Below are 288,358 nucleotides of genomic sequence, written 5' to 3'. Positions count from 1 at the left end.
GTCCCTTAGGTTAAATATGTATTGTGATTTAAAAAAAAATTCATTTTTCCTTCTCTTAGCATAGTAGCACCCTCCCTTCTGCACAATAGTTGAGTTAGGGTCAGTAAATTCCTTTCAGCACCCACTGAGTCTTTGACTTAGCACTATGGCAATATTAATAATTCTTGAGCTTCACTTGGCAAGATTTAGAGAAATGGGCAGAAAGGGCAAATTATACCACTTTGTCCCCAATTTGCACCTACATTCTCTTCTTATCTACAAAACTTCTTTCCTAAAGAATGTTAGAGCTAGAAGGGACATTAGGACTGCAACTCTTTCATCTGAACCATGAGAAAAATGAGCCTCAGAGTAGTGAGATGATTTAATGGAAATCAAATCTTTTGATTCAATGACCTACTCCTTTTCCAGCTGCTGTGGTCAGTTTCCCTCCATGTACGTGGACAATTCAAATAAGAACCACTAAAGGCTACAACTTTTCAGTTTTTGAAACTTGAAAATGGAAAGTACACAAACCCTTACTCCTGTTTAAAGCAAACAAAATCTAGTTTAATTAAAGGAAGGATAAGGACCACTGCTAAGAATAGAGGGGAAGATGATAACAAGTGATAGAGAAAAGATGGTCCTTCTCAACTCCTGTTGCTATCTGGGAGGCATTAGACTATAGTATATACTAGGATACTAAAAGAACTTGTATATGTTATTACTGTGCTACTGTCCATTATCTTTAAAAAAAAAATGGGAGAATGATGAGCAGGAAGAGTTCAGAGAAACCTGGAGGGTCTTACGTGAGCTGATGATGAGTGAGATGAGCAGAACCAGAAGAACATTGTACACAGTATCATCAACATTGAGTGTTGACCTACTGTGATGGACTATATTCTTCTCACCAATGCAATGGAACAGAAGAGTTCCAGGGAACTCATGATAGAAGAGGATCTCCAAATCCAAGAAAAAAAAAGAAAGAAAGAACTGTAGAGTATAGATGCTGATTGAATCATATTATTTCTTTTGTTTTGGGTGCTGTTGGGTTTTTTTTCTTTCTATTTTGAGGTTTTGCATCACTGCTCTGATTCTTTCTCTTGTAACAGGATTAATGCAGAAATAGGATTAATGTTATTATGTGTATATATATGTATGTGTGTATATATATATCTATATGTATATGTATAGATATATATATATATATAACCTATATCAGATTACCTGCTGTCTAGGGGAGGGGGGAGGGAGGGGTGGGAGGGAGAAAAATCTGAAATTGTAAAGCATGTATAAACAAAAGTTGAGAACTATCTTTACATGTAATGGAAAAAATAAAATACCTCATACATTAAAAAAAAATGGGAGAGGCACTAACCAATTGGAGATGGACAGATGTCCTTATTGTCAGTACTAGGTGATGTAGTGGATTAAATTCTGGAGTTAGAGTCAGGAATAGCTGAGATATGAGATAATTAATCCTACCTCAGATAATTAATTTACTGTATGACCCTAGACACATCACTTAACCTCTCTCAAGAATAAACTTTTATTAAATGCTTGCTATGTGCCTGGAACTGTGTGTGCTAAGAGCTGGAAATACAAATAAAAGAAAAAAGAAAGCCATTTTCTGCCCTCAGAGAGCCTAGATCCTAATGGGAAAAGACAAAAAGAGGAAGCTGAAAGTCAGGGGGTGAAGGGATCAGAGGAAAGAAAGAATATACCCAAGATGGGGAATGGTGGAGAATGGTGGAGAAGTTTTGAAAATCATAAGTGGAACTGGGAAAGGAATGAAGGATGACTGGCCTTCCATAAAATGGAAGTTCCTAGAGGAATTGAGCAAACAGAGGAAGGGGCTACAAGGTGGAAATTTCAGGGGGATAATATGGGAAGTCTGCTGCAGCATGGTAGTGGAGAAAGAAGTGAGGAGTAGAGTCCAGAGAGTCTCTCATTCTTAGTTTCCTTGTTAATAAAAAGAGGATAACAGTAGTACCCACCTCCCAAGGTTGTTGTGAGGATCAAATGAGACTATATATTGGGTAAAACACTTTGCAAACACTAAATGCTATGTAAACATGAGCAATTATTATTTTTCAAAAAGTAGAAGGTAGATTCTTCAAACTATTGGTCAATGAACTTGACTTCATTAACTGAGAAAGTCCTAGAATTTATTATATAAAGGGATGGCTTGTGAGCACTTAACAAGGTCAATTATGATCACTAAGAACAAGTACTATTTCATAAAAATTAAGTTTTACCAGATCAACCTCATTTCCCTTTGTTGACAGGGCAACTAGACTTACAAATCAAGGGAATACTAGAAACACACTATAATTTTGAATTTTGGCAGAGTATTTGACAAAATACATCATGATATCTTTTGGATAATGATGATGGCTCAGGAGGACACAGAACTGGTTCAGAGATGTAAGATGTAGTCATTAATGATTCACTGTTACTTTGAGGGAGGCTTCAGGTGGAGTATCCCAGAGATCTGTCACTGAGTGTGTTCTAGTTAGTATTTTTTATCATAACTTAGATAAAGACATGGAGTTAATTCAGTCTAATCCAACAAAACCTTATTGAGTATTTACTATGTGCAAGTACTCTGCCAGGTACTGTGGATAGCAGTATGGGAACAAAATAGTCCCTGTCTCTAAGGAACTTATATGCTTTGAGTTAATGTGTCCTTTTGCTTGGTCCCACCTTGGTGGGGGCTTATGAGTTGTGGGCTTGAATAGATGCTAAGTCAAAGTGTTTCTTAAACTTTAGTGTATTTTTCAAGGACCTACATTGGAGGGGGGGGGGACAAGTGCTACACATGAAACTTTTAATTTCTAATTGATTTCATAGTCCTGCATAGACAAAGTCCTCAATTTCTTCTTCTACTACTTATCCCTCCTCACCCTGCAACATACATACATACATACATACACAGTGATCATTCTTATCTCCATGTCGTTTTTCATTTTGTTTTACCCAGGACTAAATTTTGCCTTCTTCTTCACCAGGGCAAATTATATTTGGTCAAAGATCATAGAATCTGATCTCATGATCTTTGACTGAATAGAATTCTAGAATAGAAAGCTCTGGCTTCTAGAATGCAAAGTTCATAGCTTTAGAATGGGAAGAGACTTCAGAGGAATTCATTCCAATGCTTAGGAAACTGAAGCCCAGGGACCTAATGACTTAGTTAAAGGCAGTGTCAGAGGCAGGATTTGAATTCAGGTCCTTTGACTCCAAAGATGATGCTCTTTCCACTGTACAACTTTCCTCTCCTGCTGGAGTACAGCATGTACACAGAAAAATAGGTGCAAGGTATATACAAATAGTCATATTTCATAGGGATGAAGAAATTAAATGAAATTTGATGGGATAATGTGAAGACCTTTATTTGAATCTAAGCAATCAGTCACACATGTATAGGATGAGGAAAGGCACAGCCAGACAAAAGTTGATGTGAAAAAGACCTATAGATTTGGGGATTAAAAGTTCAATATGAGTTAACATTATAACGTGGAACTTTACAAAATGAATGTGATTTTAATGCTGTACTATGGAATGGAATGAAGATCAACATATTAGATGCTTGCTTAATTAAGTTCTGGGAATACAAAGAGAAAATGGTCACAGTCCTCATTCCTGGTGCTCATATTCTCAATGAGGGAGACAACACCTAAAGGGGTGTTTTATCTCTGTGTTCAATTCACAGCAGATGGACTGGCCAGGTAGTACTTCCCAGGTAGGGAAGGTAGGAGGGTAGATGGCAAGGCTCTAAGGACTTTAGTGAGGAGGGCAAATGTTCCCCAGTCAAGAAGATAATGAATTTAAAAATTAGACAGCAGTGAGGCTCTGGGATACCTCTGGCAGTGCTAAGGATACTGGAGTCAACATCTAATTGACAGAAGATGTCTTACAGCTGGTGGGAACTGAGCAATGATGAAATTAGGGTTGTTTATGGAAGAGCAATGTCTTTGGCTTCCCTTGGTGGCAGCAGGTGGTCCTAATTTGTCTTCTGGTGGCCCTTTGGTGGGTTGTAGGAAGGGAAGGTCCCCTGCTCCCTCTTTAACTGGTTCTACTAGTTGGCAGCCCACGGACAGCATGGAGAAAAAATGAGGCAATGGTCCTGTTGCTCTCAGCTCTCATAGGAACACATTGGCAGTTTCATGATCAGCACTGGGATGAACCACATTTTACGAAGCTTATTGATCCTATGGAGATGGTAGAACAGGATGGTGAGTCAAGTTATGCTATATCATGATCCACTGAAAGAACTGGGAGTGTTCTTGCCTATAGAAGAGAAGACCGAGGGGAGGATATAATACCTGCCCTCAAGTATTTGAATGGCTGTGCCACAGAACAGGATTAGACCAGTTGGGTTTTGCTTGACCACCCCTTAACTTCTACCTTTCTTTTCATTTATATGGCAAGAATAGAATGGATTTTTAAAAATGCAAACCCTACCTGTTCCCACTGATGGCAAGAAGTGCAACTATAAGAATGTAACAAATTTAATCAATTTCAAATGGGAAGGACAATTTCTTTCCTAAATGGTTAACTCATCACAGTTACGACTCCAAGTGCTATTAGGAAGTAAAAGAAGATTCATTGGGATTAGCAATCCGTTGATAATATTTATTGAGTGCCCCCGTGTGCTGAACACTATGTGTGATGCTTGACATAAAATACTTTGTGATTCTAGTGATACATTTGCCAAGATCTTTTGGACAATTCCTACAGGGAAGGCCCTGTTATCTTCTAAAGCTCTGTGTCATTGCCCAAAATATACAAGCCAAAGTTTTCACAAAAACCTATTGAAAAGCTTTAGTCATGCATCCATATTCATTAACTTCTGCCAGAGGAATGCTTAATCAATCTTAACACATTCCTGCTTGACAAGGTAGAACAGCTGAAGGTTCTCTCTGGACCATGAGGCAATATTTTCCTATCATGTATGACATGATGCATAAGGAACCTTTTTTTTGTAAGACCAAGAGACAGGGAAGCTTTCAAGCCAGGAGCAAAGGGAGACTACTCTTGGCATTTCCAAAGTGATTAAACAATTGAACTCAGACATTAGATGTCTAAGGTGTTTATAATTTCCTATTCATATTAATTTGTCAGCATGAGACTTCTCTGAGAAAACTATTCAAGAGAAACGTGTAATTTAGGTGAATATTCCTGGAATTTGACTTAAATTGAGGGACTTAAAAATTAGGTAAAATAAGGTGGACCCATGTTCAGGCTCTTTTTGGGGGGGTAGTAGGTGGGAGAGTGGGGCTTTAACTTCATTTCTTAAACAGGTTAAAAAGAATCTGGAGTACACTATATGATTCTTTATTACCATCTTTCTAAGGGCAACTAGGTGGTACAGCAGATAGAGTGCTGGGCCTAGAGTCAGGAAGATTAATTTTCCTAAATTCTAATCTGGTTTCAGATACTTACTGTGTGACTCTGGGCAAGTCATCTGACCCAGTATGCCTCAGTTTCCTTGTTTGTAAAATGAGCCGGAGAAGGAAATAGAAAGCTACTCCAGTCTCTTTGCCAAGAAAACCCCAAAGGGGTCACAAAGAGTTGGACATGGCTGAAAACAACTGAACAGCAAGCTCTCTTTCTTCTTCTTCATCTATATTTAACTTTTTCATCTCCTCTCTCCCCTCACCCTTTCTCTTCTTCCCTTTTCCTATTTCCTTCTTCTCTTTTCTTCCTCCTGTGCCTTATTCTTTTCCTTTGCACTTGCCTCACTCTTCCCACATTCTTTCCTATTTCTTAGCCTAGCTAATTTCCTAAACTAATTTGACCATGGAAAAATTCAGGGATTAAAATGCATTGATGGAACTTGTAAATTTTAGTCTGCAGACCTAGAATAGATCACTACCCTTCCTAGCATTCCCTCTCTCCCATGAAGAATGGGTAAAATGTAGAGCAAATAATCGATCCCATTTTCAAAGCCTTGAGTTAGTACTATTACTTTAAAAAAGTCAACCAAGAGAACACTAGAAACTGCTGACCTGCATGTCTGTTTCCTTATTCCTATAAAATCTTTATGAGGATGATCTACACACATATGAAGAGTGTGCTTGATTAAATTATGAGAAGGGAATAAGTAATCTTTTGCAAATGATTTTCTTTAGCAGACTTCCTTTTCCTAGTCACAGAATTAATTGGAGGGTATAAAGCAGTGGTCTCCAAAGCATAGTGCACCCAGCTCAGGGGGTATGTAAGATGATCTATTGGGGTACAGGAAGAAAGTATTAGAATATCAACTTATTTTTATCTAAAGAGAAGAAATAAAACTTTACTTATATATATATGTTGACAGTGTCACCCTTACTCTGTCCGTGTGTCAGTCACACCTGATAGACTGAAATAGACTGAGGAAAGAATGAGAATCCCATAACATGGAGGTGTTGACAATGGCTCCCATAACTTGTATATTCACTTTCAATATATAAAAAGATATTGCAGTTTGAATTGCCTGTTTAAGTAGACTTAATGGATAATATTACCTCATTTCAACTAAATTGACCCTGACAAAATGGACAAGTGGATTAAAAAGATTCCTGTGGGGCAGCTAAGTGGTGCAGTGGATAAAGCACCAACCCTGGATTCAGGAGGAACCGAATTCAAATCCAGCCTCAGACACTTGACACTTACTAGCTGTGTGACCCTGGGCAAGTCACTTAACCCTCATTGCCATGCCAAAAAAAAGTTTCCTGCAAAGAAACCATAGATTGAAGATAATACTAACACTATGAACTCAAGGGAACAAGAAAATGATGGAGCTGATAACTTTTACAAAAAGTAAGAACTCTTTGTCAGCCTTGTTATAGAGGAAAAATGATGATCTAAGTGAAAAGATTCATAGTTATCAAGATTATTTGAAATGTGGATTTATATCCGCTACTATGATGATAAACCTTGTTTTCAGTATATAGCATGCCTTGAGACATTAAGTAATGATAGTAGAAACAATCATGATGAGCAAGACATTTACAGATTAAGGTTGTTGCAAAAATTGATGTGTCAAGTATAAAAGCTCTTATATTGGCATACTTTAAAAACTTGGAAATAGAATTTTCTATCCTGTTTAAAACTATTGCCGATGAAAAATTTCAATGGTTCTTGAAACCACTTGTTAAAAATGCAGCATCTTCTAGTTAATTTGTTAAGAGCAAATGGTTGCCATCAGGGATGATAAAAATTTACTATCTACATTTCAACAAAAACTTCTACATAATAGGTAGATGGAATTGAAAAATGAGTATTATGATTTAGTATCACTTTTTCCATTTGTATCTACATATCATTATGAGATAGACACCTCATATAGATACCAGCCATGACAGCCATTAAAATCATGTCCAAATACACCTAACTTAAAATCAGACCTTTGAATTACTGTATCACAAATCTAAAATCAAGATTTTTAAAAATATTGAAACAAATTGAATTATACTTTCTCAAAAGAGCAAAATCATTTTTGTCCTGTCAATAAAATACGATATTTAAAAGATTTGTTTCATCGTGACCTCATCCTTTTAAATGGATATTTTGAGCATGTTTATAGTGAAAATATTATATTAATGAAATAGTATATTTATGTAATTTGTAAATAAATATGCATATATTGGGGGTGCAGACCCAATTTTTTGATATAGATGTTCAATCAAAAAGTTTGGAGACCACTTGCTATGGAGGATACAAAATTGTATTCTCTTTGTTGTTCACTAATTGCAAAAAGAAAGGAAGGAAGAGAAAGAAAGGGGGGAAAGAGTTTTACTTAGCAGAGCAAAGCTTAGCCTTCAAACTATTTTTTTCAACAAAGTATATATATTAACATCATGTAATGTGCATGACAGATACAACCACAATTAACTTTGTTAAATGATTCACTAATTTTTCATATCAAGCAAGACATAACAGCAAAACAGTCAATGAACTTTTATTTATTAAGCACTTACTATGTGCCAGTCACTGTACTAAGTGTTTGGAATGCAAATATAGCAGACATACAGTTCCTTCCCTCAGGGAACTTTTTTTTGTATGTGAGGCAATTGGGATTAAGTGACTTGCCCAGGGTCATACACCTAGTAAGTGTCAAGTGTCTGAGGCCGGATTTGAACTCAGGTTCTCTTGAATCCAGGGCCGGTGCTTTATCCACTGTGCCACCTAGCTGCCCCTCCTCCCCCAAGAACTTTCATTCTAATGGGAAGATAGTACATAAAATAAAGGTATGTAAAAAAAGTACAAAGTACAAAAAAAAAAAAAGCACATAAAAAAAGGTAGGGTGTGGTTGTCCAGAGAAGTTCAGGCTGGTAGGAAATGAAGAGATGGATAGTTTGGAGGTTCTGGGAGGATCTCTGCACTCCCCGATTAGAGGGAGAGACTCAGGGGCAGAGGTTACTTCTAAGGTGTTAGTTTGTGAGTTCCAGGTCCAAAATGATCTTCCAAGTTGAAGAGATTTCTTGGGACATTATGGCGATATCCAGAGGATAGAAGCCTGGTGGGAAATGAAGAGTTGACTAAATTAGTGACTACTGTTGTTGACTGACTGGCCGTGTGTCTACTGTTATCTATTCAGTTGCTAGATATCTTTTTGTAAAGAGTTTTATTGTTACCTTTTACATTTACATCACAGTCATTTTTATATATTCCCTTATACCCACCTAGTTCCCAGTAACAAAGAAAACTCTTAGGCAAACATTACTGACAAACGAGTCTTACGGTTTATGTAACATTCCACACCCATAGTCCCCTGTCTCTTCAAGGAAAGGAGGGAGATTAATTTCCTCACCTCTGGGGCCAAGATTGGTCATTACAATTACATAGCATTTGGCTTTATCGTTCTTTTCAATTACTGTGTTTGTAGTCAGTGTTCTGTATGAAGTCTTTCTATGTTCCCAGCTTCTAGTTCTCTCACTCAAATGACCTTGTATTTAACTACTTTGTATATATTATTAACTTTATATTCACTATCCATATTTTTATGTCCTTGTTGTTTTCTGCATTAAAATGTAAATTCATTGGCAGGAGAGATTGGTTCATTATATTTGGATCCCCTATACAAAGCATAGTGCCTGGCATTTGACTCTCATTTTACAGAAAAGGAAACTGAGGTCTGGGTTTAAATGAATTTAAATGATTTTCTCAAGGTCACAGAGCCACTAACCAGAGGTGACACTGGATCCCAGGCACTTGCTCTGAGCACTCTACCAGAGCTACCACCCAGCCAAGGTAATGTCATTCTCTTTCTGTTGTGCCTCATTTATCACATGCAAATAGGTTTTTAATAAATGCATTTCATGATAATGATTTGCTCTTCCCTGATACCTCAAATCAAGTTTTCAGATTCACATTTAAGAATATCTACAGTCACCCTTTGATGGAATGACTGACAGATTTCAAACATTTTTTTTATTAGCAGACAAGAAAAGATTACTCTGTTTGAATAATTTTAGTGCCAAAATTGTATAGACGACAGAACACCCTGATGGGAAAATTTCTTGAGGCCCTTAATAACAAACTTCATTTAAAATATTTGAAGTCAATTAAATCACTCCAGATGAGGTATAACTACTTATCTCAAGTAAAATTGTACCTAAATTATAAGGGCTTTGGGGTTTAGTATGATGTTGATATGTATTGAATATCACAAGAATAGCTATTTCCCCAGCATCCATTATTAGAATTACATTTGGAAGTCAAGGAAGCTGAATGACAAGGGAATTGTGTCTTCGTGCACAGTGACCGAAACATGGAAGGCTCAGTCTAGTTTATTAGCATTTGTAGAGAAGAGACACAGAGAGATGGGGAGAGAGAGACGGGGTGGGGGGGGGAGAGAGAGATGGGGGGGGGGAGAGAGAGAGAGAGAGAGAAGGTTGTGATGTGTTACTAGGTAGAAGGAAGACAAAGGTCAGCAGTCTTTTAGGAATATTTATAATGCAACCAGTGCTATTTACCTACAACAGACAGTTCACTGGGATGAAATTAAAATGGCTAGAGTGTTCTTCAATCTCTTTTCTGTTTAAGAAGTAAAGCCTTGGGACATTTAGACTACCCAGGGGATATGACAAGTCCTAAAAATTTTTTTTTTAATTTGCTGACTCGAAGTTTTATTGCAGTTGAACTGGGAAACGCAGGGAAAATAGGAGAGGATGAGGCAATTTAGAGTTCGGTTAAGTGCAGAAAAGAAGTTCAGAAAAACAGTTAACCGAAGAGTTCTAAGACAAGTTTAAAAAGGAGACCCTCCAGTCTCAGCCTAGGCCCCTGTACCTTCTGGTACAGCCTGTTCAGGGGAAGGGGGCTTCATAACCATTGGCCGGGAGGCTTAGTCAAGAAGATTAACTGAGAGATTTGACTGAGGAAAGTCAAGAAAACTTAAAAGTTATTGGCTGAGAATCGTGGCTGAGATGACTGAAATTTCATAGTCCTTGGATGAGAAACTTACCTGAGAAGCCAAGCTGAAGAGAGCCGTTGTCCTTTCTGCTTGGAGAAGTTAACTAAGCCGAGCATCTACAGAAAATAAGGGTTAAATGCAGCTGGATCTAAAGATAGCACCTCAGCTGAGGAGGAGAGCTGAAGCACAGGAGGCCAAAACAGCAGGCTGACAGAGTCAACCGAAAGAGCCGGAACCTCTCATCTGCAGAAGAGAGGCTTATTAACTACAGCATGCCTTAGTGTCTAGATGAGCTGGTAAAGAACAGCAAATATCTGCAGAGATTATGAATGCTGTACAGGGTTTGAGGTGACCTCAAACATAGCTGGAGTTTATGAAACTATCAAGGATGGAAAGTAAGAGAGCAGCAGAGAAGATTGCCTAGTAGGAAAGCAGCAAAGTGACATTAATTTCTGACATCAGCAACTTTGCTGGATCAGAGATGTGAGTTGCCCTTCCATGCATGTGATTTGGTCATACCTGTTCCCTTTGGTTGCATTCCCTCAAGTGTAGATGTCGAATACATAATTCTTACAAAATATGCCCTCTACACTAATTACCTATGTATTTGTTGGAGAATAAGTCCAAGGTTTGTAGGGCAAAGGAATTGTTTATGGCTACTTTATTCACATTGCTATTTAATTAGAGTTAAAATGAAAAGATGTTAAAACTTTAACCTTTCTTACTCAGTCTTGATATCTACACTGTGCAACCTGATTGTACCCCCATAGTAACAAAACAAACCTATTTCTTCTAGGTTTTCCTTCAAACCTTACCTTATCTATCTTTAATATGACAGTTCTTACCCCTCCTGAAAGTTTTACCAAGATAGTAGATCTTCTAACAAGCTAGGCACAGCTTTGCTATGATGTCCTTGATATAAGGAGATTCCCTGATGTAGAAATTCCACCTAACAATGCAGGTTGGTACTTTTTCTGCAACTTATATAGTCTTAGAGACTCACTCAGAGCACTAGAGATTAATATAGTTGTCCAGGGTCACAGAGCCACTGTGTGTGCCAGAAACAGGATTTGAACCTAGGTCTTCCTAACTTCCAGGTCAGATTATAAATTACTTGGCAAATACATGCTTTGAAAGCTTTTAAGACCTTTATTGATGGCTTAAAGTGCCATGAATGATCTATTTGGATCAATTTAAATCAGATTAGATACAGAAGCCTTGATTAACTTGGGGGTGGGGTCCCTGGTTCCCATAATCACCAACTATGAGGCATTACTGATTTTTTGTTGCTTTTACAGTATCCTGATCAGCCAATCCAGTATTTATCTGAGGAGTCTATTTATACTTTCATTTGTTAGGCTCTTCTCTCTTTCCCCAACCCATTCTTTTCACCTACCCTCCCTTCCCCCAACCCCATTCTGCCTACATACTACTCCCCTAACACACTCCTACCATCTGTTTCATTACTCCAAAATTGCCAAATGGGTTGTTATTCACTAAAGCCTAAATGTCCGTGATGGAGCTATTGTTCACAGGGGAGCTTCTGCAATAATAGGTAATCTGAATTTTTTGATTTTGTACATTTTCCTACTCACCCTCTGTGAAGCTAAACAGATAATATGGCAATTGGTTATGAAACAGGTTTAACAAAAATCAAGAATGTTGTTGGTCTCAGGATGCAAACCATATTATTTTGTGCCATCATGGTAACTAGTGGTTCGGAAGCCCGATCAGAGGATCTGAGTTTGATTCCTGACTGTGCCTTATTACCTGCATGATCTTGGCATTGTGTATGCCATATAATGAATACTGCCTTTCATTTGTAAAATGAGTGGGGTTGGAATGGATGTTCTCTAAGGTCTCTTCTAGCTCTAGATTTAAAGCTAAGGTGAAAAATCATGCTGATTGAGAGTATCAGACACATGGCTTCAGTGGCAATGGTGGGTGCTACTGGAATCTGCTTCTTTTTACAGTGATCATGAAGGAAGTGGTTTTTATGATAAAGAGGAGCATATTCTCTGTCATTATTATGTCTTCCCCCTTCTAATGACACCATAGATCTGATCTTCTGGACTAGTAGGGTATAAATGTCTCATCTTTAGGAGATAAATGAGTATTTTCAGCCTAGGTCACAGGCATGGGTAGGGGAAATGGGTCTCAGCTCAGGTACAGGGTTATTTGAAGTATAAATCTGGGTTCCTTCACTAAGGAGGTAATATTGGCAAAGTCTAAAATATGGTCATGGGCTAGATTATCAAAACTGAAGCCCTAGAAGTAGGGGTCCATGGGAAATGTAAGAGGAAATTTGTCTCTGCTGACCTCTTCCTTTCACTACCATTTATTTAAATGTTTAGAGTCAGGCAGTCAGTAAACATTATTAAGTGCTTATTATGCATCAGGCACTGTGCTAAATGCTGATGTGTATTTTTGCTCAGGTTATTTGAAATATAAATTTGGGGTTTGTATATGATGGAGCACAGAGAGATTGCATGGCGATAGGCTTATTGAATCTATACAAGGATTATGATCCCCGAGTATTTCTTTCTTATTCTTGTGGTTGTGTTTATAGATGACCACTCTGGAAATTGCATGTTGCATGTTCCATGGGTTGACTGTGTGGTGGGTCATTGTATTTTTGTGTTGCTACAAAGTCCAAACATAGGTCACGCCAATCAGGGGTGTTGAGTAAAACAATACTACATTCAAATTTCAGCATAAAGCTACAAATCAGCTGTATCTCTCCCCTCCACCCCAAAGGCATGAGTTCATAGGCTATCAGCAACTTAGATTTTTAAAGAGTTTCCTAGCATACTGAGAGAATGAGTGAAATAGGCAGTATGTGTCTAAAGCAAGACTTGGACCTAGATCTTTTTGGCACCAAGGTTGGCTTTTTCTCTCCAACTCACACCACTTCTTACTACCACTGGCATAAGAGAACCACAGAATATTCGAGTTGGCCCTAACCTGAGAGGCATCTTCCCTGTCTCCTCCACAGAATTGTCCCCTGGGAATCCAGCCTGAGAAAATCTCTCCTTTCCCTCGATGAGAAAGGCTGCTGAGGGAAAAGTGAGAAACTCTAGGATGGCGATTTTTTCAGCTGGTAACCCTTGTTCTTCCTGGTTCCCCTTTTCTGCTGCTCCTCCAAGTATGGACATGGCTGGCATGAACTAACCTTTATCTCCACTGGCTCTTGGTTAGATGTGGACCTAACCATTCAAAGAGATGGCAGTAGGGGGAGCCAAACTGCAGTTCTTGAATTCAAATAATTCTGGTCTCTGCTGTTCTCACAGCCATCCTGTAAGACTGAACAACATTAAAGAGAAGGTTGGTTAGTTTGCATTCTGGGCCCTCGGGGTTATTGAAAGTACATTTGATTTAATTCAGTTTATTTCTATGAGCATTTATTGAATGCCTATTAGGTGATCTAGGTACTAGAGGTTATAAGTATATACTTATTGTGATCCTTGCCTCAAGGAGTTTGTGGGGCAAATAACTTTATTTACAAGACCAATCATAATAAAAGCATAGTCCTATAATTCAAGGTATGGCCTGACAGCCAGCTGGTTTTTTCTGGCATTGAAAAATAGTATTAGATGTTGGCTATTTAAAATCCAACTGCATATTATTGAACTTTATCTGTACCATTTAAATAAGTCAATGGTGTACTCCATGATTGAAAACCATAACCAAAATCCTTAAAACCTCATATACTGTACAATTGAAACTTATCAATCTGAGAGACATAGTGTTAACAGTTGCAGCAGTAACACACCATTAACCAAACATGCTAAACATGAACCTAGTAGTCACTGAAAGCCTCTGGAGACTAAGTTCACATTCAGAAATCTTATAAACAAGCTCTTAGTACTCATTTATTCAACCAGCACTTGAATGAATGAATGACCAGCTATCAATACCAATGTTATGATGTACTCAAAAAAATTACTGACCAATATTTCAGTATGATCACTACCAGTATTGAATATCTGACATATGTATTCAAATTTGTATTATACTTATTGATATCTATTGGCTATCTCCCTTTTTAGACTATGAGCTCTTTGAAGGCAGGGACCAGAGGCTTTTTACCACTCTTTCCCCAGCTGTACAGGAAGTCTTGTGTATTGGACTTAAATGGTTATTGAATAAATGAATGAACTTTGCTATATGTATCCTGCAGAAAACATTCTATCTCCTTTTATGTCAGTACACAGGTTGTCCTTCATATTTGGAACGCATGCTATCTTTACCTCTACCTTTTAGAATCTCTACATTCCTTTAATACTTAGATTAAGTTCCACTCCCAACAGAAGGCATATCTTGATTTCCTCCGTTTGCTAGTGTCCTTCCTCCAATTTCCTTGATATTATTTTGTACATTTTTTTATTGACCCATCTGTGTGCATGTTCATCTCCAGTAGAACATAAGCTCCTTTTTCAGTTTTGTATCCAAATCTCCAGTGCCTACCCAAAAGTCTGTCACATAGTAGGCATTCAGCACATGCTTGTTGAATTGAATTGAGTTGAACTAGGCACTGTAGCAAACAAGTTAAAAAGTCATGCTCCCTTTCCTCCAGGAGATTGCCATTTAAGGCTGACAACACAATACTCTCATCCCAGGGACATCAGTGACTTACACTGAACAAACACTGAATAAGCATATCCAATAAATCATTTGCTGGCTTATTAGTATTTATGGATTCACAAAGGGGTGGGTCACTGCTAATTGTACGGCATCGACTACAGGAAGAGCCTTGGGAATGAGGAGCTTTGACATGAGAGGGCTGGATAGAGTTTACTTCTTTTCCAATTAGGTTCCCAAAACACTGCTAAAAGGAGCCGTTAGTATTAAGTTATCAGCCATGTGTTCTGTTTTTAGAAATACTTAAAGCTTAATTTTTCATTTCTCACTCATTTTGGAGTCAAGCTTCCAAGTAAATACTGACACTAAAGTCATTTGGAATTAATAGAGCAAAATTAATTATGTGTTTCTTTGACCAATGTGCACTCATTGAAGTAGAGCCTGATGTAACTGATGTAAGTCCATTTTCTGCATTCAATGTCTTGCTTATCTCCAATAAGGGTCATTCATTCGACAAATATTTATTGAATGTGTGCTATACATTGGGCACTGTGCAAGGTGTCAGAAAAACAAAGACACAAATATTATAGTTCCTGACCTCAAATTTATAGCTACAAGGATAACCCTTGTATACCATTTAAGATAGGGCCTACTTAAATTGTGAACACAATACCCTTCTGTTAATATTCCTGATGTATTATTGGGGTTTAAAAATCCTTTTTTATAATGAACTTAATCATCAACAAATGAACTCAGTCCACTCTTCCTCTGTATCCTATAGAATCCCTGTTCCATACCTAGCACACTTCCTTCCACTTTGTTCTCTTTCTTTTCATGGTCCTTCCATTTTCTGCCTCTCGGGAGATTTGGCTTCCTGCAGATAACACTACATCCCTGACTACCCTCTCTAGCACTGGCTGCCCTCTCATACTGTACACCGCTATTCAAACCACACTGGACCTGGAGGGGAGTTATTTCTTACTCCCCCCATGTAATTTCTTGAAGTTCCCTTTGTTTCTCATATGAAACCACAATTGTCTATTAGGTACAGCTTATAGTTTTTAAGGATATAAAAATGCCAACATGTTCATTCCAAAGTTTTCCTGTTTGTCTCAAATTTTCTTCTTTTCTCTTCTTAGCATTAAAAAATTGATGTTTTTTAAGTATCATTATCATAATCCTCTATTCCCCTCTTTGATCCCCATCCAAATCCCTATTGATAAATAAGTACAATGAAGCAAAACCAAACCATATATTGACTATAGATGAGAGTGAATGTCTCATTCTGTTCCTCTGACTTATCACCTCCCTGTCAGAGTTATGATTTGTCTTCTGGAGTCATGGTTTCAGTCTCTCTGCCAACATCACTCAACAAATTCTTGGAAGTCCACTCTATCCCAAAGTTATCACCCAAGCCACATAATGGTGGCTGTTTTCTCCTGGCACCCAAGTCATTCTCCTTTCTTTCTCAAGGAGTTTAGTATCTGACATACTGTTGTCTTCTCCCCAACTCCTGCCCTTATATGAGAATACTGTAGTATATTTTTGGTTGTTCCTTCAAAAACCTTAAATTCTCAAAACATGGACCTCTTCAAATCCTATAACCTGATCCTCTCCACCTTATCCATGTATAGGACTTGTCAAACCTTAGATATATCACCATGATCCCCAAATATTTCACTTATAAGATAAAAGAGTGACATTTCTCTGTCTGATCACAACTTACCATTCCATCTCTCCCTGTACCTTACTCATTCTAGATGTATTTTTCCTCATCATGAATTTCAAACTTCCCACCCCTCAGTATTTTCTCAGACATTATCTTTGTATCAGCTTCATTTTCTTCCTTCCCAATCTTGACCGCAGACTTAATAAGTCATCTAACATTTATATAACACCTTTCAGCTTTGCAAAGTGCTTTACGTATGTTGTCTCATTTAATTTGATATAACAACTCTGTGAGGTAAGTGCTAACAGTTAACCAGTTCAACTCTTTGCTCATCCTTACTATGACATCCCTCATCCCCTTGTCCTATCACCATTTGCCTTGCTAAACATAACTATGGATTACTGCCACCATATGCTTTCTTCATATCCACTTTTAGGTGATGGACAAATCTGGAGGAAATCATATACCTGTGTTCACCTTTACTGTGGAAAGCAATACTTTTGTCCCTGTCTCATTGATTCCCTCCCCTACTCCCTACAGAAGATATTACAAACCTCTCTTCTTCTCAAACTTCTCCTCTTCATCTACTTTCTCACACTCTCAGATGGGGAACTTGTCCCATACATTATAAGACAATTGTTATTTCATGAGAGTTCCCTCTACTCTATTTCTTTTTTATCTCAAAACTCCATTATACTACTTCCTTTTATTCCAGTCCCTGATGATGAGGTAACTCTTTTCATGAAGACTAGCCCCTCTACATGTGCCCTTGATCCCATCCACTTTCCATTTCCTTTTGTAGATTACCCCTTTAGTTATTTCTAATCTTTCTAACCTTCAATCTCTCTTTAGCTACTGATTTCTTCCCTGCTGTCTTTGAACATGCCCAACTCTCTGGATCCTTAGAAACCTTTGGTAGACCCTACTATCCCCTCAAGCTATTTGCCTTTTTAAAAAAAGCACTTTTCCTGTATCTCTCCTTCCTTTTTCTATTCCTCAGTGACCCCCTAGAAGAAACCATAAACATTCATTGTCTCCTCTTCCTCTCCTTTTGCCCACTCCTTCATCTTTCAAAATCTGACTCTGACCTCATCACTCAACTGAAAGCACTCTTTCCATGAGGTTTCCCCCCCTACCACAGGAAACCCCATTGCAACAAACTCCAGAATTTCTTTTAGGACAATGAGGGTTATGTGACTTGCCCAGGGTCATACAGCTAGTAAATGTCAGGTGTCTGAGGCCAAATTTGAACTCAGATCTTCCTGAATCTCAGGTTGGTGCTTTACTGTACCACCTAGCTGCCCCCTGAAAGCACTCTTTCCAAAGTTAACAATGATCTCAATTGTCAAAATTTTTCTCAGTCCTCATTGTTCTTGACATCTCTACATCATTTGACACTATCAACTTTCTGTATTTTCATAGCACTGCTCTCTTCTGTTTCTCCTTCTACCTGTCTGATTGTTCCTCTGCCTCCTTTGCTGGCTCATCACTCATATCACATTCCTTAATTGTTTGAATACCCAAAGGCTTTGTCTGAACCCTCTTCCTTTACCTCATTTGATAAACTTCCTTTACCTACCTTCCCACTTGAACTCAAGAGCTATGATGGTTTTAATTATCATCTCTTCTAGATCACTTCTAGATTTATAGATATATATCTAACTACTGAACCATGTCAAGTCTTTCCTTATCCCACCAACTGCTAGTTCTCTCCCTGCCTAAACTGCCTTGTATTTATTCTGTCTAAAATTATATGGATACATATATATATACATACACACATGTATAGATGCCTAAATTTATACAGGTATATTTATCCTTGTGCATTGTCTCACTGTATCTCCTTGAAAGTGGGAACTATTTCACTTTTGCTTTTGTATCCTTAGCACCCAATACAATGTTTGGCACATAGTAGGTACTTCATTAATATTTTTTTACTGATTAATTGGTGAACATCTCAGTATACAAAAAAAGAAGAAAAATAGGATTGAAGATCTTATAGTTTCCTTGTAAAGAAATTTGAGAAAAAAAGGTCACAATAGTGGATGGACTTTCTTTAGATCACCTAAATTGGTCAACTCTGCCTCTGTTGCTTTGGGATGCTTTAGACAGTAGTGAAGATGTCAACACAGGTCAACACAGGCTAATTATCCAGTGTTTACTTAAAGAAAACCAGTAGTTAATGGGCAGAATACTGAAAATTACTTTAAAAATTAGCTATGGTTTGGGGTACACAGCTATTATGTGAACTTATATCCAGTCAGTATCTGTGACTGCAATTAAATAATTACTCTTTAAAAATGTGTGATTTAGTTGATTGAATAGTGCCAGAGTAATGACCTGAATTTGGCCACCACCAAAGCTGGTTACCTGACTAAAGCAATGTGAAGAATGGCAGTAAATATATGGATATTTCAGAGCAGATCAATTCTTTAGCCATAATTATCTGAATATTACAGGTAACCATAATTTGGGACTTTCACTATCCAAATAATTGTTTCTCACTTGTGAAAAACAAAGTGTATCAATACGGTCTCAATGGCATTGTCAGAAAATGAAACAATGCATATCCTTAAAACTAATTTCACGATGTTGGAATTCTGCTGGACTGCTTGGGTGACAGGTAACAGCTTTGCTGTTCTCAGCAGTTTTGCCACTGAGGCAGCAGCTAAAAAATGGATAGCTGCTGTATTTCTCCAGAAATTTTTTGGACTATTGGTTGTAAGCAAGATGGTGATAGAGTCTGGCTATTTATTGAGGGTAGAGAGACTCAGTTAAAGTGGTGTATTTGAAAAGCTCCTTGATTCCTTTGGTAGTTAATGTGATCTTTCCTTCAATTTAGTTGCTATGGGCTAAACAGTAGTTCAGATTAGGGGAATTTGGAACCAATTGAATGACTGGAATCACATAGTGGTCAATGATTCAATGTCAGCTTGAAAGGAAGTTTCCAGTGTAGGTTTCTACAGACCTAGGGCGTCTGTGCTTGGTTCTATGATACTCAACATTTTAATTTGTGATTTAGATAAAGGCATAGATGCCATATTTATCAAAGTTGCAGAAGATATAAAGTTGGGAGAGATAGAGGCAGAGATGGCATGATTATCAAATTTGCAGAGATACAAACCAGGGAAGACAGATGCATGACAGACAGGATATAAAATGGGTTAGAACAACTGAGCCAAGTATAAAAATGCAATCGAATATAGGATGAGTGTAAATTCTTACATTTAGGTTAAGGAAAAAACAACTTTAGAAGTACAAGATTTAGGAGCTGTGGAAGACAATAGTTTGAAACTGATCTGGGGTTTTCAGTGGAGTGCAAATCCAATCCATCTTCCACTCAGCTGCCAAATTGATCTTCCTAAAATACATATCTTATCATGCCACTATCCTATTCGATAAACGCCAGTGGCTCCCTATTAGCTCAAGGGCATCTTTTATTTGGCCATCTCCTACCTTTCCAGTCTTCTTATACCTTACTCCCCTCCAAGTACTCTCTGATCCAGTAACACTGGTCTCCTTGCTTTTCCTTGCATAAGACACTCCATATCCTGACTCCAGGCTGGCCCCTAGAATGCTTTGCCCCTTCATCTCCGCACCTTGGCTACTTTGGCTTCCTTCAATTCCCAGATAAGATTTTACCTTCTACAAGAAGGATTTCCTAATCACTTTTTAGTATTAGTGTCTTCCCTCTGTTGATTATCTCAAATTTATTGGATATATGGAGTTATTTGCATTTGGTTTTCTCTATAAGACTGTGAGTTCCTTGAGAGCAGGGACTGGTAAATTTTGCCTTTCTTTGTATCTTCAGATAAATGCTTGTTGATTGACCAACTAATATGAGTCAATAGTGTGACATGGAATACAAGAAAGCTCATATAATCTTGGGTCACATAAAGTAAGGGATGAAACCTGATGGTCCCACTGTGTGTGCTGCTCTGATTAGACCACACCTTGTGCATTCTATTTAGTTCTGGGTAACACAACCTAGGAAGGATACTTATGATCTGGAGAAATTTCAGAGGAGGGCAACTAGGATGCTGAAGGACTTAGATTCTATCCTATTTGAGGACTGGTTCAAAGACTTAGGGCAGGGGGCAGCTACACTGGCCTTGGATTCAGGAGGACCTGAGTTCAAATCTGTCCTCAGACACTTGACACTAGCTGTGTGACCTTGGGCAAGTCACTTAACCCTCATTGCCCTGCAAAAAAAGAAAAATAAGGGAAAAAAGAGAAAGACTTAGGGGTATTTAAGCTGAAGGGGGAAAAGACATAGCAGGGGATATAGTTGGTGTCCTATCTGTAGGGTTGTTAAGCAGAAGAAGGATTAGATGTATTTTTCTTGGCCTCAGGGAACAGAACTGGGAGCACCAAATAGAATTTGCAAAGAACATTTAAACTTGATGGCAAGAAAAACTTCCTAACACTTAGAACTGTCCCAGAATAGAATTGGCTGCTTTTGTATTCTTCTTGTTCTCATATGGATTGGATAAGATGGCTCTCGGGGTCTCTTCCAGCTCTGAGAGTCTGTAATTCTTTGATTTCAATTGAACAAATATTTATGTAGTGTCTACCAAGTACGAGGCTGATTTATAAGTATTTTCACTCTACTAGGACAGGAAATAAGTATAGTACAAGGAAATGAGGGTGAGAGGAGAATTCTCACCACCTGGAGGATCTGTGAATTCTTCACCGAGGAGATAGTACCTGAGTGGAGCTTCAGAGAAAAAGGATTCTGATGCCTAGAGATGAGGGAGTATACTCAGGCATCAAGAATGGTCTGTCAGAATATACAGGGTTGGGAAATGGAATGTTGACTTTGGAAAATGATCACTAGTCACCCAGTTTGGTTGGAATGTTGAGTTTGTGAAAGGGGAGTGGTATGAAATAAAACTGAAAAATAAAGGGCAGGGGTCAAGACTATGGAGATAATACGAAGGGAGAGAGTTTCTATTTTCTTGTCTGGGCCAGTCATCTCTAAATGTTTTTAGTTGCTCGTCTTTATCAGTAGAAAATGTTTGACCTCCCCAACATATGCATATTTCTTTATGCATAAATTAAAAAGATTGACTACTTTACAAAGAACTATGTATCTTATAGGACATACATAAAATAGAAATTTAAAAATTTTAGAGATGAAGATGAAATAACATTCGATTTTAGAATCAACAGGGTACTGCTATTGGAGTTTATTAAGTAGATGAATGACATGGTCAGATTTGCATTTTAGGGAAATCACTTGAGCATACATGTGGAGAATTGATTGGAGAGGACAGCTACTTGAGGGAAGGAAACCAGTTAGCAGGATATTGCAAAAGGGGCCCGAACTAGGCTAATAGCCATTGGAGCAGAGAAAAGGGGACAGATACAAGTAATATGATGGAAGAAGAAATGATAAGATTTGTCTACTGATTGGCTATGTATGGTGAAAGAAAGTAAGGAGTCTAAGATATAGTCAAAATAGTGAACCTGGGTGACTAGAAGGATGGTGGTACCTTTGACAGTAATAGACAAGTTTGGAAAAGATTGGGTTTTGTGTGAAAAATAACATAATGATGCTGATGATGAAAATCACTACCCACCCATGCCTGCTTATGCTTTGCAACATATTCTGTTCTGCCAAAAATGAAAATGGGTTAGATACGACAGTTACTGGTCACTGCATTTGAACACAAAGCCCATTCTCAGAGGGGTGACTGCCTAGAGCAATGAGGTGACCTGGGGAAGAGAGGCTGTATATCCTAGGGGGTAAGTTACAGAATTTTTCTATTGGCAAACTGTGCTGCTGCTGCTGCTGCTGCTGCTGCTGCTGCTGCTGTGAGTTCCCAGGGAGCCGTTAGTTTATAAATTGCCCTCAGGGGCTGACCCAAGACTCAGAAGGAATAAGGTTGGGAGTTTGTGCAGCAGGAGGGAATGTTGGGGGATCAGGGCACATAGGGCTATTTTTCATAAAAGTCCTATGATTGGCTGTCTTGAAGAGACTGGAATGCAAGCCATCTTTCTATCCTCTGGTTGGATCACACACTCTTTAAGGTTAGGTGACGGCCCTGGAGCGTCTGCCCACACTTTGGAGCCCATTGATCTAGGCTATAGGAAGCCATTGAAAGTTTTTGGGCTGAGGAAGGGTGGCATGGTCAGACCTGTGCTTTAGCAAGATTGCCCTCCTTATATTGCCTTCTATTTACTTATCTTTGTTTTTGCTTGTTTGTTTGTTTTGTGGGGCAATGAGGGTTAAGTGACTTGCCCAGGGTCACACAGCTAGTGTCAAGTGTCTGAGGTCACATTTGAACTCAGGTCTTCCTGGATTCAGGACTGGTGCTTTATTCACTGCACTACCTAGCTGCTCCTTAGCTTTGTACACGTAAACCTGAGGGCAACGGTTATTTATTTTGTTTGTTTTTTTATCTCCGGTGCCTAACACATAGTTGGGGCAGCTAGGACAAAGTGATGACGAACCTATGATATCAAGTCCAGTCAAGTTTTGATTAAGTGGTTTCAGTAGAATTTGCTTTCAATTCCCATCAACCTTGGTAACCTGACCTGTGATCATAGCCCATTCTTTGAAAAGAGAATTGCTCTTCATGACTAATCTCTTTAGCATTCAATTTTATCTCATTGTACAACGGAAAGGGTGTTAGGTTTGGTAGCAAAGGACCTGGGTTCAAATTTGGGCTCTGCTACTTACTGTGTGACTTTGGATTTCATCTTTATTGGCCTCTGTTTTCTCACCTGGAAAATGAAGGGGTTGAACTAACTGACCTCTAAGATCCCTTCCTATTCTAAATCTATGATCCTCTGAGAGGAATGGACCAGGAGTTCTTAACCTTTTTTTGTATCCTTGGACCCTTTTAGCAGTCTGATGCATCCTATGGACAGTTCTTCAGAAAAAAAAATATTTTTAAATGCATAAAATAAAATGTACAAATTCAGAAAGGAAACTATATTGAGCTGTAGTAGTAACTTTTAAAGATTCACAGCTTATAAGAGTCTCTGCACTAGGTGATACCTAAGATCTTTTCACCTATGATCCTATGTTCTCTTTGTTTTGGTGGTGAAATGGTTGGCCTTGGTGGCATCTGCCTTCCTGTGTAAGCCACTATTCCATGTACAGAAGGTTCAAATATTGTGGGGATATTCATTTTATTGTGAGAAAAATCAGAAAATGGGACACCCCATTAGTTTTCCTGTAGCTGCTATGAGACTCATAGTAGCCAAATAAGATCACACGAGCCTAGGTATTAGTATAATTCAACAGGACCCAAGAATAATTATAGCCTATAGGGTGTACAATTTTATGTTGCTATTTGTTAAGACTGTCCAAGCCTCTATCAATGTTACCTTAACATTTTCTAAGTGTAAATAGTATCCCCAGTGAGGGATGGAGGATAAATAATATGACTTCCTTAAAGAAAATCAGTGTCAACATTAAAATCCCGTATCTCTCTGAACAAGTAAGGCAGACATTAATGAGGCTGCTCTATTTATCCCATGTATGTACTAACATCTGTTAAAATGTCATTTACACTGGATAGCATGAGTTATTGATACATTAACACATCAATTTGGCATAGCCAAGCCTTTACAATTACATTATGATGTTTTGTAGAGTTCTCATCTGTGACAAGCTCACTTAAAAAGTCACAAGTTAAAGTCATTTTTCTTCACTGCTGGGCTACCCACACATGGTTGTGGAGAATGCCAGTTGGAAAGATGTATAATTTGAGAGGCCAGGGAGTTGAAACCAGAGAGTAAGAAGGCAAGCAAGAATATGCTGTTTCATTCACTCATCTTGAAATAGCAGAGGGACCTTGAATTTTATAGGGATTCATCTCAGTAAGGGTAGCTGCCAAGCCTGGCACTGTGCCCAGCTATTCTGAATAAGAGATATCTCAGGATAGAGGAGATTGCTTAAGGTTGGTTTAGCTTTTCCTAAGGTCCTACCCCATATTGGCTAGGCTAGTTTTTCCTTAAAGTATTGGAACCATGCTTGAGACTTAGTTGGTCCAGGAAACTAAAGTTTGAACCATTGAACTAGCTTCCTCATGGACTGGGTGCAAAAGTCAGAGTGCCAAAAAGTAGGGGCTCCTTCATGAGCAGCTGATCTTGTTAGGGAGGAATAACATTACAAGTATTTCTAGCAGTAGAAGTGCTACACTTCTAATATGAAGGAGGGAGGTGAAAGATTGGTAACCAAAGCTGGTAACTTCCTCTTTCATGCCTGTACCCTCATGTAGGCAGGGCCCCTCATCTGCAGTTCCTCCTGTGACTTATCCACTAGTTAATACTCTTGGTTCTTCCCCCTCAGTGGGTCTTCTTTTAAAATTTTCTATAGAAAGGGACAGTGAGAAAGGGGGAAAAGAGATTGAGACATCACTGATCATGCTTTCCAAACCAGCTTCACTTTAGTCCCCCAAGCCACACCAAGCTGCTTAGTGCATATATGCCTAGGTTCATATGCGCTTAAGTCCAGTTTCACATGTTTTTCTGATTCTGGGAAGCTATAAAATATGTATCAAAATTTCTTTTGTTATACCAAAACCACAATTTTATTTCAGGAAGTGTCTCCAGGGGTAATAAAATATATTGACCTCTTTCTTCATGTAACTCATTGACCATGGCCTCCCTCTAGACTGTATTTACCATCCACTCTCCCTCCACCTCTGACACTCACAAACCAGCACCTCAGTAAATAAACGTTGTCTTAGAGAAGCTGGTTTCTTTCAAATATGGCAAAACAGAAAAACAGACTCCTAAGGAACATAGATAGGGAGGAAAACATGATCAATGTTATCTTCATGAACATGATAAAAGACAAAAATGGTAGGGACTTAACAGAAGCAGAAGAGATTAAGAAGACATGGCAAGAATATGTACAATAACTTTATAAGAAAGCTCCTAACATCCCCAATAACCATGATGGGGTGGTTATTTATCTAGAGCCAGATATCCTGGAGAATAAAGTCAAGTGAGCCTTAGGAAGCATTGTTAACAATAAGACTAGTGGATATGATAGAATTCCAGCTGAACTATATAAAATCCTAAAAGATGATGCTGTTAAAGTGCTCCATTCAGTCTACCAGCAGATTTGTAAAACTTAACAGTGGCCAGTGTATTGGAAAAGATCAGTTTATGTCCCAAATTAAAGAAGGGCCATGCCAAGGAATGTTTAAATTATGAAACAATTTACACTCATTTTATACACCAGAATTGTTATGCTTGAGTCTGAAAGCTAGGTTTCAGCAATATCTGAACTGAGAATTACCAGAAGAGTAGGCTATTTTTCAGAGGCAGAGGAACTAGAGACCAAATTGCCAACTTTTGCTGGATTATGGAGAAAGCAAGGGAATTCCAGAAAAAAATCTACTTCTGCTTCATTGACTACACTAAAGTCTTTAACACAACAAAATGTGTCAAGTACTCAAAGAGATGGGAATACCAGATCATCTTACTTGTCTCCTAAGGAACCTGTATGTAAGCCAAGAAGCAATAGTAACAACCAAACATGGAAGAACTAATTGGTTTAAGATTGGAAAAAGGAGTACAAGAAGGCTGTATATTGGCACCTTATTTATTTAAGGTGCAGAGTACATCATGTAAAATGCCAGGCTGGATGAATCAGAAGCTGAAATTAAGGCAGCTGGGAGAAATACCAAAAAACTCAGATATGCAGACAATACCCCTTTTGATGACAGAAAATGAAGAGGAATTTGGAAGCCTCTTAATGAGGGTGAAAGAGGAGAGCATAAAAGCTAGCTTGAAGCTTATCATTAAAAAACCCTATGATCTTGGCAACTGGTACCATCACTTACTGGCAAATAGAAGGAGAAGAGATGGAAGCAGTATCAGATTTTATATTCTTGGGCCCAAAGATCATTGCAGATGGCAACTGCAGGCATAAAATTTAAAAATGCTTGCTCCTTGGAAGGAAAGCTATGGCATTTTGGACAGCATACTAAAAAGCAAAGATAACCTTGCCAACAAAGGTCTGTATAGTCAAAGTTTTTCCAGTAGTGATGTATCACTGTGAGAGTTGGGCTATAAGGAAAGCTGAGTGCTGCAGAATTGATGCTTTTGAATCGTGGTGCCGGAGAAGACTTTTGAGAGTTCCTTGAACAGCAAAGAAATAAAATCAGTCAATACTTAAAGGACTTATAAACTGTAAGCTTAAAAACTTTAGCCACATAATGGGAGGACAGGACTCATTGGAAAAGATTGAAGGCAAAAGGAAAAGGGGATGGCAGAGAGTGAGATGGACAGATAGTGTTGAGAGATAAATGAACATGAATTATGGACCAACTTAAAGAATGGAGGACAGAAGTCCTTGGTAGGCTATGGTCCATGGGGTCATGAAGAGTCAGATAGGACTGAACAATTGAACGACAGCATTTTTCTTCAAAATTCAAAATTATAAAAGGAATGGGAAAGCATGACATCACCAGTTCTGTTTGCAGAAATGCAACAGTGTGAAACAGCTTTACACCATCTATCTCCTCTCTTCCCTTGAATGATATGATAGAATTTCCTTCTCTGAGTCTTCTGCTGTCTCTTCTGCATATCATTTGGGAAAAGGGGTTACTATTGTTATTCATTTGTGTCTGATTCCTCATGACTCTATTTGGGGTTTTCTTGGCAAAGGTGCCTGGAGTGGTTTGCCATTTCCTTCTTCAGATCATTTTACAGATGAGGAAACTGAGGCAAAGGGGGTTGAGTGACTTGCCCAGGATCACACAGCTAGTAAGTGTCTGAGGTCAGATTTGAACTCTGGTCTCCTTGACTCCAGCCCTGGCATTCTATCCACTGTACCACCTAGTGCCCACAAAGGAGGGACTGAGCTTTAAATAATAGTCTTACAGTTTTCTACAGAGTTTCAGCAAGTAAGCACTTGGGAATTTATGTCTACCAGTGGACACTGGCTTCTACTGTCAGCTTCATAAGTAAATACAAAGTATAAAGAAAATAAATACAAAGTAAGACTCAGGTTGATGGAGAAGAGGTGAGGTTCAAAACCAGAACAAGGAACAAACCAGAAGTTATGTCTACATCCATTCATCCATCCATCCACCCATCCACCTATCCACCCATCCATTCTTACATCTATCCATCCACCCCCATTAACAACATTTTACTAAGCACTTACTATGATCCATGTACTGTGATAGGTGCTTGAGTCAAAAAAATGAAATAATTCCTATTCTTAGGGTGCTCACCATTCTTTGGGGATACCATATATAATACAAGGCATTTTTTGAATGAGGCACTAGCAGCTTAAGGAATCAGGAAAGGCCCAATGTACAAGGGGGTATTCAAGCTGATTTTTTTTTTAGTGAGGTAATTGGGGTTAAGTGACTTGCCCAGGGTCACACAGCTAGTAAATGTTAAGTGTCTAAGGCCGGATTTGAACTCAGGTACTCCTGACTCCAGGGCCGGTGCTCTATCCACTGCACCACCTAGCTGCCCCTCAAGCTGATTTTTAAAGAAACCTAGAGAATTTAAGGAAGCGAGTACATTATAGGCACAAGTAGTTGGCACAAGAGCACAGGCAATAGGAGATGGAATGAGGAACACTGAAAAGGCAAGTTTGAAGAAGGAGAGAAAGGAAATGCATAATAAGGCTAGAAATGGAAGCTGTGGCCATATTGTGAAGGACTTTAAATGTTCAAACTTACATTTGATACTAGAGATGATAAGGAGCCACTGGAATTTATGGAGCAAGGGAGCAGCATGTTCATTTACTTTTTTGTTTTGTTTTGTTTTGTTTTTGTTTTGTTTTTTTAGTGAGGCAACTGGGGCCAAGCGACTTGCCCAGGGTCACACAGCCAGTAAGTGTCAAGTGTCTGAGGCCGGATCTGAACTCAGGTCCTCCTGACTCCAGGGCCGGTGCTCTATCCACTGTGCCACCTAGCTGCCCCGTTCATTTACTTTTGGAATATGATTTTGGAGACTTGTAGAGGGGAGAAATAAGTAGGAAAGTTCTTGTAATTGTCCAGGTAAGAGGGGATTAGGGCTATGATCACTGCCCTCAGCAGTTCATAGCATCGCAGGCATACCATGCTGTTCCTCCCCTTTCCTCACACTTAATGTAGAGTGATGAAGCTGTGAGCTTGGATAACTGCCCTCAAGGAGCTTACAATGCTCACAGGGAATTAACAGTTGTAAACCAAAAAAAGTTATTACATGAAATAGATCTCAAGTGCATAAGAAATTTTAGAACAAATTGTTCTGCAAGTGGTGAGAATCCTATTGCGGGGTGGATAGGGGAAGAAGGGAAACAGGAACAACTTCACTGAATGTTCGTTCAAGCTTAATTTTGTTGATTCACAGCTTCCTGAACAACACCTGGTCATTATCCATCCCTCTAACTCATTCCTTCTACTACTGTGTACTCTAGCATTTTTGCTCTCTCTGAGTTTACTTTTCTTTTCCTTTTGTTTTTTGTTTTGGGCTATGATTCTTTCACAGAATACTGTGCCTTTCTCAGGAAGCTGTTTGCCCATTTCAGGGAATTTGCCACGTTATTATAAAATCCTATTTTCCATGTCTAGCTCTCCTGATTCCTTCCTTGTTAAAATGCCCTCACAGAATCTTTGGATTGGTAATACAATGAATAGAGTTGTGAAATACTTCCTAGGAACCCACCGATGTTCCCTATTTTCTTGTATCCCTGTTCAGTGCCTGTGTGGATGGAACAAAATGGCTTCTAGGGTTTCTCCTAGCTGTAAATCTGTCATCCTATTATCTGTTCCAGAAATAGGGGTTCAAGGTTAAGATCACAGGATCATAGATTTTGAGCTAGAAGAGAACTTAGGAGTCTTCTAGTCTAACCCACTGGTTGTTGTTGTTTGTTTTTTAATGAGGAAAGGAAGCCCCAGATAGGGTAAGTACCTTCCCAAAGATGACACAGGTAGCAAGTGGCAGAGTTGGCTCTGGATCTCAGCTGGTTTCACTCCAAACCCAGTGTTTTTGCCACAGCAGGTTACTTTACTTGGCAATGGGAGTTATAATTATGCCCACCAGGGGGCATCCAGCATCCCTGAATATTTTACAATTCTCTAGAGAGCCATTCATTGTGGGGTCCTGAAGCCAAAATACTCATGGAAGCTGGCAATAGGTCCAGTGACCATGTTTATAAAAACAAAAATACTTGTTAAAAGTGTCTTTTCTTGATATGAAAACTGTCTTGGAAAATCTGATATCATAGGATTGTAGATTTAAAGCTAGAAAAATAATGAGTCAAACCTCATTTCATAGAGGAGGAAAATGAGACCCCAAAGGAGAAGTGATTTATGCCCAAGGTCAAGCAGGTTAATGGGGGGTTACCATCACTACTATAGAGACCTGAGATCTAAGTTCTCTTAGGATTTCCCTGGCATGTGAGCTAAAGACAGTGAATTTGATATGAACTTCCTCCATCCAAAGAGGATGTATGTGTGTGTCTACTGCTAGACTGGGGAATACTGATAATATCTGTCTCTCATTTCTGGGTTAGGAAGAGAAACCTAAAAAGTTCTGGTGGGATCCTGGAAGACTAGACTGAAGTGGAGGAACTTAGATATCTGGTCTGGCCCCTGAAACTGATCCCTCACACTCTCTGTATTTTGGGGTTTGGCTATAATGACTCCCTCCTTTGGGGGATTGTCTATTCTCTTTTCCTGTATGTACAAAGCATTCCCTTTCCCCACTCACCCCTGGCCCATTGTAAACTCGAATTCTAGAAAAACACTCCTGTATCACCACTGAGGACTATGGGATTTGTGAGGCTCTGTAGAGAGAATGCTGGACTTGGAGTTAGAAGACCTGAATTTGGGTCCCAGCTTCAAAACTTGCAGCCTATATCATTATGGGCAGGTCCCTTAGCCTTTCTGTTTATTCATCCCTAAAATGAGTTCCATATGTACACTACTGGCCTCACAAAGTGGGGAAGAAAGTACTTTGTAAACCTTAAATCATTTTATAAATGTAAACCAATGCTGTTATTCTTGTTTTCTCTCCCACTTGACTATTAAGTCAACAAGGTCAGGTGCCTGTGTTTAAACTTAGCTTTGTTATCTTCCATTAAGTACTAACCCAGTGTTCTACACATAGTAGGTATTTAGTAAATATTTCCTGAATTGAGGAACTTAGTCATCTACATAAGTTCATAGGCAAGTGGGTAGAGCTAAGAGATTTTGGAACCAGTAAAATGTGATCATTATTAGGGTGAGGGACCTCCACAATCCAGCACTGCAACTGGACTGAGAGCTTAAGGAAACTGGAAACTTGGTGGGAGATTCAAAGAGAGTGGAGAGGACCGGGTTTTCAATCAGAAAAGGTCCTGGGTAATGGAAGAGAGAACTCAGAAGGAAATATTCACAGACTTATTATCACAGAATCTCTATGGACCATACATACAAATTGCATGTATGTCTCTGAACTAATTGTTAGAAGAGGTGAAGAAATCAGCTTTTATCATGACAAGTGAACATAGTTTGGCTATTGGCCTAGACATAGAAATAGGTCAGGGTTGAGAATATATCTTCTCATAGAAGATAGGAGATGGAACTACATAGAGTTAAACTGAAGACAAACTCATGCCTTTGTCAACTTGACAATTCTATGCTACTATACTTTATACTTTCCCTCTTAATTCTCTATTGCACTGGCCCTGAAGTTTGGAGGAACTGAGTTCAAATCTCACCTCAGACACTTACTAGCTGTGTGATCCTGAGCAAGTCACTTAACCTCAATTGCCTTAAACATCCAGGGTCATCTCCAGTCATCCTGATGAATATTTTGCCACTGGACCCAAATGGCACTGGATGAGAGAGTGAGGTTGGTGATTTTGCACAGCCCTGCCTCACTTAAATCCAATTCACTGCAAGTCATGACATTACTCCAATGTCATGGTCCTCTTTGAGAAAGAAGAGCAAACAACAACAATTCTCTATTACTTTAGTACTTCAAAAAAGCTATAGTTCATTGCTGTTGCTACTATACAAATACCAACTTTTATTATTCCTTCAATCAATATTGCTCTGCACCCCTCCATGCCTTACTAGAAAGTTTCATGATTTCCAGTGGCCAAAAAATACACCTTTTGTGGCTTAGCTTTTGGTGATGAACCCCTCTCAATTTGTCAAGGCTGGTCTTTGGGTAGACAAAATCTTTCTAGTCTTTGACACATGAGACTGGAAACCAAAGATGTACTACCTCCTTATGCATTATACAGTTATCCCTTCTACATTGTAGCTTTCCTCATCATAGTTTCAATATTTTGTGTGTCAGCATAAGAAATTAAATGGGAATTTGGGGGGGGGAGTTTTGTGGAGGCCACAGATGACACAAGAGCCTATGACCAAATACTTAACCCAAATTTTACAATAAGGTACTGTAAATGCCCCATAAAAGAAAAAAGAAAAAATTCAGACTTCTTCTCTGGGATGAAGAGAGGGCCAAAAAATATTACTTGAGTTTTTCATATGGTGGGAGGTGAGGGGTAGTGCCCCTAAACCTGTGATGTGGAAGGAATAACTGTAATAGTTCCAAAGTGAATTCTCATTCTGACCGTTTTACTCCTGTGTGATCCGTCAGGCTGGAGTTAGATCTGCAACTCAGGAAGGGATACTTTAAATACATGGTGGTTGCTTCTGGCTTCTAGCCATGAACTTTTTTCTATTTATTTAGAATTTAATTTTTCCAAATTACATGTAAAAACAAGTTTTGACATAAATTTTTTAAAACTTTGTGTTCCAACTTCTCTTCCTCCCTCCCTACAGCCCTCCAAGAATTCAAGCAATTCAATATAAGTAATACATGAGTAGTCATGCAAAACATCTCCACATTAGCCAGGTTGTGAAAGAAAATAGATAAAGACAAAACTTCAGATTAAGGAACTATCAAAAAAATTATGCTTCAATCTGTTTTCAGATACCATCAGTTCTTTCTCTGTAGATGGATTGCAATTTTCATAAGTCTTTCAGAGTTATCTTGGATCACTGCATTGCTGAAAATAGTCATTCACAGCAGATCATCTTATTGCTGTTATTTTGTATACAGTGTACATTTCACTCTACATCAGTTCTGTAGCCATGAACTTTTATGGACATGAAGCAGCATATGAAGAAGTAGAGGTCCAGAGAATGTAGAAGGAGGCAGGCTCAACACATGAATCTTTTTTTTTTTTTTTGGTGGGGCAATGAGGGTTAAGTGACTTGCCCCAGGGTCACACAGCTAGAAAATGTCAAGTGTCTGAGGTTGGATTTGAATTCAGGTCTTCCTGAATTCAGGGCCAGTGCCCTATCTACTGTGCCACCTAGCTGCACAAATATTTTCATTAATATTCAAAACAGTACTGAGTAGTACCTCCACTGGACATGATGGCCCATCTAGTCTAATCTCCTGATTTTAAAAGTTAGGAGATTGATGCTAAGGGAAATTAAACAATTCATCTAAGATCACATAGATGGTAAACATTTGAGATGGGACTTGACCAACTTCAGAGCCTGTACTCTTTCCACTATACCACATCTGCTGAATTTTCTTTAAACCAGTCATATCCCTGATTTTTCCTAGGAAGCCCCATTATACCAAGATGCAGTATCAGCTTCAGTATTCACTTTAGTCATGTGCTAATATTGTTATGTAATATCCTCAAATCAGGCCCATGTTGAGGTGGATGCCCAACCTATTCCATTCCACTCAGCAAACAAACACCTAAATATGCAAGGCACTGTGCTTCACTGGGGAACCAAAGAAAAAATGGAATAGTTCCTGCCTTCAGAGTACTCATATTTGTATTGTGAAAGCAAAGAAACTGTTCAGTCTTAGAAGGTTATAAGCATCAATTTTTGGTATCATCTTAATAAAGAGTTTTTGTCCTTCTACTCAGTATTTCTAATGTAAGACATAAAAGTAGTAGAGGGGCAAGGAGGAGGAAGAGGAAGGGGAAGTCCCAAGGTTGGGCAGAGAAAAATATGGTATCCTTACATTTTCAGTGATCTATTTAGATGAAAAGTGACTGACCTAAAAATCTTGAGAGTGACAGATCCTAGCAGGCCACAGGATGTACTGTTGGAATAAGGAACAACAGGTCTGGAAGCATCCTTGTTTATTTCTGTTACCCTGGATACGCTGGTGGATCCTGGAATCTCAGTGAAAGGAACATGCTCTCCTATGGTACATAACACAGTTCATCCTCACCTTCTTCTCGTGTCAATCAACAAGAGTAATAAAGTGTAACAAGACTGGACAGTGTAATATAATAGAAGTAGCTTATAAAGGGCTTTAAAAGCCAAACAAAAGGGGGCAGCTAGGTGGCGCAGTGGATAGAGCGTTGGCCCTGGAGTCAGGAGTACCTGAGTTCAAATCCAGCCTCAGACACTTAACACTTACTAGCTGTGTGACCCTGGGCAAGTCACTTAACCCCAATTGCCTCACTAAAAAAAAAAAAAAGCCAAACAAAAGATTTTATATTTGATTTGGAGGTAATAGGGAGCCACTGTAGTTCACTGAGTTAGGGGGTGGACAGCATGGTCAGATCTGCATTTTAGGAAGATCAGTTTGATAGTTGAGTAGAAGATGAATTGGAGTGGGAGAGACTGAGGGGGTGGGGGATAAACCAGAAGGCTATTTCAGTAGGCCAGGAATGAGGTATTAAGGGCCTGCAACAGAGTGGTGACAATGTCAGGGGAGAGAGGGGGGAATAGATGAGAGATTTTGAGAAGATAGAATTGATAGAACTTGACAGCAGATTGACTGTGGGTGGTGAGAATGCAAGAAGTTGAGGATAATACTTGGATTACAAGCCTGGAAGACTGGGAGGATGGTGGTGCCCTCAATGGTAATAGGAAGAGTAGGAAGAGGGAATGGCATAGGACATGGGGAGATAATGAATTCAATTTTGAATATGTTGAGTTCAAGATATTTATGGGACATACAGTTTAAGATGTCCAAGAAGCAGTCGGACTTGTCAGGAGAGAGGTTAGGGCTGGATAAGTAGATCTAAGAATCACCCAAGTCCATGGGAGCTTATGAGATCACCAAGCAAAATAGTATAGAGGAAGAAGAGAAAGCCTAAGATAGAACCTTGGGGGACACCTACCATTAGTGGTCACAACCTTGATAAAGAAAAACACAGGAAAAGAGACTGAGAAAAGTAATCAGATAGGAAGAGAATCTAGTGAGAATAGTGTGGTAAAAGCCTAGAGATTCAGTCACTTAGTGAATAGACATTTATTAAATTTGTTTTGTTAAAAATTGTTAAAATTTGTAAAAAAAATCTTAAATTTATTAAATGTCTATTGTGTGCCAGGCCTGGTGCTAATAGCTTGGATTTAAAGAAAGGCAAAAGACAGTCCCAGTTTCCAGTGTCAAAAGGTGCAGAGAGTTCAACAAGGATGAGGATTGAGGAAAAAGTCATTATATTTGGCAATTAAGTGATGGTAACTATTGAAAGCCCAGGCTGAATTGAATATATTTATAAAAAAAAAAAAACTAGACTACAGAAATGAAAAGATGAGCAAGAAAAGAGGAAGTAAGGCTTTCTTGAGGAATTTAGCCATGAAAGGGAGGAAAGATAGGACAATGGCCGGTCGGGAAGAACAGATCAGGCATAGATTTTTTTGAGAATGGAGAAGACTTGAACATGTTTATAGGAATCAGGAACGTAGCCAGTAGACAAGAAGAGGTTAAAAATTAGTGAGAAGGTTGGGATGAGAGAAAAGACAGTTTGCAGGAGAAGTCAGGATGGAATGGGATCATTTGTGTATCTAGAGGGTGTGCCTTGGTAAAGAGAAAGATCAACTATTTTAGGTTTGGCTGAAGGAGGGTGGGAGAAGGTATCTGATGGAAGAGAAAGAAAGGAAATGAAGGCGCTCTCATGAAATGGATTCATTTTTTGCAATGAAATATTAAATCATGTACGATTTTTATCTCTGTCTTTCCTTAAATTCTTTATCGCTATACCCAACACATTGGAAACCTTCCTTTGGATCTTTTAATTAAAGCTCTATAGAAATTCCAATAGCCATTTTAGTTGTCAAGCCTCTTGAGTAGCGAGGGCGTGGGAGTAGGAGGGTTGTCTGCTTCTTTTCTTTTAAACTACAATAAAGCTGTTGGATTAATTCAACCAATTCTAACCATCAAACATATATTAAATACCCACTATGCATAAGACATGCTAGGTGTTCAAACATGAAAAACAAGAATCCCTGTCCTGAAGAAGCTTACATTCTATTAGAGTATATTTGTAGCACAGTAAATATGTATGAAGCACTAACTGTGCTAGGTGCTAGGGGAATAGCCAAAATCTGGATAAGATGCTAATTACCTATGAGACTTTGCAAATGACTTAACCTACCTGAGTCTCAGTTTTTCCATCTGTAAAATGAAAAGGTTGAACCAGATGGCCTCTGAGGTTCCTTCCAGGTCTGGCTCTCTTTATTCTTCTCTAAATGTCAATGGCTCTGGAATTGAGTTGGCAAGACAGCCAGGCTAAAATATTTAGCTAATCTGGAACCCAACCCCAATCTGACTTCAGCAGACAGACAGCCCACCTGCCAATCACTACTAGTTAAAATGTCCCTTCTCAGTTGTTGGCTGCCAGCAGCAACTAATGCCTCACTGAAAGGAGAAAAGAGTTATTGTACTTTTAAAAAATCTCTTTGTCACAAAACCCATAGCAGCACCAGATATAGGACCCTAAGTGAGTAGCAGTTTCCCAATTCCTGTGCCAACTTCCAGCTTCCTCAGCCAGGTTTTAAATTTCAGCAAATGGCCAGCAAGGGCCTTGCCACCCCAGAGTTTCACTTGCTGGGGTCATTGGAGAACTTGATAGTGTGATTTGTTGTGGGGGAGATGTGTTAACTGGACCCAAATTGTCATCTAATACCTAAAATGTAAACCTTTCCTGGTGGTGGAAAAAAAAAGAGTCGGAGGCTTTTGGATAGTTTACTTCTCAGTTTCTTGGGCCTCCCAATTTCTTGGTTCCAGCTGGGTCTGGACACAAAGTGGCCGAGATTCCCTGGGAAAGAATGGTGCTTTGCCTAGTGTACGTTTCATCCAGCTGGAGCCAGCAAATGGAGAGTTCATGGAACAGCATGTTATTGCCAGGTTTCCAGCCCAGTGGAGCAGCTTACAGAGAGGCTAAGAGTTCAGTGAAAGTTTGGATAAACATCTGAGCTTCTGGGTGTCTCCATGACTGGGAAACTTGCAGGGGAAATCTGGGGACTATGGACAAAAATGAATTTTTGGTGGCTAGATTATTATTTACAGGTGATGATTACTTCCTCTGTGCTCAATTCTGGTGTGTTATCAGCAAATGATAATGTGTTCTAATGCTTGCACTTACATAACTGCTTTGTATTTTGAATCATCTTAAAATTTGAGGATTTAGAGATGGAAGAGACCTTAGCTATTATCTAGTCTACACTCTGCCATAATACAGAAGAAAAAAGCAGATCAGAGAAGCGAGGGGACTTGCCTAAGGCCACATGTTAATTGTTGTTGTTGTTGTTGTTGTTGTTGTTGTTGTTGTTCAGTTGTGTCCAACTCTTAGTGACTCCATGGACCCTAGCACACCAATCATATCCATGTGATTTTTTCAGCTACAATACTGGAGTGGTTTTCCATTTCCTTCTCCAGTGGATTAAGGCAAACTGAGGATAAATGATTTTCCCAGGGCCACACAGCTAGTAAATGTCTGAGGCTGGATTTGAACTCAGGTCTTCCTGATTTCAGGTCTACTGTTTTATCCACTGAGCCACCTAGCTGCTTCCAACATATTAAGTAGTATTAGTTAATTAAACAGGATTCTAACCCAGATCCTTGGGTTCTAAATCTAGTGTTTTTCAACAGTGGTTTGTGTTATAATAGCTAATAAATGCTTCAGAAGCAGCATTGGGCAGAGTTTGAGGAGATAGCCTTGCATCTGGAAGAGTTGGGTTCAAATCCTGCTCCTGATAACATTCTAGCTTTGTGGCTATGGTCAAGTCACAAATGATGCCTTTCAGGATTCTAGATCACTTTCTCTTAGATGTATGCTGATCTGCATGCTAGAGGGAGTTTCCACACTAGGAGTTCCCCATAAGTGATGAAATCACAGATCCAGTAAAAAAAACTCCCCTAACAACAAAGGGTTCATTTGAAAATTTGTAATAAACAAGGTTCTTGAGGCAGTGAAGTGGCACAGTAGTCAGAGCACTGCTCTTGGTGTCAGGAGGACCTGTGTTCAAATCTGCCCTCAGAAGCTTCCTAGCTATGTGCTGCCCAGTCAAGTTCCTCAATTAGAAAACGGGGGTCATGGTGGCACCTCCTTGTGGGGGTGGTTATGAGGATCAATTGGGAGAATATTCATAAGGTGTTTTGCATGGTGCCTGGTACACCATAGGTGCTTCGTACCCAAAGAAAAAGGGCAGTTGTGCCAAGTGTAAGATTTGCCTTCACAGTATAGATGCCCACAGTACCGAAAGTAGCCTGGTTGACTGGAGAAGATGATTGGATTGGTAAGGACAGTAACATTGGTATAGGTTCATGAGGCTTTTCAAAATAAACCATCTTGTTGCATGTGTACAAGACTGGGAGGTAGTTGCTTTTATTATCTTCATTTTACAGATGAGGAAACTGAAGCTTGAAGAGGTCAAGTGACTTGCCCAAGGTCACATATCTAGTAAATGTCTGAGGCTGAATCTGAACTCAGGTCTTCCTGACTCCAGCTCAGGTATTCTATCCTCTGGGCCACCTCGATACCCTACCTGAGGAATGTGTGAGTTGAAATGCAGCTTCTGACTCAGGATTCCTAAGTATGAGACCCTCACTTACCTTCTTAGCCTTCATTTTCTCCCCTTTAATATAGGGATAAAAAATGCCTGTCTAGTTACATGGAGGGTTACTAGAGTTTAAATGAGATAATGTAGGCAAAGGACTCTACCAGCTGAGAGTGTTAGTTAGCTATGATTATCATAATTACAGGCATAGTCCTCTGACTTCGCCAAAGACGGCGCCTGTGCCTGAGGAACAGTTTTTGCAGTGTTCCCTTTTCTCCTGGTACATTCTGAATGAATTACAGATCCCGACTGTAGTGAGCAGTCACCCAGTGGCAGCAGCCTGGGTTGGTTTTGCAAATTTATCACCCTGAACTCCGGCCTCACCATCTGTTCTACCCTCTAATTACAAATGCAAAAAATAGCTAATTTGCAATGGCGCCATAAAAAAGGAAAATAGAAGTGATTTAAGGGCTCATGCGTGTTGGGTTTCTCATGTTTTACATGCAGCAATCAGGGATGGATTTCTCTCCCTTGACACAGTGAATTCCCTACTAACATCAAGCTCTTCAACCTAGGCGGTATGGGAGAATTCCCATAAAGTTACACAGGTCGGGAAGCCCGATTTGGACCAGAGTCCTTGGCTCCCACTTGCCAATGGGAACACACAGGGAAAGTGAATTTGGCCCCTTCCTCAAATTGCACACACACTCTGTGTGTGTGCGTGCGTGCATGCGTGTGTGTGTGTGTGATTCCTTGGAAGTGTACTTTCATTCATTGTTATTGTCTTTGAATTCATTGGAGACATCCTTAGAACAGAGGTGATCTATCCTGAGACCTTTTGTGGGTCATGGAACCCTTGGGTACACTGGGGAAGCCTATGAACTCTTCAGAATAATGTTTCTAAATGCATAAAATAAAATACAAAGAATTACAATGAAGTTAATTATGTGGACATGCTGTTATCAGAGGATTAAATACATTTTACATTATATATAAAATATATTTGTGTAATATAGCAAATATATCATATTATATTGAATATATTTATAGGATATATTTTATATAGTAAATCAATATTTGATATTAAATTGATTTATATTAAATATTAACTCTATAAATAAAAATTCATGGATTAAGATTAAGAACCTCTGTGTGAATAGTGGGACTTGAAGCATTAAAAACCCCACATTTTGATGTAGCAGTTTCTCAACAGGGCTTATTTTCCCTCCATGGGGTGCCTGTGAAGTCAGTCTTCTTAGCAAAAGGACAAATGCACCTGCACATGAGCTCACATTTGCATGCCCACACATTGCCACATATACCAGCTGTGTGCCCAGTTTAGTGCAGATAGTGCCAAACACATGGAAAGTGAGATGGTCCTTGATCTCAAAAAGCTCACTACCCAAAGGACACCATGTCAGGTTTTACCAATTGTCCATTTTGTTCCCCATCCTAAAGGAAAATACTCCTTCCCAACATCCCCAGTGATACTTTTAGACAAATCTGGAGCTGAGGCAAAGATTTCATGCTACTGGAACCCCAGACATAGTTACAGGGTGTATAGGAAAGGACATGATTTAGTGATGAGGAGGGGGTTGGTATTTCTACTTGAACTCTGGGCATCTTCAAAGGGGGCTATCTTTTCACCTTCCTCCAGGCCAACCCCCACTTTTTATAGATTGTGGGAAGGGGTAGGAGAGGGTGGGAGAGGGACAAGACTATAGCACTCCCCACAGTCCTATACTCTGAAAGAGGTTATCCAGCATGCATGAACATGTACACGACAGGCCAAAGCTGTGAGACCCAGCTGGAAGTGATTGAATGCAGGAAATTTCTGTTTCTGGGGTGTGTGCAAAAGGGTTATTTTAATTTGATTTGTGAGAGACAGGATTATGTGGTGGGGAGAACACTGGACTTGGAACCAGACATGGAATTTGAATCCTTGTTGTGACATTTACTAGCCACTTGAAAGTGGGCAAATGACTTTGTCTCTTTGAGACTTTGTTTCCTTATCCGCAAAATGGGGAGAAAACTATTTGCACTCCCTACCTCACAAAGTTGTGGAGAGAATAGTCAGTTTGCAAGACACGCTTTAGCATTCCTATAAGAAATGGTGAATGAAGTGGAATGTAAGTCCCTGAAATCTGTATCCTCAGCACCCAGCTAGGTGCCTGATACATTATAGTTCACTTAATAAATGCTAATTGATTACTTGATAAAATACAGAGAAACACAGGAAGGCTTGCAGGAACACTTTCAAAGTTAAGTAAGTAGAATGGGAAAACTATATCCATGCTGACAACAACAGCACGGAAACAGAAATTACAATGGCTAGTTTTGCCTTTACTGGAAGTTGGAAAAAATAAAATACTATTAAGTGAAAAAAATAAAATAGCTGGTTTTGAATGCCTAAAAGAGATATGAAACAACCCCCCCCACACACACACTTCCCTTCTTTGAAGAGTTACAAAATGATGGGTGTGAAACATTGCTCATAGTAATGTTGGACTTTGTTGATATGACAACAGCTTTTGCTATTTTTAAATTTTTATTCTGTTACAGGGGTTGGGTTTCTGGGAAGAAGAGGGGAAGGTATAGACTGAAAAATAAGGGCAATGTAGAAACAAATAATATCAATACCTTAAAAATATAAAGCACTTTCTAAACATTAACTGTTAGTAATTAAGTTGAGGCAATGTGTTATAAGTGCAAATAAGAAAAGCTAATATTTATTATAGTGGTTTAAGGTTTACAAAGTGCTTTACATAAGCCATTTTATTTCTTCCTTGGAAACAACTGCATCCCCATTTTGCAGATGAGGAAAAAGAGGGTTACAGAGGCTAAGTGATTTGCCCATGCATGGCCACAAAGCTGGTAATTGGCAGCAGTGGGAGTCAAAACTAGGTTTCTCCTCACTCCAAGACCTAACAGGCTTTTTACTCCTCCATGCTTCCTCTCACAATTTCCCATCAGCACATGTGCATTCTAGAATGTTTCTAACTTTCCACATGGCCTTGAGCCTCTTGAGGTAGTTCTGACTTCCTTCACCTTTGAAACCGAGCTGTCCGACTATATCCTGAAGGACTTGTGAGGCTTTGAAACCCTATAATTCTAAAAAATACTGAAGCCAGTAGGACTGATTTGATAGTTCTGCCACCTTTAGGCTTTTTCAGTTCTCAATTTGAGAAGCTCATTTATTGTGGAGTTTTTGAGATGCTGCTTTGCACAGCCAGAGGAAGATGTTGCTATAGTTTGTGCTTCCCATTGTTAGGGATTGAGGGACAACAGTTAGGATATCTAAAAAGGCACCTAGTAGAAATAATTTTGCATAAGGAAAAGGTCATACTAATCCTTATTTGTAATTCATGATTGATCTAGAAACTGTTCAATAAACAGACACCACCATTGTCTCTTCCCTTGAAGACCTGCATTCATTTCTGCATGTCACTGCTTCTCTTGGGAAGCTGCACAGAGCAGTGAAAAGTACTACCTACTCTGAGTTACCAGGCATGGGTTTGAATTCCAGCTCTTTGCTCACTAGCTGTATAAACTCAAGCAAGTTCCTTTAGCTCTCTGGGCTTGTTTCCTCATCTGTAAAATGAGGGGATTGGACTAGATGACATATATGTTTCTCTCGTACCTCTAGATGTAGGAAACGTATTACAAGATATTGTAATAAACATGTTGTTGGTCAGTCTTTTCAGTCATATCCCACTCTTTGTGTCCCCATTTGGGGTTTTCTTGGTAAAGACACAGGAGTGATATGCCATTTCCTTATCCAGTTCATTTTACAGATGCGGAACCTGAGGCAAACGGGGTTCAGTGACTAGCTCAGGGTCACACATCTAGTACATGTCAAAGGGCAGATTTGAACTCTGGAAGATGAGTTGACTGAGACCCAGGAAAGACCTTAGCTTAAAAAGGCCAAGGTCTCCACATTGCATCTGGGGCCATCTCCAGTCATCCTGACGTATGTCTTGCCACTGGACTCATGACTCTGGAGGAGAGAGTGAGGCTGATGACTTTGCACAGCCCTGACTCACTTAAATCCTGATGCCATTAGTCCTTTTCAAGAACGAAGGACTAAAAACAATGTGCTCTATCTACGGTGCCACGTTGCTTATAATAAACATATCATGCTACTTTTCTAAATCCACAGAGATAGGAGATCTGATCCCATTGGTGGTCTTAATTGCTGTTTATGAGAAGTGTTGAAGAGACACAAGGTGGAATAGTGGTGACTGCCCTGAATTTGGAATTGGAGAACACTGGGTTCAAATTCTCTCTTTCACACATTATCTGTGTGACCTTGGGCAAATCAAATAACCTCTCAGGGCCTCACCTAAAAATGAGGGGGATATAATAGACATTGGGGGAAGCTAAATAGTGCAGTGGATAGAGTGCTGGGCTTGTAGTCAGGAAGTCTCATCTACCTGAGTTCAAATCTAGCCTCAGACACTTATTAGATGTGTGACCCTGCACAAGTCACTTAGCCTTGTTTGCCTCAGTTTCCACATCTGTAAAAGGAGCTGGAGAAGGAAATGGCAAAGCACTCTAGTATCTCTGCAAAGAAAACCTCAAATGGGGTCGTGAAGAGTAGGACATGACTAAAAAAGGACTGAACAACAATATTAGATGTTATCCAAAATTCCTTCTAAACTCTACAATCCTATTAGGTATGATCCTACAAAGGTAAAGGATAATTCATCAAGAAATATTAAATTGTTAGGAAGAATTTAGTTATATATTTAGATCGAGATCTAGCTATATAAGATATATATACATATACCACACACATATATACATACCCATACATGTATATACATACATACCTATATATGTGTGTATAGATATATACACACATACATACATATATATATATATATATATATATGCCCAAATTGAGAAAGCTAAAAATAGTGCTTTAAAGAGGGATTAATCTCCCAACAATCTACACTAGGACCAAACACTTCCGTTCTTAGGATATTTCTGGATCATAATAAAGAACTAATGACTTAGACTTTCTGTGAGTACACCTATTTTTTGTTTGTTTTTTTTCGGGGCAATGAGGGTTAAGTGACTTGCCCAGGGTCACACAGCTAGTAAGTGTCAAGTGTCTGAGGCTGGCTTTGAACTCAGGTCCTCCTAAATCCAGAGCTAGTGCTTTATCCACTGTGCCACCTAGCTGCCCGTACACCTATTTTTTTTTAACCGAGTCAGTTAACTTTCAAATGTGCAGTCAGTTAACTTTCAAAGTTAAGATGGGGCCAGGATAGCACAGGGAAAAAAAATGAAATCCACAAACACTATAGACACCATCAGTCAAAGTCACTGAAACGGTAAGGAGTCATTTTGCTGACATATAGGCCATACTCAGATTTTAAATTCCTCAAAAATAAAAAAGCAGGAAAAGGGCAACATGGAAGAAATAAAGCACTGCCCTTAAAAAAAAATCATAGTTGCTGAGATAATGGGCTTAAAATGAAGCAGGCAGGCAGGAAGAAGAGTAACAAAAGGAGCTCTTTACTTCTAATATATGCGTGTCTTGAGACTGAAAATAGGTTCTTGTGTTCCTGCCTTTAATAAGTTTAAACAGAACCCCCCAAAAAATCACCAGCAGAAAAATGGGTTGGTTCCTACATTTGCTTTTAATGCCATGAGACATGGTTTCTAGTTTTCTCAGTCACAAAGGAATGCTTCTGTATCCCCATCCTTCCTGAAAACAACAGTTTCAGAAATTAGTGCGATGATGAATTGGGCCCTTGAAACATAAATGTGTTTGGAGGTTCATATTTTCCTGTAAAAATTACGTAGCCAAGAAGGAACAGCTTCTTTCCTTCTGTGCTTACTAGTGATGCTGGAAAGATACTGACTGTTGCAGCCCCATTGTTGTTCCAAGCATTTAACACAGTTTTGAGGCTGGGCTATTTGCTGGTGAATAGAGTTACAAGACACTTAATCAAGGTGGATTGGCTAAAGTGGATTTAAAAAAAAATCTCTTAGATGATTGTGTGATGATTGTCTTGGTCTAGATCATTGGGATTTTCTGCCCTTTGCTTTTGGCTTCACAGTAGAGTACTTCTAGAATTCTTACCCAGCTTTTCAATAACACCTCAGTGATCTGGAAGGGCTTTCTGGGTAATTAGCATGCAAATGTGCATTTCAATGTGTGATCATAGACAAGCTATCATTCTCCTGCTGAGAAATTGATTTTGTTAGCAGGCCCGGAAAGGTGTGGTTTTTCATTTAGACATGCTTGTGTGACTATGAACACAAAAGGGAAATTCCACATAGGCAATAATTGATACGGAAGAATGCTCTGGATGACAAACCACAACACAACCACATATTTTGGCTCTTTGGCCTTTAGTTTGTATTCTGGTGAAGGTGTGGATTGCTTGAAATAGGAGTGTTTTGAAGTAAATTTATAGTTTTTCACTTATTTGAAATCTTGGATTGTGTTTCTTGTTGCTTTAAAGAATTTCTCCTATTGTATTTGACTAGAGGAGCGCTAAGGAAGCTATGTTCCAGAAAGGTAAACCAAATATTCACCAGACTTTGTTTGCTGGATTCTAATTTTGGTGGGCTCTGCCACCTGTGTGACCCTGAACAAGGAAGGCACTTCTCCTCTGGGTCTTAATTGTCCCATCTCTAAAACAAGAAGGTTGGACTAGATGACATCTGTAGATCTAACTTCTTATGACCAGATTTTTTTTGTTCCTCTCCTCCCCCCCTCCTCCCTTCCCCTTCCCCTCCCCCTCTCCTCATCTCTCTCAGCTGAGGAGAAGAGTCAAAGAGAATTCCCTTTGGAAAGATTTGGGGTGGAACCCATTAGTAAAGTTCTGCCCAGAGAATATAAATATACCTATTTCCAACCACCTCCTTGATTCCAGACTTGCTGGGAAGAAACCATCAGTGTGTAATGCTGAGTGGAGAAAGGCTGTCTGCGATAAAGCCTTGCCTAGTGGAGTCTCTCCCGTGGGGAGGAAGCGGTTGAGGCCCACAGGCTGTTATCTGGGCTCTACAGAGATAGGAGCCCAGGAGATTTGAGTGATAAAGGGAAGGAATGCGGGTGCAACCCCACTTAGCTACCCTGTGGATTGCCGTTCAGAGCCCTGCCTGCACCAGGTGGGCCTTGCAAACACGAGGGCCGGCTGCCACAGATGGGAACAAGGACCTGTGTACGCCCCCTCCCCGAGTCTCCTCTCGCCGCAGAGAGAGTAGGCTGGCGCTTGTGGTGCGGTCCACCTGCGGAGCTGGAAGCCAGCAGCTGCAGCCAGAGAGCGCAGCCCCCCTGCGGCGGCCACTTCCCCTTCGGCGAGGCGCAGTTAGAATGGGCCTGATTAGGCGGCCCCGCATCTGGGTTCAGGCTGCCCCTGCGCTCTCTCCTCTCCGCGGGGCTGCATGTATAGCATTAGCTTCCTTGCTGCCCTTGCCTCTCACCATGGTGCGAGCTTTTAGCTTGTTGATTTATGGAGCTATTCTGTGTCAGGTAATTGACCAGCAATATCGTATTTATCATCCAGCCTGTCACAGAATCCGCTTTCTGTTCGGCGACTCCTAGGCATTTATGAAAGGTCCATTGACTTCAAGCAGTGGCAGAAGACCGTCAAGAATGTAAAGCACTCACGGTTTTGCCCTTCCAACTTCTGCACGATCGGTATGTTTTCCATCCCAAAAAGGGGGAAATATATTTATCATCAGGGCTGCCCTTATATGTAAACAGAATGATAGAAATTGGCATTCGTTCTTGAAACATTGAGAAACACTGCCTCATTCCGCAGACACAGAGATAGGTAGGTAGGTAGGTAAGTAGATAGATAGATAGATAGATACATAGATACATAGATACATAGATACATAGAAAGATACAGATAGATACATGCACATATACATACATACATTTTGGATTTGGGGATTTTTTTGAGACTAGGTATTTCTATCTCACTCAGGCTGGAAGTGCACTAGCCACTTAAAGGCCTGATTCCACCACTAATTGGATGGGGAGTTTTGACCCTATCCCTTTGCCCTTCCCTAGGCAGCCTGTTGGATCCCTTCTCCACTTACCAGGGACTCATCAGATTTCATGTGGACACCTAATTGGTTTTAGCCCACTGCACCTCAGAACACCTGACCTGAAGAGTTTCAGATGATCCTGGTTGTAGGAATTATAGGCATGGTGTGCTTTTTCATTTATGTTTGAAATTCCATAATGAGAGATTCATTCCTTTGGCTCAGCACTTCACCCCTGTTTAAAATTTAGATACATTTGAGAGATGTGATGCTTATCTTGTCATTTCCAGCTTGCTTTAAAATTTTTTATCGATACTTAAAAAAAAAATCAGTCACTTCCCAATACACACTCTCTTCATTGAACCTTCTCTTACAGCAACAACAGAAACAACCACAAGCAAATTAGGTAAGTAAAATAAGCCAATAAATCATGAAAAACTACAATTATCATCCCCCACCCCATTACTGAGAGAAGTGTTAGAACTGTTTTTTATGGAATTTATCCAGAAAGCTAATTTTCATAGGTAGAGAAGGTGAGAATAGGAGGATGGTGGGCACCTGAGGAGGGGGTATGAAAGCAGAAAAGGATTAAAAAAAGATGAGTCTTGGGGCTGGAAAAAACCTTCACATTACACAGTTTGCGCAGGGACCAACCCTGTTGACCAAACATATCCTTGATCTCAAGTGTAATCTTTCAAAAAGCCCCATGGTTTGTGTGATGCACCCCTGAGGTTGCCCATTAGTTATAGTGGCTTCTCTCTGCCACTGGGCTCTCTCTCCTTCACTTTCCTCTTCCTGCACTAGGCGAAAGGAAAAATGGAGCCTGGGAATTTGGGGGGAAAACACTTGAGTAAACAAAGAAAATTGAATTCGTTTTCTACTTCTGGAAGCTGTAAAGGACCATTAGGGCAGGGCTCCCTACTCTTTTTTTTTTTTTTTTGAGAAGAACAGTGGTGATGGAGATCTGGAATCCTCATGTCTTTTCCCCAGTGTCATCAACTGTCATTAGAAATGAGACACATGTGAGAATTTCACATCCACCCAGGGCTGTTTAAATATTTCTGATGATCCCTGTGAGTGGGACGTGCCTATTACTTGTTTCTAACCTTGGAACGGTATCAAAAATGCCAGATACTGGTGCATTTTGGTTTTTTCAGAAAAAGAAAAACTGGGTCAGAAAAGAAGGGACATAAATTATTTCAAGTTAAAAATATTTATAAAATTTGAGTAATTCAAATGATGTAAATATTGCCTAGGATTTTGTCTTCCTGTTATCAATTGTGATTTGCTGATTGAAGAAATGTGGTTCCTCTAGCCTGAAAAGACTAACTAGACATATCGATGGGAGTAAATTAAAACACTTTAATGATGTTTGCCGTGATAGTCAAATGTTTTACAGCATGACAAAATCCTCCCTCCCCAGTTTCTATCCCTCAATATGATGCACCTGATGACAGTATGGAAATAGGGAGGGGATCTGATTGTTTTTCACCACTGTCACCCACAAATACGAAGAAAATTTCCAGTTTCTTCTCTTTACATCCATCCCAAACCGAGGGTGAATCTAAGTAACTAGAAAATCCCCTGTAGTTGGAGTTTAGAATGGCTTTAAAAATCTGTCTGCAAAATTTGAAAAATGTTCATGTTAATCCTTCAACTGAAAAATGTTCTGCCAGGAACTTGGGAGAGTTTGAAGAGCAATGAGTGAATAAAAGTTTCCTTTGACTGGTAGTGGGCTGAAGAGCCTCTTATCCTTCCTGTTGCCTATCATGCCTTCTTCCTGAGGATCAAGTCCAATATCTTCAACCCACTCTTGAGCTTTTCTGTTTCTCTCTCCTAGGGGTATTTGTCGATAGAGCTGTATGCCTTAGGGACTGTGTAGTTACTTGTTTTTAACAGTAAAGTGCTGTTACAAAATGCTTGGATATGCAAGAGAGTTGTTTGTACTTTGGACCAAATCATGCTGAGTCAAATACACGTGTACACATCCCATATGGCTCTCTCATTTAACTGCTTCATAGGATTTTATTGTTATTCTTCTCCCCTCTTGCCAGCCTCAGCTGTAGACCAAGGTTCCTTCCCAACTCTAAATCATATGGAACAATGTACACAGTAAAAAGACCAAAGACCCTCAAGCTTCAGAAGTGGTCATATGAACGATGTTCCCAAATTGTCCCTTGTCCTTGAAAGAAACCCTAAAGAACAGTATGTTCCCTTGGAAAGGCAATCGCAGTTATTAGGACAACATGACACTCTTATTCTTTATCAGAAAAAGCAAAAATGAGAAAGAAATAGGGGAGGGTGAGAGAGGGAGAAAGGAAGGAAGGAAAGAGAGAGAAAGAAAGAAAGAAAGATAGAGAGAAAGAAAGGCAGGCAAAAAAGAAGCATAGTTTCAGGAAATGATGAGTGAAACCTAAAAAGACCTAGATAAGTAATCAAAGATAATTTGTATGCATTTGACTTATATCGACTTTAGTAGAAGAGGGTTTCCCCAGAATGAGTAAAGCACAGCCAGTGGTGATTCAGCCCTTAGTGTAAACACTAATTAGGGAGACTTACTCTTCAGTGATGGATGATGCCAGAACCCTTGGCATCAGTTTTAAGTTGGGAAGTGAAGATAAAGGTGGACAAGGAGGGGAAGGATATAAGTGGGTGCAAAGCTAGAAGACTCCTGCTGGCTATGGACTCCTCTGGCCTTGGCTTGTATACATTAGGGGTTGTTCTGTCCTCTTTTCCCCTAACATTAGAGGCATAGCTGGAAGACAGAGCCAAGGAGCAGGGTGATGAAGTTTCCACTACTCTGCTTCTGATGGTGAAATCACAGCCCAGAGTTCCAAGGGTCATTTAAGGCATGAATCAAGCCCGGTTAACCCAGTTAAATATGCTATGAATGATTTAACCCTGTTTCTTGTGGTGGTGAGGTGGGAGACTTGTGATTAGTCAACTTCCTGATTTCCTCTCCTGCAACAAGGGAGTTGCTAGAGAGGGAATAGAGGGAATGGACTTTTTACCCAGGAGAAAGATAATTGAGGTGTGCTGTTGCTTCTGTTACTTGCACACTATATCACTTAGTCGTGTTTTGTTTTTGTTTTTACTAATTACATTGCTTTAATTTTCCTATGATCTGAAGTCAAAGTGGTTGGCTGACAATGCCTGAATATGCAGGGAAGGTGTTATCGTTGAATGAGTGAGGGTAGGACCAATGAGAATATTTTGAATCCAGAAGTAAAGGGGAGATTGTCCATAGACCAGGAGGGATTATTATACTTAAATTTTTCTCTATGATAAAAAGCTAATCTAGACTTTCCATATTTTAATGTCTTCAATAGATCTGTGATCCCATCAATGTGAGCATTGGCCCTGTTGGTGTAGACTGCAACCCACATATGCATTCTCATCCTGTGTATGTCCAGGTTCAATTCCATTAAATCAGCATTTATTAAATACTCTCATTTGCAAGGATTTGTACCAGATGCTGAAGATAAAAAAATTCAAGAGCTCTGGTACTCAGAGAGCTTATACTCTATTGGGGAGGAGGGAGATACAACATATTCACAAATAAGTAAATACTTAGTCACTTGAGATGGGAGAATGAAGTAACAGCTGGGGAGGAAAGGGGGCACACAGAAATCTTCTGAAAGATGATTCCTTAGCTTGTGGGAAAATTCAGATTGTAAGAGGTAGAAATGAGGAGGTAGTATACATTTGGGGCCCTTGCAAATGCATAGAAGTGGGAGATAGACTGTCCAATGAATCAAATAGCTAGTTATCCAGTTTAGCTGAAAGGTAGAACGTCTGAATGTCTGTAATGAAGAGTCAAGTTTACTCCCAGTACTCTCTCCCATCATGCCCTTTTCTCTCTACCTAGATAGTGACCACCCCAATTCAGGCCCCCATCATCCCTTACTTGGAACAATTGCAGCAGCCTTCCAACTGCTCTCCTTTCTACCTTTTCTCCTCCATCAATTCATCCTCCACAGAGCTGTCATGTTGATATCCCCTAAGCATGGATCTGAGTATTCAGTAGCTCTGTATTGACTCTAGGATATAATACAAATTCCTTGTTTGGCACTTAAAACTCAACACAATCTAACTCTAAGTTACCTTTTTAGGCTGATGATAGACATTCATTCTCACTCACAGATACTATATTCCCAGAAAACTGACTTACTTGTAATTCCTCAAGCACAACATTCCATAACCTGTCTTTTTGCCTTTCCATAGAGTAGAATGCCTTTCTTTCTCTTTCACCTCATGGAATATCTAGTTCCCTTTATCCTCTCTCCTTAAAGAGACCTTTCCTGATTCTGAGATCCAGCCAAATCATTTTAGATACCTTTTGTTTTTCCTTCTCCCTATATGTCATTTCCCCTCAGGAGAATGTAAGTTCCACAAGGACAGATACTATTTCATTTATCATTGTTGTAGTACCTGGCATGTCAAATGAGATAATAGTTGTAAAGTGCTTAGCATAGTACCTGGAACATAGTAAGCACCATATAAATGTTAGCTATTATTATATAGTAGGTCCTTAATAAATGGTTATTGAATGGAATGGGAGTAATATGAACGAAGCCTGGGAAGGTAACCTGTAGGTGCCATTGAAGGTTTTTCAACAGGAGGGTGATGTGGTCCGCATTGGCCTTTGGGAAGCTGTTGGGAAGATATAGATTGGAAAGGAGAGGGACTAGAAGGTGGGACACTGATTAAAGAAGCCATCACAATAGACTCCAGGAGAGGTGATGAGGTGGTAGTCATGTGAGTGATAAGATGTTATCTCATGGATCTTTGAATGGGGGCCAACTAAATTATGAGCACTGCAGTGAATTTAGTAATGTCCGATTTGTGGTTGTTATGCCTCTTCAAAATGTGTATGGGATTGGTTTGCTATTTAGGTTTTTTTGTAACAAAAATGCCAACCTTCCCATTGTGTCTATGAACAAATAAAATGCTTGGTAGAGAATATATACCTATGTTTACATGTAGCTCTATTGGTAAGTTCCACCTCCTGCCACCCCCTCCTCCCCCAGCTCCCTCTGTCCACCACAATGAGCTGGTCTGAGATCTTAGGCCTCTACACTGACCAGGCAGCTCATAGAAGCCTATCTTTTGGTTGTTGCAGTCCAGGCTACCAGGTGGGTGGAGAACCAACCAAAGACCCAAATTCGAGAATTGGCTGCCCTTCTTTTCCCTCTTCAAACTTCCCTATAGTTCTGCTGGTTCCAAATAATATTCTTTGATAAACCTCATTAGGATATGGAAGTTCTTGGAATGGCCTATTCCTTTCCTTCCTGGGTGTGGTGGTTAGTATATCTCCAAGTCATTCCTTTAGATTATTGCTAAATGTAGGAAATGATGTGGGTGGGAGAATCTGCTCAGGCCCCTTTTTCAATTATTCCAGAACACCTCAACATGATGCTAATTTGCCCACAGACTTTCTTTCCTTTTTTTTGTGGGGCAATTGAGGTTAAGTGACTTGCCCAGGGTCACACAGCTAGTAAGTGTCAAGTGTCTGAGGCCAGATTTGAACTCAGGTCCTCCTGAATCCAGGGTCGGTGCTCTATCCACTGTGCCACCTAGCTGCCCCCAGAATTTCTATCTGACACACTGAGGGCCTTCTTACATTTGGTGCCAACCAATGCAGGACTTGAGCTGTCAAACCATTAGGTCTCACTCTTGACCCCTTAGAATTGGCTGAACAGAGTTCTGGGTCTGTCTGTGAAAGTATGAAGTCAAGATGATCAGGAGGACAACAAAACTACATTCTCTTTCGGGTTATTGAGAACAAGTAATAATGAAAATCATGAAATTCAGCTCCTGTCTTAAGCCAATTAATCAATCATCTAGTGGGCATTATAATATAGGATTGGGCAGCAATCCTTGCCTTCAAGGGGATAATGATCTCTGTAAAAGGTGTGTGTAATACAAGAGGAAATAAATAAAGAATGAGAAGTGCCAATATGTGTGCTAAATAAATGTCTCAATATAAATTAACTTTTGATGGTACAACCTGGCTTTAGTGGAAAATTCCAGGCATTTTATATGCATTTGTGTGTTGTGTCTAATGAAATTATAATTCTTTGTGAAAATGTAAAATATGCCCTGCCTTCTTGCATAGAAACTAAATCACCTCTGAATGCTTTTCCTTCTGTGTGTGTGTGTGTGTGTGTGTGTGTGTGTGTGTGTGTGTGTGTGGCTATCATTGTGTCTCTTATCTCTTTCTCTTTCTCTCTCTCCTTTGACAGGATGCCAAATTTATATGAAAAATGAAAGGGGAAACATCCACCAGGTAGCTTCACTTCATTGCCTCAGCTTTCTGGCCTCTGGCTGATGAGCCTCTGCCAGGCTAAAGGAAGAGATCTGGCCTTTCTCCTGGAGTCACTTTGTACCTCAGTCCTCAGATGGATTTTCAGATCTAAGAAATGCCATTTCTTTTTCTCTAGGTTTTATGGTTTCTGTGGAAAGTGGAAACTTAGAATTTTATAGCTATCCCCATAACATGCCTACACAGTAACCAAGACCTAAAAGAAATCAGATGTCAAATATAAAACAAATTTAAGGAGAATGGGTTCACTTTTCTTCCTTTTTCTTTTTGATTTATTAGAAATTGAATCAGTGGATAAATAATGCAGTTGGAAAAGGTGATTGTCACCAAGAGGGAAAGGGTTTAGTGAAGATAAATACCAGGCAGAAATATTGAAGCTATTGTGCAAAGGGGAAATTTTTTTTAGTAAAGTTTAAATTTTTTTTAACCAAACAGAACTGAAATATGACTCAGGTAATGATAAGGTTGTGAATCGATTTAGTTCTTTCTTGATTTTGATGAGATATCTTGTAGCATGCTGAGTTAGTTTCCTTATTATTAACTTCTGAGTCAATATTATTGGCAAGTTTTCTGTAGCATTTTGTAAGACCCTTTACTGACTTCAATGAATGGGAAAAAATAAGAACTAGATAAGGAAGGAGTCCTTATCTCATTCCAGATCAAGAGTTCATTTTATTAACTTGCATAATAATCTTCAATGGGATAGACAGTCAACACACATTTTGTTAAGTCCTTACTATGTGCTAGGCTATGTGATGAGCACTGGGACTACAAATACAAATAAAAAGAAAGATAATCTCTGCCCTCCAGGGGCATACATTCTAACGGGGGAAAACCATACATAAAAAGGGAGTGATAAATAATTAATAAGATAAAAGCCTATTTATCTATCCATCTCTCCATCTCTCCTTCCATCTTTGCACCAACAGATGAAGATGAATAGACAATCTCTTGGAAATTTAAAGAAATAAAGTAACAAGAATTGTGTTATAAGACAGCCTATCATTGTCCTATTCATAGTCATACTTTGCCAAACTCCAATATCCTCATACCCCTGCTATGGAACTTTTTTACTTCTCAAATCCTGCTGCATATTGTTGGAAAAAAGGCATGTGGCCAAACCAACTGGGTTCATTACAAATGTAGGTTATCTAATCTTTAATTGAACCCTCACTAAAGCCCGGTAATCCTTTTTTTCCTCCCTGAGTAGATATCATACACTCCACAGCGACTCTTCCAAGACTTCTCTCAACTTAAGCCTCCTAGAACACCTTGTCCACTCTTCCCCTTAGCAGAGGACTTCACTTTACTTTGCTGGGAATATACTAGCCATTTACCATGAGTTCCTTCTCTTCTACTCCATACCTCAGAACCCCTCTTCATTATCCTTTCTTTGCTTTTATTACACTCTTAATTCCAAAATAGCCTTTCTCATCAAAACTAACCTTTACTTGTGCACTTAATGCCATCCCCCTGGTGTGTCCTCTGTGAGCTTAACCTCATAGTTATTCTCATACTTTCTGTCATCTTTAATCTCTTTATCTATTCATTGGTTCATTATCATCCATCTACCAGCATGCTTAGGCCTTGCCTGTCCTTTAAAAAATTACTTCATTTGATCTTGCCAGTAAATGCTTAATGATCAGCTCTCTGGGGAAAAATATATATGTTCTGACACACTTTTAAATTTAATCTGCAATATTAACATTTCCTCCACTACCTCCTTAAATCTAAACAATCAGTTGAGCCCCTAATATTTAATGTTGAACAATTTTGGAAGTATAAATGGTCACACTGAAAATTTAAAAATTGGCTCTCAAGTTAGGGTGAGCTGGCTCTAGCACAGCCCCACACAACTTACATCCTAGAAATATATGAAACTACTCCTTATTTTCTCCATTTCTTCACTTCTGTTTGCTTCTCAACTCCTTGCAATCTGTCTGACTTCTGACCTGATCACTCAACTGAAACTGGTTTCTTTAAGGTTACCAATGATCTCTTAACTGCTAAGCCAGTGGCATTTTCATTCAACTAGACTTCTTTGCAGTTTTTGATACTGTCAATCACTTCTCTTCCTGGACACTCTTTTCTCCTTTGTCTTCTGGGACATTGTCCATTCTTGAATTTTCTTTATACTGTTTGGTCATTCTTTTTTCAGTTTCCTTTGGCTAGATCTTAACTCTGTCCCTTCAATCTAAGTGTGAATATTTCCCAAGGCTCTCTTCAGGACATCTTCCATCCTCTTCCTCTTCTTTTTCTTCTTCCTTGTCCTCCTCTTCCTCCTTCCCCCTCCTCCTCCTCCTTCTTACTCTTCCCCCCTCTCTCCCATTACTTCAATTACCAGCTATATTCTTTACTCAAACTAAACATGTTGAAAACATCTCATATTCCCCCCTCCCAAAGCCTATCCTTCTCCCAAACTTTCCTCTTTGTATTAAGGTTACTTCCATCTTTCTTGTCAAGATTTACAGCCTTAGAATCTTCTTTGACTCCTCTCCTTGATCTTACAAATTTAATCAGTTGTCAAATCTTGTTAATTCCCTTTCCACAAAAATCTCTTCCATTGATCCTCTTCTCTACTCACCCAGCTACCACCATAGTTCAGGTCCTTATTGCCTTTAATTTGGACCAAATTTCTTCTTCCATCATCTCCTTTCTCAAATCCTTCTCCCACATAGCTTCCAAAATGATATTCTAAAACACAGATCTGACCATGTCATTCCTTTACTCAAAAAAGATCTTCAGTGACTCTCTATTGCCTCTAGGAACAAATAGAAAATCCTTATAGTAATTCAAAGGTCTAAATTCAGTTTATTTTTATATTTGGTTTTAATGGCTGTCATAGCTAAAGAAGTTATCTCATGAAGATATATGTATTCAAATGGGGAAATACATTGTTGTACATACCTACTAATCATTATTCCTGTTTTAATCCCATGAAACAATTATGCAAAGATTTTGTCCAAATTCAGTTACCATGGTAAGATTTGGCAATTAAGAGATCACTGGTAACTTTGAAGAAGGAAGCTTTGATTGAGTTCAAGGATAATGGGGAGATGAGAACATGGAAGGGTTTTAAGGGAAAGATAATGCAATGAGATCTACAATGCATCCCATTCACATCCATTCACAACTCCCCTTAAAATATGAAAATTATTCTTCTGGGGTTCTTACTCAATGTACACTGCCCCAGGCACCAAGCACTGAAGCAATTGGAAGCTCCAAGTTGATGGAGAGCAGTCACAGAGAAACTGGGGCGAGGCAGGCAAGGAATTTGCCTACACACCTTCAGTGGTTGCTTGAATCGAGTTCAGTTTTCAATGGCTTGCCAATGCTAGGGAAGACCAGTGATAGGAGAGATGGAATTGGGGGAGTGTTCCCTGTGATGGTTGAAGTGTATTTGTAGTTGTTCTGGAGACAAACTTACTATTAGTTATAGTGTGGCACAACACATCTTCCTATATTCCAATTGGTTGATTGGAGTTAAACCTCAGTTCAACTTTGGTGATATCTGGTGTAGGAAACTTGGTGAGGAAACTTCTATCAATGCATATCAGCAATTGTTCTGCAATTTACAATGTTAAGAGAGTTTCCTAGGGGAGCACGGATTGGATTAAGTGATGGGTGATATAATCAGTATGTCAGATGTGGAATTTGGATTTAGGTCTTCCTAACCCCAAAGTACTTTCTATGTACTTTGTATTTACTTATCTGGATATATGTTGTTTTGCCTAATTAAAATACAGGTTTCTGGAAGATAAGAACTATTGGATCTTTGTCTTTGAATCTCCAACAATTAGCATGTTTCCTTGTATTGAACACATACTTTATATTGAATTGAGTTGAATTTAGGCAATAAATGAGTTTGTAACAACTCACTTTTTTTTTTTTTGCGGGACAGTGGGGGTTAATGTCACTTGCGTAGGGTCACACAGCCAGTAAGTGTCAAGTGCCTGAGGCCAGATTTGAACTCAGGTACTCCTGAATCCAGGGCTGGTGCTTTATCCACTGTGCCACCTAGCCGCCCCCAACAACTCACTTTTAAGGAATCCAGCAGGTTTAACAATTTTCCTAAAAGAAGGAACAGAAGAGTCAAAGGGAGAACAGAAAGCCACACCAACTCTGATTTTTCAAAAGGAATAACAACAAAAAAGAAAAACCCTATTAGAATATCATTTGATTTAGATGTCAGGTATCTAAGTACTTTGGAAGAACAATATATATTTCAGCTGTTCCAGCTTGTATGATTAATGACTAGTGAAGTGGTGGCTTCCATTTGTTTACCGGCTGTTCTTAGGGAAAATGAAATAAGACTTTGCTAAGATAATCAAAAAGTCTGAATCTCTTCAGGGTGATGAGCACTGATTCCTGTGAACCTGTTTAGAGAACGTCACACTTTTAATTCATCTTTCCAAATCCAGAATCAGTAATTACTGTTAGAAATGGATTCGTTGCTTTCATTAAATGTTAGGTAGGGTTAAGAGCTTCTAGATGGGGCTTGAAAATTGTAATGCAAACATCCACTGTCCCTTATCTCCTGAAACACATTCAAATTAGGATTGATTTACTAGGCAAACTACAAAAGACAGACCGTTCCTTCTCTTTTTCCACCTGCCCTCAACTCCCCAATAAGTTCCTAATTACTGGTTTTAAGTTTAACCAATCAAAAAAAAATCAGTGTCTATTCTTCCGTATTAATAATAACATGGGTGCATATGGCTGTACACACACCTTCATTCTCTGTATATATGTATATCTATATAATGTATGTAAATGTGAGTATATAAATTAGGATAATATAAAAAGTTAATTCAAGATAAGCAAAAGCAAAAAATAGTCATCTCAAACTACAAACTAATAATATAGAAAGGTCAGAGAAAGACAAAGAGGAGAGACTAAGCTATAATATGACTGGGAAAAAAAGGTGAAGTGAAAGTCAACAGTCTTTTAGAATTCTCTAGGCAACAGGGCTGTTATCATTTTGTATAGAACAGAGGGGCTGCTGGGGTTAAAAACAGTTTTCTTTACTCCACTGACTCTCAATCCCTTTTTCATGTCAGCAAATAGAACTTTAGGAAGATTTACCTTAGCCAGGGGGTATAAGTCCTAAAAATTAAAATAGATTTCTGAATATAAGTTATGTGACAGTTGAATTGAGAGGATCATTCAGTTTAAAAGTTCAGTTCGGTTCAGATGAAAAGAAGCAGTTAATAGAATAGTTCTAAAAAGTGGCCAAAGTGTTAATGGGTTTCAGCCCAAGCTTTCTGGGTGCAATTTAGCTAACTAGGAGCTTTCTTGGCTATTGGCTGAGATAATTGACTGGGAAATCTGCAGAGAGCTTTGTAGCTATTGGCTGAGAAACCTTGCTTAGATACTAGTGGAGAAACTGGAAGAAACCTTCAAAGAAAATGGCTGAGAAATCTAGCCATGATTGGCTAAAAAGAGCAGTAATCTTTACCTAGATAAAAAAGGTTTATTAAGCAGAGAACCTCTAGGAGATAGAGGGCAGAGTTTCACATGGCACTGAAAATAGCAACTCAGCTGAGGACTATAACTCAGGCAAAGAAGAAAACTGAAAGAGCAGGTTGTTGCAGTCAACTGAAAGAGTCATAACTGTCATCCAAATGGAGAGACTTATTAACTATAACATTCCCCACTGGACGATGAAGAAAGAGCTAATGAGACAACTGTAACCACAGTATCACCAGGTTTTCTTTTCAGTGTGTGTAGTTATGCTGGAAAGATAGCTGGAGTCAACTAGCTAGATTAAAGGGTAACACCTGGTGACAAAGGAACATTGAGCAGTGGCTAGTGATGAGGAGAAAGCAGAAGACACCTAATGGAGGAAAACAATGGTTGGTGGAAAGCAGGTCTGGCAAAGCAGGTCAATAAAAGGCATCAGTAGCAACTTTGGAGTGTCAGAGGTATGAGTTGTCCCTTCATAAGTGCTCCCTGTGTATGCATAACCTCCTGTGTGGATCTCCATGAGTTCTCCGTATGTGGACACTACATGTATAATGCCTATAAAAATATACTTTTCCTGATGAATATATATATGCATTCACAGGTGGTGCAGTATATAGAGCACCAGGCCTAGAGTCAGGAAGACCTGAGTTCAAATCTGGCCTCAGATACTTAGTAGCTCTGTGACTGTGGGCAAGTCACTTAACCCTGTTTGCTTCAGTTTCCTTATTTGTAAAATGAGCTGGAGAAGGATATGGCAAACTACTACGGTATCTTTACCTAGAAAACCCCAAATGGGGCCACAAAGAGTCAGACGCAACTGAAATGACTGAAGAGCAGCAACAAACATGCATTCATAGAAAGGGCTCAACTGTTATGAGAGAATATTCATTCTTTAGCTTATTTACATTGCTATTTTAAATGCTTTATTATGAACTAATAAATCTCCTATAATTAAAGACTATTAGTCTTCAATGGCTGACTGGTAAAAAAAAAAAGTAAAACAGATTGGTAGGGACTTGTAAGGTATGTTCTGGACAGCATTCTGACCCAGAAAATACCTACAACCTACGAGTTAACTAAAGGAGAGAAGAATGTCTATAGACTACATTGTAAAGATCCATTCCGTTTTTTCATTTTGGATGCTGTATGCATTTCAGGATCCATTGGAGAAATTTTCATATGGCATTTCCATTTTGGATGCCCTACCACTAAATAGATCAACTGGAGAAAACTGTTTCTTGGTTTCCAGACTGTGATTAGATGACTAGGTTTCCTGATGTGTTTTTATAAGGCAGACAAACTAGTTTCTTTAAAATAACTCATATTTTTTCATACAAAATGCTATTGAAATATGGCTTATTTCTATGGTGATCAAGTATTGGATTAAAAACAAAATGACAAAAAACTCCAAATGGATATCAAGCCTCTCCAGTACTGGTTATGTAACAATGCATGTAGACCCACCCAGAGAAATGTTAGAATGTCTCATGACTTAAGAATTGAGGATATTGAGAGTTCTGTGAGAGTGTGGTAGATTCTTTAGGAAGATGTGAAGTACTTTCTAAATACTACAGGGAGACAGATCAAATTCCATCTATTTTTGGTAAATTACCTGAATAAGTAAATGATTTAAAAATTCCTGGTGAGCTAAAAATGTTTGATTATACATGGAAACAGATCACTTAAGCCTGTCCACTTGCCAAGAGAACTTGAAGCTTTAATGATGCAGACTTGGGAAAAGAAAGATGCGACTGAAGACAGAAATCGTTCCATACCTGAAGATTGACTTTATTACCAAGCATGTGTGGGTCTTTGACATCAGTAAATATGAATTTTGCTACACTGAAATGATCTTCCTTGCTTCTGTCTTCCTTGGATTCCTGGAAAGGGGGAAAATAAAACCAAAATAACAAAACATGGTCTAGTTCCTTGTGAGTAACGATTCTTTTTTTTTATGTTGCTTGTATTTGTGCCCTAGAATCTATTCACAGTACCTGACACATAGTAGGAGCTTAATAAATGCTTGTTGTTAACTGATGATAGAGAATGAAGAAAATAAATGAAAAACCAAAAAGCATGGGCCGGATCATAAGGGAGTCAAGGTTTATTCTTCAGAGGGTCCTTTGCTTTTGGAAGAATTGTAGAGATTGAAGACGTATAATGGAATTCTGTATATTGCATGTATAATGGCTATCGCTAATCTCATTCAGTGGGAGCTCAAGTTCACCATCAAAATTATCAGCAAGGGAATGCAATTCTTTCCACTGAGAAGTGTTGGAATGCAAGAAACACACAAGATGGGAGACTATTAAAAATGAATGTTATGTTATAGAAAAGTTGGGAAACTTTCTGGTTTATAAAGTAATCCCACAGGATGGTTAGTGTGATGTTTAAAATCTAATGTGTGGTCGCATTATCTGCACACACCCCCACCCCCGAGTGTGTGTGTGTGTGTGTGTGTGTGGGGGGGGTAGAACTAGCTAAGTTTACTGATAAATCCAGCAACAATTTAGGATTTTAAGCATTTGTTAAAGTATAATAGGGGTTAGCCGAGAGAGAGAGAGAGAGAGAGAGAGAGAGAGAGAGAGAGAGAGAGAGAGAGAGCGCCACCTTCACCTAACAATCCACGCTTCTAAAGAGAACACGTGAAGTTGTGAAAGTTAGGAGATCTGGCTACCCTACCTGCTTCTCCCACCACACACCAGTTCCTGAATGACAAGGACCGATCCTCTGTGCATTCCAGTGGAAGCTTCCTATAAGACAGGAAGAGGGGTGGTTCCCCCCCCACACACACACACACAGCTCCAAGCTAATTGGCTGGTCCATTGATTGACATGACTTACAGGCAGTCTATGGATAGACGTAACTTCTGAACGCCAGGCAGCTTCCAGACACTAGTCACATGCTTTCTTTTCAGGGGGGCATTGCCCTGGTTCTCACAATGTCTTTCTTAGCAGGGGGTGGCACCCTGGTTCTCACACTCCTCCCTGTGCTTCATGAAGAAACATTGTTTCCTTACATGAAGCAATAACATTACAGATACTTATGACTAACAAAGTAAAGGGAATGAAAAGAGAGAAAAGAAATTGAGCAACACATTAACAAAGGATAAAGGGGGCACTCCCCTTTAGCAGGTGGACATTAAAAACAGAGAAAAACTATAGGGGGCACTCCCCTTTAGTAAGTGGACATTATAAACAGTGTATACAATGGGGAAAAGGAAAACAGGAAAATGTCCGTTTAAGTCTTTGGAGTCTTTTCTCAGATGATTCTTGGGATGTCCTCTGAGTGTAGTTGTAGAATAAAAGTCTTTCAGGTATGGATACTAGTGATCAACTAGAGTTCCGGGTGTGATTGTAAAGCTTTTCAGGTGTTTCAGATACTGGTAATCAGATAGAAAGTTTCCTAGAAGATTTATCTTAACACAACTTTAAATGGCTTTGTCAATAACCAAATCAATGAGACTTCTCAAAAACATGTCTAAGGGAATTCAGAATCTTTTAGAGATTTTACAATTATAGTCCAGTTGTTACACATGAAACATAATAAAAACAAAAATTGAAGCATTCTCTAAAACTTAATATTACTATACTCCCCTCTTGTGGAGAATAAATTGAGAAGACAATTGTAATATTAATTTAGAAAATAATTTTTATCTTTGTTTCATCACTTTTTGCATCATCTGCCTTATTTTGCATTTGCATTATCTGAGGATAATTATATCCTCATGCCATGATGAGAAATTAAAGGATCTAATATAACTGGCAGTAGATGTCAAGGCCAAACCCAACATTGTATTTATCATGACATCTGAGATAATTATGGGGGTTACCATAAGAGAATAGAGAAATAAGAGAAATGAGCATTGACAAATTTCATGGCTCTACAGATAGCTGATGCAGTATGCTGAGGGGAAACTGAGTCAGGCTTAATCAGATGCATAGGATTGAGATGTCCATGACATCAGGCATATAAGAGATGGCATAGAATAGAAGTCAGGCATAGAATGAGATGGCATAACCTGGCCATCTGGTGCTATGCAGGGGAAAATTAAACCAAGAAAATTCAACCTCAAACTCTTGGCAATGGCTGTTCTCTTGGCCTTTCCCAAGGCAATGGAGTAACTGGACTTCGTGCGTGTCTCCCCTTTTATGACAGTTCAATGTCTGTTTTTGTATGTATTCCTCTTGTGATTGGCTGTCATCTTGGCCAACTGGCATCTGGTAACTCAGAATGAAGGCAATTAATGTCTTAAATGGTAAGTTCTCATAATCTGAGTCTCATATGGATTTAATTGAGGATAATGATGACCGCAAAAAATGTGAAATTTGCTTTGACTCAGAATATGTTACAATATGCATGGAAGCTTCCTGCAGGACCGTAAGAGGGGCAGTTCTTACACAGAGCTCCAAGCTAATTGGCTTGTCCATTGATTGGCATGACTTATAGGTAGTCTATGAATAGATGTAACTGCCAGACTTGAGGCAGCTTCCGGATGCTAGTCACATGGGGAATTGCCCTGGTTCTGACAATGTCTTTCTCAGCAGGGGGTGACACCCTGGTTCTCACATTAGAGACCCACAGAGATAGTACAGTGAAACTATTACTGTTGAGTTAGTTGAACTTCTTGGTGAATGAGGGGAGAAGAATGAAAGGCAGCAAAGAAAAGTCTAAGGACCCTGTTCACCTACTGCAAAAAGAGATTACAGATGCAAAATGAAGTAAAAAAAAGTGTTTTGGTTTTTTTTTTACCCACTGTGGGATAAGAGAATTCATTTGAGTTTGTGCAACCCAAAGGTCCTTGTGTTCAGACATAGGGGAAGGTTTGAATCCAAAGGTTCACACTTTCTTTGCCTAGGGACAAAAGAAATTTTTTTCTGTACCAATGAAATGACAGGTCCAGTTTTCTCATTTTTTAAACTTATTTTAAAATTTTATAATTTTTTAAAACATCCTTTTATTTTTAAATTTTGAGTTCTAAATTCTCTCCCTCCTTTTAACCCTCTTACCCACCCACTGAGAAGGCAAGAAATATGATATCAATTGTACATATGAAATCATGCAAAACATATTTCTGTATTAACCATATTGCAAAAAAGCAAAACATATATGGTAAGACATTTTACTTCAATTTGAACTCTAGTTCATCAGTTCTCTCTATCTAGAGGTAGATAACATTTTTTCATCAGTAGTCCCTTGGAATTGTCTTAGATTGTTGCATTGATCAAAGTAGCCAAGTCTTTCACAGTTGCTCATTATTGCAACATAGTTGTTACTGCAAACAATGATCTTGTGGTCTTCATTTCACTTTGCATCAGTTCTTGTAAGTTTAGCCATGTTTTTTTCTGAACCCCCATCATTTCTTTTTTTAAAATAATAAAAATTTTTATTTGAAGTTTTGAATTCAAATTGTTATCATTCCTTCCCTCCCCATATAGCATAATAGTACTTCATCACAATCTTATGCCACTTGTTCAGCCATTCCACAATTGAGGAGCATCCACTTTATTTCCAATTCTTTGCCATTACAAAAGGAGCTGCTATAAATATTTTTGTACATATAGTTCTTTTTCCTTTTTCTTTGATTTCTTTGGAGTATAGACCTAGTATTTGTATTGCTGGGTCAAAGGGGATGTATAGTTCTATAGCCCTTTGTATATAGTTCTGAATTATTCTCTAGAATGGCTGACCAGTTCACTACTCCACCAACTATTTATTAGTGTACCCACTTTCCCTCATCCTCTCCAGGATTTTTTTTTTATTTCTGAGAGGTGTGAGATGTGGTACCTCAGATTTGTTTTAATGTGCATTTCTCCAATCAATAGTGATTCAGAACAATTTTTTGTGTGATTATAGATAGCTTGATTTCTTCTACTGAAAACTGCCTGTTCATATCCTTTGAACCTTTATTAATTGAGGAATGGCTCATTTTTATAAATTTGTCTCAGTTCACTACATATTTGAGAAAAAAAGGTCTTTATCAGAGAAACTTGCTGTAAAAAAATTTGATATTATTTCATTGTCTATGGTACCTTTTAGGCAAATGTAGTTAACCTGAATATCTATTTTAATTAGCTCTATTTTTGCTTTTGCTTTGTCTGAGACCATGATTGCAACCCCTGCCTTTTTAAAAATTTCAGCTGAAGCATATTAGATTCTGATCAGCCCTTTATTTTAATTCTGTGTGTATCTTTCTGTTTCAGGTATGTCTCTTATAAAGCAACATATTGTTGGATTTTGATTTCTAATCCATTATGCTTTCTGCTTCTGTTTTATGGGTTAGCTAATCCTATTCACGTTCACAGTTATGGTTATTCACTGTGTATTTACCTCTATCCCATTTGCTTCAGTTTCTTCTCTCTTTTTATCCTGTTCCTCTTTAAGTCTATTTTGCTTCTAACCACTGCATCTTTTAATCTGCCCTTCCTTTAATTACCACCACTCCCTTTTTCTTATCTTCATTCCCTTCTATTTCCTTATCAGGTAAGGTAGATTTCTATACACAGGTAAGTGTCTAAGTATGTATGTGTTTTCCTCCTCTTTGAACCCATTTCAATGAGAGTGAGGTTCAAACATTGCCTACTCCTCATTTTCCTCTCCAGTGTAAAAGCTCTTCCTTGTATGCCTCTTTTATGTGAGAAAATTTCCCCATTCTGCTTCTCCTTCCTCCCCAGTGCATTTCCCTTTCTCACCCCTTCATTTTTGTTTTGTTTTTTTTAAATCATATTTGACTCACATCCATGCCTACTATGTAAATTCCCTTTACGTGCCCCAATAATGATAAAGTACTTAGGAGTTAGATGAATCATCTTCCCATATAGGAATGCAAACAGTTCAACTTTATTGAGTCTTTTATGATTTCTCTTTCATGTTTGTCTTTATGCTTCTCTTGAGTCTTGTGTTTGAATGTCAAGTTTTCTGTTTACCTCTGGCCCTTTCATCAAGAATGTTTGAAAGGTTTCTATTTCATTAAATATCATTTCTTCACCCCCAAAGGATTATACTCAGTTTTTCTGTGTAGGTGATTTTTGGTTGTAATGCTAGTTCCTTTGTGTTCTGAAAATATTCCAAGCTCTTCATCCTTTAATGTAGAAGCTGCTAAATATCATATTTTCTTGACTCGGCTCCATGATATTTTAATTGCTTCTTTATGTCCGCATGTAATTTTCCCCCTGACCTGGCAGCTCTGGAATTTGGCTATTATATTCCTGGGGGTTTTCATTTTGGGATCTTTTTCAAGAGGTGATCAGTGGATTCTTAAAATTTCCTTTTTACCCTCTAGTTCTAGGATTTCAGAGCAGTTTTCCTTGGTAAATTCTTAAAATATAATGTGTAGGCATCTTCTTTGATCATAGCTTTCAGGTAGTCCAATAATGTTTAAGCTATCTCTCCTCTTTTTCCAGGTCAGTTGTTTTTCCAATGAGATCTTTCACATTTCCTTTTATTTTTTTCCTTCTTTTGACTTTGTTTTATTGTTTTGTGAAGTCTCGTGTAGTCATTAGCTTCCATTTTGCTCAATTCTAATTTTTTACAAATTATTTTTGTTAAGTGATATTTTCTACCTCCTTTTCCATTTGACCAATTCTTCCTTTTAGGGAGTTCTTTTCTTCAGTAATTTCTGTGCCTCTTTTATTAAACTGTTAATTCTTTTTTTCCTAATTTTCTTGCATCACTTTCATTTCTTTTCCCAATTTTTTCCTCTGCCACTCATCTCTTTAAGTCTTCCAGGAACTTTTTATTGGATTTCTGTCTAATTAGTGTTTTTTCTTTGGAGCTTGCTTGTGCTGTTTTCATGTTATTGTCTTCTTTTGAATTTGTATTTTGGTCTTCTTTGCCTACTGCATTAGCTTTTTATGGTCAAGTTCTTTAGTTGTTGTTGATGTTGTTCATTTTAAAGCCTATTTCTTGACTTTTAACTTTCTATTAAAGTTGGGCCCTGCTAACCTGGGGCTTGGGAGGCATGTCCCAAGCTTTAAGGATTTTCATACTGCTGTTTTCAAAGCTAATTTTGTGGGTCTGCAAGTTTTTATTTCTTCCAATGTGATGTGATCTAGGGTAAAAGGTGTGGTCACTGTTCTCTAGATCTTCACTCTGGTCTTTACCCAGAAAGGGCTCCTGCTCTGTTCTAGCCACAAGCACTAGTATTCTTCTTGGACCTGGAACCATTACCAGGGCCCCTTCTCTCTTTGGACTGACCACAAATATTCCTCTCCACCCTGGAATTGTAACCAAGAAATGTGTATGGGCATGGAGTTGCCAGTCAGTGTGAGCTGTACCTAGTGAATGCAAAGGGTACCCTATGATATCTTGCCATCAACTTCCTTACCATCTCTGGGCTGAGAGCTCCTGAAGCTGTGGCTGCTACTGCAGCCACTATTGCTGCCTCCATATTCCCCCCACCCTCACCAGACCACTCCTGCCGATCTCTCAAGTTTCCTTAGGCATGACATATGTCTCACCCTGATCTTTTGTTGGCTCTGCTGATCCAAAAGTTTATTCGGGGTATTATTTTAAAGTTATTTGAAGGGGAATGTTGAGAGAGTTCAGATGGGTTGCTGCCATCTTCCCCTTTCCTTATTCTTAAATGTGTGTACTATTATATAGCTTTTTGATTTTATAAGAATTTTGAGATTTGGAAGATATCATAATATGCTTCTGCACAACAGAGTTGCATGTGTTATTGTTAAAAAATTTATATATCTATGCATGTATGTATACAAATTTATCATGCTTATGTTGATGTTAATTATGACATTAATGATATATGGTACAAACATTTAGGTTTACTTTAGGTAATTTACCAAGACTTGAAGTTTTCTTTATGGTAAGAAGAAAATAGAGAGAAGTCAGAGAGAAAAATTGGACTGACATGTGACCAGAAAGAGTGGGATAAATGTTTTTTTGTTTGTTTTGGGGGGGGGCGGGGCAATGAGGGTTAAGTGACTTGCCCAGGGTCACACAGTTAGTAAGTGTCAAGTCTCTGAGACCAGATTTGAACTCAGGCCCTCCTGAATCCGGGGCTGGTGCTTTATCCACTGCGTCACCTAGCTGCCCAGAGTGGGATAAATGTTAACATAACAGCCTTTGAGATTTTTCTAGCCCACATAACCCTTGCCACTGCCTAGAAGAGAGGGGCTGGGCTACTGTAGCAACATTAAAAGTCTCTTTGCAATGTATCTCAATTCCTTTTTCTTTGAGGAACTAGAATTCTAGGGAGATTTACCTTACCCAGGAATATGTCCAAAGTCCAAAGAGTAAAATAGATTTCTGAACATTGGTTAGGTTACAGTTGAATGGAAAGATTGGTAGGCTGGGATGGTGATGACATAGTAGAGCACAGTTCACTTAAAAAGAATTCAGTTCATTTTAGAATACAAAAGAGAAGCATTAACAAAAGAATTCTAAGAAAAGTCAAAGCATACTTTCTCAGCCTAGACCTTTGAAACTTATGTGTAGCCTGACTGAGAGCTCAGTGGTTTCCTGCAACTCTTGACTGAGAAGCCAGACTTAGCTGAGAAGCCCGAAGAAAGTTTCATAGCCATTTGTTGAGAAAGCTGTTCAAGAAGGGGTTAAGTATTCTATACCTAGGTTTGTTAAATTCAAGACCTCTAATAGATGCAAGATTAAATATTATTATGTATTGTTGAAGAGATTACCTCAGTGAAAGCAGAGATGGCACCAATGCAAGAGAGCAAGTCTGGAAGAGAACAGATCAATGAGATCTATAAAAGTCATTGGCAAGAGGTTTTCAGGATCAGATGGGAGGTTGTCCTTAACTCCATGTACCCTGATCATACGTGCTCCCTGTGTGATCAAGCTTGTGCTTGTGGATGGCTGCATGTTCCTACATAGAGAGGTCCCACACATTTCTAGAAAGTTGCACCCTTATCCTGAGTATTATGTATTTTGGGAGAATGTTTGGGGTGGTGATCAGAGGTATGTTATTGCTCGTTTTCACATTGTTATTTAAAATGCTTTTTTGTAGTGAACTAATTCTCATTCAAAGCTGACTTGTAAAAAAAATTACTTTTGTGGGAACTGATACCTTATGGTTTGAAGAAGATTTTTACTCACAAAATAGATATACTCTTAGGCAGCTAATTGAGGAAACCATGCCCCCTTCCAGGATAGTTGGCAATACCAGGAACTGGCTGAGGTTAGTTATTAAGGAAAAACGCATATTACCCTTTTCATAATGCTCTTGTAGGTGTAGGGTTGGGGCGGCAATTGAGCTGGGAAGCTCCTTCCATAAATTTTGAGGAACTACTACTAATTTCAAGGAATTCATTGTGTATAGTCTAAAAAAAATCATGTAAGAATCAAGACAGTAAATTAAGAGGGGACTCTATAGGATAGGATACAATAGAGATTCCTCCCCCAATCACTTCTGTTCTTTACTAATCTCATCATCTTGTTATTTAAAGTCAATTAATTAAGTTTTATGATCCTAGATTTAAAACTGGGAGTGACTTTAGAATTCATAGGATATAATTGTAGATTTAGAAATGAAAGAGTTTAATGAGGAAACCGAGGACCTGGTAAGTTAAGTGACTTTCTTCAGCTCACACAAGTAGTAAGAAGCAATGTCAGGATTAGAACCCAGGTCTTTAACTACAAATCTAGTATCTTTTGGGGGGGGGGCACTATGTTACTCCAAATACAATGCTTTAATCCAACTTCCCTGTTTTACAGATAAGTAAATGGAAATAAATAGAGGCTCCCTTTTTGGTGTTTAAAGTCCTTCATTACCTGACCACCTCCTACCTTTCTAGTCTTTTTACAACTTTCTCCCTCAATATGCTTTGTGATCCAGGGACACTGGCCTTGCTGTTCCTGTCATGAGATGTTCCATCTCCTAACTGAACATTTTCACCAGTTATTTCACATGCCTGGATTTTTCTACCTCTTTACCACCATTTCCAAGCTAACTTAAAATCCCTGATAAAATTTCACCTTGTACAGAGTGGGCCAAAAGTCATGAAGAGGTTTCAATATTTAATAACTCCTTTATTTTTGTTTTTTAATTTATAATACCATAGCATCATATGCAATATATAGGAAATAAATTTGTATTACATGTAAAAAATCAAATCTTGTAAGTAGCAAAAAATAAAGAAAAAATAATTTGCAGAAAGTTATTAAAACATTGTGACTAGGGGCAGCTAGGTGGCACAGTGGATAGAGCACCAGCCCTGGAGTCAGGAGGACCTGAGTTCAGATCCAGCCTCAGACACTTAACACTTACTAGCTGTGTGACCCTGGGCAAGTCACTTAACCCCAATTGCCTCACTAAAAAAAAACCAACCAAACAAAAAAGCATTGTGACTTTTGGTCCACCCTGCACAAGAAACTTTTCCTCATCTTCCTTAACCTCAGTGCTTTCTTTCAGTTAATCCTGTATTTTTCTTGTGTTTATGGAGTTATTTGCATGTTGTCTCTTTGAGAACAGGCACTGTTTTGCTTTTCTTTGTATCCCCAGCCCTTAATTAGCACAGTGCCTGGCACAGAGTGGGTGTTTAATAAATGTTTGTTGATTTAACTAAAGGACAACTAGGTGGTACAGTGGGTAGAGTGCTGGGCTTGGAGTCTGGAAGACTCATTTTTCTGAATTCAAATCTGGCCTCAGGCACTACTGAGTGACCCTGGGCAAGTCACTTAATCCTGTTTGCCTCAGTTTCCTTATATGTAAAATGAGCTGGAGAAGAAAATGGCAAACTACTATGGTATCTTTATCTAGAAGCCCCCAAATGGGGTCATGAAGAGTTGTACACAACTGAAACAACTCAACAACAACAACAACAAATGACTTAACTAAGTGACTTTTTCAGAATTATACAACTCATAAATAGCAGAATTGGAATACCAACCCAGGTCTTCTAGCTATAAAGTGTCCCAAATTTTCAATAACCTATATCTAGATTTTTTAAAAATGGACTTGATAAAGTCCTTTTTTGGGTGGGTGGGGACAAAGATAGGAAAAAGTGGGCTAGACAGTAGTATAATTAGTCGGATCCGAGCTTAATAAGTGCTTTTAAAAAAATTGAATGCCAGGACCCAAAGAGTAGTCATCAGTGAGTGGATCTGTGTTAGCCAGAAGGGAAGACTCTACTAGAGTGTTCTTATCCTCTTGAACATTTTTATTCATTACCTAGATGAAGTGCAGATCTAACCACATCACTCACCTATTAAATAAAATCCAGTGGCTTCCTATCACTCTCAGGATCAAACAAAATATCTTAATTTTGTGGTTTAAAGCCCTGGTACTTTATTATCTTTCCAGTCTTTTTACACCTTACTTTCCCCTCCACATATTCTATGATCCAGTGACACTGGCGTCCTTACTACTCCTTGCACAAGAAACTCCATATCTAGACTTTGGACATCCTCATTGCTGCCCCTGTGTCCCATGCATGGTGTTTTCCCCTTCATCTCAACCTCCTGCTTTTTATGACTTAATAGCTGAGCTAAAATCTTACCTTCTGGAAGACTTTCCTGATTCCTTTAATACTGGCGCCTTCTGAAATTAGCTCCAATTTTTCCTAGTATATTTCATTTGTGCATGTTTATTTGCACATTGTCCCCTCTACTAAACCATGAGCTCCTTTATCCCAGGACTGTTTTGCCTTTCTTTGTATATCTAGAATTTAGCACAGTGCCTGGTACATAGAACATGCTTAATTATTTCTTGTTGACTTGAAAGCATGGATGGCATGCATATCAGATTTATAGATGCCATAAAACTGTGAGGAGCAGTGAATGAACTTGTACTATAGAATCTGGAGCCAAAAATACCTTAGGGTGCTAGAATGATGATCAGAATCCAATAAGATGAAATTTAATGGAAATGAATTTAAAATTCTATAGTGGGCTTCAAAAACTCAAGTGTACAAGTAGAAGATGGGAGAGGTGTGGTTAGACAACAATTTATTTGAAACATAGATGGGTTTTAGTGTGCTGGCAAGCTCAGTATGAGTTTGTATTAATAGAAGTGCCATATCCCAATGAGGGTGCTATTTTTTTTCAAGGAGCAATGGGGGTTAAGTGACTTGCACAGGGTCACACAGCTAGAAAGTGTCAAGTGTCTGAGGCCAGATTTGAACTCAAGTCCTCCTGAATCCAGAGCCGGTGCTTTATCCACTGTGCCACCTAGCTGCCCCGAGGGTGCTACTTTGGACCAAAAGACATTTAGAGAATGGTATTTCTGAGAAAGGACTTCTCAGGCTGGTCTTCAAGGCACAAAGATGTCTGTTAATTGATATTTGTTCATGTGTAATTTTTTTACCATAGGTTCTTACATTGAGTGATATGTATTCTGTATAGCCTTGCTTTGGGTTTTTTCAAGTAATGTGACAAAATTATCAATTTTGATAATTGATAAATCAGTGGTTTGGTTTTTTGGAGAAGGGGAAAAAATTCACACCATACAATCTTAGCCTTGATTCACAAAGTTAATCTCACCCTTTATCCACCCTTTAACCTTTAACATATATATATATATATATGTATATGTATATATATATATACACATATATATGTATATATATCTTCTATATCTATAGAAAGATTTTGAATAGCTTATATCTTAAAGCTGATCACATTACTAACATGATTTTATATGTATAACTATATACTGACCTATCATTTAAAAAGTGTAACTGCATTTTATTTTTCAGTTTAAACAAACATATAATCTCTCACATTCTATTACATTCCTATTTCTCACTTTTTAAATGAAAACCTAGAAATTTAGTAACTAAATATGCCTTGTTCATCCATGTCAAAGTAAATCAGAAAATTGTTTTTGTGATAAAAGAAAGTTTATTTCTAATCTAATATGGTTATGACAATACAAACTCATTTTCTAAAAACAGATAAACAAGAATTATAGTGCATTGAAAAACTTTTTTGCATTGAATAACTTTCAACGATGTTCATAGTAAGTAGCCTCTTAAAATGAATACATTTTTTTTCTTGGAAAGGAAACATCATGAAATACACCTACAAAGATGAAACTAAAGTGAAATTACTCAGTAGTAGTGAGCCAAAGACTATTGAAAAGCAACTAGACTGATTAAACTTAAAGTGTTTGTGAGGCACTCTGGGTATAAAATGGTACCAATATGCTTAATGAGGCATTATTATCATACTAGATACAATGGCTGAGATAATTTGAACATGAATACAGAATGACATACTTTTCTGGGAAACAAAACAGTGAGCTACATTAAATGATAACAAAATATGTAATTTAGAGAACAGAGAAAAAACATAAAACAATGCAGAGATTATGAACTTGTGGCTAATCATCTATAATTAGAAGTGTAAAATAAAGTTGAATCAGGTTTCTTAACATTCTGAGTGCAAAGAAAAATAGAAAAATTCTGTTGCTTTAACGAAACAAAGGAAAACTATAGTATTTATTCTTCATAGGTAATATGTATCAAACATTTAACAAATGATTTCTTTTTCATTTGAACAATTTTTGGACTAAATAAATCTGTAGAGCTCTGCCTCTCTGCTTCTTGTCTTCAACAGAGTGCCAGGTTCGTACATTAAGTCAACAAGAAATTCTTCAGGACGAGGTAGCAATCCAGTTATGCCTTTATTTGATTCATCAACTAATTTAACTTCATTCCAAGCTCTGTTGTATTCTCCTCGGACTAAAGTGGCACCAATCCCGATTTTGTCAGCTAAAGCCTGTGAAAGAAAATAGCATCAAATAAGAGTGGAAGAGTGGTGGGTGGCGGGGGGGGGGGGGGGAGATCATTAATTGTTTAAAAAAACAACCCAGCACACTGAATTGATATTGGCAAAATAACTTGTTCAAGGGGATTGGTGAAGGAAAAGAGCTAACTTGCCATAATGCAAGGAACAAGTGAATTTTAAAGCTAATTTCAATGATTCCTTGAAAAATTCTATAGAACACGAATACCTTATAGGTCTCTGCTGGAATATATATATAAAACCAGATACATAACATGCAAATGACCATGTGCAAACTATATATATATAATGTATATATGTATATATAGAGTGCATATGTATATATATGTACATATTACTAAGGAGGTGGAGGAGAAAATTCCAGGAATGGAATTGAGTGGGGCAGGAATGACAAAGTCCAGCATCTGGGGTGCAAAGAGCAGCAAGAATGCCTATGTCTGGATCAAAGAGTATATAGGAGGGAGTAAGACACAAGAAGACTGGAGAGTAGGAAGGGGCCAGGGGATAAAGAGCTTTAAACTCCAAATAAAAGCTTTTCTATTTGATTCTGAAGGTGATAGGGAGTTACTGGATTTTATTAAAGGGAGTGAAAAGGCAGCCCTGTGCTTTAGAATGATGGATTCCTGGCTGATTGTTTGATCCAATCATTCCCAGCCCTGAACAACTTGCTTAGGTTCCTGGGAAAATACTTGCTGCTATCCTCCTCTGGCTTAGTCCTGACCTAAGGAATACTGAAAGATCATAACCCTAGAATGTTGTTAGATTTTTCTAGCCTGCATATTTCTGGGATATTCTAAAGGGCAGAGACTATATTTTGTTTAGCTTCATCAAGGAATTGACTTGACAGGAGTGCTAAGAAATTGGTACCAATTAAAGTTTTAATGGCAATTTCCTTCATTCCTTGCAAAATTCTAAAGATGGTAAATGTCAGTATTTAAACATTAAAACTCAATTTTTAAAATTTGATTGAAATTTTTAAAATTGTCTTAAAAGTAGTAGCTGAATTCTCTCAATGAATGTTGTTATTAACAAAAGAGCAGATTAATACATAGCATGAAAAAGATGGTAATTTACCAGTGTGCTGTAGTGAACATAGAGCCAGTCTCATAGCCAGGGAGATCTGGATTCAATTTCTCCTCTTGATTCACACTGGCTTTGAGATCCTAAGCAAGTCACTTAACTCTAGGGAGTCCTAAGCAATTCTTCAAGATGGCAGTGTTGTTTGTCCTAAATTCTCAAAGAAGACTATGACATCAGGAGATGATGTCATGACTTTCAGTGAATTGTATTTAAGTTAGAGAGAGCTGTGCAGAGTCACCAGCCCCACTCTCTTCTCCAGAGCCATCTGGGCCCAGTGGCAAGTTATATATTAGGACGAGTGGAGATGGCCCTGGATGTTTTAAGGCAATTGGGGTTAAGTGACTTGCCCAGGGTCACACAGGTAGTACTGACAAGTGTCTGAGGTAAGATTTGAATTTGGGTCCTCCTGACTCCAGGGCCATTGTCTTTCCACTGTGCCACCTAGCTGCCCCCTTCAAGATGGTAAATTGCAGAGAAGGGAGTAACCCGATTTGGGAGAAGAAGTTTCCTTTTATTAATGAAGTCACTGGTCCAGTCCCTGCCCCTCTCCTACACAGTATTCATCACCTCCCATCCCCATGTATTTTTCCTCCCTCAAGATTTTTGAGAAGAAAATCAAGAAAAAACTTTCTCTTACATAATTCTTGCTCCAGCCTTATTCTCTAAAACAGACACCAGCATTGTCAACAAAAGTGTCAGTGAGCACAACCTGCTTTTTCTTTGATGGGGGAAAAAAAGTTAAAATCCCACCAGCTGCTTTCCAAGACCAAGGGGTTGCTAATTCTGATTGGCTGTTCTGCTCCTGCCCAGCTGATTCTCATTTCTTTCTCCCTCCTATATTCTCCAGCCTTGTGGAGAGATCACATGACCACAGATCTCGAGTAGGAAGGGACATTGGAATTTGCCTAGTCCTAATCCCTCATTGTACAGAGGGGAAACTGGGATCGTGAGTGATTTCCCTATGATGACACACGTTGTAAGCGGCAGGGTCTCTGATTCCTAATCCATTGCTTTTTCCCCTGAATTCCATTACAATGAGCTTATCGTAGTGAGTCTTGCATTTTGGTGAAGTCCCAAACCTAACTAGGAAGTGCAGTATGTATAGAGTGGAAGGAACACGGTGGTTCTGGAGATTTGGGGTTGAATGCTAGCTCTTGTTACAAACCTTGGGCAAACTGGAGGACCATACATTTAATTAGAGCCCGATGGTACTTGAGGTTCTCACGGGCAGCTGGTGGTACAGTAAATAAAGCCCTGGGCCTGGAGTCAGGAAGACTTGAGTGCAAATTCAGCCTTAGTCATCACTTCATCTCTGCTTGCCTCAGTTTTTTCAACTGTAAAATGGGGCTAACAGAACCTCCTTGTTGTGAGGGCTGTTATGAGAAGTAAAGGAAATATTTCTTAAAAGCACCTGGCAGACACACATATGCTTATTGCCTTCTCCCCCATCTAACCCAATCCCCTCATTTTGCAGTTGAGGCCCAAGGCTAGAAGGAGAGTATGATTTGAACCTGGGCTCTCTGATTTCAAAGCCAGGGCTCTTGCCACTGAACCAGGCTCACTCCTTTAAGTTCTTGTCCCGTCCTTGGTGTGGTGGTTGTCCTTCATTCTCAAAGAGGACCAAAATGACATCACTATGTTGGAGTCAAGTTTTGATGTGTCCAACCATAGTTTATCAGACCATTAAGAGCTCAGAAGGTTCTACCATGGGTCTGGAACAAATAGTGCATCCTTGGGCAAATCACTTAGCTTTGGTGGCCTCAGTTTCCATGTCTGTAAAATGAGAGGGTTGGACAAGAGCAATGCTAGGACTCCTTCCAATTCTAAATCCTATCTGTGAATCCCTTAGTATGAAAAAGTACCTATCAATTACTTGCTAATCATCTTATTCCTCTCATCCCTTTCATTGTCCGCCTTTTCTTCCCCAAACAATTATGTTCCAAGCAGCATTTCTATTCTAAGCAGAAAGTCATTATTGATGAAAGGGAGAAATTCTAATAAGCTTTATTAATTTCAGTAACTCTAGGCAAAGTACTGCTCTCCCATAAACACCTAAAACTTAGGAGGGTTGCAGAGAGCAGTTGGGGACCGGGATGCAGATGATCCCATAATTTCCCCCAGTGCACCCACAGGTCAAAGTGAAATGTCAAGGAGCAAAGTAAAGGAAACTAATGGGAGTCAACAGGGTCATTAAATCCTTTCTTAGGAAAAGTGAGCTATGCTTTCCTTTGTATTTTAGCAGAGCAACAGAATTTCTGAAGTATTTTCTTTATTTGTATTTTTAAGAAGGTCCTCAGCATTTGTATGAGAAGTATAAAGGGAGCCTCAATTTCAGCTTGGAAGAAAATGTATATTGTGAGTAAATTATCAATGAGGTCTTTCCCTTGAAAAATGAAATTGGGCTCAGAGTTGACATGAATCAGTTTCAGAAAATTTCACAAAAACCTTTCTTTCATAGAGCTCCTCTCCAGCTACAGGCCCTCACAACCACAATTACCAGGGCTATTTTGAAGGGGGAAAACCCAACCCCTTTTTCTTAATTAACTTGCTAACTGAAGCAAAAGCTGACTTTATTGCCTGAATTATCCAGATAATTGCCAGACCCTTCACCTCAGTTTGTGCTGAATAGCCGAGGCCATAAAATGGAAGGAGGAGGTAGGGAAAGTAGCAGGCTACCTCCAAGGTAGTAAGAATGCTCTCTTTTCTGGGGATTAGGGAGGTGGGGGTTTGTGCTGAACTTTTAAGAGAGAACAAGGGTCACATTAGTCTGCCCATCAGGAGCCAGAAAAGAACTTCTGATGGTGACCCCATGGAATGGCTCGAAGACAACCAAGAACCAACTGCTCAGGTGAAAGCAGATTTCCAGATTTCCTTTGCCCACTTGGGCAAAGGTCTGTAGTTCAGGCCACAAGCAGCAGGAGTGGAAGGAAGTGTGCTTGCTTCCTGTAGTCTGGTGTGAAAGATTTCAGCACACAACATTATGGTGCAATTTGGTTTGGCTTCGGTAAGCCGAGTTATTGTGTGCCAAAGCTACTCTGCTCTGAGCTTGCCATTTGTTGATTCCTTTTTCTCAGTGATATTTGAGTGCAGCATCTCACCACACCTTGAAAAGCAGAGCTCGGTGGTAGAAGGTTCCTTTCTTGATATAGCCGATGGGCACAACATTGGATTTTAGCTGAAATTCTATTTCACTTATGTGATGTTCCCACTTGAATTCATGCAGCAAGTCTTTTGAAACTGGACCACCCATCTTTCCTGCCACAAACCTTTCAATTGAGAGAAAATAAATCAGTCTTAGAGATCTTGGTGATGATCTTTTGTAGTATAATCACATGTATACAAACAGAAATGACATTTTACCTAAAAATTTCCTTATGATATTTTTTTATTGTTCAATTAAGTAGGCTTAACATTGTTAATTAATACAACAATGCAATGCCTGCAGGCCATTCTGATGTGCCACAATTCAAATTACTTCATTAAACATGAAGCATTTTGAAAATTAATGATTTCTCAATTGTTAGAAAACAAGACAAAAATTAGTCCTACCTGATAATGTGTAGAATCTAAAATTAATTAAAGACAATGTAGTTAACATTTTACATTAAGATGATTGTTCTTTAAGGTTAATTTGTAGGGGCAGCTAGGTGGCGCAGTGGATAGAGCACTGGCCCTGGAGTCAGGAGTACCTGAGTTCAAATCCGGCCTCAGACACTTAACACTTACTAGCTGTGTGACCCTGGGCAAGTCACTTAACCCCCATTGCCCCGCAAAAAAAAAGAAAAAGAAAAAAAAAAGAAAAAAAAAGGTTAATTTGTAAAACATTTGAATGATCCTGGACCTAGTATGTATGTAGCTTCTCCTTTCAAGGAATTAAAAAAGGTTAATTTGTAAAACATTTGAATGATCCTGGACCTAGTATGTATGTAGCTTCTCCTTTCAAGGAATTTGAGAGAAGATAGAGGCATTTCTCCAGAGTTCCTCAAAATATTTTTACACATGTATATGTATTTGGTTTGGACCCACAGCCCTGAACTCATATGGACAGGATTCAATCCTGCTGACATCTCAATAATGGCTTGTTTTTATCCCTACCCAGGAAAAGCTGGGGAGGATCTGAAATTGGCTTACATCTAGCTCATTGGTAAGGGTCTTTCTGTTGGGGCCTTTATACTCCTCTGCAAGAAAGCAAGGCTTACAAGAGCATCAACCAAACACATTTGTTAAAATGTGTATAGAATAGGGGGCAGCTAGGTGGCGCAGTGGATAAAGCACCGGCCCTGGATTCAGGAGTACCTGAGTTCAAATCCGGCCTCAGACACTTGACACTTACTAGCTGTGTGACCCTGGGCAAGTCACTTAACCCCCATTGTCCTGCAAAAAAAAAAAATGTGTATAGAATAGAAAAGGGATTCATACTGGAGTCTGGTTAATAAAAGAATACTTATAGCCCTAGAAAATGAATGGCACCAATTAGTCATAATTCCTGTCTCATGCACAGCTACTGTGGGTCTTGGGAATGGTCTATCATCCACTGACTTCTTGCTTTTCTCTAGTCTGTATTTTCACTTCAACCCTACATCCCTGGGGAATCAGTTTACTCCTTTGCTCCAGCATCCCTTTGCCTTTGACCTAGGTCCTAAAGGAGTTTAAAAATGTTTTTCCTAATTTTGCTTATGTAGCAAAGAAGTTAATTATTACTTTAATTTATAATAGAAAAAAATTATAAATGCATCTGCCCCCCGGTAGTTAATTTATGGTTCGCTCAATCAAACAAGCATTTATTAAATAAAAACTATATTCCAGGCAGTAGTTGGGCACTTAGGAACAAAGTAAAAAGTAAGACAATCTCAGTTCTCAAGAAACTTGCATTCTTGTAGGTAATATAATGTATTTACAGATAAGTAAATGAAAGTTTATCTTACTCTGTAAAATGAAGGGACTGCTATCTTCTAGCTCCAGGGATTCGTAAGCCTATGAAGCTGGTGTTCCATTTGACTCCAATTCAACTTCAGTTAAGAGTTGAATGAACCTTCCTTTGTAAGTTTGGGCAAGTTGGGGGCCTCTCTAGAAGACAAGGAGCTGGCCTAGATTCTCCCTAAGATCCTCCTAAGATCTCTTCTAGCTCTAATAGGATGCTTTAATGTCTTTTTTTTTGAGGGGGGTCAGGTAGTGACTTCAAGCACTTTTTATCCTTTCCCCCAAATCACCAGATTGCTTTTGCTGCTGTACTCCTAACCCGCAACGGCAGATGTTCAGAAATGACTATTCAGCCTCCATGATGGCTCTTGTTTTTGCCACCTTCTCTTTGTTACCCTAGCCACCATCCTAGTTTAGGACTTACTCATCACCTCTCACAATGACTATTGCAATAGCTTCCTAATTAATCTCCCTGCCTCACATCTCTCCTGGATCCAGTTTTTAGAGTTGCCCAAGTGATATTCCTGAAACAGGCACCTGGCCATGTCCCTCCCCTCAGTAAATTCCAGCAGTTCCAATTACCCTAAGATGTTGTTATATAAGTCCTTAAGAAGCTAGCTCCAACCTAGCCAGGCTCATTATACAGCCAAACTGACTTACTTTGTTTCCATTTCTCACAAGTATGATTTCATCTCTGTACCTTTTTTCCAGGCTGTCCCTCATTCCTGGAATATGCCCTTTTCATTTCCACCTGTTGGAATCCCTAGCTTCTAAACTCAAGCTAAAGCGCCACCTCCTATGTGAATGAAGCCTTTCTTGAGCTTGCCAGCTGCTAGGTCTCCTTCCCCCAAATACTTTTATTTTTTTAATATATTTTGTATCGCTTGTATTTGTACTTTCTCCCTGATTTAATGTAAATGCTTTGAGAGAAAGAAGTTTCATTTCGCTTTTCCTATTCCCAATATTTGGCATGTAGTAGACTGCTAATAAGTATTTGCATTGATTGGTTGTCATCAAGAATAATTGGTATAAAGAGGAAACTACTAAATGGTAGAGAGGGTTGGAGCCTTAAAAATGGCCTCCAGGTATCCAGGGGCCACAAGATAGTGCCCACCCGTTCTCTCAAATGAGGACCCTGCAGATCCAAGGCATGGTTTATAGTGCTTGTTCCATCTACAAAAATTCCTAGTTATGGCTCTGCTGAATTTCATCATCATAATGGTAAAGGCGACCCTGCCCCTCCCCGCTTTTAACCTATTATGTCTCTTTTGTACAAAATACACCCTTCTAGAACCCTGCTCCTGGTAAGGATCTCAGCCTCCATGATGGTGTGGGGACAAACTTGCCCCACTGTTTTAGGCTTTCTAGTTCATCTTGCTTATTTGTCACGTTTTGCATATGTTTATAAACCATCTGACACTATAGATTCTAATCAGCTTCTGGGTATCTTCATTGCTACTACTGACCCTATTTTCTCTCTATTTTCTATAATGTTTAGTCCCCTGCTTCCATCCTCTCCCTTTCACTTCTTCTTTTTCAGTTTAAACTCCCCTTTAAATTGCCAGGCAAAATAAATTAATTATATTAAGTTTAGATAGAAGAAGAAGAAGAAGAAGAAGAAGAAGAGGAGGAGGAGGAGGAGGAGGAGGAGGAGGAGGAGGAGGAGGAGGAGGAGGAGGAGGAGCAGCAGCAGCAGCAGCAGCAGCAGCAGCAGCAGCAGCAGCAGCAAGGGAAAGGGGCCCCAAAAAAGGAGCAAAAAGAAGAGAGGGTAGCAGCGCCTGGAGGATGTGCCATCTTAATCCCTTCTTTGCCTGTTTCTCCTGCAGCCTATAACTCCTCCAGGGCAGCCTAGTAAGATCCCTGTGCCAAGGCTGGGGATACCATAGGGAGCAGGGGCAGAAATCAGAGTCTTCCTGAGCAGGCTCCCTTGTCCTCTGGTGAAGGAAGTTTTTGGCTTTTTTCTTTTCACATGGATTATTAATTCCATACAGTTTCTAATTCAAAATTTTAACCTCACTATTGGTGGAATCAAATCAAGATTTCCAAAGTAGGCATTGAAATAGATATGCTCTCGTTAACTAACACATTAGATACCTTAACAGATATACCTGAAATGCTAACTAAAATCTAGAACTAATGAAAGAAATGTTAGAGGCACTTACGCTTTACAAAAGAACTTTTGGCTTTAGAAAACATTTCACAGAGACCTCTGTACATAGAAAAACATGATGTGATTTATAAAAATTTTATTTATATATTATTTTTCCAGGTCCCCTTTCAGTGTATAGAAGAATATGTGTTTATAATATTTAACTAGGGAGAAAGAGAATTTTGAGGAGAGGGAAACAGTTCTCTCTTCCAGCTGCTAACCTCAATTCCAGGTGGAAATGTGACAATGACCAGATTTTCAATAATTGTCCAAGTTATGAGATTGTTCCCAAGGTGGCTTAGGTTGAGGTCAGAGTTAGACAGGAGTTTCTTAGTGAGATATGTTTCAGTGCATGTAAAGGAACGCAGGGAGTTCAACATGTTTGCATGATTGTTTTTCCCAATGCATTTAATTAGGAAAACTACTTCAAAATAAATAAGTTTTTTAAAAAAAACAAAACACTTACTTTGCAAGTGTCTCAATCTGTTCCTTAAGATCGATCATAGGCAGGATCGTTTTGGACACCTCGGTGATATAATTGCAAAAATCTGGGTCACTAGGAAGGCACCATTCTTTGTCGGCATTTGATTCCGTGACTTTGGATGAAGCTTGTGTTTCCTCTTCCTCTTTGTTTTTTTCTTCTTCTTTTTTCCCTTTTCCCTTTCTTTGGGGGAAAAAATGAATTAAATTCAATTCAGCCAACATTTATTCAATTCCTATTTTGTGCGTGAGGCAGTGGGGATAAAATATGAGAAATTATTTAGTCCCCGCCCTCAGGAAACTTACAGGCTAGCAGTAAAAACAAAATGAAATCAGATCTCCAAATTTAAAGGAAAAAAACCTAAATTCAAGAAACTGTACTAAGTAAATCCTTAATAGTAAAATAAAGTAAGATACTTCAAATCTCATCTCTCAAAATTGTAAAAATGCCCCTCCAGAATCTGTATTTTGCAGTAGAATATATTTTTTAAAAGACTATAATCACATATAAGACCTTCTACATAGTTGCCTCTCTCTTGATAATGCTTTTGTGTGGTCTAGACCAGTAACAAGTCTTCGTCAGCCTCAAGAATGAGGTGTTTCAGAAAGATTTTAGCCAGTATTGACTGAAAGGGAGAGCTGTGGATTTTAATTTCTGAGAATGGTGAGAAGGTTAGTTTCTGGCTTCTTCTGTTCCAAACACTTCCAACACATACATGTCACAGATGCCTAGAACTGCACCTTTTATAATTTGCATAGCAATGCATGTTCCTCTGCTGAAATAGAAATATCATGAGGGTAATATACAAAATAATATCTGTTGTTTTCATCTTAATGTAAATTAGTTTCTCAAATCCTTCCCAACTGATAGCAAGTTGAGAGCAGGCAGGGTTGTTGATGAAGAGAGTAGGGTGGAGAAAGAGGTCCAAAGCAGTGAACACAGTGGTTAGGGAGGACAGACATGGATGTGTGATCGTGACTAGTCAAGGGTGTCTTGAGACGTGAACTCAGTGAGGTGTTAGTGTGGCTCTGAGAAGGAAGGTGGGAATATAGATGGAGCACTGTACCCTTTGCTCACTTAGGTTTCTGTCTATAATAAAAGTATTAGAAAATATAAAGATTAAATAACTAATAACTGCTACTAATAAAATACATGAATGCCTCATTTTCTAGAGCAGATATGTCCTTAAAAATTATAAATTATTCCTGCCCCTCCCCCCTTTCAGTTAACATTATAATTGGGTTCTAATCCTGCAAGTTCATTGTGTGACCTGAGCAGTTTATTTGAGTGCTAGATTAGATGATTTCTAAGGTGTTTCTCCAGCTCCAAAATTCTACAACTCTCATCTTAGAGATTCTTTGTTTATATTATGATTGACCCTTGAGTAACAGTTGTACTTAACTCTGTGGATTGAAGTATATCTCTACTCTACATTCTGTCATTCAGTTAAATGATTGCTAAACTAATGAAGTAGAGGAGCTCAGTATTTAAAGAAATCCATAGTGAATATTTTTCTAAAAGAAAGGATAATTTAACAATTAAAATAATAAATTGAAATGATGTTTTACAAGCTATGATTTTCTTTTGTTAATAGGTATTTTTTCATAAAGTGAAGAAATATAGCCTTGAAATTGCTTTTATACTAGAGTAGAGATTCTTAAATGTTTGGAGTTTTTTGGTCATGGACCCTTTTGGCAGTTTTGTGAAGCCTATGGATCCTTTCTTAGGATAATGTTTTGTTTTGGCCCACATTCATAATTGAAGGAAATGTTAAATTTCAGTTATTTTACTTCTCTAACTAAGATGCAGTCTCTCCTGAAATTTATCCTTGGGCCCCTTGGAATGTCCATGGACCCTGGGTTAAGAGCCTCTGTTCTGGAGCAAGAAAGTTAAAAAAATAACAATCATTTTTTGACTATGAACCATAACGGTCAAGGAAATAGTTTTGTTAGACTAAGAGAGATAGAAATTTTCTAAGATGTGGGTCTGCCTCACTTCCACATGGGATAGAATTGGGTATTGTAAGTTGATGGGCTGACTTAAATGCCAAAAAGTTAATTCTCTGAAGGAAAAGTTGGCTGACATTCAATTGCTGCCTCCTTTGCTTATTCCTCACCCTCTTCTCAACCCCTTCATATAGGTGTTAGTCAAGGGTTCTTGGTACTTTTATCCTCTCGTTACTCTTTGGCAATTTGCCTAGCTTTGACTGTCATGTCTACACAAATTACTTGCATATCTGTATTTCTAGTTCCAATACCACATTTCCACTTGCCTATAAGACATTCTCACCTATTGATTCCATTGGTGTTACAAGGTCAACATGTTTAATACTGACCTTATTTTTTCCACTAACCCTACCCCTCCTCCTGACTCTTATTTCTGTCGGTAGATCAACTCTACCTAACACATTAATAATAATAACAACAATAGCATTTATATGGTGCTTTAAGGTTTGCGAAGCACTTTATAAATATTATCTTGTTTCATTCTTACAGCAACCTTGTGAGGCATGTGCTATTATTATCTTCAGTTTAGAAAGGGGGAGACTGAGACTGGTAGAGGGTAAGTGGCAGCACTGTTATCTACTAGACTACCTGCCATGGAGTTGTCTCTGACTCTTCCCTCTCTCATTATTTTCTCCATATCCAATGAATTGAAACATTTTGTTAATTCTTCTTCTAAAACACTTTTTGCACCCATACTCCTTCCCTTTTATTTCTATTACCATTACACCTAATACAGACTCTCGTTTTACCATCTGCCGGTTTTGCCACAACAGCTTCCTGATCTGACTCTTTACTTTCAATCTATTCCCTTTCCAAGCGAGCCTTCATATAGTTCCCAGTGCGCATGCGCGCGCACACACACACACACACACACACACACACACACACACACACACACACCCCCTTTCATCTCTCTGCTCAAAAAGTCTCACTGGCTCCTTACTGACCAGCTCAGGTTCTCTTACCTACCACCAAAGGCCCTCCATAATCCATGCTTTCCAGCCTGAGCCCCTGTTACATCTCAAAATTCTACATGCTCTGTATTCTAGTCAAAGTGATCTCTTCATTCCCTGAATGTGCTCTGTCATCTGTTTGTAAGGCTTTCCTCCCACTGGTCTCATTGTCTAGAAATGAGTTAGGGCCAGGGCTAGAAAGGTATGTGGCAGAAAACCAGAGGGAGTATTTGCAAGACAGAGAAGGAAGGATCTTTACTATAGCCTAAGGTGCTCTCAATTCCTGGGGGTTAGTGGCACAAGTCTGATTTGGAACTGACAGCCAGCTATGTAGTCGTGCAAACATGCCTAAAAGCTTGTGAATATTCTTTAGAATGGCATCTAAATGAAAAGCTGTGTCTGACCCAGAGCTTAGCTAAATGCAAGTTCCAGGCCGTGTCTCTTACTTTTAAGAATATTTTTACAGTAAGTTTAACATTTATTTGGAGAAAAGAACATTCAGAAAAGAAGAACTCGTTGGCAGAAATAAGTCAACTCTTGATGTTCAGTTTTATCATCCATAAGAAGCCAATGTTTAATCCCACATTGCCTCATTTACTGCTTCCCATTACAGGCAAATTCAGACTGAACTACATATGCCCAAGGAAAACATGTGTCGATTGTAAAATCTGCAGTTAAATTGAAAGTTGTATAATACATTCCAATTCCCAAAATTTTATTGAGCGTGGCACAGGAGAGAGGGCCAGGCCTGAAGTCAGGAAGACTCATCATCCTGAGTTCAAATGTATCCTCAGACACTTGTTAGCTATGTGACCTTGGGCAAGTCACTTAACTCTGTTTGATTCAGTCTCCTTATCTGTAAAATGAGCTGTAGACAGAAATGGCAAACCACTCCAGTATCTTTGCCAAATGGAATCATGACATGACTGAAACAATTGAACAACAGTAGTAAGAAGGAAGAGAGTCTGTGAAGTTGATTGGTAGTTTGGTGGCAAAAGAAGATCCCTCTGGGTTATCCACTCTTAAATAATGTGACCTAATATGGTTCTTAATTTAAACCAATCATGGAGGCTGCATGTCAACACTGTTCAAAAATAATGGAGCTCCTGTGTTATAGTGTAAAGGGCAAGTGTTTAGGAGTCAGGAGACCCGGGTTCCAACTTTGTGACCCTAGTCAGGTTAATTCATCTATCCTTACAGTTTCTTGAGGTCCTTCCCAGCACAAGAAATCTATAAATATGTTTTTTTGTTTGTTTGTTTTTTGTTGTGTTTTGTTTTTGTGGTGAGGCAATTGGGGTTAAGTGACTTGCCCAGGGTCACTCGGCTAGTAAGTGTCAAGTGTCTGAGGCCGGATTTGAACTCAGGTCTTCCTGATTCATAGGCTGGTGCTGTATCCACTGCACCACCTACCTGCCCTGCTATGCATCTATAAGGAAAATAAAATATCCCTGGAGATGTGATCTGTAGTCCTCTCTTTTTTTACCTCCAAAAATTTTACCTCTAGGTACCTCAGCATTGTCATCTGGTAGCACAATATTGTCAGTGATCAATTATCTTTAAGTGTGTACAAGTGTATCTGCACTAACTATGGGTACCCCTCAAGGCTCAGTCCTGGTTTATTCTCCATTCAGTTACTTTATATCATCAGCTCCCTTCGGTCCAATGATCATCTCTTCTAGATTACGACATTCAGCCCATCTGTCTCCTGAGCTGTGGTCCTGTCACCAATTAGCTATTTCACATTAGGTGATTTGTAGGCATCAAACCCGAACATTTCCCAAACAGAACACATTCACTTCTCATCCACACCTCTTCTGAGCTTCTAATTATTGCTTTCCGGTCATCCAAGTTCACCACCTCACAATGGTAGCACCTTCCAAATCTCACTCTCACTCACTGTGTCTATCCAGTGAATAGTCCAATCTTGTTACTTCTTTCTCCATAACATTTCCCAAATATGTCCCTTTTGTCCACTCCTCTGGCCAGCACCCCAGTGTAGGCCCTCATCATGTCTTGCCAAGATTATGCAATCACCTCCTAATTGGTCCTTCTGGCTCATCTCTCCTCACTTCAATCCATCCTCCACACAGATAGATGCCAAAGTGGTTTTCCTACAGCACATGTCTGACCACGGTACAGACTTCCTTCCCAGCCCCGACTGAAAAATTTCCAGTGGCTCCCTCATTACCGCTAGGATCAAATATAAAGTCCTTTGTTTGACATTTAAAGAAAGTGCTTCATCACTTGGACTGTTCTTATATTTCCTGTCTTACTATACATACATAACTTCCCTGCGTATAATCCAGCTATGCTGTACTACTTACTGCTTCTCACACACAAGGCCTCATTTCATTATACTGGCCACCCCACATGCTACACCTCTCTCCATCCTCACTTTTGTCTCTTAGAATCAATTCCTGGGCCAGAGATCTTTTCCACCATCACCCCCATCTACTAGTTCCTTCATCTGTAAGGATACCTTCAATCTACTCTGTATGTATCTTGTATGTGTTTATATGCATTAGAATGTAAGTTCCTTGAGGGCAGGAACTGTTTTCACTTTTTCTTTGTATTCCCAGGATTCAGCATAGGACTGATACGTAAGTACTTGGTAAATGCTTGTGGGTTATTTCTGTCCTTGTACCCTCCACCTCTCATCTAGGCTCCTAAATGCCTTAAGTGCTGCTAAAAGGTCAGGTCTGGGATGAGAGGAGAACATGAAATATATGTGTGCATGCATATTTGTGTGTGCACGTCTGTATGTGTAAGTTGTGGGCAAATCTACATTTACTGTATATTTATTACAAAAATCTCTTAAAACTGGTAGTTTGATTTTAGTTCTGACGACTGGATTCAGCCTCTTTTAAGGTGGTTGTTGTGCTTTTTTCCCTGAATCCTCTTCAAGCCAGTAGGTATATGGAACCATTGTGTCAAATTGTGTTATATAAATCTATTTGCCACTGCATGGGAACCCAAAATAGAAAATCGTATTTACATGATCTGCTGTTTAGATTATCTGGGGCTAACAAGTGTTGGCTATGGCTTTCTAAATAAAACAGTCTGCCCTCAAGAGTAAGACATAGGTTCATCTTACTCTTTGTGACCCTGAGCAAGCCACTTCCTGTCTATAGGCCTCATTTTCTTCATCTGTCATGTGAAGGGGTTAGACTCCAAAACTCTGGTCCCTTCCAGCTCTAGAATTCTATGAAGAGTCATCCTTTCAGGTTTTGCCTGTTGAATTCCAGTGCAATCATTAAAGTATAGCCCAAATGTCACCTCCATGAAACCAGTTTTGATATCATGGCTGGTAATGACTTTACACTTGGCTCTTACATTGTACTATGTTGTCTTCCCAATGCATGTGGTATTGGACATTATAATAATAATATATTATTATATTATTTTATATATCAATTATTATACAATTATCTGTGTATATATTTTATCTACATACTAGATTATAAATTACACAGATCCAAAGACTGTATTGTGTATCACCTAAACTTTATACCTTTCTCTTCATTTACCTTAGTCTTTTTCCATGCTTACTAATACTTATAGGAACTATAATTTCTTTGGTATTGACTTTTCCATTAATAGAGGAAGCAAGCCCTTAATAACTTTATAGTATTTGAGAGTTGCTGTGGTAGAAAATCCTTCACCCTTTGCCCAACCTTGTGACGAACTTCTTTGAACCTTTCTAGGCTAATATAAGGATAAAAAAGCATGCAATCTATGACTATACCCCTAACTACTTTGTACAAAATAGACACTTAAATTAATGTTAGTTGAATCAATGAGAACAAATCCTATATTGGGAGGGGGAGCTTAATTTCACTGAAGGCCAATGACCCACAAAAAATAATCAAGTCAAAGGTTATATGAGTAAACATTTTTAAAAGAAAATATGAGCTAGAAAAATATTCCATTATTCTGTTTTTTTAAAACAGGGAACATGATGTATCAAATAAATGAAATATATAATTTCAGAAGTTCAATGAAGCTTGTAAAGGGTTAGTACACCAATTTTATAGGATGAACAGACAGCTTATAAGGAAAAGGAGAATGGCTAATTTGTAAAATTGATTTATAGACACCTATATGACATATGTGGGAACAAATCTCACTGAGTTCGTGGAATGTGGACAGAGGAAAGGACAATGTGGCCAAAGGATCTCCACTTCTGAAGTGAATCCTTTTGAGGCAATATCATATTAGCTCATGAAAAGAGAGAGAGAATTTATTAGAATTCATAAATTCGAGTTTCCTACAGCTATAAATAAAAGTATTACTACTAGGCTAGTTTCTAAAGCAGGCCATCCAATTATATCAATAATGACTTCAATACTAAAAATAGCTACCACTTAAAGATGTTTAAAATCTTATCTTTAAATTAATTTCTCAGGAAGGCATCAGTCTATGATTAAAGGATGCTGTCACTTTGCCCTCTTCTTAAACAGATCTTGCCAGTAGTTAATACCCGAGGATGTATGGAAGGTTTAAATTTAAGAATTTAATGCTCAAAGGAATTAATTTCTTTTATAAATTTACATTTATCAGGATCCAAACTATAATTATAACAGTTTGAATCTATTGCTCTCTTTAATGATCACAAGCCAATATTTATTTAGTGTCTCTTATGTACAAGGCTCTGTGGGGGACATAAAGATATATGTCAGACAAAAGGGTAGCAACACAAGGAAGTATATGATATCGAAAGGGTGGTACTGGCAAGTGCTCTACAAGTTGAGAAGAAGGGAAGATCGTTTCTAATAGTTCTTCTCAAGGAAGGATTAATGGAAGAGATGCGATTTGAAATGAACTTTAGCAGTAGATAGAATTTGAATCAGCAGAATGCTATCTAAACATGAATACAGGAAAACCCAAGAACTATTCCAAGAGGATGGTTGTTGGGATGGAGGGTAGATATAGCACTATATGATAGGCACAGTCTGAAAGGTAGATTGGAAGGAAGGTAGACTGAATGGCATTGAATGCTAGATTAAAGACTTTGGATCCTATTGTATATAGTCCAGGGTTTCTTAACCTGGCCATCAATAACTTGCTTTTAAAAGATTTAGATAACTATTTAAGTATAATTGAGCTTCCTTGTAACACTATGCATTTTATTTTATGAATTTAAAATGTTATTTTGATAAGGGGACCCTAGATATCACTAGACAGTTGCCAAAGTGAACAACACACAAAAGTTCAAGAATCTTTGCTCAATGAGTCCATGGGAAATCTTTGAAGTTTTTTGAGCAGGTGGCATTATTTATGTAAAGAGTATTTTGTAAGTAAGATTAATTTGGCAGGGCAGATTGGTGAGAGCAGAGTGTGTAAGCTAAAAGTTTGGTTAGGAGTCTACTTAAATAATCTAGACATGAGGGTAATAAGGGCTTGAATGATGGTGTTAGCAATGGGCACAGAAAATATTGGGTAGATTCTAGAGATGTTTTAAAGGAAAATATAATGATTTGTTGCATGTAAAAGGCAAGAGGGAAGGAAATAAGGTGACAAGACAATTCCATTCTGGGTAAGGGGAAGAAAAATGGTTTTGGTTATTTCAGTTTTAGGCATGCTGTTTTTGAGTAGGATATCCAAGGGAAAATGACCAGAAAACAGTTAGAAACATGAAAATGAAACTTGTGGGAGAAGCCATGATTGGAGTTTCCAGAGTGGAATTTTTTAAAGTAGAGATGGTAGTTGAAACCATAGTAGCTACAATCCTTAATACATAAAGAATATGTAGAAAAACCTATCAAGGACAGAGTCTTGAGAAATTCACACATTTTGCTGAATGGGTGGAGAGAGATGAGGTGACCAACCAAAGAACCTATGATAAATTTCTCATTGTTAAGTTTCCTCCATCCATTAGGAGAGGTATAACACAGCAGTGGCAGCATCAGTTTGGAATTGGTATCTGGAACTAGAAACAATGGAACACCTGAAACTGAATTTAAAGGGAAAAAATTCAAACTGGATACTGGAGATGACTTGATGTGGCCTGGTGGCAAAGATCTAATAATATTCTGGAGACTATGACAGAATCAAGATAGAAAATGAGTCCCAGTTAGATAAAACCTGGATAGACTTACATGAGCTGGTGCAAAGTGAAATATACTGTATACAAAGTCACAACAATATTGTAAGATGGTCAGCTGTGAATGACTTAATTATTTTCAGCAATAAGATGATCCAAGACAGTTCAGAAGGATTTATGAAAAATGCAATCCATCTCCAGAGAAAGAACTGATGATGTTTGAACACAGATTGAAGCATATTTTTTTTACTTCCTTTTTCTAAAGTATTTTTTGTCTGACTCTTGTGGAAATGTTTTGTATGACTACACATGTATAACATATTGAATTGCTTGTGTTCTTAAGGGAGGGTGGGGAGGGATGGAGGAAGAGAATTTGGAATAGAGTTTTGGGGTTTTTGACTTGCCCAGGGTCACACAGCTAGTAAGTGTCAAGGGTCTGAGGCCAGATTTGAACTCAGGTACTCCTGAATCCAGGGCCAGTGCTCTATCCACTGAGCCACCTAGCTGCCCCTTGGAATACAATTTTTAAAAATAGATGTTAAAATTATTTTTTACATGTAATTTGGGGAAAATAAAATTCTAATAAAAAAAACACATAAGGGAAACAAGTCACTTAACCCTCATTGCCCTGCAAAAAAACCAACCAAACAAACAAACAAAAAAACCCACATAGAAAACCAGTGGAAATAAAGTTTGAAAAATACAAGTAAAAAAAGAATTTTTTTAAAAAACAAAGAAAATGAGCTCCATAGGCAGAAACAATTGGCTTAATCTAATAAGTAAAATGAATTAGGATAGGGAATAAACACAAAGTTTTCCCCACAAAATCCTCCTCTATTGCCCCATTGTGGCATGGAGATGCCTTTGTATTCCTGAATGCTATATCAGTGAAGCATATACTCTGGCAGAAAAAACTTCAAGTACAGTCTTAGGAAAAGACCCATTCTGCTGTGTGAGGGATAGATAACAGAGCTAGTTAAGTACATCACCAGTAGATTGGCCACTAGGTGATATATTATCTGACCTTGCCATCCATCAAACAGAAAAGCTGAAATGTGGCCTTCAGCTCTATGTAGCCTCCTTCTGATTCAGCAGTGATTATGACAAGATGGCAGAAAAGAAGGGAAGAGGATGCCACGTACTGCAACTTTTAGAATGTCTATAAACATTAACATCAGGTGCTCTCAATATCGGAGCTTTTCCCAAATGACCAATGCAATGGCATACTGCTGGCAGAAGTAAAACCACCCTCAATGTTGTTTGAAGAACGGAAGACTTATATGAGATGTTATAGTTTTTTTTTGGTATTTGAATCAAGCGGAAAAGGGTTAGGTTTGTCCTGTTTGGTCACAAAGGGAGGAACCAGGAACAATGATTGGGAGTTGCAAGGATAAACATTTAGTCTTTATAAAAGGAAAAAATTCCTAAGAATTAGAGCTATCGCAAAGTGGAATGAGCTGCTTTGGGAAGTCATTTTGAGGTCTGTGAGCACAGATGATCACTCGTTGGGTATCCCGCAATGTGATTCTTTTTCTTGGATATGCATTGGACTAGATGGTTGCCAAGGTCCAATTCTAGAAATCTGTGATATTCTTATAATGAATGAAGCCAAAAGACAAAAGGAGGCTTCAAATAAATGGAAAGATGGGTCTTTCAGGAGAGTCAAACAAAGGAATAGGAGCAACTTCTTTCATTCTTCCATTCCAGAAGCACTATTTCATGGGACATTTGGTTATCTCACCTGGAAATGTTACACAGTTCACATAAGCAAAAAAAAAAGCATGAAATTAATTAGAGCTTCTGCATCAACAGCTATTGTTCTCTATCTTCTGATAGAGAACTCTCCATTCACCCAAACAAATCCAAAATATGGTGGAGGCAGATTAGTGTAGTGCAAGGAACACTTGCTTTGGAGTCAGAAGACCCAGGTTCAAATCCTGACTCCGCTACTTACTACTTGTGTCTTTTTGGGGTAAGTTAGTTAAGCCTTAGTTTCTTCATTTGTGAATAAGTTGGACTAGAAAAGCTCTAAATCTATTATTCTTTGCCCTTTGAAATTCCTGTAATCTCTAAATCTGTAATCTTAAAATATACCTTGATACTGGGAAACTTTGTTGAGTGGTGTAAAGTTGCTGTCCATTCGGTGGCTAAAATTCTAGCTAGACTGCCTAAAAATCTAATGAGTGGTCACCATAAATTATAAGCTTTAGCAGGAGTTTAGACTTTTAAGTATTTATTCAGGAGCATAAGAATTTGGTGAGGAGAGAGAGAGGCGCCAAGATTCCTTCATCTGTCTATGTATCTCAGGGAGTCAGCATCTCAGCTCCACTCAAACCGAGGTCCCGGGCAAAAGCAAGTTCACTCACTCCTTTCTCCTCCCAGAAACCTCCTCTCCAACAGGAAACAGGGCCGTATACACACACACACACACACACACACACACACACACACACACACACACACACCTCCAAGCTAATTGACTGGTAGCTCTGATTGACAAGTCCCACAGGTGGTTCTATAGATGTAACTTCTGGATGCTAAAGTCACATGGTCTCTAAATCACATGCTTTCTCCTCATGGCAGAGCTTCCCTTCTCTCCAGTAAGGGGTGCAATTCCAATTCTCACAGTAGGTACAGGGAAGAATGAAGGAGAATGTTGGAAAATATGTCTCAGGTTTGAAAATGAAAGAGGTTTTTTTGAAAAAGTTTGTAGACTATTAAAATGTCTCATAATGTTCTTTTCCCTGAAGGCAGCTGGAAGGTTCTGAATAGGGTTAGTTCCAAACAATTTTACAACAAGCTGAAATGGATTATATCTGAACAGAAGGAAAATATTGGTTACCTGTGTGGACATTAAATCAGTACAAGCTATTTGCATGGTCAGACCCTTGACAAAGTTCAGAGTAAAATTCAAATTAGAAGAAAAAAATAAAGAAGAAAATGACTAGAATGATTATATAGCTGCAACATAACCTATTGAGCCATTGATTCTGAAAACTGGGCAATGAAAAGAGACAAAGTTATTGACTTTGATTATCAATAATATTTCCTACAAAGCAATCACTAAAAAGATGGCCAAAAGAATCCAGCAAATGTGTGGTTTCCTTATCAAACAGAGAGAGAAAGAGATGACGAGCAAGGACAAACACCAAAGGTTTAGAATTTAAACTTATTTGTAAAGCACCATGGAGAGGGAATAGATTATAAACAGTGAAAAGCAGTGGAAGACAAGTCTAAAAAACGAAACCCAAATGAGCCGCCTCTTCCTTCCAAGGATCATTCATAGATGAAACTGGCAGAACAACAATTAGATATTGAGTGGAAGTAATACATCAATGTTTCTTCCACAAAGAAAATAAGAACAAAAGAATATTCAGCCTTTCTCAAATGATTCTTTATAGTGGACCACATCTTCATAGTGATTCAACTAATTACAAAGTACAGAGAATCTAAGATCTGGTTGTATTTACTCTTTGTTGAACACACACACACACACACACACACACACACACACACACACACACACACACACACACACCCTATTTTGTTTCATAGAGGAAAATGTAGCCTTAAAGACTCTCCTGCAGCATAGTGTTTCTCATTCACATGTTAAACACATATAGATTCTTTCACAAAATTAACCACTATAATCGTCAAAGAAGGCAAAGACAAAGGCTTGCCAACGGCGTTTATCCCTGTCATGGAGGTGTGGTGGGCAGGGTCCAGATGAAAGAGGGATCCCTAATAGTCAGGGAGGTCCTTGAGATGCTGCTGTTTGTAGATCAGGATATTGGGCTAAATACACCAAGCTCGAGAACATCACAAGGCTTCCTTAGTGAGACTAGTGATTATTTAAAAGAGATCAGCTCAGCAGTCCATTTAAGAAAAACTTGATGGTTGAAAAATGCCTGTTGTCCAGATCATAACAATGGGGTTACTCATTTGACAGGTGGATGGCTACCCCAAATGCACTAATAAATCAGCACATATATTTGGAATAATAATAACTAACATATAGTGCCTTAAGGTTTGCAGAGTGCTTCATAGATACTGTCTTATAGGATCCTCCCAACAACTACATCAAGTATATGTTATTATCATCCCCATTTTACATATGAGGAAACTGAGGCTGAGAAATGTTCAATGACAAGAAGTGTTTGAGACAAGATTGGTACTTGGGACCACCTGACTCCAAGAATAGTACACTAGTACACTATGACATGCCGGACATGTCGGACAATGAGTAGGGGCTCAGAAATTAAAAGGAAATGTGGTACTTTACAACAAAAGTAGATTGTATTTAGGAAATTTACAGTACTTTTCCCCATTTTTTGTCTTTTAAAAATTATTTACTTTTTGTTACATTTTGAGTTCTAAACTGTTTCCCATTTCCCCTCCCAACCCTGTACTGGAGAAGGCCAATGTTTGACACATATACACAAGGAACCATACAATACATGCTCCTATGTATCATTTCTTTCTCTGGAGGTAGATAGTATCTTCTTTCATAGGTCCTTTGTAGCTGATTGGAATATTCGTATTACTCAGAATAGTTTAGTTACTCTTCAAACAATATTGTTGTTACTGTATACAGTATTCTCTTGGTTCTACTCATTTCTCTCTACAAGCCTTTCCATCATTTTTTTTGGGGGGGGGCAGGACAATGAGGATTAAGTGACTTGCCCAAGGTCACACAGCTAGTAAGTGTCAGGTTCTCCTGAATCCAGGGCTGGTGCTTTATCCACTTCACCACATAGCTGCCCCCTCCACCATTTCTTATGGCACAGTATGCTAATGCAGATTTAGAGGTCAGAAGACAGGATTGTAGTGTCCACAGAAAAGAATATTAGTGGCCTCCCTGTGCTCTTCACTTGTCAGACCACATTTGAAAAGCTGTCATCATAAGAGGGACACCAGCAAACCAAAGCATGTGCAGAAGAGAAAGACCAGGAGGCACAAGGACTTGAAATCCTGACTTCTAAGGAATGGCAGAATGAACTGTAGCTATTTAACAGGGGGCAGACAGGGTGGTTGGTATTACAGCTGTCTTCAAGAAGTCAGCATGATGTCTTGGTAAACCTCATGACCCAGGAGTCAGGGCATCTGGTTTTTAGTTTTTAGTCTCAGCTTTATCACCCATTGGCTACTGAAAATGAGGGTGATGGATTTCAAAGGACTTTAAACTTTTTCTGTGTAGCTCAGGAGGTGGTGGAACTGGTGGAAATTAAAAGGGGAAAGATTTTGACTTAATATAAGAAAGACCTTTTGAACAAGTAGAGATCTCTATACATTGGAAGCAGCTAGAAGGAGCAGTGGATGGAATCAGAAAGATCTGAGTTCAAATCCGACCTCAGACACTCACTAGCTGAGTGACCCTAGGCAAGTCAAGTAACCCTGTTTGCCTCAGTTTCCTCATCTATAAAATGAGCTGGAGAAGGAAATGGCAAACCATTCCAGTGTCTTTGCAAAGCAAACCTCAAAAAGGATCAGGAAGAGTCAGACATGACTGAAAATGAGTGAACAACATAAAGTACTTTGCAAATATTGATGTGTTCTACAAATATGAGCTATCATTATTCTTTGTAATGATAGAGCTTGATAACTTGAAGCAGAGATTGGCCACCTTTCCAGGATTTGTAGAGGGGCTTTTTGTTTTGGAGGCTGAACTACCTGGCCTAAAAGGTTCAGATCCTTTTACAACTCTAAGACTCTATACCTCCATTATTATTTTATTAATTTATTACACTAAATTGTTGTTTTTTTTTTTAGTGAGGCAATTGGGGTTAAGTGACTTGCCCAAGGTCACACAGCTAGTTAAGTGTTAAGTGTCTGAGGCCGGATTTGAACTCAGGTACTCCTGAATCCAGGGCCGGTGCTCTATCCACTGAGCCACCTAGCCGCCCCAAATTGTTGTATTCTTAAAAGACAAATTTCATTTGGACAATTTTGCACTTAGCATAATACAGTGATGAACTATAACACCTACATCCAGTTATATCTAAAATTGAAGGTAGAGTCAATAATTGACACTGTACCTTTTACAGTGTCAAAATTTGGCCATGTGGCCCCAATTTTCTACAATGTTGAGGGCAGGTAGAATAATTAAAGTTGGATGATCTAAACCTTATTGAATTTAGTTCAATGCCTTGCCTCAACTATCCATATAAGAAAACCTTTCAGATACCAAATTTCATCCAGACATTTACAGATTTAAAATTTCCCTTTCTTTTTATTTGAGAAATTGAAGATTTTCTGTTGGTGATGGGTTTGTACATATAAACTACCACATTTTCCTTTCACCACAAATCATGGTTAAGGTAATAATTATTGTAATGGGAAGAGCATCAGACTAAGAGATCCACGTCTTATTCTAGTTCAGTCACTAAACCGCTCTGTGGCCTAGGGTAAACCTCCTTATTTCTTTTGGCCTTAGTGTCTCCATCCATAAAATGAGAATTCTACCCCATCCCCTCCCTGCCTCACAGAGTGATTGTGAGACCAAACACTCTTTCCGGATGTCCATGACAATGACGGCATCATGACAATTGATGGTGAGGAGGAACAGAGTAAGGGGATGCAAATATGTGGTAGCAATTTAGTTATTCAGGTCAAGAAGTGAGGAAAGCATGCTGAGAACACGTGTATCCAGGCCACGCTGAACCTGTTGGAAGAAGGGAAGCTGCAAGAACCAATTCAACAGGGAAAGCAGCATCAAGAAATCTGTGGGAGCTTGTCTTTCCAAAACCATAAACACCTTCCTTCTGGCTTCAGCTGTCATCTGCCAATGGGAGCACTGAAAGGGGAAAATGACCGGGAAAAGCGAAAACACTGGCAGGCTGATGGAAGGGAATAACCAAAAAGGCAGAGTCTACTTTTCATTAGAGTTTCAAGGGGAAAAGAGGAACAAGGCGGGGCGGGGCGGGGGGGGGGGAGGCGGAGAATAAATAGTCTTATTCAGTCACTGTGAGAGAAATCAGACTCTTTTCAATTTTTTTTTCCAGGGCAATGAGGATTAAGTGACTTGCCCAGGGTCACACAGCTAGTAAGTGTCTGAGGCTGGATTTGAACTCAGGTCTTCCTGAATCCAGGGCTGATGCTTTATCCACTGAGCCACCTAACTGCCCCAAAATCAGACTCTTAAAAGAGGATTCGTTGTAATTCTTCACTTCATGAAAAGATGAAAAAAAGACGCCTTGCAAGGGATTGAACTGAGATATGGTCATTCAGCTTCATGGAAGTAAGGAGGGCTATGTAAAATTCAGATAAAAGGCAGTTTGAATTTATTTCATAGAACTGTGGACTATTAGAACCAATTGGAACCTCAGAAATTATCTAGTCCATTCCCTTTCCCCCTTTTTATAGCTGAAAAAGCTGAGGCCCAGAGTGGTTAAGTGATTTTCCAATATCACGCTGTTGGAAGAACTGTGGTGATTCTCCTTCAGGTTACTGTTCTCCTCAGGTTGTGAAGGAATGAAATGATGGATACAGGAAATATTATGACGGATAAAGTGATAGTATAAGGCAGTAACACTTTCAGTAGATGTAGCAGACAGCTTGGGAGTTTGGAATGGAACAAAGAATTGTAAAATACAATTGTAGCAGTAAGGGGGAAATGAGGATAACTAGCTTCTAAGTACTTTTTAGTTATAGAATGGTATAGGAAAGATGTGAAGACATGCCTTATATATTAATGTAACTAAAGAAATCAATTGACTAATATATGGCCAGAAAACATGTTCTTCTACACAAAACAAGGATACAGCAGTGCTAGGGCTAGGTGCACTATTTGGAGAAGAAAACTGTGTGTACCTCTCAAGGATCTAATAAAGAGCACACTTGGATCAGCTTCTAGAACTCAGGAATAAAAGGACAACTGAAAACATATTAAATGGTAACATGAAAATGGGGAAGAGACACTGTAAGAGGAGCAAGAGTTTCAGAAAAAAAAATAGCGGCAGCTTGGTATCTGAAGACGAATGCAAATCCCAACTTATACACCTACTAACTATAGAAAAAGAATGAGGACAAAGCAAAGAAGTTACATGGAATGTTTACACAACAACTTTTTGACTAAAGCTAGAATAAAGTTTGGACAGTAGAGAAAAACACCTTCATAAAAGGATTCTAGGGAGGGGATGTAGCAAGTAACCAGCATCTAAAACTCCATGAAAGAATAGTGACAGTATTTTGGAAAGTTAATTCAATGCCAAATATTATAAGAATACCAGCCAAAGATCCAGAAATTCTGTCTGATACCCTAATATTTGGCCTTATACTGATCTTGTGGAAAAGGATCTGTCTGGCTATCAGTATTTTTTAAAAGATTCAGCCTTTTGGTATGGAAGTTAAGAAGTGGAGACAGAATAGACAAGAAATAACAAAAGCAAAGCAAAGAAAAAGTCAAGATCAGAAGCAGCTTGAGAAACATCAGGATCTATAGAAACACATTCGAAACACCAGTGGATCTGATACATAGCAGACACTAAGAATAGAGATAAAAATCAGTTACAGGGGCAGCTAGGTGGTACAGTGGATAGAGCACTGGCCCTGGATTCAGGAGGACTTGAGTTCAAATACAGCCTCAGACACTTGACTCTTACTAGCTGTATGACCCCAGGCAAGTCACTTAACCCCAATTGCCTCACCAAAAAAAAAATCAGTTACAGACACAGAAGAAAGAGCAACTTGGCGATCTAGGAAACAGAAATAACTGCATACACCTCAGGAGCCTTGGATGGCACAGACTTAGGATACCTCTACTCAGGATGTATAAATATATGGGTAGTATGCATGTAGGGGATGGGGAGAATGGAAAAACTCAGTATATACTACAGTAGCCTTGGAAGGCAGTCTTAGGACACATTTGTGTGAGAGTGATGAAAAACGCAAAAACCCCCCACATAAAATAGCCCCTAAAACTGTTGAAGTGGCAAAGTTTAATCCTTATTCCCCAAATTTCCTTGTCTAGAACAGTTCATTTCCCCCAAATTCTGGATAATCAACATTTACTATAATTTGATTAGGAAATTAAGAACAATAGAGTCATTCATACCTTGATCCTCTCTCTTTAATGAAACTTTTGCTAGAGGCAGTAGTAGTTTGACCAGTAGATTCTGACTTTTCATCTGTAGGAGAGCCTACAGCACTAAAATGAGATAGATATATTTTGTTATTACAGAAAAGCACAGCCAGTTTCAATTCATATATATCCATTTCAATTCACACATGTATAAATTTATATATATAATATACATTTCAATTAATATATATACTCATTGACATCAAACAAGGTGTTAAAACAGGGAGATGTATGTTCACCAAAGGTGTTTGCCAGTGTCATAGAAGATGTCCTGCAACAAATTTCTGATAAATACATAGAAAAAAAAGTTCAGAAAAGAGTACGGAAGCAAGACAATAGTTATTACCTTATTAAAATTAGTGAATAAAGAGACTATAAATAACAAAGACTTATGATTACATGGACAGTAACATACAATCACAGTTTCCCATTTGTTTTTGGTTATGTATTTGTTAATAGAGGTTGAATAAAATTTATTTTTAAGAAGATGTCTCTCTTAAAATCCAAACAAAAAGGTAATTTTCTACTGATGGCAAGGTTCTCTAAAATACTTGTATTGGTACATGATAGATATCTTACTGAATGTATTACACTACAAAGTCTCCTCAGCAAAATCCATGACAAAGCAGAGATTGGTCAAACCATCCACTGGAAAAACAAAGTGGATGAAAAACATGTTACTTATGCTTTGAAATGCAGTTGCACTACAAGACTGCTAAAATACTTTGCATATGTTATGTATATATGTGTATACATATCTGTGTGTATAGACATAATCTATCCATCTATCCTCTCTCTCTCTCTCTCTCTCTCTCTCTCTCTCTCTCTCTCTCTCTCTCTCTCTCTCTCTCTCTCCCTCCCTCTCTCTCTCTCCCTCTCCCTCTCCCTCTCTCTCTCATACAAGCACTATCAAATGGATGATGGGTTTGGAATGAATAAGAAAATGTACTGGCTTTACTGCTTTTAAAAAACTGATCAGTGATTTCAAGAATTTACACTGATTCTGACTGCAACAGTGCGTCTATTTAATACAAATAAAATTCCAATGATAACTTGTATGTAAGAAGTGATGTAAAATATTATTGAGGAGAAATATGACCAGAAAAGGACATAGACCAGCCATATAATGAGAATGAGAGACAGCAGACAAACAAGCCCATGGACAAGAAGATGGACACCCTAGAACAAATAAATCAGAACCAGAACAACGTCTCCAAAACATTGGGTTTTGTGGAGAACTTCTGAGAAAACATGGATGAGAATAGCCCCAGGTTAGAAAGCATGGTGCAGTTGTGATTAGAATTGGTTAAGGTGAATTGGAATTGGTGAATTCATTTCCAAACAGATGAAATCATGAATCCCTCATAATGTCAACTTTGAGATCAAGCATCATGCAGAGTAGAAGTGGAAGATTATCAAAATATAGATTATTTTAGTAAATTTTGTACTCCAGAATGTAGAGGGAAAACACTGGAATACAAAATGCTTCTTCCTACCTGGATTTCCCTTTTCTGTGTGAAGAAGAAGATCGTCCAGAAACAGAGTCTGACAATTTATCTTCTGTAGCAGAGTAAGGTGGAGAACTGAAATTTCACACATTTAAAATTATACACAAATGAGGTCATTTATTTGACAATACTGGCTTTGGCACCATGAAACATGCAAAAGTTTCTTCAAAGAGGAAAGAAAGCCCTTTTGCTTATGCTCATGTGTTAATACAATTTTATGAGGCTTCGCAAGAGCAAGGATGAAACATGAAACAAATGTGAAAGACCCTAGTACCTAGCCATGTTGGAATTTTTGAGAAAAAGAAAAGATTCAATTAAAATTAGAGATGACGTTCTTAAAATTTTTCCTAAGGCCTCAGACTTCGGTTGTATTCTAGAATGTGATTTTGGAGCTCTGCAGATATGATTATTAATGACTATAATGATAGAAAGTTATTCAATTTCAATCTAATAGAAAGTAAATGAGATTATTCTCCTAGAGGTGTTCCAGGATGGTGTTTTCTACTAGTGTTCTTCTTGATATTAATACAGTTTTTTTAAAAAAGCCACCTCCAAATCTATTGCCTAATGTGTTGCTTGGATGTCTCAGTTTTTAGAACTATTAATTGAATGAATGATTAAATTCTAATTTCCTTAAGAAATGAAGATAATTAAACTCTTAAGTTTCCTTGTAATTTTCAAGTTAGCATAATAATAATGATGAACAATAAGTTATTTTAATAATAGTTAATAATAATAACTCACATTTTAAAGAGATCTTTGTGATTATAATCAATATGACAATGCTATCAGCCACAATTACTAACAAATCCACAGTAAGTTTTAAAAATCATTGCACCTACAGAAATTTGCCCCAAAGAATTTGAATTGACCAAATGTTGTCTCCTTTTTAACCATTTACGCCTTGGTTTACTGCTCCAGCCACCTGTAGGATAAGAGCATACCAGCACCTATAAAAACACATTTAGAATTCATTGATAAAGAAATTCCCTTTAAAACTAACTGATACAAGTTTGGAAATGAAGTGACATGTGCACTGCATTTCTTACATTCCCATTGCCTTATTTCCTCTATGTAATAAATTCAGTCCCTATTCATTTTCTTGGATGTGCTAACAAATGAACTTGGCAAATCTCTCCATTGGGAGTCAGGGTCGTAAAACTATGACTTTTCCATCAGAAAACCTTAGCTCTGGAAGAAACAAAAGTATCAGAAAAAGTTGGTTTCCCCCAATCATTAGCCTATATGAGAAATCCCATTTATATGTTCATGATGGATGAAAAACCAAACCAGAACAATTCTTCGACTCTAACAGTAACTCACGCAGAAGAAGGTTTGCTATTAATTAAGATTATTGCACGCCGATCATTTGGCTCTTGTAAAGCAAATTCCTTCAGAGTTAGAAGTTTTGTGCCAGGGATTATCTGCAAAATAAGTCAAAGATGATACATTATAGATATCATTTAAAAAAGCATAAATACCTAGAGAAAAATGTTTTTAAATGAAATCTTTAGTTCAATGGTAAAATTCCTCAAAAGATTATAATGGGCTAAAATGAAGAGCTATGGTAATTTTTTTTTACAAGAAATGTAATTAAGCATTTTATTTTTATTTTACTTTTTGTGGGACAATGAGGGTTAAGTGACTTGCCCACGGTCACACAGCTGGTTAAGTGTCAAGTATCCGAGGTCGGATTTGAACTCGGGTCCTCCTGAATCCAGGGCCAGTGCTTTATCCACTATGCCACCTAGGTGCCCTGATTTTATAAAACAACCAAGGAAGATGACAGAGTTTGTTTTAAAGAAAGTAGATAAGCACTCAGGCTGGGCATTTAGGCTTTAATCTTCCTGGAGAGATTGTACTGATCAAATGTTTTCCTGATAGAAGGCCTTATAAGATCCTCACCTTATCAAAGATTAAGTATGGTGCTATATATCTCATTTTTATTTCCTTAAGTATTTTAAAAGAAATCTGTTACAGGTATCTGATTAGCATAAAATAGCAAACACATAGACTTCAGGAACAAGCTTATATTTTTTAAATTTAATCTTTGGGAAATAAAGATTTAATTGTTATCTGCCTCAAGTTTTTAGATGGATCTGTGAAACCATTAATAGGGATTTTGCCTACTATCATGCAGATTGCAGCCTATATTTCCTGCCATCCAACATCTTTCTTCCTATGTTATCCATAAGTTGGGGGAGAAAGAAGAGGAGGAGTTGTCCAATGTCTCAAGAGCCTTCTTTATTTTCTCTTTACCTCGTGAAGATACTAGTGGAACACATGGGTTATCCAGAAGTTATTCCTCACTCTCATAATATAATCAGCCCATCATTTTTTTAACCATACATTTTATAATCCATGTCCTGAAGTCCATTAGTATGGGTCTCTCTCTTTATTTTTTATTTTTTGCAGGGCAACGGGGGTTAAGTGACTTGCTCAGGATCACACAGCTAGTAAGTGTCAAGTGTCAGAAGCCGGATTTGAACTCAGGTCCTCCTGAATCCAGGGCTGGTGCTTTATCCGGTCTCTCTCTTTATTGGTAGAGATGAAGGTCCTGCCCTGCATAAGGGCTGGAAAGAGTTGGTGAGAGGCAAGAGTCCCCTTCAAGTCCCCTTAGAGAATTCATCAAGCCTGGAGTCTTTTTCTTGACCTTTCAAATTTTGAGTTGCTTCATACACTCTTGGTTTCCAGCTTTGAGATAGGAAGTGGAAGAGGCCAACTGCACTTCAGGTTGCTGAAGGAAAAGACCCTGGGAAGACATGAGAGTAGCGGGCAGACTCCATCGTGCCTCTATATTCATCTTGCCACTCTAGAGACTTCAGGGAGTTTTCCCCTTGGGTGAGATCAGGGGCCCTCTCCCTTCATTGAGCTGAATTGCCTTACTCCCAGTGGGAGAGCTCTTTTACTCTGTATTGCATGATCTATATTCTCCTATGAATGTTGCTGTTGTTTAGCTATTCAGTTGTGTTCAACTCTTAGTGACCCCGTAGACCATATCATGCCACTTCTGTCCATGGGGCTTTCTTGGCAAAGATATTGGAGTGGTTTGCCATTTCCTTCTCCAGTGGATTGAGGCAAATGGGTTAAGTGACTTGCCCAGGGTCATACAGCTTGATTTGAACTCAGATCTTCCTGACTCCAGACCCAGCTCCCTATCCACAGAGGCTCCTAACTGCCTGCACTATGTATACCTTCTCTGATTTCTCTTTTCCTGTCTTTTGGATAAATGGGTGTCTTGGTTAAGTGCTAGTACCTGGTGGGAAAGGGGCCAGGCCCCAAGACCAAATATAGAGCTTGAAGTCCTGATTACCCCCCAAAATGAGACACAGTGATCAGAAGTTAGATTGAACCTGATCATATCCCCTAGACTAGTGACATTTAAGGGAGCAGAAAGGCATAGTTCTAGCCTGGCGGGGGTGCAGGGGAGAAATATGAGCGGTATCTGTGCCACCTGTCTTTGAGTTCTATGAAGTCAGTCTCCTGTGTTTGCTCTGTCATCTACCTCCTGCTCACAGGCCCCTTGTTCCCTTCCTCTGCACTCTGATATTTTGTGATGTCACCAATGGAGGGAATTCTCATGCCTGAAATACTCTCCTTCCTTATCTCTCTGCTTCCTGCCTTCTCTGGCTCCTTCTTTCAGAGAGGGTCCCTTCCCAAGCCTCCTTAATCTTAAGGAAGAGCCTTCCTTAAGGTTCCCCATTGACACTACAGTTATCCCCTCCACATTGCAACCTGGAAAATGGATAGAAAATTTTTGGCCCTCCCTGTGTAGCGGAGAAGGAGTCTGAATTATTATGGTATTGAAAGAGGCCATAAGTTGATATCATATAATACTATACATTCTATTTTATGCATGTCTGAGTTTCTATACTTTTTCTATGCTGTCTGATGGCCTTTGCATGTCATCTATGGCTTCCACAGAACTTCCCCCAAATTCCCATTTAATTTCTTATGCGGACCCTCAATATATCAAAACTGCAGTGGGGAAAGTCATGATGTGAAAGGGATAAATGTGCCCCCCATTTATTCTGACCGTCTTGTTTGTTCATACACATTTGCATGCTGTCTTCTCCTGCTAGACTGCGAGCTCCTTGAGAGCAGGGACTGGTTTTTACTTCCTTTTCTTTATCTTGGTCATGCTTAGTACAATGTTTGGCACATAGTAGGCACTTGATCCGTACTAGCTGACTGGGTGTAAGTCAGCAACTGCTCTGCAACTTAAAATCTCAAGAAGGGGTAGACACTGAGAGGTAAAATGATTTGTCCAGGGTTACACAGTTAGTCTGTGTGAGAGGTCAACTGGTCAGCATTTATTACACACCTGCTATGTGCTGCACATTGTGCTTAGTGCTGGAAATACAAAGAAAGGCAAAAAAACCCAGGTTTTTGGGGTGAGGAGCTCATAGTCTAATGGGAAAGCTAAGTAGTACACTGGGTAGAACACTGGGTTTGAAGTCAAGAAGTTCTGAGTTCAAGACGACAGCTAGGTGGCACAGTAGATAAAGCACTGGCCCTGGATTCAGGAGGACCCGAGTTCAAATCTGGCCTCAGACACTTGACACTTACTAGGTGTGTGACAAGTCACTTAACCCTCATTGCCCCACAAAAAAACCGACCTGAGCTCAAATTCAGCCTCAGACTCTAGCTGTTTTTAATGATATCTTCCCCACTTTCAGATAACTTGTGAACCAATCCCTCAATGCCTTCACAGCTGTGTCACCTTCAGCACTGATCTCCCCTACATTCCCTTTGTTTAACTCTAGCAGTTTTTTCTGGCCTCTGTTCTCTGTAGAGTCATTTCTACCTACTCTTATAAGCACTTCTGGGCTATGATATTAGAATCTGAGGACGATGGCTTCTCTTTTCTTAATTATGAAAAGTGCTCATTATAAAAAAATCCCCCAAACTCTGCAGATCTTTTCTACCTTCTATTTTTTGTCCTTTCATTTTCATCCTCAAATGTTTCAGGGTGACCTGCCATACTTTATTTAAACTGGGTTTTTGCCTATTATTGCTTCTTTCTACTTTCTTTATGAGGCAATCCTGCTAATATTCTGCTCATCCTTTTTGGTAAGATTTTTACAAACTCGTTTTTTCCCCTCAGAACACTGATACATCTCCCTCCTTGGCAAGAAAGTCAAGTGTTGGCTGACTATGATGCTTTTTAGCTGATTTTGGTTTGTCTATTTATGGAAATTGATTAGTTCAATTTTTCTGTTTAAGCATGTGTCTGTGCTTCTGTCCATATCCCATATTTTTACATCCTTCACTTGTTTCAAAAGGCCAGAATGCTGGTGCTTTAGTTGCCTGCCATATCGTTTCCAATGTCTTTATCCTTTCATCTAGTTTTGTACTAATATTGATCTTTGTCCTAACAAGATGGTAGTCTGACTGTACACAGACAGTTGATTTAGGAATGACTCACATCAGGAATATATAATTCTCTGTTCAATCAGCTTAATTTTTTGTTACGTTTATCCATTATCTTATTCGCTTTTCAAATAAAGTTTTCTTCTTTTTTAATACAGTCTACAAGTTATGGGCCTCTCTGTTCTTTATTGCTGTTTAATATTTACTAATATATTTTTCACTGTCCCTAACAAATGCCACCTTTGAAGTCACGTATCATATTATATGTCGATTCAATTTGGAGGACCTTATACAGTTCTTCATAGAGTTTTTTAACCTCTTCATGTTCAACAGATATTGATACATAAACTACAGTAATTTTCATAGTGTTCTTTCTGAAAATGTATTTCATGAGCATTGAAATATAAGGTGATTAAATATTCCATAAAATGATGTTTCTTACTTCCTATCAGTACAAAATAAAAACCTACCCTATGAATTCAGTAATTTTCCTATCTCAGGAGAACCTGTGAGCCATCTTTCCACTTAGCTGCAACTTTCTTCTCTCTTCTAGTTTCATTTATGGTGAGAATGTCAAGACTGGTTTGATCCACTTCCTCCAGTGGGCACTCACTGATCATTGGACAATGATCTCATAGTTAGAGCAGCATCAGCTAGTCTTAAAATTGGTGTGATTCTTAGCACCCACACTCTATTCCCTTTTCCAACAATAACACCATCACTGTACAAGTGGAAACAGATGCACAGGACTGAAGGCCTTTTTTACATTTATCTTTGTTTTGAGGGTTGTGTTGGCTAAAAAATTCACCACTGGGTGACCTACCATATTTAGCTAGGCTGATTCTTGAGAAGCAGATACATTATGTTACTGAAATTATATTTAAATTCTATCTAGCGTGGTAAAAACCACAAGAGCTTGGGATCCAACAATATAGCCTTCAAAAACCCATGGTCACTGCCACACCATGACACAACATCAGATATAGGACTTTGTCACCAATTCCTCTCAAAATCAACCAAGTATTTCATATTGTTTATATAGTCTATGGAAAATGTATTTAATTATAAATGTTTTCCACTGTAATTAACTTTTCCTCCAAAAAATCTAACACTGTCTCAGTCTTAATTAGATTTTAAATTAGAAAATGATCACAGGTTCTAATTGAAATTCTTTTTCTAAAGCTGACACTAAATTCTAAAATTAATATTATTTCCAATTTTATCCTTAATCTGCTTTGATAAAATAATATTAGTCTACCCAAAATATGATAAGTGATGAAATTTACATTAAAATTATAAAAGACAGGCTATCATGGCCTGACAAAGTTAAAGATGAGAAGCTGATCTTTATACTTCAGTTTTGTAAAATGTAAAAGTAGGTGATAATTATATAATTGCACTATAATAGTATAATACCAACTTGTAATGTAGCAGCATCATTATTTAAGAAAAAACAATAAAACTAATATATGTTAAAACATGGTACTGACACTTACCCGACCAGCATCATAGAATCCATCCGGAATCATATTGTTAGATGACAAATAGCCAGTTTGGCAGTATTTCAGGGAAAGATTGTTATTAAGCAATCTGTTATAAGCTGCCTCACTAAAATTATTTTTTCGCCTTATTGATAGATTAATTTCTTCAAGGATTTCCAAAGCCCTGTCAATAAAACCAAAAAGCATTATTTGTTCAACATAAATACTCCACCATTAAAGTCAATTATATCCCTATTTAATATCCTAAATGACATTTTTTTTTTTGGAGGGGAAGGGGAATAACCTCTTTCTTGTTCTTTGGACCAGTAGGTGATAAATACTCACAACTTCTCACCCCTACTCCCACTCCTACTAGTTATTTAATTGATCTAGGTAACTCAAGGTGAGGTCATAGCTTTGACTACATGGATCTTTGTTGGCAAGGTGATATCTCTGCTTTTTAGTATGCTGTTCAGATTTGCCATAGCTTTCTTTCCAAGGAGCAAGCATCTTTTAATTTCATGGCCATAGACACCATTTTCAATGATCTTTGAGCCCCAAAATAAAAATGTTACACCACGGAGTGGTTTATGTTAAGCTTCAAGCCAGCTTTAATACTCTTCTCTTTCACCGTCATCAAAAGGCTTCTTAATTCTTCACTTTCTGCCATCAGAATGGTATCATCTGCATTTTTGAGATTGTTGATATTTCTCCCAGCAACCTTAATTCCAGCTTTCGATTTGTCCAGCCTGGCATTTTGCATGATATACTCTGCATATAAGTGAAATAGTTTGTCATACTCCTTTCCCAATCTTAAGCCAATCAGTTGTTCAGGGTTTGGTTCTAATTGTTGCTTCTTGACCTGCATATAGGTTCCTCAGGAGATGAGTAAGACCTATCTGGTACTCCCATCTCTTTGTGGACTTGCCACATTTTGTTTTGATCCACACAGTCAAAAGCTTTAGTGTAGTCAATGAAGGAGAAGCAGATTTTTTCTGGAATTCTTTTGCTTTCTCCATAATCTGGCCAGTATTGGAAATTTGGTCTGTAGTTCTTCTGCCTTTTCAAAGTCCAGCCTACTCTTCTGGTAATTCTTGGTTCACATACTGCTGAAGCCAAGCTTGCAGAACTTCAAGCATAACCATACTGGCATGTGAAATGAGTACGATTGTTGGGTAATTTGAATATTCTTTGGCATCACCCTTCTTTAGGATTGGAACATAAACTGATCTTTTCCAATCCAGTGGCCACTATTGAGTTTTCCAAATTTTGTGGCCTGTTGACTATAGGGTTTTAAATAGCTCATCTGGAATTCCATTACCTCCATTAGCCTATGTTTCCTAAGCCCTACTTGACTTTATTCTCCAGGATGTCTGGCTCTAGATCAGTGATCACATTATTGTGGTTATTGGCAATATATTAAGATCTTTCTTGTTTAGATCTTTTGTGTACTCTTGTCATCACTTCTTAATCTCTTCTGTTTCTATTAGAGTTTCTATGATTTTTGTCTTTTATCATGAACAGTTTTGCATGAAACATTCCTTTAATGTCCCTAATTTTTTTTGAAGAGATCTCTTGTTTTTCCCATTCTGTCATTTTATTCTATTTCTTTGCATTGCTCTTTTTTTTTTCTCGGGGCAATGGGGGTTAAGTGACTTGCCCAGGGTCACACAGCTAGTAAGTGTCAAGTGTCTGAGGTCAGATTTGAACCCAGGTACTCCTGAATCCAAGGCCAGTTCTTTATCCACTGCGCCACCTAGCTGCCCCCTGCATTGCTCATTTAAGAAAACCTCTATTGTATACAATTTTGCATTGGTTGGGAATATCTTTCCCTTTCTCCTTTTCCTTTTGCTTTCCTTCTTTCCTCAGCTATTTGTAAAGCCTCATCAGATAGCCATTTTACTTTCTTAAGTCTTTTTATTCTGTGGAATGTTTTTTGTTGCTGCCTTCTGTCTAGTATTGTGATCCTTTATCTAAAGTTCTTTGGAGGGGGGGGCAGCTAGGTGGCACAGTGGATAAAGCACCAGTATGTAGTGAGCACCTGAATTAAATTTAATTAAATCAAATTTAACTATCTCTATCCATTTAAGCTCACTGACACCCGAGATGTTAATATGTAACCTTTCCATCCCATTTGACCACATCCAGCTTACCTTGATTCAGAGATCTTACATTCCAATTTCCTGTGTGATATTGATCTTTACAGCATCAGACTTTCTTTTCATCATCAGACGTGTCCACATTTAAGCTTTCTTTCAGCTTTGGGTCAGCCATTTCATTAATATTGGAGCAACTTGTATTTGTCCTCTGCTCTTTCCCAGTTAGTGTGTTGGGCCTTCTGACCTGAGGGCTTCCTCTTCTGATGTCATCTCTTTTATCATTTTAATACTGTCCATGGGGTTTTCTTGGCAAAGGCACTGGATTGATTTGCCATTTTCTCTTCCAGCAGATCACCCTTGGAAGAACTTGTTACTATGATCTGTCCATCTTTGGTAATGGCGTACCTCATACTTTCATTGAGCTATTCAAGTCCCTCCACTATGACTAGGCAGTGATCCATGAGGGTATTCACCCAGTCACCTATGTTCCAAACCTTGGAATAACCTTAGTTTCTTTCCTCTTTCTCACTTCTCCTATCTAATTGATTATCATGTCCTATTGATTCGATTTCCACAAAGTCTCTAGCCTCTCTCCTCTTGCTCTTCCCTCATTGAAGTCTTCCTTGTCTATTGTAATAGCATGCAAATGGGTTTATCTTTCCCTACTATTTTTTCCCTTTTCAATCTAGTTTTCATTCTTTTGCCAAAATTGCCTTCCTCATGTGTGCATGTGGTTATATCAGGCGATTATTTGCTAAAACAAATCTTTAGTGGTCCCTTACTGTCTAACAAATAAAATGCCAAATGCCTTTGTCTGTGATGCAGGGCTATTCTTAAGCTTCTAGCACTTTACCTCTCCCAAGTTCATTCATATTACTTTATGCTTTGGCTAAACTAGACTATATATTGCCCTCTTCCCCACAGTCTGCCTAACATTCTCCTTCTTTGACATTTGTTCATGTTCTTGTTTTTGTTTGGAATGACTTCCCCTCCATCTAAAGGTTATCCTCAAAAACTATGTTTTGAAGAGAGCCTGGACTTATTTCTCCCAACCTCCATCAGTAACAACCATGTGGGAATGAATATGACATAGTAACATGCATTCCCTAATGCACTTATGATGTATTATTTTATTATAGTTACCAGTCTATTTCTCATATACTTAGTTGTTAGGCTATAAGTTCCAAGAGCACAAGGAGAGTGACTTATTTAAACTTTGTGTATCTTCCAGTGTCTAGTATAGTATTCTCCTCCTAGCAGGGGCTAAATAAATAAAGCAAGCAAGCAATTGGCAATTATTAAGGATCTATATTATGTGCCAAGCATTTTGCAATTCAAGTGATTTAAAAAAAAGAATCTGTGGAGAAGTACAGATGAAAAACAGAGAGCACATTGGGGCTAAACCTTAAAACTATTAGAAGCCTCTTAGAAAACTGGATAGGTGTTTGACAAAGGTAGCAGGATTAAAAAAAAATTTTAAGATGGGGGAATGTGTGTCTGAATGAAGTCATAAAGGAAGGAGCCTATAGAAAACTACACAGAGAGGACAGCCAAGGAGGGAGAAATTGTGAGGTAACAAGTTCTTCAGCTAATGTGGAAGAATCGCTAGCAAAGTTGGGAAATCCGTTTTTGAGAAAATGAGGGAAATATTTCCCTGTGAGCAAATTCTTAAGAACTCTTACTTCATCACCAGTAGAATACAGGTGATACAGAGACATGCATAGTTCCTGAGTACTCTGCTGGTTAAAGGGATACGGTGAAGAATGTGAATAGTTGGTCCTCTTCCTTGTGTTTGGAGAGTTTGTTTCTTAATGGTCCATCCAAGCTTCCATCGTTAGATTCTTTGCTTCCATAAGTTTAAAAACCAAGATGTTTATTTCAACTTTATATACCCTACCACTTGTTTAAGTATATCTTTATTCATACAAATTGTCAAATGTGTTCTAAACAATGTTATCCTTTAAGAGTCTATGATTGGGGGGGCAGCTAGGTGGCACAGTGGATAGAGCACCGGCCCTGGATTGAGGAGTACCTGAGTTCAAATCCGGCCTCAGACACTTAACACTTACTAGCTGTGTGACCCTGGGCAAGTCACTTAACCCCAATTGCCCCACAAAAAAAAACAAAACAAAAACAAAAACAAAACAAAACAAAACAAAAAAAAAAGAGTCTATGATTGGGGCAGCTAGGTGGCGCAGTGGATAAAGCTCTGGCCTTGGATTCAGGAGGACCTGAGTTCAAATCCAGCCTCAGACACTTGACACTTAACTAGCTGTGTGACCCTGGGCAAGTCACTTAACCCTCATTGCCCTGCAAAAACAAACAAAAACAAACAAACATAAAAAAAAAGAGTCTATGACTCTAAACCATCATGCTTATTTAATCTACTTTTTACTCATTTGGATAGATTTCATGTTGTTCCTTATCTGCCATTTATGTCACTATGTAAACAGTGAACATTTGAACCACTGTAAAAGTAAACACAATTTTTTAGGTTAGTAGACATCTGTAATTTAAGAATTATATTCTTGACATTTAGATAAGCATATAACTAAACAGGGTCAAGAAAAGGAAATAACTTCTTACCCTAGTTTGCATAATTCAACAGATGTCGGCTCATCACTTGCACAAACCATCACAGCCCAACTGGCATGTCTTCTGACTTCATCATTATTTGAGTGTAGCAATTCTACAAGTGGTTCAAGTCCACCTGCATTTCTTAACTAAAAATAGGGGGAAATGTAATTCACTGAGTATTTATTAACCTTTTAGAACAGTTCTATTTTCTTCAAGTTATACCCAATAACGGAGGATAGTTATATTGTTAAAAAGTTTTCAACAACAAAAATGAAACTATTGCAATATTTCCATACTTTAAGGAGCAATGCTTCCAACAACATGAGTATTACCTCCAGAGAAGTATATGAAACCCTCTCTGCTTTAGTAGATTCATTATCTTTTTCCCCCCAAACCCACCATTTCTTCCAAATTTCCTAGCTCTGTTGAGGGCATTGTCATTCTTCTAATCAAAGATCCATATATCATATCAATAGAGGCAGACAAAGCCTTCAACAAAATCTAGTACTCTTTATGTTAAAAATAATCAAACCAATAGGGATAAAATGACCTTTCCTTACTGTTATCAAAAACATTTATTTAAAATTAAGAGCCAGCATCATTTTAATGGATAAATACCAGAAGCTACCTCAATAAGATCAAGAGTGAAGATAGGAATCCCACAGTCTCCACTATTATTTGACATAATATTATGAATACTAGCTATAGAAATAAGACAAGAAAAAGAAATTAAGTGATTAAGTATAAACAAACAAAAACATATTTTCAAACATACAATACTTTACTTAAAAACCTTAAAGAATCAACAAGAAATAATACTTTAAGAAAAATAGAGTATAAAACAAGTCTGTAAAAATCATCATTACTTCTCTATAGTTTTAACAAAAATCAACAGGATGAGAAAGAAATCATTGTTAATCATTTAACAGCAAAAAAAACAAAACAAAACAAAACACCCCAACCCACTAAATATCTAGGAACTAGCCTCTTGAGAAACAGAGAGGATTTAAAAAGCAGCTAGGTGGAACAGCAGATAGAGCTCTGGATGTGGAATAAGGATGACCTGAATTTGAATCTGGACTTATATACTTACTAGTTGTGTGACCCTGGGAAAGTCACCTGGGTTCTATTTGCCTCAGTTTCCTCAGATGTAAAATAGAGATAATATATCTACATCTTAGGGTTGTTGTGAGGATCAAATAAGATAATAATTTTAAAGCACTTAGCATAGGGCCTTGCAAATAGGGCCTACACAAATGTTAGCTATTATTATATAAATTTAACTATAAAAAATTTCACGTAAATATATGATATATATATATATAGCCAACATTCATGCCTATGCCAAATATAATATTGTAAATATGATAATGTTTATTTTTAAAAAGATTTTGTGCTATATCAATCAAATCACAAAGGAATAATAAATTAACAACAAAAGATAATAAAATTAGTACGGGGAGAAGGCCAACTAGGTAAAGGAGGGGAGTTGACATTACCTGATCTCATATTATATTACAAAGCAACAATTATCAAAACTACCTGGTTTTGGTTAAAAATATATATTAAACTAGTTCATTAGAACAGAGTAGATAAGCCTTACCTAGAAGCATATATGTACATCAATCTAGGGTTTGATAATTTCCACAATAAAATCTATTAGGACAGAGACTCTTCAAGTAGAACTGTTAGGAAAGCAATCGCATGCGATGTTAGCTGACATCTTTGTTTGCAAATCTTTTCATATCTGTTACCTCATTTGATCCTCATAACAACTCTGTCAGGTAGGTGCTATCCTAATTTTACAGATGAGGAAACTGAGGCTGGGAGAAGTAACTTGCTTAGAGCAAGACAGCCAGTGTGTTCCTGAGGCAGAATTTGAATTCAAATATTCTGGACTTCAAACCCATTGTTCCATGCAGTGCTACTTAGCTGCTACAGAAAAAAAATTCCTAATAGATAAACATAAGATCTACATATAGAAAGTTATGCCCCCCCCAAAAAATAGAGAATAGATCTTTCATAACTGTAGGCAGGATAAAAATTCATAACCAGATATGAGACAGAAGAGATTATAGAATACAAAACAGATAATTCTGATTGTATGAAATTAAAAAGCTTTTTCATAAGCAAAGAGCAATGCAGCTACAATAGGAAGAAAAATACAGATTGAGAAAAAACATTTTTCATTAAACACCTTTAATAAAAAGCCTGACAATCAGAATGGATGTGGAAGTGATGATAATGACTTTGTATGTCTGAATTATTCACTAGATAAATGGCCAAAAAAAATATGTGCAAATCATTTACAAAAGAGCAAATGCAAACTATCAACTAGCATATGACTGACTAGCTTTGGAGCCACGGACTGGCTTCAAAAGCACTCAAATCTCAGTTTCCTCATGATTCAATGAGGCAGTGAAAACTCACCTTCCTGAGTTCAAATCTGGCCTTAGATACTGACTAGCTGTGCGACCCTGGGCAAGTCACTTCACTCTGTTTGCCTCAGTTTCCTCATCCGTACAATGAGCTGAAGAAGGAAATGGCAAATGCTACCAGTATCTCTGCTAAGTAAACCCCACATGGGGTCATGGAGAGTCATACATGACGGAAAAACAGCAGCAGCCCCTTACAGCTTCTAGTTCATGTCTATGATCCATGTGAGAAATTGTTCAAAGTTACTAACCATCAGATATGCAGCCTATCAAACTAACAAAGATAGTACTAGATGAAAATAAAAAGGTTGAAAGGGTTATGGGTAGACAGACACTAATACATTATGATGGTGGAGCTGTACCTTGTTACTGAGGGAATCAGAATAGCAAGTGATAGTGGGAATTGAATGAATAACATTGACTAATTTCATCTTGTGACTCAACTGCAGAGCTAGCTCAGTTCCCTTTCTATTCAGTTACGGGTCTAGTCCAATTTCTATATCGTGAGGAAACTTTATTCAATTGTAGGAAGTGTTAAGAAAACTTTATTGTACTATTTGACCTCCACTTAGAAGTCAAATTACCTAATTTTATATCCTGATTGTTTTCTTTTAATTAATTAATCTTATTTGATTAATTGTTTTAATGTATAAAATTTGTCTCCCTCTGTATTTGGGGTCCCAGTGCCTCAAGGAAGTTAATGAAAACAAGAAAAGACCCATATTTGCAAATATATTAAACAGAAAAAAATGTGTAACAAAAGTTACGAACTAAATATCTGACCAACAATTCATGAATGACTGGCCAACTGAGGTGTACAAATATGATGGAATAACATTAGACCATAACGAAAATACGAAGATTTCAGAGAAATGTGGAAAGACTCATATGAACTGATACAGAATGAAGAAAGAAAAGCCCAAAGACCAATATACACAGTAGCTACAACAATGTTAATGGAGACGACAAAAGGCACCGAACCTCAGGTTAAGGAAGAGCTGGTGTTAAGAGAGCACTCTCGGGTTTCCCAAGCATTGTTGCCACTTTTTCATTTAAGTCAGACGACAGCTGGGTAAGGTGGCCCTACAGATAGCATCACTTTCATTTTAGAGGCAAGGGAACCAAGACGAAGATTAAGTGATTTGCCTATTGTAAGTGTCAGAGGTTCTTAGGATCTGAACCCAGGGTTCTCCTGACTATATCAGACAGTGTCTGCTAAACAATAATCCATCCCAAGTAACACAGGCAAGAGTAAAATATGACCACAACGAAAGCACACGTCTTTCCCTTCTGTCAACAAATGTAAAACTAAAAGAAGATAGTGATGCTTAAGCTCATGTGCAGTAGGGTATAATGGGGAGAGTGGTGTACTCAGAGTCACAAAGACATAGGTTCAAATCCTGTATCATGTAGTTATGACTACATGCATGGCCCTGGGCAAATCAGTTAACCTCTCTCAGCCTCAGTTTCTCATCTCCAAACTGGGGGTGATAAAACCATCTACTTAACAGGGCTTTGTGAGGATCTGATGAGATAGTATATGTAAAAGATTTTACAAAACTTAAAGTGAGAAACAAATGTCAGCTATTATTGTAGTCACTGCATTAAGTGTTTTTGCTTAACTGTGTTGGAGGAAATGAATTAGTGGTAGATTTGTTTGTGTGTTTAAGAAGTGTCAGGGCCAATACAAAATATATCAATGCATTTTTTTTTTGGTGGGGCAATGAGGGTTAAGTGACTTGCCCAGGGTCACACAGCTAGTAAGTATCAAGTGTCTGAGGGCAGATTTGAACTCAAGTCCTCCTGAATCCAAGGCCAGTGTTTTATCCACTGAGCCACCTAGCTGCCCCCTCATCAATACATTTTACAAACTCACAATGTATTCCATAATAACTACTCATATATATATATATATATATATGATACTTTCCTTATATACTTTGAAGCAAGTAGTGCAAGTATTATTTTCCACATCATATAGATGGTAGTGCAAGTAGTATCACCTCCATTGCAGAGATGTTAATTTAATCAGTTAAATAAAGAGAACAATGAAATTGAGAGCTTTTTTTCAATCTTGAAGGAAAATTTAAATAGTGAGAGTGACTGAGATTTTCCTGAGCAAGAAAAAAGGTGTAAAATGAAGAACAAGGTGAAAGAGAATATACGTATAGGTATGTATATCTGTTCATTTACATATATACACACAGAAAGGGAATGTGCATTTGCATATATATGAAAGAAATGTATATTTGTATAAATGTGAACATGGATATAATATGCATGTGCGTATATATACTCATACACAGGCTGGTTGAGGGGAAATTAATTGAGCTAAGGGAAAAGAAAAGGTCATGAAATGTGCATGAGCCAACAAGGGGAAAGAAATATGATAAAGAAATGTTGGTTCTGACAACTCACCATTTTTATCATTTTTGCTAAGTGGGAAAGGGACGGATAGAGCTGGGAGGGGAGAAGTTTTAGTGGTTGTTGTGGGATCTGGAGGGGACAAGGTAGTTAATTTGTCATTTGGGTATATATGAGATACCTGGAACCAATGTAGTTCTTTAAGATTTGCAAAACCCTTTGCCTGCATGACCTCATTTTAGACCTGCTCATAATCAGGGTATTCATGGCCTAAGGAGTGCGTGCATATGAAATACAGTGAAATCATTTACGCCCAAATAGGAACCCAAATCTCTTCCATCACGTCCTGATTTTTAGAAGGGACACAATAAGACATATCTAAGAAGATGGAATTCCGAGGCTCCACGAGTGTAGAAAGATACCAGTTCAGGCTGTCTTCAAGAGGACAAAGTAAGAGTAAACCAAAGAGGCCAGCTCTCTCATGACTGTGTGGCAGCAAATATGAAACAAACAACAGCAGCAAAACCAAACCAGACTGCAGAATGATCAAGAAATCCAAGGAAAAATGACGGTAAGTGTGCTTTGCTGACTTAAACACACTCAAAGAGAGACCCAGAAATCAGTGGGCTCCAGCCAGAAGGCAGCCCTCCAGTGCTCAGAACAGGACCAGCCAGGGTAACCTGCAGCTATGTTTTGGGGGTAGGGAGATGAGGATCTAACAAAAAAATGCCCAAAGCATACGGTTGTGCCACTCTGACCTTCAGGACTAAGACTAGGAAGGCAATATTGACAGTGCAATGTGGATCAGACAATGCAGAGCTCTCTGCCCCCCCCCCTCTCTCTCTCTCTCATGAGCTCACTGGCCCATTACTGCCCCCGCCCCCGCCCTTATCCCGCCTAGCAACCTGGTTTAATGAGCTGGCCAGAGCCCCTCCTGAGGTCCTAGAGGCACAGAAAAGTACCAGGGAAGGCCTTACTATTTCTTTTGTTTGAAAACAAGTAAGGCTGAAAATATGGAGCCAGAGAGATCAAAAGCACAAATCTAGAAGAAGAAAACAAGCCCCCAACATTTACAAACAGGGCCACAAAAACATGTTTTCTATAAGCTTTACTGAAATAAAGCAAGAATTTTTAGACTGTCATATAAGTGAAATAAAAGCTATGAAAAACTAGAAAGAAGAGCTCTGGTTGAAAAAAATGGAAGGAGAATAGATACCTTGGTATATTATATATTGACAATATAGTATATTGTTGGGGGCAGCTAAATGGCACAGTGGATAAGAGCACCTGAACTGGAGTCAGGAAGACTCACCTTCCTGAGTTCAAATCTGGCCTCAGACACATACTAGCTGTGTGACCCTGGGCAAGTCACTTCACCCTCTTTGCCTCAGTTTCCTCAAGTGTCAAATGAGCTGGAGAATAAAACGGCAACCCCCTCTAGTATCTTTGCCAAGAAAATCCCAAATGGGATCACAAAGAGTCAGACACAACTGAAAATGACTGAACAACAAAAGCATGTTGTTACAGCCCAACGATAGCTAAGTAATCCATCCTAAATTATTTAGGTCTGTCTGTATATCTGTAGAGAATTGTGTAGTTGTATTCATTAGTGTCTATGTGTTGGTCAGTCAGTCCACAAACATTTATTAAGTGCCTAATGTGTGGCCCAGGTCTGCGTCTTAGTAGGTAGACTCCTATCTATTTATATACTCTGTAGGTATTCTGAATGGAAGATCTAATCAATCAGCCAACCGATAGACATTCACGAACAAACTACTATCCACCAAACACTGTGCTAAGCGCTGGGGATGTAAAAAGAGGCCAAAGACAGCCCCCAAGCTGCTCAATGTCTGTCGGTGGAGACAGCATGCGGCCAAATATGTACAAACAAGCTCTCTACAAGACAAGGAATAGGAGATGATTGAAAGAACTCCGGGGTATCCTCTTAATCTTGCCATCACCCATAAGTGACCCACTTCCGTGTTTATGAGCCCCACAATTCCTTTATCTGATCACAACCTGGGATCAGCACCAGTGGTTTGTCAGACACATCTATCCTGCAGAAGCCCAGCCACCTCCCCTGCTCCACACCAATTAATCTAATTTGATAAACATTTATTGAGCGCCTGCCATGGGCCAGGCACTGTGCTAAGCACCAGGCATCAAAAAGAGGTACAAATAGTCCCTGCCCTCCAGGAATTTACAATCTAACAGGGAGAGAATGTGCAAATAATCTATACAAAGCAAGCTACAGTTAAATAGGAAATAAATAATGGAATTAAGAGGGGGTGGGGGAAGGCTTCCCGTAGAAGAAGAGATGTTAGTTAGGATGTAAAGGAAGCCAGGGAAGCCAGAAGGGGAAAATGAAGAGGGGGAGATCATTCCAGGTAAGGGGAACAGTCAAAAAAAAGGCCTGGTGCTGAGAGATGGCCCCACTTGTTTGTGGAATAGCCAAGAGGCCAGTGTGTAAGAGGGTAAGAAGGGTGATAGGTAGCTAGGTTGTGAAGGGCTTTGAATGCCAAACAAGATATTTTTTATTTGGTCTTGGAGGCAGTAGGGAGCCACTGAAGTTTATCGAGTAGGGGAGTGACATGACCAGACCTGTGTTTAGGAAAATCACTTTAGTGGCTGAAAGGAAGATAGATTGGAGGGAAGAGAGACTTGCAGCAGCCCAACCCCCCAGCAGGCTATTACAATATAATTCCGATTGTGAGGTGATGGGCCTTCTGAGGGTGATGGCAGTGTCAGAGGAGAGAAAGGGGTGTGTCCAAAGCATGTTTCAAAGGTGCAGTAGAAACAGCTTGGATGGTATGGGTGCGAGATGGTGAGGGCTCCAGGATAACTCCTGGGTTGTGAGCCTGAGGGACTGAGGGGACAATGTTGCCCTCTACAGTAATAGGGAAGGTAGGGAGAATATGGGCAGAATTTAGGGGACATGCTGAGTTTGAGATGTCTTCTGGACATCTGGAGATGTCTAAAAGGCGATTGGAGATGAATGATTGAAGCTCAGCAGAGGGTTTGGGGAAGGATAGGCTGCCTTGAGAAATTCAGGCTGATGAGATGACCAAGTGAAGTAGCATAGAGGGGGAAGAGAAGAGGGTCCAGACAGAATCCTGAGGAATGCCTACAGTTAGGGGACGTGGTCTGGAGAGAAAAATGCAGTAAAGGAGACCGAGAAGGAGCAGTCAGAGAGATAGGAGGAGAATCAGGAGAGAATGAGGTCCCAAAGACCTAGAGAGGAGAGTGGGATCCACAGCGTCCAAGGCTTCAGAGAGGTCAAGGAGAATGGGTATTGAGAAAAGTCCACTGGACTTGGCAACAAAGACATCAGCAGTAACTGTAGAGAGCAGTTTCAGGGGATGATGCGGTTGGAAGGAGGGGAAAGTCGAGGCATCTACGGCAGATGGCCTTTTTGAGGAGGTTACCTACAAAAGGCAGAAAGGATATAAGACTGAGAGCAAAGATGAACGAATCAAGTGAGGGATTTTTTCATTTATAGGGAGACACGAGCAGGATTTTATTAAGAAATGGGCCAGTAGAGATGAAGAAACCAAAGCTATCTATTCCCATATGAAAAAATGCTCTAAATCTCTAATGATTAGAGAGATGCAAATTAAAACAACTCTGAGGGTACCACCTGACACCTATCAGATTGGCTAAAATGACAAAAAAGGAAAATAATAAATGTTGGAGAAGCTGTGGAAAAATTGGAACGCTAATGCATTGTTGGTGGAGCTGTGAACTGATCCAACCATTCTGGAGAGCAATTTGGAATTATGCCCAAAGGGCTATAAAGCTGTGCATACCCTTTGACCCAGCAATACCACTTTTGGGTCTTTTTCCCAAAGAAATCATGGAAAGGGGAAAGGGACCGACATGTGCAAAAATATTTATAGCTGCTCTTTATGTAGTGGCAAGGAATTGGAAGTTGAGGGGATGACCATCAATTGGGAAATGGCGGGACAAGTTGTGGTATATGAATGTAATGGAATATTATTGTTCTGTAAGAAACGATGAGCAGGAGGAGTTCAGAGAAACCTGGAGGGTCTTGCGTGGGCTGATGATGAGTGAGATGAGCAGAACCAGAAGAACATTGTACACAGTATCATCAACATTGAGTGTTGATCTACTGTGATGGACTATATTCTTCTCACCAATGCAATGGTACAGAAGAGTTCCAGGGAACTCATGATAGAAGAGGATCTCCTAATCCAGGAAAAAAAAAAAAAAGAACTGTGGAGTATAGATGCTGAATGAACCATACTATTTCTTTCGTTTTTGGTGCTGATGTTTTTCTATTTTGAGGTTTTTCATCATTGCTCTGATTTTCCTCTTATAACATGACTAATGCAGAAATATGTTTAAAGTTATTATGTGTATATATATATAACACCTATATCAGATTACCTGCTGTCTAGGGGAGGGGGGAGGGAGGGGAGGGAGGGAGAAAAATCTGAAATTGGAAAGCCTGTATAAACAAAAGTTGAGAACTATCTTTACATGTAACGGGAAAAAAATAAGGTACTTTATTAATTAAAAAAAAAGAAATGGGCCAGTAGAGAAGGAGTAACAGTGGGAATGATTGAGAGAAGGGGCGATCTGCTGGAGGAGACAGGATAGAATGGGGTCCCTCGGGGCAGCTAGGTGGCGCAGTGGATAGAGCACAGGCCCTGGAGTCAGGAGTACCTGAGTTCAAATCCAACATCAGACACTTAACACTTACTAGCTGTGTGACCCTGGGCAAGTCACTTAACCCCAATTGCCTCACTAAAAAAAAAAAAAAAAAAGAATGGGGTCCCTCGAACAAGGAGAGGCAATGGCCTCAGTGAGGAGTACCAGGGGAGAGAGTGGAGGAGAGTGGCAGAAGGCACCTGAGTGATAGGAGATGAGGAAGAGGGAGAAGAGGGAGCCTCCATTTCTTCTCTAAAATAGGAGTGCAGGTTTGTGACTTCTATCTGAGATGCTGAGAGGCAGGCAGCAAAGTATAATGGGGGGAAATAGTGGATTTCTATTCAGAGAGGACATATCTTTGACTCCTGCCACTCCTCTTTACAACCTGTGGGGACCTCTCCAAGCCTTGTTTTCCTCCCAAGAACAATGTGGAGAATCTCTAAGGTCCCTGTCAGCTCTTAATTCCATGGTTCTAGGGCATACTTCAATGAGAAGTCAGCCAGTCTCTTAGTAGATGAATGGAATGAACAGCACTAAAATGGTCACCTCGGTCCTCGCCTCTACATCACACACAACTGCAGCTACAGTGAGAGCGGCTTTACTCTGGACAAGGGGGTTGGAGGAGTTCAGAGGCTGGATGATGGCCTTCATGATGTCATGGCTCTGGATCATCAAGCGCAGGGACTCCTGGGTAGCCATGTTTGTCAGCACAGTGGCAGCGTTGGCGATGGCCTTGTCTCTCTTACAGCTCAGGGTACTTATTAAGGCTTCGATGGCCTCAGCTTCTGCGGCAGCACTGGTAAATGCAGATAAAAATACATCGTGATGAAAACATCTTTGGAATGCCCTATCAAATGCTATGAAATGTTAATTTTGTTAACATAAGTCACGGACTAGAATCATTCACAACAGGATCCTCGAGGAAACCTGTGCACTTTTCAGATAGGAATTCATGGGCATGACCGGTTCTCTCTTTCTGCAGCTCTTAACAGTGTAAAATGCACCATGGGAATCTCCACTGCTCAGCAATAACTGTAGAGTGAGAAGGAAATTCTGTGAATGCTCTTTGGCATTACGTTATTGAAAATGTGGCTAGGGGGCAGCTAGGTGGCACAGTGGATAGAGCACCGGTCCTGGATTCAGGAGGACCTGAGTTCAAATCTGGCTTCAAGACACTTAACACTTACCAGCTGTGTGACCCTGGGCAAGTCACTTAATCACAATTGCCTCACCAACAAAAAAAAAAGAAAGAAAGAAAGAAAGAAAGAAAGAAAGAAAGAAAGAAAGAGGAAAGAAAGAAAGAAAGAGAAAGAAAGAAAGAAAAGAAAAGAAAAATAAATAAAATGTGGGTAGGAGGAATGCCATCAACAGTCCTCTTGAGGTAAATAAATTAATACACACATGGAAAAAATAACCAATAACTTATTCTAAAATTACCAGCCAATCACAGGCAGAAACTAACTCATTTCAAACCACCAAATCCCATCTTACAAATAGGTCCACTGATTAAATATATTAAACACTCAACTAAACCAAGAACATGTACATTCAAATAAGTAAATAGGTTATGATGTTGGCCCATCCACATGTGCCACATTTTAAATTTTCTAATATAATAAATTGATTCATTGTAGAGTTAGTTAATTATTAGACATCTAATTTCCCTACATTATTTAAAACTCGAAATCTCCTTTTAAGGAAGCCAACTTCAATAGTCTTTGCTTCCATCACTAAAAAATTCAGAAAACATAGAGTAAAATTATGAGACAATTAAAAAATTTTAACCAGAGAAAGACAAGTTTAATTTTTTTCTTTAAAACTTAGAATAATTTTAAAACTATATTCCATTCAATGATATTTAGATATCTTACCTTTAATGAGAACAAAAGCCCATCTTTTAAAAACCAATATTTTACCAGTGTGGCAACAAGACATGGAATGCGACTATCTCCAAAGAATTAAAAATGCATATCATTTAGAGAGCAATGGTGAGGCATGTAGTGTGTGAGAACAGGGTTCATCTTATAGCCAATAAGGAACTTCAAAGAAAAGATATCAAAGGAATGTATGATAAGAAGAGAAGTAAGGCTGGTCACATGGCACAGGTAAGAGATGGACACCTAGGCTTCAACACTAAGACCTTTGTGATGTGAGGAAAATTCAAGAAAGTGCACTGTGGCACACTGGGAAGATGCCCTGTGCTGATGGGAGGACTTGGATAGGAATTGCACTGGAGGAGGAGGCACTGATGGATTGCAGTATGCATCACTGTGGAGAACAGCCAAAATTATGAGATTATAGATCTGTTTTAATATTTAAATATCTTGCCTTTGATAACAGAGGATCCAACATGAAGTCTAAAGGGTTGTTTTTTGTGCTTAAAATATAGGAGAGGTAAAGAGGGCTAAAGAAATTAAATATGAACATCACTTTTATAATTTATAGTGGACATATTCTTTTTTTTTTTTTTGGCTAGGTATTTGGGGTTAAGTGACTTGCCCAGGGTCACACAGCTAGTAAGTGTCAAGTGTCTGAGGCTGGATTTGAACTCAGGTCCTCCTGAATCCAGGGCCAGTGCTCTATCCACTGCGCCACCTAGCTGTCCTACAGTGGACATATTCTGCCACTAGAGAGAAGAGAACACAGTAATGATATGAAAAATAATAGTAAGAATAAAGGAACTTAGATGAGCATTATGCATCCTTGTCCCTTCTACACATATAATCACATTTTCACATTTATTTTTTACTATTTCATAATGTTCCACATTCTTCCTCCTTAAATGTTTACTTTACATTGATTTATCTTGAATAAAAACATTGTGAAGGGGGAAAACATATTCTATATCTCCCTTAGGTGTCTCCCCTTCTAGACTGTGCCTGGGACAGCATTTGACAGTCCATTCTTAAAAACTGAAATTAGGGGCAGATAGGTGGCGCAGTGGATAGAGCACCGGCCCTGGATTCGGGAGGACCTGAGTTCAAATCCGGCCTCAGACACTTGACGCTTACTGGCTGTGTGACCCTGGGCAAGTCACTTAACCCCCATAGCCCTGCAAAAACAAAACAAAAACCCAAAATTAACCTTCTTATTATTTCACTTTGCTTTATATATGATGCATAATGCTATATATCTGATTTTTTTAAACCTGTTCAAAAATTCATTTTTCCCTTTGGGGTATATTTGCACAACCAAAAATGCTGACAGAGGAGACATTGAATAAATACATATATAAGATACACACCGAGTAGAGGAAAGGCAGTGTGTGTTTGTCGTGTATCCTTTGTTCTGAAGAGGACCGATGATATCATGAGGGTGATATCTTCCCTGGAGTGAATTGGATTTAAGCGAGGGAAAGCTGTGCAAAGTCATCAACCTCACTCTCTCCTCCAGAGTCACAGAGTCCAGTGGCAGGACATAAGGAAAGGTACCCTTAGAGAGGAAGGCTCAAGTGGCCAGAGGGGCCAGGATTGCCTCCTGCAGAAGATGACTTTTGAGCTAGAGCCTGAAAGAAGCCCGGGATGGTAGGTGGACATGAGGAAGGAGAGCATTCCAAACATGGAAGAAAGCTGGTGCGAATTCACAGAGATGGGAGATTAAGTATTGTGGGCAAAGAACAGCTTAAGCAGCCTGGTATTCCTGGACTACACTCTTCATGGAAATGGGAGTCAAGTGTGAGAAGACTGGAAAGATAGGAAGAGAGGCAGATGGGAAAGAGCCTTAAAACCCAAGTAAAGGAAATTTTGTTACTTCTTTGTTAAATTTAATAGGCCTCTATTTAAAAAAACAACAACAAACAAACCAAAACCCTGGGGCAGCTAGATGGCCCAGTGGATAAAGCACCAGCCCTGGATTCAGGAGGACCTGAGTTCAAATCCGGCCTCAGACACTTGACACTTACTAGCTGTGTGACCCTGGGCAAGTCACTTAACCTCCATTGCCCCGAAAAAAAACCAAAGCAAAACAAAAACAAAAACAAAACCTCTGTAAACTATATAATGACAAAATTTGTTTACTGAAATTTGCAAATTCAGGTCCAAAAGAAAAAAAATTTCCATCATTAGTTTCTCTACTTTTTGAAGGATGTTATTACTATAAAGCCAAGTTAACAAATTATTAATGGCTTTGCCTTGTGTAGATAAAGAGCTCAAATACATATGAGGATGATCAAAGTTCCTCATCTCTACTGTACCATACTTCTGTGCAAACTTGGGATCTGGTTCCCAAACTCATCTTTCATGTCAAGGTGCTATGGAACATACTCTGATGACAGATCTGCTCCTATTTCTGGTTCTGTTATCTTTGGCCAAATTCATTCCAGAGAGAGAGAGAGAGAGAGAGGGAGAGAGAGAGAGAAAGGAATTCTTTATATGTGTTCTTAATATATACATATATTTTTACTATATATTCATATAATATATATGCTACATCTATATTTTTAATATGTGATGTTATTTCCCTCTCCACCCCCAACACTTTTGCCTAGCCCCCCCCCCTTTTTTTTTGCAGGGCAATGGAGGTAAAGTGACTTGCCCAGGGTCACACAGCTAGTCTGTGTCAAGTGTCTGAAGCCAGATTTGAACATAGGTCCTCCTGAATCCAGGGCCTGTGCTTTATCCACCAAGCCACCTAGCTGCCCCCCATTTATTTTTAATATGGCAAACTCTTTCAGACATCTGTCTCATCCAAAAAATATCACTGTTTCCTATGAAGTCAAAATTAGTTCCTTGTATTAAAATCTCTAGTCTAACTAGTTTTCTTGTTCCATAGTGTACACAGTTAGATTAGGGTACCATGGATCATTGTCAGTCATCCTAGTTCGTTTTTCAACAAATTTAATATTTTGAGTAGTCAGTTCATTGAACTGATCAGTTTTTAAGCATGAAACAACTGGTCGGTGTACTGCAGTACTATATTTTCATAGGCTAGCTTGGCATTTAGAATCCTGAAACAACCAAGATATAACACATAGTCTGAATTATATCACCAAACAAACTATGGATCATGGTTCCCTTTAATGATGAAATATTATATACACATATATTAACAATATAACTGCAATTACAACCTAATACTTTGAATGAAGACTTTTTTTCTGACTTTTTTCCCATAAAAGTATTTTATTATTTTCCAGTTACATGTAGAGAGTTTTCAATGTTTGTTTTTATAAGATTTCTATTTTCATTTTTTTCTCCCTCTCTACCTCCCCAAGACAGCAAGTAGTCTGATATAGGTTATATGTGTATAATCACATTAAACATATTTCTGCATTAGTCATGCTGTGAAAGAAGAATCAGAGCAAAAAGGAAAAACCTTAAAAAAGAAAAACAACAACCAAAACAATAGAAACAGTATGGTTCTGAATGAAGACTTTTTACAAGTCACGTATGCCAATTAAATGAAACCACAGTGTAATGCAGTAGAGCACTCACAGCCTTTGGAGTCAGAGGACCCGGATTTCAAATCCTGCTTCTGTCATTCATTACCTGTTTGTTCTTGGGACTCAGTTTTCATATTGGTAAAACACTGAGGTTGGAGTAGTCTCTCTTTCCAAAAAAAAGGACAACGATAACTTGATATTGTATATTACAATATAGATGTTAAGCTTGGATTTCACTCAGTGCTAAAAATCGTTGTTATTATGGCAGTCAATTGAAGCCTAAAAAAATAAAGTCTTTTCCTACATATTAAAGAGAATGGTCTTTGGACCTTCCTATATATCCTTGAAGCCAATAACTATGATGTTTTTCATATTTGTTTCATAGTGTCCCTAGCACAGTGCTTTGTTTATAACTGGAAGCTTAATGAAGTTATGGTGAATAAAACTCAATTGCAAATGAAACTGAAATTCTTATTGATCTAAGTGTTCAATTCCAATACTTCATTCCTGTATATACCACTCATATTTAAAAAAAAACAACAATATGAACTACCTAGGAGAAAATTCGTTTTCTTTCATGTTAATTGGTTAACTGTTTTTCTCATCATAAAATAGAAAAATAATCAAGGTGTTAAAGTATATAACAAATGACTTTTATGGTGTTTCTCCTTCATATATTTTTTTTATTTAATCAATATTAAATCAGTCTATTTTTCTAATATACTTCTAACATGAAAATTATCTCCATTTCATTAGTGGTACTATATGGGGAGCAGGGAGAGGTTATGCTATGTATATTGAATACTTAGATGTATTTAACTCAGATAAGAACAACAAACAATATTTATCATATACATATATATAATATGTATATATAGACATAAGCTGTAAATAGAGCTTTTTCATTCTTTATATTAAAAAATTCATTTGTTGACAAAACCCAAATATAAAATAAATTCTTATTTCTTATTCACTGATAACAATCAAGTTCAAGGTTCCTTGTGAAAATTTCTAGGTGCTTCTCCCTAGAAGGAATCTAATTCTAATTATGTCCCCCAGAAAGTTAGCTTTTAGAATGCTATATTTAATTTTGTGAGACCTAAGTTTGATGAGATTAATGTTTAAATTTGGTACAGCGTTAACTTGATTTCACCTTTTCTTTTAGTTCCTACATAACAATTATTATCTGTACTATACAGTATAGTAATTGATTACATACTGTTCTATATCATTACATAATTAATTTACTTGAGTCCTGTTTTCCTCACAAATTTATATGCCCCTCAAGATTTCTGGACAATTCTTAAGCTTTTCTTGTAGCCCTATGGAACACACAATAGGTGTTCAACACATATTTGTTATTGTACTATAGGTAAACTTTTTTTTGGTTTGTATTGTAAGGGTTAGAGAACCTGGCAATTTCTTATCCATTATAGCAATGAAGGAAATCTAGTTCTTTTTACCATTGGAGTGTGTTGATAATAATTTTCGGAAATCTAGAATTGTATAGAATTACATTCTTGCAATAATGAAATGGTTCTCACATCAACTGATTAAAACATTTCTTCAGATGATGAAGTTAGTCATGATTAATGCATAATCCGTGGTTCCCCACACATTGTGAGAACTGAGCCTTCTAACCCTGCCCCCCCCCCAATTTATAAAATAAAACCATGGGGGTAAATCTTATTATTTAGACTTCAGAACTTGCTGAAGAAAAGAAGACTACTTTTTCCAGTGCCAATATGAGGCAGAACATTTTCACAGTAAAGTTTATGTGAGAACCCATGTTGTAATTTCTTTACTACATAAGATGTTTTCTTGTTTTCTTTATTTAAAAAAAAAAAGTGAAGTCATCTTCTGAAAGGCATTTACCCCATAGGATAAGGACCATGGACTGTGATGGCAGTTGCAACAGGCAAAAAAACCCCAACATTGTTAGGATATAGACTAAAAAAAATTCAATAATGAAGTCAAAAGGGTAGAGACCTAGGGAGAGCAAGAATATTTTTTCTAAACATTTCTCTATTTCTTCCTGTCTCTATGCCTCTAAAATGAGCTGGGTCATTTTTTTTCCAATTCCTGTGGTGTAATTATGGCCATTACATCCCATTTCTCAGTGCTACAGGGCAAGATATTTTCCTTATATTGAGTTGAAATCGACTTCCTCTTAGCTTGTACCCATTGGCCCTAGTTCTGCCCTCTTTGACTAAGTAAATCAGACGTTATCCCTCTTGTACATGATGATTTCTCAAATATTTTTAGGAGAGATATTCCTGTTACAAGGCCTCTTCTCCAGGATAACCATCCCCATGTCCTAAAATTCTCAATTTCATGACATGGCTTTGATTTCTCTCCCTGTCAGATTAGGACATGGCAGGACTGAAAACAATAGGTAGGAACAAGTGCTGCAATTTGCTTGGAAAGATTTCCTTCACAGCTCTCCCTGCTACAAAGATTGCTGGGGAGGAAATTCTGGGGAGTATTTCTTTGGGGGGTTTTAACAGAAATAAGAATTAGGTCAATGGATGGCAAATGATATATAAGCAGATAATCTGGATGCGGAGTTCTAGAGCATTGGGTATTCTTTCTTTCTTTTTCGTGGGGCAATGAGGGTTAAGTGACTTGCCCAGGGTCACAATAATTCACAGATCATTTCTCCTTGACTCTTTTTCCAAGTCATTTAAAAAATGATGTATTTTATCTTTTCTGGGTTTTTCCCCATTCAATTTTAATTTCATTTCAGTCTTTTTTTAACATGGTTTTTATCTTAGTCCAATTTAATTTGAGGAAGGTTTTATATCTCCTGTATTAAAGTATTTATTCTCCTTCCATTTCTCCTCTAGAACTCTCACTTCCTTTCTCATTCTTCTATTTAGAGCTCCCATTTTATTATTATTGTTATTATAAAAGAAAAGCTCTTGCTTCCTTTATTTCAGGAAATTTAATAGAACTAATGACAAATCTATGGAAGGGTTTTTTGGTGGAGGCTATGTTTGTAGATAATATGGAGTTGTTGTTTTTCTGAGTTTCTGGGGGCAGCTAGATGGTGCAGTAGATAAAGCACCAGCCCTGGATTCAGGAGGACCTGAGTTCAAATCCAGCTTTAGCCACTTGACACTTACTGTGTGATCCTTTGCAAGTCACTTAATCCTCATTGCCCCCCCCAAAAAAAATCTGAGTTTCTGTGTTGAATAACCCTGGCCAGTATTATTTATCATTGGTGTTTTCTTATGCTTACTTATTTCCTAACCTTACTTCCTGAATGGGGATTTTGTATCAGGAACAGATTTTCTGTACTTCCGAAAGGAATGATAAGGGTTTTTCTTTTCTTTTCTTTTCTTTTTTTTTTTTGGTATGGAGGGGGTATTGATATGTCTTCTCTGGGGCCTAGATAATGAGTGAAATATCCTTCAAGTACCTCAGGAGAAGCTCAAGCCAGCATGATATCAGATTTGGTCTGAGTAAACAGGAGGATAAATGGGCAAGGTAGGGATGGTCTATGCTGACATAGTCTGCTCCAAGTAGTCTTCACCAGGTAAATCTAATTCAGGGCACACCAAAATCATTACTTTTCTAGTTCTATCCCTGGAAGCTTCTTGACCCCTTTGGGGAATTAAAGTCAAAGAGCTTTAGGCTTTATGGGTCCTTGGCTAGACTATGACCTGGGTTCCAGAAGGGTAATACTGCTTTCTTGGGTGGAGTTTCATGTTGAACCCCACTTCCCCAGTCCCAACAACGTTCTTGCTCCATCTTTGCATGCAACAAAACATAGGCTAACAAAGCATACAGCAATCTCCCCCTGGATGTCTTGATAATTTCTCTATCTGCTGCTTTTTTTGTTTAAATTCTTGTTGGAACAGTTGTGAAGGGGGATGGCTTTTCTCTTTCCCAGCTTAGGGACGTTTTGTTTTCTATGATCTTTCAAGTCAATCACTCAAGAAGTATTTATTAAGTACCTACTATGTTTTCCTATGTTACTCACTGTGGCTCAGCAAGCACATTTGGCAGTTTTCTTTTTTAATGCAAAGGTATAGTAAATAAAATAATGATACCCTTGAGGTATCAGTATTATTCCCTGGAATAGTATTATCTTAAGAAGATTTTAAAACTAGGTCTATAACTAGGTTGTATAATTGATCAAAGTTTTTATATATACACACATGCACATATATAATGTATATATTATAAAGAATTAATTGTTATTTGAGGTTTTTATGACCCCACCTTTTGGCTAGAATTTGAAAAAAACCCTTGGCACGCTCACCAGCCTGGGGCTCCACAAACCGCACAGTGCTCCACCCACTCCATGGCACTGGCACCTCACGTCATCACCACTTGCCAACGCCTACATGGGCCTGGCAAAATTATAATGATTGGAAGCCTAGTGAGGGCAGTCATGTGACTGTCAGAGAAGCCAGCCAATTGGCTGGGGGCTGTGTGTGGTCAGCCTGAGGTCTGCTGGGAAGAAGGGAGGTTTTCCGCCATTCTAGCTCTAAGCTGGAAGGTGACAGGACGCTGCTGTGTGTTCTCGGCTGATTCCTGGACAGTGGTGTTGTTCAGGCTGTATAATTTCCCTTTCCCCATTTTATTTCCTTTCCCTTGATCCTACTGACGCTGTTAGTGTTTTTTTTTTTTTTAGTTTGTTCTTGTTAAATAAATCCTGCTCTGTTTTGAGGGAGGCTGTTGGCCTCCTTCCTTGCCCTAATATTGCAGAGAGCCGCCTAGCTAACACTCCCCAATTAAAAATTGGTCCCTATAATATACACACATATATACATATGTGTGTATGTATGTATGTATGTAGATACTGATAAGGCCAGAATTCTAGTTTCTGGATTTGAGCAGAGAAATTTGTCTAAATTGTAAACAAAAGAATATCTTTCCTATTATTCCCAGTCAACAAAATATATAAAGCTTGTTTCAGTGGAGAAAAGCTAAGAAAAAAAAAAATGGTTTATTTGTTAATTTATATGTTCAAGCATTAAAACATATTCACCCTGTATGATTATACAGTTAATTTGAAGTTGGGTCATGGTTACATTAAATGTGTCAAGACCTTTTTGAGTGATAACATCTTTAAAATTTTTTAAAATTAAAGATCAGAAAATTTTATATAGCAGTAGAATTTTTATCTTTTAAAAAAATACCAATGTCATTCTTTTCATATCATAATCCATTATGTTTAAAATATTATTTCAGGCATATTAAAGAAAATCTCGAATTAAATTAGTCTGCATTCCATTAAAATACAAAGTAGCTTTGTCCTAACTTCATTTCACCCCTCCCACACAATTTTTATCTAAATTACCACTAGAGGTCAGTATTAAGACATACTTATTTCCATACTGTTGGTGAAATAAATAAGTGCAAATTATGATAATAAAGAAACCACTATATAAAGATAATAACTGTAAGACTTTTGTTATGTTAAATAACTCCATCTTAAAAATACACCAGTTCTAAGTCTGTAACCCATATTTCCATGTTTTTGTCATTAGAATGCATTTTAACCTTAGACATCTTTGTACATTAATCCTATGGTCAATGGATGTCTACTAAAACTTTCATTATTATTCAGTCTGGATGACACCCTTTCAGTCTCTGCTAACATATGGCACAAAAGAGGGTTTTAATGTTGGGGGTTCTTTTAAGCTACCAAGATTTCACTAGCCCTCCTGCCATGCAAGATTGTAATCTACTTTAAATAACAACTACCAGAAAAAGAATTATATCTTAAAACTTGCTTTATTAATCTAAATTAAGGCCTTGTCATAAAGAATATAAGGATCAAAATTACCATTCTACTTTACCCCAGGTTATAATCTGTAATCAAACTTATAGATAGCTCCAAAGTTAAGCAGTTATCTATAGAATAAAATAAATAACAAAAAATACTTAAACAACTAAGGCAACCTCCTTGTTTACTCGGCAAGAAAGAAAAATCATGTTACATTAGAGTGAAATTGTATCTTTTGTTTTTTGAGGAGAGGGGTGCATTCTGCTGGTCAGGTCTTTCTTTCTTTGCAAAATACTTTTCTATTGGTAGATCTTCCTCTTGTCCCCTACAATATGACTTTCTACAAACATACCACTCATGAATAGTTTTAGTACATACACAAATATGATGGGAATCTTTGGAATTAAAACAATTGGAGGACAGTTCTCTAGTTCTGTGCTTAATATAGGGAAATGTTAATATTCCTAATACAAAATGGCCGCCAACTAATTGTCATTAAAAGAACTCTAAAAATTTACATACCAGAATACAAACACATACACACTGATTTCTTTGGGGAGAATTCTTGCCCTCTTGGGCATTCCTCTCTTCTGTCTTAGCACCTAGCCTAGTACAATGCACAAAGTAAACACTTAATAAAAATGTGTTGAATTGAATTGATTCCTCCTTTTTTTTTATTTGACTATTAGGCTATACATGCTATATCCACTTTGATCTATGGTTCCATGATCTTATCACTCAGCTCTTTGTGGTTCTAACCACAAATACCATTGCATCAGTAGCAACATCTTCCCAAGGGAAGAGCTTGGTGCCTGTGGCATTCTACAAGGCAGTTGCACAATAGCAATCAATTAACAAATATCCATTGAATGCCTACTATACACAAAACACTGCACTAGAATTAAGTTACAACTCTGGCTCTATTTGTGGGGAGAGAAACCATCATGTTAGTGCTAATGCTGCTCTCCTCTAAAGAATTAGACTCAAAGAACTTTTCTAGGGACCAATTTGATGGCTAAAGTAGAAATAAAAGAAAAGGTAAATTCCACGGAGGGAAGAGTGATAGAAAGGTTTGACAGGGGTAAGGGAGATTGCCTAAACTTGCTGTACTGGGGAAAGTGTCTTAGATTAAGTAGATAATTATAACTCATTATAACTGTGTGCACATTAATGGCAAATTTGCCACATTTTTTTTTAACAAAATACGTAGACCCTTTGAAAAAATTAATGACATATAGTCTCATTCTCAATTTAAACCATTTTCTCCCTTTGTACTCTTACCAAAAAGGTTCCCATTTCCATATTTAATAGGACAAATACAATACTATTTAAGTATTTTTATTAATTGTATTTCCTATGATATATATTACCTTTAAAAATCTGCCTCATAATAATTTCTTCTATCCTTGCACAATCTACTGAGAGCCCAAGTTAATCAGTTTTGGGTAATGGAACTGAGAAATAGGAAGCATTTTCTTTCTGATGGGATCACGTGTAAAGTCTAAAAATGAATTCTGATCCAATCCAACAGATGGCAGTGATGTTATAAATTAATAACAGAAAATTCTGAAGGTGATTTGGCCTAGTGACTAATTTGAAACAAGGTCTACATACTAATCATGAGTATTAAAGTCAGTGTGATTAACTTGATGCAAAGGTTATTAGGCAAATATTCTTTGTGATTTTCCTAAAAAACACAGCCGGTTTTCCAAGAAATAGCATGACCATTCCAAATTCCCAGAAGTCCTAAAAATAGCTCATTCTTCAACAGGGTGATAAAGGAAACACAAAAGACTAAAGACAGCCACTGCAATTGTTGGACCGACTACATTGTTTTCTAGGCAAAATCTCCTATTTTCTTTGTCCTTCATTTTGTAGTAGCTGTTTCAACTTCTATATTCCTTTCTGTCTGTTCACATTATTTCATTTGTTTGATGATTTTTGTTGTATGCTGAGGCTTCCTAAAATCAGCACAATAACATCTGCAAATAGGAGCAATTAGAAGACTTTACTATGAAGGACATGCTTCGTAACAGTGGCAAACACCTTTGGCAAGCCTAATATCCCTGTTTTAATTTTTTTTCTTGAATGGAGAATCTTTGAGATTCTTGTTAAGGAGTAGTAAATGATCTTGACATATGGTTGAGACATATCTTTTTGGAGGAAACTCTTGAGGGCTTCGTCAAATGTTATTTTGCAACCAAAAAACAATGAACACAATGGCGTCTTGTAGTCTCTACACTTTTCCATGGTAGCCTATTGAGGTTTCATCAGTTGTAAACGATTGTCTATAAAAGTTGAATGTTCCTTTCTCATGTGTTTAAGCACATAAATCCCAGGTGGGTTTGTAGATCATTCTCAAAAATGGTTTTAAAAGATGAGAAAGCAAAGTTGTTTTAAAAGATGAGAAAGTAGTTGCTGGTGGCTTGTGTGATTTTCCCCAGTCACTGGAATAATACCAGGGTTTCCCCAATGAGATCTGTAACTATTTAAAAGAAATCAGTCCAAACATTTACTTTGGCAAAACCAAATTAATGAAGACTGTCTTTGTTCAGTTAATGAAATGCGTTAATTTATTAGTGCATAAATCTTGGATGGACACTGCAGGTGGAAAGTGAGCTAGCTCCAGAAATGAATAGAGTAATAGATTTAGACTATTAAGGATATTGAATTTAATCCTCTAATTTTACAGATGAGGAAAATAAGGGCTGAATTGCATTTGAGGAACTGTATAGTGATTGAAATGATACCAAGGTACTCCTTGACCCAAAACGCCATTTTAAAAATGAGCAATATTCTCCCGATGATGTTCAAGGGCTGTGAATCTTGGAATACCAGTCTCCAAAGAATCAAAATTGGAAGTGACCCAAAGGCATCTAGGTCTAGTTGCAGCCATGCTTCATTTATTTCTTAGCCACATCCTCACTAGCTACCAAGCCACCTGGCCTACTACAAACCAAGCCAAAGCAGGAATAATCCTTTTATACTAGAAACTCACACCTGGGAGCCTCCATATCTTGATTTGCTTATGCCTTAATCCCTTACTAGGGTGTTCAAGGAAGACCTCAGGTGTGAAGGCTTGCTGAACCCTTTTCAGGATTGCTTATCTACCTTAGGTATTCACCTGATTTGGCTCAAAGAAGCTGTAACATGCAGAGGAGCCACACCCCAATTAACTCCCTTGGCAGACAGGTTAAACCAAGTTGAGGGTAACTGACAGGCCTCAAAACTGTCAGTGAGTTAGAGGGGTGTCTACCCCAAGCATGGGAAGTCTTTCCCCGGTTGGAAAGGAATGAGATGAGAACAATTTGTTCCAACGTCCATGAAGGTGGCTGAAGCTGGCAGGGTTAAGCCACTTAGAACTTAGGCATCAAGACACTAAAGTCATTCACTGCATCCTGGTTTGACTTTTGTCCTTGATGACTCAGGAAGAGACATTAAGGCTGATAACATTGTGCAACTCTGCCTCACTTAAATCTAATTCATTCACAAATGATCACAGGTGATATCATTGGTCCTCTTCAAAAACAAAGGACAAACAACAGTCACTCCATTTATGTTAATAAATAACACCTATAAATAATAATGCTCTATCTATAGCCATGTTTTACTCCACTCCTTGGCCACTCCTCACCAAGCACCATACTTCTGTAAACATAACCCTTCTTTACCATCCTCTGCATTCCAGTTCAGGACCATATTCATATCAACTCCATCATGGTTCTTAAAAAGAAAATGGGGGCAGCTAGGTGGCGCAGTGGATAAAGCATGGGCCCTGGATTCAGGAGGACCTGAGCTCAAATCCAGCCTCAGACACTTGACACTTACCAGTGGTGTGACCCTGGGCAAGTCACTTAACCCTCAAGCTCCATTCTCTACCTGTGTAATATTAGAAACCAAAATATACTTGCCTAGTCACCACTCCTCTATCTGCACTCTCTCCTCTTATTAGAATACAGGCTCCTTAGGGCAAAGACTGTCTTCTGCTTACGTAGTTATCATCTCAGCATTTAGCACAGTGTTTGATACTTAGTAAGCACTTAATAAAATCCATTTTTCATTCATTCACATAGTGGACCTCAATAAGTTGTAACATATTAATAGCTCACAAGGGTTTTGAAGTGCTTTACAGATATTATCTCATTTGACAGTACCGATTGTGATTTGTGTACAAATAGTACTCTCATACACGACTCAATCTTTGCTCTCATCAGTGTGGATTCCTCTAGCAATGCATGGCTGCCCATCTCATTCCTGTTCATATCCTCCCATATGTGCACTACAAGGGTTACAAACAACATGCAAGAGGCCTTCCTTGCTTTCTCCTCATATCATGAAGTTAACAGTGTACCACTTAAGATGCCTGCTTTTTTATCCCTTGCCTTCAACACATGATCAGTCTATCTTCTCTTCCTATTATACATTTCCCTGATTATTTCAGAGTGGAAAAGACATTTTGTGAAAAGTGAATGTTTAAGGTGGTATTTCATTCTACTCAATCAAATGATTTTTTAATAACCAAACAATAAGCACAATGGAATCTTGTATGCCCATTGATCTCCTCATTGGTTATATATTTCCATTGTCCTCTGTTTGATGTTCGTTTTTAAAATCTTTGGAGACTGAGGTGTTCCATATTTCTCAGCTATACAGATAGATTTTTATTTAAAAGATGGATGGGGACAGCTAGGTGGTGCAGTGGATAAAGCACTGGCCTTGGATTCAGGAGGACCTGAGTTCAAATCTGGCCTCAGACACTTGACACATACCAGCTGTGTGACTTTGGACAAGTCACTTAACCCTCATTACCCCACAAAATTTTTTTTAAAAAGCCAATAAAAGATGGACCTTTGTTTCATGGAGAAGCTTGGGATAATTAAGGGTTTTTTTCTGGGCAATGAGGGTTAAGTGACTTGCCCAGGGTCACACAGCTAGTAAGTGTCAAGTGTCTGAGGGCAGATTTGAACTTAAGTCCTCCTAAATCCAGGGCTGGTGCTTTATCCACTGTACCACCTAACTGCACCCTGGGATAATTAAGATTTAAGGTTTCTGAAGGTAGTCCAGTGGGTGTTCCTCCTCCTGTTTAATTTTCAGTTTCGCTCATTGTCGATTTATCTGAAATACAGACAAGCCCAATAGGCAATCCATACAACCGCATATCTCAATCTGGTAATTAGACACTCATCATACCTTTGATCTTACCTCGTTGGTGAGTAGATCAAACTTTTTAAAGTGGTTATGGCTCTCCTCCAGGAGTTTTTATAAGAGCTTGACATAACTTGCATAATGCCATCCACAAACAAGAACATCTGGAGAACGTCAGTGTCCTATAGGAAACCCCCTCTCAATTTGGACTCTGCACTGGATCGCCTCCATCATAGTGGTAAACTCCTTTGGCAAGTATACATCTTTCCATTTTATGTCTTACCTGATGTTTATTTTTATAGCGTCAATGAAAAAGACCATTTCTTTTATATTTTTCAAGGAATATTGAATGATTTTGATGTATGGAGGGTGATATACCTTGTTGGAAGAGAGCTAGTGTTTCACTATACAAAATCAGATTGTTTTACAGTTAATAATTAGTCAAGTGAGATTTTGTATTCGTTCTATCTTTCAATCAACTTAGAGATGGTAAAGATGTGGTCCATTGTAGAATGTTGTTTGTGAAAGCCTGCCCCTTTGCTCATTAAGGATGCCTTCAATTTGTTTGCATGGAAAAATAGGTCTATAGGTTAAATGGTTATTGGTATTTTCTCAGTTGCTTTTTTTATATTAATAAAATCTGAGATTTTTTCCACATTTGGTATCTTTCCATCCTTGAAATGCCTTGTGAATCAGTTCTTCAATATCTTTATAATTGCACTGCCTCAAGCACAAATCTCAATGTAAATATGGTCCCATCTGGCTGCTTTTACCATCTTTGCTTTTTTTAGTACCATTTCTCCTTCTTCTATAAGCACATCTAGGACTGTGAAGTTAGAGTCCAAGTATGGTGGCTTGATTGTGTGATCCAAGTAGAGATCTTGATCGTGAAAACATAGCTTTTGTTGTTTCAGTCGTGTCTGATTCTTTGTGACCCATTTGGGATTTTATTGGCAAAGATACTGGAGTGGTTTGCCATTTCCTTCTCCAGCTCATTTTACAGATGAGGAAATTGAGGGAAAGAGGGTTAAATGAGGACTTTGGTCATTTGGATCTTTTGCCAGGCTTGTTTAAATTTGTTTTGCCCTCTCCTACTTTATTAGATAATGCTGTGAATTATTCTTCGTAAGATTTTACAAATGAGTTTATACTCTAAATTATTCTTGCCATTGGCTGCCCTTTCCAACTTGTCAAGAAAGTTAAATGTTTTCTGAATGAGATGCTTTTTATGCTCTTTTGTTCCTGTGTCATTGAAATTAGTTTACATTAACTAAATTTCTGTAATGAATGCTAATATCATCTATGAAATATCAAATGTCATATCTAGGCAGATGACTCTTAGATCTATTTGTCCAGCCCTAACATCTTTCCCAACCTCCAGTGTTGTTATTTCCAACTGCCTATTGGCTATTTTGAACTAGTTGTCTTATATGCATCTTCAATGCAGCATGTTCAAAACTGAATTCATTATGTCTTTTTTTTAATTAAATTTTTTTTTCTGAGGCAATGAGGGTTGTTGACTTACCCAGGGTCACACAGCTAATAAGTGTAAAGTGTCAGGTCCTCCTGAATCCAGGACCAGTGCTTTATCAACCGTAGCAGCCACCTAGCTGCCCCTCATTATGTCTTCTCCTACAACTCTCCCCTCTTCCTAACTTCCCTATTACTGTCATTGGTATCACCAACCTCCCATTTACCCAGACTCAAAATCTAGGTTATCATCCTTAACTACTCACTCTCTCTAACCCCTCATATATTCAGTCTGTTGCCAGGTCCTGTCAATTCTGCCTTCATAATATATCTCATATATGCCCCCTTTTTCTTCTTTGACCTACCACTATCCTGGTACAGGATCTCATCACCTCACTCCTAGATTACTGCCAAAGCCTTCTGGTGGATCTTCACGCCTCCAGTCTCTTCCCCACTCCAGTTTATCCTCCACTTGAGTTTTTAAAGTGATCTTCTTAAAGTTCAGGTATGACCATGTCACTCCCTATTCAATAAACTCCAATGCCACTACCGTGTCTTCAAAGACCAAATATAATGTCCTCTGTTTGGCTTTTAAAGTCCTTCACAATATGGCCCCCTCCAACTTTTTCAGTCTTTTTACACTTCACTCCACTCCATGATCCAGTGATGCTGGCTTCCTTTCCAAGTTCTATGTAAGACACTCCACCTCCAGATTCCATGCATTTTCACTGGCTTTTCCTCTTTCCTGGAATTGCCACCTTCTGTCTTCCCTGACTTCTTTTTTAAAAAAAATTTTTGGGTTTTTTTGGGGGGTTTTTTGGCAGGGCGATGAGGGTTAAGTGACTTGCCCAGGGTCACACAGCTAGTAAGTGTCAAGTGTTTGAGGCCAAAATTGAACTCAGGTCTTCCTGAATCCAGGGCCAGTTCTTTATCCACTGTACCACCTAGCTGCCCCCTATTCCCTGACTTCTTAAGCCTCAGATAAAATCTCACCTTCTGAAAGAAGTTTTTTTCTGATCTTTCTTTACCTTAGTGCCTTCCCTGTCTTGACTATCTCCAATTTATCCACAATATATGCACATATAATACACACACATATAAATGCATATGTAGGTATCCACTATCTCGTTTGTGCAGCATGGTTTGCATGTTGCCTCCTTCATTAGACTCCTTGAGAAGAGGAACTGGGTTGTGTGTAGTTTTGTTTTTGTTGTTGTTGTTTTGTATTTCCTTATATCTTCAACTTTTAGTGCAATGTCTTGCACATAGTGTTTAATAAATGCTTCTTGATTTCACTTGACTTGACATGTGACATGATACTTTTCCAGAATTACTGTCCATATGCTACAATGGTGGCATACACAGAATATTAAAAGGCCTCTAGGATATTGGGGAGAATCCCTATGGAAGACTTATGAGAGGGCATTGACAAGAATCATACAGGATGAGAAAGTATGTGTAGGTTGTGATCTACATTGGTACTAGTACCCACATCCATGAAATCACAGATATTTAGAATTACTATGATGATGATTTCTATTCTATTGAATCTTCAATACATTAATTTTGTCCCATAGTTTTTTTCAGTTCTTCAAATCAGAAAATAGGAAACAAGGCAGATTTAAAGAAAAATGATTTTAATTCTTCAGAGTTTGTGGTATGGCATAATTTGTAGTTATAAAGCACCATCAAGCAGGTCTTCCAATGCTTTTTAATACATTGTTTTTACATGTGTAGCCCCAGAGGTCTTCCCCCTTTCAAAATCTCCCCTCCAAAAAACTATCCAAAATTCAAGGAACATTTGTTTGGTTTCTATGAAAACCCATGTCATAAGAACCCACCAATGTTTCTTTTACTTGACCAGTCAGAAACATGCAATTTCGAAGCAAAGATGTTTAACAAAACATGTAGCAAAATAAATGAGAAGGAAAATTCTCCCACAAGGTTATGTCCTCCCCAAATTCCCATACCACTGTGAAAGTCCAATGAGGAAATTGTCAGAGAAGATATAAGGAGAGGGCATGAACATGGCTGGAGAATGGGGAACAAGCAGGAGGAGGAGCAACTTTCAGTCCTAGGGCCTATACCAACTGGAATCTACTGTTGGTACCATGTAAGGCTTCTACCAAAGAGCCACAGATAGCACTTGGCTGGCTAGGTGGCGCCACTCAGGTGCAGGCAGTGCTGAGCTAGGTTGTTGGAAAAGGGTGCTGACCTAATGTTCTATTATTCTGCCACCTGCTGGGCTGTTTTTTTGCTTCCATCTGCTGCTCTCTGTTGCCTCCTTCTGGTAGCTAATGTCATTGCCACTGTGTGTGTGTGTGTGTGTGTGTGTGTGTGTGTGTGTGTGTGTGTATGAGTGTGTGTGTGTTTCTTATTCTCATAAGGGAACAGGTGTCTACTCTTTAGTACATAGCCTCAAAGGCAATCATTTGTAATTCAAATGAGAAAACCACAGCCAACCTGCCAGCCCGTCCTCAGGACTAGTTTAAATTTATGTTTTTAAAAATAACTAATATTATCTGAGCTGCCACTCCCAGGCCTCAGTCTGCTATTTGACTTAAAGAGAAAAAAATCCTTTCAAAACCTTTCTATATCCATGATGCCAATTGTGGTTCACATACCCCAAGAGCAAAAATATAATGGGATGGATGGATGGAAGTCATGACCTATGTTTTTCCCTGACAGTAACAAAGTCATTGCTCTTCCTATACATGTGTACGCCACCAAATAAAATATAAGTTCCTTGTGATTTCATTCTTTACTCCATATCTATACCACTTAGCACAATGTCAGGCACTTAAAAACAGTTAAGAAATATCTGTTAATTGCACCGTTAAGTGATTTTTTTTTCTGTAGTAAAAATAAGTATTATTTTGTAATGTCCTTACACACCATCAGGATCTGACCCATCCCCTCTCCTTTTCTTTTTGTATATTGTCCTCATTTCACCGCCCCCACACCGATAAATAGCAGGAGGAGAGAGGTTGGTATACCCTTTTCCTTTTATACTACCATTACTCATATCAATGACTGTTCTCCTTTAAAGTTCACTCCATCCTGCTTCTATCATGGTTGCTTGCCATCTCTGGACCATGTCACACTCTCTTCTGCAGTAAGTTCAATACTGCGCACACAAGTCTTTTCTACTCTAAAATGTTCCCTCCTAATACTCTGGCCTGACTTCCAAATTCCTCAGCCTCAAGTGCCATGACCTTTGTCTTCAGTTTACTTCAACTGCTCATAGGAGTGGTCATACTTTAGTTCCCCAACCCTCCCCACCCCCTCAACTTTCAGCATTTATTCCTATGAATTTGCCTTGAGGTGCTCTAATTTCTAGTTAAAACTTTAGCAAAGGAGAATACTTCAACATTCTTGTTGTGACATGCTGAATTTCAACGAAAAATATGCCTCCAGATCAAGGTGTTGCTCTCTAAAAACTTCCCACATCCTCTGGGCTCACACAGGAGTTCTCCCAGGAATCAGGAGAACTTGCCTCACACACCTCTGATCAAGTCTGGATTGCTGGGTTTATGGCTTCTGTTGAGACCCAGGTGTGTCTTTCATGCCTGTAACAGCACTTCCCATTGGTTTAGAAACTCCTCTAAAGAGCCACATTGTCCCTTTGGCTGAGTCTCTCTGGGTTTAAATGAAGATTAATTATATTATATTGTTTCCCCTGACTTTCAGGATAGTGGAATGGGACTGGTGCTGAATGGCAGTAAAGAGAACCAAGCCTTCCTCAGATGCTGTACTGGGAAGAGAAATTGATTCAGCCCTTTATTAACTAAGGTATTCAAATTTTAGAACCATTGGAAGCATTATAACCAACCATATATTTACAAAGTTCAAGAACCATTTAAAAGACAAATTGAAGCTACTGATAATGGGATTAGAGAAAGTGCTGGGGAGAGAGGGAAACTAGCATTTATTAATCACCTACTATGTACCAGGCACTGTGCTGATAAGCACTTCACAAATATCTCATTTCAGGTTGCCCAGATTATGACATTTCCTTTTATTTCTAGGTTATTAATATACATTCAGATTTGCTTTCAATACACTCACTTGATTCATTCAGCCTAACTTGGAATTAACTCATATTTACAAAAACTCACCTATTAATTCATTCATTTAACAAACCCAAATTTAGCATCCGTTAAATGCCAGATACTGTGCTCAGTGCTGAGAATACAAAGACAAAAAGAAACAATGCCTTCCTTCAAGGAACTTGGCATCTTCTGGAAGAATATAACACATGCACCCAACATAAATACAGAGTGTTTTCAGGGGAGGGATTAGGTACCTGGGGGAAATCAGGACAGGTTGCAGGCAGAGGAGGGGGTGGGGCTTAGAGAGGATAGACTGCATGAAGACTTGGAGGGTCAACTTATAGAAAGGCAAGTAGATAGGAGATGAAATGTCCTAAGCAACAGCAAGTAGTTCTATTTGACTGGAAGGCAGAGTGGATGAACAGGGGGAGTAATGTGCCATCAGCCTGGACAGAGAGGTTGGAGCCAGAGGGGGAAGAGCTTTTAACGCTGAACTGAGGGGATTTGTATTTGGTGTGTGAAACGGACAGGGAACCACTGGGGTTTCTTGAGGGTTGGAGTGGCATGGGATTTGTTTTTAGAAATATCAGTTTGTTAGCAATGTGGAGAAGGATTGGAGAATGGAAATATGCAGCAGGAAGGGCAATTAGGAACCTAATGCAACACTACAGACAAGTGGTGATTTAGGCCTGAACTGAGGTGGATGTTTTGAATACAAACAAGAGGATAAATCAAAGCAAGAGATGTTGTCTCCACAACATTTACAAGAGTGGCTGGCAACTATTGGGTTATGGAGAGAGGAGGAGAGGAGGAAGGGCCAAAGATAATTCCAGGTTTGCAAATGCAGATGTCCTCCACAGAAACGGGGAAAATGGAAGGAGGACAGAATTTTGTGGAGAAGATGAGCTCTCTTTTCGTCATGGTGAGTTTGACATATACCAGTGGGCAGTTGGTGATGTGGGACTAAAGTTTGGGCTGGATACACGGATCTGAGAGTCACGTGCAGAGAGGTGATCCCATGGGTGTTGATGAGGAGCACAAAGACAGACCCAGGCAGAACCTTGAGAAGAACGGACTTGAAGGAAGGGCATGAAGAAGAATGAGTAGCAGGCAGAAATGTAAGAGAAGAAACAGAGCTCACTGCTATGAAAACCAAGGAAAAAGAAAGTATATCGGAGAAAAGAGTGCTAAACGGTGTCGAATGCTTCCAAGAGATCAAGAAGGATAAAAGCTGAGAAAAGACCAGCCATATCTGACATTGAAGAGATCGTTAGTAACTTTGGAAAGAGCAGTTTGGGTTGAATGATGCCTGTGGACGCCAGAATATAAGGCAATCAGGGGAGAAAGAGAAGAGAAGAAAGGAAGATAAGTTTAAATGGCTTTTTTATGACTGAGAAAGAGACTAGAGATATAGGAAGATGGCATGAAGGAATGATACAAAGAATTGGAGGGGGGTGTTAAGGATGGGGAAAAATCAGATATTTGTAAGCAGCAGAGAAAGAGCCAATAGAGAGGGAAGGATTTAGACTAAAGGAAGGGATGATTCTGGGGGCAAACTGCCAGAAGAGACAGAAAGGAATGGGATCAAGGACATAAGTAGGGGCTACCTTTTCATTTTAAATTGGAACAAAGGAAAAGGGGAGGTAAGATGCTATTAAAAGATTTTGGGGGGCAGCTAGGTGGTACAGTGGATAGAGCACCAGCCTTGGAGTCAGGAGCACCTGAGTTCAAATCTGGTCTCAGACACTTAACACTTACTAGCTGTGTGACCCTGGGCAAGTCACTTAACCCCAATTGCCTCACTAAAAACAAAAAAACGAAAAAAAAAATTGAAATTGAAAAGATTTTAGGATAGAGAATAGGAGAGAAGTAAGAACTCAAAATCAATGACCTCTATATTTTCAATAAAGTATGAGGTGAGATCATCTGCTGAGAGAGAAGTGTGAAGAGATCGTGTGGGAACCTTGAGGAAAGGAGAAAGGTTTGAAACAGCCATTGTAGGAGATGCAATAGGACCCAGTTATGGAAGAACAAATGGATTGTCTTGTGTTGTAAGGGTCCAGTGGAGATTAGATAACAAACTTGCAGCAGAACCAGTGTGGTTGTGTAACTTCTTGCAGCACCACTCATCAACGTGTGAGTAAAGGTGGAGAAGTTGAATGGTGGTAGTAGAGGTGGAGTACTAATCCAAAATTTGGATTTGACAAAGGACAAATGATTATAGATTAAGGGCTAAAGAAGGGGGTAGTGTTTGGTTGAACTGGTTTACTAGAGGATCATGACTGGGAAGGGAGGAGAATTAAGCCAGGATACAGGATAAGGGCAATAGCCTGGTAAAACACTGAGAGAGGGAGATACTGGATGTTGTTGTGAGAACAAAGAATAGGTAGAGTAGGAGTAAGGCATAGAGAAAGAAAAAAGGCATTTTAGAGTTCTCCCTCATAGATGTGGTGATAGTGAGCTACAGCGGAGATGGGGAGAAAGTGACATGGCCATCCTTTTGTGTGGCTGAAGCTTACAGTGAGTGTGTAGGGTATGGCATTTGAAGGGACTGGAAGGTCACAGTGTTTGGGAGGACATTGATATGTATCTGGAAGTACCCAAGGCAGTGGTTGGAGGAGAGAAGATTATAAGCCAGGTACTAAATGCCTTGAAAAAGGAGGGAGAGGGATTTGAGAGCAGTAGAGAATCGCTACCAGGTCATCTCTCTGGATGAAGGGGACTTCCAATGGGGAAAAGTTGCTAAGTGTGAATGACGGAGAGAAGGTGTGGACATGGCAGTGGGCCTACCCTTCTCCCAGGGATAGTAAGAGAAGGCACATCTAGTACCGAAGGGGATGAACAAGGATTGCCATGTCTTGTGGAGGTGGGGTGCGGTGAGAAAAGTCTACAATTACCAGGAGAGGGCAGGAGTGCATGAGGAAGAGAGGAAGGGAAATGAAAAGAGGAAAAGCTTGGGGGTCAAAGGCCTTGGGTTCAAATCTAATTCTGGTCAAAGCAACCCCACCTTTGTGGGCCTCAGTCTCTCACCTATGAAATGTTGTGGTTGGCCGCTGAGGTTCTTTCCAACTCTAGCTCAATGATGCTCAGTTTGTTTAAAAGAATAGACCAGGGATCCTCAGAGGCATAGCAGAAGGGGAGGGCAGAGCTGGTGAGGGACTGTGGCAAATGGTGATTGGAAAGGCAGGGTTGATATCAGGAGAAGGGGGATGGTTTTCTCTTAGGCAAAGCACTTCCATCTTCCTGGTGTCAGGAGAAAAAGAGGTGGGTGTTTGCTAGCCATGTTCACCCATGGAATACAATGAGGTGAACCAGGAAACAAAGAAAGGCTTCTGAGCAGCCAAAACAGATACTGCAACCTCCATGTACTTTCATTAGCAGGAAGAAAAATCCCTGTAGAACATATTTATGCATACTTCCAATAAGTTGAGTCATTTGGTCTCCCAAGCCCTAACAAATCAGGAGCTGAAAATGAGAAGGGGAGAGTGGTTGTTTCAGGAAGGCCCTCTGACAGGATCAAGGAATTATAGCAAAGAGGGAGGCAGAAAACATGGGTTTACAAGCAACACAGAAACAAGCAAAAACAAACAAACACAAGAGGCTTGGGCAATGAAGTGTACAGCCTTTGATTTGTTCTGAGAAGCATCGCTGTGTTACAGTACAGCTTAATGGTCAGTGTTCTCAATGATGAGGGCAGCAAGTGATCAAGAAGAGGTTAAATCATGCTCCATGTAGTTAAGGTAGGAGAGAATTATATGTCCATTCACAATAATTTTAATGTTAAAAGGAAAGAAACGTTGATGCTTAAGTTAATTTGGAAAATGGGTCAATGGAGAAAGAACTTGGAGCTCGTTGTTTTACGGTATCAATACTATCTCTAAAATTAATTTCTAGATTATATGGCAATTTTGAAAAATCACCTACTAAAGTCTTATTCCCGTGTCATATAGCAAGATGGAGTACCTGAGTTCAAATCCAGCCTCAGACACCTGACACTTACTAGTTATGTGACCTTGGGCAAGTCACTTAACCCCCATTGCCCCTCACAAAACAAAACATAGTAGAAAAGTATTTTTAATTAAAAATTTTTAAAATTAAAATAGCATTTTTCTCTGTTTTTATTCATTTAGTTGTTGTTGTTCATTGTTTTAGTCATGTCTGACTCTGTGACGCCATTTGGGGTTTTCCTGGCAAAGATATTGAAGTGGTTTTTCATTCCCTTCTCCAACTAATTTTTTTTTTTTTTTTGGTGAGGCAGTTGGGGTTAAGCGACTTGCCCAGGGTCACACAGCTAGTAAGTGTCAAGGGTCTGAGGCCAGATTTGAACTCAGGTACTCCTGAATCCAAGGCCAGTGCTCTTTCCACTGCACCACCTAGCTGCCCCTTCTCCAACTAATTTGACAGATGAGGAACTGAGTCAAACAGGGTTAAGTGACTTGGCCAGGGTCACATAGTAAGTGTCTGAGGCCAGATCTGAGCTCAGGAAGATGAGTCTATTCACTGTGCCACCTAGCTGCCCCCAAAGCATTCATATCACATTATATTTTTATTGTGTGTGTGTGTGTATATATATATATATATATAATAGGATGAATTTATAAATTAACCACTGTGAAAGGTTGGTTAGGAGACCTTTATATATTAATGAATAAATGTTTTTGTTTTTATTACTCTCGTTAAATTTAGATAGCCTCTACTATATAATGTAAAATTTAGCAAAATTATGGCTAAATTTAATGTTTTCTAGATAAACTTTTCAAATCAATTCAAATGTCATAATTTATATAAATTTTTGTTACTGGTATTAGAATTTTGACCAAGGTTAAATAGCTTAGAAGATGAGGAAAAATAGCAACTACATAGTTAGCCCTTATTCATAACCCATCTCCTTTACCCAAAGAAGGAACACAGAGAATCAGAAAGAATAATGGATAATGAGTTAAAATGAATAGTAGCAATTAGGAACATGAAAGAACAAAGCCTGATCCAACAGATGAAAAAGTTGTGTTATAGAACATTACCTTATTTATTTTCATAAGGATTTAAATATGAAAGAAAAGTCAAACAATGTTTAGTCCTGGTTTTTTTTAGTACAATGATTATAAAACATTACAAAAAAGATTATATAAATGACAGAAAATTCAAAATGAGTAGTCCTAAGTTGAAGGGAAAAACTAAAAGGAAATTATTGTTTCAAGAATTAGCTCATGGCCAGTTTTCTGTTAATTTCTTTAAATATTTGTGAAGATAAAGTCCAGGATAGATTTTATCACAACAAAATGTTTATTCCATATCCCTTAGCAAAGGTAGATAACTTTTTTTAGTACCTCTGGTAACTCGCTGCACCAATGTGATTACCTTGAACTTTTAGTAAATGTGTTGTTTAAAACAACTATTTACTATGACATGGTTTTGTGGAAATTTTGCATGACTTTGTAAAATAACGGTAAATATTAATTTGAGAAATGACTAAATGTGTCAAAGATTATTAAAGTGACTGCTGTTTTCCTTTGGCAGTGTATATTTTGCCACATTAAATTTTATTATTCCATTTAGCTCTTACAAAGTATTTGTCTGGGAGAAATGCAATGAGAAAAAGGTTGGTTAAAGGGAAGAAAAATGTGAGTAAGAAAAAGAGAGGTGGTAATGAGTTTTAGGGGCATTTTTTTCCAAGTTAAAAACATTAATTTTACTAATGCTTTCACCAAAGAAATATTTTTATGCAAAATGGCAGTTCTGGTGTCTAACAGATAATTATTTTCTTCAAGAATTTCCTGAAAGTAACTTATATTTTATAGAAAAACCTTGATATCTATATTGATTCCTATAATAGGCACTGGCATTTTTCTATAAGACATTCTTTTGAGATTTTACTTTTTTCCCATTTTTCATGATTATTTCAAAAAACCTTTATTTTTATTTGTCCTTTAACCAGCAGTTACTATTTTGACTGAATCAAATAGTCTTCACAAATTCAACACACCAAAAAATGGGGATTTCTCAGTGCCACCAGAAAGGTTTTTTTTTATGATTCATTATGCTTTTATAAGTGATCTGAAGGTACTGGTCTACAACAGACCACCTGGGAAGACTAAGAAAATTACTTTGAAATGAAAAGATGGTCATTGGGACAGCCTGCAGTGCTGCTGAATAGTCGAGTGACAAATAAACACACAAGATCCTTCCACTTACTTTGCATTGGCTTGATTCCCTGTTGTCAGATTAGCCAGCGCAAGAGAGGCTGCTTCCTTTATATCATCATTTTCACTCCTCAGCAACTGAACTATCTGTGGGATCCCTTTAAAAAATACAGATTAAAAAATATGACTAAGTAAATTACAGGACACTGGAAGACAGTAAGCTAGAAAAGGAAATGGCAAACCACTCCAGTCTCTTTGCCAAGAGAACCCCAGAAAGAGGTCACAAAGAGTTGGACATGACTAAAAACAACTAAACAACAAGTGTCAGTATATGATACTATATTTCATATTACCTTGAGTATTAAAAAACTCTTTGCTGGCCAAATTCTCAGACATGGCCGAAATCACCTCTGCGGCTGCAACTTTCGTCCCATCATTTTCAGCTCCCAAAAGGTTTATGAGACATTTCTCCACCTCTTGTTCATGCAGAATTTTTCTGTTTTCAGCTTTTTATAAAGAAAAATAAATTTACTTTAAAAACTGCTACAAGGACCTGAGTTCAAATCCAGCCTCAGACACTTGACACTAGCTGTGTGACCCTGGGCAAGTCATTTAACCCCCATTGCCCCACCAAAAAACAAAAAACAAAATAAACAAACAAAAATGCTACAAGGGAGCAAGGAGCAGGCTATTTATGGGGAAATAAGCATGATAACCAAAGCATGTGAGAATGTTACTTTCAACTTTAGTGACAAAGAGGCTAAAGAACAGAGATTTCTACCTATTTAGACTTTAAGCCAAGGAACATATTATTCCAACTTCCTAGGGTTAAAGAATATAATCTTTTCTAGTGTTGCCATTATGGAAATTATCCTTTAATAAAGAGGCTAGCAGGCCACCAATTATAGACTGTTAATCAGAGGGATGCTGGTCAATGTTAAAAAAAAGAACTGGCTCTCTGAAAAACTATGCATAACACTCTTTCCTATTTAGTCTGCATCATTGATATTTTCTCCATTCCCTTTTTAAGTCTAAAAAATCAACAAAACCAGAAACCAAGACCTGATTTGTGCCACGGGCCAACTTTCAAGGGTGTAAATGCTCATGGTAAAAATACAAGTAATGACAGACGACTTGGCTCAGGTGTGACTTGGCCCTAGCACACCCTCAGGAACTTGACGGTTATTTAATTAAAAGGCACTTGGGGGCAAGGGAGGGAATCCATGTCTGTGATTTCATCAATCCATGAAATTCCCAGTAAGGAAAGCCCCCTTCACAGCCAAAGTGTGGCAACACTATCTGTAATATATGGTTTTAGAGAATTGTTGGGGGGTACCAAGAGGTTAAATGACTGGCCCAGAGTCACACTGTATATATCAGAGGCAGGACTTCTGCATCCAGGTCTTCCTGATTTCAAGGGCAATCCTCTGTCCATTACACCATGCTATCTCTTAATTAGAGAAAGAAGGAAAAAAAAATCAGACTGACCTAAGAAAAATTATATTGGATGTTGAGGTTTTTAATTAAACTTAACACAACATATTCGGTCTTTTAATACCACAATTAAAGCATGCCTTGGTAGATGGTTGTCATTACTTACTATGGTAGAATAATTCATCACTATGTGTTGAACCTGAGTGATTGGTCTCTTTGGACTTTTCTAGACTGTCCCTCAGACCACTGACATATAGTCCATTCTCTAAGGTTTTTCCAGATCGGTGACCCCCTAGCTCTAACACTCCCCTGGCGTGATTCACGTTGGGATAGGGTGAGAATAGGAAATTAATGGAGGACAGAATTTGACATCATTCCTTATAATGATAAATGGGAATTAAAATAATGAAAGCATTCACAAACCATAGTTTTACTTGAATAAAAATCAAGGCCTGGATGTATATCTGTGTGTCTAACATGTATGTATATATGAATGCATATGTGTATGTATATATGAACAAGGATTAAAGGCCTACTATGTGCCATATACCATATTAGATGCTAGACATACAAATATAAAGAATAGAAATGTATTCCCAAGGAGCAGAGAGACTATATACAGAACATTTATATCTATCTATAGATAGATATAAATAATATCTATCTATATAAGGGGGAGAGGGAGGGAGAGAGAAAGAGAATATTCATGTCATCATCTTATAACCTCATCCTAGTAAATCAGAAAGAAAAGTCTAAGTATGTTTTCCCCTAAACATCAGGTACTTTTCTTTTTCCTTCTTGGTCTTTGGATTTGGCTGGATTTGTTATAAATAAAAATCAATCAGCATGATAAAATAATTTCATCTACTTGGAATATCAAATTATTAAGTGCCACAATAACTCTGTCTTCTGTAGCTAATTCTAAGTAACTTAATTCCTATTTTACCAAAGGCATGCGTTGGGCAAAAAATTGTTGAGCACATTATGCTTTAGAAACCCTAGAAAGATACAGGAGTCTGGCTTGACAAGTAACAGAGTTCCTTACTAACTGAGTTAATTATTCTTTGTAAAATTTGATCATGGGTTTAGATTCTTCATAAATTAACTTTTAATAAAAATAAATTTATATAATAAGGGAAGGATGATATATTATATTTAATAATAAATTACTATATAAAAGGCTGATCTGTCCAAATCAAAAAAAAATCTAAAAATTTACGATAAAAATTACATGAATACGTTTAAATTTTTTAAGTATTCATTTCATTTTAATTCAAAAGTACCATCAAAACTTTTTTTCTGAAATTATTGGCAACTGAATCTTATTTTTAAAGTTACCAAATGCTCTCTTTCCTTTTATAGTGATTAACTCTTCATATGCAACAATGAAGCATCTTTTTATCAGACGGTTACTATCTGTAACCCTTTGCTCATCTGAACATATGGAACTAGAAAGAGTAGATATGATATGGTCAGCACAGCCTTCTTCTGTTCAAGAACTTCAAGGCATTAATTAATGAACCATGTCTCATCATCCTATCATTCCAATCGTTTCACCTCTTAATTTAAAACTGAATTCAGCCTGTCCATAAATATATTTAGTTTAAAAGTTTATATTTAAACATTTTAATCTTTAATATATTCACTCCCCAAATATAGTATTAGCAAGATTCCATCCAACCATAACGTTTGAAAATTTAATACAGTTAATTTGACACAAGTGTTTTGTTCACAAAGTATTTCATGACATATCTTTATCCAGCTTTCTAGACAGACATCCAACAATGTCACTTGTTTTTAAAAATGGCATCTTAACATCCATTGTCAATAGAACTAATTTAGGCAACTGTCTTTATAGTAGGTAACTGTTACACCGCCCCCTCCCCAAATAGTACATGTATAATTATTGGAGGGGTAAAAAAATCATTTAAATCAATATTGCAGGTAATTAGTTTCCCAACCCTGCTGGGAATGTTCTAAAAATCCAGCTGTGTTCACCAAACCTCAAAAGTGCAGACTGCTGTGTAGTTATAACAGATTTTAAAGATGAAAAAACCATATTAGCTCAGTCCTTCATTGAATTCCTACACCAAGTGAAGCATTTCCATTTTAATTACAGGAATAGTGAAGATGTGGATCTGAGGTAAGCTATTCACACAGCAGTGAACTTTAAAACAATGTTTTTAGTGCTAGTTAAAAAAAAAAAAGACCTGAAATGCTGTCATCACAAAAACTCTGGTTCGGACTAGTTTTTCCCCCCACTTTAAGGAGTTGCTATGATGTCACCTTTGTCCCTAAGGCCAAGTTAATGCAAGTCCATAAACCTAGCTGGGACCAGTGTAATGAACTCTTTCATCCTCCTGCTGTCAGGTCAAAGGCTTAGCAAGCTTGGTTTTCCACGTGCTGAGGATATGTAACTTATTCATTCACCCCAGCTCAATTCCCTGTTTTATAGCCACCATTAAAAAAAAATGGTTCACATATGCTTCTTGGCATTGGGGATCAGAGGAGGGAGCAGGAGTTGTGATTTAATCAGCATGGGAATATCCATTGTGGAAACCCCTTCTAAAGATTTGCTGCTCATCTGTGCTTTGTAATGAGTACACACAGTGCATTTATTTAGTGCTTTATGGAATTGCATTTGATCTTCACACTAACCCTACAGCTACGTGGCACAGTGTGTAGAGAGCTGGGCCTGGAGTCAGGAAGACTCATTTCTGTTCAGATCTGGCCTCTGACACAATAGCAACTGTATGACCCCGAACAAGTCACTTCACCCTGTTTGCCTCAGTTTCCTCATCTGTAAAATGAGCTGGAGAAGGAGATGACAAAACACTCTATTCTCCTTGCCAAGAAAGCCCCAAATGGGGTCATGAAGAGTCAGACATGACTGAAAAACAGTAACAGCAGAAGTAGGTGCAGTAAATTTCCCCATTTTACCGATGAGGAAACTGGACCTGAGAGAGAAGCTGAGTGACTTACCCAGGATCATATAGCTTGTAAGTGTCTGAGGTGAGATTACTGGACTTGGAGTTCTCTCCCTGCATATCACCCATCTGCCTGACTCTTAGAGATGGGATCTGCTGAGATCTATATACTTGGAGTTTTCTAGGGGGTTAAGACAGGGATCCACATATACAAGATGGTAAATGTTTGGTTTTTAAATTTCTGCCATTATTTATTATTGACATTTTTGAGATGTGACTTTGTTCTACATTTTGACTTTTGAGTTTGTCATGTTAGGACTTGTAAGGGACAACTTGTGTTTGTGACATAGCGAAAGTAAAGAGCAATGTGTGATCTTCCTGCCAAGGTGGGCTGGCCCCAAATTTCTAAGGGTTTTAAATGCCAAACTGAGGAGTTTGTACATTATTCTGGAGGAAACAGAGAAACACTGAAACTTTTTGAGCATAGGCAGGTCTGTGCTTTAGGAATATCTATTTGGCATCTGAGTGGAGGATAAATTAAGAAAAGGAAGGAAGGAAGGGAGGGAGGGAGGATGGGAGGGGGGAAGAAAAAAACACTTATTATATACTTACTCTGTGCCAGACGTTGCACACTCTTTACAAATGTCTCATTTGATCCTTACAACAATCCTAGGAGGTAGGTGCTATTATTATCCCCATTTTATAGTTGAAGAAACTAAGGTAGACAAAGGCTAAGCAACTTGCCCAGGTTCACCCAGCTTATAAAGTGTCTGAGGTAGGATTTGAACTCAGGTCTTCCTGACTTTAGGCCCAGTTCCTCATGCACTGAGCTGACCTTAGGGAGAAAAATTATAAGGTACAGTAGGGAAAATTGGAATTTGGCTAAAGTGACAAATGAGGTAGATAAGGGATTAAAACTAGAGGTTCCCTTAGATCAAGAGGGCATAAAAGTCAAGGTAGGAAGACAGAGTCCAAGGTCCTAAAGGTTTAGCAGGACAGGAATACAGTGGGTGCCAGAGGTTCTTCTGCTTCCTGGGCATGGGGAGCTATGGGCTTCAGCTTTGAGCATGACTATACAAAGATGAGAAGACTAGAGATGAAAACTCAGACAAGGGGATCAGGAGTCCCTCACAGAGGTCGAGAAAGGATAACCCAGGGATGTCCTCACACTTGTTGGTGTGGGCGCTTGTAAGACACTGATCCCTCTGGAAACATGTGCCTCCGCTGCTTATTGGGCTGGCGACCATGACTAATTAGCCTGCCTCAATCAAAGTCAGTAATAGCTGTGGGAGCTGAGTGTACGTGTGTCACCCAGAACTGGTCCTTGCTAACAGGGCTGCATTGGTAAGTACCAGAACCTATCCATGGAGGTCCACTAAAAATGTCCCCCACACACTTGAGCAGCAGGCACACATAAAAGCCAGAGGAAAAAAAGAATTCCTCCACCCATCCAGGTGGACGCTCTCAGGCTTGTGTTCCCTTCATCTCTATGCTTACACCACCGTTCTATCTCCACTCACTATGGGACCAATGGAATCACGTATTGCCGCTCACATGGTCGGCTTCTCCAGTACTGGGGGCTCTCTCGGAACCAGCAGTCACACCCCTAACCTTGTTTTCAGGTTAAGCAGGTGTCTGGGGGATGGAGCCACTTGGCATTTGAAATTCAGCTCCACAATTTAAACTGAGCATGTGACAGGCCAGGTAGATGGGCCTACAACCTATTGAGTTATACCTTTGCTGAAGTGCAGGTCTGGCCATGCCATTCCCTTACTCAGGAAACTCCAGGGGTTCCCCATGGGGCATCTCCGGGATCATACATCAACTTGTGTTGGGCACAAGCTCACCCTTCCAGTCTTCTTGCACATTTCCCCCTCCACGTGCAGCCATTCCGGCCTCCCACATGACATACTATCTTCTGCGGCCTCTGCGGCCTGGCGCACGATGTCTCTCGTTCCTGCAATGCTTGCCCTCCTTCAGAACTCAGCTCCAGCAACTCTATCTGCTTGAGCTATTCCCTAGTCCTTTCAACTGGTTCCCCTGTATGTGCTTTGGATGAGTTTTCTATACGCCCATTCTTTTGTTTGTGCTGACTCACTCATGGGACTCGTTCAATTCTGTCTTTGTACTGTCTGTATGCAAGGAAAGAAGGAAACAAACAAGCAAACTTTTATCAAGTAATTATAAAGTCCCAGACAGTAAATCAAGGCAGGAGATACAAATACGAGACAAACAGTTCCTGCTCTCAAGGTGCTTACATCCTAATAGGGGAAGCCAATGTACAAAAGGGCCCTGAATAGGGGAGGGGAGGAGGGGAATGAAGGTACTTGGTATAGGGGCATGGTTCTGAAATCCAGAAAGTCTGGAAAAGGGCCAGGAGGTGGCTTCAAGAGGAACTCACCAGCGTGAGAAGGGGAGGTAGGCCCTGTGGTAAGGAGGATGCAAGGGTGGTTGGATGTTCCAGGGTGAGAGCCCAGTAAAGGCACAATTTTGAATTGTAAAAGATCAGGAATAGGACACAGTGCCTAGCACACAGTAGATGATTAGATGCTTTCTTGCTTGCTTGGTGCCTTTGGTCGAGGAACACGGCTAGAATTTTGTGAGATACTTGGTTAGTTTCATAGGACGTTGAAAGCTCCCGTGCCGATACTGAGCGTTAGGCAGGAAGAAGGCCTCAGATGGAATACCTGGATGACTTCAGGCATGTAAAAGCTATTTGGAGCCGGACAAAAGCATTCTTGAAAGGGATTCTGAAGCATAGGTTGAATGCTAAGCTTCAAGATCATGTAGCTGGGTAACCTGATCCTAAAAGAAGAACAGATAACCTGACATATATGATGGACATGGTCACTGAATTACAAGACAATACCATCAACGGACCTGTTACAGAAGACAGTGTAAAGGGGCAGCTAGGTGGCACAGTGGATAGAACACCAGCCCTGGATTCAAGAGGACCTGAGTTCAAATCCGACCTCAGACACTTAACACTTGCTAGCTGTGTGACCCTGGGCAAGTCCCTTAACCCCAATTGCCTCACCAAAAAAAAAAAGACGACAATGTAAACTTCTTGGGAGTCTACCTGCCAAGACAAACCAGGAACACAACTATAAAACACTTCTTACACAAAGTCAAATCTAAACAATTGGGAAAATATTAATTGCTCATGGGTAGGCCAATCCAATATGATAAAAATGACAATCCTACCTAAGTTAATCTATTTAGTGCCATGCCACACTATCAAAATATTATTTTATAGATCTAAAAAAATAATCAAATTTATCTGAAAGAACAAAAGCTCAAGGATAACAAGGGAATGAATGAAAAAGATGCAAAAGAAGCTGGTTTGGCCATACCTGATCTCAAACTGTTTTATAAAGTGGTAGTTATCAAAACGGTTACTGGCTGAGAAATGGAGTGGTGGATCAGTGGAATAGAAGAGGTAAAAATGACACTATAGTAAATGGCTAGCAATCTAGCATATGATAAACACAAAGATTCAAGGTTTTGGAACAAAAAGTCATTATTTGACAAAAACTGCTGGGAAAACTGGAAAACAGTATGGCAGAAACTAGGTATAGACCAGCATCCCTCCAATTTCCCATTCTTAGCCACCACAAATAGATCAGCTATAAATATGCCCGCCAGTTGGGAAATGGCTAAACAAGCTGTGACATATGATTGTAATGGAATATTATTGAGCTGTAAGAAATGACAAGCAGGATGAATTCAGAAAAAACCTGGAAAGACTTACATGAACTGATGTATAGTTAAGTAAACAGAACCAGAACAATGTTGTGCATTGTGACAGCAAGATTATTTGATGAAGAACTTAGCTATTCTCAGCAATACAATGATTGAAGATGATTCCAAAGGACTAATGATAAAACATACTATCCTCCTCTAGAGAAAGAACTGATATTGATTGAACACAGACTGAAGCATGTTCTTTTTCACATTTTTTTCTTTTACTTGAGTCTTTTTATATGAAATGACTAAAATGGAAATGTTTTGCATAATTGCACATGTATAACCTAGATCTGATTTTTTAATGCCTTAGGGAGGGGAGCGGGGGAGGAAAGAGATGGGGAGGGGATAGAATTTGGAACACAAAACTAAATAAAAATGTTTATTAAGACTATCATAAGGGGGCAGCTAGGTGACTCAGTGGATAAAGCACCCGCCCTGGATTCAGGAGGACCTGAGTTCAAAGCCGGCCTCAGACACTTGACACTAGCTGTGTGACCATGGGCAAGTCACTTAACCCTCACTGCCCTGCAAAAAAAAAAAAAAAAGACTATCATATAGGACTACAGGGAGAAGGCTTCCATGGGCATGCAGGCAATTTGGGGGCTCATGTTACGAAAAGCAGCAGTTCATGGCCTGTGCTTTGAGTGAGGTGATGGACTAGCGCTGCAGAATGGGATATTCATTCTGAGACATGGCCACTCTCTTGATATCTTCTGTTTGTTTTGCTATACATATTGGTTATAAGGGGGTAGTGGTGGTGACAAGTTAGTAATGATAGATATGAAAAGAGCACCAAGAAAACATTTTTAAATCAGAAAAAAAGTAGAGAAGGAAACACAAAACAATTCTGTAACCTGTATTTTAAACTTTAATGCAGGTAAATATTTGTTTTAAAATTGTATTATGTGAACTGTGGTTTAAGAATGCAGATTGAACCATACTGTTTCTACTGTGGGGCTGTTTTTTTCTTCTTTTTTGAGGATTTCCCCTTGTACTCTGACTCTTCTGTCACAATATGATTAATGCAGAAATTTTTTTTAAAAATTGTATTACATGTTTCTTGCACAGTGCTCTTACTTTTTCTTTATATTGAAACATTTGTTATGTTCACAATAAAAAAAAGAAAATTTTAAAGGGGAAAAAAGTAGCAATATAAATGGCTCCTAGTGGTCAGATTGAGGCTTTAAATCCCACAGCATGGGTCCACATTCCTGATTTAGGACATTTGGCCCAGTGCTGTAAACTTCCCTGCCTGACTTTGATGAGGATTCTGGAAAGTGCTCCATCTCTAGACCAGCTTCAGAGAATGTAGGGCTTGTGATTGATTCATATATCCTGAATCCTAGTTCTAAAGTCATTGGAGGAAGAGGTTACTGGTGTGCAAAATAAGGTTGGGAGTGTGAAAAAGCAGATCCACGCTTCTCAGTCCTGAGGAAGAGAACAGAGGAAGAATTATACCTCAAGGTGAGGAAACAAACCAAACAAAGCTTTGCAAAAATGAGGATCTAGGAAGTAGAGGAAGGGATATGTTGGGAAATGTAGGTGACATAAAAACAAAATATATCCATAAAACTTGAAAAAAAAAAAGAATGTGTATGAGAGGGAGTATGAGGCCTTTGCTGGTGTGCCAAGGCAAATAAGGGCCAATAAGCTCTGTCTGAGCAGTTAGTTAGCTTTGGTCTGAGGGACAACAAAAATAATTCTGAACTGGGTCCTAGCACTTCTCTTCCTCCCTTGGTGATTACAACAGCAAAATGTCAAGTGATGAATTTGCCAAGTTTTGTTTCATACTGACTCATTATGGCTGACTTGTTGGGAATTTTCTGAACTATCCCTAGGTTTTTGGTAAGGTTGTTTCAGTGGGGCTTTGGGGAAGGAGTTGGGAGGAGGGGATGTTGTGTCTGACCTGGAACACAGGGCATGAACAACTATGAATGACAGTAACAGTGGCAAGATTTGAAATCAGGAGAGACATCCCACTACAAACCTAATGATCTTTCTCCTATTTCACGCTACCTTTATCTATCTTCCTTTCCTGCGAGTTTGTATGATTGCCCAGAGTTAGAGGCTTCAGTTAATGGCCCAAGACAGGGTTTTCTGGTTTTCATAGAGCAGAGTCGTAAGCTGAAGAGGGATTTCTTATGGATGCTAAGGCTTTCCAAATGCTCCTGATTGTGGATGGCTGTGCTGGTTGCATAGAGCCTTGAGACGTGGCAGCGACTCTTAGCAAAGATGCATCATTATTGAGAGTTTGGTCTGACACAAGAGAAAACAAGCGGGTCATGAATATCTAAGTCTCAGGGCTCATCCATCAGTATATATAACAGGGATGGACAGTCAAAATGGACAGCAAGTTAGACCCAGAATTAATCAGAAGGAGAAGAGCAGGCTGGATTGCCTTCAGAAAAGTCCATGAACCCAAACTTCTCCCGGAAACAAGGGCCCACACTGACAATACTAATATCCTACCAGCATTCCTAATCGAGGTACCCTATAGTATAGAAGGAATTTTAAAAGAGCATCATACAGAGGGCAGTAGAGGGGTACACAATGTATGGGAGTGGGCTTACCACCTAAAGAGGAATTCTGATGGAATGGAGTGAAAGACGTCATCAGGGAAATGTATGAAAGAAAGGACAGGCCAGCCACCTGACAAGAGCAAGGGACAACAGATTGACTCTATTAGCTCCCCTGATATCCTCAAAATGGCCAGGGAAATCAAGTGAAGGCCCTTAGCATTGTGGAACAGACCTCCTGTGATGGGGGGCTGTGGACATGGGCAGGAATGGATGAGATCAAGACTTCATTAGAGTTTGGTCACCATAAGAAGTGAAATTCCTTGAGTGACTTCTGAGTGTTGTGACTGATACTGGTAGATATCTATGAGCATTTGAGAGAGTACTTGCAGAGAGGAGTTTCTCATGGCTATAAAAAGGCCCTCCTCAAAGCTCTAATAATTATCCTGCAGCATAGAATTAAGCACTCTGTATATCTGAAGAATGTCATCTTGGTCATCAATTCCACACTCACCAGGGTGGGCCCCAGGTTCATACCCAGCTTGGTGAGGAGGTACAAATGGTAGTTCTGAAACATTTCTGGATCTGAGCGTGTCTCAGAGACTGTGGCCACAAGTGCTGCGGTCAGTGCTGGGTGCACAGGGGTGGCCACCGCATACTCTAGAATAGTTAGAAAAGTCTCTGGAACCCCACTGTAGGGATCTAAATGTCCCCCACAAGTTTTTATTACTAATAACAACAATCATAGTCATTGGTGTAGCATTATAAAATTTGTTGTGGGCTTCATGACAGGATGATGAGGTATGTGGGACTTACAGGTACCACTGGTATCATGTCCTTCATATAGATTGGAAAAAACAGGTGGCATGTCCATGATCGTACAGCAAGGAAAAGCCTATTTCCCTTTGTGTGGTTTGTGTTGTGCCATTTGGGGGGACCTTGGGAGCAGGGGTCTAAACGGAACACTATTACATAGTGGTGCAGGTCCAGGTATCTTCAGCACAAACCAGAAGTCCTTGGATGTGCTTTTAGCAGTCATTGCCAAGACTCCTTCACTTGTGCTGACAACGATGTGTTGATTGTATAGTCTCCTCACTGTTTATCTGGCCTCTATGTGGTCCCAGTAGAGTTTTTATTGCACACTCCTTCTGTTCACTGATTGATATGTCCTTGCATAGCACATGGGGTAGAGCCAAGAGACAAAACAAGATCATGTTCAGGTGATCAACAGCTTAGCAGAGGAGACAAACAATGATCATAAGGTACAATGGTCCCTCAAAAAGAGTCACTTGCTTTACTGGGGTGTCTTGCTTCAGTCCTTTAGTGGTAGTGCCTTCTTTTATTCTGGGATTAGAGGGAAGAAAAGGCAAGTGGAGGGGCAGCTAGGTGGTACAGTGGATAAAGCACTGGCCCTGGATTCAAGGAGGACCTGAGTTCAAATCCGGCCTCAGACACTTGACATTCACTAGCTGTGTGACCCTGGGAAAGTCACTTAACCCTCACTGCCCTGTAAAAAAAAATGAAAAAGAAAAAGCAGGTGGGTACACCCAATGTGACTCAGAGAAATGAGCATTTGGGTAGGTGAAAGTGAAGGATGACACTGACTGATGATGACATGAAGCTTTTCCAAGTTCCTAGCAAAACCACTAATAGTACAGTAGAGAAAAGTGATACGTTTTTGCCAAACTGGGCATATTTATCATGCCAAAAAGCCTGGAAGGCTACAAAACAAGACAGGGCATCAAAGATGCTAGAGCTCTCTGGTTTTGTGATGAATCTAAGTAGCTCTGGGCCTACAGGTATTAATTATGGCCAAAAAGATGTCACAGGTAGATACACTTAATACTAAATCTGTCGGGAAAAGGACTGGCCTTGTGATTTCAATGACACAGGGGATTTCTGCATCCCCTCCCATTGAAGAATCTCCCTCTATTAATTCAGGTTGGCTCTTTGTCTTGGAGAGGTGCCTCAAGTATGAAAATGTAAGTGACTTGTCCAGGATCACATAGCCAGGATATGTCACAGGCAGGACTTGAACACAGGGTCTCTTATCTCTGTCTACTAGGCGGAGCATCTTCTCTAGTTTATATTGAAAATAATTTTTAAAAAATAATAAAAAAAATAATTTAACTTTCTTTGATGTTACTTCAGAGGACAAGGGACAGGAGGCCAATTAGAGGCAGCACGGCAGCTAGACACTCCTGCTTTAAAAACTTACTAGGTTTTAGACCCTGGGCAGGTCAATTAACTTCTCTCAGTCTTGACTCCTCCCCTGTAAAATCAGGACTTACCTCAAAGGTTGTTGTGAGGCCCTAATGGGAATAAATATAAAGTGTTAGCTATTATTATTAACAAGGGTTTATCTGACAATGGGAGTAATTTGGCTTCTTTGAAAAATTATCATATAGGCATGTGGATGAAATGTTCTTGGTCACCATGTTGACCAAGAGTGGAGATGACATTTCTTTGGGTGGAGAATAGAAAGCGTTGACTTCTTCAGGGGCAAACTGAGCTGTGGAAAAAGCCCCAGCTGTGGCCCGTAGTGCTTTCCCTCAGAGGCTATCTGTAGCAGCCTATAAAAGCTGAAGCAGACTTCTGGTAAGATAGCATACGTGTGACCTAATATGACAATTCCTAATGTCACATTGGTTGTTGTTTGGTCATTCAGTTGTGTCCAACTCCTCGTGGCTCAGGGGACCACAGCATGCCAATAATGTCCATTGGGTTTTCTTGGCAAAGATACAGGAGTGGTTTGCCATTTCCTTCTCCAGTGGCTTAAGGCAAACAGAGTTTAAATGACTTGCCCAGGATCACACAGCTATTAAGTGTCTGAGGCCATATTTGAACTCAGGTCTTCCAAGGAGCCCAGATCACACTTTCTTCACGATGATCTTATAAATATTATGATCTTACAGACTCAGATGTAGGGCCCTACATTTCGGAGTCATCACTTGAACACAGATCTTCTGACTGCAAGACCAGTATTCTTTCCATCACACCGTGCTCTTTGTAGAGTAAGGATGAACTAACTTTTACCATACGAATTGAGAAGCAGCATGGCATCCTGAAGAGAAGATAGAAGACTTGGCTTCTAATCCCAGACACTCCCTGTCTGGGTCTTCATGGGCACACTACTTAACTTCTTATAACCTCAGTATTCTGATGTACACAATGGAGATACCACTTGTACTACCCACCTTACAAGGTTGTTAGGTGATGGAATACCATGTGTGAGGAACAAAGAGAAGGCTGGTTTGTCTGGAAAGTACTTTGCCAAACTTAAAGCGCCATAGAAGTGATTTGTTGTTATTATTGTTTGTTATTATTGATTTCAAATTCTTTCTTTGGGTCTAGAACTTCTCAGTATAATTCTTCATGCCTTCTGCAGGTGTAATTTCTAACTGTCAGTGAAATTCTGCTTGTTGAACTAGGGCAAGAGTTGCAAGGAAGGTCTCTAGTGTGGATTAAGAAGGAAATGTTTCCCTTAATATATATGTTCAGAATGTAACTCACTTAAAATAGTCAAGCTGTCATTCTTGGAAACAGGAGTGATACAGAAGGGAAAAAAACTTAAATCACATATTGTGTTAAATAAAATACTCCCCAATAGATATAAATTAAAACTGCAATTTCATCTTTGGTTCTGTTGACACAAACAAACCACTCCAGTTTTGCAGATTTATGCTAGCAGAACTCATCACTGAAATGAAAACCTTATTATGTATAGTTATGAATATAGAATTTTTCATATCCTGTTACATGGCACTACTAGACTTAGATTACAACTTGAAAAATTACTGTATAGATACCATTCCTAGCACAGACTTATTTAAACAGTAGCTTTCATGATCACAAATAATGCACATATTCTGTATAATCCTGAAATCCACAGCAAATAAGAGAAGGTAAAAAAAAATCCCTGTAGAGAATGAGTAATTATGAAAAGATAAGAACATGACTAAATTACATTGGTGGTTATTAATCTGCAGGCTATCCTATTGTCTTATGCCACTGACAAAGGAATCTCTGTGCTACCTGGCTTGATAGACCTTGCACAGCCTTAAGTGAAAGGATTAGCTAGTTGTAGGGTCAGCTGGGTAATATTTGAAAGTAGATAAATATTGTAACACAGTGCCCACTACACAAAATTAAAATGTCAAAGGAAATATTTATATTTCGCCTTTAAAATTATACATACGATCATAAGCGGCTCTAGCAATCGCTTTCGTTGCATTCTTTTGGATATCAGGAAACGTGGTATTTTCTGCAAATGCCATGAGTTTCTTAAGACCTCCTGCCTGCTGAATCATTTGCATGGTATCCACATCCTCAAGACAATTGGCTAACACAGCAAGAGCTTCGATGTGGAGATCATTAAATTCCTAATAATAAAAACAAACACGATTTTAATATATCTATCTTATTTTGTCTGATCTTTCATGTAAAGGCAGGGGGACTACCATCATTATATAAACTGTGGAGCTCCATGCATTGTCAACCTTAACTTCTTTCTCCTTCCATTTATTCTTTACCTACTGCCCACCCACCACAATTGTAATGGCAGTGTCTGAGACCTAGCCAGGATCCAGGGTTTGGACAATTTCATCTAAGTAATGACTCAAATAAAAATAAAATCTCTTGTAAACTTCCCCTAAATTGTGAATTGGCTATAAAGCATTATTCGGCCCCATTTACAAGGGCAGATTAGTAACTCTTCTAAAATTTATGGTTTTAGATCATTGCCTGGAGCATTTGGAGATTAAATGACTTCTCCAGTTGAGAGGGCCAGTAGGTGTGAGAGGCCAGGCTTGACTGCAAAGCCAGCCTCTTATAAATGTATGTTAATCGATATAGTTTGAGTAAATAATCATAGAGAAATATTGTTAAAGCCTATGAGATAAGATAGCCTGGCCTAGTGGGCAGAGTTAAGAAGACCCAGTTCCAAGTCATACGCCTGACATACACTGGCTCTGTGATCCTGGGTTCAGTGCCTGAGGCAACATTTTAAGACTATAGACTGCAAAATAGTTACCCATCTACACCAGTCAGAGGGGTTTCCTTACTTTGAATTGCCTACAGCAGTGAAAAAGTGAGTCAGGACTAAATAACAATTATTATAATTTCTGGAAAAAAAGTATCTTTATATTGCATGCCTTTCTGAAACGTAGAAGTTGCAGTAAGAGCATACTTGAAATGGTATAAAATTGGGCAATGAAACAGCTAAAGGAATATAGAAAAATCAATGTTTGGTATTTAAGACATGACACAGAAAAATGATTTTTTTAATGCCTCCACTTATTTGGTCAACATAACAAATTCAGAGCCTCAGACAAATGACAGAGTAAGGTGATTTAACCCATATTAGGTGATATGTGAACTGCATAGGCAGAATTATAATGACTGATTCTCTGTTGTCCAACCACTAGGTCACGCTGCTTCTCCATTTAGAATTTAAGGCTAAAGAAAACACGGGAAAAACAAAACTTTCCCAATTATGTTTAAAGCCACCACCAACAAAATGGCAGTATAAATCATATAAATGCATACTATACTTCATCATGAAAAGTGTGAAATAATATTATCAAACATAAAGTGAAGCTACAACAAAGGAATTAGTTAGCTATGAATTACCAGTCCAAAGACAAATCATATTACAATCAAGGGTGATTCTTTTCTGAAAGGAGAACCCTCCTCTAAAATATACCCCCACCTCCTGACCTTAGATGAGACAATTTCTGGTACTAGATTTGTGTTTAATTCACGAAATTTTAAATTGTTACATAAATCTCAAAAAGCAAAATTACACATTTTCAATAGTTCCTATATTTGTTCTAATTTACTCCTTAGAAAGCATTGAATACAGTTCAGAAGCTGCATTAATTCTTTCAAATATCCTTCCTTTTATTCTTTCCCTGATGGCTTCCCTATCCCACTCCCCACACAGTGTTCCAAGCCTCCTCCTCTTTCCACAATGATCCACGGCCTTCTCCTCTAACCTGGCTCTCAGCTGAGGGCTTCACCTCATCATGGGCTGAGAAAATAGATGCCATTCACTACAAGGAAATAGGTCCTACTTCTTCCCTTCTCTACTTCTCAGAAGCCTGTAACATTATTCCTTATTCTCTCTTCCTTTAAAGAAAAGGTGATTCTTTTCCTCACCAAGGCCAACCCCTCAATGTACCCTCCATCCCATCCCTTCCCATCTCTTTTTATTCCATGTCTGCCCATCTCCCAGCTCCTTCCTTGCTGCCTAGGAACACACCCAAGTCCACTTCATCCTGGAAAAACCCCTCACCAAACCCTACCACCAGCCCCAGCTATTATCCTAGCTCTCTTGTCCCTTTTATAATCCTAAAGCTGCCCAGGCCCCCTGTCTTCACCTCTTCTCCTCTTTTGGAGTCTGCCCTCATCACTCAACTGAAACCTCCTTCCGGAGGTCCTAGTCAGATGGGCCTTTCTTCATCCTTTTTGACCTTTCTGCCACATCTTGTGGCTATTCTCTCCTCTCTAGCTTTTCAGAGCATGGCTTTCTTGCTTCTCTTCTAACCCGCTTAACTATTGCTCTGTATCCTCTGTTGGTTGATCTTTCATATCCTGCCCCCTAACTGTGGGTGTATCCCAAGGCTTTGTCCTGGGCCTGCTTTTGTTTCTTATATTTTCTTTCTCTCGCCTCCTCAACTCCCATTGGTTTAATTATCATCTCCATGCAGATGACTCTCACAGCTCTATATCCAGCTGAAGTCTGTCATCTGAGTTCCACTTGTACATCTTTAAATACTTATTAGATATTTCAAATTAGATGTCTCCAAGGTATATCAAACTCATCATGTCCAAAACAGAACAACTCACTGACTTTCCCCTCTTCCAATTTTACTACTTCTATGCCACCTTTCTTGCAGTCTCCCAAGCTTGCAGCTTCAACATTTATCTACCAGTCCTGACTCTCCTTCACCCCAGGCATCTACATGATCACCAGCAAGGGCTCTGATACCTGCCACTTCTCTTTATTCATGCAGCCAGCACACGTAGCTCAGACCCTCATCACCTCTTGGTCTCTGGAACTATTGCTTAGCCTTCTGGACTCGGGTCTCCTCTCAGCAATCTCTCCTCCACACAACTACCAAAGTGAATCCCCTAAAGTTCAGTTCTGGCCATGTTATTAACCCTTACTCTGTAACCTCTAAGTACATCTAGGAGCCAACAGAAGCCCCTCTGTTCAGCTTTTAAAGCCATTCCCAATCCGTCCTGAGCCCGTCTTTCACATTACCCATTCCACCATCTAGCCTCTTCTCCATGCTCATTTCTCATCTCTGGGCTTTTCACTAGCTGTCCCTCATCCCTGAATGAGCTCCCACCCTGCCAGTGCCTCTTGGAAATTAGCATTTTGGTCAGAGCTCTGATGGCCAAATAGAAGTCATGTGATTTCCAAAAGTAGCTAACTCAAGCCAAAGGCTCTAATTTTCCCTTGCAGTTTGTTCATTAATTGTTTTTTTCTCTGATTTGCCACTAAAGAAATTCATACAGAAAATGATTATGATGATTAATTCTATGTGACAGGAATTCTGTTACAGAACTTGGATAAGAATGTGAACTTTTTGATCGTGGAAGACATATCCTATTACTTTTCCAACTTGATTTAGCATGGCAATTGATCTGAAACTTACCTGACTCTCAAAGCTATTTGAAAGTTGATGAAAATAACATGAAAATATAGTCTTAGGGTATTTAAATATTAATAAAATTTTAAAAGCCATATATTTGCCCATTAATAATCCATATCTTTTCCCCCCTTCTCTTCTACTTTTGCCAATTGAAATCAATTCTCACAAATATTTTGGCATAATATTTTGCTCTAAATCAAAAGCCAAACCTTAATTAAAATGACTTTTTAAAAAAACATACTTGTAATTTTCTATAACTTGAATTGACATCAAACTTTTCCACTATTTAAACTTTGAGAGACTGACATTTCTCAATGTTAATGTTAGTACAGCAAGCACTGGACATGTAATGATGGGACCCAGTTTCAAGTCTTGCTTCTACCATTTAATCTTTTGGGGGGGGAGGGACAATGAGGTACCATTTAATCTTGATCTTAGAGAAATCACTACACTTTTAAAAGACTCTATGCTATCTTCTTCATGCAACTAGGTGGCACAGTGGGTAGAATGCTGGACCTGAAGACAAAAAGACCTTTGTTCAAATCCATCCTCAGACACTTACTACTACCTGTGTGACCCTGAGCAAATTACCCAGCTTCTGTCTGCCTCAGTTTCCTCAACTATAAAATGAGGACTATGACAGCACCTACATCATAGGGTTGTGGTTAGGATCAAATGAGATCATATTTGTTTTTTAAAATTTTTGTCATATTTTAAATTCTGTACTGTCTCCCTCCTTTCTTCTTTACCCAGCAGTAGGAAAAAACCCCACCATTTGACACAGATTTCATATATGTACATACATACATATATACACACATATATCCATATATGTATATATAACTATACTATGCATACTTCTATTTATCAGTTCTCTGGAGGTGGATAGCATCTTCCTTCAAAGGTCCTTTGTAGTTGATGTGAATATGTAAAATACTCAGAATAGCTTAGTCATTCACAGCTTTTCTTCAAACAATATTGCTGTTACTGTATACAATGGTCTCTTGGTTCTGCTCATTTCACTCTTCATTATTTCATGCAAATCTTTCTATGTTTTTCTAAAATCAACTTGCTTATCTTTGTTGCAGTGCAACAGTATTCTATCACAATCACATACAACTTATTTAGTCATTCCCCAGTTAATGGGCATCCCCTCAATTTCCAGTCCTTTGCCACCAAAAAGAGAGCTGCTATGAATATTTTAGGACATAGAAAGAGGTTCTTTTCCTTTTCCCTGATCATGTTGGGAAACAGACCTAATAGAAGTATTGCTGGGTCAAAGGTTTTATAACACACAGTTTCATAACTCTTTGGGTATAATTCCAGTTCACAGTTCCTCCAACTATATTAGTTTCTCAATTTTTCCACATCCTTTCCACCATTTGTCATTTTCCCCTTCTATCAGCTTAGCCAATCTGATAGGTATGAGATGATATCTCAAAGTTGTTTTAATTTCCATTTCTCAAATCTATAATGATTTAGAGCATTTTATATGATTATAAATAGATTTCTTCATTGAAAAAACTGCCTGTCCATATCCTTTTTACCATTTAGTGGTTGGGGAATGACTCATATTCTTCTAAATTTGATAATGGTCTCTCTTTTTTTTTTTTTTAAGTGAGGCAATTGGGGTTAAGTGACTTGCCCAGGGTCATACAGCTAGTAAGTGTCAAGTGTCTGAGGCCAGATTTGAACTCAGGTCCTCCTGACTCCAGGGCCTGTGCTTTATCCACTGCGCCACCTAGCTGCCTCCCGATAATGTTCTCTTTATATTTGAGATATGAGACCTTTATCTGAGAAACTATAAAAACATTCTCCATGTTTTCTGCTTTCCCTCTGATCTTGGCTACATTGGTTATGTTTGTACAAAAACTTTAAAATATAATAAAAAATATCCATTTTATATCTCACAATGCTCTCTCTTATTGATTCATAAATTCTTCTATCCATAAATCTGATAGGTAATATGTTCCATGTTCTTCTAATTTACTTATTATATCTCCCTTTACATCTAGGTCATGTATACATTTTGACCTTATCTTAGTAAATAGTGTATAATATTGGTCTATACCAATAAGTAAATAGTATATAATATTTATATTTGTCAAACACAAGGTTACTATAATTATTTACTACAGTGTATTGTATGTTTACCCTGTTCCACTGATCCACCTTTCTATTTCTTATTCAGTACCAAATAGTTTTGATAATTACTGTATTATGATACAGTTTAAAATCAGGTACTACTAAACTGCCTTCCTTTATATTTTTTCATTAATTCCTCTGATTTTTTTTTACCTTTTAGTCTTCCAAATGAATTTTGTCATTATTTTTCCTAACTCAACAAAATATTTTTGGTTATTTAATTGGGATGACATTGAATAAGTTGATTAGTTTAGGTAGACATGTCATTCTAATTTTAGTGTCTCTGCCCACCCATAAACAATTAATATTTCTCTAATTATTGAAATCTGACTTTATTTGTATAAAATAAAGTGTTTTATAATCATGTTCATGTAGTTCCTGGATTTGTCCTGACAGGGTATATTCCCAGGTATTTATTTTATGCTCTCTATGATTATTTTAAATGGGGTGTTTCTTACTATCTCTTTTTGCAGGGTTTTGTAAGTGACATATAGAAATGCTGATGATTTATGTAGGTTTATTTTATATCCTGATACTTGGCTAAAATTATTCATTGTTTGATAATATTTGTAAAACATATAATAAGTGCGAGTTCACTCCTACTTCTCAGGGTTGTTGTAAATAGCAAATGAAATTACATACATGAAGGGATTTTGTAAACTCCAAAGTACTAGATATAAAAAGGTAGTTGATTATACATTTTTAAACAGTACTGTGCTTTGAATTAGGGTTTCATTATGCCTTAGACATTATTTATTTAGCTTCTTCAAGCCTCATTTTTCTCATCTGCAAAATGAGGATAACAGTACCTGAGTTTTGAACTAACTGAACAGTTTGAGGGAGTACCTAATGTGATAAGATCATAGGTCCACTGGTGTATCGTACCACTTACTCAACAGGGTTGTTGAGGATAAAATGAGATAATATATGAAAGCACTTTGCCAACCTTAAAAGTTCTATAAGAATACAAGTTAATATTATTATTATTAATAATAATAATAATATAAGATATGAAGGAAGGCAGCAAGACTCTTTGCTGGACAAAATCCAGAGCTAAAGCAGCCTGTTCCTGACAGATCTGCATAATAAATTCGGGTCTATGGGGCCAGGGCAGACATCAGAATGCATCTCCTTGGCTTACCTGATGTTGTGACTCCAATTCATTTATATGCTGAGCTAGAGAGGACTGTGGGAATAGCAAACCCTAAGTAGATAGTGTTGTCTAACAGAGGACTGCCTTGCCTGGAGACCTCGCAGCTGGCTTTTGTTGGCTAATGTGTTGGCTCTGACTGAAGAGCTATCGGTCTGCCCTTATCTGTGTCAGACTGGAGCTGCCAAGGCCAGTGAATGGCTCCAGAAAGAAAAGCCCACGAGTTACTAGCATGGAGCTTCCAGACACTAGGAGGTGGATGGAACAGAGGCACAGCCAGCTGGGACCATCAGGAGCAGGCCCAGTGAGAGCTGAAAAGACACTACCGCATTGGGAGTGTTCCTTACGTCTGTAGCCCTCCCTCATGACCCCCATGTGCACTCCCTCTCTTGGAGTAAGCCAAGAAAGTTTATAGAGGGAATGGTCTCCTATAGCTTTTCTTACCGTTATTTCATTGTGTCCTATGGCTGACTAAAGACCAAGCAAATACATCATAGAGATTAGTGAGCTGTGGTTTTGAGTGCATTTGGACCTATTTAGGGCTCCACCTGTGAGAAAGGCTGCTGAGGACATTCTACTGACTTGGAGGGGGTCGGGATCTATGATTTTATCAGTTATGGGGGGGGGTGCTTAAGATGGAAACTTTTCCAGGGTTACAGATTGATTAGCTTAAGTAACTTATGCACTGTCACACAATTAATGATGTATCCGAAGTGGTATTTAAACATAGATCTTTCTAATTTTAAATCAGCTCTCTATTATGCCACATTGCCTATTAATACTAATTTGTGTAGAAAATATTTTATTTCTATAGGAATTTTTAGGAGTGCTCAATAAAACAGTTTATTTAACCTTCATTAAAAAAAAAATTTCAGAAGATGGTTATTCAAGGCTGCCATCACTGTTTCTTTCTTTTTCTTTTGCCCAGGGTCACACAGCTAGTAATTGTCAAGTGTCTGAGGCCAAATTTGAACTCAAGTCCTCCTGAATCCAGGGCCGGCCGGTGCTTTATCAACTGCGCCATCTAGCTGCCCCCATCACTGTGTTTCTTAACTTCTTTAATACATCAAAGATCCGTGATTTTGATCTTGTAACTTCTCTCTCCATAGATGTACAACCCACCTATGGTGGAAGACGCAGACAGAAGCACAGACTCACAGTACCCAACAGGAATCCTAGCCAACCTATACTTGATAGCATGGTACAATGGAACATTCAGTATTCTTGGTATCAAGGACTTGGGTTCAAATCCCACCACTGTCACTTCCTACTTGTATAACCTGAAGTCAAGTCACCTAACTTTCCTCAGCCTCAGTTTCCTCATTGTTAACCTTCATTTTTAAGAATTTTTAGTGACTGAAAGAGATGACCATTTATCTGAGAAAACAACTACACTAAAACTTCTTTAATGTAGACTTTACAAATATTTGGCTATTTAGCCATCACATAATTATTTGGTAAAAAGTTGTGAATCATTTTTTCAGAGTCTCTCTTATAAGTAAGGAAAAACGAATCCAAAATAAGAAACTTAAAAAAACTAAGTATTCAAGACATTAAGACATTCTTAACAGGCTTTCAATTTCAATGTCCACTTCTATCAATGAATATTGAAGAATGTTCATGTTGATTTGATACATCATGTAGTTCCATATTAATATATACATATATGTAGGTATAGTAAAATCCTTACTTCTTTGGAATTTTTAATTATTCACACAGTTTACCAATGCTTAGCAAATAGTGTGTTCATAAAAATGAAAGCTAATAATAGTATGAACAATGTGATGAAGAAATATTTTTAAATGTTAAGAGGACAAATAGTTTTTAAATGCTCACAAGTACTTCTGATTAATTATTTACATGTCAATTACAAATCATTTATATTTAGCTATTAGAAAAGTTTCCCAAGGACTTCTATTAGGTAATACTTCATTATCCAAATTATTATTTTTCATACATAATATAATTATTTCTTTAAAAAATCTTTGATAGCTTTGTTTTTTCCATAATTTCAAACTCATCTTATTCCCAAATAGTCTGTATTAGTGAGGAACTACTGTATCTTAGTCTCTGAAAACAATAAATATTAGTGAATTTCATTTAAAATATTTTTACAGTCATCCTTTTTTGATTTGGCCAAACTACCTTTTCCCTTCCAGTTATTGGAAATCAGTGAATGTCTTTTACACAATTTCAAGGAAGATTTAAATTTTAACAATAGTAGTCACATTTTTAAAGTACCTTAGTTTCAAGAACTTTAAGAAGTTGGTCCAGTCCTTGACAGTCTCTCAGCATTACTCTGCTTTCTCTATCATTGGTAATAGTTCCTAAGGTCTTGAGAGCCAGCAATTGAATAATTGGATATTCAGATTTCAAGAGCTCTAATATAGGAGGAATTGCATTCAGTTCCTGAATTGCCAAACGACACTGAAAGTCCTTCCATGGAATACAAAAAAAATATGATATAAATAATGCAGAATTGCGAGGCAATAGGGAAAAGATTTTGTTTTCTAACATACAGCAACTAATGACCATTTTGAGGCTTTTAGCTTTCCTTCTAAAAGGAGTTATAATTTAAATATAGAGCAATAATTCTATAAAACTAAAAGATTCATTAAAACCTGCATATGTTCCCTTACCAGGGATAGGAGAAACCACATATCCCATGACCATTTGTGTTAATTAAAGCATCTTTATTATACAAGCAAATTCTATACAAATTCAGTTAAAATAATCAGTTTTAAAAAAGACTTTGAAACTCTAGCTAGTGACTTATTCATTTAAAGCACAATGAAATTTCAGTATATTTTTTAAGTGAACAACTCCTTGTAATTTGCAGGGCAGAGCAGGAGAGGGGAAGGGCATAAACATAACTTGATCAGTTTCTGATTCTACTTGGCTGCTTTCACCTATTTTTTTTATTCAGCAGATATTCATCAATAACTATAATTCACAGATCATAGATTGAGATGTTGAAGGGACCTCAGAGGCTATTGATTCCAATCCCCTCATTTTACAAATGAGGAAACTGAGGCCTCTGAAAGATCAAGAGACTTCCCCAAAGTCGTAGGAGGGAGTAAGGGTCAGACCCAGGTCCTTCGACACCAAGTCTACTGTTTGTTTCCATTGTAATGTGTTGCCTCTCAATTTGGTAAAATTTGGTCTGGATATTTAAAATGTAATTCCATTAGGAAACCATGTCCTACAGAATCTGCACCCTTATTATCTTAAAAAGTGACTCATAGTTTATGTTTTCATAGTCATGGATTTATGGAATATCAGAGCTGGAAGACCCATAGTTTCCTCTTTTACAAATAAAGTAAAGACTAGAGAGGTGAAATAACTTGCCCAAAATGACACAAAAAACTTTAGAATGTTTCATTTTCTATCAATGCTATATCATAGAAGTTTATTTAAATCAGGTGATCTGATTCAATAATTCCACATGAAATGTATCCATGGGGATACATACACAGTGATTACTAGCCAAAGGACATCAGAGGAAGGGGGCAACTTCTGGTGTAAAGGCCAGAAGCCTGAGATCTGTCTGTAAGTCAATGAGGGGCCAAGCTCATTGTATATAGCTAGATTGCAGAATAAGTTATGAATGTAGGAATATGCTTTACTAGAAACAAACATGAAGATTAAACATAGTTTGGTATTATACTTAACATTTATAGTTGTCATTTTGACATATTTAATCAGATACATAATCATTACAGTGTCACATGGTAGTTAAGCACAAATGGTAAAAAAAAATTCATATAAAAAACTAATTAATATTACTTCTGCATAGTCAAACCAACCATTTCTGTAGGAAAACAACCAGAGGACTTGGCAGGGCAGAGCCCTGCTCTCCAGTCCTTCTGAATACTTCACCCAGAGAGACCCAGGTCTTCCTGTTCTCCGACAAGGAGTGCCAAGGTTTTCTAAGAATCCGTGGCTAGCAAATATAAATATTCTAGTGTCCAGTTAGTGAAGGTCATGACAGGGAGAATACTGAAGCCCCGAGTCACTCTGGTCTTGGCTGAGTCTTCCCTTTCATGGAAGAATGAAACTGACAAAGTAACCTAGACCCAAATTTCAGACAAGAAGCTGGTGAAAAGGGGGCAGCTAGGCACGGTGGATAAAGCACCAGCCTTGGATTCAGGAAGACCTGAGTTCAAATCCAGCCTCAGACACTAGCTGTGTGACCTTGGGCAAGTCACTGAACCCTCATTGCCCCACCAAAAACCCCAAACAAAACAAAACAAAAGCTGGTAAAAGGAGGAGGAGAAGGACCAATTCTAGAAGAGAAGGGAGAGGGAATTAATTTGGGAGTAAGGGAGTGTGTGTTGCTCCATCTGAGCACTCCGGCCACAAAATCTGCTCTCTTCTACTAGTTCCATCCTTATGTAAAGGAATAATCAGAATAGTGTGATTTAAAGAAAGAGTCCCTCCCCAAAAGCTTCTGTGAGATACCCACTTAAATTTCACCAAGCAGTGGCTCGATTGGCTATGGAAGGGAAAAGGAGTGAGGAGAATAGTCAATTGAACTGTGCCAAGGGGCTGGGAGCTTTGATTGCAGAGAGGGAGGGAAGAGAAGAAAGTAATCCGGAGCATGGGGCTTTGCAGAGAACATCGAAGGGCTGCAGCTGGAGTCATCTGAGCCACCAGGGAGCAAGGAGAGGGAGCCACGTGCTTCAGAAACTGAGAATGGTGAAGCAAGGAGGTCAGCAAGGTCTCAGGAAAAATGGTCTAAACAGGTCATAATAAAGGGAACTAAAAAAGTGATAAGAGGGAAGAAAATGGAAAGAGGGATTCCAAAGGTGAGTAGAGGACAGCTAGGTGGCGCAGTGGATAGAGCACTGGCCCTGGATTCAGGAGTACCTGAGTTCAAATCCAGCCTCAGACACTTAACACTTACTAGCTGTGTGACCCTGGGCAAGTCACTTAACCCCAATTGCCTCACTAAAAATAAAAATCAATAAATCAATAAAATAAACAAAGGTGAGTAGAAACAGTGCAGAAAGAGGAGTGGAAAAGGGATCGAAGGAAAGGAGGTAGCTGTGAAGAAGAGAATGGAGAGGTCTGAAATGCATGGGCTGAGGATGGAGGCTGATGAGGTTTCTATGGGGATAATTTATGACGAGTGTGACTGTATATGTATGAACCTCTGAAGAAACCTTCCCAGAGAGATGTCCAGATAAAGGATAAGAAGCCAAGATGTTAGCCACGCAAGAGACAAGAGGACAAGGATCTGTCCTCAGAGAGACAGAAAGCCGGTCAGGCCATCCAGGGGCTCAGCAGGATTCTTCCTTGGAGCAGTGTTGTGTCTCTATTACAGATTTAAAGTACATTGGCATTCATGCAACTGGCATTTTTAAGTGCCTCCTATTACTATATGCAAGACACTGTGCTAAGCACTGAGGGTACCCCCCAAAAAAGACAGAAAACAAAAACAAAGCAAAAGGAACTCGCTGTAGAATGGGAGAGACATACAAACAATTCTATATGCCAGGATAAATGAGGTGTAGTTTCAGAGGGAAGTTTCTAAGACTAAGGAGGACTGGGAAGGCTTCTTGTAGAAAGCAGGACTTTAGCTGATATTTGAAAGAAGTTGGGAACTGCCTTTAAAAATGCAGAGACTTGGGCAGCTAGGTGGTGCAGTGGATAAAGCACCGGCCCTGGATTCAAGAGGACCTGAGTTCAAATTCGACCTCAGACACTTGACACTTACTAGCTGTGTGACCCTGGGCAAGTCACTTAACCCTCATTGTCTCCCCCCCCCCCAAAAAAAGAAGAGACTAGAGAAAGAGGGAATAGGAAGGAGGCCAGTGTAACTAGAGTATGTGGAGGGAGAGAGTAAGGTATGAGGGCTGGAAAGATAGGAAGGGTCCAGGCTGGAGCCAACTGTTAAATTTTTAGTGTAAGCATTTATACCTCAGAAATCGGAAAATGCTACAAATTGGGACTTGATATATTGTTTTGTTGATTGACTAGACTTAAGAAAGTGGTAGAGAAAAATGTTAATGAAAAAGATTAAACTTAAAAGTGTGTCATGGATACATTCCCCTCCCCAAGAGCTGATTGTTAAACATTACCCAGCATAGCCCAATGGCTAGATTATAAAGGGCTTTAAAAGTCAAAGAGATTTCTATTTGACCCTAGAAGTGAGGAGGAATCCCTGGAGTTTATTGAATAGATGTGTGTGTGTGTGTGTGTGTGTGTGTGTGTGTGTGAGAGAGAGAGAGAGAGAGAGAGAGAGAGAGAGAGAGAGAGAGAGAGAGATCTTCATTTAAGGAAGATCAATTTGACAGCTGAGGAGAGGACAGATAGGAGCAAAGAGACTGTTGAGGCAGGGAGACCAACCAGCAAGACTATCACAATAGTCCAGGCATGAGGTGATGACGGTCTAGGCATCAGGGTGGGGGCAGTGTCAGAAGAATAAATGGAGTTTCAAAGGAAGAATCACCAGGTCTTGCCAACTTATTGGATGTAGGAGGTAATGGAGGGAGTGAGGAGCCCAGGATGACACCTAGGTTTGAAGCCTGGATGACTGAGAAGATGGCAATTCCTCAACAGAAATTGAGTTAAAGTTTTGGAGATGTTGAGTTGAAGACATCTACAAGACATCAAGTTAGGCAGTTAGAGACAAGAGAGGTTAGGACTAGACAAGTAGATCTGAGAATCATCTGCATAGAGATGGCAGTTGATGAGAACACCAAGTGAAAAATTATGCAGTGCTCCATCTTGCTTCATCTTGTCACCATGAACAAAATTCATATTCCATGTGCTCAGTCCACAGGTATGTTCCCGCCTAAGGATATCCTGATCAGATACTTCATGCAGTGAACAAGGCACTGGTCATGCTCATTCTATGATATTTGTGTCTGTGTATTATTGGTCATTTATATGCTGGTTCAACACGAATACCCTAATCAGAGCTGTAGTAGAAGCGCAGAATCGTAGACCTGGATGGGCTTTTCTTTTACCGCTATGTTTTAAGATTCAGAAAAGAGAAAATTCTATCAAAGGCAAATACCTTAACCTATACAGTTTCTTTAAAATATAAGCGTAATTTAAAGTAAAACTAGACTGGAATTATAACAGCTTATGAAACATGGAAACGAAGAACACAAAGGTCTGTAAATCTTTGACAGACGATAGCTACTACTGGGTAGTATCCTAAAACATATCATTTTAGCTTCATTTTATAAATTCTTATAATTGCCGTTTCAAATTAAACTCCATTTGAGAAGCACATTACCTGTACCAGGTTGTAAATACATTCGATAGAGTTCTTCTTAACGTCAGGGTCTGGGCTCCCCAGTAGTCGGATGAGTGGTTCCAGGCCACCATACTCAAATATTTGCACTTTACTGGTATATTCCACAGACATATTTGCGAGGCAAAGGCTGGCAAATTCATGGATCACTACTTCTTCTGTATATCAAAAACAAATAATGAAAATATGGTACATGTTCATTTGTTCAACTGCTAAAGAAAGTTGAAAAGGCAAACAACCACGAATCTTAAATTTGTTGAAAATGCATTGCTTAGGTCAAACCATGCCTTACACTATTGAAATAATACAGAATGAGCTCTTTCATGTTTTCTTTTGTTTTTCAACAATAAAAAAGCAAATTCTGCTCTGCTCCATCAGTTATTTCTGTACTTGCCATTTGTCCCCTAAATGTTAAGTCTAAAGTATTTTTTTAAATGGCTCTACATGCCTTTTAGAGGCACTCTGCCTTTGATTTAAGAGTAAAATTGAACTTTGATTTCAGGTATTTGTTATCAATTTTTCATCAAATGTTTTCCCACTGGGTGGCAACAGTTTCATTTTTTATAAGTATCAAACAAAGTTACCTTCTGGTGCCAGCTGAGCAATAACTGAATTCAGGATATCTAATTCCCTTAACAACTTTTTAACATCATCTACAAAGAGAAAATGAAAATTATTCATGTTTTGTTATTAAAGTGATATAAATAAATAGCAAAGCATAAAGAGGAAGCCGGGCCTTACACAATGTAATGAAAATTCTATGGTTTTTATTTAATATGGAAACAAATTTAATTATAAAATAGAAAAATATTATAAATCTAAGACATAGACCTACTAACATTTAATAGAAAACATTTTACATAAAATAGATTGAGTCAGAAATTACTGAGTTTTAAAAATGAATGCTAAAAATTGTCTTGACATGTAATTGGGGGGAAAAGAATTATTTTAAAAAAGAAATTATTCAGCTTTTTTTCATGCCTGTTATTCTTTGACATCAGGTACATCCTAAATCTGGGTAATATGGGAAAATAGCAATACTATATACAGTGCTTAGTAAAGATTAAAAGAAGAAAAGGAAATCTACAAATTGAACATTTACAAATGTAAAGAAGAAACAGTATTATAATATTCAGAGGCACTTTGCTTTATTTAACTTCTGTGTTTCTTAAAAATTGTATTTTTTAAATCCACAAAGGGATTATTTAAACATTATTTTGAGAAAAAATATAATTTAAGGAGAGGATTGTTGGCTATACTTCTACCAGCAGCAGGTAATAAAGAATATTAAATACGAAAAGAAAAAGGAAGATAGGAAATAGGAAGCCCCAAAGATGGCTTCCTGTGGGTATGTGGGGATTGGCAGAAGCCTGAGACAAGATAATGCCTGAACTAAAAGTAAATGTGATGCTATAAGATGGGGCAGTGAAGTTGCAGAAGAAACTTTAGGCCTTTATATAAATAAATACTTAGCTTGGGCAGCTAAGAAGAATAGTGAATAGAGTGCTGGGCATGGAGTCAGGAAGACCTGAGCTCAAATTCTGCCACAGACACTTGCTAGCTGTATGACCCTGTGCAAGTCACTTAACCCTGGTTGTCTCAGTTTCCTCATCTGTAAAATGATCTAGAGAAGGAAATGGCAAACCCCTCAAGTATCTTTGCTTCTGAAAAGGGGGTTACAAAGAATCAGACACAACTGAGCAACAGCAATACTTAGCTTGGATTTGTGGGTGAAGAATTAATGGGAAGGGGAAGTCCCATATTATACTGGAGATGTATCAGAGTAGGATTTTTTTTTTTGTTAAATCCAGTCAGACACCAAAATGTAGCACATGATTGCCACTGATAATTTGTTTTTCAATTACAAGTTGTTTAAATATGTATGCTGATGTAATTTTAGGGTTTAAGAGGGGATTAATTTCTGCTCTGTGGGAAACTAATGAATAATGACAAAAAAGCATCATTCTCTGCACATAGATGCCTCAAGCTATCCTTGAACAACACTCAAAGACAGTGGCTCCTTGAAATAGCTGGAATCATGACAGAAGGGACGATGGCCATTAGCACACCAGACCCGGACTTTATCAAAAGACTAGGGAAGCTCTGGTTGGAAGGGAATCTGAAGCCTCCGAAACAGTAGACTCTTCTGGAGTCAACTTGGGAGGGGTGTTATGGATAATGTAACTTATGGGACAATTTATCGAGGAAGTCTCATGTCTACAAGTGGTCAGGGGCTTTAAGAGATCACCCATTTTAGAGGGAGATAACTGCTCATACAGGTTGTCATTTTACCAAGGGGCCTCCCAGCATAGGAGCTCTGAGTCTGTGGTGTACGAGACATTCACACAAATCCTCTCTCTCTGGAAGCAGGAACAGGTAGTTAGAGAATGTGTGCCCTGGGTCCTCTACTCTCACCAAATCATTCTCTAAAGTCAACATCTGCGTCCTTCAAAAGTTGGGTCTAAATCCAATTTAACATGCTTAAGGAGCATACTATATAAAGGAATGCTATGCTGCATTTTTTGATGACATTATTATTTGTTGTTCAGTAGTTTCAGTCGTGTCCAACTCTTAATGACCTTATCTATGGTTTGCTCAGCAAACAGATTGCAATGGTTTATCATTTCCTTCTCCAGCTCATTTTACAGGTGAGGAGGAAACAGGCAAACAGGGGGAAGTGACTCATCCAGGGTCACACAGCTACTAAGTGTCTGAAGCCAGATTTGAACTCAGGAATATGTCTTTCTGGTTCCAAGCCCAGTGCTCTATCTACTGCAACACCTAGCTGCCCAATCACATTAATAATCACCCTTTAAATTTTTTTTCAGTGAATTGGAATGCATAAATATTGACCTTTCTGAAAGTATGACACAGAGAGAAACAGAGAGAAAGCCAGCCTCAAAGCCAGGAAGACTTGGGTTCAATGCCCACTTCTGACACTTACTGTCAAGTGACCCCCGGCAAGTTACTTAACCCTCTCAATGTTTGAGGCAATGCACCAAGATATAAGTTTCAGAGAAGGGGCTGACCTACACTGGTAGAGGGAGTTTGTTCTCCTAGAGAAATCAATCATAGGCCTAGTCCCTAACCCTATCTTATGACACATGTGCTAATAAATCTATAAAAAAGGGGAAAAAACCAAAAAATATTAACATTGTTTATTTGGCCCTTGTTTTGTGGGTTGTTGTTTTTTTTTTCCCTATGGGTCAATGGCCCTCAAGAGAAAAAAAATGCAATAGAGGCAAAGAGTATACAAAACAGTAGAATTCAAGATTGTGATTTTCCTAAAAGGTAACTAAGGAAGTTAGAAAATATCTTCCTTCTCCTCACCCCCAGTACCAGGAGAGATTATCATAGCTATAACTACATGTTCTGTGTATATAGTGATGATTGAGCTATCATATCGGCCTTAAAGACTTGAAGGAGGCTGTTTCAATATAAAAATAAAACAAGAATGCATTATATAGGACTTAACATAGTTGAAAAATAGATCCTTACTATTAGAAGCCAGAATTCCAAACACCATGGTGGCGTTTCTTCTTACAATTTTGTCTTCATGTGTAAGCAATTTAGTTAAAGGTTCCACAGCTCCAAGTTCAAGAAGAGTTGCTTTATTTTCCTCACCTACCAGGTACATAAATAAGACTGTTACAGAATTCATATTTTATCTGGAGTCATCTTCACTTTTACTTCACACATCTTTTCTCTGCTCCCTTCCAAATGGTAACATCAATTGAGAGTTTTCTCCTCTTGTTCTTCCTCCCTCTTTCTCTTTCAATTTTTCTGGGTCCATCATCGTTTGCTTTCTTCCATATTTCACCATATTTTATAAATTTTCTATACTACTAGCAGGCACAACAAAACAGAGCTCACCAAAAACAGGCATCTTCTCCTCTTTAAAGAGAAGCTGTGCAGTAATCACCTTGTAGGTTTTCCAACACAGAAGGCAGAGTGATGTTATAGGGAAAGCACTGTCTTAGAGATTAATGGCTCCTAGTCCAAGTTTTGTCACTGACTCACTACATGATCTTGGGAAAGACAATTAAACTACTCTGTGTTTCATCTTCATCGAAGAACAGGAATAACATTGCCTGCCCACTTACTGCCTGGGGTTGTTGGAGGGTTAAGGCAATTCATAGATGTGAAAGCACACCCAAAGTATTCCATGCTATGTAAAATGCAAGCTCTTTTTGGCAGCATCTTTTATAGGTAGCAAACCCCAGTAAGGAGGTCATGGGATAAAGAATAAAATTTTTAATGTTAGAAAGTTGCAGTCTGGCACCATGTTGTCCTGAAAGAATTACTCCCTGTATTATCTAAATTGCATATCTAAACCATTCAGTTTAGATAGCACATTTTGGAAAAGTTTATAAGGGTAAATGTTAATTTAAAATTCCCTCATTTTTGCTTGCCTTCCCTCTTGCTATTCTTAAGTATTTATTCTTTCCCTATATTTCCCTCCCCCCACCCCCATCACCTTCATTCTCAATCCCTTTGGACAGTGAAGGAGTTAATACAGATTTCCTAGAAGACTTTCTTAGCCTCTCTCTCCCACATGCCATCTCTAAATTTACTATTGCGGGCAGCATCATATCCCGACTGCTTCCCTTTATCCATCTACCTCTTGAACAAAAGAAATAATAAGAGAAAGGGACCTTTCCCCTAACTCTACTCTATTCAATTCTTATTTACTAAAAAGGAAATGGAAGAACAGTAAAGGCCAGTTTTTTCTAATCTTGTCCCTTTCTTCATTTAGCTGAAGGCAGATCCGGATTAATAGAAGAAAACTGTATTTATGCCCACTGGGCAGCTATACTCTCCACAATGCAATTACTGGTCCAGAAAGGACCATGGGGCATCCTAACTTTGCACTTATGCTACCTAAGTAAGAGGATATCTCAAGAGCGCCACTCAAGTATCAATAGGATTGTGTAAGAATGTCTTCACTTCTCACCCTCTCCTAAAGGATGTTCCTACTTACAGTATCTCTATGACTTCCATTGATTTCATCAAGGGTCTGGCAGTTTGGAATGAGGACCAGAGCTATGTTGTTGCTTTGGTCTTAGCTGTTCACAAGTAGAAGTGGGATTTCACTGACCAGAGAGGCCTAAATGAGGGTATTTCAGATGATCAAAAATGGTTAGCCTTTCTCCTCCAGAATTCCCTTAGTTGCTAAAATACAATTTTCTTCAAGATAGAAAAATGATTTTGAAATGGTTACTTAGGTCTTTATTTGATGAACAAAGAACTTAAAATGAAAAAAAATTATAGAAATACATTTAAAATAATTTTAGGTGATTTAAGTGATTGCATAAGACATTTTTATTATGAAAACTACATTTTTATAGCATATTTGACCGTAAGTTCAAAACCAGTATTCAAAGGCCCAGAGCATAGGGATAGGAACAAATCATGTCTGCTGTCTGAGAGTAAGCCTAGCGAAGTACAGAAAGGCTTTTCATCAGAAAGTTGGGTATTTGATCACTACAGGTGGTAGTCATGGCAGAACAGGAAAAACAAAAGAAGACACAATAGCCCTCAGTCCTATGTGACTGTCTATAGAGATCATGTTGGAGAAGGAAGGAAAAGGAGGAAATAGATTTTAGAAAGATTTTACACAGATTTCAGTTCATCTATAAACATCATGTTAATTGCTGATACTCTAAATCAGTGGTCTCCAAACTGTTTTGATCACATACTCCCATTAGTAAAAAAAAAAAATTGAGAGTATATCCTATATATAACATACATATATGTATATGAACTATAGATACTGTGATACAATTATGCTTATTATAAAAGTTACACAAAAATAACTTTTAAGGGATAAACTAAAGATGAAATTATGTTTAGAGTCAGTAAGGAGCTACTGTAGATTCCTGATTAGGTGAATGACATGATCAGACTATTAATTTGGCAGTTGTATGGAGGATGGATTGGATTCAGGAAAGACTTGAAAGAAGCAAGAACATTAGGGGGCTATAATAATACTCCATGGAGAGACACTATCATCTCTCCTTTTCATCCCCTGCCATCCCCTTTTGCCCTCTGTCTTTCCCAACATCAGAGTCTTTTCTAGTGAGTTCCATCTTCTCATTATGTAGCCAACATATTTAAGTTTCAATTTCAATATTTGACACTGTTGAGTTTTCCAAATTTTCTGGCATGTTGACTGTAGCACTCTAACAGCATCATCTTTTAGAGTTTTAAATAGGTCATCTGGAATTCCATCACCCCCATTATTGCCTTACTGTTAGCAAGGCTTCCTAAGGCCCTCTTGACTTAATCCTCCAAGATGTCTTGCTCTAGAGCAGTAATCACACCATAATGGTTATTGGTGATAATAAGACCTTAGATAGTTCCTCTCTATATTTTTGCCATCTCTTCTTAATCTCTCCAGCTTGTTAAATCCCTACCATTTTTGTCTTTGATCATGCCCACTTTTGTGTAAAACATTCCTCTGATACCTCTAATTTTCTTGAAGAGCTCTCATCTTTCCCATTCTATTGTTTTCTTCTATTTCTTTGCATTGCTCATTTAAGACAACCTTGATATCTCTCCTTGTTATTCTCTGGAATTGTGCATGGAGTTGGGTATTTCTTTCCTTTTCTCCTTTCCCTTTCCCTTTCCTTCTTTCCTCCGCTATCTGTAAAACTTCATAAGACGGCCATCTTGCTTTCTTGCTCTTCTTTTTCTTTGGAATACTTTTTGTACAATCTTGTGCACATGTGTTCATAGTCCTTTGGGCACTCATATCTACCAGATCTAATCCCTTAAATCTATTTGTCATTTCCATTTCATGTTCATAAAGGTCATACCTATATGGTCTGATGGGTTTTCCCTATTTTCTTCAATTTGTCTCTACATTTTACAATAAGCAGCTCATGCTCTGAGCCATAGTCAACTCCAGGTTTTGTTTTAACTGACTGTATAGAGCTTCTCCACTTTGGGCTGCAAAGTATAGACTCAGTTTGATTTGGGTATTGGCTATCTGCTGATGTCCATGTGTAGAGTCACCTTTTGGGTTGTTGAAAAAGACTATTTGCTATGACCAGAGGGTTATCTTGACAAAACCTGTCTCTGCCCTGTTTCATTCTGTACTCTAAGGCCTAACTACTTGTTATTCCAGCTCTATTTGGATCTCCTACCTTAGCATTCCAATCCCTTATGATGGATGTGACATCTTTTGGGTGTTATTTCTGGGAGATATTGTAGATCTTCATAAAACTGATCAGCCTTGGCCTCTTTGACATCAGTGGTTGGAGCAGAGACCTGTATGACTGTGTGGCTCAATGGTTTGCCTTGCATTCCAACAATTACCATTCTGTCATTTTGGAGATTATGCCCCAGTCCTGCTTTTCTCACCCATTTACCAGCTATGAGGGCTACTGAATTTCTTCTAAAGGATGCTTGCCCACCGGATCACCTGAATTTAATTTACCTGTTCCCATCCATTTAAGTTCACTGACACCTGTTTGGCCACATCGAGCTTACCCTCAGTCACAGATTTTACATTCCAATTTCCTATGCAATGTTGATCTTTACAGCATCCAACTTTCCTTTCAGACACACCTGCAGCTCAGCTTCCTTTCAGCTTTGGTCCAGCCACTTTATCAGTACCGGAGCTACTTGTAGTTGTTCTCTACTCTTCCCCAGTATTGTATTGGACCTTCTGACCTGAGGGGCTCATCTTCTTTGTCATCTCTTTTTAATACTATCCATGGGTTTTTCTTGGCCAGGATACTGGAGTGGTTTGGCATTTATTTCTCCAGTGAATTACCTTTTGTCAGAACTCTCTACTATGACCTATCCATCTTGGGTAAACCTGCACGGCATAGCTCACAGTTTCACTGAGTGATGATAGCCCCTCTACAACAACAAGACAGTGATTAAGGAGGAGATCTTCATGGATAATATGCCCCTATATCAATGCATATATAGATACAATGCCTAGTTTGAAGACTATTGCACTAAATGAGAAACTGTGGGACAAATTAAATGACAGAAGAACACGTATATAAGTTATAACTAAATGGAAGGAGGACTCTCAGGTTCTCCTTGGAGACAAGTAAAGAAGGCAAAAAAGTTCATTTTATTGTATATCCAAAAGCAACAAGAAACAGCACTTCATGGAATATTTGATTATCTCATATCTTACATCACTTAAAAACATGGTTCCCCACAATTGAGTACTATTAAAGTAGTGTTGTTTGGACTGTTTATACTCTTTTTGGAAGTTAGACTTACTAACTGTGGACCCCTGCTTCTCCCACAAAGTTCTGTCTTGGGCCCTCTTATCTTCTCCCTCTATATTTTTTCACTTGGTGATCTTAAAAGTTCCCATGAATTCAACTATCATCTCTACAGAATATATTACTTAATAGATTTATGAGTAGGAGAATTTATGAATAGATGAGAAATAGAGAGCATTATGGAAGGTAAAATGGATAATTATAATCATATTAAATTTAAAAGATGTACAAATAAGACCATTGTAGCCAAGATTAGATGGAAAGCAGAAAATTGGGAGAAAATTTTTATAGACAGTTTCTCAGATAAGGGCCTCATATCTCGAATATATGAGAGAACTTTGTCAATTGTATAAGAATATGAATCATTCCCCAATTGATAAGTGGTCAAAAGATATGAACAGGTAGTTTTTCAATGAAGAAATTAACATTAAAGTCATGAAAAACTTCTCTAAATCATTACTGATTAAAGAAATGCAAATTAAAAGAACTCTCACACCTATCAGATTGGCTAAAATGATAGCAGGGAAAATGACAAATATTGGAGAGGATGTGAAAAAATTGGGGCACTAATACACTGTTGGTGGAACTATGAGTCGATCCAATCATTTTGGAGAACAATCTGGAATTATACCCAAAGAGTTATAAAATTGTGTATATGCTTTAACCCAGCAATACCTCTATTAGGTCTCTTTCCCACATTGATTGGGGGAAAAGGAAAAGAAGTTATATGCTCTAAAATATTTATAGCAGCTCTCTTTTTAGTGGCAAATAATTACAAATTGAGTGAGTGTCCATTAACTGGAGAATGGCTGAATAATTTGTGATTTACGATTATGATAGGATACTACTGGGTTGTGAGAAATGAAGAGCTGGTTGAGTTTAGAAAAACATGGAAAGACTTGCATGAAATAATGCAGAGTGGAACAAGCAGAACCAAAAGAATGTTGTATATAGTAACAGCAAAACTGTTCCCAGAGTAACTATGAAGGACTAAGTTATTCTAAGTAATATGAATATTCAAATAAACTGCAAAGGACTTGTGAAGGAAGATGTTATCCACTTCCAGAAAAAGAACTGATATATGGAAGTATGTATTGTGTGGTTTCACAAACACACATCTGTGTGTCTGCGGAACCATATTGTGTATGTCAAATATATATGTATGTGTGTGTATGTGTGCAATATTGGCCTTCTCTAGTGTGATGTTGGGACAGAGGAAGTGAGACAGCTCAGAACTCAAAAATAAAAAAAGAAAATATTTTTTAAGAAGAAAATACAATAATTAGGGGGATCTGTGGCCTCATCAATGTGAGAATTCCCTGCAGTGATATCACAACCATACTTGCCTGCTCAAGTCAAGCTATTCTTATCTATGTCCTCCAGCTTTTCTCTTATTGAATTTTGGACCCAATGATTGCCCATTTGCAAGATATAGAAACTTATGGACAAGCTAATAGGTTTGTCTATTCAACTACATATCATAATTTGAGCAAATAATACTCTTTTATGCACTTGTTTTTTTCTTTCATAGATAAGATAAACTATTTGGACAGATTATGGATCTCATTTAGGAGGCTCCACAATGTTTTGAGAGTTGATTCAATTAAAGTAATGTCATATACACAATTTGGAGCATCTGGAAGGGCTCACCATCTACAATCTTTCTCTGTTTCAGACTCTGTACTGGAGATTCTCCATGACACTGGAGCACAGGGAGCGTGTGTCCTTATTTTGTGCCTAAATATCATCTCTATTGTTGAAATGTTGTGTGATTTTTGTTATGGGGGAAAGCACATGGGTCCTTGGGATTCCTCTGTAAAGAATTACACTCTCATGCAAGTCCTAGTTAGGAATAAAAGAACAGGTTTTATTGGATACAAGAGAAATTGGCCGGGAGGAAGGTTTAAAACACTTTCCTCCACGACTAGCCTGGGGAGCACCCTTTTATAGGGCTAAGATGGCGTAGGTAAAATGTCCTTTATTGGGTGATGGGTTGGAGATAGTCTGTTGATGGGTCTGGGGCAATCTGGTGATGGGTGGTAACTCTGTCCTGGTGGGTAGCAAGCAGTCTCCTAGTGGGTGGTTTCTTTGTCCTGTCCTGGTGCAGCCACGCCTAACACGATTACCTCATCCAGGGGGTGAGGAGGACTGGAATGCAGGGTGGTGGTCCTGGAGCTAGCTCAGTCGGATCCAGTGCTGCTTATCTCTCTGGGTGTGTCTGTTCTTTGGTTTAGTTTCAAGGAGAAGGTTCCTTGATCTCAAAGGAAAACTCCTGGGGTTTCAAGGAAAAAGTTCCTTGACCTCCCCAGACAACTTCTGGGGTAAGTGGGGTCCATGGATTAAGAAACAAGTCAATTATGAGAAGGTGAAGGAGATTACACAGGGGCCAGATGAAAATCCAGTTCTTTTCATGAGTCTATGAGGCCATAGACTCTCTGAAAAAATATGCTAATCTAGATCCAGAAAGGGATGTAGGAATAACAGTCCTCAATAAACATTTTATTAGCCAATCTGCTCCTGACATTAGGAGAAAACTCCAGAAGTTGGACTGGGGTCCCCAAACCCCACCCTCACAACTCCTTGATGTTACTTTTAAGATTTTTTATAACGGGGACCTTGCGGTAGCCAAAAAGAAAGAAAAGAAGGCTTGTGCCCACTCCATAGAATAAGCCTCTCTAATAGCAGCAGCCATCACGTTTGCTACCAGCAGATCTCCTGGGGGCCTAGATTCTGGCAGCTGCAGTAAACTGGGACACTGGAGTGGGGGATGCTCCCCAAAGGTGAGGCTACCTCCCCTAACTCCTTGTCCCCAGTGCAGCCCCCAAGAGGTTAGCCTAGCAAAAACCCAGCTCCCTGCAGTCGGGTCTCTTGGCCAGCCCCTTGTTACTGACATTTCTATGGCCAAGCCCAGGGTCAAGCTGGATGTAGAAGGTGAGTCTATGGATGACACTGGGGCAACCCCTGTTTTACTATCTCATTCAGTTCCTACTATTCCATTAAAGCCACAGGTTGTGGGGAGTTTAAGGCAAAGACCCCTTAAATGTAGGCCAATGTTGCCTTTAATGTATGTACATGAGGATCACAAATTCCTTCATCCCTCCCTGGTTTTACCCTCTTCACCTTGGCCCTTATTAGGGCGTGATGTCAAGAAAAAGCCAGCTCAGTGAGAGGTTCCTAGCTTAGGGGCTCTTAGTTCACTGCACAGACCACAAGAAATAACCTGTGGCTACCTCACCATTATTAATCTGTTTACTGCTACTCTTAAAATCTTTCGTGGTAGAATAGTTAAAATTGGGAATTATTTGTAATGTGTAAAAGTTGCAAAGAAAACGATTTTATTTAGTCTAACCATTGAACTGCACAGAATTAAGCTTTGATCTAATTACTTAACTCTGGGAAAGCAGGCCACGCCCATGGAAGAAAAGCTGCTGGAGAGAAAAAAAGTGGCTACTTTTTACTCCGTTATCTGATAAGTCCTTTTTCAGTTTTCCCCCTGGTCTCTTTTACATTTTTTGTTTAAGTTCCTTCCATCTAGGCTCAAGGATTCAACCTCATGGCAGCTACCCACTGTGCCTACGTGTCTCCTCCCACCCTCTGGACCTCACATCTCGCACTCCAGACGAGGCCTTCCCCCCTTTTCCCCACCCCTCTCCCTCGCCCACGCTGTGATTTCTTCGACCCTGCTCAGCATGAAGCAGTTGCAGAAGAAGAATCATCACCCCCCCTTTTTTTTCCTTATATATAGAGAAGTGGGGAATGTTATAGGGCCTAGCACCCCAGAAGTTCTCTGGGGTACATCAAAGAACCTTCTCCTTGAGAAACTAAACCAAAGGACAGACACACCTAAAGAGATAAGTGGAACCTGATCAGGACTGAGCTACATCTGCAACCACCACCCTTCATTCCAGTCTCCTTGTCCCCTGGGGAGATAAGATTAGGTGGGGCTGGGGCCGCTAGGCAGTACAGTGGATAAGGGCCCTGGATTCAGGAGGACTTGAGTTCAAATCCAGCCTCAGACACTTGACACTTACTAGCTGTGTGACCCTGGGCAAGTCACCTAGCCCCCACTTCCCCACCAGGGGAAAAAAAAAAAAAGATTAGGTGGGGCTGCTGCCTTTGTGGCCAGAGGAGGAGAGAGACAGCTTGAGAGATCTGCAGCCATCCCTCACCCAATTCCCCCAGCCACCACCAGTGGGGGATGGTGCTTCCGCAATAGGGGAACTTTCCACAGTCAGACAATCACCTCATCGGAGACCATCGGACCTCTATAAAAGTATCTGCCTGTCTCCTGCTCGAGGAGATTGGTATCTCAGAGCCATGCTCTGTGCCATGCCTTTCTTCCCATGAGAAGAAGTCCAAGGATTTCTCTCTTGGTTTCCCTTCCCCAGCTCCTAAATAAACTACTATCTTATTCTATTGAATTTGTGTGCAAGAGGGTGTAATTCTTTAAAGAGGAATTCCTAAGGATCCCTACCCCTATCCCAAACCCCTACCCTATTTTCCCCACAACAATGTTGATATGTGCTTGTTAGAGGAGAAAATCTAAGGTGATGTTTTCCTGAACTGAATCAAATGTTTTTAAAATAGCCAACAAAGCATATGCATATTGGGGGCTTATATCTTCTGTACCTGTCAGTTGTGTGACTATAAAGATGTGGTCTACTCTTCCCTACCCCAGCCTTCATCAAGAATTCCCTCAATGAAGAAATTAAAAAAAAAAATGCCCTCAATGTGTATGTAGATAATTCCCATAAAGATTTTGTAGAGATGGATAAGTAGGCATATGGGCCCTTAGGTATTGATTTGTCAGTTAACTTTTAAAAAATAATAAAGCCTAATATGGCTTCTAAGCCTTTGATATTTTCTCCACTTGTAGACATTGTTACTAATATCATACATTATAACAAACATTAATATAATAAGCATTTAAATATTGTTGATAATTTGAAATTTCTGGGATACACATTCTCACGCATACTTTAGTAGATGTTTATCATAGTTACTATATGTTTATGTTTATCATAGTTACTATGGTGGAAAAAGAATTTGCCAACTGGTCTCCATCTTTCTGGCCATACGCTCTTACAGCTATAACTCGTCTGGTTTTCCTGTGACAGACTGGCCATCTGTCATTGGGCCTACATTCAAAGCCATTTACTACTTTGATCTTCCAGCACCTGTTTTCCCTGAGAATAGTCTTCCAAAACTCAGGGTAACCTCTGCCTCAGTTTGTTTTAATAAAGGTAGACTCTGAGTGAGATCAGTTTATTAAAGTGGTGTGTCTATCTCTTAACAAAGAGGGTCAGGCTGGCAACCTCAGCAAAGCCACCAACTCCCCACAGAAGGAGGGAACCTCTTTATTAACAAAGAAGGGGTCTTGGTAGGTGTGGAGAAAAGATGAGAGGTTGTAAGACTGAGGCAAGAAAATTAGAATTGGCTATACTGAGAAAGGTGTGCTGGCATTCAGGTGAGGCTAATCACACCCCTCTCTAACAATTAAGGAATGCTAATTGTTTTATGGGCCCTATATGTATCTTGTAGTCTTTGCTAGGGGCTCGCAGCTTCTGGGAAGAGATAAAAACTCCCTTTACACAAAGTCAAGGAAGGACAGACCTGCAACATATCCGTTGGGATGGTAATTTTGGGGGACTAAACAAACAGATATCCATGAAGTCTTTTAGGAGATACAGACATAAGAAATAACAAACTTTCTTTTAAACTAACTTCAAGCTAACTCAGAAGAAGAACTGAATTCCTGAGCTCAACTCAAGCTGCTATAGTAATGGGGCTTGAGCAATCATGCAAAATGGGGCAATAACACAGAATAGGATCAATTACAGAGTGAAAGCAATTGTAAAAATGATACAGGATCAATTGAATTTCTTTCCCTCCATATCAAATGAGGCATTGAAGCAGGACTGCAGGTCATATTTATTAAGTAGGATTAATAATGGCTAAAACAATGCTTTAAAATGTCAAGACAAAACCACGTAGTGGAAACCACCAATTCAATCCACTCTGGGCAAGGAATTGTGCTCAGGGCTGGGGAAACAAAGAGGACTCTTGATGCCCTCAAGGAACTTAGTTTCCCTGATGTCATACAACATAGAAATAGATAAGTTAACACAAAATATGTACAAAGTAATAACAAGTAATTTCATTAGGAAGACAGCACTAACCATTGGAAGATCAGGAAAAGCTCTCTTGTAGGAGGTGGCTCCTGGGCTGTGTTTTGGAGATAGGGGTTCTATCTTACAGAGGTGAGGAAGAAATGTATTCCTTTATGCAAAGAAAGAGAAATGGGCAGTGGTATTCCAAGTGTGAAAAAATAGCTATGCAGTCAGGTTTACTGGAATGGAGAGTATGGGGAAGAGAATAAGACAAAGTAAAAATGGAAAGGTTGTTTGGAGCCATATTGAAGTGTGATTTTAAAATGTAAGGCATAGGGTTTCATATCTCATCCTAAAGAAACAGAGAACTGCTCAAGATCTTTCCTTAGGGGAGTAATATGTGCTTTAAGAGAATCAATTTAGTAGCTAGCTATAAGATGTAGAAAGGAGAGAAACTAAGGAAATAGAGGAACTAATAGGAAATTCTCAAAATGGTCAGAATGAGAGATGATGAGGCTCCAGTCTAGGGTAAAGGTTATATGTAACTTACAAGAAATGAATGGATAGAGATAAAATTGGCAAAACTTGGCAAGTGATAGAATTTGGGGAGTGAAGGAAGTGGGAAAGTCAAAGATGAAACTAAGGGTGAGGACCTGGATAACTAGGAAATTGGTGGTGCCCTCCATCAAACAGAACAGTTAGTATGGGCTTTCATCCAAGCTTCTGATGAAGATGGAAAACTGACTATTGTTAGATATTCATATGTTAGATGTAAAGTCTTTTTTAAAGTAAATGAAATTCTGAATCCGGTAATAGAATATTCACTCACACACTAATTTCAGTAAAAAACCAAAACTTTGTGCAATATAATGAAAAGTCAGTGCTTCTTATTCAATATTGAAATTATATCAGCTGCTAAGATTTATAAATGCTATATCATATAGACCTAATAACTGCCTAACAAGGAACATTTAGTAAGGAAATAGATCAGGGATTTTAAATTGTTGATTTTTATGATGTATAAATTATTTATTGACATTAAATTATTAGGCCTGTGGGGAGGCACATTAATTCTCTCAGGGAATGTGTTAATGGAAATCTGATTTCTCCTTAAAGAATTAATTTGACAAGGAGTAAGTTAAGCATGGGGTAAAAATGGAGCTTATCATACAGTAAATACTTCAAAAATAACTTATAAAACAGAAAGACAGGAAAAAACAACAAACCTTTTAAGGCAAATCTATAAATGGCTTCACATGCTTTAGCCAAGATCTCTTCTTCTGTAGAATTAAGCATTAATACTACAGTTGCTGCCTTTTTACTTTCAATGGTTAATGGATCAAACTGAAATAAAAAAAATAATCATTCATTAAAAATTTAGCTTTTAGAATGTATAATATAAAATTAAAGATGTCTAGAAATATATAGCAGGTTATAATCTTCAGAGGACGTAGTCAGTGGCACTTTGAGTGAATTTTGTCTGTTTAAAAATAATAATTTTCAGGCAGCTAGGTGGCGCAGTGGATAAAACACCGGCCCTGGATTCAGGAGGACCTGAGTTCAAATCTGACCTCAGACACTTGACACTTACTAGCTGTGTGACCCTGAGCAAGTAATTTAACCCTCATTGCTCCACAAAATAGATAGATAGATAAAAAATAAATAGACAGATATATAAATAAATAATTTTCCTTTTTTACATCACCATTATTTCCATGTGTATGTATGTGTGTGTATCTACTATACAATTAAATCCTTCCTTGTAACAGAGAAAAACAATTAGGCATAGATGTGACTGTATCTGATATGATGAAGTATTCTGTCCCTTTGTTTTCCCACCTCTCTGCCAAGAGGGTGGTATATTTCATTTTCTGTTCTCTAGACCACTATTGGTTATTACAGTTCCCTAGAATTCAGTATTCTTTTTTATTGACATTATCATAACAATTCTGTATATTACCCTTTTGGTTCTGCTTACTATACTGTGCAACAGAGCATGCAAAATCTTTCCGCATTTCTCTGATTTCCTCATATTTGTCATTATTTACTGCATAGTATTGTTCCATTGCATTCATATACCACAATCAATGGACATCTACTTTCATAGAATCATAGAATTTGAGAGTTCAAAGGGACCTCAGTAGACATCTAGTTCAGCCTATACACAAAAGCAATCTCTACTATAATGTGTCCCAAAAGTGGTTATTTAGCATCTACTTGAAGACTTCCAAAGAGAGGGCACTCACACTACCTTTTGATGCAGTCCATTTCACTTTAGGAAAGCTCTAGTTATTAGGAAATTTTTCTTTACATAAACCCTTTGCAACTAAACTGCACCCATTATTCCTGGCTCTTTCCTCTTTAAGGTGATCACCTTCTAAATACTTAAAAAGTTATCATGTGTGTCTGTCCTCCTATGTGTTTGGTAAATTAATAATAAGTATTATTATTATGCAGTGTTTTAAGGAGGTGCTATTATTGTCCTCATTTTTACTGATGAGGGAAATGAGGTGGACAGAAAGAGGTTAAATGACTTGCTGAGGGTCACACAACTAATGTGTCTGAGGCCAGATTTGAATTAATGTGTTTCCTGACTCCATGACCAGCACTCTGCTGTCCAGTAAGCAACTCCACATGGTACACCATAGATATCTGCATGTGATGCAAGTAACCAGATATATAATACTGTTATTGTACATATGTAGGTACAAGTAGGTATCATTTGACAGATGTTATATGACACATACCCACAGACTATACCTACACAACCAGTGTCATTTTCAAGAATAGCAGACTCTTCAATGGGGAGCAGGGCAATGGGAAGAGGTTGGAGAATGCTGCAGGCTTGAGTAGTGACTTTTAGTCTTTTTTCTCTCTGTACAGAACAGATACAGTGGAGAACAGTAAAACCCGTATTTTCTATCATATTATGAACCAAAAGTACAGGGAAGAATTCACCAAGTATTAGCACTGATGGAATAGACCAGGGATAGCTGGGAGCAGGTGAACCACTTGTGTACAACTTCAATGGTGAGGTGCCAATTGTAGTAGCAGCAAAAGTATTGGCTGTCTGATCAATTCCTAAGGATTCCTGCCTAAACTAAGGCACAATATGTGGGAGTCAGGACAACCTCCCAGGCTATGCAGAAGAGTGACAGTGGCAATAATGTTCTAAGAAGCCAAAGATAGGAGTGACCAGGACAGAGAGGGGATGTTAAAGTAGTCTTCACTGAAGAAGTTCTAACTCTTCATCTGTGCTGACAGAATTTCCTTATTGATGCTGTGAGTTTGTGTCTTACTTACTATATTTCCTTATTTATATTGTGATAAATGTTTATGTTCAAAATGTTACCTGGATGCTTTGGTTGCCAGTAAATGACCTGCCTCAAATATATGAAAAGCCAGGCAATTTAGATATTCCCAGGGAGGAAATGTTCTGGGTTTTATAAGCCTTGTAGATAATACATTTTCAAGGCTGAATCCAGCCCATCCATCCTCAGTTGGCACCCAGGTTAATTACAAAAGTACTGGATAATGGAGTTATGGTTGATAGAACCCTAGATAACAAAGATTTCATCAAATTTTTTGTTGTTGTTCAGTAATATCTGACTCTTTGGGACCCCATGGATCATACTGTCCATGGAGTTTTCCTAGCAAAGATACTAAAGTGCTTTACCATTTCCTTTAACAGTAGTTTAAAGCAAATAGAAGTTAAGTGATTTGCCAAGGGTCTTATAACTAGTAATAATTTGAGGCTGGATTGGAACTCAGGTCTTCCTGACTCTAGACCTAGCACTCTATCCATTGCGCCACATAGCTACCTTTTATCATATTAGATTTGTTCAAGGTAGGGTGCGGATGAACAAAATATTTTTTCAGTGATTTATACTTAGGCTACAGACTCATTCAAAGGTTAATTTTAATGGTTGAGAAAAGAGAGGTATGAGACTATAAAGTTTTGTTTTATTTAAAGAATAAGGTGCAGCTAGGTGGCACAGTGGGGCAGTTAGGTGGTGCAGTGGATAGAGCACCGGCCCTGGAGTCAGGAATACCTGAGTTCAAATCCGGCCTCAGACACTTAACACTTACTAGCTGTGTGACCCTGGGCAAGTCACTTAACCCCAATTGCCTCACTAAAAAAATTAATTAATTAATTAAAAAAAATAAAGAATAAGAGAAAAAGTAAGTAAGGATATGAGATTAATGGTATAAAAAACTGTCAAATGTGGAAAAATATTGTAGGGTCAGCTTGGAGCTGTGGGCAAAGGAAGTCAGCATGAAATCTGTTATTCCTACAGAGTCTATCATGTTATAGTAATTTTTATTTTAAGGAAATTGAAAATAAAATGATAGATATAACAGAATAACATATTACTAAACAAATAACATAGTGTTGTAATTACTGATTCCATCTGCTTTCACATGAGGAAACCGTAGTCATCAAAAAGCATGTGGTGAGATTATAATTTCATACTATGTACAAAATAAATGATGAACTGAAATTACTAACAGGGATCAAAAAAGAGGTATTCTAGCTAGGCTCGGAATGCTTTCGAACTGGTAATTAAAGAAACTACCAATTTATAAATTTCAAAAATAGGCATATACATATATTTTACATTTTTGTCAATACTCAAATATATGCCTACCCTCTTCCCTCTAAGCCATCTCTTGTAATCAAAAATAAACCAAAATAGCCAATTTATATTTTAAACGTAACCATTTTATTATCAATGGAAATAAAATCCCACATAGGACACAAATTTAAAGTTAGCTTATGAAAAGTTAAGTTCTGTAGTATTCACAGTGCCAACAGGTACAAATAATAGGTTTTGTTGACTTGAGGCAGTTTGATACAAGAGAAAATTATATTATAACCTTATCTAATCTGAACTTTTGGTGGAGTATATCTAGAGATCAGTAGGAATCTACTGTAAAATTGAATTGCTTAGTTCAGGTAAATTCTAAATAATGACTAAAATTACCTTTAACTCATGTCTAAATCCATCAATGCCTTCTCACTCTGTAATTTGTTCATGTTTTCCCATAAATCCACCATAGCAGATCTGCCCAAAGAGTTGGTCTTTTTCTCAGAGTAGTTAGTGGAATAAGGTTGAAGTGTTCAGGAAAGGATAGTTAAAAAGAGTGTAGCTAGAGGGGCAATTTGTGTTCTAAAACAATACCAAGGGACCAGAGATCACAGCAAGGATGCATAATAGGTTTAGATGGCAAGATAAAAGGTTATGATCAAATAATGGAAGCTCATATTTCTTGAATATGGAAGTAGACTACTTGTGAGTGATAATAAGGTCAAGGATCATTTCTGTGTGTAGCTCTCACTTCTTTCCCCAATTTTCTCTCTCCTATTCTTATTTGATTTTTTTAAATCTTTTTTTCAGCTCTTCCAAGAGTTCTTGCTGGGCTTATATTCAATTCCCTTTTTCTTTGAGGCTTTGCTTGTAGTTGTTTTGATAGCATTGTCTTCTGAGTTTGTGTCTTGATCTTCCCTGTTACTATGGTAGCTTTTTATGCTTAGTTTCTTTTTGTTGTTTGCTCATTTTTCTAGCCTATTTCTTCACTTAGAACTTTCTCTTAAAATTGGGCTATTTCCAGGGTGGAGGAGAGGCATGGTTCCAAGCTTCAGGCACTGCTATTTTCAGATCTAGTTCTGGGGGTTTGAAGTTTTCAGTGCTTCCAAAGTGGTGCAATCTGGGGAGAGGAATGGTCACTATTCTGGTCTGCACTTTGATCCTTAACCAAGAAGTACCCCTGATCCCTTGCAGCTGCAAGGGATACTGCTCCTCAGGCCTCTGATCTTGTGACTGCAAAGGACACTGTTCCTCAGGGTTCCTGCTCCTTTGTGACTGCAGGTGCCTATCTCTCCTCTGGAACTATGACTTGGAAGTGGTTATAGCCAATGGCGTTGCCTGGGGTCCCCTTAAATCTCTTTCTCATCCTTTGACTATCTCTAGCTTAAGAGCTACCAAAGTTGTTCCTGTTGCTACTGCTGTCTCCATGACCCAAAGCTGGAGTTGCTGACATGCTGGCTCCAAGCCAGCCCCAACTCCAGTGTCACAGACTTCTTTTTCCAACCTCCGAAGTTGTCTTGGACTAGAAAAATGTCTCACCCTAACCTGTTGGCTCTAATGCTTATGAATTCAATTTCAGGAATTGTTTTAAATAAAGTAGCATTACTGCTACCACAAATACGGAAGATCTGTCCAATTTTCCATGTCTCAGATCTCTTGACTGATATGTTGCTCTGAATTTCCTTGGCAATCACGGGGACAATTTGTTCCTGTGCAGGTGGGATCTAAAGAAGTGCCTGAATTGCATTTGATTTTAAATAACTGATAGAAATGGGTGTAATTCTGTTAGCCAGCCATTTGTAAGGATTATGGCCTAGAGAACTACACATGGGAGAAGCCCATGTTCACAGGGGCCCTGGAGAGGAGAGGGAGGAGGGAGAGGGAGGAGAGTAAGGGAGGAATACACATATCACAGTAATGGGGAAACAGTGGAACCAGAAGCAAGACTAGCTATGACATCACTGCAGTTCAGTGGTATCATTTACCAGTACATAAGGAGCTCTAAGGGGTTTGGGTTTCACTAAATTCAGTGGATCATTTAGTTGTCTATAGACAAACTCGAAGGCAAATGTATCTCTTATTCAGTCACTGGTTTAACTGTTTGGCTTCTAAAGTTCCTTCCAACTCTGAAATACTATAATTCTGTGAAAATATGGATCCCATACAAGGTACACTTCTAGGACTTTGTTGTTGTGGTTCAGTTCAGTCTTGTTTGACTCTTCATGACCTGTGGACCATAGCATGTCCACACTGTCCATGTGGTTCTCTTGACAAAAATACTGGAATGGTTTGCCATTTCCTTCCTTCTCCAGTGAAGGACCTCAGAAGAATATGTAAGACTAAGCGTCCTAGAGAGCTTCTCTTATGTGGGACTTATTCTGGGTATTTCTGTAGTAGAATGATCAGCAAGGAGATAGCTAGAGGAAGAAGTATCTGTGCCTCTTTCTTTCTACCCCAGATACTGTGTGCTGCAAAAATACTTGGTATATTTCTGGGTGGTAGTAGTGTATGTGTTACTTTACCAGTAATATTAAGTCCGCAATAATAATGCCAATCAGACATAGTGTAGCCTGCTTTCTGGTATGGCTACTATTCATAATGTAGAGAACTATAAAAATCCTAGATGTAATATTTTGCAACATAGTCACATAAATTGCTCATTATACTGCTTCACACCACATTCTAAGTCTAATTATAAAGGACTATGGAATGAATGGGTCAGTCAAAGATTTTGGTTCCAAACATAATCCCAAATCTCTAACCTAAGATTGAACATGTTCTTCCTAAAGAATTCTGATTTTTTAAAAATAGGCTACCATCTTGCAGGAATCTTTTCAGTATGCACGAATGGTATGGTATGGCCTCTAACAAAGCTAATGCAACGTTAGCTTGTATTAATGGAAAAGTCATATCCAGACAAAGAATACAATAGTCCCCTTTTATCCTGTACTGGTCAGACCACATCTAGAGTATAGTGCTTTTTGCTTTAGGCCCATGGCCAGGGGAGGTTGCAGCATTATCATAGTGAGGAGTCAGCAAATCATTTAATATAAGGAATGGTCGAAGGAACTGGAGTTATTAGACCTAGAAAAGAAGATGCCTTAAGGGGGTGCATGCTAGCTATTTAAAATGTTTATTAATATATTTTTTATTATTTACATTTTCTAAGATTTCTCTCCCCTCTCGCCCAATCCTTTTTTGCAAACAAAAATTAAGAGGAACAGTTCAGTAACACTAACCAACATATCAATAAAGTCTGGCAGCATATGCTATATTCCACTTCCACAATGCCTCATGTCTCCAGAGAAGGAATGGAATGATCAGATTCTTTCTTCAGGGCCCAGCTGAGTCATAGTAATTGAACTTGACAGTGTTCAGTGTTAGTGTCTGGTGTTGTTCTTTCCAATTATCTCATAGTCATTGTGTATATTGTCTCTTCTTCATTTTTACCTTGCTTTATACCAGTCCATATACGCCTTATCAAAATCTTCAACTTCACCATTTCCAATGGCACAGCTCTATTCCATGTATGTATAATCATTTGGTTAGCCATTCTCTGATAGATAGCTGTCTTATTTTGTTTTACTTCTTTGCTACTCTAAATGCTAGTTATACATAGTTTGATGTATACAGGACCTTTCATATGCTAGCAGAGGCATCTCTGGGTCAAAGAATATTGATATTTTAGTCACTCGTCATATTTTTAGATTCCTTTCCATAACGTTTGGACCAATTCATAGTTCCACAAACCATAGATTAGTGCACCTCTCTTCTTACAACCTCACCAACAATCATTATTCCCATCTTTTGTCACCTTTGCCAATTTACTGAATGTGGAACAAAACTTTAGTGGTTATTTTGATGTGCATTTCTTTATTATTGGTGATTTGGAACGGTCTTTCACATGGCTATTAATAGCTTGTAATTCTTTTGAAAACTGTTCATATCCTTTGACCACTTTCATTGGTGAATGGGTTTTATTATATATCTATATTAATTCCATATGTGTACATTTATGTCATATGCATATATAGGCATATACCTTAGATAGCATACCTTTATCAGAGGTATCTGATACAAAACTTTTTTCCCCCTCAATCAGCCCATTTCCCTTTTTCCCCAAATCAACCCCTCATCCTAATTTTTTTTGTGGGGCAATCAGGGTTAAGTGACTTGCCCAGGGTCACACAACTAATGTGTCAAGTGTCTGAGGCCAGATTTGAACTCAGGTCCTCCTGAGTCCATGGCCAGTGCTTTATCCACTGCATTACCTAGCTGACCTTTTCATCCTAATTTTGAAATCTATAACCTAGAATTTAATAAGCCCAACACTAAATTAATCAGTCAACTAGCATCCATTAAGAGCCTACTATGTGCCAGGCACAGTGTTAAGCACTAGAGATACAAAAAGAGGTATAAAAACAAACAGTTCCAGCTCTCAAGGAGTTCACAGTCTCGTAGGGACAAGAAACACTGGGGAAACTGAAGAGTTGGTAGAAAACAGGTTTAATTCAGCATCTTATACAGTATCACACAATAAGTGTAACATAAACAAATGACCTGAATATTAAAAAAAAATCTCACCATAAAAAAGGAGAAAACCAGATCAAGTACTTTTCACAGCTCCAGAAAAAAAAGTCATAAAAGTGATCACAAAGGATAAAACAGGTCGGTTCAATTACATGAAATTGACAAGCTTTTTGCTTAAGAATCTTGGCTTTGGAGAGAACCTGGGTTCAAATTCTGTTTCTCTCACTACCTATGTGACTTTCAACAGGTCACTTCCCCTCTCAGGGCTTCAGTTTCTTCATCTGTAAAATGAAGGGTATTGGACCAGATGGCCTTCTAAGGCTCTTTTCAGTACCTTAATCTATCATCCTATGATAGCCATTTTCAAATATTTCATGATTTCTCTCATAACAACTCTAGAGAGTACAAGAACCAAGGAGTAATTAATTTTTTAAAAAATTGCTAGTAGGTAATTCGATTCAATTCCATTCAGTTGATTGAACTGACTTAAGTAGTATTAATCAAATAGAATGGGTTGTCTTATACAGTTATTATTTATTCCATCATTGGGACTTTTCATGTAGAGGCTGTTTGCCTTTCAGGGATATAAAAGAAAACATTCCTAAGGTGAGTGGGAGATTGGGCTAGATAACCCCTAAGGGTCTTCCAAGTCTAAGATTCTATTAGATATGACCCACAATCCTATCTCTTCATTTTTTTAAAAGAGGAAAATCACATCTCTGGCTGTTTCACAAAAAGTTTTATTTCATGCTTTATTCATATTCACCTCTTCAGAAACAGGCCTGGAGTTTGATACATGAACAGCCCAAAGGATTCCCTCTAGCTTGAACAAACAGAATCTTTCAGTTGTTTGTAAACTTTAAAAAGACAAAAAAATTTTCAAAAGAAAGATACATAAATAGATATATACATCTTGTGTAGGAAAAAAAGTGGCCAAATGATGTAGTAGAGGTTTATATCCTCCATAATTTATGTCTTCCATAATTCTGGCTAAAAATGTAATATTTCTAATATCCAGAGACATGAGCTAGTTTTTAGACAGCTTTCTTCACAGGAAATAGTTGTAGTTCAAACTCTGACTCTTGTTAATATTAACTGGCTCATAATGAACATCAGTGAATTTTGGCTAAATATTTCAAAAGAACTAAACAGTCTTACCCATTAACTTGATATATCATTCACATACTTGAAAGGAAAATAATCGTGAGTCTCTAATCTTGCAATTAAGTGATCACAATGTTTCAGATTTTTATTCCAACATATAATGCTATATTAGAACTGGTTAACAGACATTAGTCAGGCTTTGGACTTATGTAATCATATATATCTCCATGTATATAATAGTACAGTTTATACCACCTCCAGTTGTCAGATACAGTTGTCAAAAAATCAATAGTCAAAGTGCCATTAAAAAAATAATTTTCTTATGATATATTGCAAAGCCAAAAACTTACCACATCCTTGGGAGGCGGTTCTACTTCCTTCTTTATTTTTTTACCCATCCTAAAAGGATAGACAAAACAAAGATAAAGAATCACTATTTTCACTCTACTATTTACTAGTCTTAATTTTACATTTTACATTTGATGGGTTTATTGAGAAAATATTGAAAAGTCTGGAATGTAGGCAACAATGATGCTAAAAACCAATGACTGACTCTGGAAAAGTGAATCAAGTCTTTTTTTTATTGCATTAATCCAGCATATTCAAAAATATTCTCTCTCTCTCTCCCTCTCTCTGATTATATGTGTTCATCAAAATTACTTTGCAGGAATTCCCCTTTCATGGAATAGACACAGAAGTTAATTCTGAGATCTTATAAAACCATAGCCCCCCAATCACCTTTTTTTTTTTAGTAATTAATCTGTTCTGCATAGTCAATTTTCTGACACAAGAAAACTAAAAACTATGTGTCAAGTAGTTGTAATTTTTGGTGTGGATACTTCTTTAATCAACAGAGATCACAAATTCTCTATGGCTTGGTTAAAAAAAAAAGTTTTCATGGCTTAAAAATTCATCACCTGCGGCAGCTAGGTGGTGCAGTGGATAGAGCACCAGCCCTGGATTCAGGAGGGCCTGAGTTCAAATCCAGCCTTACTAGTTGTGTGACCCTAGGCAAGTCACTTAACTCCAATTGCCTCATAAAAAAAATCATCACCTATGGTAGATGGAAGACCATAAGAAGGGATCAATCTGACTGGATTGCAGAGAGCAAGAACAGAAGCAATAACAGACAATAAAATTGGGGCAAGGCTGTACAGTACTTTAAAACTAAAGAAGGAGTTTGTATTTTGTCTAAGAGGCCACAGGGAATACCCGAGATGATTAAGTAGGAAAGTGGGAGGGTCACATTTGCGTTTAGGAAAAATTCCATTGGCTACAGTGGGTAGGATGGAGTAAAATGGGGAGAAATGAGGCAAGGACACCAATTAGGAGGCTGTTAGAATAATTAAGAGAAGGTGTGTCCAAGGTCTGAACTAAGCTAGTAGCTGTGTGTCAGCTATAAATCAGTCAATGAGAATTTAAGTGCCTACTATGTGCCAGGCACTGGGAACTGGACTGAGCACTCCTTGGGGCAACACCTGAACAAGTCATCTGGGCCATATCAATACCTTCAGGAAAAGTCATACATATATCATTTAAAAATTTTATTTTTTTATGGTGACCTTAATCAATACCATCATTTTAATATATATAAAAAGAAATAGGAGAGTGTATGATTATGTAAACTTTCGTTTTGGCTTTTTTATTATAAAATTCATATATATATAATTATATATATAATACACACACACACACACACACACACACACATTAGCTGGGGAAATGAGGATGCCAGGAGTTGGATGGGATTGGAATGGCTTCATACAGAAGGTGATAGCTGAAGTGCATCTTGAAGAGAAGGATTCTCTCATAAAGAGGTGAGGAAGTGCATTCCAGACAAAAGTAATAGCCAGTACAAAGCCATGGAGACAAAAAATGGAATGTTATATGTAAGAATTAGATAAAATGCCAAACGCCAGTTTTGTCTGGATTTTGAGGGTGTGGGAGAGGGAATAATGCCCAGAAAGGCCATTAAAATAGGTTGGGGTCAGGTTGTATAAGGCTTTAAAAGCTAGGTGGCGCAGTGGGTAAAGCACCGGCCCTGGATTCAGGAGTACCTGAGTTCAAATCTGGCTTCAGACACTTGACACTTACTGGCTGTGTGACCCTGAGCAAGTCACTTAACCCCCATTGCCCCGCCAAAAAAAAAAAGTTAAATAGAGAAATTTACATTTAATCCTTGTGAAAATAGGAAAGAAGTGAAGTTGATTGAGTAGGGGAGTCACAGGGTCAAATCTGCACTCAGGAAAAAAAAATTTACTTTGGCAGCAGTGTGTTAAGATGCACTAGAGTGGTAAGAGACTATGGGGTGGGGAGAGAGATACAGAGATACTAAAACACAGAGACAAAGAGAAATAGAAACAGAAAGAGACAGAAAATAAAGGAGATGGGAAAGAAGAAATATAGAAGAGAATGGAGAGGGAGACAAGCAGATTTAGGACAGAACCTTAACACCCATGGGAAACACCCATGGTTAGGATGCAGGTTAGCATTTTCTCTGTAAGTTATAGTCTTAAAGAGTTGTCTCCCACAGAACTTAGTGGTTAAGTGAATTGCCAAGGACATATAATTACTATGAGTCAGTGGTCCCTGAGCCCAGTTCATCCTGGTTTTGAGGTTGGCTTCCTATTCTTTACTCCCTGCTGCCTCTCTATTCTGATTTGGACCTACGTAAAACTGTTTTTAAAAAATTCTATTAGAGGCTATTAACTCCCTTTTCTGGTCATGCTTTCTTCTCCCTTTCTTTGTTCATTGTTTCTTATGCCTTATTAAACCTGGGAGGAATTTTATTAATCCATCACTGCTTTGTTGGTTTTTTTTGGAGGGGCAGGAGAAGGATCAGTTCTAGACTAGTAATTGTGTCCTAAAACTCCTGATGTCTATCTGGGAAACTTCTCCTACTGTACCTTACGGACTTGGAGAGTTGCCTGGGGGCATTGAGATGTTAAGGAATTTGCCAACAGGTCCTAAAGTTAGTAAATGAACCTAGGTCTTCTAGATTCCAAGGCTGGCCAGTACAGGGCAGGAAGAAAAAAGAGAAGGATGAAGGAGCTAGAAGAAGTAGAAGAAAAGGAAGGAGAGGGGAAGGGAGAAAAGACAAGTACAAGAAAAGAGAAGAAGAGTAAGAGGGAGGAGAGAGAAGGGAAAAGAGTAAAGAAGAGGTGAAGGGAGCTGAGGGAAAAGGAAAACCCCCAAACCAACCACCCTGGCCCGGCCAGGCAGGGCTCTGGAGACGATGGGCCCTGGGGGGTGGGGGGTGGGGGGTTGCCTGAGAACATTTGGTCGGGCCCTGAACGTTTCCTCCGAGTCCGCCTCACCAGCCCGGGTCTCCTGGGACCTGCTCCCTGCCCCCTCTAGGCTCTCTCTTCCTTCCAGGCCTTGGCCTTACCTGCCTTGTGAACCTCAAGCAACCGCTCAGCAGCCAGATCCCGCCCGCTCCCTCCCTCACTCCTCTGGGCTTGGGCTTCGGGTTGTTTTCAGTTGCTAGGAGATGGGGTGGGGGGAGGGGAAGGAGAGCATGCTTAGGTACGCATGCGCCTGCACTCTGAGGCCTCTGGCCCCGCCCCTCACCCCGCCCTAGTGGAAGAGCACAGCGCATCCCATCGCATCCTTTGGAGCCTGGACCAGGCTCCTGGTTTGGCAGCGGGAATCAGTAACTGCTTCTCTTTTTTCCTTTTTTTAAGGATTAAATAAATCCTTGCCCTGTTTTTGTAAGAATGATTCAGATGTTTGTACTTTTAACATCCCATTTTAGTAACCGGCCGCAGGGGGTGAACGGTTTTAAACCCAACTGCTCTACAGCCGCTTCCGGCTTCCTCTGTGCTTTGAAAAACGCTTTGAGACCCCTGGTATCGCTTGATAGTTGCCAGGGCTCCGTCCCCTCCCATATCTCGATTTCTCCCGACAGTCATTCCCCATTCTACCTCTATAATAACTGAAACCCTCGGAAAATTAGTGGTTAATTTGTGATAAGTAATTCACCTCCCGGGGATGGTTCTTCGTACAATTTTGCAACAATAACGGTTCTGTTTATGACCTCACTGATGCTCAACAGCCCTTTTATTCATTTCCCTCTTGTTTACTCGCCATTGTGTTCTCCAAGGGAGCTACCAACAAGCTCATGTGTTCCTTATCCTTAAAAACAAAACAAACAAAATCTCAAAGGCTCAATATAGGCCGCTGTCTTGCTGCTCCTCCCTTCAATGCCAAACTGCTAGAAAGAGTAGTTTATATTCTGCCAAACGCAGGCAGAACAAAGACAGGAAAAGCAGCCAGATTCAACTGAGTGTACACGGAAGAAATCCACGCTGGCAGTGACACAGTTATGAGAGCGTTGAGGGAATGAGATTCACAAGGGATCCAAAAGGGAATATTCAGAAATCCTTGGTGGATAAAATACAGACTTTATTAATCCTGAAAAAAAGACGAATCAGAAATTACCAACCTATATTTACACCCACTTTTCAGCCCTCGGTGTGATTTAGTCTTTTTCAGTTGTGACCCCTTTGGGGGTTTTCTTGGCAATGATACTGGAGCGGTTTGCCATTTCCTTCTCCAGCTCATTTTACATTTTACAGGAAACTGAGTCAAATGGTTAAGTTGACTTGCCCAGGGTCACAAAGATAGCATCTAAGGTCTTCCTGACTCCAGGCCCGGTGTGCTATCTATCCACTGTGTCAACTCTATTCTACATCTATTCACCAACAAAACATTAAAAAACAAAAACAAAAAAACACAACAGTTAATGGACCCTGAGTTAGTAATCCCTGATCTAGGCCAGTTTACAGATATAGCAGCTAAGTCCCAGAGAGTTTGAGTGACTTGCTTAAATACACATAGATAGTAAAAATCAGAGCCAGAATTCAAATGCATATACCCCTATAGAAAAATCAGCATTCTTTCCAATGTATACTGCTTTGTTTTGTGAATTGTTATTGTGAATTATGTGTTTGGAAGTGGGAAAAATCTTAGTGATACTAAAGTTGTGAATACTCTCTCTTTCTCTATGTGAATGTTTTAAGTATTTAAATATATATTTTTTCATAATCTTGTGTATTAGAAACATTTGTAACATTTGTAATAGTGCCTGGAACGTTTTAGGTGCTATATAAATTCTAGCTATTATTTGTTATCATTAGTGAACCACTTTATTTTTTAATTTTTAAATTATTTCTATTCTGAACTTTAAAAACATCTGATCAAATGAGTATTAATAAATACAAAATAGAACAAAAAAGAGGACATAATAACCCATATGAGGTTGCTTAACATCTCAGGGAATGGGGAAGGAAGGACAAAGGGATAGAATTTGGAACTCAAAACTTAAAAATAAATCTAAAAATTATTTTTACATGTAATTGGAAATAATTATTGAAAATAAAAAAGAGGACATACATGAAACTTGAATCTCTCTATATAGTTTTCTTTTCCTTTTCAATACATAAGAAATACATGTAACTTTCAAAGTTGTTGTGCCTGCTGGTGTTTCCTTCTGTCCTCTTGTATGCATTAAAAAAAAAACACCTCAATGGTCCTTTCTTCTTTTCAGACAATCCTTTGGCTATCCACATTCTCCTCTTAACTCCCCTTACTCCTACCCCCAATGAAAAGAAAAAAGAGAAAAAAATCTGTATAGTCAAATAAAACAAATTTTCTAATTGGTCATGTCAGAAAATACATATTTTACTCTCTACCTTTAGTCCATCACTTCTGTCAAAGGTGGGCAGGATTCTTCCACATTGTGTCCTCCTCTAGAATCCTAGTTAATTTTTTACATTGATTCTTTTTTAAAGTTGCTTTTCTTTATGTGTTCTTATAATGTGTTATTGATTTGGAGGAGTTAATCTTGTATCTTGCCACTTTGCTAGTCATTTAATACTTGCATTATTAGCATTTCTCACTGTGTCAGTGTATAGTCATGTCTTCTGCAAATAGACATTTTAACTTCTTTATTGACAAGGCTTATTCCACTATTTCTTTTTAATGCCTTATTACTATTGATAATGTTTCTAGAACTATGAACCTATCTCTAAGATCTCTGTTTAACACCTGTTTTCAATTGGAAATGCTTCCAGGTTTCTCTATTCCAAGTATGACTAGGTCATGTTTTTGAATTTATAGTTTGAATCACATTATAGAAAATTCCTTCTATTTTTAACATTTTAACATAAATAGTAGAATTTTTAATTGAAGGCTGTCTTTACATCTAATAATATGATCATATCTTCACATTTTTCTTTTGCTGAAGTAATTTATTATAAATAACAATTTCCCTTGTATTATAACACCTTTACATTTAATTGATAAACCCTATTTATATACTGCTTTTGCATTGTATTTATTATTTTTGTACCACTGTTCTTTGGTGATTTTGTTTTACATATTTTTCTTAACTTTCATCCTCTTCATTTTAGAAATTATAACTGTATTTATCTTAACAAAGCAGCTGAGTGACCTGCTGTATTTCTTTATGCCTTGAAATAGTCTATAAAATATAGAAGCAATTTATGTATATAACAGTTTGGTAAAATACATTTCTTAATTCTTTTGGGCATAATATCTTTTTTGGGAGGGAACTGTTTAATGGTCCATTAGTGTTCTGGGATTAATCTTTTTAGGGTATCTTCTTGTCTTTTTAGTTTGGGAACTTTATAATTTTGTTGATAATCATCTATTTCTTTTAGATTCTTAATTTTATTTGCATAGAACTGTATATACTGATCCCTACACTTTTCTTTGATTTTTTGTTGTTTTGTGATTTCTTATTTTCATATCTTTTTTTTTGGTGTCTTGGTTTGATGTCTTTGTTTTCTTACTAATTTTCTATTTACTCATCTTAAATCGATCCTCTTAATTTTATTAATGTCAGTTCTGGTCTTGGTTTCTGATCTCTATTTTATCCTGGTCTGCTGTTTTGTTCCCTTCTTGAGGTTTTAAGGTGCAAACTCAGTTAATTAAATTTCTCTCCCAGTTGTTGATACAGACATTCAGTTTGCATGCCCAGCTCTCTTGGGTTTTCTCTATGATGCCGCAGAAACCTCTTCACCCTAGAAGCTCATTCATACCTGGACTTCACTCATGGGAAGTACCCTATACCACTGGGGCCTTTCCTTCTAATTGGGTGGTTCTTTCCAAAACCTCTACTTTAAGGAGGAAGCCAAGGTTAGTCACATATTCATACCTCTCCAGACTGTACACCTGATTGTCCTGGACTTTTCTCTACAATGACTCCTGTGCCAGTTATCTTTATATCTTCCTTCCCTCCTCCACCTCCCACGTTCAGTCTCCCCCCTCATTAGCATGTAAGGTCCTTTAAGACCAGAATTGTCTTTTTCTCTGCTTGCATTGGTATTCCCAGCACTTAGCTCAGTGCCTGGCACATAACATTCAATAAATGCTTGTTGACTTGACTTGCCTATGAACCTATCTCTAAGTACTTTGGCTGCATCCCATAGATTTGGTTATACAGTATGTGTGTATTTATGCATGTGTATGTATGTATACATATGTAATTATCTTTGCTATAATCATGTTATTGTTTTCATAGTTTCCTTTTCATCTAGCCGCAACTTAATAGGCCATTTAAAAATTTGAACTGGGACCTAAAAATTTTAATTCACTATAATTCATTTATTCATAGTTTTATTGCATTATGGTCTGTAAATGTAACATATTGAATCACTACATTTCTATATTCACCTATGTTTTCTTTTTTTATATAGGATAAATCAAAAATTTGTATAATCATCATGGCTACTGAGGGGGCAGAAGGAGAATATATATTCTTTGCAATTCACTTCTCCCCATAGGGTTACTTGACCTAGCTTGTGTAGCATTCTGTTTAGCTCCAAGATTTCTTTATTATTTATCTTTTTGTTGGATTTGTCATTTAGTGATAAGGTATTTACAAAATCACCTACTAGTATTAGTATTTAAAAAATCTAATATTGCAAGGCAATAAGTTTTTTATGAATTTTGCTTCAGAATTATTAGGTATATATGTTTGTGTATAACATATAATTAATATTAATAGTCTCATTTTTATAGATTATAACATATTTTACCACTTTCCAAAATACTTTTAAATTTGAATACTATTATTAGTGCCCCTCCCACTTTTGCAATTTTTGAAGTACATGATAAATTTTACATGATTCTTCCAATTTGTTTATTTTTTATATTTCTAAATTAAATGTGTTTATGTAATCAGTGTAGTATTACATTTTGCTTTTTTTTGTTTGTTTTTTAGTGAGGCAATTGGGGGTAAGTGACTTGCCCAGGGTCACACAGCTAGTAAGTGTTAATTGTCTGAGGCCATATTTGAACTCAGGTACTCCTGACTCCAGGGCTGGTGCTCTATCCATTGCGCCATCTAGCTGCCCCTACATTTTGCTTTCAAAGTCATTATCTAATTGATCCATTTATATTTAATGTTATTATTGATCATTGTTAAATTTAATATTTCTTTACTCATTCTTTTCATCTAATTAATCAACAAACATTTATTAACCACTCAATATATGCCAGACACTTTTCGATGCTCTGGGGATTCAAAGAAAAAGAAAAAAAGAATCCATGCCCTCAAGGATCTTATATTATCCTAATGAACAAGAGAACATGTATGTAAATAGATCTATACAAAATACATACAGAATAGATACACGGAAGACAATGCATTTTTCCTTATTTCTATTATTTAAACAAATGAGAACCATTCTAATAAAATATCTCTATCTTTTTATAGGTATATAGATTAATCTAACTTGAACATTAACAAAGTTTTATTTGGGGGATTATCTTCCCTTCCCATCTTTTTTGTATTTTTTTTCTATTTCCCTGAAACACTCTTTGGAAACCTTTTGAAATTTAGCCAAGAAAGTTCTCCAAGAATTCTCACATTTTGTTAACAATTGCTTTATCTTGGTTGTTTTAAATTTCTTTTTGGCTGGGAATCTTGTCCAATGTTCACAGATTTCCTTGAAGTAGATATATTCATCTATAAAAATTTCAAAGCCTGTTTGCTTTTCAAATATCCATCTCTAGTTTTCAGAATACAAATTGATTCTACTGGGTAGATAATTCTATGATCATGACCCATGCCTATTACTTTTTTAAACATTTTATCCCATTTTCTGCGATCTTCCCTTGTCTTCCTTGGAAAAATTTCAGTGATCCATTTTGCCCACATTAGGCAAGTGACTTCTTCTCTACTACTAGAAGCCTGAAATATTTTGTTCTTATGGAGTTGTTGGAGTTCCATTATGAGCATACTACAGATTCTTCCTCTTTATGTGTCACTAATTCTGAGAAATTTTCTTTGATGATATCTAGAAACATAATGTTCAGATTTTTCTGAGCCCTCTGAGATAACAGTAATCCCAAGATTGCTAAATGATGCTCCATCCTCTAGGTCTGTCACTTGAATCTACATGTTTTGCAATAGTTTGAAGAATTCAGTGATTTTTTTGAACTTGTATTTCTAGCTATTCTGCATTGTCTGTGATAATACTAACTGGTGTGTTATCTATTGTTTCTATGGATTTTTGAGGGTTTTTATTGTATTCTTCATATTAATCATTTTTATATTAATAGCTATTCTTTGGATATTGTTCCTTCTTGCTTATTTTCTTTATTATTTTTAAAGTTCAAACTTTTACTTATTCTTGTAATTTTTCTTAGCATTTCCAATTCTTGTTTAATTTTTAAAGTGCATTTATCTATCTATCTGAAGATATCTTTTTCTCTATTACTGTTGAATCACTTTCCTTGACTTATTTGTTCTACAATATTTTCAAATTTATTGCCTTTTGTTGCTTTGCTTATTTAAACAATTTTGGTTGGTTTCTATGTGTATATATGGGGAAATAAGTTAAGTTATTTCTTTTTAGTTTTTCTGTTGGGATAGAAAAATGGAGAGAGGATGAGGAGATTTGCTCCTTTTGGTCTACTCACGCCAAAATCTTGGATTGGTCGAAAGTTCTACTAATCTTGAAAAATTTTGGGTATAACTCCCAGTAACTTCCAGAGTGTGCCTGCTGTTCAAGGCCCACCACCTTGTTTAGCTACTAAGTGATGAATTTCTTGATCATGACTATCCATGAAGCAAGGAAAAATAAAAAATGTGTCACAGTCTTATATAACTATCTTTTTTTTTTTTTTGGTGAGGCGATTGGGGTTAAGTGACTTGCCCAGGATCACACAGCTAGTAAGTGTTAAGTGTCTGAGGCCGGATTTGAACTCAGGTCCTCCTGACTCCAGGGTTGGTGCTCTATCCACTGCGCCACCTAGCTGCCCCTGTAATTGTCTTCTTTACCAATGATGGCAGTGGAGTGGTAGAAAGGAGAAACCCTGGATACTATAGAATAAATAAAAGTTTGAACTTTAAAAATTAATATCCAAAGTTCTAATATTGTTGTTTCTTCTTTGTTTCCAAAGAGGACCAATGACATCACGGGGTGATGTCTTGATTTGTGCATAAATTGGATTTAAGTGAGACAGAGTTGTGCCAAGTTTTCAGCCTCATTCTCTCTTCCAAAATCATCAAAGTCCATTGGCAGGACAAAAGTCAAGATGACTGGTCAAAATATTACGTGAGAGGTCAATGTAAGAATTATTTCAACTATATCTAATATGTCTTAGAATATTTAATTTTATTTTCAACAAGGAAGCAAAATTTAATAAATAGTAAGGCAAATTTAAAGTTTTATTTACATTTTGATGGAGTTAAAAACCTCCTTCTGTTGATAATTTATGGAAGGACACTGGCAACAATCATGTTAATTAAGAAATTATGGCTTGCTTGTCATTTGTACTTGTGTAGATAGCATCTGCATCAATTAGTCCATTTCATTCAGTTCATTTTACAGATGAAGAAACTGAGGCAAACAGGATTCAGTGATTTGTCCAGGGTCACATATCTAGTAAATGCCTGAGGCCAGATCTGAACTCAAGAAGACGTCTTCTTGATCCCAGGCCCAACACTCTATATATACTATGTCACCTACTAGTTGCTCACTTATCTCTAAATTGGGGATAATAATAGCACCTGCCTCCCAGAGTTGTTGTGAGGATAAATAAGATAATACTTGTAAAAGCACTTTTCAATCTTCAAAGTGCTAAATAGGTTCTCCAATTATGATATAGTATATTATTATTAATTATTCTATTCCATCCAGATTAATGGAACCAACCTTTCTTAAGCTCCAATTACATACAAAATGTTATGCTACTGCTATGGATATGAAGATATGTAAGACACAGAACCTGCTTTCAAAGACCTCGGAATCTAATCAAAAGGGGAGGAATAAATTAATAATGAAGGTAAAAGGAAGAATGCAGGTGTAAGAAGCACAAAGGAGAAGTCTAGTAAAATGAAAGGAGAAATTTAAGGAAGGAGAGATTATCCACAGCTGCATGGCTTGGAGTGGGATGGAAGGGATAGGAAAAGGAGAAAGAATCAGGGTTTATTTCATGGAAAAGGTTGCCCCATAATTAGACCTTGAAAAAAGGCACAGATAAATTTTAATGCATAAAATGTACTTCAGTCTCCCAAGAGGGATTCTGGATCTGAATAACTTAGAGTTCCTTGGTCTTCCATATTAAATATTAACCCAGAGGGAGTTTCTTTCTGGTATCCCCTTTAAAGAACCCAAAATGAGGGATCAAAAGAATTTTGAACCTTTTGTTATAGGAAATGAATTACCTCTTAATGCATCTAAATCCAAATTTATTTATAGTACAGGTTATTTCTGCATAGAATAAAGAGATGAAACATAAGGAAACATTAAATTTTTTCAGGGAATACTAATGATTGATTTTAACACCTTTCTTTCCTTGACAAAAGTGAAAGGACTTATGCAACTTGCAAACAGACCATGGACAAATAGGGAAATGGAATGGGAAACTATAGGATAATCCTTTGATATTTCTAGTAAAAATCAATAGAAATGTAAAAGTGAAAATTAGTTACTTTTTTTTTACTTGTCCCTATACTCCCATTTTAAATTAATATGCTTTTCCTGTTCATGATTCTGAATTTAGGAGTGTGTTTTATGATTCAAGAAAAATATAAGTAAACATTTTGCTTTAAAATTCAGACAGAAAAGCTGCTACCTAACACTTGTGGGAAAATAATAATCATGTTATTCATTCACCTGCAGTGTTGGTGTCAACTGTCAGCCTCAGGAGGCAACAAGCTTCCACTGAAATTCTAAGCAATTCTAAGCAATTATGCAATGATGTATTCCTGAAAACTTGTATATAAATAGTATTTTTATCAATTGTTTTTTTAAATCTTTGCTTCATTGCCCCATTTGCATGGGCTTTTATTGGTTTTTAAAGTATATAGGTAGAACTCATTATTTAAAGAAATCCTGGGGAGAATCCCTGTGTAGAGAGAATACTTTGGCAAAGGGAACAATCACCCCTGAATGTATGTGTATCTGCACATACATAATCTATATCAAATTGCTTGCCTTCTCAAGAAGGGGGGAGGGAAGAAAGAGAGAAAGAGGTAGAAGGTTTGGAATTCAAATTTTTATTTTTAAATAATATTTTATTTTTTCTAATTACATTTAAAAATAATTTAATTCATTAAAAAAATTGAGTTCCAAATTCTCTCTCTCCTTTTCTTCCCCCTTGCCTGAGACAGCAAGAATTTAATATAGGCTATACATGTGCAATCATGCAAAACAGATTTACATATTAGTCATGTGAAAAAATACAGACCAAAAAAAAAAACCCATGAAAAAAATAAAGTAAAAAAGTATGCATCAATCAGCATTCAGACTCCAGCAGCTCTTTCTCTGGAGGTGGACAGCATTTTTGATCATGAGTCCTTTGGAATTGTCTTGGATCATTACACTGCTGACAATAGCAAAGTCATTTGTAGTTGATCATTATACAATATTGCTGTGTTACTGTTTACAATGTTCTCCTGATTCTACTCACTTCATTTTGCATCAGTTCATGTAAGTCCAGTTTTTTCTCAAATCATCCTGCTTATCATTTTTTATAGCACAATAACATTCCATTAAAATTATATACCACAACTTGTTTGGCCATTCCTTAATTGATGACCGTCCACTCAATTTCCAGTTCTTTGCTACCACAAAAAAGAGCTGCTATATTTTTGTAGAAATGGGAACTTTTCCTTTAAAAAAAAATCTCTTTGGGATACAGACCTACTAATGTTATCTCTGGGTCAGAGGATATACACAGTTTTATATCCAAATTGCTCTCTAAAATGATTGGATCAATTCACAACTCCGACAATAGTGAATGTGCACCAGTTTTCCCACATCCCTGCTAACATTTATCATTTCCCTTTTCTGTCATATTAGCCAATCTGATAGGTGTGAAGTGGTACCTCAGAGTCGTTTTAATTTGTATTTCTCTAATTAATAGTGATTTGGAGCATTTTATATGATTGTATATGGGTTTGATTTGTTCACCTGAAAATTGCTTGTTGAAATCTTTTGGCCATTTATCAACTGGAGATTGATTTGTATTCTGTTTTATGAATTTGCTTCAGTTTTCTATATATTTGAGAAATGAAGCCTTAATCAGAGACATTTGATGTTAAAAAATTTTTTCCCCAGCTTTCTGCTTTCTAATCTTGGCTGCATTTGTTTTATTTGTGTGAAAACTTTTAAATTTAATATAATTTTACATGTTCATTTTACATCTAGTAATGCTCTCTATCTCTTGTTTGGTCATAGATCTGACAGGTAAATTATTCCATGCTCCCCTAATTTGCTTACAATATCACCCTTTATGTCTAAATCATGTATAAATTTTGACCTTATCTAGGTATACAGTTTTTCCAGCAGTTTTTGTCCAATTGTGAGTTCTCGTCCCCAATGCTTGGATCTTTGGATTTATCACTAGATTGCTATGAGCATTTATTACTGCCTGTTGTGTACCTAATCTATTTCATTGATCCACCACTCTATTTCTTAGCTAGTAACGGTTTGGGTGATTACCATTTTATAATCAATTTTGAGAAATGGTATGGCTAAGCTACCTTCCATCACATTTTTTTTTCATTAATTCCCTGGATACTCATGACTTTTGTTCTTCCTGATGAATTTTGTTATGTTTTATAGCTCTATGAAATAAATTTTTGAAAGTTTGCTTGGCATGCCACTGAATAAGTAAATTAATTTAGGTAGAATTGTCATTTTATTATATTTGTTTGGTATACTCATGAGCAATTAATATTTTTCCATTTGTTTAGATCTGACTTTATTTGTGTGAAAAGTATTTTGTAATTTGTTCATGTAGTTCCTGGATTTGTCTTGGCTGGTAGACTCCCAAATATTTTATGTTGTCTACAATTATTTTAAACATAATTTCTCTTTCTGTCTCTTGCAGCTGGGCTTTGTTGGCAACGTGTAGAAATGCTGATGATTTTTATGGATTTATTTTATTCTGCAACTTTGCTAAAGTTGTTAATTATTTCAACTAGTTTTTAAGTTGATTCTCTAGGATTCTCTAAGTATGCTACCATCAGATCCTCTGCAAAGAGTGATAGTTTTGTTGCCTATTCAAAATTTCTTCAATTTATTTTTCTTCTCTTATTGCTATAGATAGCATTTCCAGCTTAATATTAAATAACAGTGATGACAGTGGACATCCTTGCTTCACCCCGATCTTTGGGAAGGTTTCTAGCTTATCTCCATTAGAGATAATGATTGCTGATACTTTTAGATAAATATTTATCTAAGGAAATCTTCCTTTATTCCTATGTTTTCTGGTGTTTTTAAGAGGAATAGGTGTTCCATTTTCTCAAAAGTTTTTTTCTGCATCTATTTATATTATTGTGATTTCTGTTGGTTTTCTCATTTATATGGTCAATTATACTGATAGTTTTCCTAATATTGGATGAGCCTTATATTCCTGGTATAAATCTCACCTGGTTATAGTGTATGATATTTATGCTATATTGCTGTAATCTCCTTTCTAGTATTTTATTTAAATATTTTATCAATATTCATGAGGGTAATTAGTCTATAGTTTTCTTTCTCTGTTTTTTTCTCCCTGGTTTAGGTATTAGCATCATATTTGTGTTGTAAAAGGAATTTGGAAGGACTCATTCTTTGCCTATTTTTTACAAATAGTTTACATAGTATTGGAATTAATTATTATTTAAATGTTTGGTAGAATTCACTTATGACTCCATCTGGCCCTGGGGATTTTTTCTTAGAGAGTTCATTGATGGCTTATTCAATTTCTTTTTCTGCAATATGGTTGTTTAAGTATCTGTTTCCTCTTCTGTTAATCTGGGTATTTTTGTTAGCATCTGTCAATTTCATTTAGACTCCTAGAATTATTGTCATATGATTAGGCAAAATAGTTCCTAATAATTGTTTTAATATCATCTTCATTGGTAGTGAATTCACCCTTTTTATTTTTGAAACTGGTAATTTGGGGCAGCTAGGTGGCACAGTGGATAAAGCATCAACCCTGGATTGAGGAGGACCTGAGTTCAAGTTTGGCTTCAGACACTTGACACTTACTAGCTATGTGACCCTGGGCAAGTCACTTAACCCTCATTGTCCCACAAAACAAAACAAAACAAAAACTGGTAATTTGTTTTTCTTCTTTTAAAAAAAAATCAAATTAACCAATGGTTTATGTATTGTTTTTCATAAAAACCAGCTTCTACTTTTATTTGTTACTTTAATGGTTTTCTTTTGATTTTATTAATCTCTCCTTTGATTTTAAGGATTTATAATTTGGCTTTTAAATTATAATTTTTAATTTGTTCTTTCTCCAGTTTTTCCCAATTGCATGCCCAATTCATTGATCTGTTCTTTATTTTTTTGATTTAAGCATTTAGAGATCTAAAATTTCCCCTAAGTAGTATTTTGGCTATATCCCATAAATTTTGGTTTGTTGTCTCATTATTGTCATTCACTTTCATAAAATTATTGATTGTTTCTATGATTTGTTCTTTGACCCACTCATTCTTTAGGATTAGATTACTTTCCAATTAATATTTAATCTGTTTCCATAGTCCTTTATTGAATATAATTGCACTGTGATCTGAAAAGGAAGCTTTTAAATATTTCTTCTTTTTTGCATTTGGTCAGGTTTTTATACCCTAATATAAGGTCTTTTTGTGTGTGTAAGTGTCATACGTTGAGAAAAAGATATATTCTTTCTTTCTATTTGCATTCAATTTTCTCCAGAGGTCTATCCTATCTAACTTTTCTAAAATTCTATTTATTTCCTTAACTTATTTTTGTTAGATCTATCTAGTTCTGAAAGAGGCAAGTTGAGGTCTCCCATTAGTATGGTTTTACTGCCTATTTCTTACTAAAACTAATTTAAAATTTCCTTTAAAAATTAGATGCTATACCATTTGGTGTATACATGTTTGATATTGACATTACTTCATTGTCTATGGTACCTTTTGGCAAAATGTAATTTTCCTGCTTATATCTTTTAAGTAGATCTATTTTTTGCTTTTTCTTTGTCTGAGATCATAATTGTTACCCCTATTTTTTTATTTCATCTTAAGCATAATCCAGCCCTTTACCTTTACTCTGTCTGTATCTTTGCTTCAAATGAGTTTTTTGTAAAAAACACACTGGGGGGCAGCTAGGTGGCGCAGTGGATAAAGCACTGGCCCTGGATTCAGGAGTACCTGAGTTCAAATCCGGCCTCAGACACTTGACACTTATTAGCTGTGTGACCCTGGGCAAGTCACTTAACCCCCATTGCCCTGCAAAAAACAAAAAAACAAAAAACAACAGACTGTAGGAGTCTGATTTTTATTCCACTTTACTATCTGTTCCATTTTATGAGTGATTTCATCCCATTCATTATATTCACAGTTACGATTACTGGTTAATTTCCCTTATTCTGTTTTTCCCCCACTTAACCTTTCTTCTCTCTCCTTTCACCCTGTTCCTCCTTAAAACTGTTTTTCTTCTCACCACCACCTCCCCTAATCCACCCTCCCTTTTATCAGCTCCTCTCACCTCCCACTTCTCTGTAGGGTAAGGAAGATTTCTACAAATTAGTGTATATGTTATTCCCACTATAAGCCAGTTCTGATTAAAGCAAGGTTCAGGCTTTGCCTGCCACCCTGTTATGTTCCCCTCTACTGTAAACACTCTTTTGCATCTCTTTTGTGAGATAATTTGCCCTCTTCTACCTCTCCCTTTTCCCTTCTCCTAGTGCATTCTTCTCTCTCACTGCTTAATTATTTTTTAGATATCAGCTCGTTATATTCAACTCATACCCATGCCCTCTGTCTATGTGTACTCCTAATTCCTGTAATAATGAGAAAGTTCTTATGAGTTACAAGTATCATTTTCCCATGTAGAAATGTAAATAGTTTTACCTTACTGAATCCCTTATGATTTCTCTTTCCTGTTTACATTGTTATGCTTCTCGAGTCTTATATTTGAAAGTCAGATTTTCTATTTGGCTAAAGTTATTTTCATCAGGAATACTTGAAAGTCCTCTATTTCATGAAATACACATCCTCCACCCCAAAAGGATTATACTCAGTTTTGCTGGGGAGGTGATTCTTGGTTATAATCCTAGCTTCTTTGCCCTCTGGAATATCATATTCCAAGCCCTTTGATTGTTTAAATGTAGAAGCTGCTACATCTTGTGTTATCCTGTGGCTCCATGATATTTGAATTGTTTCTTTCTGGCTGTTTGCAGTATTTTCTCCTTAACCTGGGAGCTCTCGAATTTGGCTAAAATATTTCTGGGGGAGGGGAGTTCCATTTTGGGATCTCCTTCAGGAGGTATTCAGTGAATTCTTTCAATTTCTCTTTTACCCTGTGGTTCTAACATATCAGGGCAGTTTTCTTTAGATGATTTCTTGAAATATTATGACTAGGATCTTCTTTAAAAATATATTTAACTTTTGGGTATCCCAATAATTTTAAAATTATCTCTCCTCAAACTATTTTCTAGGTCAGTTGTCTTTCTAATGAGGTATTTCACATACTCTTCTTTTTTTATTCTTTTGATTTGGTTTCATTGTTTCTTGAAGTCTCAAAGGACTCAGCTTTCACTTGCCCAATTCTAATTTTTAAGGAATTTTCTTCAATGAGCTTTTGTACTTCCTTTTCCATTTGTACAATTTTACTTTTTAAGGAATTATTTTTCTTAGCAAATTTTTTTATCTCTTTTTCCATTTGAAAAATTATGCTTTTTAAGTAATTCTTTTCTTCAGTGGATTTTTGTACTTCTTTTAACATTTGGCCTATTCTGTTTTTAAAGGTGTTATTTTCTTCAGTATTTTTATGCCTCTTTCACCAAGCTGTTAACTCTTTGTTACATCATTTCCATTTCTTTTCCTCATTTTCCTCTGTCTCTCTTATTTGATTTTTAAGTCATTTTTGAGCTCTTCCAGGAATTCCTTTTTTAATCTGAGACCAATTCACATTTTTTTGAGGCTTTGCATATAACTGTTTTGATTTCATTGTCTTCATCTGAGTTTCTGTTTTGGACTTCCTTGTCACCATAGTAACTTTCTATGGTCAGGTTGTTTTTGTTCTTGTTGTTTTCTCATTTTTCCAGACTATTTATTGACTTTGAACTTTTTGTTGAAGTTGGGCTCTGCTCCCAGGGTGCAGGGGGCACTGTCCCAAGCTTCAGGTTTTTTAATGTTGCTACATTCACAGACAGTTCTTGAGGTCTGTAAGTTTTTTAGTTCTTCCAAGGTAGTATGATCTAAGGAGAGATATGGTTAATGTTCTCCCAACCTGTGCTCTGGTCTGTGAACTACCACAAGCACTCTTTTTTGCCCTGGAACTGTGACCCAGGTCTCTGCTTTTACTAGTGCTCCTTTCCCTGGGAATTTGACCTAGTACCATATATGGGTAATGCAACAGACACCTGTACCCAGTGCCAGCAAAGGGTGTCCAAAATACCATCTGAGATCTGAGAGCTCCAGAAGCTGCCCAGTGGTCCACTGATTCAGTTGCCCCCAAGGCCTCCTGCTGATTTGCTGTGGCATAGCGTATACTGGCACATCCTGTGCTGGCCTGTGCTCCACTCTCACCCAAGTGATACTGACCTTTTTTGCTGACCTTCTAAATTGTCTTGGACTAGAAAATTGTTTTATCTCATTCTTTTGTTGGTTCTGCCACTCCAGTATTTGTTTTGAGGCATTTTAACATTGTTTGGAGGGGAATTGGGGAGTGCTTGAATAAGTCCCTGCCTTTCCTCCACCATCTTTGGGACTAAATTTTTTTTAAAGGAATGTTTAAAAATGTTTTTACATATAGTTGAGGGAAAAATGAATTAGTTAATTACATTTCGACACTTTGCATCCAAATTTGTTTACAGCACAGATTATTTCTATACAATATTGTATAAGGTTTGTTGACTAAGAGATAATATGACGTGAATGAAATCTTGTGATAATAGGAATTAGGTGATCCGTGTTTGAATCCTGGGCCCTCTAGTCACGAGCTGTGTAACCTTAGAAAAGTAAATCAAATTCTTTGGGCTTCAGTTTCTTCATCTGTAAAATGAAAGTTGTGGATAAAATGAGAAATCATAAAATCACAGGACTTGGAGCTGGGACAGATCTTCTAGATCTTGGAACTCATCCCACTACCTCATTTTATAGAGCAGGTGACCTCTTCTGTCTTTTTACCTTCTTTTAGAGGTGCTATATACAGTTTGGTCTCATATATAATACTTGTAAACTATCTGTTCTAGAAATGGATTTTCACAAGGCAATTTCTTCCACTGCAGCACTATTCAAAACTTATGAGTTGGTTTTTTTTTTTCATTTTGGCTTCTGTTCAAGGGACTTCTCTGATTATAAATCCCCCTCAGCTCTCCTGCTGTAGTTCATACAGAGCTTTGGAACTGTTTCAGAGCATTTGTCTTGTACCATGGGAAAAAATCTGTTCACCAGAGACACTGACTTTTTGAATTGTACATGGTCCTCAAACAGTGAGAAGTCCTATTTACTATTCAGAAGAGCATTCCTACTAAGGGTATTACATGTAAAAGGTCCTCTCTCACTAATGTTAGTCTTATTTGTATAAGTATACACACACACACACACACACACACATATATATATATATATATACATGTATATATATCTTAAATGTATAGCTAAAAAGTCAATAATGCAAAGCTCTCTATTGGTCACCTTGACCTTACAATCAATGTGATTTTCCTCCTCTTTTCCATTCCCATAGTCCATACCTCATTCAATCTTTTAACCTACAAATCTGGACTTTTTAAATGGTATCTTAATTGGTTTCCCTGCCTCCAGAGTCACCTCAAGCTTCTTCAACTTATTCTTCATGTAGTTATCAAGTTGAGATTCCTACAATATAAATCTTACCCTTTAACCACTACTCCCCCACTCAAAAATCTTCCATGGCTCCCCATTGCTCTAGGACAAAGCATAAAAGTTTCAGCCTGTTATTTAAAACTCTTCATGATCTGTCTCTTTACTTCATTCCAATCTAATTTTATATTGCTTTCTTTTTGTACTCTGCATTACAATCTAATCTCTCCATTTCTTACCTCCTGTAACTTCACAGGAGCGATCCTCATATATGAAAGAGGATCTTTTCTCCCTGTTACCTTATAGACTCCCTGGTTTCCTCCCAAACACAACTCAGGTCACACCTCCAAAAGAGGCTCTTCTTAATATTTTCATTTATTAACACTATTTCACTTTGTGTCACTTTGGATATATTTGTATTTACTTACTTGGGTAAGGGTGAACTCAAAATCCCTTTAAGCTTTGGCTGTCTATATCTACTAATGAAGGACCAGGAATATGGCTAGGAGAAATGATGCCCTTGCCCATTGGGCTTATCTTTGTCTCTGGGTCTTTACTCTGGCCACTCTTCTACATGGGAGAGTAGAAAGGGTCAGGAGCTGGAAAACTTGGAAACCATAAACTCCAGAGATGTTTGGCAGCTACTGTGGAAATAGCCTCAACAGAGGTGCAGTTATAGTTTCTAGAGATAGTTCCAAGTGTAGTCTAGCTTTCAGAGATTAGAATCAAAAGATTTTTTTGAAGTGCTCATTTTCAACATGAATGAAGTTACCCACAGAGACCCCCCAAGAACCGTTGACAAAAAGTGTAGTCCAAAAAAAAAAAAAGATTAAGTGTGAGGCCATTAGCTAGCTGAGGGGACTTTGCCCTGTGTCCTGGAGAGCTTATAACTTGAAGAAAAGAATCTCCCCAAGACTCTAGGAGGGAACTCTGTAGTAGGACTCTACAAAGGAAAAAAAAATCAACCCAGGAGAATTTTCCCCTAGGGAGGGCCATTGTTAATCATATGGCTGAATCAGGGACAGAGGCTTTTGTAAAAAGCAGCTGTCTTTGCTCTAGTCTCTCATTGAGGAAGAGAGAACTCCTTAGACAAAGACTTCAGCTGAATTCAGGAACTGGAAGCAGGGAGAAGCTCCATAATGATGTACCTAGTGGCCCTTTCCTGGCAGTGCCCAGCAGTCTGGGCAGCATCTGGCAAAGCAGTTTCTGGTGAAGAGTGTGTCCAACAAAGCAGTCCATCTGAGCAGCATCTGAGAGAAACTACACATATAGCAGAACCCAGTGGGGAACAGGCCCTGTAGGGGCAGCCTGATCAATCAGTTAATCAATAAGCATTTATTAAGGATACTTATGCCAGAAATATAGGTGTTTGTGATATGAAGCATCTTCTACGTGCCAGAGAGCTTGGTGCTGGACATAAAAAGACAAAAGTGACAGTTCCTGTCCTTGAGAAGTTAGAATCTAGTGAGGAGTGTGTGTTATATGTATGTGTGTCTATATCTACATATATGCATATATACATGTGTGTATGTAAACATATACATATACTTTATATAGATCTATCTATCTATCTCTATCCATCCATCCATCTATCCTCTATCAATATCTATCTATCTATCGATCTATCATCTATCTATCTGCACCTCACTAATATGTACATAAGAAACATAATGGCATAGTAGATAGGCAGCCTTGGCTGTAGAAATATTGACCTCTGACACTCACTGTGCAACCTAACTTCTCGGTGCTCTAGGCCAGTAGTACTAAACTCAAATTGAAAGGGATACATGTCGACCACATATTGACTTAGAAAACTCCAAATTAACATTATGTTCTCTTGCATTTTTAAAATTTATTTTGTCAGATGTTTCCCAACTATATTTTCTTTTGAACTTTTTTTTTTTTGGTGGGGCAATGGGTTTCAAATGACTTGCCCAGGGTCACACAGCTAGCAAGTGTCAAGTGTCTGAGGCTGGATTTGAACTCAGGTACTCCTGAATCCAGGGCCAGTGCTTTATCCACTGTGCCATCTAGCCGCCCCCCCAATTATATTTTAATCTGGTCCAGGCTGCACTCAGGAGTTTTGCTAGTCCCTTTAAAATATAACCTAAGTCTAGGGGCAGCTAGGTGGCACAGTGGATAGAGCACCGGCCCTGGAGTCAGGAGTACCTGAGTTCAAATCCGGCCTCAGACACCTAATACTTACTAGCTGTGTGACCCTGGGCAAGTCACTTAACCCCAATTGCCTCACTAAAATATATATATATATATAAAACCTAAGTCTAAATGTCTGTTTGTAAGGAGCTGACTCTCTCCTCATTGGTGAAGATCAATATGCTGAGCCTGTATGAGGGCTCCACCAGAATTGGTGAAAACAAGAGAGAGGAGATCTCCAATCTCTTCAAATCTCAGCACATACTTTGAGTCTTTACAAACATCTTTAGTCTCTTCAGGCTTCAGCTGATTCTGACTTCTGTTCAGGCAGAGTCTTGGGATAGATCCATGGTTAGGGGGCAAAATATGGATGATGAGCCAACAAACAATATCAAGAAGGAGTGGTTATGGGGACAGCTAGGTAGCACAGTGGATTAAGCACCAGCCCTGTATTCAGGAGGACCTGAGTTCAAATCTGGCCTCAGATACTTGACACTTACTAGCTATGTGACCCTGAGCAAATCACTCAACCCTCATTGCCCTGCCCCCAAAAAAATCTTAAAAAAAAAAAACGGAGGAGGAGGAGAAGTTGATAACAGGTAGGAAGAGAATGGAGAAAGTACAGTGTTATGAAAACCAAGACAGAAGGAAATAACTAGGAGGATTTGGGGATTGGGTTAGGGTTACAACCTTAAACCTGAATCCCACAGAGAGATCAAAAAAGATGACAACTGAGAAAAGGCTGTCAGATTTAGCAATTAAGAGATCAGCAGCTTTAGAAAGAGTAGTTTCTGAGATCTGAAGCCAAATTGAAATTGGTTAAGAAGAGAACAAGAGGATGAGTGTATATAGTTTTGTGTGTTTCTTTTAGGAGTTTGCAATAGGGAGGTGAAATATTGGATGAAAGCTTCAGGGAATTGTAGGTTCTAGTGATAGTTTTTTAAAGTATTGTATAGATATGGGCGCCTTTTAGGCATCAGGGAAGGAACAAGTAAATGGGGATAAATTAAAGATAAAAGAGGGAATGATCATGGGCACATTTGGCTAAAGAAAAGAAGAAGGGCTGAGATCAAAGGTACACATGGAAGTGTTGGCCTTGGCAAGAAAAAAAAAACACTACCACTTTCACCAGAGACTGAAATAAAGGAAAAGTCATGGGTGGGTGGGGGAATGATCTCATAGAGAAATGGAGAAGAGGTTGCTCAGTGCAAATGTTCCAGATTTTCACAGCCAAGTAGAAGGGAAGATCTTCTATAAGGGGTCCATTTAGAAGACGAGAGGATAAAACTTAGAAGAGAAAGCTTAAAATGGTTTTTGTGGGGAATTTCATAGAGTCAATTAGGAAGGAATAAAAGACTGCCTTGCTGCAGTGAGAGCCCATTTGAGATCAGAGAACAGATATAATAAGGTTGAATTGGCTTTTCCATGGAGTATGCTAAAAGTTACTATTATTGGTAATGATTGACTATATGGAAATTCTGGGGCCTGTTTCTGACCAATTGTGACTCTAGACTAATGGACTTGCCCTTTGAGATCTTAAGGAATTCTACTACTGGCTGAAGAACCAGAACTAGTTATTTAGTGGATATATAAAGGAGAGAGAACATCCACTTAGATATTCTCTCCCATTTTTGATTCAGGACTCTAGAGTTTTTTCTTGAGAGGTGGGTAGTGAAGGATAACTTACTCTAATGGTTCTCCTCCATTTGGGTCCTCCTAGCTTCCATATGGCCATGAGCATGTCCTGCCTAGGAAAGGCTAGGTTTCAATTGCTTCTTTTGTGTTTGTGTTTGTTTGTTTATTTGTTTGCTGTTCTTAGACAAATGAGTACCTATTTTGAGACACATAAGTCCATGCTTAGTGGAAACTTTGTGAATTTGAGAGATCTTTGGATTCTATCTGTTTGAATCTGAATAGGATCAGAGAAGGAATCCCTGACAACTTCATTGTTCTTGTAGACAACAGCCAGTGAAAAATTAGCTGAGGATTAGTCGAAGTCAGACATGGACCAGAGGTTATTTGTACAGTGAAGAGCTGATGTGAAATGTAAAAATACCTAATCAGTAGTTTAAGAAGCTGCTTTATGTTCTGATAAGGTTTAAATATTAGTCTACCAGTAGATTGTAACATTAGTTAATAATTTTTAAATCACTCTGTTAATGTCTTTTAAGTTTAGTAGTCCTTTTGTGTGTAGTAATAAATTACATATCCCACACCCAACCCAAATGTACATTGAGTACCTTTTTACTCTTGCCTTTTTGAAGATACCCTAAATATTATTTATAACCTAATATAAGGAGTTAGGGTTTACCAAACAAAGAGGGTGAGCAAAGGGAATGTACTTTTATTATCATTAGAAAGGCAGGCTTTGTAGTCCAGCAGCAGTTTCTTGCAGTTAAACATAAATTTGTAGCGAACTCAGTATACACAGTCGTGTGACTCTCTAGCTCTGTTCTCTAGTGTGTAAGAGTAGAGGAGGCAAATGGAAGAAGTAATATAGGAATTCAAGAGTAGAAGAAAGTGTAACATTGAACTGGTTAATTATAGAAATGGTGTCACTAGCAGCAGTCCTACAGCATCAGAAGGATGTTACCCTCTTTTGTGTGTGTCCTCTGGCCATGCATGTTCACTACAAGTGTGTCCCTCAACATGTTTTACCCATTTTTTTGCCTCTTCAATTCTATACCCTGGACTCATGTATTCCTTGTTCCTGTGCTTCTCCATGCATGTAATCTGGCCAAATATATTTCCACATATGTACCCCTCTACAAGTATTCCCTATGTATGAGCCTCTATTCTGTAGATGGTAGGGAGGTACTGAGGGTGATAGAAAACAGACCTTAACTTTAAGGGACTTACAAACTAGTAGGAGCTATGAGACAGAGACAAATGCTACAAAGCAAATTGGAATATAAGCACATTGGGGTAGCTAGTTGGCATAATGGATAGAGCACCGGCCCTGGAGTCAGGAGGACCTGAGTTCAAATCCAGCCTCAGACACTTAACACTTATTAGCTGTGTGACCCTGGGCAAGTCACTTAACCCCAATTGCCTCTCCAAAAAAAAAAAGAAAAGAAAAGAATATAAGCACATGGTGTTAGTACTAGTAGAACTAAGAGACTTCCACCCACCAGAGGCTATGTTCTTATATAATTCATCCATTTACTATATGACTTTTGTCCTCATGTCCTACATCTGCAAAAATGGAGATATTAAACTTTTGTGAACAGAAAAAAATACAGCCATATTCTACTTAAATCCTACCTTACAGAAACTCATAAATGCAACTAAAAAGCAACTGAACTCTTTTAATGATATATGGTACCCTACTGCCTGACAGTATGTCCCAGATCACCATTTCCACTGCCATCAAAAACCCCTTTAAATACAATCTGTGACTCATAAAAGGCAGGTGAGATTACCCCCCTGCAGCAGTTTCTCTTGCTGATGTTGTCAGAGAACTCCTTTACCCATGATATCTCCTAGGAAATCTACCACTTCCTAGAAGTCATTGCTGCTTTTGTGTCAAAATGTCAAACTGAAGCAGTGGCTTAGCCTTTGTGCCAAGAAGAAACCCACAAATGGAGGGACTGCTGGTGACACCAGAGAGAGCTCTCCCAGTCAAGAGCAGTGTAGGGATATGCTAATGTGAACTCCTAAGCTTCTTTTGCTCCTGCCAGGAAAGGAAGCAGGAATGTAGGGGTGGAACCCACCACTCTGATCTCCTCAGAGAGAGGGGATACCAGGCTAAAAGTACAGCTCTCTGCTCCCTTAAATATTATCCATCTGGGGATATGATCACATTCACTCTAATTTCTGATCACCTTGTCTCATTATTATTTGGGGGAGGAGGGACCCCAGCTCTTTATCCAAGGCTTGACCCCTTTCTGCTGGAACTGAGGGGGAATTTGGTTGTTCTACCCTAGCTAGGAACCAGGAAGAAATCTTGAGCTACCAAAGCCCAGGTGGGAGAGGGGCACAAGCTCATTAGAGCTAACAGCCACAGCAAACAAAATTTTGTTGCCTGGTTAATTGGCAAGTTGGCCTGGGGTTATTTATGGACAAGAGCATAGGCCAGGTGAGTGAAGAAACTACCCCTCCTTAAATTGTACTACCTTAGATGGTCTGAAGCTTGGGACAGTGCAGCCTGGAAACAGTGCCCCACTTTAAGGAATTAAAAGTCAAGTAAAAGATAGGCAAGATGAGCAGAAAGAGAAAGTTGTGAACTATAGAAAGTTTCTTTAGTGAGAAGGAAGATTGAGGTGCACCCTCAGAAGAGGATAGCAACATCAAGGCTCCTACATCCAAAGCTTCCAAGAAAAATATGAATTGGTCTCAGGCCATAGAGGTGCTCAAAAAGGACTTTGAATATAAAGTAAGAGAGGTAGAGGAAAAAATGGAAAGAGAAATGAGAGTGATGCAGTAAAGTCATGAGAAGAAACTCAACAGCTTGAAAAGCCAAATGGAAAAGGAGATACAAAAGCTCTCTAAAGAAAGTAATTCCCTAAAAAGTTAGGATTGAACAAATGGAGGCTAGTGACTTTATGAGAAACCAAGACACAATAAAGAAAATCCAAATGAATTTTTAAAAAATAGAGGACAATGTGAAATATCTTCTTTGAAAAACTGCTAACCTAGAAAATAGATCCAGGAGAGATAATTTGAAAATTATTGGTCTACCTGAAAACCATGATGAAAGTAAGAGCTTAGACATCATCTTCCAAGAGATTGTCAATGAAAATTGACCTGATATTCTAGAAGCAGAAGGTAAAACTGAAATCGAAAGAATCCACTGATCACCTCCTGAAAGAGATCCCAAAATGAAAACTTCCAGGAATATTATAGCCAAATTCCAGAGCTCCCAGGTCAAGGAGAAAATACTGAAAGCAGTCAGAAAGAAACAATGTAAATACTGTGGAGCCACAGTCAGGGTAACACAGGATCTAGCTGCTTTTACATTAAAGGATCAGAGGGCATGAAATATGATATTCCAGAGGGCAAAGGAATTGGGATTACAACCAAAAATCACCTACCCAGCAAAACTGAGTATAATCTTTCAGGGGGAAAATGGGACTTCAATGAAAAAGAGGACTTTCAGGTATTCATGATGAAAAGACCTGAACTGAGTAGAAAATTTGACTTTCAAATGCAATACCCTAAAAAGCATAAAAAGGTAAAGAGGGAAAAAATCATGTGAAATGTTGAAAGGTTAAACTATTTACATTCCTACTTGGAAAGATGATATGTCTAAATTATGAGAGCTTTCTGAGTATTAGGGCAGATGATAGAAACAAATTTAGACATAGTATACAGTTGAGAATTGATTATGAAAGGATGATATCTGTAAAGCATTTATTTTTTTGTTTATCTTTTGGGGGGGCAGGGGACAGTCAGGGTTGGTGAGTGTCTTGTGTCTGAGGCTGGATTTGTACTCTGGTCCTCCTGGGTCTGGGGTGGGTGCTTTGTCCACTGTGTCATCTAGCTGCCCCATGATGACATCTTTAGGGTAAAATTGAGGGGGAAGAGGAATGCACTGGGGGAGGGGAAAGGAGAGAGGTAGAATGGGGAGAAATCTCAATGAAAGAAGCAGGAATGGGTTTATGTAGTGGGGGAAGAAATGAGGGAGGAGTGGGGAAGTAAATGAGCCTTACACTCCTCATAATTACCTCAAAGACCTTAATCTCATCAGAGTTAACTCAAGAAAGGAATAACATACACACTCAATTGGGTGGAGTCATCTATCTAACCCTGTAGGAAAATAGGAGGGGAAGGGGATAAGGAGGGAGTGGTGAAAGAAGGGAGGGAAGAACAGGGGAGGGGGCAGTCAGAAGCAAAACACTTTTGAGGAGGGACAGAGTAAAAGAAGATAGACAATAAAGTAAATATCATGGGAAGAGAATAGGATGGAGGGAAACAGTTAATAGTAATTGTGAAAAAAATTTGAAGCAGAGGCAAGAATAACATGATGATGGTGGTGATTGATGATGATGATGATGATGACAGATTGATTGATGGACTGATGATGATTGAAGGAAGATGAGAAATGATTGAAGAGGAATTATTGATGATGAGGACTGATTGATGATAAGAATTGAATGAAGAAGATGAGGATTGACTGAGGATGGTGATAAGGATTGATGGATGATGATTTATGATGATGACAAAATGTATGGTACTTACTTTTCTGGGTTATTGTGAAGAAAATTCTTTGTCAAGTTTAAGGTACTATATGAAAGTTATCTATTACTGTTGTTACAATAATCAACCTCATGGGTTTATTGTAAGGAAATCTTTCTTTAAAGTACTATATAAATGAAGTTTACTATAAAAAATGAGGAGCAGGATATTACTAGAAAGACCTGGAGGGACCTGCATGAGCTGATGCAAAGTGAAATCTATTGTGTACAAAATAACAGTAATATTGTCAGATGATCTGCTATGAATGACTCGGTTATTTTCAGCAATGTAATGATCCAAGACAACTCCAAAGGTCTTATGAAAAATGCAATCCATATACAGAGAATTGATATTATTTGAATACAGCTTGAAACATAATTTCTTTTGTTAGTTACATTATTGGAAACAAAAAAAAATGATGAGCAGGATGCTATCAGAAAAACCTGGAAAGACCTACATGAACTGATGCAGAATGAAATGTAGTATATATAAAATAACAGCAATAGTGTAAGATGATCTGCTGTGAATGACTTGGTTATTTTCAGCAATGCAATGATCCAAGATAACTCTGAAGGACTTATGAAAACTGGGTGGATAGAACCAGCACCCCATTGACAGACCATTCAAGAATCTGTGGTCACCTCCTACACATGAGGAGGTATCATAAGAGGCCTTTAGTGGGCAAGGGTCTCCTTAGTGGTATTAGGGAAGAAGCATTTCTCTAATAGTAATGGCTAGTAAGATAAATTGTTTTTTTATTGATCTCAAACTATAATTTTAATGCTAGAGGGAACTCTTGCTGAGAAAAATCTCCTTTGATAATGGAGACAAGTAACTGCTTGAAAGTTTGGAAATGGTCTTAGAGAGTTGCTTATATAAATTACATATTTTGCCCACAATCATATAGTTAGTATGTGTTAGAGGAAAGGTTTGAACCTTGGGTCTTTCTACTCAGAGGCTGACCATCCATCCACTCTGCCATGCTGCCTCTCAAGATAATAAGTAGTAGGTAGTAAATTAACTAGTAAGACCTGAGTCCTGCCTCTGTCACATTCTGGCTATGACCCTGGTCAAATTGCTTAACCTATCAGTGTCCAAGGCAATTCCTTAAAACTAAGATGCAGAACAGATGACTATCTTACTGGGTAGGAGGTATTTTCTTGCCATGACTTCCCCATACCAATGAAATCACAGGTCCAGTCCAAAACCAAGAATAAAATGAAAAAAAAAACACAAAAATTTTCATCTCATTTATGCCTTTATAATATTATTGATTTCATAGCAAGGATATTTTATAAACTAAGGCATAAGTGGATACTGATAAATAAAATTAGGCAAATCAGGGAAGAATTACTATTTATAATAGCCTTACATTTCATAATAATTTAAAATAAGCATATAAGTTGCTTTTTAAACAAGAATGAATTGCTTGGCTTCCAGAGTTGAAGGCACATATTTAATTCCCCAAGTCCTTGCAATGAATAAACTACTGATTCTGAATGTGATTTCTGTTATTAATAATGTTATAAAATTCACAGAGGAATGAACTGCTATGAATGTTTTACTCAAACTGAATAAGATTCACATATCTACTCAATTATCACCAATTATGGATTTGGTCGAGTTGAATTAATGAAGGATTTATGGTAATTAATTATTTCTCGACACATATAAAAGTCTAAGATTATTGTCCCATTTGTACAAATGAATAAACAAACTCCCAGTTCAGTTACATGACTTTCCCAAGGACACAGAAGCTGGGCTAGGAATATAAACCATGGCCCCTAAATCTCGGACCCATGTCAAGATTATAAATGGTACTGCCTTTCTAAATTCATAAATACTGATTTCTACCATAAGTGCTCTTTGATTGACAAGGCATATGCAACAAAGAGGATTGCATTGGCTTTTCCAGTTACTAATTTCCATTAAAAAATTCTATCATACATAGATATGAGCTTTGCTGCTCCATGGGAAACAAAATCATGCTTGCAAAACCTACTCCCCTTTCTCTGAACATTTATGTTTCATGTAGACATATAAATAAACAGAAGATAAGTCATTATTTGGAGCCTTGTCAAAGCTGGGTTTCTGGCCTTTATCACTCTCTTCTATATTCTATAATCACTCTCTCTTTCTCCCCCCAACCCTCCCCCCCCCCCCAATGTGGAAGTGTCCTTTCTGTTTTAGTAACGCAGCAGATAAAAATTTGCTTCCATATCCATTCCACTGATTAAGTTCTAAGTAAGTGATTTGTCTTCATTTCTGTCACCACATGATTAGTTTGGTCTTCTTTGCATACTAGAGAGCCAAAGCCAGCTGTAGATTTGGGTGATTAACCGACCCGTTTTCACTCAACTTTTGACATTCATACTAAATGAAAATGACTCACATCTTCCAAGGCTTTAGTGGGGGGGAGGGGGGGGAAGCACTATAACAAATCAAAGTCCTGACACCAGTCAGGTTCAAGAATAATGGGAAATTATTCTAAGCTTCATAGAACTAATTTTAGCCCTTCTGAATTGATGGAAAGTTAACCCAATATAGATTCAATATCCAATTCATGAGAATTTCATTAGTGAAAAGTATTCTTTCCATGATTAAAGGTACTTTTCTCTAATTCTATGCAATTTGTGTCCTTTTGGGGATATTTGAGATCTCAATTTTTTAGGATGGGCTAATAGTTATTTTAGGAGACTAGAGGACTCAACAGTAGAAACAAGAAGGCTCCCTATTCTCCTATTTCTCAGTATTGCAATCTAATCCTTATTCCCTACTACATGATCCAATTTGTTTTAGTGGCCTATTATGTGTCAGGCACTGTGCTGTGTGCTAAAGTTACAAAGACAATTTTTTTTTTAAAAAAAGAGCCTGAAAAAAACAAAAAACAAACAGAGCCTGTCCTCAAGAAGGTTACATACTAATGGGTGAAACCATATACAGATAAGCAAATATGAAATATATGTAGAAGAGACAGTGAGGTCTTGTGCTAACTAAAATATAGCTCCAAAGTAACTTCTGGGCATTAATGTAGAAAGATATTCACAGTAAAGGCAAGAATGTCAGGTAGGCAATTAGAGAACAATTATTTTGCTTCCTCCCTTAACTTTTATTCTGGCTTAAATTGATTTATTCTGGCTAAAACCAAAGAGAACAGTGACAATTTCTAACCTTTTGGATAGTTATCTCCAGAGGCCAGTCCTCTCCACCTCAAACATAGAGGCCAAGAAGAACAGATTTCATTTTAGCTTGGGGGGTATTTCACCTGAGTCCTGTAAGCTGGATGTGATCCAGCCATATTTAAAGTGTTTTCAGCCTGTCCTCAGGGAGAGATTTCAAGGTACCACACCCAAGTAAATGAGTTGAAATGGTTGGCAGGTGGCCCCAAAGAGATGAGGACTGGAAGATAATTCTAGATATCATATCCCAGAAGGACCATGACACTACTGCAGTGACATGCTCAGAAAAGAGCAGAGGATCCTTGGAGCTAGTGACAGGCAAAGGGTAACAAAAGTCCACCTTGTGAAGGAGAGTCAGAAAAGTAACACACTGCTTCAGTCCCAGAGAGAGCAGCAAGAGGATATAATTAGATTTCATTGCTCTCCAAATCAGAGTTGACCATCCACGTGTTTGTCCTGACCATATGTGTTCCCTACATGTGACCTTCCTTATATGTTTCTGGTGCACATGTTTTTGTAGGGCCCCTTTGGGTCCTTTGTGGGCTCACTGTTTCCACTGATGATATGCATATTTGGAGATAGTGTTCCACAAATTTATGGAGGTAATGTTCTATTGATATTTTTCTTATAAAGTTTTATTACATGCCTTTTCCTTAAATCATGCCTTTTGATGAAATCATTATCATCCCCTTAATGGGGACTCATGATCTATGAATAGATATGAACCCACCAAGTGTATTAAACATTGGGTAACTTTTCTTTTTTTAAATAATAAACATTTTTATTTAAAGTTTTGAGTTCCAAATTCTGTGCCTCCTTCCCTCCCTTCCCTCCTCCCTCCTTGAAGTGGTACCCTTGAAGAAAACAACTCTTTCACTGACTATGAAAGGTTCAATAATTTTCAGATGATAGTTTTAAAAATTAGTCTTTTAGTGGTGGTGGGAAACAGAATTTATAACCCCCAAAAAAGTCTTTTTTCTCCACTAAAGTCCTTCCCTGCTTCCTCTTTGTGACTTGGCAACAGTTCTAAATTCTTAAAGATTGTTCTAGCCAAAACTAAATGGATTACATTGGAAAATTTGCTTATTGATTGACCGAAAAGATTTATTGGAAACACTCTGAATATGTCCTAGTGTTGGATTTTAATTATGTTATCTAAGAACCGGCCTAGATAATTTCAGATTATTCACTGTACTCTGATGAAAGGTAATAATAATAATAATAATAATAATAATAATAATAATATTCTAAAGAATGGCTGCTTTCTCATGAATTATAAGATTCTAGAAAACGCCAGAAATCCTTTAGAAGAAAAATGAGATAATTCTAAAAAGATATTTGTGACATAGACTAGCCCTGGGTGCATTTTGAAAGGTTGTGGTTTGTCCATGATGTCCTCCCACTTCGTTTTCTGCCTCTATGTGCTCAAACTTCCCTAATCTGAAATTGACTTCCTCCTATAGCCATAGTTATGTCTGCCACTGTATCCCTGAATTGTATTCACTTTGTTTCCATCTTATTATAGTTATATCTTGCTTTATGCTACAGTCCTGTGGAGACATTCCTGATTTTCCCGACCAGACTGAAAGCTCTTTAAAAGTAGTGACTGACTCTATCTATTCACATCTTTCTCCCTCAACTCCTGTTACAGTGTCTCACATGTAACAGGCATCTAATAAATGTTTACTGACTTAAATTGAAATTGTTATTATTTAACAAATACAAAAAATGTATACAGTTTTACCAAGCACCAGAAGATCAGAGGAAACAATAATGATAATAGTTAGCATTTCTATAGTTCTTTAAGGTTTACAAAGGGATTCACAAATACTGCCTCATTTGATCCTCATATCAGAGGAAACTGAGGCCAACAGAGGTTAAGTGTCTTGGCCAGGGTCATACAGCTAGTGAGTGTCTGAGACCAGATTTCAGCTCAAGTCTTCCTGATTCCAAGTCCAATGCTCTCTCCACTGTACTAACCGATTTACTAGGATAGTACTCCACTGTACTAACCTTGCTAGGATAGAGATAATTCATGTAAAGAACTTTGCAAACTTTGAAGTGTTCTATAAATGTGAGTTGTTATTAGAGTTAACATAGAAAAGCTTTGGAAAAGACTTTCTTAAAATTGTTACAAGAAAATGCTAGACAGTGTGGAACCAACATGATATCTGCACAGAAACATTCATTATATTTTATAGAGGGGATAAAAAGGGACAGCTAGGTGGTGCAGGGGATAGAGTGCCTGGCCTGGAGTCAGGAAGACTCATCTTCCTGAGTTCAAATCTGCTCTCAGACACTTACTAGCTGTGTGACTCTGAGCAAGTCACTTAACCCTGCTTACCTCAGTTTCCTCATCTGTCAAATGATCTGGAGAAGGAAATGACAAACCTCTCTAGTATCTTTTGCCAAGAAAACCCCAAAACGGTCACAAAGAGTGAGACACCACCAAAAACAGCTAAACAACAACAACAACATGATAGAGCTTGTTAGAAATGCCCGTTGTCCTTTCTTTAACAGCTTCCCCACTATATATGGTATGTTGAAATAAGATCATGGATATTAAGTGCTTTGCCAAGTTTAAAGCACTTTATTATAAAAATGGTCATTATTATTGTTATCATTCTTTTTCTAATTTTATATTCAATGGATTTCATATAGAAGTAATCCTGAGGCATTTTACCATTTTCCCTTCATGTTTAATGTTCAGTAGACTTTTGCACAGGGAAGGTGCAAATGATTGCTTTTTATAATTATTTTTCTTTAAAGTATTGGGATGTGAGGTGATTTTCACATCTTCAGGTTGACTCTAGTAGCAGACAGGTTGATGTGGATGATAAGAGTCTTCATCCTGTTACCATGTTAATTTTTTTCTGCTAAGTTTCTATACTTTGGAAGCTTTTCATTCCATGTAGATAGGCACTTATGGTTATTTGGGGTATGTAGACTTTTATTTAAGATATTGCTTTTGAGTTTGTGAGGGTCAGTGTTATATTAAATGACTACTGGCACAATGGATTTGTCTTAGATGATGCCACAGTTCCAACACAGTTTATTTATTGAATTTCAGGGAAATCGGGGGAAGAGGAGGGATGGTTCTTTGTAGCATGGAGATTTGTTGTCTGTTATTTCATGAAGGATATCAAACTTCTGTTGTATAATCCTGTTGATTTCAGTGTAAGTACTGGGAAGGGGCCACATTTTTGCAACCCACAATTTCTGTCATTTCACTGAAAAATCTGCATGGACAATAGGTCTGTGCTTCTTATGGGAGATCTTTCACATTTCTTGAGCATTAATCTGGTCTTTTACTGCTATGCTTGTCTATAAATAAATGAAGAAGAGTAATTAGGGGGTGGGGGTGGGGGTGGGGACTCTTATTGATGGATGGAAGCTTTTTGTTCCTGGATTGAGAAAAGTTTCTGTGTGATTCTCTGGTCCCTGTGAAGGATGAGTTGTGGTATATATTACTGATGATTCTGCTAAGAGGAACTACCTATACTCTTTCATTTATGGGAGGAATAGAGAAAAAAGGCTTAGTCCTTTGGGGCCTTTCTCTGGTGAAGAGGGGCTTCTCTTCACTCATACCCATTCCTCCTGACCTCAACAGTATGTGTTTCCACTGCTTGCTTATCTTCACTCCTTTTTTACCCTCCCCTCTTCCTATCCTCCTTCCTTCCTTCCTTCCTTCCTTCCTTCCTTTCTTCCTTTCTTCCTCTCTCCTTCCTTCCTTCCAGTCACCATTATTGCCACTATCACCTTTTGGAAAGTCCAGAGGAGAAAATGGCAAAGCCATTCTCCTCTCTTCCCTTGTAGACCATAAAGATGGTAGCTTTTCCCGACTCAATCAAGTCATCTTCAATACAATCTATCTATTCATGTAGAAGAGGAGACCAATCAGAATTTAAGTTGTGTAATTCCAGAAAAGCAAATGATATCTACCTTAGTGAAAGTTACTGAATCACCCCTGCTATACAAAGGATCATAGATTTAGAGAAAGAGAATCTTAAAGGTCATCTTATACAGCTGCTTCATTTTACAGATAATGGAACAGGCTAAGAGAAATTAAGTGATATGCCAACAGTTAAACAAGTAGTAGGTAGCCAAGTCAGGATCCAAATCTAAATTCTTCTCTGACACCAAAGTCAGTTTTCTTTTTACTGCACCACACTGCCTATATTTAGACATGACCAGTTTCAAGTATTTTCCAACAACATGAATAAATACTTTTCATGTTTTTATTAATGCGTTAATACTCAAAGTGCTCCAACAAGCACAACTTCTGAGCATCTACACGCTACTGAAACAAAGATGGCTGCGCTGGCTCGGTCATGTGCACCGCATGCAAGACGGGCACATTCCTAAAGACCTACTCTATGGTGAGTTAGCCTCAGGCCAAAGACCTGCTGGAAGGCCCCAGCTTCACTACAGAGATGTATGCAAGCGAGACTTGAGGGCTCTGGGAATAGACGCTGGCAGCTGGGAGGAGATGGCCAAGGACCATGCCGATGGAGTTCAGTACTCAGGAGCAGCTTGCACGTAGCTGAGATGGGCCCCCAAGCACTGGAAGAATTAAAACAAATGAGACACAGGAACCTACGGGCAACAGAGAGCGCAGTTTTCTGATGTCCTTGTTGCGGCAGGAGCTGAAGCTCTGGTATCAGACTGCACAGACACACCATGGCCTGTGGCTCTTCAAGGTGCTGATCCATGGTCGTCCGAGACTGGTGGAAGCCTACTTCTAATACTCAAATCCATTATTGGTCACCATGTTGCAAATTTAGAGACACTAAACTTGAGTATCAGTGATCCCATGATGATTGTTTCTATCTTGGTCAATATACCTAGACCACTGTCTCATACCGTCCAGTTTCAGCCTCCTTGTTGGTTATTTGTGGCCCCATGGGATCCAATCAATTAGTTGGGCAGTATATTTTATTGTCCATCATCCTAGCAATATGATACCCCCCAACCCCAGCATCTTTTTGTATGGTAGACTGCTTCAAATCCATACTTTTGCCACTATGACATTTTGTGGAATTCTTCATTTGACCTGGGGTCTGAAAGACAGTTTTGACACAATACTTTTTTCCATTGTATGCTTTTAGGATCACAAGATCCTTCCATTCCGTAAATTCAACACATCATTCCATTGGTTCACAACAAAAACAGGTAATAAAATATTCATTTATAGATGTACTTACAGCTTTTTTTTAAAGCAATGAGTTATCACAACAAATAATTTGCAATTAAAATTGTTAAAAATGAAAATAAGATTCATTTTGATAAAGTACCAGGTGCATATATTGAATGAATTCAACGGAATATAATAGCTTAAGGATATGCTTCCTTCTGCATGTTTTAAATTTATATTGTGGCAAGTCAGTTCATCTTCTCAGCTGCCGACCACTTAACAAATCCAGAGTGAATTTTAAAAAATGCTAACTCTGCTGCCTGAGGACCTTGCTCTTGTGTCTGATTCTGCTGATGGAAGAATGTCTTTCACAGCTTGAATATCAATCCTGAAAAAGTATCCACCAGAAAGCAGAAATACGAGACAAAGGGGAAGATGGCAAGTCCAGAGAAGGACAGGCTATTTCCCTTAGCTACAGTGTTTCTAAAATGTAACTAATAATCTGAATTGTAACTTCACACACTTTTGGTCAGTCTGAGAGATAACATTCTTATCTGAAATTACTGTATTACCAAAATTACTGTATCACAAAAGAGAGGCAGTTTTACTTAGTTTTTAGAAGGATGGCCTCCAGATATATGCAAGACCCTCATATAAGTCTTAGCATTGATCCATATGAGTGGTATGATCCTGGGCAAGTCACTTGACCAGCCAGTGTTCTGTGCAACTATCCTGGTAAAGGAAATTTCTTTCCTTCAAGTTCTCTATATCAAATGAAATCGAGAGGGGTGGGGAGGCTCATAACAGACACACAAACATTCCAAAAAACAAAGAGATGTCCTACCAGATGGGGTAGTGTTAGGATTCAAGTAGCTGATCTAGTGGACAGCCCAATCTAGTGAGGGTGACTAAAGATTCTAGACAGGATCACCACCTTCATCAACAAAGTTAATTTCTTAGTCACTGCAAGCAAAAAATAATGAATACTGTAAATACCACCAGGAACTTCCTATCAGTAGCAGAATAAAGATATGAACCCAGTTCTCCTAACTCTGAGTACAGCACTCTTCCTATATTATTATGGCTCTCAAACATATTAACAGATATAATGTCTACACATTAGTAGAAGCAAATAGAGGAAAGATCAAAAGGATGGTGGAAGCTACAATAGAGAAGAGAAAGGAGGAACGATTACACTAGAGATAAAATTCCATACCCTTAATGTTCCCTTTAGATAGCTTCCAATCAATAGCATATGGAATACCTCTCAATGAGTCTCCAGGCTTACCAGAAGCAAAAATCAGAATGTCTTCCCCAGATGATAGAATAGATTATTCCTACTTTGAACACAGTGGAAAATATTACAGATCCTTTGGCTCACTCTCCCTTCCAGCTGGTTCATACTATCCTGTAGAAGTTTAGTATTTTTTTTTTTGAAGATGTGGGGAAATTGCTTCAGCACTTTTCAAGAGACTAACAAATGAAAGCCATAGAAAGAACAACATAGGTGCATAGTTATTTAGTTTCAAATGTTCAATGACATTCGGCAAAACCCAAGCCTTTTGATAAAGTTTAACCCAAAACCCTTCTAAGAACACAATAGAAACAATTTATGACATTGGTATTGGGGGAAGTGTTAACCTTACATGGATTTATTTAATGCATTTATGTTACAGCAGGTGTCATAAAGAGACATGGAGGGGGCGGCTAGGTGGCACAGTGGATAAAGCACCAGCCCTGGATTCAGGAGTACCTGAGTTCAAATCCGGCCTCAGACACTTGACACTTACTAGCTGTGTGACCTTGGGCAAGTCACTTAACCCCCATTGTCCCACCAAAAAAAAAAATAAAGAGACATGGAGCTCTATAATAATTTGTCTTAGGCCTCAGCAGTGGAATTGGCTGGTTGTATTCCTGGAGAGTAACCCTATATCACTCCCTCTCCTTTCCAGGCACCCAAGTCCTGACTTTGCAACATATAGCAATTATTAGAGGGAAGACTTGTTTGAAAATCCAAGATGGGAACTCTTTGTCTTTTTGAGAATGGGTATTAGTATGTTCAGGCATGAAATATATGGATTATAGTCTTGGGTTTTCTAGGTACCACATATTTGCAAATACTAAATGTCTGAATTATTTTTAAAAACTAACCAAAAAAATCTACCTGTATTATAAAACCTTACTGATTTGTATTCTGCTAAATTAGATTTCACAACAGTATTGATGGGACTGAACTAGGAACCTAACAGGCCCTTGGATATTTATTTCTCAAGTTGTGGTAAATTTAAGATTATCTTTGTACCAGGAAAAGCAAAAAGAGCTTACTAATGCAAATTTAATATTTTGATTGCTTCATGATTCCTTCATAGTGATTATTCCCCTTATTGGTTCAGATAATAATCCATTCATATCTTCTTATCCTATGTTATTCCAGTCCATGTTTTCCCATACTTTGCAGAGTATCTCCCTAAGGCACCAAGGGTCTTCTAGGTATTTTTTGACATTTAACATTTCATGGATTACTAGTGAAACATTCAAGTTGTCCATCCTTTGTCTCTTTTTCTCTATATATAACCTCCACATTTCCTTTTCTGATCATATGTTTCCTGGATAGAATCAGTTACAACACTTTTTGCTTACAAGTAATTGTTACTAATATGCTGCACCCTACTTACATCCACCATTCATCTTCCCATTGGCCTTTGGGTCATCCAAATTTCTGACTTTGGGGAGATTGTGGTATTCCACAATTTGTAATTATATATAGCACCACTGAATGAATTTTGACATTAAAAATATCAGGTTTTATGTTCAGGAAAAGCTTGGATCCTTGAAAGCATTACATTACCCAAATACTATCTCTCCTACCCTTTTTCTCTTATTCAATTCTGGATTCTATTGATTATCCATCAGCAGTGCCTAAGAAATAGATACTGATGGACTCTTTACTACATTGCCAACTGATATTCATCATAGGCATCTGAAACTGAATATATTTAAAACAGAAGCCATTACTTTTCCTTATAAATATACCCCTGCTCCTAACTTCCCTCTTTTCTAAAAGATAATACCATTTTTTTCTGGTCACTTAGTTTCTCAATCTTAGATTCATCTTTGACTCTTGTCCCTCTCTTTTATCTCTTACATCCAATCAGTTGTTAAGTCTTATCAATTCAATCCCTACATTATCTCATATCTACTCCCTTTCTCTCCACTCGCATTGCTGCCACCCAAACTCATCACCTCTTTGGTGATGATTTTGGACTATCTCAATAGCCTCCCCCAACCCAGCCTGTCCTTTTTTCTAGTCTTTCCTCAACACAGCAGCCAACTTGCTATTGCTAAAGCATAGGTTCTAACATGTCACTTCTCTGCTCAAGAAACTTCTATGGCTTCCAATTGCCTCAAGGATTAAGTATAAATGATTCTGCATGGCATTTAAATTCCTTCACAATCTGAATTCAATATATCTTTCTAAACTAATTTGACGTTATTTTTCCTCCTACACTCTAGCTTTAATCCAATCTGGCTTTATTACTGTTATGTGCACCTGATCTTCTATTTCCTACCTCCATGCCTTTACCCCTGTTTCCCCTCATCCCTTTTGCATCTTAAAAACCCTAGGTCTCTTTTGTAAGAGGTGAGCCATGATTATTCCCAGTAGTTAGTGTTTCATACCCCTTCCCAGCCAAAATTAATTTGTAATTATTTTGTATTTACTTATCTGTATACATATTATTCCTTGCAATAGACTAATGTAATGGGAACTCTTTCATTTTTGTCTTTGAATCATCAGACCCTAGCACAATATCTTATATATATAATCATTGGTGTTGAATTTAATTTAACAATTTAATAGTTGAAATTTACATGTTAAAGTCAGGGCAATAAGAATTTTGTCATCCATGTGGTTTTTATTATGTGGATTATTAGACCAATCTCTTTTGAATAAGCTTAGAGTTCACTGCATAAATATTTATTGAATTAAATTGAAATGCAAACAGGAGCATCTAGAAGACCTCATTATCCATAATCAATTATACTAAAATTTGATATATCATTACATATTTTTAAAGCATCAGAACAAGTTAATTGTGCCAGTGGAACATTCACTCTACTTAAAAAATAAAATTAACACAGTTTAAGGACTTTTGACCATGTCTAATCATGTCTCCTTGTGAGGCATATTTACACACATATAATCTAGATGCACATACTCCTTCCCTGTCTCCCCCATCACCACCTCTCTCTCTCTCTCACCTCTTACATGAGTTTTTTAAAGGACCAAAAATAGAGGAAAGGAAAAAAATTCAAGGGAAACCTTGTGTAAAAAACAAACACACAAAAGATAGACATTTCCTCCCAAGAATAAACAATAAAAAAGAGACACCAATACAATGTCAGAATACAAAATAAGAACCTTAAGAAGAAAGGGATACTAATACAATGAGTAGATCTATAGATATGATAATGGAATAAACCAAAAATATTCATGGTAGCTTTTGTTGTTGTTCAGACAAAAAATTCTTTAAATGAGGGAAGGATTAAGGAAAGTAGTGAATTTTTTGGAATGAGAAGTAGGAGATAGAAGGGTCTACACTTGTATCTAAGCCAGGCAAGGAAAGTGTAAAAATAAAAAAGAGAATAATAAAAGAGAAATTAGATGATTTATATGTTAACTCCACCCCCAAAATAGTAGAAATAGATTTATAAATCAATTCTACCAATGATCTATAGATGAAGTCTCTAGTCTATGTAAAAAACAGCAAAAGAAGGATCTTTACCAACCTTGTCCTATGAAATGTAGTCTAAAGTCACAACCCAGGGAGTGATAAATCAGAGAAAGAGAAATGTAGACTTATGTCACTAATTAATATTGATGCAAAAAATTAAAGTAAAATATTAATGACAAGGCCATGGTAATTTATTTTTAAAATATATTATGGGCAAATTGAATTTATGTCACAGATGCAAGAACAGATTAAGACTGGGAAAAACAATTATAAGAGTGAATCAGATTGATACCAAAAAATACCAAAAGCCACATGACTTTCATGAAAGATTTAATAAAATACAGCGCTTATTTTCCCTATCATATTAAGTAGCTTTAATTTATTTAGATACTGATTAAGGACCCAATTGGAGTGCTTCTTAGGAAAGTATTTTTTGTTGGTTTTTGAAGAACTTTTGTAGAATTAGTATTGAAGAACAGGAATAACACCTGCTTCCTAGATTACTTATGCCTTATTAAATATTTGCAGTCTGTGATTATTGTGTTTCAGAGGACATGTTTTGACTCATGATATACCCAAATCCATATAATAATGGACTATATTGTGACAGGAATCTTTGGAAGTTGCATTTGTATGTTATCACAATACAAATTAATCTTTTGGTTTCTGTGGTCTTCTCCAAACCACAAGCATTAAACAGCTGCAGTGGTGGAAGCAGTGGGGTGGTTTGACCTCAGTAGAACCAACCACCATAAAATATAAGCTCCTCAGGTAAAACCAGGTACAACTCACACTGTCATCTCAGTAAACTATAGCTTCCAATGCTGAGTTCCATTCTCAGTTTCTACTTCAATACTTTATATACTTTTTTTTTCAAACCACAATGTTATCTTTTTTCCATGACTACTTTGCACCCATAAACAAAGGATTTTGATTTACTTTTGTTGTGTCCTTGGTCCATCCTGCATATGTAAGTTTAGAAGAGACATGTCTAAATAGTCTAAAATTTTGACCCAGCTTCTTTGATTGTTCTTTTTGAAAAAGTATTTTTTAAAAGAAGAAAAGAACGGTAACCAAAATTAAAAGGCTTTTCAAGGTTTTCCACTGTATAAGTGGCTGAATTTTAACTCCCCTCCTCAAATTTACTTCAAAATTATTCCCATTTATCTACTCTGTTGAATATGGATAATCAGGCAATAAATGATTCCATAATCAAGTAAAGTCACTTCAAAAGACATTTATTATATATTTGCTATGTGCCAGGGACTATACTGTCTTTTTTGTTTTGTTTGTTGTTTTATTTATTTATTTTTAACTTTCCAACAATATTCACTTCAACTCAACAAAAATATTATTTTTTTTGGTGAGGCAATTGGGGTTAAGTTACTTGCCCAGGGTCACACAGATAGTAAGTGTCAAGTGTCTGAGGCCAAATTTGAACTTAGGTTCTCCTGACTCCAGGGCCAGTGCTCTATTCACTGCAATACCTAACTGCCCCTTCAACAAACATATTCTTAAGTATCTACTACATGAACGATCTCGTGGTGTGGCTTATGAGAATTTCTTTTTTTTCCCCCAATCTTAATAGTATTTTTTTCCAGTTACATGTAACAATAGCTTTTAACATTAGTTTTTATAAGATTTTGAGTTCAAATTTTTTCTCCCTTCCTCCCTTCCCTATCCACTCCCCAAGACAGAAAACAATCTCATATGCATTATATATGTACAATCACATTAAACATATTTCCACAATAGTTGTGAAATGTGAAAGAAGAATCAGAACAAAAGGGAAAAACTCAGGAAACAAAAAAAGTAGAAATAGTATGGTTTAATCTGCATTCAGATTCCATAATTCTTTTTTCTGTTTGTGAAGAACATTTTCCATCATGAGTCCTTTGGAATTGTCTTGGATCATCGTATTGCTGAGAAGAGCTAAGTTTATCACAGTTGATCATCATGACTATATTAAGTCTTGAGAATAAAAATGTACGGCCCTGGAGTCAGGAGGACTTGAGTTCAAATCTGGCCTCAAATTTGAACCTCTAGCTGTGTGACCCTGGGCAAGTCACTTAACCCCAATTGCCTCATCACAAAAAAAATACAGTGATCTGAGAATAAAAATGTAAACCTATATATATATATATATATATGTGTGTGTGTGTGTGTGTGTGTGTGTGTGTGTGTGTGTGTGTGTATAAATGTAAACCTATATATATATATATATATATATATGTGTGTGTGTGTGTGTGTGTATAAATGTAAACCTATATATATATATATATATAGGTTTACATTTATACACACACACACATATATATGTATATATATATTGCCCACAAACTTATGTCCTAGTTAGACAAGTCAACACATAAAAGGACCTCGAGAACTCTAAGATATAAGCTATTTGCATTTTAAAAAATAATCTTGCTGAACTCTCTTAGGGCTGGATCCTCATTGAATTAAACTGAGATTATTGCAGTTGTTTAACTAGAAATGTCTTTTCTACTAGGGGATTATACTTCTACCCATTTTTTCCTTGTCTCTATTCTTCTCACCTTTGTTTTATTTCCTTTTCTGTTTATCTTTCTATTAGTCTTATTCAGTCCTGAGAAAGTAACATTAAGGCCTCCTATAATTGCTGTGCTAGTATATATAGATTTTTGCAAGTCAACCAGCATTTATTAAGCACCTATTATGTTCAAGACACTGCAATGAATCCTGGGCATTCAGTGAACTTTTCCTTTGTGAAAATTGATGCTATTCATTTTTTTTTTTTTAGTGAAGCAATTGGGGTTAAGTGACTTGCCCAGGGTTGCACAGCTAGTGTTAAGTGTCTGAGGCCAGATTTGAACTCAGGTACTCCTGACTCCAGGGCCGGTACTCTATCCACTGCACCACCTAGCCGCCCCATGCTATTCATTTTTTTTGTTTTTTTTTAGTGAGGCAATTGGGGTTAAGTGACTTGCCCAAGGTCACACAGCTAGTAAGTGTTAAGTGTCTGAGGCCGGATTTGAACTCAGGTACTCCTGACTCCAGGGCCGGTGCTCTATCCACTGCGCCACCTAGCTGCCCCGCTATTCATTTTTAATAAACATTTTTATTTAAAGTTTTGAATTCCAAATTCTATCCTTCCCTCTCACCCTCTCTGAGATGGTAAACAATCAGATAAAGGTTATACATGTGCCTTTATGTAAAACATTTCCATATTAATCATTTTGTATGAGAAGACTCAAATAAAAAGAAAAAAAATAAAAGAAAGTAAAAAATAGCATGCTTCAATCTGTGTTCAATCAATATCAGTTCTTTCTCCAGATTTGGACAGTATGCTTCATTATTAATCCTTTGGGACTATCTTGGACAATTGTATTGCTGAGATTAGTTAAATCATTTATAATCCTCCATTGAATAATACTGCTGTTACTGTGTACAATATTCTCTTGGTTCTGTTCACTTCACTATACATCAGTTCATGCAAGTCTTTTCAGGTTTTTCTGAAATCATCCTGCTTGTCATGTCTTATGTTCTATTCATTTCTAATATTCCATTACAACCGTATACCACAATTTGTTTAGCAGTTCCCCGATTGATGGGCATCCCTTCGATGTCCAATTCTTAGTTGCCACAAAAAAAAGCTGCTATAAATATTTTGTACAAATAGGCACTTTTCTCTCTCATTTTTTTTGGATGTCTTTGGGATATAAATCTCACAGTGGTGTTGCTGGATCAAAGGGTATCCAATTGGGAATAGTTCCAAATTGCCCTCCAGAATGGTTGGATCAGTTCACAACTTCAACAACTGTGGATTAACATCCCAGTTTTCCCACATCTCCAACATCCAACATTTTCCTTTTTTGTCATATTAGCCACTCTGATAGGTGTGAGATGATACCTAATAGTTGTTTTAATTTGCATTTCTCTAATCAATAGTGATTTAGAGCAATTTTCATATGGCTATAGATAAGATAGCGTCTGTTTCTTTGTCTGAAAACTGCCTGTTCATATCTTTTGACCATTTATCAGTTGGGAATGACTTATGTTCTTACAAATTTGACTCAATTCTCAGTTTGAGAAATGAGACCTTTATTAGAGATACTTGTTGCAAAAATTATTTCCCAGTTTTCTGCTTTCCTTTTAATTTTGGTTGCATTGGTTTTGTTTGTGCAAAAGATACTATACATTTGATGTATTTTTGTTTTGTATTGGTGGTGGTTCATTATGGTACTTTAAACATAATTTCTCTATTTTTCTTGTTATTGTGAATTTTGCTTTGGCTAAAAACATACCTGCAACTCCTACTCTTCTTTTTGTATTAATCTGATGTGTAGCAAACATTTTTTCCTGGTTCTCATTTTTATGCTGTATTTATTTTTTCAGATGTGTTTCTTGTTTACACCTCTCCACTGACCTCTGTGTGATATTCATTTTCAGTTCTTTGGAGACGATTGTGATCTATGATTTATAGACATACAAAAGAAATGCTTGGTGGGTATGAGAAGGCAGCAACATATAATCAATGAGGAACTTGGAGAAACAACAAGAATAAGAGACATTCTCATAGAAATATATGATGAGAAAAAAAGATGTATTTCTTACATGGTGAGGATAGATGATACTTGGACAGCCCAAGTTATCCCTTAATATACTTGTCATATCAGGAATAAAAAAAGAAAGGCCCCCACCATGTTAGGTAGACTCCCCATAATGAATTTATGGGAGGATAGAGACAAGAACTATACAAAATAGGCAAGTATAGATGATTTGCAGTCTACACTGTGAGAGGGAAATTCAGATATAGGAGATTACAGATCCGTTTGAGTATTAGTGCATTTGAGTTTTTATATACAGCATATTGTTTCATTTTGTTTTCTCATCGATATAATGAGATTATTTTAAGTCATTTACAATTAGAACCATGATTGTTTTTTAATCTTAATAGCATTTTATTTTTTCTAGTTATATATATAGTTTTCAACATTCATTTTTGTAAAATTTTGAGTTCCAAATTTTTCTCCCTCCCTCCCTTCACTCCCCACTCCACAAAACAGCAACCAATCTGATAAAGGTTATATATGTATAGTCACGTTAAATATTTCCACATTAGTCGTGTTATGAAAGAAGAATCAGAACAAAGGGAAAAAACCTCAAGAAAGAAAAAGAACCCCAAAAGGTGAAAATAGTATGGTTCAATCTGCATTCAGATTCCACGGTTCTCTTTCTGGTTATGAAGAGTATTCTCCATCATGAATCCTTTGGAATTGTCTTGGATCATTGTATTGCTGAGAAGAGCCAAGTCTATTACAACTGATCATCACACAATATTGTTGAAACTGTGGTAAAATAATGGAATTTGGCAGACTGATTGGGATGGGCCACTCCTGGCCTGTCCTGAGTGATGTATGCTGCTGATGTCAGGAAGAAAAACCACTCTCTGATCAAGTTTGAAGGACCTCTCCTTTTGAGGGAGGGAGAGTAAATGCTCACTGAGGGGAGCTCACTTTCTTTCTGGTCATATGAGCTGCCGGAGCGGGCAGAAAGAGGTTCTTTCTTGGTAGTTTGTCCTGTGGACCCTGGCTGCAAAGCTGTTTCCCATTGACGCTATGGACCCCAGGTGGTGAGTTAACATATGAACCCTGCTCTTTTGAATTAGCTGAACTGGAAGCGAGTTTGGGGGTTTTATAGACTTAGGTTAGAGTTAGGGGGATTGTCCATTTTCTTTTTCCTATTCCCTTGTCTTTGATTTTATTAATTTCACCTTTGCTGCTTATTTTATTCCCATTAATAAAACCTGATTTGTTTGTGGAAAAGAGGCTAATAGGCTCCTTTCTTATTGACCTGGGAGAAATATCTAAAAAGGCAGTTCGGAGGGGAGGGAGCTTTGGACCTAGAGGTCCCTCATTATTTCCAGGACCCCAATATTATGGTGAGCCACTCAATTAACTCTCCCTATATTAAATTTGGCCCCTACAGTTTGGCAAGCCAGTCAGGAGTGGCCCATCGCAATCAGTCTGCCAAATTCTATTATTTTACCACAATACTGTGTACAATATTCTAGTTCTGCTCACTTCACTCAGCATCAGTCCACTTAATTCTTTCCAGGTTTTTCTGAAATCTGCCTGCTCATCATTTCTTATAGCACAATTATATTGTATCCATATACCATAACTTCTTTGGCCATTCCCCAATTGATGAGTATCCCCTCAATTTCCAATTCTTTGCCACCACAAAAAAGCTAAAATAATTATTTTTGTACATGTGGGTCCTTTTCCCTTTTTTATGATCTCTTTGGGATACAGACCTACTAGTGGTATTACTGGCTCAAAGGATATTCATAGTTTTATAGCAATTTGGGCATAATTATACATTTAGAGCTATGGTTTTGGGACTATATTTCCTTCCACATTTTTGGATTCATTTTATTCATGACCTCTTTTAAGAAAGTACTTGATCATTAGGGGCAGGTAGGTGGTGCCATGGATATGGCACCAGGCCTGAACTTAGAAAGACTAATCTTCCTGAGTTCAAATCTGGCCTCAGACACTTGCTAGTTCTGTCACCCTGGGCAAGTCACTTAGCCCTGTTTACCTCGGTTTCTCCATCTGTAAAATGAGCTGAGAAGGAAATAGTAAACCACTCCAGTATCTTTGCCAAAAAAAACCCAAATGGGGTGATGAAGAGTTGAATGTAACTGAAACAACTGAACAAAAATAACTTTGTCATTGGAATTAGTTTTGTTTATATCTATCCCAGACAACTCTAAGATCCTAAGTTTCAGAGCAGGTAATCATTTATATTAAGTCAAAGAGTCTCTTCATAGGAAGTTTCTTACACAAATGAGCTCATATATACAGTAACAAAAAAAAAACATCTTTGATGCTACTCTATTCCCAAGGCTTCTTCCCTTCCTGTTTGCCTGCCTTGTCCAAAGTTCTTTGAATTTGCTTAAAGCTTAATTGTTCTGAATTTCATTGTAATTTTGTATTTCTCTCCCTTTTGATGTTCCTCTTTATTTGCCCAGTTAAGTAAGTAGTTCAAAATCTTTTCAAACTCTTATTTTAAGGTTGTTTTTGTTTTGTTTTGTTTTGTTTTTTGCTGTCCCATTCTTCAAGATGTCTTCAAGAGTTGTCTTCCTCTTTAAGTCTCTTCCCTTTCAATCTGTTCAGGATTATATTTTTTGATTCATGAGGTATATACTATTGCTTCTTCCCTACTCTCTCTGAGTAAAGTCCTACTTTGCAAATTCCTTTTCCCCCACCTCCTCTTCATTCAATTTATTCTGTCCTCTCATAGGCCCCTACCTTGTTAAGAAACTGAAGCAGTTATCCCTTCTCTGTGTAGAAATATTTTAAATGACTGGCCTAATTTGGGGGGACTAATTTGATTGGGGTACTAAATCTGGGACTGTTGACTATTTGGCTATCTGCTGTTAATTTAATGTGGGCCGTTTATAAAGTTTCACCACACTGCTCCACTCTCAAATTGATAAGCAAAATATTAAGAAGCCTTTTAACTAAATAATCAAAGCAGAGTTTATTTATGAGATACTATTTCAAATTAAGAATACAGGGAAATAAAATGTACAACCTGATTGCATTGCTGTGTGTCTCTTTCCAACCTGCTGTGCCTAGAACTTTTTTTAATATAATAAGGGCCTTAGCCGCACCTCACCTCAGGGCACTCACTTTATTCTAACTCGGAGCCCCTTTCACTTTGTAAATCCCCCTGCTTCTAACTTTCCTCTCCTTACTGCCACCACTGAACCCCTATGTTTCTCTCTCACCGACCTTCTGTCTGTCAGCACCGTCAGTCTGCCCTTCGGCCTCTCTTTTGCCTGCTCCTAGTCCTTCTTGTCTTCTCCTGTGTCCTTGTAGCCCCATCTCTAGTATGCTGGGCTCCAACCTTTCTAATCTCGTCAGCTGCCTCTTGACCTCTTCTCCGCCCCTCTCTGAGTTTTGTCTGCCGGCCTCCTCCTTGCTCCTAGTCCTGCGTTACTGTTCATCTCATCCCCCCTTCTAATCTAACCCCCAGGTCTATATATACCTTTTTTTAAATCTCCATTCAAATCTTGGGACTGTTTGCACCCACACACCAAGCTAATCTGCCAGTCAGGGTTCCGCCTGGGGCTCCGGGCACGCTCTAGCATCACGTGCCTCAGCACAGGCTCTGCCAGAGCCCAGCATCTCTCAGATACCTCTGCTCAGGGCGGAGGGAGCTGGGGGCTTTTTTTCCCCAGCTGCCTGACCTGGTGTCTTATACAGCCCACGGGGCTTTTTGGCTCAGCTGAAGCAGAAGGGGAAGGGCACCAGCACCTTTCACACAGAAGAGACCCTGAGGGCCTAAGGCTTTCTAATCTCAGCCTAAAGGTAGGGTCCCCAAATCAAAATAAATTTCCACACCTGTCTTCAATGTTCAGTTATAATATGGTACAGATGCATTACCCACTTCCCTTTGTCCCTTGCCTTGCCTCTTCCCATTCATACAATTTCCCACTCTACGAATTCCATCCTACCAAGAATATCTATTTACTTATTTTGGGATCCAAGGCATTAGTTCAAGAAGTATGAATTTAAACTCTTCTACATTCCTTTATTCTGATCTCTTACATCCCCTTAAATTGTAGACTCCTAAGGGGCTACCCTTGCATCCTTTTTAACACTTGATCCCACTGTTTCTTCATAAATAATTCTCTCTCTTAAAAAAAAAAAACACAACCCTATAAAACACATCACTTATTTACCTTACTTGTGTTTCTTTTGTTTGGAGTGTTTGCAAATCTGAGTTGCTATTATTGTGTTTATTGGATTTATTTGTTTTTTGGTTATTTTTTTTCTTTGTTTTTGCAGTAATGCCTTTTTTCTGTAGGGTTGGTTGGAGGGTTCAGGCTGAGGTACTACTGACTCAGGGATCACATGTGGTCCTACCCCATGCTGCTAAATCTTAACATGGGGAAGAAATTATGTAAGACCTTTGGTACATAGCTTAAAAAATAAAGGAACAAGTGAAAGAATGAATGAACAAAAGTTGAGCCTGTATGAAATATGTCAAACTTTTTCAATAACTAACATACCTATCAAATTCTGTCCATGATCAGCAGGCTTGACAATAGTGTTCAAGTAACTTTTCCCAAAGAGAAAGTTAGAGTAAGGTAATAAATTAATGAGAGTTAGTTTTGGAAGAAGGAAGACCCTGAGGCCAAGTCCTTCTTTTGTCACCTACTTTAAACTATGTGACCCTGGACAGGTCACTTAAGTTCTCCTTCTCCTGTTTCTCCTCCTCCTCCTTCTTTAATCCTACAAGCTAAAACAGAAACTGACTCACCATAGGCACTGAATTAATGCTTGTTGAATGGTATAAAAGATTTTCCTCAGGGGGTAGCTAGGTCAGGACACAGTGGATAAAGTACCAGCCCTGGATTCAGAAGGACCTGAATTCAAATTTGGCCTCGGACACTTGATGTTTACTAGCTGTGTGACCCTGGGGAAGTCACTTAACCCTCATTGCCTTAAAAAAAACTAAATGGAAATTTTCAGTGGGCAAATTCATATTACACATCATACTAGAATAAGTGTGGAAACAAAAGGATTTTCTAGTCTTGACTCTACTGATATTATAGAAGTATTTATAATACCAAAAAATTCTTTTAATACAAATTTTATAATATAAATTGTCTACATTCTCAGCATGGACAATCAATATAGAAAAAAATAAAAGAGTATCCATCCATGAAAGCTAGCCAAGGATACCCTATGTCCTTAAAATAGCCCCCTGTGTAAAACAACATTCTTATATAGAAGCATATTTTCTCAGGATTGTTGTGAGCCTCAAATTAGATAAAATTTGTAAATTGCTTAGCACAGCAATTGGTACACAGAAGACAAATTATTAATGCTAGTTATTATTGTTATTGTTATATCAAAAGCATGGAAAAAAGCAAGGTGCAAGGGGTGGGGTTTAAAAGAACATCAATAAATACTGACTTAGTGCCTACTTTCTCACTTCAATGAAATTTTCATGAGAAATATATAAGAATAAAGGGCAACCCTAAGGATAGAGTGAAAAGGAAACAGGTATTTTGCAAGGGACATACACAGTAGGTCACATTGTTATCAGCAGGTGCTTGGTGGGCAGCTTGTACCAGTAAGGCTTTGATAAATACAATCACAGACAGCTACAATCACTTTCTCTTTTTGGTCTTATTTTTAAATTACTCTCTAGTTGGAATACAAAAGGCACATTGAAGCTCTGCCCGTTATTAAAGTAGCCTTGGATGTGTTAGCAGAATGAAAAACACCAAATTAACAAGTGGTTGATCTGGTGCAGTAGGCACTAAATGGAAGTTTTTGCTAAGTGCTGACTAATAAAATGTCATTATTAACCAATAATTTGCATATAAGATCTCTGTCTTATTCAATTACTATTCATTTGTTGCTTTTTGCAAGTTTCTAATTCATGTTATCTAGTCATTAGAGAGCTGACTAGACTTGGAGTCAGGAAGACATGGATTCATATCCCACCTCTGACACTAGCCATGTGAACTTCACTTGCTCTGAGCCTCAGTTTTCTTATCTATGAATTGGGGATAATAATAATACAACCATGTTACAGGGTTGTCCTTGTTGGGATCAAGTGAGATATCGAGTTCTTTGTAAACCTGAAAACTCACTATAAACGTGTGCTATAATTTTTAATTAGTATTACTCTGATTTTCATCTTTTCTAGTCTGTGGGTCCTTGTAATGTACATCACTGAAAATTGATAATATATGAAAAATAAAATTTACCATTTAAGTAAGTTACCTTGCAAAAGTTTTCTTCACTCTTCCAGCATAACATTTTTTTTCATACTACATTTAGGAATAAATAAGTGTATGATAGTATAGAAGCACAATTATCTCATAATGTAATATGGTTGTATTTTTTTAATTGAATAAAAAGTTGCTTTATGGCTTTTTCATTACTGCTCTCACCTTCCTTCACTCTTTTCCTTCATTCATGTTTCTTAATCCTTTTTTCTCTTTCTCTATTTACAATCATCTTTTTCTCATGTTTCTCCTCCATCTAACCCTCCTTTTCTTCCTTTAGTTGCTTTCTTAACTCTTCTCTCTTCCTTTCTCCCCTTCTATCATTTCCCATTTCTTCTCATCTCACTTTCCTTTCCTTTTCTATCTTCTCTTTCCTCTGTTTTCCTTCTTCCCATCTTCTCTTATTTCTTTCTTCTCTTATTTTTTTAGGCTCTTCCTTGATATCATTTGGAAAGAATATAATATTTTCAAAAGTTCACTGGAGTTATCCTAAGCATAAAACTTTTGCTCTCATATAGCAGAAAGCCAAATTTTTGTTGTTCTACTGTTGTTTAACAGTCAACAAAATATTATGCCTTGTGAGTATTTTATGTTATGTTGCATCTTTTAGCACTAAGGAGAAAAAAACAACAAGAACCTTTGTTTGGTTTGGTTAATGCCTTTTGAATGCACCCCAATTCCATCTCACAAGCCAATCAAAAGTCCATCTCTTCCCCACATGGTTAGTGAAGTAGGAACAGGTACAGAATGTCTGTGCATGGTCCAGATAAGGGAGCTGGGCTCTTCTGTTATAAGTCATCACCACACCTTTCCAGGAGCAAGCTCCCCAGCTTCTTCTATGTGGGTTGAAAGCGGCAGGCGGGACACACAAGGCATGTCCAAGAATGGAGCTCCCACTGGCCAGGCCTCCATTACATATTTAACCTCAAATCCTCATGATGCAGCATTAAAATGTTTCCACTGTCTTCAATGGAAAAGAAGAGAGCAGCTGGCCACTGTCTCCATATGTGACTCTTTATATAATTAAAGATCATGATTTCATCACTTTTAAGCCTTCTCTTCTCCAGACTGTTTTTTCTACTGTTATTTAAGAGTCAAGGAAATACTCTATCGTACTTTTCTCTGTTCTGTTCATTTTAATCTCTTTCCCTCACCTTCTAGCACAGAGGGGAAGTCAGAGCAGCTGAAAACAATTGGGACTTAAGGGGCCCATAGACAAAACGAGGTCACTCCCCCCAGCAGTGGAAGGGAAGAAAACACAAATTATATTAGTCATTCTCCAAATTAGAAGAGCAGGGAAGGGCCCCAACAAGTTGTAGGATAAGATCAGTATTTAAAATAACCTTGTGAAATTGGAGAAGTGGTCAGAATACAAAGAACCTTCATTAAGGACAAATGCAGGGCATGTCCTCAAGAGGGGAAGAGAGAGACAGACAGACAGACAGAGAAAGAGACAGAGAGAGACAGAGAGAGACAGAGACAGAGAGACAGAGACAGAGAGACACAGAGAACCAGCTCCAAATGGGAACTGACTGGCTATCTTTGGATTTGACCAAAAGGGACCTTGGCATGAAAACTGATGACAAGCTGACCAAGAATAAGTAATAATGTTGAAGTTTTAAAAGGAAGCATGTTATTAGGACTCACAAATAAGAGTGTCACATGTAAGAAACATGAGGTGATCATCCCATTATGCTTAGTGTTAGGCAAACTTTTATTGGAGCACTGTGTTCTGGGCTGGGCTCCCTAAATGAAGGAGGAAATTAGGAATTTGGTTAGGGTCCAGGGGAAGACCTCAGGGTGGCATCATGGATTGAGCATTGAACTTCAAGTCAAAAGTCTGGAGCTTAGAACAAAGTTCTGTACTTACTAGCTGGGTGATGGTAAGCAAATCTGTAACCTCACTGAGCCTCAACTTTCTCATCTACAAAATGGGAATAATGATGATAACACTTGCACCTTTCTATGACACACATCTATCCTGAGGAAAGTATTTTGTAAACTATAAAGTATTTTATAAGCATGAGCTGTTATTAAGTTGTAATACAGGACTTGGAGAACAGGAAGCATCCGAAAAGTTAAGGGAGCCAGAGCATTTAATCTGAGTAAGAGAGAAATGCTATAAATCTGAGCCTGGTGAGAGGCCTAGGGCCCTCCCTACTTGGGGCCAACATGTAGCCTGTGAATATCAACCTCTCTTATTGGAGTCTGGAAGACCTGATTTCAAATCTGGTCTCAGACACTAACTAGCTCTGTGACCCTTGGCAAGTCACTTAACTCCTGTCTGCCTCAGTTTCTTCAACTGCAAAATGAGAATTATAATAGTAACTAACTCCTAGGGTTGTTGAGAGAATCAAATGAGATAATACTTATAAAGTGCTTACTTAGTACAGTGCCACAGAAGGTGCTGTTACATTTTTAAAGTTCTGAGAGATCAAGTTTCCCGGTAAATTAAAATCAGTTTTATTAACTATGTCTAGAAAGCAGTCAACAAAATAGGCTCATTGACCCCTAGGTAGCTAAAGAGCCTACAGGACCACTTCTTTAGGTTTTTGTGCCTTTGGACAAGAAGTGGTCTTTAACTAATTTGTTAATGTGATGGGAGGTGGCTTATATTAAAATGAAGGTCTTGGGGGTATGTGAGCTGTGTCATTCAAATCTCAAAGAGACATAAATATCCATATCACCTGTCTTGATAATAGGGAGAATCACCACTTCCTCAGACCCATCAGAGCAAACACAATGAGCAGGAATACACCCATTAGCCTAAACTTAGAATTTCTTTTACTGTCTGGTTAGATCTTGACCTGAGGAAATCTCTAACAGAAATTTCCCACAATGGTTGGTTTCTGGATGAGGAAGTAGAAAAGAGGAATAACCTTGGTCCTAATTTAATAATTAGTTTTGTTTTTTTTTTGTTTTTTTTTAGTGAGGCAATTGGGGTTAAGTGACTTGCCCAGGGTCACACAGCTAGTAAGTGGTAAGTGTCTGAGGCTGGATTTGAACTCAGGTACTCCTGAATCCAGGGCTGGTGGTTTATCCACTGCACCACCTAGCCACCCCCAATAATTAGTTATTAAATAGAAGAGAGAAATATTTCTTTCTCACAGTACTTGATAATTGCTTATTTCTTTCCTTCCTTCTTTACTACATGCCAGGTACAGTGCCAGATACAAAGAAAGGGGGGGGTAGGGAATCCCTAGTAATTCATATTCTAATGGGAGAGACAATGGTAAATAAGTATATGTGTACAAGATACATGCAAAGTACATAGGAAGTAACCTGGGAAATAAAGGCTCCATCAGTTGGGGGACAAGGACAGGCTTTATACTGAGGCTGTGATTTGAGCTGAAACATGAAGAAAGCCAGGGAAGCCAGGAGGCAAAGGTGAGGGAGTAGAAGCATGGGGAGTAGCCTGAGTAAAATGGGAAGTGATCTGTCATATCTGAGGAACTGCAAGTAGGACAGTATTGCAGATGGTAGAGTACATGGAGGAGAGTCAAGAGTAATGGATGGGGCAGCTAGGTGGCTCAGTGGATAGAGCACCAGCCCTGGATTTAGAAGGATCTCAGACACTTGACACTTACTAGCTGTGTGACCCTGGGCAAGTCACTTAACCCCAATTGCCTCACAAAAAAAAGGGTAATGGAAAGTTAGAAAGGGACTAAGTTATAAAGGGCTTGAAAAGCCAAACAGAGGAGGTTATGTTTGATCCGGGGGTGGGGGTGGGAGGCAATGGCATGGTCAGATCCACATTTTGGAAAAATGCCATACTTTGGCAATTGAGTAGAAGATAATTTGGGAGGCATTTTGGCAATTTGGGCATAGGGGAGAGACTTGACACAGGGTGATAAATGAGAAGGATATTGCAATCATCCAAATGAAAGGTAATAACGGCCTGAACTAGAGTTGTGGTAGTGTGAATAGAGGAAGGGGGACACATATGGAGATGTCGGTGGATATGTAGGATGAGTGAGAGTGAGGTTTTAAGGAGGAGGATGAGTCTATGAGCCTGGGTGACTGGGAGGATGGGGATGCCCTCTATATTCAAAAGAAAGTTGGAGAGAGTTTGAGGGGAAAGATAATGAGCTCCGTTTTGAACATGTTGTGTTTCAGATCTTCAAAAGGCTGGATATTTAATCTGGGAATCATCTGCAGAGAGAAGATAATTGAACCCATGGGAGCCAATGAGATCACCATATGAGACACTATAAAGTGAAGAAAGAAAAGGGCCCAGGACTGTGCCTTGGGGGATCCCCACAGTTAGCGAGTGTCACATGAATGAAGAATCAGAGGTCAGACAGACAGGAGGGGAAGCATGAAAAGCAGTGCAACAAATACATAAAGAGGAGATGGTCTCCAGTAGAAGAAGGTGATCAACAATATCAAAGACCAGAGAGATTGAGAAAAGATGGAGATGGTAAAACTGCCGTTAGAATGTCCATTAAAAGATCATTTGGTAACTTCGGAGAGAGCAGTGTCGGTTGGACTATGAGATCTGAAACCAGACGGCTAAAAAATCGACTTGGAATCTGGAGGGCTAGATTAAAATCCTGCCTCTCACCTTCTTAACTGTGTGATGATGGGCATGGCATTTAGACTCTCTGAGTCTTTATTTCCTTTCCATAAAGTGGGACTTGTTATCTTTTATCACTGTATTACCTATGTCACAGAAATATCGTGACAGTCAAATGAGATAAAATATGTAAAGTATTATAGATGTCAATTATTTTTTCTCTACCCAAAGACATCTCTATTACTTTGAAAGTAATGTTTTGATTTCCCTTGTTTTTATTTTTGAATTCCTTTTATTTTTTTTTTATAAATTAATCACCCTGTGTGCAAACCTCTCTTTTATCCCGTCCTCCCCCTCCAGTTTTACACTCGCTTCTATGAAGCCTATGAAGGATCCCACTTGTCTGTCTAGGCTCTGTCCCTTTAGCTACTGACTAACACAGTAGTCGTATTGTATATTTTGGCACCTGTCATTGTCAGTACCCACAGATAGTGCTAGCCTCCGGTTTCTGGTACGTACTGTTCTTTTTGGCATTTCTCTGATTAGTTGTTTCCCTATTCTAAACTTGTCTTTGCATTCTCAGTTATTTCCTTTTTTAACATCAGGCCCATCCCTTGCCTGGGACTGTCAAGTAGCTTCTGAAAGAGTTTTCATGGATACAGAATGTATCAGGCAGTACTGTGCTAAAAAGGGGGGGAGGGGGGCTCTTAGTCCTTTTGCTTCCCTTCTCTTAATTGTGCAGTAAAAGAGATTAAATAAGATTAATAAGAGATAATAAGTAATAATAACAATCAAGACAAAGTAAGAGATAAGGAGTTAGACGCTTTAAAAATACATGACACAGGGTCAGCTCTATGCAAATAATATTAAGTAGTGTTTTGTCCTCTGCAAACCACCTGTTTCTTTGTCCTGCTCCACTTTGTTAAAGGTAACTTTTCCAGGTCCAACTTCTCCAGGTGGGGAAGATCCAGTGGTATTCACTGCCCATTCAGAATTTCTTTCTGCTCTGCCCTTCACCTTTCTTTTCCTAATAACAGCTAATATTTTCATAATGTTTTAGGGGTTGCATTTATTTTCTCATTTGATTCTCACAACAAGCCTTTGAGATAGATACTACTATTATCTGCATTTTATAGATGAGGGCTGAGACCAAGAGGTTAAATGGCTAGGCAAGGGTTACACAGCTCATATCTGGAAAGGAATTATAAGCCAGTTCTTCCTAACCATAAGTTCCCTGCCCTACCCACTACACTATCTACCTCCAATGGAACTGCATTCTTATCTCATTTCCTTAGGGTCAGGTTTTTGGTGCCTCCATGTTGACAGGTAGGTAATCTAATAAATGAAAGTGTGCAAAGGGGAGAAACTCTCAATCCCTTTGAGATAATATGAATTATAACAATGGCCTTCTGGGGCAGCTAGATGGCACAGTGGATAGAGAGCCAGCCCTGGGGTCAGGAGGACCTGAGTTCAAATCCAGCCTCAGACACTTACCACTTACTAGCTGTGTGACCCTGGGCAAGTCACTTAACCCCAATTGCCTCACCAAAACAACAACAACAACAACAAAAAAAACAATGGCCTTCTGAAGACATCTTGCACATTTGTGTCATCTACCTCAGAGGACTAACTCTGATAAAATCTCACAAAGGTCGGAAGGTAGACAAGCCCTGTGGTGAGCCATCAGGGGTGCTACTTTTGGACAGGCAGTGCTGTGCATCACCTTCCAAGATACAGTGTATAGGTGACTACCAACTCTATTTACTAGACCTGGGCTACGCTAAGCCTCCATAAGGCAAGGAATGAGAAATGCCAGAACTTTACTTCCTTTGGATGACATGGTTCTACAGTAGCCTTCATTCCCCTGAGGAGAGATGCACAGAGAGTATATAATATCAAGAATTATCTTCTGAATAATACAAAGATACTTTTCCTGGAGTTACTGGACTACTACTGTAATACGCAGTAAGTAAGATGTATGTGTACACACAAACACATGTATGTATGTATGTATGATTCTTATTCACCTGAATTATTTCAGTCTTTGTAAATTCCTTGATTTTAAATTTTCTGAAGTAGCACATTGATTCTTTGTCTATATTGATTTAAATAATAAATCATAAATTCATAAGTAATGATCATTCAGAAAGCAAGGAACAGTGAAGCAAGTACAAAATATGAGAGTCAAGAAGATCTGGATTCAAATATGACCTTTGACAATAGCTATTTGACTTCTGTGAAGTCTTTATGTATTACCCAATTCCATAAGACATCACCCAAGTTAAAAGACAGTTTGGATTTGCATTGGTAGACAGAGTTTCCCACACCAACAACATCAGTACTTCTTTGAGAATTTCTGTGCATATTTAAAACTGCTAAACATGGACAAAGATTTGGAGTATAGGAAGGGAAAATGGCAAAATGGAGACAGCGAGCTGAATATGTTTGGGTACATTATAGTAGGGATTACTTTGAGGTTTGTATTGGACTAGAAAGATTCTGAAGTCCCCTCTAAGTATCAAATTCGAAGATTCTAATATCCTGTGAATAATGGTTATCTTCAAAATGTACATATTAAGGACTAACTGCTTATTCATTTGATGGAGTCTGAACACTGACCCCTTTTTTAAAAAGTTGTGCTTACTATTGTAATCCTATAAATTGAGTCTCTTATTAATAAGATTCACTTGGGAAAAGAAATCATTGTGAAAGCAAGGGTACAGAGGAACATTTGATATTTTAAGATTTGTCTTTAAAAGACAAGTAGCTTTTTCTATAAATTCTGAATCACTTTATAAGAAATTGAATATCTTAAAATGAAGTTATATAATTATTTTAATAGTTGATTATAAAAGAGATTCTCCCCTGAAGTTGTCTTAGATTGTAAAGTTTTAGAGAACCCATGTTTACCCTAGTGCAACATTGGAACAGATCTTTTGTGGGAGACCCCATGATATACTATACTTAAACATCAGTTGAAATAATGAATGGTATGTTATACTTGATCAATGTATCCCAAATTAAAGTCTATAATATCCATGCAGTTACTGATACCTTAAAAAATGATACAAGTTAACCAAATGGACAGAACCTATAGATACTGAATCCTACTGGACTAAAGGAAGGTAGGAACAATGTCTAGCTTTGCTGTCATTTTGTTCAGCTCTTGATAACATTCCTTGCTTTGAATGGTGTTGATGTTGTTTATCAGACATGTCCAGCTCTTTGTGACCCCATTTGGGGTTTTCTTGCCATTTTCTTCTCCAGCTCACTTTACAGAGGAGGGAACTGAAGCAAACAGAGGGTTAAGTGACTTTCCCCAGGCCACACAGCTAGTGAGCATCTGAGAACAGATTTGAATTCAGATCTTCCTGACTTCAAACCTAGCTATTGTTATCCCCATTTCACAGATGAAGAAACTTTGAGGGCCTAGTTAAACTCTGGGCCTAGACTCAGGAATACCTGAATTCAAATTCAGATTCAGGCACTTACTAGCTGGGTGACCACAGGCAGTCACTTAAAATCTGTCTGCCTCACTTTCCTCAATTGTAAAATGGTGATAACAATATTACCTAACTCTTAAGGTTGTTTTGAAGATCAGATAATGGCCGGCATGCAATGCACACTGTATCTTTGCTAGCTCTTATGATATCTAAGAGCCTATGAACCTCACCTCTGTTAAGCATCCACGAGCCTGGAGTCCCAGCCTCTCTAAGGCCATTTGGCATGCCAAAGTGCTGAGAAGATTATAATAGACAGAGTCCCTCTTTGAAATAATAAGAGTGATTTTCCCCTGTAGCTTGTAGAATTTGCCTCATTGATTTTCAGTTGTGCCACAGAAGTGTGTGCACAAATGTATGTGGGTATTTACTGGATCCATGATCTCACCAATATGAATATTTGCTCCTTAGGTGCCTCTCACAATTCATTCATGCTTTATATAGTAGAGGCCTTACTCAAGACTTTTATATGTTTGGGCAGATACCAGTATAGCACTAAGACTTTCCATGTATTCATTATCCCTTGCTCTTGCAATATGATGCATCTACCTTCTTTTCCCATCAAACATTTCCTTAATGATATCCCCCTTATGCCACTTATCACATGTAAGTTGTCACTGGAAATATGCAATGGCTTGCTTTTGCCCACCATGCATTCCTCTGGGTCACAGACTCCTTTGATTCTTTGGAGATTGTGGTGTCCTAAGATTTGCAGGCATTCAGTATCTCCAAGAGAACATTTGTATCAAAAATGTGGGTTCTTGCACAAGGGAGCAGCTTGACATCATTAAAAGCATGGCACAATTTCCCAAATTCATTCCAGCCCGTTTTCTACTTCCTATTATATTCCCAGCCCAATTTACTGTCCATCTGTGGTGCCTATCCCAGATATAGGTATGGATGCACTAGCCAACCAACTATATGTCATGTACAATAGCCTCTCACAATGGGCAGTTTTCATTCATTTAATTTTTCCTGTGTGAATTGTCAGGGTGATCTCTTGAGTAATTCTGGCATTCAGCGAGAAGATGCTGTAGTATTCTACAGTTTGATGTAATTATTGTATCATCTCTTTAAAGGGGAGCATCTGGAAGACCGCAGCACCTCAAGGGAGTCCCCTTTCCATTTGGACCCTTGTAAGGCATCATCATTTATTAGCACATCTATTGGCACATAAAGGCAATACAGCCTAGTGGATAGAGTGCTGAATGTGGAGCTGGGAAGATATGGATTCACATTCCACCTCAGACACTTCCTGGCTATGTAACCCAGGCCAGGCCACTCCCTATATAGGTTAGGTTTTGGGGTACTGGGAATTCTGGGAATTCCTCACTCTGACACAATCACAGATGCTAACTCTTTATACATAGTGGGGGGGGGGTGGTGATGGTTGTGGTTTATACTTATGATTCCATCAGTGTTAAGTACTCCCAGTTTGGAAACTCCTTCACTGATACAAATCCGGAACTCATACTCTTAGAGAATTGCCCTGGGGGTATTTTGAGGTTAAGAGGTAGCTCAAGGTCATATAGTTGGTATATGTTAGAGGCAAGACTTGAATCTGTGTCTATTTGACTCTACATCATGCTTTATTTGTATGCATGTGTATATGTGTGTATATATAAGTAATGATTATTTTATGACAACTTTCAGGTCTCTTTCCCTAGAGTCAAGTTTCAAGCCAGTTTCCTCCAAGCAGAAGAAAGAACTAAAATACACACTGGAGGTTCCATGGGTCCTCTATGAATATTTGTCCTGCAAATAAGCATTTCTCCTTTTTGTTTTCTAACCGTGTCATATTTTAGACCAGGTCTGATTTTGCCAAGCACCAACTGTTTGCCTTCTCACTTACAGATGTGCAAAGAATGACTGATGCTAAAGTGCCTTCCCATGAGAGAGTAAATTTGAAGGACTAGTTGATGCTGAGGCTTTAACTAAGCAAATTGGCCACAGTTCCAATTCACCTCCCTGTGAGACTCCAAATAGAAAGTGGAGACAGAATGCAGCCTTTCATGATCAGATTTATAAACGTCATTTGCTTTAGTGAACAGATGTGGTTTTTGAGTGTTTTGGCCATGGAGACACCAAAAGAGGCAGGGGAGATTCCAATCACTAAAACAATTTACATCAAAGCAACAGAGACATCTGATGCCCTTTCACACTTCCCCATGACAATCCCCAAATTAAGCAAGTCCCGCTTAAAAGTATTTCCACCCTTTTTCAATTGATTGTGTAAATTTAAAAGGTTTTCACTAATGTAATTGTTGGTCTTGTGCTTGACATGGAATTCCTTGGAACAGTGCACAGCCTTTGTCCCTTTTGATAGGAATAGCCTAGCTCATACCAGATCACGCACTGTATCTGACCACTTTTTCACACTGTGTAGAACCTTGGGAGATAAAAGTGGTATTGGAGTCAGGAGCACCTGATTTCAAATCTAGCCTCAGACACTTACTAGCTATGTAACCCTAGGCAAGTCACCTGACCGCTCTCAGCCTCAGTTTCCCCAACTGTAAAATGGGGATAATAATAGTACCTGCCTCCCAGGATTGTTGTGAGGATTAAATGGGATCTTTATAATGCTCTTAGCACAATTCATGACACATAGTGGGTGCTAGAGAGATGCTAGTTTTTTTATCATTATTATTATTATTTTTGTTATTATTACCAGAGAGAGAACACTGGATTTGGGATTAGAAGACCTAGGCCTGAGACCTCAGCCTCTATCCCACTCTTGTAACCATGACCAAATAACCAAATCTTTCTCAGTTTAAGTTTCTTCATATGTCAAATGGGATGATAATAAGGATACTTGCCCTACCTGCTTCATAGGGTTATTAAGAAATTCAAATATCTGGGGCAGCTATGTGGTGCAATGGATAAAGCACCGACCCTGGATTCAGGAGGACCTGAGTTCAAATCTAGTCTCAGACACTTGACGCTTACTAGCTGTGTGACCCTGGGCAAGTCACTTAACCCTCATTGCCCCACCTAAAAAAATCAAATATTATAAAATATATTAATCTCTTTGTAAACCATTAACGTCTGCATGAATGTCAGTTATTCTTATTGTAACATGCAAACCAAATCTGTACTCAGTTCTCACATTTTCAGGAATTAAAATTGTCTGGGGGGAGGGGTTTAAAATATTGTCTGGATCTCTCCTCTGGTGCCTGGAGATAGTGGCTTTCTTTGGGGCAGGAGAGATCGCCAAGTCATATGGGCATGATCCTAGATCCGGGTCAACAGTGCCCATCAAAGGAAATCAAGCACTTCTAAGTGGTGGTCAATTACATTTGCCATTGATTCGCTGAGTAGTTTCTGGAGAGTTAACCTTCTTCATGTGTAAAGCAGAAGAAAGAATATTGACCACGGGGGACTCATAAAAATTAATCGCTCTATTCTATGCTAGGAAATCCACCGATGTCAGGTTTATAGAGAAGCGAAATGCCATAGCTATTACATGAATGCACTTGTGCCATTTATTTCTCATAAAACTCACCATCAAATATTCATCAGTGGTCAGAGTAGAATGTTCTCTTTTAACCTAAAAAATGAAACCTTGGAATGCAGCCTTTGTAAGTGAGCATAAAATTCAACTAACAGGGCTACATGTTTTAACAGTGAGGTCTTTGAGATGTTGAAGGATGTTCCCCTGGGAAGTGTATGTTGTAAACAAGTCATTCGTAGGAATCAATTCCGCGCCAAGAAACTACAACACACTCCCTCCCTCAAGTGATAGGACTGTTTCCCCCCTTTTGTACTTTGAAAAATAGATTCCATGTAACATAGTTTGGGAGCATGGGCTAAGGCAAGCCACCTTGTGGATCCAAGGACTGGGGCGGGGGGCAATCAACTGTTTCAATCTGAAAAACAAGGGATTCATTTTAAATTCGTCCTCATTGATCAATCTGACCATGAATAATATGTTATTATTAAAGGGATGGTTATTCATATTAACAGAATCTCATGAAGTTTGAAGAAGAGAAAAAATATTTCAATGTAAAAAATAAAATGTGTCCTTTCTCTATTGATCAAAGTCAGATTACACATGAAGACTTCAGTGCAGCTGTAGATAGATCATTGTTTTTTATTTAGGTATTCAGCTTTCATCATTTTCACAGAATCACAGTAAGAGACCTCAGTAACCAACTGAAAAAGAATCCTACATGCAACACATTCAGCAAGAATCAACCAGCCTTTGTTGGAGCGACTCCAATGAGGGAAAGCCCCCTAGATCCAAAAAGCAAAGTATTCTACTTTTGAATAGCTCTAATCATTAGGAATTTTCCCCCTTACATCAAATCTAAGAAGATTGATGTGTAAAGTAAAATGGGTTGAATTTGTAATCTTAGGAGCTGGGTTCAAGTCCTGATTCAGCCACTTACTACTTGTGTGATCGTGGACAATCATAACCTCTATTGACCTTGATTTCCTCATCTGTAAAATGGGAGGGGGGGGTTAATCAGGTGACCTCTAAGGTTTACTTCCATTCCATTATTCCTTCTTCTGCCTCTGAGGCCAAGCAGAAGGACTGCTCCAGGGATGTGTTGGAGCTAGAAATGGCTCATGAAAGCTAATTGTTAAGTTTTCAATATAAGCATTTGTGCTTCAGATATTGACAAATGCTACAAGTCTAGATGGAGCAGTAGATAGAGCACTAGACTTGGTGTGAGGTATTCCTGGGTTCAAATTACACCCTAGACACTTACTTACTGTGTGACCCTGGACAAGTCACTTAGCCTCTGTTTCTTCATCGGTAATATGGAGATAATAAAAAAATCTACCTCTCAGGGTTGTTGTGAGATATTTATAAAAACACTTAGTACAGTGCCTGGCACAGAGTAAGCTTTATATAAATGTAAGCTATAATTATTATTAAGTTAGGGCTTGATTATTTTTACTTTAATGGTATAGACTTAAGAAAGTGATAGAGGGTATATTAATATTGCAGATTAATCTAAAAATTGTGTCATGCATACATTTTGTTTTCTGAAGTACTTCAAAGCCAGGTCTTCTGAATGTGAATCTAAAATTATTTTCAGTACATCATCCCGCCTTTCTTTAAAACTGATGATATGAAAATGGCATCTTGGATCACAGACATATTCATCTTGCCCCCTCAAAAGGATGACTCCTCAAATCTTACCCCTTACCTGGGTGCCTTACCTGGCACCATTATCCTACAAGTCACCAAGTCTCAAAACCTCAAAATCCTAGGTTATCTTGCTTCCCTCTTATGCCACCCCTCCTAAATTTCATCATGTTCCAAGTCCTGTCACTTCTACATTGACATCAACAATATCACTTGCACTTCTCCCATAACAAAGCAGACGTCCCTCCCTCATCCAAGTTCTCATTGCCTCTTGCTTGGGACATTTTAGTGGCCTTCCTACTTCCAGACTCTTCCCTTGCTAATCCATCTTTCATGCAACTGTGCAATGACTCTTCCAAGTGTAATAGGTCTGATAACTTCTCAGTCATTTCCCAGTTCAAAAACTTTCCATAAGTTCCTTTTGCTACTAGTTTCCCAGACTGTCACCCATGTTCTTCCATATTCTGGATTCCTGACTCCCAGGCCAATTCTTTTCTTATTACATAATATAGTTCAGAGTAATCTGTTTAAGTTAAGGAAGTATATAATGTGTTTTTAAATATTTCCATAAAATGATTAAAATTAAGTTTTGGTGCTTAAAGGTGCAAGTTTTAGTTATTTGTGGTCATGTGGAATACTTTACACCATATTTATGCCCTAGGATGGATTGATTTTTTGCTCTTGCCTCCAGACTTAAAGGAGGCAAGGGAAAAGAGAAAGAAGAATCCCCAGAGACTTGGCTTAAAGGAAGAGAAAAAAGAGAATGACCCCCCCACACACACCTTTACACACACACACATCTTCCTTCATTTCCACTGGGCAGATGTGTGTTTGGGGGTAACTTAGCACATAGTGTTAGTTGATATCTTTGGCATTTCAGGAGCTGTGAACTGGTTAAACTGTTCTGAGGAAGAATAAACAATTACGAATTCTGTGAGAAAAGTCACTAAAACTGTTCATATCTTTGACCAGCAATTCCACGCCAGGGCATATATCCCAAGAATGTCAAAGATAAAAGAAGGGGATGTAAAGAATTAATTGTTATTTGAGACTTCCAGCTTCCAGCTAGAATGCCGGACAAAAAACCCCCAAAACTCCCTTCTCCCAGCACCCCTACACAGTCCCCAGTCAATTGGATGACCGCTCTGATAGTCACATGACTGTCCTCACTAGGCTTCCAATCATTATAATTTCGCCAGGCCCATGTAGGCGGCAGGGAGTGGTGATGATGCGAGGTACCAGCGCCATGGCAACGCTACAGCCAGTGGGTGGAGCACCGTGTGGTTTGTGGAGCCCCAGGCCAGTGCACGCTGAGGCATAAAAACCTCAAATAACAATTAATTCTTTACAGGGGGAAAGGATCTTACAAGTCTAAAATATCAAGAGAATCATTTTTCTTTTTTTTTTTTATACTTTTTTTTTTTGGTGAGGCAATTGGGGTTAAGTGACTTGCCCAGGGTCACACAGCTAGTAAGTGTTAAGTGTCTGAGGCTGGATTTGAACTCAGGTCCTCCTGACTCCAGGGCCAGCGCTCTATCCACTGTGCCACCTAGCTGCCCCAGAGTCATTTTTCTACAGAAGAAAAAAACAAAACCCAAGCTTCTATTGATTAGGGAGTGGCTGAACACAGTTTTATATGAATATACAAGAATAAGGTTGCATTGTAAGACATAACAAAAATAAGGAATTCAGAGAAGTATGGGAAGATTTATAGGAGTTGATGCAGAATAAAGTACATGGAACCAGTAGAAAAATAGAACAGTAATAATGTAAATAAAAACCAAACTGGAAAGCAGCTGAACACTGATAAATTATAATGATTAATCTTTCCCAGAAAAACAGATGATGAAACACATTTCCTGCCTCTCTGTAAAAAATAGGCTGGGGTGGGAATGTGAGTACAGAAGGTTGCATATGCTATCAGATGTTGTTGCTGTGTTGAATGGTTTGTTTAACTGTTTGTTTTTTCATTACAAAATCTAGTTCCATGTTGGAGGGAGAGTATATTACTGGTATAACAAGAGATAGAAGTAAAACTTTCTATCTAAAAAAAAGAAGAAAAATAGAGTATTTTTCTACTTTGCATACATTTAGAAAGTGAGATTTTTTCTGTCTTTCCTTTTCCTATGATGATAGTTGCTATTTTCAATAGAAAGTAGGCTCCCTGAATGCAGTGGCTCTCCCATTTCTGTAACTTTATACCCAGCAAACACAAAGTACATTAGCAGGCACATCATAGACATTTAAGAAATACTTGTTGAATTAAATTGTATTATCACCAGAACCTCCATTCCTCAATCTGCTTCTTGCCCAACACAATCAATAGTCTTTTGAAGTCTTTGATCTCTATTTAGTGGGTCTCTGAGAATCCTAAAAATATTTAAGGAAACCACTGTTGCTGACATGATTGATAATGAGAAAATTGCAGATGATCATGAAAAATATAGCTGACACTACTCTCTGGCAACAGGATATAAACTGCTTGCTATTTGACACCCATTTATAACAAACTTCCAGAATGCATAAAAGAATCCCCCTGTATTTAAAACTGCCTAATTTAAAGCTAAGTCTTGACTCCTAGAAAGTATTTATGGTAAATTAAAGTGCATGATGTAGTACTAATTGCACGTGGGAAATTAGGTCAATTCTTTATTAGTAAATCCCTCTCAAAAACAGATTTTTAGATTTATTGTAATAAGCCTCATTTTTAAAGTTTTCTTTTCAAACAAACTCCAAACACAGTCTAAGCTTTTGTCACAATTTTAGCATATGAGGAAATTTCTGTTAGGGAATTGGACATTTGTGATGGACCCAGAGACTATAAGCGTTGTTGCCCAGACATGCCAGGCTATCATTCAGAGAGTTTTTGTTTCTGTTGCTTGGTATTACTGATCTTCTGGGACTTTTCCCACAGTTGAAAGTTATCACTTTCATTTTGGAAGCTACAAAAAAACATGAATGCCCCAGGGCTAGAGTTTATGAGTTCTACTGATGCATTTGTTCTGCAGAAATTTGATTAAAATTTCTTGTAGATGGATCATTTTCACAAAACATGTTACATTATAATGGTTGTCATTAGAAAATGTCCTTACTTGTAATCTGTAGGCTTTTAAAACACAATTGGGTTTTTTAATTTTAATTTTATTTTTTTTCAGTTAATTCACATTTATTTGCTTTCCTTCCCAATCCTTCCTCCCACCAATGGAGAAAAAAAAGTAAAGAAAAACAAAACCTTTGTGACAATATGTATAGTCAAGATTTTTTTTTTAATTCCCAAAATGCATTATCTGTTCTACACCTTGCATCTACCACCTTTGTGTCAGAAGGCAGGATCATCAATGATCCTCTGCAGATGTGGGTGGTCCTTGTGGTGATCAGAATTTTTAAATGCTTCCAAGTTATTTGTCTTTACTATATTATTACTAAAGTATTCTCCCATTTTAAATCAATCTGAATTGGTTCATATGTCTTTCCAGGGTTCTCTAAAACAATTCCTTTCATCTTTTCTTAAAACAGAATAGCATTACATCACATTCATATACTGTGATTTGTTCAGCCATGTTGGCTTCTTTTTAACTAGTAGTGGATACATCCCTATAAGTTTAATTCTATTCAACAAGCATTTTTAAAAACACCTACTACATGCCAGGCTCTGCAGCAGGTGCTAAGAACACAAAGAAAAATGCTATAGTACATACCTTCAATCAAGGAACTTAGATTCTACTAGGGGGCATGAGCTTTTAAAGATTTCCCTGTAAGTTGGCATTTATCCTTTAATAAACTCTTTGGTTACTACTGCTCAATCTGACATGAATCTAGCTAACTGCGGGTTCCTAGAGGTCAGGAACTATCTTTTTCCTTTCTTTGTATTCCCAGCACTTAGTAGTACAATGTCTGGCACATAGTAGGCTCTTAATAAATGCTTATTGACTATCATCATGAAGTCCATGTTTCTCCATCTTGTCCACAAAGATATAATGAAAGTTTTTCTTAAGTCCATGTATTATAAGTACAACCACTAATACTAATCTAAAAAAATTTCCCCCAAAAAAAGAGAGAGTCTTAGTTTGGCATAACTTTTTATCAAATCCATGTAAATTTCTAGTGATAACCCTGTTCTTTTTAAGTGTTCACAATAATCTGTTCTTGAATTATACTGGAGTCATGTCAAATTGGAGGACAAACTCAAGCTTATCAGTCTATAATTTCTATAACTTACCATTTGAAAAATTGTGACATTTGCCCTTCTATTGTCTTTTAGCACCTCTCCTAGTCTCTAAAATTCCTCAAAGATTACTAACAGTGAATTAATAATTATATTTGCAGTTAAGTGGTATAGCGGATACAGCAGTGGTCTTGGAATCAGGAAGACTCAATCTTCCTGAGATCATATCTGGCCTCTGACTCTTAGCAGGGTTTACAACTAGTATCAAAGGGGAGATTTGAACCCATGTTTTCCTGACTCCAAGTTCAATGTTCGATCTCCTATACCTGTCTATGTCTCTTACACACCCCAATGAAATCACAAGTCTGCACCGATGCTTCCCCCTTTTGAAAAATAGTTCGATTATAGAGCGAAGTCATAGGTGGTTTTCCTCTCTTCAGAATGTACCATGTACATAAAATTAACAAAGGCATTCTAGAAATTGTAGAAGAGCAGGATGGTATTTGGATGAGGGCATGCAATATAGACAGTTGAAATACATTTCTTCTTTGCTAAGATATTTCATTCCTTTGGGTAATTTTTACTATATACTTGGAAAGGCTTGAGTATTCTTTAAAAACCCTTTAATATATTGTAATAATCTTGGACATTAAGGCTGTATTCTCTTTCTATCCAAAACAGATGGTGCAGTGTCTACAGTGTGCATGGAAATCTTCATTTAGGACAGCCTTGACTGATATCTGGGGCATGGGTAGAAGTGGTCTCCTTTTCTTTTCCAACTCCATGACAGCTACAATCACAGGACCAAATGGAAGTAAGTCATATGAGAATCCCCATCTCTTCTGTTCTTTCAGTCCTCTTCGGGCAGATCAAATTTAAACTAATCCTTTCCCCCTGAATATTGAATAGGGGCCATGGGAGATTTATGACTGTGGTGTCAGATGAATTAAAGCTTCCATTGTTATCTCTTATTCTGGGTTTAAGCAACATCAGAAGGGACATTATGTTAGGCTGCTGGTCTGCCGACTCAGAGACTTTGTAATCACACAGTCAGAACTGATATCCAAACACAGTAAAAATAAACATGCATGCATTATTTTCTTCCCAGAAGTAGTGCAGTGGTCTTGACAGCAGATAAAGCCAGCTTTGTAACAGATATCAAGTTATTTTAATCCTCTTATATCACCCCTGTCTTCCAGATCGGCTTGGTCAAATGGCTTACTATTTGTTAATGATGCATTCTTCATATGCTCCTTTATTTGATGCCTCCTATGAAATTCATAAATTCTGCATAAAAAGTGAGAAGGCCTGGAACACATATGTCCTCATTTCAAAGGTATGCTCCCAAGCTTTTTCTCTAATCCACAGCATAAAATGATGTATTTAATCATCTCGTTCTTTAGAAACTGCCTTTTCCTTTTTAGGTTATAAATACAATAAATATTCTGATCATTTTTCTCTGATACCCAAATGGAGAAGTTTATGCTGTGGGGTTATAGAAGAGAGGAAAAACCTCCCCTCTGGCAATGTGAAAAAGGAAGTGAAACAATCAACTATATAAATTTGTAACACAGAGGGTAATAGAGCTGCTTCAATTTCAAGAGAAAGTGTTATTTTGGACCTAGAATTATGCATTCATTATGGGCATGGACAATGTGTCTATGTGAGAAGTTAAAGGAGACAGAAAAAAAAGCAATTGACAGGATGTATTTATTAAAACCCTAACAAATATTATGGCTAATCCATTTTTGTCCCTTAGTCCAAAAAACTTGTCAACCAAGAGGTTGTGTTTCCTACCTCAGGGCACATTGAGTTTGAATCTTAGGATCATCAGAATGTAATTTCTCTGTTTATATGCAGTACATCATTCCTCCAGAGACAGGGGGGATAAAAATGAGGCTTCTCTCAGCCCAGGAGGTCACCAATTCATCTGCATCCTGAAGGCAAAGGCCTTTTGGAAATAATCATTACATTGTCCCTTTAACATTAAGACACTACAATACTCCCATTTGTTTTTATGGTGTCAGAGATTTATCCAACAATAATTGCTGCAGGCAGAGGGAAAGAAATATACCAATGTAAATATGGCTTTGAAAGCTTTCCCACAGGGAAATGCAAAAATGGAGAGCATATGCACAAAATCATGAATTATTATGGGTATTATTTATATCATACTTGAGAAAATCAGAATCAAATAAAACAGGTCACTTCCCTCAAGAGTTTAAGATCCATATTGCTAAGATGTGCCCAATGTACATTTCAGGTCAGGTGTCCATGGCTAGTGTCCTTGATCCTGTCTCTGGGACTTCCCAGACTCACCTGTCTTCCCAAAGTAGTTGTTGTTGTTTATCCTTCATTTTCAAAGAAGACCAGTGATATCACGAGAGTGATGTCTTGACTTGCATGTGAATTGATTTAACTGAGGCAAATTGCATGAAGTAGTCAGCCTCATTCTTTCTTCTAGAGTCACTGAAGACCAGGGACAAGACAAAAAAACAAGATGACTTATGACAGCCTAGGATGCAGTGCATAACCTCAATATCGTTGAAGTCTTCCCAAAATCATGAAAATGGCATGGGTTTAAACCCCATGGAATTCAATCACAGTGTAAGCTTGTCAATCACTTTTAAGTGCTTGCCTAATTGCCCTTGCCCTACTCTCTAACTCCTCAATAATTAGGATAAAAAGAAGTTTTGTCCTCTTGGTTTCAATATTTATCTAGCAATGATGCAGGTATTGCAACTATGACTAGAAAAAACCGGATTCACTACAAAGATCATGTTCAATTTCAGCCAGTGTTTGGTTTGTTTGGTTTTTTGCTTTCCTCAATGCATGCAGATTGACCAAGTGGTCCATCTAATTAGTCAGTAAGATGGGCACCAGATCAGCTCCCTTTTTTTACCAAGTCTTACTTGGAGCTCTGAAATTCCTTTAGGAAAAATAACTAAATAGTGGCTTGCCTCAAACCCATTGCTAGCACTGTTTTCCTGTCCCCAGCATCTGCTTCAGTGGCTGGCACAAAGTATACATTTAATAAATGTTTGTTGCTTGTTGTTAAACAAAAATAACACCAGACTTTCAGCTTCCTTAATCATAGGATCATTTGAGCAGGTAATTCTAGCATTCCGATCAAATGATGAAAGAGTAGAATTGAGTCAAAACCAACACAGCATGTAGAGATGATGGCCATGGCAGTGGTGATCGTGACAAAGAGACAGCTGGCTCAGCTCACTACTACTCACCAGAGTAAGGCTCTGATAACAGTTACAGTAATGAACTACTTAGATAAAATTTAAGACTCACAGAATTATAAAATCAGAGTTAGAAAGAAGCTCAGAAGTCAACTAATACAACTAACTCATACCTGACCAAAAATACCTTCTACAACATGGCACAATGGAAATAGTGGGGGTGTATACACACACACACACACACACGCAAACACACATATGTATGTACACATATCCATATACAGATGTGGGTGTAGATGGCTGGATGCAGATGATGTATATACATATGTGTACACATATATAAATACATGTAGGTATATTATACACATGTGTAGATGTATGTGTATATATGTGTAAAGCTCTTTGCAAACTTCAAAATGCCATATAAATGACAGTTTTTGTTATTAGAAGTTTATTTATAATTGATCCATTGTTTTCCACTGCAAATTTGTATATTTTAAGCCTGAGATTTTCTCATTGCTCAGAAAAGATATATTAGGACTACATTGCCAGGACTTTATATAGCATTTTCTTCCTAATATTGTACAACATATCATGTGAAATAATTGTTAGGCATAATTAGCTATTTAGATAATTGCTGTCCTCTTCAGTTGACAGGTGGAAAAATGGAGCTAACACAAGAGACAGGTCATGTCTGCTTGAGATAAAAAAATGCTGACCACATTGTATTGTTGTTTTCACAGAATACAATGAAACATGAAATAGACAGAGAACTGATATGCTTGGTCTTCTCTTGCAACCTAAACAGTTCACTAATTCACAGAGACCATGTACTGGGCTAGTGTTTACGTTGCTTCATTCTAAACCCAATGCATATTGGGGTTCTTTTGGTAGATGAATGCCAGGGAATCTTTTCATTGGATCAGGCACCCCAATTGAAGTTAGTAACTACTTCTTCCTACCCAACTTTCAGATGTCTTGGGAAGTGCTATTACAAGTCTTCTCTAATAAGTTTTTATGATAGAGCATTGAATGAAACAAATACTCTGTATCAGGTCCCCGTGGACTGGACATCTGACTTCTAGGGCCTAGTTTTAAGGTAGGCCCATCCCTCCTTAGCAACAGGTTTGGAGGGGCAGCTGAACCCAGTACACATCTCCACTATCCAACCTTAACGCCATACTTGAAGAGCCCAGTAACGGGTTCCTCTTCTAACTTCATGCTTTTGAGCAGCTATTTGTCTACCCATACTCATTAGTACAGTTGGCCATTGGCAGCCAGCAATAACTTTGCTCACCAGAAAGTAAAGTTTATTAACATATAACAACTGTTATGTCTGTTATCAGGCAGTCACAAGGACAAGGGCAGACACCTAGGCTAAAAAATTGTTACAGCTCTCTCTCCTTATTCTCCCAGTATAACAGACAAGAATACTTAAAAGCAAATATATTGGGGGGTATTTTTGTTTTTGTTTTGTTTTTTGTTTTTGTTTTTCTGTTTTTGTGGGTCAATGGGGGTTAAGTGACTTGCCCAGGGTCACACAGCTAGCAAGTGTCAAGTGTCTGAGGTCAAATTTGAACTCAGGTACTACTGAATCCAAGACCGGTGCTTTATCCACTGCGCCACCTAGCTGCCTCCCCCAAACAAATATATTGTTGAGCTGAGTTGACTCATCCATTCAACTCAGTCCATACTTTTATTTCCTCCAGTTTACTTTTTGACAACATACATGGAATTTGGGATAGGGTAAAGCAGTGGGGATGGAGTAGCATTAATGTGTAATTGTGTAGGCCTTGTGATTTATTCAACATCATATATATATACATATATATGTAATCAGTGATGGAGTTAAGAATAAAATTACTAACTTCTGATTCTAGATGATTATTTTATCCATTTGACCTCCTTGCTAACATGAAGTTGGATATAGTTGACTTGCTAAGGAAGTATTATATTTATTTGATATATAGGTACTGGGGACACAAAGAAAAAGGACTTTCCTTCAAGGATCTTATGTCATAGCTGGGAAAAAAGTATGCACGTTTATAATTAGATATAAGTAGAATCCTGCTAGTAAGGTAACAGTGACATTTGAAGTAAAATTTGACTTCTGAAACAGGTCAACAACTCTCCCTCCCCAACTTTGTGTAAGTAACAAGTTCTAATGAAGAAGATATCTTGGAGTTAGGTGACTTAGGTAACATGTGTATATGTGTGTATGTACACATACATATATACACAGATACATGTGTGCATGATTCTACACCAAAATATAAGCCCTCTGAGGGAAGGGACAGTTTTGCTTTTGCCTTCATATCCCCAGTAGAATACTATAGAAGGTCCAGCAAGGAATTTGATATATCCCAAGTATATAATAAAGATGTGTTGATTGCTTAATCTCCGTACACATTGTCCATTTTGTTTTATGTTATTTGGTTTCTTTTTCTCACGCATATTCCTATCTTAATATATTATTCCATAGCAATACCTCAATATAAGCTCATTTAGTAACCTCTCAAATATTGATAGCAAAACTTAAAAACTGTTTGGCATCCCAGCCTTGGGTTTTCAAAGAGTTCAAATGAGCAAGTATGTAGGAAAAACATCTCAGGCCCAACAGACAATTCCCTAAAGAGATAGAGTTGAGAGTTACTAATCCAGGAACAGATGGATCAGCAGTGCCCAGTGTAGGGCTTTGGCCATAAGCTTCCTTCTTCCAAATTCTAACCACTGTTAAATTGAACTTTGATGTTAAGTAGAAGAGGAAGAACAGTACATTCTGTTGTTTTGTTACCTAAGAGTTTCCAATAAAATGAATTTAACTTCAATCATAAAAAGGCTAGGAGTTAACTAGAGATAAAAGTAAATGTAAAGCTAAGCAGAGAGTCCAACCTCTGTCTAAATATTGGAAATTTTCCTAACTGGGGTCTAGGAACTGGGGTCTATGACTGAACTCATAACTCTTGGTTTAAAATATGCTCCCTTAAGCCAAAGAGGAAGTAACCATGTGGACTTTGGGAGCCAATATATCATCCCCAGTCTTAAAATGAGCTAATTATTGTAACAGGCTGTTGTTGTTGTTGTTGTGGTGGTGGTTGAGTTGTTTTGGTCATATCTAACTCTACACAGACCCCATATGGGGTTTTCTTTGCAAAGATATTGAAATTATTTGCATTTCCTTTTCCAGCTCATTTTACAGATAAGAAAACTGAAGCAAACAGGGTTAATTGATTTACCCATGGTTACATAGCTACTAAGTGTCTGAAACTAGATTTGAACTCAGGAAGATGAGTCTTAGTGACTTCAAACCACTCTAATCACTGCACCACCTAGATGCCCTAATGGGTTATTACACTTACATTATTTCATTTGAATTTGAATTCTTACAAAAGTCTTACCACTGAGACTTGGGAGGGCTATTATGGCCTTTCTAAATGAAGGTCTTTAAGATCTTCTACAGTTCTGTCCCACTCATATCCATTTCACACACAAGTCAAGATATCAATCTCATGATGTCATTGGTCCTCTTCCAACAACCACCAATGAGATCAGAATTAAAGATATGACTATCTCATTTTTTAAATATGGAAAATGGAGCTTAGAAAGATTAGGTGATTTCCCCCTTGGTTATATAACTAGCAACTACCTGAGGCATAATTCACATTCTGATGTCCATAATTCTAAGGCCAGTACTCTATACATTCTGTCTTGCTGCTCTGAGTGAAAAACAAAACAACACAAAACAAAACAAGTTCCTACCATCATGGCTTCCTTCCAACTTACATATTTCCCTTAATGAGATCACAATTCTTCCAGTGCCCCAAACTTGAAACTTCAGTGTTACCTTTGGCTCTTTCCTCTTTCACAGATTCCATATCCAGTCAATTGCTAAGTCCTACTGATTTGACATCCTTAGTATATCTTCTTGCTGTTGTTATTCAATCATTTTTCAGTAATATCCAATTCTTTGGGGCCCCATTTGGGGTTTTCTTGGCAAAAATACTGGAGTGTTTTGCCATTTCTTTCTCCAGCTCTTTTGACAGATGAGGAAACTGAGGCAAACAGGGTTAAGTGACTTGCCCAAGGTCACATAGCTAGTAAGTATCTGAGGTCAGGCTTGAACTTAGGAAGATGAGTCTTCCTGACTCCAGGCCCAGCACTCTACCCTCTGGGCCACCTGAGCTTCCCCTCAGTATTTCATATATTTCCAAAAAGAAAAAAAATATACATGTGTGTATTGAGGGGAGAAGGGGAATTTTGCTGCAAAAAAATCTTGATAATTTGGGATATCAATTATCAACTGGGAACTGGGGGAATCAGATTATCCTTTTCTTGGTTCTAATTTCTTCCTCAGTTCTATACTTGAGTTTCAAAGCAATCACTGGAATGAGAAAGGTTTTGAAAAAGTCTAAGGGAAAGGATAGACATGTTAAATGACTTTGAATGAATTTGGGAAGGATTAAAAGAGTGTTTGATGCCAAGGCTGCAGTTGGAGGGTACATCTAGTTGGATAGAATATGGACAAAAATTGCTTTTGTGATCCAAATCTGATGATTTCTCACATCCTTATTATAATCAGGAGGAAGCTGAAGAAAGTGACAAAAAGGAAACTCCATCTCATTCTGACATTTGATTGTGATTGCCATCTGTTCAACTATCTTACATTTCATGGCAAACAACTAATAAACAACTTTTTTCTCTCCAAGCATATCCAGGCACTTTGTGCAAAACCAAAAAGGCTAAGAATATAAAGCTCTTATTACAGACTGTTGGGCTGGCAGCATCTTCTTATAAAGGGAAAGACTTAAACTTATGTTTATTTAAGTGAAAGGCATTAAGAAGTAAATCATTGGGGGGAAGCTAGGTGGCACAGTAGATAAAGCAGCAGCCCTGGATTCAGGAGGACCTGAGTTCAAATCCAGCCTCAGACACTTGACACTTCCTAGCTGTGTGACTATGGGCAAGTCACCTAACCCTCATTACTCTGCAAGAAGAAGAAGGAGGAGGAGGAGGAGGAGGAGGAGGAGGAGGAGGAGAGGAAGAGGAAGAGGAAGAGGAAGAAGAAGAAGAAGAAGAGGAAGAAGAAGAAGAAGAAGAAGAAGAAGAAGAAGAGAAGAAAGGAAATCATAAGATGACTGAGACGGTGGGAACTTTTCTAAAGGCAAAAATGAAATTTTTCCCAATTATAAAAACCGGGTAAGATTTCATGTTGTGGACTTAATCATTGTAGATTAACACTATAATTAATGAGTAGTAATGTAAGCTTCTTAAGGGCAGGGAATACCTTATCATTGTCTATATCCCTAGGAGCTAGCATACCGCCTTGTGCAGAAAACAGACTTAACAAATGACTACTGAAGGAAGGATTTTTGTAAATGTTATCCTTTTCACTTGTTGATTAAAATCCATTAAATATGAAGTGATGGAACACGGCTATTGACATATTGGGAACCAAAAACATATAAATCACAATTTTTGGTTTGGAGTGAACTTGAAAAGCTATTTCAAATTCTATTTTCTTCTTTTTTGAAATCTCAGTATCCCCTGACATTTAACTGCCCTTCTCAAAATCAGTTGTTGCAGTACAGACTACATTTATTAGAGGAACATTGACTGTATTTCTTCACTGCAGAAGTGTCAAAGTCTGATACACTGCTTTCAATCATTTAAACAGGTTGGGTTTTCCTTCAGATCATGGAAAAAACTAGAGATTTTGGATACCCAAACAAAAAAAATTCAGAACGAGTCCCCTTAACATTTGCTAAGTGGGAAAAAAAAAGATTCAACTGTCTTGGGATCATGTCTTTACTGATGTCATCCTCTGATGCATCATCAAGGCATGAGCAGGACTCTGGTTCCTTGAAGGGTATTCCAGTGGAGTTCAAGCTCTGAGTAGTCATACCAGGGTTAGAAAGGTTTGGCAATCTGTTCTCTGAGGATCAGCCTAATCAAATTCATAAAAGCTCCTCACTATGTTGGCTTCCTACACACACACACACACACACACACACACACACACACACCATGAAGACGTATACTCCAAGGAGGTCATTGATAAAAAGGAAAAGTTCTAAATACATAAAAATATTCACAGCAATACTTCTTGTGGTAGCAAAGAACAGGAAATAAAAAGTAAATTCTCGTTGATTGGGGTTTGACTAAAAAAAGTTAAGATTCATGAATATAGTAGAATATTTCTGTGCCATGAGAAATTTATCAAATATAGTTCTCCTTTTTTAACTGAAAAAATATTGAATGTGAGAATATTCATAAATACATTTTCCCTCTTTCTAGAGGTCAGATTTCCAGCAAACTTTAACTATATAGGACAGAACCATGACCCAAAATAAATAGAAAAGAAGCAAATAATCACAAAATTAATGTACTTTACAGGAGACATGAAGGCAATGTCAGGTCTAGACAGTTGTGTATAAATCAGACAGCAAAATAGAAATGGAAAGCTGATAGCCGAGGGAAAGGACAGAAGAACTATCGATAGAAAAGATTGGGGGCATTCCTTGTAAGAACAAATAGCAAGTGACACCTCGATAGCCCCAGGGGATGTCAAAGTATAGCATAGTAATAGGTCTAAAATGATGGCCCTTTTTCATCAAGAAAAAGATGAAACTATGTTTGGTATCAGCTCTTTAAGAACGTAGAAAAGTGTGAGACATTTAAGAAAGATTCCATCAAAATAGAAAAAAATTAAATTATTTCAGTGTTTACAGTGCTAAATTTTAGTTACTCAGAAAATTACCATGAGGAACACTTTACTCATCAATAAGGCTGAAGAAGCTCATTATTACATGTCATAATTAGTATAATAGATGAACATTCATTGACATTTGTTTCTGTAGCTCACCTTTCATTGAAAAGTTTAAAGACCTTGCAAGATATCACCTACTATAACTGTAAAGAAAGTAGATAATAAGCATTATTATTTCTCTTACTGATAGAGAATTCTCTGCCTATTTGAGGTTATAGTCTTAAACTAAAGCCCACCAGACTCTTATGACAGTTACACAAATGTCAATGACATACTAAAGGTTTGAAACTCAAGTATGTACCCCTTTGAATTTTTTGTTTTAGCTTAAAATGCCTTACTTGAAAATTCGGGGCAGTAAGAATCATCATTATGACCCTGGCTATGTAATTCCTTTTTTCCCTCCCCAATTAGGTTGAAACCATCACATTTCAAAATTCTGTACAAGGAATTTGTGTGATACCTAAAGGTTATAGAAAATTTCCTTTGCTAATGGAAGTGGGTAGATTTCTTAAAGGGGAAAATTATCATTCTTTTAAGGTAGGAATAAAGGTCATTTCAGTAATTTATTCATCCGAGTGTCTATATTCCACATTTTTGTGGGCGTCAAAGTACTTTTTTTCTTGGAGTATTCCTTGACAATACACATTCTTAAATTCCTCCAAGTGACATCTCTACAGAGTTTATTACTTTTGTTTTCAGTTTGATCTCTCAGTTTTAGGCTTTTCTAAACAATAATAATAATAATAATAATAACAATAACTTTGAGATAAGGTAAAGAAGAAAAGGTAGTATTAGACTTCATAAGAACTTTGAAAAGTGACAAAATAATCAAACAGCTTAAATGAAAGTAAAATTGCCTGTCTTAAAAGCTATGGATTTTGGAAAATGAGTTCCTGCAAACCCAGTTGTCCAATTAGTATACAGAGGGTTGGCCCAGGAAATTAATCATGATGCACAGAACCTTTAGAATACACCTCTGTATTGGCTTAATGTCTTAAAGTCATTCTGACAGTGACCTATGTCAAAAAGGATTTGTATTCAGAGAACCCAACATGAAAACAAACTACTAAGATATTCTGCATCACTTAACAGGTTTGAGATTGCCCTGCAAGGCCTGTGAAAGGAACTAATTAATTCTGACTAGACAATCTGCTTGCACTTTGGATGGCTGCCACCAGGGGATGCCTATTTTCAGATACATACATCTGTGGTTAGACCATCCATCTTTAAGGAAAGAAAACTGAAAGAAGCAATCATGGAGCACCAAATCTGCTCAATAAATTGTCTGCAAAATATAACTATTAAACTATTATGAAGCACACATCTTTTGATGAAACTTTAATACCTACATTGCCATAATATACAACTCAGAGCAAAGTTATAAGTAACATAAAAATCTATTTATAACTTAAGTACACGCGTCATTGAATGCTACTGTATAACCTTCACTTTTATCAGTTTTTATTTAAACATTTTTTCTCACCTATTGGACTGTCCCATAGCTCATTCACATTTATCTTTCCTCCTCCTGGCTGCTTATCAGAGTATAGATGTTAATTGTCTCCTAAAGGTCTTTTCTTAATTCTGAGCAACCCCTACTCTATTTACCTCCTTGTCGTGTACGAAATGTTTGTCTTTCTTTCCTTTTTTTCTCGCAAAGGCCAGACTTTGAATCTCTCACTTTTTCTATACTATCTTGTCTAGTAACTCAACCAAACAGTTCCCTAAGGGGAGCCGCTTCATATCTTTGCATTGAAGTCATGATTTCTCATTATGTCCAACACTTTTCTCAGCATTTTATAACCTGCACCTGTGAATCTTCTGCAGCTACTTGACAGAAACAGGGGACAAATAATTGAGAATTGGAAGGGATTTGATAAGGCATCGAGTAATAATAATATTATATATATATATGTGTGTGTGTGTGTGTGTACACACACACACACACACAGAACTGAAAATGACCAAAGTAGAATTCAGAGTCAGTGAACATTTATTGAGTACCTACTATGTGCCAGGCACTACACTATGTGCTGGGGATAAAAAGAAAGGCATATGACAGTCCTTGTCCTCAAGAAGCTCACTATCTAATTAGGGAAGAAAATACATAAAAACAAAGCAGAAAAGTGGGGAGAGGAGGGTAATAAGCTTGGGAGCATGATAAAGTCCTGCAACCAGGATGGGAAATGAATGACCTGAGGAGGTGTGAGTTATAGAGGATATATCTTGCAGAATGATGAGCTTTTGGAGATCATGAAATCTAGGAGAGCAGCTGGTAGGAAGTGATGGGGTGAATTCTTTCAGAATTCTCCTTAAATGATGAAGGAGCAGTGTTGAGGTTTTCAGTGTCCACCTTCTACTCTCGCCAGACAGAAGGAGGGAGGGACCCCAGGGCCAGAGCTTCCTGAGGAAGCTTGCAGAATGTTGAGTTTCTTAAAATCATGAAAGCTAGAAACTGGAGCCAAGATAGGTTATGCCAAAGAATCACAAAATTTCAGAATTAGAAGTTACCATGGAGTTCACCTAGCTCAAGAAATTTGAATTCATGTTCCTTCTCTATATGGGCAGCAAGTGATCACATAGTTTTATTACATGCACCCTAGCAAGGGGCAGGGGTAGGGTGGGGAATTCTGCTTTCTTGCAAGGTAGACAACTGTGTTTTTGGAAAGCTCTAATTGTTAAGAATTGTTTTCCTTATATAAATTAAAAACCTGCTTCTGTACTTCAAATTCAATTTATAAGTATTCATCATCTACCCTCTACCAAATCACATGAGCTCCCCTTTCTGATCTTCCATTTCTGATAGTGTCACAACCAGTGTTTTGAAAACTTCCAATTATCTATGACATAATATTCCAAGGAAGTTTACATTTCCATGAAAATCTATACAAACAGAATTCTTACTCTTGAGGTATTTGTCAAAAATTAATATAGAACTATACAAATTTGCCATAAGAATAATAAAGATTGTCAATTTTTCAAGTATTCTCTGTGTCTTTTTAGTCTTTTATTTAAGAACTTGAATCATAGCAGAAACAATAGAGATTAAGTGAGAAGAAATCTCTATTAAGAACCAACACAGGAGCAGCTAGGTGGCTCAGTAGATAAAAAAAGCACCAGTCCTGGATTCAGGAGGACCTGAATTCAAATCTAGCCTCAGACACTTGACACTTACTAGCTGTGTAACCCTGGACAAGTCACTTAACCCTCATTGCCCCACAAAAAAAAAAAGAGCCCCAACACAATATAATACAACATAATAAATATGTACTTACTATGAGCCAGGCCCCTAAGAACTAGGGATACACTTTTCAAAAAAGGAAGACGGGGGCAGCTAGTTGGCTCAGTGAATAAAGCACTGACCCTAGATTCAAGTCACTTAACCCTCATTGCCCTGCCAAAAAAAGCAAAAAAATACAAAATGGGGCAGCTAGGTGGCGCAGTGGATAGAGTAGTGGTTTCCCCATCTATAAAATGAACTGGAAGGGGAAGCTAGGTGGCGCAGTGGATAGAGCACTGGCCCTGGAGTCAGGAGTACCTGAGTTCAAATCCGGTCTCAGACACTTAACACTTACTAGCTGTGTGACCCTGGGCAAGTCACTTAACCCCAATTGCCTCACTAAAAAAAAAAATAATAATAATATATTCTAGAATTCTTCCAGGAATTGAAATCAAGTTTATGACCTATAATTTTTACTCTGTATCCTTCAATCTACAAATGTTTACATAATTTTCAACCTTTTTCATTGTTTTCCTTTGTGTCACTCTCAAGGTCAATGAGTTATAATGTATATGTTGGCTTTGTTTTAAGGATCTTAAAGAATTTCTCTACTTCATTCTCAGCTGCTTAAGTTGCCACTCTTTGTGAAGGGTACTCACTACTGTGAAGTTATTTTGCCTAGTCTGGTCATGAGCACTCCTAGGAAACTTAACCAAGTCTCACATGAGCTAATATTTCTTGTTACTCTTGGGTGCATGAAACTACCTCTCCCAACTCCTATTCATCTCTCTGAAGAGAACTTGAGAACTACCCTTTCACTTAATTTCAATTTCTTTATGTGTTTTAATTTCAGGGGAAAAACAGCATCTGGTTCTGCTTCCTGTACTAGCATAGGGGTACTCCATCTTGACTAAAAGTTCTCCTCCCCATCCTCGAACTATTCACTTCTGGGTCATAGTACAAGGATGTGGAGGAGCACTTTTAGTCAAGAGGGAGCCAGAGCCCTGAGGGACACCTGTTTAGCAACTTATTTGCCTTTATCCACTTCTCAGCCATAGTTCAAGGAGAAGTAGAATCAAGAGGGAGTAGAAACCCTGAGGGGGCAGTGTTGCTGATGGTCCCAAGGGATTAGGGATCATATATGATTCGAGGGAGGAGGGGCCTGAAGCAGCAGTATCAGTTGGAATTTAAAAGGATTGGGGGGGGGCGGCTAGATAGCACAGTGGATAAAGCACTGGCCCTCGATTCAGGAGTACCTGAGTTCAAATCCGGCCTCAGACACTTGACACTTACTAGCTGTGTGACCCCTGGGTAAGTCACTTAACCCCCATTGCCCCGCAAAAAAAAAAAAAAAAAGGATTAGGGGCCCTTCCTGGGTAAGGACCAAAGTGCAGACCAAGGGAGTCGTGACCACACCTTTCCTCAGATTATAGCACCAAAAATTTCCATAACTCCAGAAATAGTTCTGAAAACTGCAGTGTGAAAAAGCCTGCAATTCGAGACAGTGCTCTTCATACCTTTCCCCATGCCAAGAACAGAACCCAACACTATCAAGAAATCAAGAAAAAGGGTAAAAACTGGAGAAAAGAGCCAAAAAAGAAAAAGAAGAAAAACCTGACTAGAAAAATCTACTATGGTGACAGGGAAGATCAAGATACAAATTCAGAAGAAGACAATGTAGTCAAAATAGCTACAAGCAAGGCCTCAAAGAAAAAACAAGTAATCCTAGAAAAGCTAAAAATTATTTTCAAAATCAAATTGAGAAGCAGTAAAGGAAAAATTAGGTAAAGAAATGAAAGCAAAGGAAGAGGATTGTGAAAAAAACAACTTGGTAAAAGAGGCATAAAAATTCTGAAGAAAATAACTTAAAAATATAACTAGCCAAAAGAAAAAGAGATACAAAAGTTTACTGATGAGAATAACTCCTTTAAAAAAAAACAGAATTGGCCAAATGTAAAAAGAGGAAAGCTCACTG

The 288,358-nt window shown here is 38.1% G+C and overlaps 1 protein-coding gene across 2 annotated transcripts; it reads right to left on the bottom strand.

Moving 5' to 3' along the window:
• Positions 1–72,021: 72,021 nt before the first annotated feature.
• Positions 72,022–206,937, bottom strand: ARMC3 (armadillo repeat containing 3). 2 transcript variants are annotated; one of them, XM_043965041.1, is made up of 19 exons: positions 206,857–206,937; positions 203,819–203,867; positions 194,472–194,589; positions 182,382–182,507; positions 179,468–179,536; positions 178,866–179,041; positions 173,858–174,052; positions 164,859–165,042; positions 150,390–150,542; positions 150,089–150,194; positions 122,656–122,905; positions 112,649–112,785; positions 107,979–108,147; positions 102,433–102,533; positions 101,098–101,184; positions 99,575–99,667; positions 81,506–81,703; positions 77,074–77,236; positions 72,022–72,863 (listed from the first exon to the last, which is right to left on the bottom strand). In XM_043965041.1, the coding sequence occupies exons 2-19, from the start codon at positions 203,864–203,866 to the stop codon at positions 72,654–72,656; spliced, it is 2,583 nt and encodes an 860-aa protein (XP_043820976.1). In that variant the 5' UTR covers position 203,867; positions 206,857–206,937; the 3' UTR covers positions 72,022–72,653. The 2 variants fall into 2 exon arrangements, with proteins under 2 accessions (XP_043820976.1, XP_043820977.1); XM_043965042.1 differs by lacking the exon at positions 77,074–77,236 and having other exon boundaries at positions 72,767–72,863.
• Between the last annotated feature and the right edge of the window lie 81,421 nt (positions 206,938–288,358).

The sequence above is a fragment of the Dromiciops gliroides genome, chromosome 5 (assembly GCF_019393635.1).
Source record: "Dromiciops gliroides isolate mDroGli1 chromosome 5, mDroGli1.pri, whole genome shotgun sequence".
Classification (NCBI taxonomy): Eukaryota; Metazoa; Chordata; class Mammalia; order Microbiotheria; family Microbiotheriidae; genus Dromiciops; species Dromiciops gliroides.
This window is presented reverse-complemented; position numbering and strand designations above follow the sequence as displayed.

Coding starts and splice junctions, on each gene's coding strand:
- ARMC3 (XM_043965041.1), bottom strand. CDS start 203,866: ATGGGTAAAAAAATAAAGAAGGAAGTAGAACCGCCTCCCAAGGATGTG. Junction 108,148..112,648: donor GTTGAATTATGCAAACTAGG/GTAAGAAGTTAT, acceptor TTTTATTGACAG/GGCTTTGGAAATCCTTGAAG. Junction 101,185..102,432: donor AATAGCAAACCTTCTTCTGC/GTGAGTTACTGT, acceptor GTGAAATTTCAG/TTCTCCACCTTACTCTGCTA.